At 33.5% G+C, this 288358-nt stretch overlaps 3 protein-coding genes across 5 annotated transcripts; 1 reads left to right on the top strand and 2 right to left on the bottom strand.

The window, feature by feature from the left end:
• The first annotated feature begins 8508 nt into the window (after positions 1 to 8508).
• On the top strand, positions 8509 to 37021 carry LOC118202013 (astacin-like metalloprotease toxin 5). Its single transcript, XM_035374173.2, has 6 exons — positions 8509 to 8603; positions 21293 to 21360; positions 22977 to 23052; positions 23166 to 23283; positions 29262 to 29440; positions 36778 to 37021. The coding sequence occupies exons 1-6, from the start codon at positions 8552 to 8554 to the stop codon at positions 37005 to 37007; spliced, it is 723 nt and encodes a 240-aa protein (XP_035230064.1). The 5' UTR covers positions 8509 to 8551; the 3' UTR covers positions 37008 to 37021.
• Positions 37022 to 73696: 36675 nt separating this feature from the next.
• Gpdh1 (Glycerol-3-phosphate dehydrogenase 1) lies at positions 73697 to 87408 on the bottom strand. The gene is made up of 8 exons (XM_035374178.2): positions 87211 to 87408; positions 86765 to 86942; positions 85609 to 85749; positions 85369 to 85510; positions 82478 to 82590; positions 81112 to 81342; positions 78327 to 78433; positions 73697 to 75460 (listed from the first exon to the last, which is right to left on the bottom strand). Exons 1-8 carry the CDS (start codon positions 87243 to 87245, stop codon positions 75379 to 75381), a joined length of 1029 nt encoding a protein of 342 aa, XP_035230069.1. The 5' UTR covers positions 87246 to 87408; the 3' UTR covers positions 73697 to 75378.
• Positions 87409 to 100045: 12637 nt separating this feature from the next.
• On the bottom strand, positions 100046 to 286181 carry LOC118202016 (membrane-associated guanylate kinase, WW and PDZ domain-containing protein 1-like). 3 transcript variants are annotated; one of them, XM_085822669.1, is made up of 19 exons: positions 285478 to 286181; positions 146553 to 146666; positions 144449 to 144568; positions 140816 to 141041; positions 138786 to 138935; positions 133970 to 134046; positions 133582 to 133639; positions 131762 to 131826; positions 131126 to 131326; positions 128788 to 128997; positions 123398 to 123876; positions 123123 to 123308; positions 118496 to 118574; positions 117244 to 118403; positions 113598 to 113790; positions 110062 to 110187; positions 109551 to 109921; positions 107466 to 107604; positions 100046 to 103181 (listed from the first exon to the last, which is right to left on the bottom strand). In XM_085822669.1, the coding sequence occupies exons 1-19, from the start codon at positions 285833 to 285835 to the stop codon at positions 103021 to 103023; spliced, it is 4473 nt and encodes a 1490-aa protein (XP_085678795.1). In that variant the 5' UTR covers positions 285836 to 286181; the 3' UTR covers positions 100046 to 103020. The 3 variants fall into 3 exon arrangements, with proteins under 3 accessions (XP_085678795.1, XP_085678797.1, XP_085678796.1); XM_085822671.1 differs by lacking the exon at positions 285478 to 286181 and adding an exon at positions 210085 to 210216; XM_085822670.1 differs by lacking the exon at positions 285478 to 286181 and adding an exon at positions 193615 to 195980.
• Between the last annotated feature and the right edge of the window lie 2177 nt (positions 286182 to 288358).

Raw genomic sequence — 288358 nt, 5'->3', positions numbered from 1 at the left:
TCGAGATAGCTAAAGGGCTCTTCCTCGAGATAGCCCATGGTACCATCTAACTGGCATCATGGACAAGACCACAAACAAACAAATCTATTGGCTAGATAATTTTTGTTATACTAAGCGGAATAAACTTAACACAGTTTTTCACTCTTAAGTCTTAGATTATTAGCTCATTATGCAAATTTTTGCATCGTTTTAGGCCTTCGAAGTGCCTTTATTTTGGTATTGCTGGCTAACTGGGTACCAGTTACGAGTGTTTTACTAGTATTACGCATAAGGGTAGAAAGGGTTCCATCCATTGAAATAATTTGTCATTAATTTTCTCGTTCTAAGTCTTATATTGCATTAACTCGATGAGTTGCATAATTGTTTCAACCATCTCTTCAGAATTTATTTATCTGATATGTGCAATACCTGCAACTTTTTTTTGGATGATGATAAGAGTAATCAGCCTTTCCAGATTATTATATACAATGTAGGGTTTATATTTATTTTAACTAACATTTATTTTAAGTTTAAACTATCTTTCCTGTCAAGCCTTACTTTCCCCTGGAACTGCCAATGCCAGAATATGTAAATTTGAGTAGAACGCGCAAGCATTCAAATTTATCAGCGGAAGTATTCTGATTTAAATAGAAGGAAACGAGTTCGGTGTGATATTCTTACTTAGCGAGCGCGGAGGTAGTTAGCGAGAATTGAAGGACCCCGCGTTGCGGCCTATGTGCTTGGCGGGAAGTAATGGTAATCGTTCCAGTGAGCTTCAAGTCTGCTGAATTAGCAGCGGTATTGTAAAACGCGGTGAGTTAGTTATTTTAGAGAGCCTCGTAGTTAGAATCTTGTCTTTAGTTTCTTTTCAGGTTATTATTTTTATTTGACTGCCGAGTTGGCACCGTCTGTAAGCGTCAAGAGAACGCAATTGTAATTTATTACGTTGAATAAAAAGGGACTTAAACCCTTCACAAGGCTCTATCTTTTATACAAGTTTTCACAGTCACCTCTTGGTTGCGTGCAAGTTGGAGGCGCGCAACGTTATATTGGCGCCCGAACAATTATCGAACTGAAATGGCCGAAAACTGGATGGAAGCCGCTGGACAACACCAAGAAATGACAACTCAGTTAGAAGGATTTGGATACCAGACTTTGAGAGCATCAATCAAGCCAAACGTCCATTTCGACGGAAAAAATTCGGTGGCGGTATTTCTCGAAGGTCTAGAAAACCACTTTCAGCTCTACCCTGTCCCTGAAAGACAAAAAGTTGCCATCGCCACATCAGCACTAAGAGGACAGGCCGCGCTATGGTGGAAAAATATAGGTAAATTTTTATTAGGGGAATTTGTAAGCCAGACATATACATTTGAAAATTTCAAAAAATCGTTAGTAAAGGCCTTCCCCATAGTGAAAGATCGCGCACGGCTGGAAGCCGAACTATATAGTTTCTACCAACGGGATACAGCAGAATTGACGGACTTTATTTTACGAAAAATCAAGCTAACGGATATGCTGTATGGAAAAAACCCGATGCGGAGATTATTGAAATAATATTACCAAGATTGTTACCCGCTGTCCAAGACTACTTTGAAATTAGAAACCCAAGCACATTGCAGGAACTTTTCGAATTGGCGGTGAAGTTTCAAAATCGCAGAATAGCGGGAAAAGCGAGAGGGAAAACATATTCTCAAAGTACCCGAAGGCAGGAGGAAACCAGAAATGGAAATCGCTCTTATGGGGGAAAGAACTATCAAGCTAACGCATCGAAACTCGAAGGTCAAGGCCCAAAAAGAAAATTTGAAAATAAGCATCCGCGTACCCAGAAGACACAGATTGAAAGGAAAGCTTTAAACGACTAGAGGGGCCTGTGAAAGGGAGGGTCCAGACCCCGGAAGTTTTAAAAAAACCCTCAAATAGACATTTAAACACGGTCATCGTAAAAAACTCACAGCTACCAATTATACAAGTCCTGGTTGGCGATGTACCAGTAGAAGCCCTCATCGATACAGGAGCAGAAGGAAATTTTATGAGTGAAAAGTTCTTCAAAAAGAATTTTTATAGGATACGACTATTTAAAACCAAAAATACGGAAATTATAGCGGCGCAAGGAAAAACATGTCACTGCATCGGGAAATTATCATTAAACTTACAGGTAAAAGAGGAAAATCTCAAAGTATTAATTTTTGTGGTGAAAGACCTACAACACTCTCTTATTTTAGGTATGGACTTTTTAAGGGCCGCGAGGGCCAAATTAAATTTTCAAGATAGTTCCGTGGTGTTGGAGATGGACCAGAGGGTGGTGGAACCTGTGGAGACACCTGAAGTGGACCTTAGCCATCTGAATGACCATGAAAGTAAAGCAATACAGCAAGTGGTGAGTAATTTTTCTCATTTGTTTTCAGAAAAACCAGGAAACTGCCAGATAGTAACTCACAAGATTCAATTAAATGCCGAAAAACCTTGTAGGACTAAACCGTATCGTTATGATAAACAAAAAGACCTAATCATCGAAGAACATATTCAGGAGATGTTAAAGAATAAAATAATAACGCCCATAAATAGTGAGTACGCGAGTCCAGTCGGACTATGTAGGAAAAAGAACGAGTTTCCTCCTTCGGATAAAAGGGCTTGGAGGTTTGCTATAGATTACAGAAAACTAAATAGTATTACTAAATTTCCAGTTTACCCTTTGCCGGTTACAGACGAGATCATTAGACAGATCAAATCGACAAGATATATGTCTACTTTGGACTTAACGTCTGGCTACTATCAAATAGCTATGAGACCCGAAGATATACATAAAACCGCGTTTATAACAAAATCGGGCACTTATGCATTTTTACGCATTCTCTTTGGGTTGTGTGGGGCCCCATCAACATTCCAGAGAGCTATGGACATTGTTCTAAAGCCTGTCCTAGGAAAATCAACTTTAATTTATCTAGATGATATAATTATAACGAGTAGTACGTTGGAACAACACATTAATGACCTCGAACAAGTTTTTAAATTATTAAAAGAGGCCGGTCTTACAATTAACGCCTCAAAATGCAAGTTCGCAACTAAAGAACTTAAATATCTCGGTTATAAAATTTCGCAAAAGGGTATAGAAACGCAAGATTCAAAAATAAAAGCTATTAAGAATTTCCCACCGCCCAACACCGCCAAGAAACTTTCGTCTTTCCTTTCGTTATGTTCTTACTATCGATCTTTCATAAAAGATTTCGCTAATATTGTTGAACCACTCTTAGTAATCAAAAGAAAAAAGAGTAAATTTACGTGGACAGCGGAAGCTAACACAGCTTTTGAAAGATTAAAAGAAGCGCTTATTAATGCCCCTGTTTTAAAATTCCCTGAGGGGGACGAAAACCTGGAAATTGCGGCAGATGCGTCAGACTATGCGGTGGGTGCGGTTCTTATGCAAAATAACCATCCGCTGGCATTTTTTAGTAAAACATTGAATCAGACACAAAGGAATTATACAGCTACAGAAAGAGAAACATTAGCCGTATTAATGGCTGTACACAAATTTCGAGTTTATTTCGGCAAATCGCCAGTAACAGTCTTTTCGGATCATGCGGCTGTTGGTAGACTTTACTCGGGAAAAAACCTAACGCCCAGGTTAATAAGATGGGCTTTAAAACTCCAAGAATATAATATCACAATAAAATATAAACCGGGTAAGGAAAACAATGTAGCTGACGCACTTTCTCGTATAAAACTGGACGATGAAGGAAATGAACTTAAATGCGCTGTGTTGACTTCAAAAATTTTAGATTCTAGAGATACGGTTATTACTGAACTGAAAGCTGATCCTGAATTTGGGAATATCTATGCTTATTTGAAAGACCCCGAAAGCTTTGAGCATACAGATATCGATGCGATAAGAAATAGAGCAAAAAACTATGAAATAATAGATAATTTATTATTCTATACGAAAACAACAAACGAAAATCTTGAGTATAAACCAGTCATCCCAGCCTCGCTTCGATTAAGCATTTTGAAGGAGTTGCACGAAGAAAAAACAGCGGGCCACCTCGGGGTCAGAAAGACTATAAAAAGGGTACGCGAGGCGGTATATTTCCCGCAATTATACAAAATAGTAACGGCGTATGTCAGGTCCTGCAATCAATGTCAGTTAATAAATGATATTAATTACAGCCGGGCCGGGTACTTAAATAGCATTCGCGCTACATTTCCGAATGAAATTTTAGGCATAGATCTCCTTGGTCCCTTCCCCCAGAGCGAGTTAAATAAAAATCGTTTTCTTTTAATAATAGTAGATCATTTTTCAAAATGGATAGAAATTGTTCCACTTAAACGCGCGTCAGCCAAAACAGTCGCAGATGCATTCTTACACAGATACATTTTAAAATACGGTGCACCGATAAAAGTTATTAGCGATAACGGAAAACAATTCATTAGTCAAATATTTGAAAACATATGCAATGGACTTGGCATACGCCATATCAAAATGGTTCCGTATAGACCACAGGCTAACATAGCAGAAAGAGTTAATAAAAACATTGTAAAAATAATTCGCAGTTACGTTAGCACACATCACAAGCGCTGGGATGGCTACATAAATGAATTAGCTTATGCTTTAAGAACGGCACATCATGATACTACGGGAAAAACTCCAGCAGAATTATTTTTAGGCAGAAAGTTAATTACGCCTTTAGATAAATTATTCTTTGTGCAACAAAGAGAGCAGGAGTTTAAACAAAATGATGTGCAAAAGCTAATTGATCAGGCACTTAAAAGCTCGGATACGGCAAGAAATAGGCAGAAACTATATTACGATAGAAAACGCCGTGAAGCATTTTTTAAAGTTGGGGATAAAGTATTGAAGCGGAAATTTTCTTTATCAAGTGCCCCAGACAATTTTATGGCAAAGCTAGCTCCAACGTTTGAAGGCCCCTATGTAATTCAGGAAATCAAAGGAGTAGTCTTATATCTTAAGAACGAGAGAGGGGAAATCTGTAAAGCAAGTCCCGACCAGGTGAAAAAATACTATAATCCAAATGATTTTGAAATCCTTAAAAGTTTCTTGCAGGACTCAAGTCTAAACGAAATAGAAGGGCCAGAGACTACAACAACTATTCCACCACCCAAGAAACAGAGAACTGAAGAGAGACCTAGCACTTCTACAACCCGGACGTCGGTATCAAAAAGAAAAAATGATTTTCAAACTCCGGCGTTTAAGAAAAACAAAAATACAGATGAACCGGGTAAAGAAACCGTGGTAAAGAGAAAAACACCACCTACAAAGGATAGCAGGAGAAATTACACATCAAGGAGAACGCGCACACGGCCACAGAGTCAGGTGCCAGCAAGGCCGCCGTTCCGGAAACTGAAACGCCAGCAGGAGGCACAAAAATACGAGGAACAGAAGAAATTCAAGAAGGACTCCAGACCGGAGGACGTCAAGACCAGCCGTCCCAGGCAGAAACGGAAAGGCCAACAACCAGACGATTACTCCGTCAAGAGGCCAGCATGTAGAGGACGCAAAAGAAAAAGCAACGTGGACGACACTCGGAGATCAATAAGGAGAAGATTGACATCCATGAAACCTCTAACTTGGGATCAATTTTGCCAAAAACGGATGACGGAGTTTCAAGCATCGAAAACTCAAAGATAAGTTAAAACCTTCTATAATTTTTTTTCTCTTTTGTTCCGAAATGTTATGCATAAGTACGAAGTTCTATGTTTTGACGAAAGTCAGTATGTCTCGGTTGAGACTTAGTTTTGTTTTACTTTATTTAGCTAAGGCAAAAGTATTATTTTCTTTAAGTGTAAAAGCTAAAAACAAGCATTTTCTGTTGGTCGAAAGACTAATTCTGTTATGTTAAAGCCAAAATTTGGCCGAAGATAAAAATAACTTCGTATTCTTGTACTAATAAGAATTTTAGTTTCAGTGCCGCCAGCTTGGCGAAGAATGAGTAAAGTAAAAATTTATTTTCTCTTATTCATTTTATGGTAAATTGTAAAAAGCATATGTATTAAAAATTTGTAAATGTATGTAAATACTTGAATGTTATGTAAAAGTAGAATTTAGTCTAGAAGCATAAAATTGTAGATGCTAAAAGTGAATGCTTAAAAGCAATGAAGTCAAAATTTAAGTATTAAACTGTAAAGTCATGCTTTAGAGCGAAAGCCTGCATGTTTAAAGATGAATGAGGGGGAAGTTAGAATGAATGTGTTTTGTAGGGTTCTCCACCTACATTTGAATTTTTAAGAATATTAAAGTAGCTCATTGAGTTGTAGAATGTCGAGTAAGGTGTGTCTATTTGGCCGTTGAATTCTAACAAATCATGATGGTTAGGGGAAGTGTTGTAAGACTAAAACACGAATATTCCCGTTTGACACCACACACGGTGGAGAGCCAGGGTAAAGTTAAATTAATGCTTGAAAAATTGAATGAATGTGAAGTAAGCAATAACTAAGAAAAACGAATCGTTTAAAAACAAAAATTTATTGTGTCAAGAAAGTGTAAATTATAATGTATGTAGAAAGATACTGATACTTATTCCTTCCAGATGCTGGAAGGAAAGACCAAGATTGATTGATGAAGTCCAGGAAAAGTTGCTGTAAGAAGAAAGCTTTGTAACGATCAACAGAATTTTAGTATACAAATGGTTACATAAGATTTTTTTTTGTGTAAACGAGGTTCTCGCCAGTTAGTTCAGAATTAGAGAAACTTACAACAGGTCGTTTGTAGGACCTGCTTCCAAGTTTTCCAAATTCTGGCAGCGGCAAATGTAGGGTTTATATTTATTTTAACTAACATTTATTTTAAGTTTAAACTATCTTTCCTGTCAAGCCTTACTTTCCCCTGGAACTGCCAATGCCAGAATATGTAAATTTGAGTAGAACGCGCAAGCATTCAAATTTATCAGCGGAAGTATTCTGATTTAAATAGAAGGAAACGAGTTCGGTGTGATATTCTTACTTAGCGAGCGCGGAGGTAGTTAGCGAGAATTGAAGGACCCCGCGTTGCGGCCTATGTGCTTGGCGGGAAGTAATGGTAATCGTTCCAGTGAGCTTCAAGTCTGCTGAATTAGCAGCGGTATTGTAAAACGCGGTGAGTTAGTTATTTTAGAGAGCCTCGTAGTTAGAATCTTGTCTTTAGTTTCTTTTCAGGTTATTATTTTTATTTGACTGCCGAGTTGGCACCGTCTGTAAGCGTCAAGAGAACGCAATTGTAATTTATTACGTTGAATAAAAAGGGACTTAAACCCTTCACAAGGCTCTATCTTTTATACAAGTTTTCACAGTCACCTCTTGGTTGCGTGCAAGTTGGAGGCGCGCAACGTTATAACACATAGGCAGAAAAAATGCTTTGTGTATCAAAGTTCTCAGAATTACTGATAGTTTCAAATGAAAATTTATTAAAAGCATAAATATGTAAAATAAAATAAGAAACTTAGTAACTGCGAATTTGCGTATGTTGGGGTATAAAAGCATTCTTACTTGGTCATATGGTGGCTGAAAAGTAAAATGGTGTAAAAAGTAAAATATTCATTTAGCTTCATTTTCTGTTTGATAATAATTTTAATTTATGTTACATCATTGTTAGCAGCCTACGAATCTATTTTTAGTCATAATTAAGAATATTAGACCCGGGGGTGCAGTGGCTAACGCGTCGCGCAGCAGCACCACAGATCCGTGGCTCGATCCTTTGGCTGGGAAAGGTTGACTCAGCCTCTCATTCCTTGAGTGGGTCGATTAAATGAGTATCATGTTCGCCCAGGAACTAAACACCGAGTGTCTTACGACAAGCTGACCACTTGTCCAGGGTACATGCTCATGCACACAGGGGCCCGCAGTCAAGAAAGCAAATATCAGGGCTCTGCAGGCCATGGCTCACTAAACAGCTGTTGAGCCATTTAGTTTAGTTTATGCTTTAGTTTAGTTTATGCTTTAGTTTATTTTATGCTTTAGTTTAGTTTATGCTTAAGCATAGTTTAGTTTAGTTTATGCTTTAATTTAGTTTATGCTTAAGAATAGTTTAGTTTAGTTTATGTTTTAGTTTATGCTTAAGATAGTTTAGTTTAGTTTATGCTTAAGAATAGTTTAGTTTACTTTATGCTTATGAATAATACGATACTTAAAAAACTAGCTTTCAGTCTTTAGTACATTTTTAAAATTATATAACTAAAAAAGACTTATATAATTTTTTGCTATTGTTACTAATTTTACTCTTGTTGTTTCAATTTAGTAAGCCATTATTTATTTAATTCAGAGGTTAAAAATAACATTGTGCAATAATAATCTTCTTTTGCTGCGTGGTGATATTTCAAAGCAATTTTTTTTTTATCGGCAAGTATCTGTTAGTGTCTAAATGTAAATGAAGTAAAAGAAATGATATCATTATATCAAATTTTTCTCCTAAATTCTATCGAAAATTTACTCCTTTACCTGAGATGTGATATTTTGATATTTCAAACGGAAAAACTAACAGCAGGTTTCATTCCCATATCATATATTTGGAGATAAAATATCGGTATAAAAATATGGAAACGTTGTTTGGAATTGTGGATAGGTGTGAACACCCACACGTACCGATAACATGAAGGTCTTCATTTTTCTGGTTTTGGTGTCCATTGCGAAAGCTTCTGCAGGTATGTTTTACAGATATAAAATAGTCATTCATCAGTTCTATTTTAAATAAATACAAACATTCTTATTAATCAATCTGCCTTTATCCCAAGCTTAGTTTTAAAATACTTAAACCCAAAATTGCTTTTGAAATCCATCTATACTTATTGACTCATGTTAAGAAAAATTTACGCATTTTTGATAAATATTAAAATGAAATTGGAATGAAGGTTCACTGCAAATTGATTTCGACCCTCAGCAAATAATTCCCGAGATAAATAAAGGTCAAATAAAAAAATGACCATGAGACTAAATATTCTATTAAATCCTCATTTTGTACGCAATTTAATGTCTAGGATAACAATGAGCTCCACCCTGGTCAAATCCCCACGAACGAGCTGTTCTCAGAAAAGAGTTTTACCGAATTCTGTAAAAGTAATTCCACAATTAAGCTACTAATGTTTACAGAAATATTAAGGAACTTTTAGAATTGTAGCCCGATTTTCTGTAAACTAGGTCAGAGATCTTTTACAGAATTCTATAAAATTTTAGATATAGCTTCTCTATCGTTAGGTTTCTTGGTTTCGGGGGGGGGGGAAAATGCAGTCAGTTATCTATTTAGCTGTTGAGTATTTAGTTTTAGTTTATGAATATAAAAAAATTTATTTACATTTTGGTATTCATTGACACATTTTGTAATTTTTGCTATTTATTTAATAAAGCATGTTAAAACACCATCTAAATTTAAATAAATATATCTATGAATTTTTTTAATTTTAAAAGGTAGGGAGGGGGTAATGATCTTCTGGCAACAGAAAAAGCATTGCGTGAGGGAAAAAAAAAAAGTGAATAATCGGTCTTCTTTCAAGTTACGCATAGATATTGTACAGCGATATGTGCAGATATACTATAAAAAATTTTGCAGAATTTCTAAAGGTTCCGATACATAGAATCTTACATAATATGTACAGTAACAATTAAGAGAATTCTACTGAAAATATCAGATTCAGTTTATAAAAAAGTGATGCATAATTCTAAAGATTTTTAAACAAGTTCGTAGATTTTATTTTCTGCAAAACATGTTACAGAAACATTTGAGTGATTAAAAGATCATAAAATTTTCAGTTTTCTTTCGAGATCAAAAAGAATAAATAAAGTTTTAATTTTTCAATATAATTCTTTTACCTTTTTTAAATTTTTAAACTGATTTCTGTCATGGATAATTAAAAACTCAATTTTCAGAACAGATTTGTTTTTTTTTTCTAATGAAGATTTAAATATCATTTTGGTTTCAAAAATTATTTCAATTAAAACAATAAGATTTTAATTGAAATACATTTTAATCAATAAACCATTTCTCTTTATAAAATAACTAAAAGCATTAGTTTCAGAAATTAAAATTTTATAATTAACAGCATACATTTAATCTTTTAATTAACATATGACTTAAATTGATTTTACGCCTCCACAAAATTTAATTTTTGTATTATATCAGCAGTACTGTATAAAATATTGCACACAGTATTACACAAACTTTGAAACTAAAAAACTTTAAGGTAGACAAGGCAAACATTATAATTTAGAAAAGATTTAAAACCTGTGAATTAAAAATGTTTATTTTTGTTTTTCTGTACCTCAACACAGTACATGTAAGACGGAACATAAAATTTTATTTAATTACAGTTTAAAACTTTACAGACTTCTGTGCTTCATAAAATCTTCGTCAGGGCCACTGCAATGCAGTTTACGTGATTTTCCCATATGTACGTAAACACGAGCCAGTTTTTGCCAAAACATTTCTCCTTGAATACATCCTTCTTTTCTGGCAGATAGCATTCATGTGTTTAATGTTATAATCTAAATAACCTTACCCGGATAAATAACGTTTCTTCTTGAATACATCCTTCTTTTCTGGCAGATAGCATTCATGTGTTTAATGTTATAATCTAAATAACCTTAACCCGGATAAATAACGTTTCTTCTTGAATACATCCTTCTTTTCTGGCAGATAGCATTCATGTGTTTAATGTTATAATCTAAATAACCTTAACCCGGATAAATAACGTTTCTTCTTGAATACATCCTTCTTTTCTGGCAGATAGCATTCATGTGTTTAATGTTATAATCTAAATAACCTTAACCCGGATAAATAACGTTTCTTCTTGAATACATCCTTCTTTTTTGGCAGATAGCATTCATGTGTTTAATGTTATAATCTAAAAAACTTAACCCGGATAAATAACGTTTCTTCTTGAATACATCCATCTTTTTTGGCAGATAGCATTCATGTGTTTAATGTTATAATCTAAATAACCTTAACCTGGATAAATAACGTTTCTTCTTGAATACATCCTTCTTTTCTGGCAGATAGCATTCATGTGTTTAATGTTATAATCTAAATAACCTTAACCCGGATAAATAACGTTTCTTCTTGAATACATCCTTCTTTTCTGGCAGATAGCATTCATGTGTTTAATGTTATAATCTAAATAACCTTAACCCGGATAAATAACGTTTCTTCTTGAATACATCCTTCTTTTCTGGCAGATAGCATTTATGTGTTTTAATGTTATAATCTAAATAACCTTAACCCGTATAAATAACGTTTCTTCTTGAATACATCCTTCTTTTCTGGCAGATAGCATTCATGTGTTTAATGTTATAATCTAAATAACCTTAACCCGGATAAATAACGTTTCTTCTTGAATACATCCTTCTTTTCTGGCAGATAGCATTCATGTGTTTAATGTTATAATCTAAATAACCTTAACCCGGATAAAAAAAACGTTTCTTCTTGAATACATCCTTCTTTTCTGGCAGATAGCATTCATGTGTTTAATGTTATAATCTAAATAACCTTAACCCGGATAGAAAACGTTTCTTCTTGAATACATCCTTCTTTTCTGGCAGATAGCATTCATGTGTTTAATGTTATAATCTAAATAACCTTAACCTGGATAAATAACGTTTCTTCTTGAATACATCCTTCTTTTCTGGCAGATAGCATTCATGTGTTTAATGTTATAATGTAAATAACCTTAACCCGGATATAAAACGTTTCTTCTTGAATACATCCTTCTTTTCTGGCAGATAGCATTCATGTGTTTAATGTTATAATCTAAATAACCTTAACCCGGATAAATAACGTTTCTTCTTGAATACATCCTTCTTTTCTGGCAGATAGCATTCATGTGTTTAATGTTATAATCTAAATAACCTTAACCCGGATAAATAACGTTTCTCCTTGAATACATCCTTCTTTTCTGGCAGATAGCATTCATGTGTTTAATGTTATAATCTAAATAACCTTAACCCGGATAAATAACGTTTCTTCTTGAATACATCCTTCTTTTCTTGCAGATAGCATTCATGTGTTTAATGTTATAATCTAAATAACCTTAACCCGGATAAATAACGTTTCTTCTTGAATACATCCTTCTTTTTTGGCAGATAGTTTTCATGTGTTTAATGTTATAATCTAAATAACCTTAACCCGGATAAATAACGTTTCTTCTTGAATACATCCTTCTTTTCTGGCAGATAGCATTCATGTGTTTAATGTTATAATCTAAATAACCTTAACCTGGATAAATAACGTTTCTTCTTGAATACATCCTTCTTTTCTGGCAGATAGCATTCATGTGTTTAATGTTATAATCTAAATAACCTTAACATGGATAAATAACGTTTCTTCTTGAATACATCCTTCTTTTCTGGCAGATAGCATTCATGTGTTTAATGTTATAATCTAAATAACCTTAACCCGGATAAATAACGTTTCTCCTTGAATACATCCTTCTTTTCTGGCAGATAGCATTCATGTGTTTAATGTTATAATCTAAATAACCTTAACCTGGATAAATAACGTTTCTTCTTGAATACATCCTTCTTTTCTGGCAGATAGCATTCATGTGTTTAATGTTATAATCTAAATAACCTTAACCCGGATAAATAACGTTTCTTCTTGAATACATCCTTCTTTTCTTGCAGATAGCATTCATGTGTTTAATGTTATAATCTAAATAACCTTAACCCGGATAAATAACGTTTCTTCTTGAATACATCCTTCTTTTTTGGCAGATAGTTTTCATGTGTTTAATGTTATAATCTAAATAACCTTAACCCGGATAAATAACGTTTCTTCTTGAATACATCCTTCTTTTCTGGCAGATAGCATTCATGTGTTTAATGTTATAATCTAAATAACCTTAACCTGGATAAATAACGTTTCTTCTTGAATACATCCTTCTTTTCTGGCAGATAGCATTCATGTGTTTAATGTTATAATCTAAATAACCTTAACCTGGATAAATAACGTTTCTTCTTGAATACATCCTTCTTTTCTGGCAGATAGCATTCATGTGTTTAATGTTATAATCTAAATAACCTTAACCCGGATAAATAACGTTTCTCCTTGAATACATCCTTCTTTCCTGGCAGATAGCATTCATGTGTTTAATGTTATAATCTAAATAACCTTAACCTGGATAAATAACGTTTCTTCTTGAATACATCTTTCTTTTCTGGCAGATAGCATTCATGTGTTTAATGTTATAATCTAAATAACCTTAACCCGGATAAATAACGTTTCTCCTTGAATACATCCTTCTTTTCCCGCAGATAGCATTCATGTGTTTAATGTTATAATCTAAATAACCTTAATCTGGATAAATAACGTTTCTTCTTGAATACATCCTTCTTTTCTGGCAGATAGCATTCATGTGTTTAATGTTATAATCTAAATAACCTTAACCTGGATAAATAACGTTTCTTCTTGAATACATCCTTCTTTTCTGGCAGATAGCATTCATGTGTTTAATGTTATAATCTAAATAACCTTAACCCGGATAAATAACGTTTCTTCTTGAATACATCCTTCTTTTTTGGCAGATAGCATTCATGTGTTTAATGTTATAATCTAAATAACCTTAACCCGGATAAATAACGTTTCTTCTTGAATACATCCTTCTTTTTTGGCAGATAGCATTCATGTGTTTAATGTTATAATCTAAATAACCTTAACCCGGATAAATAACGTTTCTTCTTGAATACATCCTTCTTTTCTGGCAGATAGCATTCATGTGTTTAATGTTATAATCTAAATAACCTTAACCCGGATAAATAACGTTTCTCCTTGAATACATCCTTCTTTTCTGGCAGATAGCATTCATGTGTTTAATGTTATAATCTAAATAACCTTAACCTGGATAAATAACGTTTCTTCTTGAATACATCCTTCTTTTCTGGCAGATAGCATTCATGTGTTTAATGTTATAATCTAAATAACCTTAACCCGGAAAAAAACGTTTCTTCTTGAATACATCCTTCTTTTCTGGCAGATAGCATTCATGTGTTTAATGTTATAATCTAAATAACCTTAACCCGGATAAAAAACGTTTCTTCTTGAATACATCCTTCTTTTCTGGCAGATAGCATTCATGTGTTTAATGTTATAATCTAAATAACCTTAACCTGGATAAATAACGTTTCTTCTTGAATACATCCTTCTTTTCTGGCAGATAGCATTCATGTGTTTAATGTTATAATCTAAATAACCTTAACCCGGATATAAAACGTTTCTTCTTGAATACATCCTTCTTTTCTGGCAGATAGCATTCATGTGTTTAATGTTATAATCTAAATAACCTTAACCCGGATAAATAACGTTTCTTCTTGAATACATCCTTCTTTTCTGGCAGATAGCATTCATGTGTTTAATGTTATAATCTAAATAACCTTAACCCGGATAAATAACGTTTCTTCTTGAATACATCCTTCTTTTCTGGCAGATAGCATTCATGTGTTTAATGTTATAATCTAAATAACCTTAACACGGATAAATAACGTTTCTTCTTGAATACATCCTTCTTTTCTGGCAGATAGCATTCATGTGTTTAATGTTATAATCTAAATAACCTTAACCTGGATAAATAACGTTTCTTCTTGAATACATCCTTCTTTTCTGGCAGATAGCATTCATGTGTTTAATGTTATAATCTAAATAACCTTAACCCGGAAAAAAACGTTTCTTCTTGAATACATCCTTCTTTTCTGGCAGATAGCATTCATGTGTTTAATGTTATAATCTAAATAACCTTAACCCGGATAAAAAACGTTTCTTCTTGAATACATCCTTCTTTTCTGGCAGATAGCATTCATGTGTTTAATGTTATAATCTAAATAACCTTAACCTGGATAAATAACGTTTCTTCTTGAATACATCCTTCTTTTCTGGCAGATAGCATTCATGTGTTTAATGTTATAATCTAAATAACCTTAACCCGGATATAAAACGTTTCTTCTTGAATACATCCTTCTTTTCTGGCAGATAGCATTCATGTGTTTAATGTTATAATCTAAATAACCTTAACCCGGATAAATAACGTTTCTTCTTGAATACATCTTTCTTTTCTGGCAGATAGCATTCATGTGTTTAATGTTATAATCTAAATAATCTTAACCCGGATAAATAACGTTTCTCCTTGAATACATCCTTCTTTTCTGGCAGATAGCATTCATGTGTTTAATGTTATAATCTAAATAACCTTAACCCGGATAAATAACGTTTCTTCTTGAATACATCCTTCTTTTCTTGCAGATAGCATTCATGTGTTTAATGTTATAATCTAAATAACCTTAACCCGGATAAATAACGTTTCTTTTTGAATACATCCTTCTTTTTTGGCAGATAGCATTCATGTGTTTAATGTTATAATCTAAATAACCTTAACCCGGATAAATAACGTTTCTTCTTGAATACATCCTTCTTTTCTGGCAGATAGCATTCATGTGTTTAATGTTATAATCTAAATAACCTTAACCTGGATAAATAACGTTTCTTCTTGAATACATCCTTCTTTTCTGGCAGATAGCATTCATGTGTTTAATGTTATAATCTAAATAACCTTAACCTGGATAAATAACGTTTCTTCTTGAATACATCCTTCTTTTCTGGCAGATAGCATTCATGTGTTTAATGTTATAATCTAAATAACCTTAACCCGGATAAATAACGTTTCTCCTTGAATACATCCTTCTTTTCTGGCAGATAGCATTCATGTGTTTAATGTTATAATCTAAATAACCTTAACCTGGATAAATAACGTTTCTTCTTGAATACATCCTTCTTTTCTGGCAGATAGCATTCATGTGTTTAATGTTATAATCTAAATAACCTTAACCTGGATAAATAACGTTTCTTCTTGAATACATCCTTCTTTTCTGGCAGATAGCATTCATGTGTTTAATGTTATAATCTAAATAACCTTAACCCGGATAAATAACGTTTCTTCTTGAATACATCCTTCTTTTTTGGCAGATAGCATTCATGTGTTTAATGTTATAATCTAAATAACCTTAACCCGGATAAATAACGTTTCTTCTTGAATACATCCTTCTTTTTTGGCAGATAGCATTCATGTGTTTAATGTTATAATCTAAATAACCTTAACCCGGATAAATAACGTTTCTTCTTGAATACATCCTTCTTTTTTGGCAGATAGCATTCATGTGTTTAATGTTATAATCTAAATAACCTTAACCTGGATAAATAACGTTTCTTCTTGAATACATCCTTCTTTTCTGGCAGATAGCATTCATGTGTTTAATGTTATAATCTAAATAACCTTAACCTGGATAAATAACGTTTCTTCTTGAATACATCCTTCTTTTCTGGCAGATAGCATTCATGTGTTTAATGTTATAATCTAAATAACCTCAACCCGGATAAATAACGTTTCTTCTTGAATATATCCTTCTTTTCTGGCAGATAGCATTCATGTGTTTAATGTTATAATCTAAATAACCTCAACCCGGATAAATAACGTTTCTTCTTGAATACATCCTTCTTTTCTGGCAGATAGCATTCATGTGTTTAATGTTATAATCTAAATAACCTTAACCCGGATAAATAACGTTTCTTCTTGAATACATCCTTCTTTTCTGGCAGATAGCATTCATGTGTTTAATGTTATAATCTAAATAACCTTAACACGGATAATTAACGTTTCTTCTTGAATACATCCTTCTTTTTTGGCAGATAGCATTCATGTGTTTAATGTTATAATCTAAATAACCTTAACCCGGATAAATAACGTTTCTCCTTGAATACATCCTTCTTTTCTGGCAGATAGCATTCATGTGTTTAATGTTATAATCTAAATAACCTTAACCTGGATAAATAACGTTTCTTCTTGAATACATCCTTCTTTTCTGGCAGATAGCATTCATGTGTTTAATGTTATAATCTAAATAACCTTAACCCGGATAAATAACGTTTCTTCTTGAATACATCCTTCTTTTCTTGCAGATAGCATTCATGTGTTTAATGTTATAATCTAAATAACCTTAACACGGATAAATAACGTTTCTTCTTGAATACATCCTTCTTTTCTGGCAGATAGCATTCATGTGTTTAATGTTATAATCTAAATAACCTTAACACGGATAAATAACGTTTTTTCTTGAATACATCCTTCTTTTCTGGCAGATAGCATTCATGTGTTTAATGTTATAATCTAAATAACCTTAACCTGGATAAATAACGTTTCTTCTTGAATACATCCTTCTTTTCTGGCAGATAGCATTCATGTGTTTAATGTTATAATCTAAATAACCTTAACCTGGATAAATAACGTTTCTTCTTGAATACATCCTTCTTTTCTGGCAGATAGCATTCATGTGTTTAATGTTATAATCTAAATAACCTTAACCCGGATAAATAACGTTTCTTCTTGAATACATCCTTCTTTTCTGGCAGATAGCATTCATGTGTTTAATGTTATAATCTAAATAACCTTAACCTGGATAAATAACGTTTCTTCTTGAATACATCCTTCTTTTCTGGCAGATAGCTTTCATGTGTTTAATGTTATAATCTAAATAACCTTAACCTGGATAAATAACGTTTCTTCTTGAATACATCCTTCTTTTCTGGCAGATAGCATTCATGTGTTTAATGTTATAATCTAAATAACCTTAACCTGGATAAATAACGTTTCTTCTTGAATACATCCTTCTTTTCTGGCAGATAGCATTCATGTGTTTAATGTTATAATCTAAATAACCTTAACCCGGATAAATAACGTTTCTTCTTGAATACATCCTTCTTTTCTGGCAGATAGCATTCATGTGTTTAATGTTATAATCTAAATAACCTTAACCCGGATAAATAACGTTTCTTCTTGAATACATCCTTCTTTTTTGGCAGATAGCATCCATGTGTTTAATGTTATAATCTAAATAACCTTAACCCGGATAAATAACATTTCTCCTTGAATACATCCTTCTTTTCTGGCAGATAGCATTCATGTGTTTAATGTTATAATCTAAATAACCTTAACCCGGATAAATAACGTTTCTTCTTGAATACATCCTTCTTTTCTGGCAGATAGCATTCATGTGTTTTAATGTTATAATCTAAATAACCTTAACCCGGATAAATAACGTTTCTTCTTGAATAAATCCTTCTTTTCTGGCAGATAGCATTCATGTGTTTAATGTTATAATCTAAATAACCTTAACCCGGATAAATAACGTTTCTTCTTGAATACATCCTTCTTTTCTGGCAGATAGCATTCATGTGTTTAATGTTATAATCTAAATAACCTTAACCTGGATAAATAACGTTTCTTCTTGAATACATCCTTCTTTTCTGGCAGATAGCATTCATGTGTTTAATGTTATAATCTAAATAACCTTAACCCGGATAAAAAACGTTTCTTCTTGAATACATCCTTCTTTTCTGGCAGATAGCATTCATGTGTTTAATGTTATAATCTAAATAACCTTAACCCGGATAAATAACGTTTCTTCTTGAATACATCCTTCTTTTCTGGCAGATAGCATTCATGTGTTTAATGTTATAATCTAAATAACCTTAACCCGGATAAATAACGTTTCTTCTTGAATACATCCTTCTTTTCTGGCAGATAGCATTCATGTATTTAATGTTATAATCTAAATAACCTTAACCCAGATAAATAACGTTTCTTCTTGAATACATCCTTCTTTTCTGGCAGATAGCATTCATGTGTTTAATGTTATAATCTAAATAACCTTAACCCGGATAAATAACGTTTCTTCTTGAATACATCCTTCTTTTTTGGCAGATAGCATTCATGTGTTTAATGTTATAATCTAAATAACCTTAACCCGGATAAATAACATTTCTCCTTGAATACATCCTTCTTTTCTGGCAGATAGAATTCATGTGTTTAATGTTATAATCTAAATAACCTTAACACGGTTAAATATGAGACAAGCACATTGATTAGGTATGGGCTAACAATAGCAAATATGCAAATTTTCAAGTTGCCGTGGTAACAACGATTCATTTCCTCCAAAGCAATAGTAATTTCAGTTAAATGCTAGAATCATTTATAAAATGGCAACTTATTTAACGAAAGCTCTTAAAAACTGAACAGTACATATTTATAACCAAGATGCCAAAGGAAGCAAAATTGCTGCGTTTAACCGTTGCATATCAAAAACAGTAAAATATCAAAAGTGATGCTTTATCAAGCTTTAAAACAGTTCGAAAAGGATATCAATCATAATTTTGAAAAACCGTTGTGACGGATAATCATGGAAATGAAGGTTCGTCGATAAAAATTGACGGGAAGCTCTCTGTTACATTCATTCCAAAGGTTTTTAAATATTGTGTACGCAACTGATCAATTTTTTTAATCTGACAAACAATGTTAAAGAATATCCCCACTATAATCTGGTAAAGTTATACTCAAATTTGCAATTTATTATTGGCAACAGCACAAGAAGTTGAAGAACCTTGATTTATTTGAAAAGTAACAACTTTAGTTAATCTTATTTTCTTTTTATTATTTTCATAACATCGTTTGTTGAATTCTTTCCATTTTATAGCTAAATATTCTTTATAATCTTCTTTCAATAAATCGTTCTTTAATTTTGCATCTTGTCTCCTGTCCTGTATTCTTAGTACAACTTTATTTTTCGACATTTTATAATTATTTTTGTCACAAGAATAATCAGTACGTCGCTCCCACAACCGCTTGCCTATGGATTTAAGATTAAACTGAACTGTGTTATACCTAATTTACGCTCGAACCCTTGTGACGTCATCGAAATATTGTGTATTTTTACAGGCTCTACTGGGTTCACCCACTATTCCGGTTTTAAAAAATGTTTAATGTTTTTTGTAATGATCTCCTTTAATAATTAAATAAGCCATAAACGAAAACTATAGCTTTAGGAGTTATTGAGATGAAGTATTCTACTAAGACATGTTTTGCGTCTTTAAAACTTTTTTATCCCTGAGACCGTCATTCAGGAACGTAGTCCTACTTTAAAAATAGAATATTTCTACTCTTGAAACCCCTCTGAAAATTGAAGACATGAACTATTTATCGAATTAAGATCTAGGCTTAAAAATCTTATAATAAAATGATGCTCCAAAATAATAATAATAATAAAAAAGGATTAAGAAACTCGAGTGAAAAATACATAAGCAACTGATTCAGTCGCTTATGATTCAGTCGCTAAAATTCATAAGCAACTGATTCAGTCGAAACGCTCTTCTAAAGGAAATTCTTAGTAGATAATGAATCACGAGTATTTAATATTTGATTTTGATTTTAACCCTAGAGATGGCATTAAGTACACTCCACCAATATTCCTCACTCTGTGAGTTCGTTTTGCTGTTCCTGTGGATTTCAGGTTGAAGACCAGAGACAATTTCGCAAGAAAGTAATGGACAAAGAGAGACAATAGTTCTAAAACAATCTTTCTTCAAGGAACTGCAAATGGTTTCGCTTTTAAATGCGTTCGATTTATGTCGTCAAACATCATCAAAATGAAGATACTATGTGTGTCACTAGGAATTATATGAAAGATTTCAAATCAGTTTAGCAAACAGAAGAAAACTGATTTGTTGTCTAAATCACATGATGTCCCCGAATATTTCGATGTTCAATGTTGGAAGTATCGAAAAGTTTGAACGTATTATTAAAAGCGAAAGACTAATGAAAAATGCGTAAGGAATTTTATTGTTCCTTACCGCATGTTTCGGTGCTATAATTGGTCCCGAGTTTGAATTCTGTTCGATAACCGGTCTCCGAAGCATTAGTACAGTCCACGTGGAACCATATTTGCATGGAAGCCATTTCTTGGCATTCGAATATCCTTTGTTTTATACACCATCCGAATGCTCTGTGGCAGTGCGCTGGAGCTCAAGCTATTCAGTCTCTCGGCGCCAAAATTTAAACATTTGCATATTTTATTGTGAGGAATGGGCTTACACTATTGCATCCCATTCGGATAACTCCTTACTGATGCTCCGCTTTTTATGTTACAGAGTATATTTTGGCATAAAGCAAATCTCTCACAAAATACTCTCAGAAAGCTTGCACTGAGGACAAGGTCCAAAGTCATGAATCAAATAATTATAAATCTTATAATCGGTAATGGACTATTTCGTGCAAGCAAGATTGAAATCTCTTATGCAAAAGACCGATATTATTCGGTCTATATTATAATTATTGATATTCTAATTTTTAATTAAAAAAATTATCTTATACTTTATACAAAAGAAGTTCTTACCTTTTTATTTGAACTGTGGCTTGATTTTGGGAATCATACTCTTTCACGATAACTGTGGCTTTTATTATCATAAATTTATATCTATACCTGCTTTTAGTACTATATTGTTGATTGTAATTATATTCATTTTTGTTTAAAGTGAGGAAGGACCCGATGGAGAATGAAGGTCTATTTGAAGGTGACATTATGGGAATCGACCCGAATATGGTGAGTTGTTTTCAATATGTGGCATACGTAATCACCTTTTTAATGCAATGGGTCTTCATTTAGAAAAAGTAACTTTTCAAAGACAAGTAAAACAGAATAAGTTTATATGGATTTTCGCAACCATGAGAGTTATTTGAACATAGTCATATTCGCCCTACACTATTCTACACACAATAATTTACAAGAGAATAAAAATTATTATTTTCTATAAAATGGCTAATTAATTTTTAAATAAGCAGTTTATGTGTATACGCACACACACACATACACATTTTTATGAATATCGGCTTTCAAAGTGCTTTGAGCACCTCATCTCTGCTACTGCATGATCACGTGCCTTCTCAGTTGTTATAAATAAACCATTTCTGGTCACCACTTATGATTTGCATCAAAAATGGATTCTTTTCTTGACGTTTGAAAAGGCAAAAGATAGTACAAAGGATCAAGTCTTTTTCTTTAAGAACTTGCCGACCACATATATTGAGCTTTGAAATAAAACCATATCATTTCATGTGATCATAAATGATTAATTAGACAAATTAAATCTCTTAACGATTTCTCGTGTTGTTATACAGCAGTTTATTTCTATCAGTACATTTTAATTTGCCTTTATTAGCTTCAACTGATCTTCCAGAATGTAGTGCATCTTCAGTATCGAAATTACCACAATGAAATTTTGTGAAGGAGGTTTTGACACTGCCGTTTTGTCAACACGTCTTCTTCATACATGTCACACAACTTTTTTTTCCTGTTTGAACTACATTCTGACCTCTGCATTAATAAAGAGTCAATATATGCCTTTAGAGTTTTCATATTTGATGAGACTCGAAACAACTTCCTAGAATCAAACAAAATTGTTTACAAATAAGCCTTGAAATACCAGCTGTCAAAATACATAAGGACAATGCGGCTTAAAATGAATTTAGCTGATTAAATAGACAACTAATCCCTGGTGCGGTAAGAAACCGAAATTATGCGTCCATGTATATATCATCTTGGTTTGTTTATTTCCTAGTTAAAAATTTGTTCATTCATATGTCTCTCTCTGCTGTCGCCAAAAATTCTACAATTCTCATAGTTGTTACAAATTAAATTGACCAAGGTATTCCGGATAGCGGCCATGTTGAGTGAAAAGCCAAATTTAGCAAATAATCTTTCCTTTTCTCTGATGCCATCCATTCATTTTGCCACATCTTTTTGTATGTTCTTTTCATAATCGTAAAGCTTTATTTATTTATTTTATCCTGGACATTGGCTTCATTCCGGCTTCTCTCGTGAAAGCTTCTTTGTCCAATGGATCTGCCCTCTCATTTCCGTAATAACCAACAATGTCCCAGATACAATAAAATTTGACGAAATGTAAGTCTTTGAGTTGTCTTTGAAAGTAAAACTTAATGTCCTTCACTAAAATATTACAACTGCCGTTTAAGTCCTTAAGGCCTGCAAGTAATTCCTTCTGACCAAACGTCATTCGTAAATTTCCTATTTTCACTACAAACACAGCTTATTAAGGCATGCCCAGAATTTTTTAGAATGGTTTTTATTGCCAGTGAAATTCCGTTTATTACAGTAAAAAAGACTACGTAAATAATAATAAGTTTTTATTATTCTTACAGGACAGAAATGCTATCCCAAGAGACGTTAACAGATGGCCAAATGCGAATGTCCCTTACGTAGTAGACGAAGAACTATGTACGTAAAGCAGAGCTTTTGCTCTTTCTCTAAAGGTTTGGATGAAGACGAAAAGAAGTTTATTCTTCATTTAGCTTCAAAACACGGCCTCACTTTTCTCAATTCTTTTTCAGATCCCATCTGGAATTTGTTGATGAGAGCCATGCGTCACATCGAAGAACGATCTTGTATTCGATTTTTTCCCAAGGAACCTCATCACAAAGATTATATCAGAATAGTTCAAGCAAATGGGTAAAACTAATGTTCTATAATTTCACATTTATAAATGATCCCTTATTAACGTTTAGAAAGTCTCCTCATAAAAAAGTATATGAAGATTAAAATTTGTCATAAAAGCTCGTCTCAAAAATAACTATTAAGTCAACGTAATAAGATAGATAAGTCAGTGATAAACATAGTAAATGCAGTATCCTTTTATAAGCTTTCTATTTAGTTCACTCGTTGTGTCTGTCACTGTGGTTAAAATTTTGTCGCCTATTGTTAAATTACTTCCTGATCGGCTACTGAACTAAAAGTTTAACACACGGTGTTTGTTGATAACAATATATTTCGAAGAGGTGAAGCAATTTTTCAAAACTGGATTTATATTTTTTAAACCTAATGTTTAAAGAAATTTTACATTATGAATGATAATACGCCTCCCTCCCCCCCCAAAAAAAAAAAAATCTGAAATTTTTCAGATTTTAAATTACGTCCAAAGGGGCGTTTTTTTAACGTATTGAGTGTTACCTTTATTTATTAAATATCATGTTCTTTGGACTTAAACCATAAAATTCAGTTCAAGAGCAATATCGCAAAATAATGTTAAATTAAGCATATCTTTAGAATTTCCGATATACACAGTCTCGCGAGCTGGAGATAAAAGTAATTTTTTTTCTATATAACGTTGCCATTTCTCGCTTTTAAAGCATTGAGTTTGTAAATCAAAAATTCGTTAAAGTTTTACAAAATATAAAATCTATAATAAAACAAATTCCAAATTTGGTCTTCCACATGCTCATATTCGTTGGAGGATTACGTTATTCAAAATTCGATGGCTCTATGTACCATTGTTTTATCACAATGCGAGAAATAGACAATCATTTATGCAGATTTTTCATTATTTAATTTCTTCAAATATAATGCAGGACTCTAACATTTTGTGGCAACAGTTTGAAAAGTGAACCGACGTTTATGAGTCCGACGCAAAATGCCAAAACGAAAGCAATAGCCCTTCGGGACTGAAATCCCTTTGGACTAAAAAAAAGAAAGAAAATAAAAAAGGATCGAAATGCGTTCTCAAAAACTATAACCCATTTTCTTTCAGAAGAGAAATAAGCAAGGCACCGACACACAGAATCACTACATAACGCACTCAGAATTAACTATCGTCCGTTTTGTTGCAAAATGCGATCAGTCGCAAAATGCGACTGACTTTAACAACATGCGAGGCAAATCTGTTACCAACGCACGTGCAAGATGTATCTTTTGCACATGCACCAACGTCATCCGTGTAATTTTTAAACAATTATTTATTTTAAACAAAAAATTAAAATATTATCTCGCACCCTTAGAATGCTTCTTCGCACCTCCCGTCCCCCAAAGGACACAAGCACCCGTCGTTGGGAGCCCCTGCTATAAGAGGACTATGGTATTGATATGATACTTGCAATCAAAATGCTCCTCACAGAAGTAGTGCATTCTTGGCTTTTTCTAAATTTTAACATGCAAAATCTGCCTTTAAGTATTATCCCATAGACCATAAAACCGCTGCTTATGTATTATCCCATAGACCATGAAAACTGGCTATCATCGAAGCGTTCCGAAGCGTATCATCGAAGAATTCTGAAGGAACTGAAGCCTTTTTATTTATTTATTTACTAAACAATCACGCATCACACTTTATTTCCTTATACAATTGACAGCTATAAATTACAAAATCAGCACTTAAATATATATGCATATATATATATATAAGTAAGAAATTTAGAACTAATGTTTCACAAAGACGAAAATTTTGAAATTCATAATTAATAAATTTCAAATTATCTAATAAATGCAACAAATAATTTAATAAATGTAAAAACCAAATCTTTTAAATAATCAATACCCTAATTCAAAAAAATCCTTAAAGAAAATAAAAGAAAAAAAATCTTTAAGGAATTTTTTAAATTTTAAATTTCTTGACAAAACTAATTTCGGCAAATCACCATCTTTACTTTTAGGCACATCAAAAGTTATTTTTTTAGCAGACAAATTACTTTTCGATCATAGATGAATACAAATAATTTTTATATATACAGATAAAAAGCTACGACGTCATTTCAGGCAGGGAAGCATAAGCGGCGCGGAGTTCTTTGCATAGCAGAAGTCAGTTAAAAAAAAGGAAGCATAGTGCTCGTAACTCAGTATTTACACTTCGTAGGTGAAGAGTATTCTAAGCTATGATTGGTCAATATTAGTTTTAGCTACCTTTCTCAAGCAGTGTTATGTAATTTGGAATGATCTCGAATTTGGATGAACAGATGAGTTTAGGGGGGGGGGAACACCAAATTTAGAAAGTTAATTTTGCGGTTGCCAAATATTTTTTTAAAGCAGCCATCGCATTTTGTTATATCTTATGTTACCGTGAAAGACCGAAATTGGAAAATGTCGACTTTCACCGGAGAATGTCAACATTCACCAAATACATCGGTGAAAGATCGAATATTTCTTTACATTCTTGTACATTCGGACCATCACAGATATGCTCTGGTGTAGCATATCTGTGATCACAGATATGCTCTGGTGAAAAGAGAGGAGTATATGTACACGCTGCCATTCCAAAAGGAAGTGTTCCACAAATAAATGCAGTTGTAAAAGCAAGGGCCTCTTGTGCAATTCAAAGTGTCATAATAGTTTAAGTTGTTGCAATAAATAAGATTTGAATCACATAATTTGGTAAGTTTATAACTTCTATTATTTTCCTTTCTCAATTTGAATGTACTGTGTGTTTTAAGTTCTTATGTTCTTAAGATCTTATAATTAGATCTTAAATGTCTTCCAGACAGAAAAGACTTCGCGAAAAAATGTTGACACTGCTATTCTTTCTTAGTTGAAGAAACCGTTCCCGTTTACGCATACGTTTGAGGAATATTTCTCTGAATCAGGATTTTCGAGCATTGTTATGAATTCGCACTGTATGGGGAATTGCCGGCAACAAATTTTCCACCGAAAGTTCGAAAGTATGTTACTGCAACTTATTCTGAGTCTCAAGTGCGTTTTTCCGCGAATGAATTACGGAGAAGGAAATATAATATTCTTATATGTTCAACATTCACCATTAATACATGGTGAATGTCGACATTCACCGGTGTAAGTCAGAAATAAGAGTATTCGGAAAATATTTCGGACATACACCAAGAGACTATGTAAATGTTGACATCCACCGGTGAAAGTCGACATTCTCCAGATTTCGGTGTTTCACCGTAACATATATATATATGTAATGAAAACACAAATTTTGGAAGCACTGCATTGGAAATTAGTTCCACGCACCTTTTTTTTTTTTTTTTTTTTTTTTTTGAAAAATTTGCAAAATGAAGTAAGCACCATATTTGAATACTCGATGATATCTAACTTTAAGAACGATGAACTTGCAGATACTTTTCCCATTGGAGTTCTAGGCAGCAGGTACACAAAATGGCATGATATAAAATGAATGATTTGGAGCTTGCCGGTGGCGTAATAGATGAGCAGCTGAGAAACGTGGCAGACATGTCCGGATTCAAGATAACTTTATTATTGAAGAAAAGCAAGTCGGGATTCGCAATATTTGGTTCACATACGGACGAGTGTCTTATGCACTCCCCATTTTTGTTACATCAGCACATATTCCTTGAACAAAGAAGGTAGCCGCAAAGCGTCTGACCAGGAAAAGCTGGAAGAAGGGTGGAGGCAAAAGTTTCAGTTTTGAGTTTTGGTTTATAATTAGGTGATTGGTCAAGAGAAATCCGCATTAAAGGTTACGTAAGATCGCATAATTAATTTGAATGACGCAGTTTAGACTTAAGCGCTATTTTTAGGACAGATAGATGAAATTCCCAAATGAAATAGAAAATAAAAGAGGTTATAGTGTTATGGAAATTTTAACAAATAACATGAAATTTGGCATCTCAATTTGTATTATAATAGAAATATTTTCATCGACAAAAATTGGAAAGACTTTTATTTGAACATTTACTTTTAAAAAAAAATTTGAACTTTTACCGTGTCAAGAACTTTACAAAATTTCATTGGACATTCTTACCTCAGAACCATAAAATATGCTATTGTTTTAAAAGAATATAGTGCTTAAAATTAATAATTCGATTCCAAATTTTATGACTTTCAATGAAATGTCAAATTGAGTCAAAATATCGGTCAAAATTTTATGACAGTAATTTTTTGTTTAAAAGTTAATATGTTTTGTATTTTCACAATTATATCTTTCACTTTTTGCTGCTAATGCTTGTTCTTCCATCCTCCTCTCCCAACCTTTCTTTTGAAGGTGGAATATGTCAAATATAACAAAATATGATAGCTGTTTCAAAAAAAAAAAATAATAATTGGCGACCTCAAAATTAACATTCTAAATTTGGTGATCTGCCCCTAAATTCATCTCTTCTCACAGGTTCCAGATTTTTCTATCTTAACGTAACGTTTTAATGCAGATGGCTCTTGTCCAATCAAATTAATTGTAAACCAAAACTCTGAACTGTAACTTTTCCGACTCCCACCCTTCTACCTCTGAAGTTCTATGATACTTATCCTTTTTTCCGCATAGCTCTTCTGCTGGCAAAACGCTCCTAAACCATGCTGCTCCTGCTTACTTACTTAAGATGACGTTCTACTTCAAAATGCAATTTATATATTCAAATATAATTAGTAAACATCTTGTCTGAAAAAAGAATGATTTGATATACGTAAAAAAAATAAAGATTGTGATTTTTCAAGATACGTTGTGCTAAATTGCGTCATCAGGCTTTCCACTCTGCCATCTTCAAGCCACTACGGTCTTCTCCGTCATCTACGCAATATCGAAAGCTGCTAAAAGTTCCACTGTTTTCATCTACGCATATTTGAAATCATTACATATATATAATTTAAGAAAGGAAAAACAAACAAAAAACGACCTGTGTGGTCAAGAATATATATATATATATGTGTGTGTGTGTGTGTGTGTGTGTGTGTGTGCGTGTGTAAAGATAGTATAAGTTATTTCAAAAATTAATACTCATGCTGTTTGCCTATTGTGTAAAGGGCAATTTAAAATTTTTAGTCCAAAGGGGCTTTTTCCCTGAGGGACTATTATTTTCGTTTTGCGATTTTGCGTCGAATCACTCTGAATGTCGGTTTAGCTTTTCAAACTGTTGCCACCAAATATTATCGCCGTGTATTATATTTGAAGAAATTAAATAATCAAGAATCTGCATAAATGTATATATGTTTCTCGTATTGTTATAAAAGAACGGTACCTAGAGCCATCAAATTTTGAATGATGTAATCCTACTGCGAATATGGGCATCTGGAAGCCCAAATCTGAAATTTGGAATTTGTTTTATTATATATTTATTATATGTTTTGTAAAACTTTAACGAATTTTTGATTAACGAACTCAAGGCTTTCAAAGCGAGCAGTGGCAACGTTGTACAGGGAAAAAAAAAAAAAAAAAAAAAAAAAAAAAAACTTTTTTATCTTCAGCGCGTGAGAATGTGTATCGGAAATTCTGAAGATATACTCAATTTAAAATTATTTTACGATACAGCTCTTGAACTGAATTTTATGATTTAAGTGAGAAAAACATTATATTTAATAAATAAAGGTAGCATACAAAATGTTAAAATTGACCCTTTGAACGTAATTTAAAATCTGAAAACTTTCATTTTTTTTTTTTTTTTTTTTTAAACTTATGGAGCAGATAGTGTACTGTATTAATGATAGACAGGAGAGTTCCGTTAAAACAATAGCAATAAAAGGAACAATACTGAAAACAAAACAGAGTTATGCACCTTAATACTAAGATGTATGATTTTATTACTATGCAAACATTGTTTTTTAATCCAGTTTTTCCCTCCTATTATGATAACGAAGCGATCTGGACCTTGAGCATTTCTCAGTTACATATTTGTTACTAATTACTGATAAATTATAAACTAAAATTTGTTAAATTCCTCGAATTATTTAATTCGAGCATTGAATTCTGTCTGCAGATGCTGGTCGTTCTGGGGAAGACAAGGCACAGGAGAGCAGAAAGTGTCTTTAGGCCTTGGTTGCCATTATTTTGGAACAATCGTACACGAGCTTCTTCATGCCATTGGATTTGAACACGAGCACAACAGATCTGACAGAGATGATAATTTAACCATCAATTGGGAGAACATAGAGAAGCGTAAGTATTTGTTGCCACTTTCTGCGATACATATTGCAAGAATAGTACATGAGCCTAAAGTTTTGTTACTGACTAATAAATTTGTAATAAATAGTTACAGTTGTGTACCAAACTTGAAAAAAAAATCGTTAGTACGTTTTACAAACAACGCAATATACTATTAAAGTATTCAGTGTATTTATGAAGATTATCGAATAATCCAGCTTATCTGTAGTAATAAACACATTGTTAAAGTTCTTATCTTGAATGTTAAGATAGCAGTATATTTTCATTGAGAATACAAATGACCCAGTGACTGAGATTTCTCACTGTGCCAAGAGATAAGAAACATATGAAAACTTAGGGAATTTTCCCTTGAATTTACGGATAAGAATACGTGATTGGCAATTCGAAGTAGAAAACCTAAGAAAATGAATGCGTTATTGGCGTATTCGGTTAATACAACGTTTCTCAGGCTGTGTTCCTCGAAGTCTGCCCTTGTGGATCTCCTAGTTTTACAAAATAGTTGAAGCTAAAATTTAAATTAATAGCGTATACCACACAATAGCTTAAAATCTCAGAGTTCGAAAAGTGTACATGGCAATCATCTATCACTTTCTCACCCAAAGACCTCTTTTTTTTTTTATGAAATGTATTACCATTTGCCAACTTTGCGGTCTGTCACTCTCCATTATTTCATTTTAAGTGCATATCTGTGCCTCGTATCTGGAACCACATTTTTTGCAGCCTACCTCAAGTCATTTATTAGAAATTATATGCATTGTTTATTCATAACTTGTCTGTTACTTCAATACTAGTGTTAGCTGTTTGAAAACTTTCTTATGTGATAGAGTGAAAGCATTTGTCTCTGATATTTAACACCTATTGAGCATAATGCTTCTAAATAGATCTTTGGAAAGAACATAACGCGATGATATCCTTCAGTTAGGCAGGGCCGATAGTGAAGAACCTGTGTACGATTATGATATTAATGCCATTGAAGTGATGTTAATGCTATTAAAGTGGTATTCGTAACTAAATGTTAATCAAATGGTACTCGTAACCATTAAAGAAAAAGTACCTTCCTAAATATAACTACGGTTATTTTGGGTTTGAACTTACTTAGTGTGACAATGAGAGTGCCAAAACTTGCATTGTATGCTATGAAGTTCTTTCAGACGTGTAAATGAAACCCGCTAAACTGAAATGGCATGACACGGAAAGTATATTTTAATTATTTTAGATAGACGAGATAACAGACATTTCGAATGTGATGTGCAGTTGATTTGTCTATGTCATATATGAGTTAGCAATGACATTCATAAAAATGTGTTATTCTGAAAGACTCTGCGAACTCGTATGTAGCATGACATTGATTAGAAAAAAACGTTTAGCCTTCTGTTCGCAAAGGGTTCTGTGCTTGTCGGTAGGCATAGTGGCATTGCAGCTATAGTTGGGGCACCGCATGTTAACTGGATACATTGTTTCATTCACAAAGAAGCTTGGTGGTCAAAACTATACCATCTAATCAGAACTGTATTAGAAGATCTAAGGTAATCATTAAAGGAAAGCCACTGACAAGCAGAATATTATTATTATTTTGTGATGACATAAGTGCGGAGAAAAAAAAGCTTCGTCTTCATTCCGTGATTCTTTCACGGGGTAAAATACTCAACAAGGCTCTTTGAATTAAGACAAAAAATTCTGCTGTTTTTTACCGAAATCGACGAAGATTTTTATATATCGTTTCTTGCTGATGACATGTGGCTAAGGTGAGGCCCCAACTTAACCATATATCCATGTGACACACTGGTCCATGTGGTACACAAGTACAACCATGTGGTACGTCGGAGTAGCTTTAATGTGTATTCGCAAAATTCAGTGACTTACTGTTCTCAGTGGCCATCAGAAAACAAAGAGGAATCTTAGTTTATGGGTTAATTGAATAAAATATAAAATTTTTTCCCTGTTTCCAATATTAAAATCCGTTTTAGTAAAAAAGAATGTTGTGATTGAAAAAGTATTGTGTGATAACACATATTCACATCTAAAACCTCCGAAGTTACAATTTGAAACGTATTTCTCAAATGGTAACTATTACTAATTTTTATGCATCTGTGATCCATACTATTGCGTTTGAAAATATCAGACTGTCATTGAGCACAAAAGAATAGTTGATTGATTTCTCGAATGACACAATATTTAAAATTAAATTCCAGCAGAAGATTAGTTTACAGACTTCATTACCAACAAAAATAGGATATAGCGAACTGCACCATGATGTTTTGTACCCACCATGATGAAAAATTGTAACCTAGTTTGTTTCTATGCATCTGAGTTTAAAACAAAATACCGAAATCTACTTGATGTGTGTGCCGGGCTCAGTTTAAGCTTACTAACACACATCCAAACATAGAAAAGCTGTGCAAGAATCGGGCGACTCATCTAGCTTATTAATATAAGTACAAAAATTAATTTTTATTTAACTATAGGTAAAATTGATTCAAACTCGAATAGCCATGAATTATTAAATTTTTATATATATATATTTTCTTATATTAACTTAACACCAATACAAGATCAAATGTATTTTAATCATTTTATTTTCAAAACCGGTTGGAACATACGCTAAAATAATTTCTTTCGAAGATAAGAGTACGACGGCCTACAAAACATTCTAGTTTATAAACGTGGCTGCCACTATTAAAATATTTGAGAAACGCTGAGTTAATGCATTTATAAAGATGAGGCGTAGAAGTCAGCAGAAATTAATACATAATATAATATAAGAATAAAACAAACGTCATTTAATGATACGATACAAATATTTAATAAAGCAGAGTGACTACAGCCCAGTTTGATTACATCCATAATTTAAGAATATCTGTAATTAGTTGTTGCTGCTTTATGGTAGAAGCAAATTATAAAAGAGTATGGAAGAATCGAGTGTTGCCATATGGTAGATCTTAAAAGTATTCGTAAAACTAATTTCATATGACAAACTTTTATGTCAGAAGCATTCTATAATTAAAACATTCAGCGTCAGTAAAGTATACTAGCACATTCTGTTCAGAGGAATTATTTTCATAATTGTTATTTTATCATTACCATTTTTTTAATTAATTCAAAATGGCAGTAGAATGCTATTCAGAAATAAAAAGTTATGATTCAGAAATGAAAGTGAAGATAGATTTATGATGAAGAAAGATTTATGAGCATGTGAAATGAGATTGGTTACAACATATACTTGTGAGTGGTGCCATCTGTTAAAGCTTAGAAGAAATAGAGGAATTTCTGCGCTAAAAAGTTAAAATAGTACGTATATCCAAGATATGAAGCTTCAGTAAAACTAGTTATTAAATGTAACCCGTCGATGAAAAATATTTCTGTATTCTATTTTAATATTTTATTTAAGTGCCAACGAATACTCATAAAGTTGTTGTCTCTGAAAAATAAACTACAGTAATTTTTTTAATTTTCATTTTTGAAACATGAGATCTTCTGTTGCATAGGGATATACGAACAGAACATTAAATAAGATTCCTAAAATTACTTTTCACTCTCCAATATTAGTTTTTTCTTGTAATTTAGTAAACATGAGAAACATCTCGTTGTCATAATTTTTCTACTCAGATGCAATTAAACAAAAAGGGCTTAATAGCAATCAAATTATATTAATCACATTTTCTTGTTTCTGCTTGAAGCTGATATTGTTGATCCTTAACAAGCAATGATATATGCTAGGATTTAAACAATGTTATCCGATCGCTTTAAATAATTTTTCTGATAATCTCCATGAAAAGTAAGAAATTGATTTTTACTATTTTTAAGAATTGTAAAAATGTTAAATAAAGTACTCCACCCCCTATATATTTTTTATTACGCATTTTTATGCATTTTAAACTTTTATAAATGTTATTTGTGCATTTGTTCAAGATAAACTTTTTTTTTTTTTTTTTTTTTAATTGTTTGTATAAAATGTGTCTACTCTTAAAATTTATAAATGTTTATTCAGTATTGTGATAAAAATTACTAAAATATTTAATCATAATTGAACACTTGGAAGGCCATATCTAAACATTTTTGTTTTTGATTTCTTCAGCTGAGCTTGAATTCAAGTTAATTTCTTTAATCTCGATTCATAAATATGAAACAAGTATAAAATAAATCATTAAAGTTGCATAATTTATTTTATTTAGTTTTATATTTATGACTTATTGATAGTACGTTGCTTATATGAGATTATATAAATATTAAAAAATATATGAATTTTCATTTAATATATTACAGCTTAAAAACTGAACTATAAAACATACTGAATTATGAGAACTCTCCTATTCCAGAAATATTTTTATATGAAATGATTCTTCGTTAAATTACGATAATGCTGAGAATAAATCAGAAATATTTCTTTTTAAAGTTAATTTGGAAAACCCATAACTAACAGAACCTACATAAGACTTAAAATATATATAAATATCGTTTTAAAGACTTTCGGCTTTAATGCTATACGCATGCATTTAGATTTCATATTAGTTCTTGGTAATTTCTTGTATGTGGTAAGTTATAGATATCTTGTTCATTACTTTAAAACAAATTTTAGCAATACGCCGAATTTCATCGTAAATTTTAATACATTTCTGCTCAAAAATACATGCATGGAACATGCTAGAAAGAAGTACGTTTCATTGCTGTAGAGTGCAGAACACTGTTTTAATCTCATAAACAGGGCTGCTACTTATCAGGCAGGTTTCATTTTCAGATAGCAGAGCAAACTCAGAATATTGTGTTCTATTCTAAACTCCTTGGTATTTGCTTCACACATACGAAAAGCCATGAAAGCGTTTAGTCAACAACATGCTCCATCAAAATGGAATCCAGAATGCAAATGTAATTGTTTATTTTTTTAACCTTCTATGCTTGCTAATGGGGAAGGGAGATCAAACTAAGCTATCAAAGTTCAACAAGTATGTTACATATATACTGCATTCCCAGATGTCTTTAACCCTTTGTTGCATACAAATAATCTAAAGAAATTAAACGAAAATGTTTGTATTTTTCTACTTAAAATAACCTTAGTAATAATAAAAAAATTTTATTTTATTCAAATTTCGTTTTAAATAATTGCTACAGTTTGTTCGCTACAGTGGACAGCATGCATATACGTACATGCATACAAATCTTTTCCCAACGAATTTACGGTCATTGCATTTGAAATCATTTCCTGCCTTGATTGCAGTGATCATTACCATCTTCTAAATGGTAAATCTACTGCTTACATGTACATACAGATCCCCCAAAATACATTCATTTCGTAGATTGTGATTGAATTCATTTTGCTGCGATTTTGTAACCTGTACCTATTGGATTCAAATGTCAAATGTTCTAGAAATTCCTTGCCAAACGTAAACATTTCCAGTGGTGTTTTGGATTGATAAGCAGTACACTTGGCTTTCAATTCACTCTTTTCGGTAGATCTTTATCTACTCACTCTACAATTTTCTTAAACTGACATTCAAAATAAAAAGTCTAAAATTACTAATTATGAATAAAAAATGGTAGTATAAGAAAATGTAAGCAATATTATATAATGTTTACTATGAGAAATTGTACTAACTTGGAAACAGAAGTAGCAGCCATTTTCCAAATAGCAATGCTTTACTTAGTGATGCTATACAGCCATCTATGATCGACAGTTGAAAGTTCTAATAATATAGAATGAATAAACACAGGAATGGAATCTGTTAAGGCATTTACAGAAGAACAAACAAATTTAAACTTTTGTCTACTAGAGTGGACATGATGCAACAAAGGATTAACCAGTCTTTATTTTCGCAACTATTGGTCGTTGTATTTCAGTTACAAAAGTATATTAAATGATGCGAATATTCATATTTTGGCATTTTTAAGGCAATCTATTTTGTGAAAATTACGAATTCTAACTTTTTATACGTTCTCTAGGTCCCGATATATATATGTTTCGGAAAAGTTTTTACTTCTTATAATATAGAATGAAATAAAACGCGAAAAGTTTGGCTTCCGTACAACAAAAAATTCTTCAAGATAGTTGATATTAAAAATCAGTGTCATATTCGAGGACCGTATACAAATTGAAGAGCGAAATTTTTGCATTGGTGCACAACTAAAAGTAAAATATCAATTTAGGAAAACGTTTCTGATGTTAAGAGATTAAGGCTAAGCACTTTTATGTAGATTATTGTGGAAAAAAATTGATCAATATAGTTTTTTTTAATGAAAATCTTATTCACAGAATCCTAGAGTATTTTTTTTTTTTTTTTCCTAGAAAACACTTGTAGGTTTTAGTATTGGCAAGTAGTCAGTTCATAATATTATTTGCATTGATTAGAAATGAAAAATATTTATAGCTTATGAATTTTTGTTCGATTAATAGATTATGATTTTTAAATAATATAGATTCATAAGAATATTAATGATATATTTTTAGACTTTAAAAATTTTTAAATTAGAATTTAAAAATTATCTGTTTGAAACTTCTTTCGATATACCAAATTTAAAAAAAAAATTATAAACAAAGATACTAAAAGTAAATCACGAAAGAATATCACTGAACATTAAAGATGTGAAAATCAATTTCGGATTATTCTATTTATTTATTAACCGCCCTCTCAATGCAAATTGAAAATGACGTCAGTAGTATAATTGCGATTATCGCTTAAAGGGATGTTCCCACTGGGATTTATCTGAGCAACGAACATAACTGACGTAGCTGAACCATCTCCAAAACCAGTTTTTTCCCATACGGCATCAAGTTGAAAACTCTGAATTTCAGCATAGCGGAGCTAGTCGACACTGATTCCGTTAGCTCATAAACCCCAGTGGAAACGGCCCTTGAGCTTTTCCTGAGGGCTGTGACATATATTACCTATGTGTTCACGCAATGAAATAAGAATTAAATAAATTTGGCCTAATACGGAGATTTAAAATTTGCTACTTGCAGATTGTCGATTTGCTTTCCAATTCTTTGGTAACTGAATAGTGGCTAGAACTAAATTTCTATAATGCATAAAAATTAGCTTCTGTAACCTACGTAAAAAGGGGAAGTTTCCATCTAACAGTAGCTTCAATGAAAGATGTAAAATTATACCCATTTATGACGCCAGCATAAAACTTCATTTCTGAAAATTCTTGCAGAGATTTTTCCGATAAATTCTAAAGGATGATCATCATCATAACAAGAGCTGCTCAATAGTTTGTGTTCGGTTGATTAAAGACTTTTAATCTCAATAAATTAAGTTATTCATTGATTCTTTCATTCAAATTTCCCTTATTATTTAAGCTAACAAATTCGTCACAATGTTTTTAATTCCTTTTTACAGAGTGGTATTATGCCTTCAGGAAGCTATTACCTACGCAGAATCGACTTCTGACACCTTTCGATTATAATTCTATCATGCTGTATGGTGAGACGGCTTTTTCCAAAGACTGGAATCTGAAGACAATCGTTGCAAAAGATGGCAGATACTTACCAGCAAATGCTGATAAGAAAGGAATGTCCGAATCAGATGCTCAAAGGATTAGACTTCTCTACGAATGTAGAAGCAAATAAAGGTTATCAAGTTACTCCTTGTGTGCTTCACTTAACATTGTTGTAGCCACAGAAAGGATAATGAAAAACAATAGTCTCGAAAGCAAAATAGCGCTTTTTTACAGTTCTTTCCTTCGGTAATCCGGTATTGCAAAGTTCGAATTCAAAATACAAATATATTGCTCAACAAAATTAGCAAATAAATCTCTAGGTAAAGAAAGCAAATATTACTTATGACCAAGAGAATGATAAGTTCAGATATGAAAGGCAAGTAGAGTGATGTGCAATTGCCAGTTTTACAGAAGTAAGTTAATGAGATTATATGTTGATTAAAATACAAAATTAAACAAAAAAAAGTTTATCTTATGGGATAAATGATTTTTATAGAACTAAGAGCCGTTCACACTGGAGATTCCCTGAGCTAACGGAGACATCTGGCACAGCCGACGCAACTCTAAAACCTGTTTTTTTCTCATAGCGGAGCGAGCTGAAAAACCTGAACTTCGTGTAGCGGATACAGTCGACATATGGAACTCACTGCGTTAGCTCAGATAAATCCTAGTGTGAATCAAAGCTAACTTTGGTGTGAATGGCCCTTTAGGCTTCGTCCATAGGTTGGTAAAAATGTCATAACTGGTTTAAGCTGAGCTTCGTTGCTAGATAACAAAACCTTACCACGTCACAAAAACTGGTTTAGGCGTTTTGGCATAAAGTTCGAAGTTTTTAACTCTATGTCGACTTGGGGAAAGAATCGACCAGTCAGAGGGAACGCGCGAAACCTATTGAGCTATTGAGCAGGAAAACTGTAGACACATTTAACGCGTGCCCAAATTTAGCTTCTTTAATTGGTTGCGCCTTAGACTCCGCCTCGCAGGAGTGAACGGAATTCCCTAATTTTATGCTTTATGGCTATGCCTCTATGACATTTATACCACCCTTTGAACGGAGTCTTAAGCTTCGTTCGGACGACTGCGTTATTGTCATAAAGTTCTTTGGTTTAAGGCGTAAAAATATAAGTCCATTCACACCAGTTTAGCAGGGTTTAAGCTATAGCCAATGAGGGAAGGGAGAGTTGCGCATGCGCAACTGAGTGACTGACTCAGATAAACCGTCGACCGATGTTTGTTGCCTAGAAACGAAGTCCGTCTTAGACCCCTTATGATTTCAAAACCAACATGTGAACAAAGCTTGAGTAATAGACCTTCTACACGGTATAGCTAAAGAGAAATTATTTAGGAGTTCTTGTGGTATCTTTATTCGGTATAGTCTTTTAAGCATGTGCAGCTTTACCTTTCTTAACTAGTTACGGCTTTGTTTAGCAGTTGTGAAAGGACTTTTATGCTTTAAAATGCTTTAAATTTAAATTAATTAAAAATTTATGTGAATTTTCTATTACAATAATAATGACTACACCCTCTTGCGAAAGATCGCATAGGTAACCAATCAGCTTGAAGCGTCAGCTCTTACAAGTTTTTTTCCCTATGACTATGAACTGAAAAGTAGAATTTGTTCTTGACTCCAATGCAGCCCATATATATGCATATACATATAATGTTGCCAGAGTATTTCTGGAAACTTCAAGAAAATTTACATGCACATTTGGAAAAATTCCATGATGCTTCCAAATTTGAGAGAAATAGCTAGATGTCGACGAAGGCCTTGGGAGAATTTTTTCTCATTATCTCCGGTTTAAATGAGCTATCTTTACCACTCAAGCGTCGATCGGTTGAGAATTAATAAGTCAACAACATAATACACATAATAAACGCAATACATGACTAATTAGGTTAAATAAAAATGAATAATAAAATTACAATACAAAATGTATTAACTAAATTAGCAAATAAATAAAAACAATATATAACATTAACGAAATACATCAAAAACCAAATTACAATCAAAGAAATACAAACATTTACAGAACTTTACAACTTATATCTATAGTGGTAGACGACTAGGAATGCTAAACGCGCTCCATAATTAAAGATATGCCATTGCATATTAGAAGCTAACAGAGACCAAGCGACACTTGTCAGCAGGCATGGCCAGTGGCTAAAGAGAGATACTACTAGTTCCTAGTTTCGTTGCCTAGCTTGCATTTTTATGCAAGATGCTTTGATGCTTTGGTTGTATATTCTCGTTTACAGCGGGAATTAATTGCGCTCTTACCAGAGCTTATCATGGAATCCCACGAGGGTCCTCACACATAAGGGCTCATCAAATAGGTCCACCATAAAGGTGTGTACCTTAAGATAAATTTATGCAAGCTATGTCTATGTCTATGTCTTAACTTCGGGTAAGAGGCAATCGGCCTATTGCGGCCTTTACCAATATAGTATTATTCATGACTTTTTTTAAATCTTGACGATCAAGGGAGCTGAATCCACTAGAATGGAAAGTACTTGTACACATACTGTGCTAGAATTCAAGATTTTTAATGGAGGCTCCAGTGCCGCCATCTGTTGAGAGATAAGTAAACTTAGAAGATGCGAAGGTGCTCATATGGCTCCATCTATTTTTGAAAATGAAAAGCTTCTTAGTAGGGTGCTCCGGTGGCGTCATCTCTTCTAGGTTGCACTGTGAGGCATTTTTGAAAAAATTTTCATACTATTTTTTTGGATAAGCAATTATTGGCAAATGATTATATGATGAAATAGCATAGTTTGTCACAGTAGAAAACGGTTCACAAGAATAAAACTATATACACACCAAAGTCTATACCTGCTTTGGCAGGGACAAAGTCCATAGCGCTTTGTTAAAGTAATGCAGTAAGATGAAAAGTAATAATAATAATAAAATAAAACTTGGCTAAATAAGTAAAGAACGAAAATATATCTACAATTACCCCCGACTATTGTGGTGAATAGTTCGGGGTCTTCTGTGGCGTTGTTCTACTGTGTAGTCATAATTTCCGAGTTTTTTAATAATATTTTCAGGATGATTGTCGTACTTCGTAAAGAAGTTATGAGATAATTTTAAAATTTCTGCATATGTTAGTCTGATTTTCAAGGCGTTGTGTAAGGTGCTATTCCGCACAAACCAGGGTGCTTTTGTAATTATACGAATTGCCTTGTTTTAAATCTTTTGAATTTTTGTGCGGTGAGGTCTTGCAGTAGCAGACCCAAGCTAGAGATGCATAAAGAATGGGACGTATTGTCTGAAGATAAATTATTCTTTTTGTTGCTAGACTAAGTTTAGAATTTTTTCCTATAAGCGCATAAATACTTCCTATTGCTTGATTATCTTTTTTTGCATGTATTTTCAACGTGATCTTTGAATGTGAGTTTTCGGTCGAGATAAACTCCTGAATACTTGATACATTTTTCATCGGGAATAGGGATGTTATTAATGATAATACTATTGAGATGTCTTCTAGGGTTCTGTTGAAAATAAACTGTAGTTGATTTGCTTTCGTTAATTTTGATTTTCCATTCACTGAGCCATAGGAAAATGTAAATCGATTGCATTTTGTTTAAGTTTTGAACAGCTCTTTGAGAGTTGATGGATTTGCTGAAAATGGCAGTGTCGTCTGCATAGCAGGCGATAATGGCATATTTGTGGCTTATGGAAGCTTGCAGTTAGTAGCTATTTATATTTAAAGTTGTGCTTTAATCTGATTGGCCTAGGAATTATGCGCAATGCGGTGGTTACAGAATTAATATCTAGATATGACGCGTTAAAAAAAAAGGGAATTAAAAGTTAATTTAAAGTACAATCTAAAGTTACTTTTTTTTGCATATATATATAAATATGTATGTTTATGTAATTTCTTTCATCTTCAAAACGTGACACAACAGGGAAAACTAATGCATATTTGAAATCAACAAATTAAATCGGCAAAGTGCTCGAATTTCCGTTTCCAATAAATATTGCTATTTAAAATACTCGAAATGTCTTTTCAAAGAATCAATGCTTAGCGCTAAATTGGGGTGGGACTCGTAATTAGGAACTAGAACACGTATTTAGAAAACACTTCATAAGCAACTTATCATAATGCAGTTTCATTTGAATCTGTATATGTCAGTTACTGCATCTTTTAAAAGAAAGGTCCAAAAGTGATTATGTCTTTGGGCATTCTTATAAGCATCCAAAGGACTATTAACGAGAATACTGCCTATTTCGCTGTATATATTGTATATTGTACTTGAAGTTAGTTTATTTAATCCAGTATTGATTTTCTTTGTATCATGTATTTTCTGTTATTTCATTGCCTCTAATGTAACGACCAATCACAATTTTAAGAACTCTTCCTGGTGCTGTAGTTCAAAAAATCTTTTTAGACCTCTTGTTAATACTGGAATCTCAAAATATCCTCCTAATTGTCATCTTGCTGGAACAACGATATATAAGGGAGCATATATGTTTATTATTTTAAAACTGACGCCAATGTACTAAAATCCCCTCATTTGAAGATAAAAGCCCTAAGTAATAGTTCCCGAAGAAAATTATGATCTACAATCTACGGTATAGAGCAATTTCTGTTCGATTTGATTTTCATCTCCCAAGACTACGACATCTCATTTCTTCTACACGTCTTACTTCGTCGCTCTCCAAGAGCCTCCGGGGATGTTACGTAACGTAACCTACATCATCAACTGAAGGTAAGTTAAAAAGCACAGCCTGGGGCTTTAACTCATTTATAAAATACGACCATATATAATTCCCGAATTTTATATAAAATTACATACCATAAAGCTTCTTTCTTACTTAATTTTTCTAAAACGACTGGTAAAAACTTCCAGACGTAATCCAGTATAATTGTATTATTGCAAGATATATCGTGACATTCTGCTTATAAAAATAACATTCTCGTTACTAAGCAGAGTGCAAATGTTTATTCTGCCAAGGCATATAATACAGTACAACTCGCTTATAACCAGCTTTGATTTAACGAGAACCCGGATTTAACGAAGAAATCGAATGTACTTGGTTGGTACAATGTTAAGTCTACGGCAGCATAACTCGCTTTTAATGAGGAAAACCGTAGTTATAGCGAATAATAGCTTTGTGATTCATAAGATTTCTGTTGATTTCCACCACCCCGACTCAACTAATCCTTTCTTGAAAAAACGTGTTTGACTTTCCGAAACCAACCGGAAGTTACTGATGAGACATTTAAGTTAGAAAGGTGAAAGTTTAGTTAAAAAGATAAGACATTTAGTTAGAAAGGTGAAAGTTTAGTTAAAAAGATGAGACATTTAGTTAGAAAGGTGAAAGTTTAGTTAAAAAGATGAGACATTTAGTTAGAAAGTTGAAAGTTTAGTTAGAAAGATGAGACATTTAGTTAGAAAGGTGAAAGTTTAGTTAAAAAGATGAGACATTTAGTTAGAAAGTTGAAAGTTTAGTTAGAAAGATGAGACATTTAGTTAGAAAGGTGAAAGTTTAGTTAAAAAGATGAGACATTTGGTTAGAAAGGTGAAAGATTAGTTGAAAAGACGAGCCATTTAGTTAGAAAGTTGAAAGTTTAGTTAGAAAGATGAGACATTTAGTTAGAAAGGTGAAAGTTTAGTTAAAAAGATGAGACATTTAGTTAGAAAGGTGAAAATTTAGTTAGAAAGATGAGACATTTAGTTAGAAAGGTGAAAATTTAGTTAAAAAGATGAGACATGTAGTTAGAAAGGTGAAAGTTTAGTCAAAAAGATGAGACATGTAGTTAGAAAGGTGAAAGTTTAATTAAAAAGATGAGACATTTAGTTAGAAAGGTGAAAGTTTAGTTAAAAAGATGAGACATTTAGCTACAGTGCTTTTGAGTATACAGAAAAATTTCAAAACTTTTTTCGAAACCAGGAGTGAAAACGATGTTTTTTGAGCCATGAGTCTTCTTCGAAGAACAATAACATAAGAAAGAGACAATAAGGCAGTTCAAAGCAAATAAACCAATTTCTTCTTTACTGTACAGAAATAAAAAATAAATAAAGTAAGTTTGTATAATATAGTAATTGTGTATGATTTTTTATGATATATTCACGAACCCGTTTTTTACGAGTACTCGGTTATAACGACCAAACATCGTGATCCTTTCGCGCTCATTATAAGCGAGTTCAACTGTGTACGGCGTTAGAAATATCTTTTGTTAATTACAACAATGCTGCAAATATTCATAAAATTTATCTATTATTCAGGGCCGGTGTCAGAGGCGATGCAACCAGTGCAGTCCCGCCGGCGGCAGAATTTATGAGCGGGAACATTTTTGGAATTTAGAAAAGCATCGAGCAACAAAATGCAGGATGTCGAAATGTTTAGAACTTAGAAGAGGCACTAAGCAACAAGAATTTAAAAAGTTTCAGAAGTTTTCAGAATTTAGTACCCACAGAGATTGCATCGAGCAGCAAATGTTTACTATCGGCCCTGTTTAATACATATCTATTAAATGTACTCACTTTTTGCAGCAGTTCTTATTCTTAAAACAACTTGACTGACGCCATTTTTAACTTTTTCCACTTCTTTTCACGTCCTTCGACCCACTTCAGTTTTCGGGCGGGTTCCCGCCAACGAACAGTCTTTTGACATTGGCTGTTGTCCAGTGACTTTGTCTCCCCCTTCTTACGTCACACGACGAGTTGGAGAGCGTTGAAAAGCACGAAGGGGAATTACAACCCTTTTGTTTTTAGGCTACACGATTGAGAAGACAGCATTACCACACGTCTGTTTTTTATGTTTCTTTCACAAGATTTTTTCTCTTGGTCTTAGCAAGTCCCACGCTGTTAGGTTTCCTTTAAATTTAATTTCAGATTCATTTATAAAGTTTTAATTCTTTAAGCTTGCAGGTCCAGCCCGTACGTTATTGTATATTTTGACTAATAGCAGACCGCTATTTATTTTTATTTTTATTATTGCTGTACATCGAAGTTGCATTTACATTTTTTACACCTTAATGTGTTAATTTGTGCGGACGCGTCGGGAAATTGGAACAGAGAATCGACACTAAAAAAAAAATTTAGGACAGTTTATCTAATTAATTAAAAAATTTTCGTAACGCAAATTTTCACTTGTCTGTTTCGGCGAAACGCGTCATGGAGTTAGCTTGGTTCGACGTTCAACCAGAAAAATTTCCCTTGAAAAGCCAGGGTGGACCTCGAATTCAGCTAATTTACCATTTTCCACTTTTTAATTTTTATATGTTTTAACTTGTTCCATCGATTGGTTTTTTACTATGTTTTATATTTCACCTTTAACTTGTTTCCAACGACAAGTATTTTACTGTGTTTTATAATTTACATTTTATTTCGCATATAGCCTAATATTTCACCTCATTCAATGTCATTTTTTTAAAAAACTGTGTTGAACTTTTTCCTGGAGCCACAGCTCCTGGTAACTTTTTGGAGAGCTAACTACAATTTCCTTTCTCATTTTCTTACTTTTGCAGCATATTGCGCAAAAGATTTTGACCAAAATTGGTCTTTTTAGTATTGTACTTACAACCTAGTTTATAATATACAAATTAAAAATTATAGACAAAAAATAAGAAAGTTAGAATAAAATTCAAAGACACGAAAGGAATGAAATTCAATACCAGTAAAATCAAAAATTCCCATAAATATGTAAAAAATCAACCTATTGTCATTAAAGCAGAAGAACTGTCGTATATAGATATATGAAATATAAAATGTACAAAAAATATCTAGGAAGAGGAATGCAATCAAATTTTATCTGATTCAACGTTAGAGCTAAATTTCCTACTTTTTGTCTATAATTGATTAAATTTTTAGCAGCATATTACGCGGAAATAAAATTGGGATAATTTTGTTTTAAATTAAAAAAAATATTATACTGTTATATAAATTCAATATATTGTAAAGTCTGAGTCCCTTTGGAAACATAAACCCCGTAGACTTTGAAAGGACCATTGAAGAATTATCATCTAGCCTTGTGAAACAAAACAGAAATCAGAAGAAGAGTATGTAAGACCCTTTTATTCGAACATAACTTAACAAATGACCCAACTTGGATTTACATAAGCCAATCACTTCTCGCTTAACAGAAATACGTAATAAATAGCAATTTCAAGATCTGGTAGATTAGCCTGATGACTCACAGAATACTTTAAAGGCCCGTTCCCACTGGGGTTTATCTGAGCTAACGGAGTCAGTTCCATGTGTCGAATAGCTCCGCTGTGCCTGCAGTTCAGATTTTTCAACTTGCCGCTGTATGGGAAAAAAACTGGTTTTGGAGATGGGTCGGCTACGTCAATTGTGTTCGTTAGCTCAGATAAACCCCAGTGGGAACGCAGCTTAACGCGCAGGAAAGGCTGTGGTCTGTAGTAAACCGGCGAGACAAAGCCGAATGGCTAGAAACACTCAACATCGCTAACTTTCGCTAATGATCACAGCACAATATGGCCTGGAACAAGCAAACACGCTCTAAAACTAACTTCCGAAAATTTTACTTCTTTCTACCTTAATTTGAATAAACGTTCGTTATCTCATTTACATTCTGGCATGAAAAGCGTAGGTGAAAAGAGAGTAAGAGGAAAGTAGTCAAATTTAAAATGAACTATTAGTTAAAAATAAATGGATAAACCTTACATCATTATTAAAAATAAAACTATAATAGTTTAAAAGAATGTTTACTGCCAAACAGCTACATTATAATTTGAAAGTTCGATATACAATCCTTGAAGTGGCAACACAAATCTAAACAGTTTTTAAAACCACTGCTTTGAAACCGTATTACAGTTGTAAAATGTAATAACTTAATCACATTTAAAATTAATTGTATATGGACTTTATAGAGGATTTCTAATGCGTTTCGTTTAGGTGATTTGTAACGAGTTTCTGTTCAAGAACTTAATCCGAAACTCGTGTTTTAGGATATAGTATCAAATGAAGCAGTAATCATACGATCTATATACATCATTCTATAATCTTCTATTGATTTACTTTCATGTGTAAGTGTAATTCATAGGTTATTACTTCTGGCTTCTACTTATTTGCTTACAATATAGTTTTCTTAAACCATATTTAGAGCTTTACAATTTCTTTACAGTAACAAAGAAAAACGCTTCGAAAATACTCAAGAAGATTAAAGATTAATTGTAAACGGTAGCACACTATTACCCCAAAGAAAACTAGAACAAAAATATAAAAGGTCAAATTCGTCTTAAAACCATGATTCAGATTCATTGCCAAACTTTCTTAACATGAAAAGGTCGCCTACTTATCAAGCTTTTTTCAGTTTTATCACTGCACTTTCGCGTTTATCTTTGAAATCAAGGCCAGTTGTCGCTGAATAAACACTTAAGTACAATTTGATAAAACAACAAATCTTTTAACAATGTAATTTCAAGAAGATGAAGAATTAACTCAACTGCGTTTGATAAACAGTGAAAAATTTCGGATTCCTTCTTTCATTTTCAAAGAACATTTATTAGTTTTCCTGATGAATAAGTCCCTTTTTTTTATGCGCGACATAAATTTGAAACACTTTTGTTTGAAATGAAGCGGCAGCTCCGATCTAATAACTAATCTATATCTCGCATCTAATTCTACTTCAGCGATCCATAGAAGCACAACCTAGCTTTAAAACGGAATTTGTTAGAAAGCGAGTAAAAAATGAACACCTATTATGATTCTTCAATAACAAATTTTAGAAATTACCATTAATTGCTTTTTAAATAGCTTATTTTGATATTTAAAAAAAGATTGTTTTTCAGAAAGTATAATTCGATTATTAGTAAAATAGGTCAGTTACATTATTAGCCCAAAGGAGTGCTAGTAAAGAAGGGCTATTAGTCTCAAAATGGCATTTAGCTTCGGTTCACTGTAAACGGCATATCACTTTTTAGATTCTGCCCACCAAATATTATCGCCCTGTATTATATTTAAAGGGATTAAATAATGAAAAATCTGCATGAATATATGTATGTTTCTCGCGTTGTGAGAAAATGACGGTACCTAAAGCCATCAAATTCTGAATAAAGTAATCCTCCACTCGAATATGGGCAACTGGAAGCCCAAATTTGACATTTGGAATTTGTTTTGTTATCGATTTCATATTTTGTAAAACTTTAACGAAATTTTTGATTAACAAACTCAAGGATTTCAAAGCGAACAATGGCAATACTGTGCGGAAAAGAAAAACATTTTTATCTCCAGTACGCGAGATTGTCTATCGGAAATTCTAAAGATATGTTGCTTTTATATTCCTGCTGAATTGAATTCCTGTGGTCTAAGTGCGAAGAACATGATATTTAATAAATAAAGGTAATACACAAAACGATAGAAAAACATTCCTTTGGGCGTAATATAAAATCTGAAAGCTTTAAAATTTTTTTAAAGCAACAAATAAAGTAAAAACTCATTGACCATTTCTTTCTATGCTATAAAAAGTATCTTCTAAATGTACAGTTCTATGATTATTAGTGATCTTATTTCTGAACGTAAGTAATGGAATATGCACTGTTCATATTAAAGGAATGGAACATGCACTGTTCATATTAAATTACGAAAAAAATCAACATGTTTGATTTCCATGTTTCCAAATGAAGAATTTCTACTCATATGAACCAAAGGTGCTAATTTCTACTCATATGAACCAAAAGGTGCAAAAAGCATGTGATGCGAGGATCTCCCGATGACACGAGGATTTTCCCTCCTTCGCTAGTAAATTCCGTCTTTCCGGGGAAGAGAGGACCCTCATGCGGTTCCTCGCCTGGCACCATATAACTACAGACAAAAGTCTTTAATTCGGACACCCATAATCCGGACCTCAAAACTACAAACTTTCTGCGCATGCGTCGCGTTCACGCATGCACACAGGCGTTTACGAGAGCGCGTAAGACCTTTACGGCTGCGAATATGTTTGTGCGCATGCGCGTTTAATGTGTAACGGAGTTATACGCTAAGCTAAAATTATCTAATTCAGTTAATGTTGCAGATTGCGTTGTTCCTTAATCTTCAAATTGGATCCGGCTTATTATTTTTTGCAGACTGTTAGAGCAATTTCATAAAAGTAATCTTGAACTTTCGATTATGTCAAATAGAATTTCCGATATATATTTACTAATATGTAATTTGTATCTACAAAGCGAAAGTATGTTTAGAAATCCGAAATCTGTTTATCAATTTCACGCCGCGGATTGATCTATCAGCACTATCCTTATCTTCAGGGCAGATGTTTTTATTTTATTTGGCTTATAATTCCTTACTAAGTGTAGTATTTCATCTCGATGTACTCCATCTTTGATATGATTTAAATTATAAAGTTCCTCGTCATTATAATTCGCTTCCGATAGTGAAGAAAGTGACCCAGAGGTTATTGAAAACGAAAACATTTCGATTGACAAATTAGTCGGTATTCTCAACACAGCAATTATAGGACTTGAACAGCGGAACTTTGTAACTAAACAAGAAATTATGTCTGTTTAATAGAATTAAAGAGAAAGTATTATCACATGAAACGAAGCAACTTACATTGAAGGAAATGTTTAATAAAGTAAACAAATAAATATTAAGCTTTTTCTTTTTGTAAATTTTGATACCCTTTAGATCATAATTGTTCTTTATTTCATAAATTACGGTTTCATATATTTAATTTTTTAATTTCTGCATGCCATCTTACCAGATTTAAACTGATGATCTATAATCCGGAAAAATCGATAATCCGGAATCGCCGAAGTCCCGACGAGTCCGGATTAACGACTTTTGACTGTATAAAGTCACCAAGTTTTGAATACATGTAGCCTGCAGCCGAAAGTGGGCACCTCGGAGCCCAAATTTTTAATTTTTAATTTGCTTTTTGCTTATGTTATACGAATTAACAAAATTTTATATTTAGGAAGATTTTTGAAATTACTGCATATTTTATTTCTGCATGCACGTTGTTAATAAAGATATCCAGCTCCAGGTCTGCTTACATACAATGTTTTAAGTAATAGCTTTGTTATATTATTCTAGGCTGTGTTGCATAGCTCAGTGGCCTCTTGTGGACAGGAAGTTCATTATAATTATGATTTCTTTTTTTGAGGTGGTTGAATTCATGTGGTCTAAGATCTAATAAAACTGTCTGAATTCGGAACTGTTCACATATGATGTTCAGCTGTGAGGGGGCATTTGAATAAATAGTGTTCGGGACTGCCTCTTTCTCCACACGCACACTGGTCTGACGTAACTAAGTTCCTTGCATAAAAGTGCTTTGGGCCATGCCCTGATAAGAACCACGTTATTTATCTTGTTATTAAACTGGGTGCTGTGCCTGCTTTTGGGAACAACTGATAAGTCCTTCTTCCTTGTTCGGCGTTGTCCCACCAATTCTGCCATTCAGCTTTAAATTTGTTGCTTGTGATATTTTTAAAGTGCGAGCCAGGCCATGGTGCTGAAAAATTTTGTTCATTTTGACCCCTAGCTGCTACGTTGGCTAGGTCAACCTCCTCGTTGCCTTTTGTCCCTGCATGTGCCTTCAGCCAAGTGAAGAACAAGTGTTGATTTTGTGATACTGAAGTTCTTTCTGTAATCTCCTGGATTAATTTTGATCGGTGGTACAGTTTTGCGATGGGAAAAGAGCTCTAGAAAGAAACATGTTTTCTTTAGCTTTATAGCTTGAAACCATTCTAGAAAAAAAGGCAATTTTTTTAGTTTATCATTCTTTGCATTATTGCTCCTTGTTTAAGAAAACTCCACAATGCTGTTTGGAAAATTCTCAGTTTTAATGTAGTTTTCTTAGGCTGTAGTTACCTAGAACATTAAAATTTTTAGCCCAAAGGGCGTTAGCCCAAAAAGGCTGTTAATTTCGTTTTGGCATTTTGCGTTGGTTCACTATAAATGTCGGTTCACTTTTCAAATTGTTGCCACCAAATATTAGAGCCCTGTACTATATTTAAGGAAATTAAATAATGAAGAATCTGCATAAATGTATGTATGTTTTTCTTATTGTGATAAAAGAACGGTGCCTAGAGCCATCCAATTTTGAATAGGGTACGTCTCCATTCAAATGCGCGTCTGGAAGCTCAAATTTGGAATTTTTTTTATTGTCTATTTCATATTTTGTAAAACTTTAACGAATTTTTGATTAACGAAATCCACGATTCCAAAGTGAGCAATGGCAACACTGTGCGGGGAAAAAAAAAAAAAAAATTTATCTCCAGCGCGTGAGACTCTGTATCGGAAATTCTAAAGATATGCTCATTTTAAAATTATTTTGTGATACTGCTGTTGAACTGAATTTCATGGTCTAAGTGCGAAGAATGTGATATTTAGTAATTGAAGGTAACACACAAAACGTAACAAAAAAATTCGCCTCTGGGCGTACTGTAAAATCTGATAGCTTTCATTTTTTTATATAGTTTTTGTGTTCATTTTTTGTTTTATTTTATATATACCACAACGCTAATTTTCATCAAAAGTTCTGCCACGCCTCGCATTACAGCAATCTCGCAGTGCTTTCGCCCAGTTACTTGACACGCAATACTAAAATAAACACTTCAAATAAAATTCTTTATCAGAGATAGATAATTCTATTCTTAATACGTGCTTTTCCTGTTTATATTTCTGTTTGTGAAACGTGCTCTCTTAGTAATTTCGTCAATACTCTTCGATACTTGCGTCACGCCATTTTTTACTGAAATGTCTACTAGATTAGAGGTTTTCAATCAGGGAAGAATTCCCACTTAGAAAAGAATTTCAGGGGAATGCCATCAGTCTTTCATTCAGCTGCTGAGTATAAGTCTTAGTTTATAAATATAAAAAACTACTTTTATTCAAGTTTTGGTCAAGTTTGGTTTTATACATCCACTTGATATTTTATAAGAAACAATACATATCTTAACAGAATTATTTAATTGGTAAATATATACAATACATGTTATAGTTACAGAATTATTAATACTGAACTATATAGGCTAAACTAAGAATAGTCATTATTAAATTAGAAAGAATTATTATTTTACTGTTTACTTTCAACCAAATATAATCATTATTAAACATCATGGTTTACTAAATCCCAAAATACAGGAAAGATGTAATAACACAGGTGCTGAGGCATGGTACATACAGCTCCAGCATTCCATAAGCCGAAAAAAAGCACTTCTACCTACATTGCTATCATATCATATGAGCTCATGCTCAGCAGAAGTTCCCCCCCCCGTGTAGTATACCTAATATTTATCTTTACTGTAATGCGACCACGCTAACCATTGCTAGTAACTGCCGATAGCTCGACACGTAGTCAAGCCATAAATAAAAGCACCATAAGTACACTCTGTTTGAAAAATGAACCACCATTTTTCTGTATTTAATACCCCCCACTAATCACATATGAAGTTTGCTGCTTCAGTAATTATGTTTGACACATGGACAATTACATATAACCTGCCATTACGAAATATCGGCGATCAAGTATCACGCTACAAAATACGACATATCATAACGATAGTTCGTCCATCTCTGCGCATGCGCTAGCCGCACAATTTCGCCAAGACTTCGTAAATCGCCCAAATTTAGTCGCGGGTTGCGTTTACTAGGGAGGAAGAAAAAATACACTTCCCGGAGCTCAACACGCTCTCTCGACGATGCACTAACCGCGATACACTACGAGACTCTTTCGGTGCACTTGACGACCCACTTGGCACTTATTGCCCGGGTGTCAACTCGATCGACAGGGATTGACTCGCTAGACGAGACACCAACTCGATACTAACTAACTCGCACTCCAGACGAGGCACTCTGATTCGCCCTCTCGATGAAGCACAATCCCGGACTGCGGACCAGCAGGGTTTAGCTTTCGGCTTGTGTTCGAGAACATTCTGGGCAAAATCGGTAAGAATTTGTTCCAGGAGGTTCTCCATCCGTCCATGGCATATCGCCAATTTTGTCGCCAAATGTGGCAACCCTGTCTTCCTTTGCCATTTTATGGCAACCCTCACCAGCCTTGGACATTTCGTAACACTATATATATATATATATATATATATATATATATACGATTGGTACAGCAATTGCAACGAAAAAGGGGGGTGCACAGTTGTTACATATTATATCAGTCGCTTATACAAAATTTCAGCGCTCTACGGCTACTCGTTCTTGAGTTATGTGAAATACATACATACATACGTACTGATATGTACAGACGTCAAAGAAAAAACCTCTTTTGAATCTGTTTTAAATCCATTTTACAATTCGTTTTGAGAAAAACAGACCTTTATTCTGTCTGTACCTATAGATTTCAAGCAAAAACATATTTCAGATGGATTCGAGATCGGTCAAAATGGATATTTTCTTAATTTCGGATAAAATTTCGGATATCATATTTCATGATATCCGAAATTTACAGTACTTTATTTACTTCGTACAAGGAAGTAAAAAGTAAACTTGATTTTCGATTAAAAACTCGATATTTCTATCTGCCTTTTATACAGTTTCGAGATGTCATATTCTTGCTCGAATAGCGCGAATATTCTGAAATGTGTATACTAGCATGTTCTACACTTCGAGGAAATTTCAAGTTCTGCTTCATCATGTAACAATTTAAATAAGCAGCTGTGTATAAAATTTTATGATTTGACAGATTTAGAGCAAAGGTAACTACGCATTTAAATGCAAATTTTGGCGTTGAATGCATCATTTGAGTAACAAATTTTTATTGAATCTTTAAAAGATGTAAGTAATAAATCATGGAATTCAAAACTCGGTTATAATTGAACAAATACTTTCACTTAGATAATTCAAAACTGTTCAGCAGTTAGTAAATGACATGAAATTTATAAATGAAAGTAAGAATCCTAATCAAATTTCTAAAAATATTGGCAATTACTGATTCTTGCTATTTTTAGACACTGTACAAACCACTCCTAAAATAACTATCTCAAAATTCTCTAATAAACTATAGGTAAAGGTATTTATCTTGGAAATACAAAAAGATATCTGAAGTCTGTTGGATAACACGGTAAAATACTACAAAACAAAACTCTGATGTTTTAAATCAAATTCAGGGATTGCAATTAAATAAAGAATGTATCAAATAAAATTGTAAATTATGGGTAGCAATAATTTTCACTGATAAAGAAAAGTTCAATATATTCGGTTATCGCAATCGTGACATGATTCTAAAAAAAAAAAATTAATTAAAAGGTCCGTGTTCTTGGTGACGTTTGGTGGAGGTCATATGAAGGTTTGTGGATTAGTGCAGCTTTCGTATAAGCAAAAACGCTTTATTCCTAAAAGTTTGCAATAAGCATTTTATTGATTTTTGAATACCTATTTACTCTGCTGGGAAGTTCAACAATATGACATTAGTATGCAAAATATTGTGGTCGAGTGGAACCACAGTCGAGTTTCAATAGTTTGTTTTTCTCCACAATTTGAATTTTTTAATGATTCTTTTACGGTCACAAAATATTTTAAGTCTGGCAGTATATTGAAGTTCCATAAATAAATAAAGTAAATCTACTGCCAAAATTCAAATTTATCACAACTATATCGCAATCCAAAATGAAGATCTGAATTTCCGAAATGGGCTAATCCGACGAGTTTTTAATCCTCCGTGATCTGCATGTTTATAACTAAGAATTAAAGTCTCAATTTATTTTATGCATAGTGTTTTCTGATCAAAAGAAAAAAAATTAGTTATATTTTAATAAACAAGAGTCGTATTTGCAGCTTTTGACCTAAATCTGACTGACCTATATACTGAAGAATCATATAATGATTCTGCACCTTTCAATGACATTCTATCTAGGTCTGGCATGTTGATTACTGAAAAAGTGTCACCAATACCTGTTTGGCCTGGGTGAAAAAAAAGAAAAAAAAATTACATCTATGATTTCTGATCATTTTAAATTCGTAGCACGCCGACAAGAGCTAAAAACTTAAGTTAATACCAAATTCTGAAGTGAAAGTTTTGTCTAAAATCGGAGTATTAAGAAAACGTTTAGGACAGGGGTTCCCAGCGAGGCTGGTATTGAATCTTTGGGGGTCAGTGAAATTTTATAGGCGAATACACATCGGCAGTTGATCAGCGTCTCATTGATTATGAAAGAACGTATTAATAAAACTTATCATTAATTTTTTATTGGCATAAAGCTATTTACAGCAAATAAGTAAAGGCGTATTCAAAACGCATGGTAACTGGAATTTAAAACTTATCCGAGAGAAATATCCCCAAATGAAAGTCATTTCTGAAACCAAATATTATTGGCATTTTCCTCTTCTTACTCTAACGGATGCTGACTTTACTCAAATCAATAATTTTAACTGCGGAAAACAAGAAACAAGTTTTATTTTTTTTGAACAAGGTGAGTTAAGAATTAAGTTAAACAATTTTATGGCAAATATTTTTTAAAATGCATCAATAGATCGAGCGTAGCAAATCGATTCATATTAAACAATATCGAACTTTTGTGCAATTTGAATCTATGGTTTTAGTTATATTTGTAAAATTAAAATAATAATAATAAAAAATAAAAAAAAAACATAAATGTAATAAACCATTTTTTTTCCAAATCATTTTGTTTATATTTAAGTCTAATTATTATCTTTGAGTTATTTGTATTGTGATTATATTACATGCGGTATATTTTAGAAAAAAGTATAAGAGGGTTGATGAAGAAAGTCATTCTTTTAAAAGGGGTTGATGCAAAGAAAAGGTGGGTAACACTGTTTTAGAACGTCATTAATTCAAATTTTAACTAATTTTTAGACACACGGTTAAAAATTTTCAAAAAATATATATATACATATTAATAAGACCCACCTAATCCGAAATTTAAACTACAGATGAAACGGTAAGCCAGAAAACTTAACGCTTCCCATTTGTTTAAGTGAGCTTAGTTCATTTTCTCATTTTTTTTAAAAAAAAAAGACGTATTTTATAGTGCAAATAAATGACGCAATATGTTTGCTTGCAAAAATGATGGACAGAGAAAGCAACTAATTGATGATTATGTCGATCAAAATCACCATTGTGCTAAAAGATTTCTCTGATAATGAATAAGCTATCAAAAATGATGTATCAAAGATTTCAATGAATTACATTAAAAAAAATTCACAGTATTTCCTAAGTGAACTTTTGCTTTTCGGTGAGCAATGATATGTTTCTGCCATCGGAGATGACATATGAAAAATCGCGGAGTGCTACTAATCTGTGCCTTGCAATAAATATAATATTCCCTCATAACATTTCTCCGAAATTTTTGGGGTTTCTCTATTTGTAACATGAGTACGAACCAAGAGTCATATAGAACTAAGAGTCTTCCCTTAAGGCAGACTCATCCAAGTGCCTAAATACATAATCCAACAATCCATCCAATTTAAGTGAATTGCAGTCGTTCGTTTCTGCCATCCAAGATTATGGATAAAAAGTCACAAAATGCCTAGTACGAGGGTAAGTTGAAAAATAAGTTTCCCCTGTCGACTGTGGTAAGAGTTGTGTATGAAAGTCAAAAAATAGAATGAGACATTAAAGATATGACATACCTTTATTTTTCCACATAGATACCAAGTACATTGAGACATTTGTCATATCGCTTGATAAGCTTCAAAAAGCCCTCCAGGAAAAAATCAGGGCTTTGCCATATGGAAGAAGCGTTGAACGGCTTGTTTCACTTCAGTATTGCTTCCAAAGCGCCTTCCCACGAGATTTTTCTTCAAAGCCGGAAACACATGGAAGTCGCTTGGTGCGGGATCAGGACTGTATGGCGGATGGTGTAGGCGCTCCCAACCAAGAGTTGCAATATGGTTTTGCGTTGCCGTCGCCGAATGTGGTCTGGCATTGTCATCCAACAGCAGAACGCCAGATGTGAGAAGGCCAGGCCGCTTTTTCCGAATCGCCTCTTTCAATTTCGACAGGGTGTCACAGTAGCGCGTAGCATTGACGGTTCCAACCTCCAAAAAATCCAGCAACAAAACTCCTTGGGCGTCCCAGAAAACTGTGAGGAGCACTTTACCTGCAGAGAGAGTTGTCTTGAACTTCTTTCCGACAGGTGATGACGGATGTTTCCACTCCATAGATGCGGCCTTCGATTCTGGCGTGAAATGGTGGACCCACGTTTCATCCCCCGTCACAATCCGAAACAGATTGTGACGGAAGTCATTACCATCTTCATGGTAACGCACGAGATGTTCCAGGCTGACACCCATGCGTTGGTCCTTGTGTGTCGAGGTCAATTGTCGGGGCACCCATCGTGCTGACACTTTTCTGTATCGAAGAATGTCGTGGATGATGTTTTGAGCTCGCTTATGTGAGATTCCAAGTTCTTCCGCTACTTCATCGATGGTGATACGCCGGTTCACTCTAATCATGTCGTTCACCTTCCTAACATTTGCATCTGTAGTGGCCGTGCGCGTCCGTCCAGCTCTCGGTATGTCCTCCACTTGCTGACGTCCATCACTGAATGTGCGACACCATCTCCGCACCATTTGCTTCGACATCACACCTGGCCCATAGACTTCCACGAGGCGGTTATGAATTTCTGTTCCTGATACTCCACGAGCCCATTCATAGCGGATAACCGCTCTCACTTCCTCCTTTGACCACGAATTCAAAACGCACCTTCTCTCCATACCTACCGGGGCTCCATACAGCACCATCTGCTTGATTTGCAACGACCTCTACCCAATGGTGTATCGGTGACTTGCGCGTTTTCCTGCTGTGTCGCCTTTCGCCCATAGCCGTTCAACGCTTCTTCCATATGCAAAGCGTGAATTTTTCTTGGAGGACTTTTTGAAGCTTATCAAGCGATATGACAAATGTCTCAACGTACTCGTACGAGAATAATAAAATAAAGGTATGTCATATCTTTAATGTCTCATTCTATTTTTTGACTTTCATACACAACTCTGACCACAGTCGACAGGGGAAACTTATTTTTCAACTTACCCTCGTATTTTCTTTCTATTTTTAAATAAAATAATAAATTGGAATGAAAATTTTGAGTTTTCTTTATTCTAAATGCATCTCAAAGAATATCGAAAGAATATCTCCAAAGATTTGTCGAAAGCGTTGACAGCAGAAATGAGTCATTTCAATTTTGGGGTATTCATAAAAAGAGCAGGCGGATCTCTTCTGCTATAGAATAACATGCGCTAGAGTTGCCTGTTAGGCACCGATATATTAAATGTGTTGTTTGCCTCTCTTACCCCCCCCCACCATTGGCCGAGCGATACATTGATAAATCAGCCCAGGTTCAAATCCTGGTGAATTGGATGGCTTCATGGAGTTTCCATTAAAGAATCTCCACAAAGGCATCTCTATCCTTAGGCACATCCCCCCCACCGCCTGTTTTCGCAAAATCCAAATAATAATTTTCACATCACAGTGTTCTGCTGCTCTTTTGGCACGCTGATGAGGAAGCCGGCTGCTGTAATTTTGGACCCAGGTTACGGTCGAATGATGGAGAAGGTATGCATGTTTGTAAATGTATAATGCTCTGGCGGTACGATGGCACTTAAAATAGTATCGAGCCGAAAGTGCTCTCGAGGGCTTGTTAAAGGTGAAGAAGTTGTAGAAGGCCCTCAGAAGATTCTCCTTTAAAGTTGGGACGGAGCTAGGCAAATTCTATAATCATCCTATAAAGCATCCAAGGTTTTCTCCAACCACCAGGCGCAAGCTTTTCTTCTTGGAAATGATAAATTTCGTGCATTTGTTTTGATGTTACTGTCAGACTAGTAAGGTAAATCCAAAGGCATAGAAAACGTAATTTTTTCAAAATAAGTATTGTTGACAAAAGTTTCTAAAATGTGCCATTCTATTTCGATCTTTTTATATTGAAATAATTAGCCTAAGAGATATATTTTTGCTTTATATTTAGAAAACATTACTACAGGAAAGGACAGGACAGGAAAAAGCATACATGACACCCTGACTGTACCATATATAGTGGAACTGTCTCATGGATCCATAATGCTTTTTAAGTCTCATGGATCCATAATACCTTACCATGTGGCGATACTGCTTCGTGGAATCCATTTCTAATCATGTGAAGCATCCTACAGAGGCTCCGTGCTGTCTTTCCACAATATTTTCATGCAGTTATTATTATTTAAAAGGGTATATACATTAAAATAAAAGCTCTTTCGTAACAATTACTGCTCAAAATATTTTGACATTTTTTTTAAATGGTATATTTGATAATTTATTTTATGGTGAAATTGAATACGATAACGTGACTGGATATCAGAAGAGGCAGTGCTCTGGAGTGGCTCTTTCACCGCAAACACAATTGCCTCTTTTTGCGCAAAAATTCAAGCTTTGGAGTTACTGTGAGCTGGTCGCTTGGTGAAGTGTTCCTGATCGATCGTGCGCGTAAGTAGTTTTCGAGTTTGGTTTTTGATTTTTGCAAGTGTTTTCGTGATGGACTTGCCTTTCCGTTGGGGACGGTAGGCTTTTTGGACTGTTGCAAAGAATCCAAATTTAGAGTACATTCAGACTTTAAACTTAATTAATGATAAAAATGTTATCGAAAATCTTATTGAAAGTGGTTCAGAAGAGGAATTAGATGCTATATCTACCTATTTGCAAATCCAAAAAAATCTTATTGATAGTGGTCAAAAAATAGTTGATCCAGAAGTTGAAAAATTATTTCAGGTTATGGTAGCCAAACTCTTCAGTAAACGGCAATTAAAAAATGTTAAATCTTCAAAGGAAATTGATGAGATTGTAGGAATTGGTCAGATTCTTACCCAACAAAACATGAATAATGTCAATGTGCAAGACAATAACTCTCTTAAGCAGGGCGAAACTTGGATTAAACCCAAAAAAACGCACAAGCGTACTTTAAGTGATAGCAGTAACTCATCTGTTACAACAATAAAAAATAGATATTCTACCCTTAGAATAGATGACAGCATGGAAGTCAATCAAACGCCCAACACAAACCCTCAGGATATGGATCAATCAGAAGAAGGCGAATTCATAGCCCCTAGAAAAACTGCAAACCGTGTACCGCCGATTATAATATCTGATGTTACGTCTTGGAACCCCCTTAGAGATGAAATTAAAAAATTTACCACAGCTATGGAGTGCGTACAAAAAGGTGGAGACATCCACATAAAAGTCAAATCTGACGATGAGTATCGCTCAGTCACAAAATTTTTGGATAATAAGGAAATACCTTATCACACTTTTCCCCTACCAAGGGATAAGCCCATTAGAGTAGTAATAAAGAAGCTTTCAGTGCATACTAAACCTGAAGAAATATTAGAAGAACTCCAACAATTAAAAATTCCAGTTAAAACGGTTAGACAGATAACCAAAAAGATTGACAATGAAATTGTCAAATTGCCAACTTTCCTTGTAGAAGTCCCACGGACTGTTGAAGGAAAAAAGATATTTCAGGTAACACATATCTTGGACCTTGCGGTCAAAATTACCTCTTTCCAACCAACCCCAGGACACAAACAGTGCCATAACTGTCAGAGATATGGACATAGTCGCTCCCACTGCAAACATAAACCAAGATGCTTAAAGTGCGGATTAAACCATATCACCACTAGCTGTACAAAAGATAGAAATCTTCCAGGAAAGTGTTGCCTTTGTGGGGGACCCCACGTCAGTTCCTACAGGGGTTGCGAAATGCGCCCTGACAATATTAAACGTAAGATTGCTGAAAAAGGAAATCAAAGAAATGCCTGGAGAAAGACAAGAACAAATCCTCCAGAAAACAACTTGGAGAACTTACCCCCATTACCGAGTAGGAGAAACACTAACGAAAATGTTAATGAAGCCAGTCCCTCATCAGTCAACCAGAATGAAGCTCACGAAAGAGAACAATTAGGCTCCGCCCCGGATTTCCTGAAATGGATCAAAAATCTATTTACTCAAGGCAAAGCGCTATTTGAACGCTTTTTTAAAGCCAAGTCAATAATGGAAAAGCTCCAAATAGGGTGGGAAGCCTTTGAACTTTTAGCAAATTTAAATTATGAGTGTTAATATTGTAAATAACTATGCAAGCATCCAACTTACTGCCTCCAGCAGTTTAAATTTCGCCTTCTTTAATGCCAACGGAGTTCGCGGCAAGAACACTGAGATCATAAACTTTCTTAATTGCCATGACATTGATATTTTCTTAATTAACGAGACACATCTTCGAGCTAGTGATAAATTTAACATCCAAGGTTATAGAACCTTTAGAAAAGACAGAGAAAATAACAGGGGTGGTGGCACCCTGATTCTCATCAGAAGACACTTGCAGGCCACCTATTTTAATCTCCCAAGTTCTAGTAATATTGAAACTACTGCCATCATAGCTCACTCTCGCACTAATGAACCTATTGTGATTATTTCTGCTTATAATCCCCCGGGACATAATATCAGCAACAGTGACATGAGCATCTTTAGCGGCATTATGCTTCCCACAATACTAGCCGGAGACTTAAACGCGAAGCATCATCACTCCTGGAACTCTCGACGTGCAAATGCAAACGGGAACTTCCTTCATAATTATGCCCTTACAAATGATTTAAGTATCTTTGGACCAACGGATCCCACCAGATACAGCCATACTGGCAGCGCTGAAGTTTTTGATATTGTTATCACAAAATTTATTGCACAAATTCCCTTCCTACAAGTTTCACACCAGCTAACTTCCGATCATCTCCCTGTCAGATTTACTTATTACGGCTTTGAAAAAAATATTCCACTTAGAAAAATCACAAACTGGGATAAATTCATTCATTCTCTGGAAAAACTACCAGAGCATCCTGCTTTAGCCGATATTACTGACATTGAGTATCAAATCACTAAGGTCAATAATTGTATAAAAAGTGCTCTTGACAAATCTACTAAATATGAAGAACATAAAAAAGAAAAACTTCCGGATGACATTATTGGCAAAATTAAGGACAAAAATCGCACCGCTAAAATTTGGCGCCGTACTGCTGATCCTAATATCAAAAGAATTCTTAACAGAAAAAATAGGAATATTAAAAATCTTCTAAGTGAATACAGATCTGATAGTTGGAATAATTTATTAGACTCAATGGACTTCAACCCTGATACAGTGTGGCGTATTGGGAAAGAGCTCAGAAAAACTCATAGCGACAACATTGGACCGTTGCACACCGATACTGGAATCGCATATTCTGAAAAAGATATGGCAGAAGTTCTTGCAACACATCTTGAAAAAACCTTCACGACAAATAACTCACAAGATGAAGATACAGAAGAGGAAGTTTTTAATTTCATTATTCACCTTCCTGATAGAACAGATGGACAGCATATTGGTTACACCTCGCCCATTGAAATTCAAAACATTATAAAAAATCTGAAAAATAGAAAGGCCCCCGGCTACGACGGGATAACAAATAAAGTGCTCAAAATTCTCCCCAAGGGATATATTGTCCTAATTACCAACATAATTAATGCCTGCATAAGGCTTAACTATTTTCCGCAGCAGTGGAAAATGGCACATATCATTACTTTTGTTAAACCTGGCAAAGATCCAAAAAATGTTAACTCTTATCGCCCAATTAGCCTGCTTCCAAGTCTTAGCAAAGTTTTTGAGCGAGTTCTACAGAAACGGCTGACGAGACACTTGGAAGATAGAGGTATAATTCAAAATGAACAGTTTGGTTTTCGCCCACAGCATAGCACAGTACATCAACTTCTCAATGTTACTGAATTTATTGCCGATTCCTTTTCCAAAAAAAAATACTATTGCAAGCTGTTTCCTAGATTTAGAAAAGGCATTTGACAAGGTGTGGCATGAGGGACTCCTCTTTAAGCTACACCTTGCTCATCTGCCTATAAATTTTATCAAACTAATGCAAAGTTATCTAAAAAATCGCAATTTTCATGTCAAAATCAATAACACTTTATCCTCAAGAAAAAGAATCAAAAGCGGCGTCGCCCAGGGAAGTGTTTTGGGGCCAATTCTCTTTAATATCTTTACTAATGATATGCCAATCCCACTAAATTCAAAACTTGTGAAATATGCAGATGACACCGCTATTTTTACAAAATCTTTAAAATCACAGTTTGCCGTAGATAAATTAGAAGAAGCAGTTAACATCATCGCACATTACTTCAAATCTTGGAAACTTAAAGTCAATCCGGCTAAATGTCAAATTCTGCTCTTTAGAAGGTATAGAAAATTTACTCCAGTAAACGTAAATATAAAGATAGAAGATCAGCCACTCCCCGTCGTCAATAGTACTAAATACCTGGGTGTCATTTTCGATTCACAACTCCTCTTCAAGGAACAGACTGCATATGCCTTACGGAAAGCTACAGTCGCAAAAATGGCTCTGTACCCTCTCATCAAAAGAGACTCAAAATTAAACATTCAATTAAAGAAAAGAGTTTACATGATGCTGATTAGACCGACACTACTTTACGCAATTCCCATATGGGCTACAGTGTTCAAAACGTACAGACACAAGTTACAAGTCTTTCAAAACAAGATTCTAAGAGAAATAGTTAATTCTCCTTGGTTCGTTAGAAATTTGCAAATACACAAAGAATTAAAAATCAGACCAACTGCTGACCAAATTATTTCAACCTGCCACAACTTTTATAGTAAAATTGAACAGTCTCAATATGATCATATTAAGGAACTAATCAATTATGATCCAACACTTGAAAATGCTGCTAAGCGTCCTAGGAGCATTTTTCATAATCCAAGGTGGTGAAACTTGTAAATAGCTGTACATACTGTAAATATTTCCCCACTAGAGACTTTTGTGTTTTTTTCAGTTTATTTAGGACTTAAAAAAGCTCAGTAGATTACTACTTTATATCATTATTTTCAAGAATTTTATATTTTATTAGTGTTCCTATAAAAAGTCTAAACTGTGACTTATGCTGAAATATTGTGTCTTTTAAAATTACAAGTGTTTCTTAAAAAGTGTGTTTATTCCAGAACTTTGTACAGTGTGAACTGTTTGTGAATACTGTTAATTTATATGACTTTAACATTTCTCGTACGAGAACTCTTGAAATTCACCAGAAATATGTTACTGTTGACTTATTCCTCATTTGAGCCACTCCCACCAGTATAATTACGATCCATTTCATTCTGAACCTGTTTCAAAAGCATACTTAATTTAAATTACTTAATGTTTATTTTTTCAAATGCTTTATTAAGCAAACTTTTCAGCTAGTTATATCTTTCGTCACAGCTCGAACAACTCCCAGATGCTTTTTCACTCTACATACCTTTGTATTTGCTTCAGCTTCGCCTAGTAGGCGCGGCGTTACACGCCCATTTTTGCAATTATATATACCAACGCCTAAGGGCATTTTTTCAAAAGCGGTGGTTAAAGCAGCAGAGGCTGCTAATTGCCTCCTAACCATTCAAAAGACAAGACAATTGCCGGGGGAAGAAATATTTATCTCATAGAAATAACAGGGAAAGATGCCGGGTCGTGCCCAGATATTAATTGATTTAAACGGGTGTATGTTAATGAGACATCTTTTCTCGATCATCACTTTAATTACTGCATAGATTCCCCTCTCTTGGGGTACAAATTTCCATCAGTTCTGATAAGTCTGACCTATTTTCATGAGTGCATTCTTTTCTTAAATATTTTTAAGTATTTTAAGTTTATAACTTTGAAATCGAGTACAATAGCGGAGTCTTTAGCAAGGGAGTCGGCCTCTTCGTTTCCGGCATTTCGTGCAAGAGCTTCTCCACAACCAATGGAAATTTTAATTTGGCTCTGTTCTTGAAGGAGAAAAATTATTTTCTTGCGATATTGCAGAAGGGTGTTTGAAGTTAGCTATCCCATACAGCGAAGAAAAAGAATCTGATTGGATAGAGAGCAAACAGTATTAATTGTAATTTTCATTGCCCTTTTATTAGCTAAAATTTCTGCTTGAAAAAACGTATTTTCTGAATACAGGCATCCTTTCCAAGTATCAAGTTGATGAATATACCATTCTAAAAATTCTAGAAAAAATTATTTCGCACGCGTTTGTTGTATAACAAATTAATTGATTACGACAAAGCAGAGAGCTATCTGCCTAAGGGAAGGTGGACCCCGGTTCGAGTACCGCAGTAGCATGGACGCAGTGTATTGTGTCTGTGCGGCAATGGGCACTCAAAATACAGGAGAGCCGAAAGTACTCTCGAGTGGTTTGATTAGGGAAAGGGGGAAAGATCATCGAGCCGCTCCCTGGACTGTTTTCTATCTAAACTAGGGTGGAGCTTATCAATTAGTAAGGTAGGACGATGCTTAATGTGCCTTCAGGAATGTACAGGTCCTGGCCTTGCTTCAGTCTATGCCTGCTTAAGGGAAGGAATACTTTCGTGGAAGCAGTGGCGTAAATAAGGGTATGCAAAGAATGCCGTCGCATAGGGGCCCGAAGGCTTAGAGGGCCCTTTAATGTCCTGCTGAATTCCGTTTATATGCTTAAATTTAAAAGGCGATGGACATTTTTTTTATAAATTATATATATATATATATATATATATATATATAATAGAATTCGTCTTCTTTTAAATTTTCAGGGGCCATCTGCGTCATATGACACAGTTAGGGGGCTCTTGAAAGCAGACAAAAAAGCTGAATTCAGTGTTACATACACCAAAACTTCAACTGAATACGAAGCCGAACAGCTATATGCTTTTATTTTGAATCTTTTCTAGAGGAGAGTTTTCGCCGCCCAATCGGTATAGTGGTTAGCGTCTCCGACCGCCTTGCCGGAGATGGGAATAATCCCGGGCATGGCAAGGCATGGATGTTTGTAAATGTATAGTGTCGGTGTGACATGGCGGCACTCTAAATGTGTGCCGAGCCGAAAGTCCTCTTGTGTGGTTTGGGGGACCCTGGGACCCGTCCTCTGAGGTGCTCTCCATCAAAATTGGGGACGGAACTGAGCGGTGCTCAAACCTGTTGCCAACGACAGGCGTAAACTAGCGTTCCTTGCCACGAGGTATTTCGTGGGCTTGGGTGATGTTATGGCAGCTGAGCATAAGTAACAACAATAGCGGAAGAGCTTTCAAGTGATACCCGGGAACAGAATGTTTCTCGGGTTTATTGTGAGAGCAAGTCCTTAATTTTTTGAAGCCAGCATGTGACAAAGACGGCCAAAACGAAAGACTCTTAAAGTCCACTAGAATTCCCACTTTTTGAAAACGATTTTATATTGTAGCCACATGTCAAATTTTCTCGTAAATACAAAAAGAGTGAGTTGGTTCAGAATAAGAATTACTACTTTTCTTGCGCACTACACCAGTTATTGTTTTAAAGCTTGGTTATGCAATTAATTTATTTACATAAATCTTATTGTTTTAAAGCTTGGTTATGCAATTAATTTATTTACATAAATCTTATTGTTTTAAAGCTTGGTTATGCAATTAATTTATTTACATAAATCTTATTGTTTTAAAGCTTGCTTATGCAATTAATTTATTTACATAAATCTTATTGTTTTAAAGCTTGGTTATGCACTTAATTTATTTACATAAATCTTATTGTTTTAAAGCTTGGTTATGCAATTAATTTATTTACATAAATCTTATTGTTTTAAAGCTTGGTTATGCAATTAATTTATTTACATAAATCTTATTGTTTTAAAGCTTGCTTATGCAATTAATTTATTTACATAAATCTTATTGTTTTAAAGCTTGGTTATGCAATTAATTTATTTACATAAATCTTATTTTTTTAAAACTTGGTTATGCACTTAATTTATTTACATAAATCTTATTGTTTTAAAGCTTGGTTATGCAATTAATTTATTTACATAAATCTTATTGTTTTAAAGCTTGGTTATGCAATTAATTAATTTACATAAATCTTATGATAATGGTTTATCTCGAATAAAAGTTAAAAAAAGATTAAAATCATCTCTCTTCTTCCTTGCTTTCTATTCATGTTTCCCCATTTCTTTCACAGTTTTTCACTTTTTCTCGTTTGTCAGATTGAAATAGTTTATAACTCTGACGCGCACTAATTTCAATACTATGTCCATGTACATGTTCAATAGTGTCCATGGACATAATTTTATGGTAATGAAATCTTATTCGAATATCTAAGCAGTTATTATTTGTATTTAATTTTTTTTTTTTTTTTTTTTTTTGTTTTGTTTTACTTCAATATATCGTACAGTATAAAGTTTATCCGCACAAATGTTATGTATATAAATTATTAATTTTTTTACTAGTTTAAAAGCACTTACATGCATTAAAGCTTTCCCCAGCATCAAAGTGTAAGAAAATTAAAAGATAAAACGGCGTGGAGATTCAGTATCGGCGATTACCATGGAAGGCTGAAGCCACCAAGTCTTATTTAATCTAACAACCTAGTAAGGCAGAGTACACTCTGTCTTATAATCTAAAGACCTCATCTTAAACACGTGAGAGCTAATTTGCATTCTGGCATAGAAACGGAAAGTAAAAAAAAAAATGACAGCAAAGGACTAAGGTAAAATCATAAAATAACTAGTTAATTAACATAAAGGAACTCTAGAACTTACCTAAATAGAAAAAATAATATAAATTAAGTGTTAAATTTATATTATTATTTCTTCTCTGAATTAATAACTGATAGGTTAAAATGTTTCTAGCAAAAGTTAAAAACTGCAATACAAAATATTGCAGTATAGTTAGGCATTTCTAGAGAACATTAACATCATATTGTTACTTTTTTTTTTTTTTTTCTGACATCAGTTGTTACGTTATTTTCTTCTTTCACGTTCATATGGGGTTTGTAGATTTGGAGTGAATAACAACGACACTTGATGAAGTATCGAAACACACTTTATTTAAGACACAATAACACGCCGAATAAATACTAATTCAGAAGTCAAACAACAAAATTCAGCGTTATATTTTCAAAATTTTCACAGGACTAGTTTCGATGGTTTTACTGAACCACCATCCTCAGCTGCAAAACCGCATAACGCTGATTTTTGTTTTTAGATCTTTGAATTAACACTTTATTTAGCCACTATTAATAGGACAGCTCCAATAACACTTTTTAAAGTCGTCGAAGATCTACTCTAAACACGCTGGAACAATCAGTGGAACAGCCTTCAAGCTATAAGGCTATAAAGGTGGAGAAAGCTTCACTGCAAAGCACCAGAGTACAGCTCCCGACTCTGCTCTGTCGTTCTCGGAACTCCACTACTCTCGAGACTCTCCACGCTACAACTCGCGACGCACTTGGAGACACTTAGAGCACAGCTCCCGACTTTTCGTTCAGTCGTTCTCGGAGCTCAGCACACCCTCTCGACGATGCACTAACCGCGATACACTAAGAGACTCTTTCGATGCACTCGACGACCCACTCGGAACTCGTTGCCTGCTGTCAACTCGATCGACTCCGCACGGACTAACTAGAGACTATCTCGCACTTGACGAGGTACACACTAAACTGACTGCGGACCAGCAGGATTTATGTAGCTTTCGGCTTGTGTTCGAGAACATTCTGGGCTAAACCGGTAAGAATTCGTTCCAGAAGGTTCTTCATCCGTCCATGGCATATCGGCAATTTTGTCGCCAAATGGGCGATTTCTCGCCAAATGTGGCAATCCTACCTTCCATTGCCATTTTATGGCAACCCTAAAACTGCTTTGCGGGGAAGCTATCTTACCACGCCTGTACATTCCGTAACAATATATTGTTTTACGAAGCAAAATTATTTGTGCATTGATTTAAACAAAAACATGAAGTGTAATTTAATTCACTTCTAATTTATGGCTTGCTAAATTTTAAAAAATTTTTAGTTACATTTCTGAAAGCTGTGAAAGATGAAAAGAGCGATTTCTAGTCTAGATATTGTTTTCTTTATAGGCTCGCGAAGTTGACATACTGTTTGCTCATAAGTTGATTATATCAAAGAGAGAGAGCGCTTGCTGTTTGCCTAGTGGAAAGAATGGTCTCTGAAAGAAAGTAATTCGTATTTACTTATATAGAAAAAAACAACAAAAATGTTTATGCAATTAGACCATTATCTCGGTTTCGTACCTAGGATGAACTACTACTGTTCAGTGGCCAAACATTTGGCCACTTAGGTGGGAATTTACTGTATTGATGAGACTGCCCTAATTTTAGCTCACGCAGATGATAGGTAATGAAATATTAAGAGTAAATAAATTATTTAAACTAATGTTTAGATTAGAAATGAACGTAAAGAAAAATGTCAAATAAGATGCTTATAATTCTAAGAAACGATACAGAATATACTCTTTTAAAGTAGGCATAAAATACTAAATGATACTATTAAACTTTTCTTCTTAATTTATTAAACAATTTACTCTATTTATATGCCCTTTTTATTTATAAACTAGAACATTAAAAAATCTTATAAAATGGAGAAGAAAGCTTTAAATGGGGCGTAAAAAAGAAAGATGCGATGCTTTTGAATGGGCAATGAAGAAAATCAAAACTGCTGATCAGTATTTCCGAGTTGAAAATTCTAGTCAAGAAGAATATCAGGCATAAACTTTGAGCTCACAGGAACAGCCATCAGAAAATTGCGAACATTTAAATGGGGCATCAGACCGTTCGAATACAATTTTAAGAATTAAAAATGTACCAGAAAATATTTCGACTGAAATCACTGAAGAAGGCGAACTATCAGAAAATATTTCAGCTACAGTCAGAAACAGTGATGAAATGTCAGACAATATTCCAACCTCTTTCAGAGATGTAAAATATGAAAGATATCCACCCAATTTTGGTCATTATCCAGAAATTCTTACAGAGGATAAAAAAGGATTTATTTAAAATTTTGGCCTTTGTGGACCAAAAGATGGCGATTCTCCCCAAAATAAAGACAGCAGATACTTTTCTTCTGTTCATTATACCATGATCAATATCACCGTTTTAGAGACAGCTTTGTTATTTCACTTGAACTCAACATAGACTATTGTGAACCATGTTGGTTAATTTCAAATAAGGACAGATATGGTCGACAGGAATACAGGTTTGGCAAACATTACCCATAATGAGGAAAAAAGAAAAAAAAAAAAAAAAAGCGAGAGAAGTTCTCATCATATCACAAGCTGTAAGCAAATAACTGTATAGGTCAAATATGGGGAAAATCTGTAAAAGATGAAATCAATTTCAGTTAGTTTTAGAGAGATTAAATCCAGATAACTTTAGCAAAAATAACAGTGGTTACATACAAAAGGAGTTTTTTATCTGATGTCACATTATTGGAAGAATATGACATTGTGATGAATGACATTATAAAAATGCTCTCAAATGCTGTTACATATTTGAATTCTACAACACAAAATGAGTTAATTGATCGTTTAAGTAGTATTTGTTTAAAAACAAAGCTTTTGGATGAAATTAAAAATTTTCTTTTTTATTTCTTTGTACGAATAATCGTAACAAAGTAATCGTAGTCGCGAAAAATTTCGGTTATCATATTTTAATAAAAATATGCATTTTGACTATTCCCGAATCCATCTGGGGCCCTCCAGCGGCCGAGCGGTAAAGTCGCTGAACGCTGGTAGTTAGGTCCGAGGCTCGAATTCCCCGCCCGAACGGCCCAGCTGCATGGACCTTCGTAGGTTTTCTTCTTGTGTGACGTGTATACGAGCCAGTTTCCCTTACAGAGAGCTCCACGAAGGCACCCTTTTCCTAGGAAAAAAGCTCTCGAGACTTTGCCGTAATTGCATAAAATAAACCGAATACATTCTTTTTCTGGAGGAAGGGCGGTGACATCTGTATGTACAGACAGAATAAAGGACTCTTTTTTTTTTTTTTCCAAAAGGATTATAAAATGGTTTCAAAAGGGATTTTCTCAACATTTGTACGTTCGCATGTACGTACGTATGTATGGATATACATGCATCGCATAACCCAAAAACGAAGAGCGTTGAAATTTTGCCTATTGGGCTCCTTATAATATCAATTCGTAAACTTCTCTTTTTTATTGCAATTGGCAGTGTACATATACATATATATCGACCCCCTTACCCGGCCTTTATTTTTACAATCGTTGGTAAATTATTATTTTCCCATATATGACTATTATTTTCACAATAGTCATATCTTCCCATTACAAAAGTGTTTTAAAGACGAAAAATGTTTTGGCTATGCCAAATTAAAAAAAAAAAAAAAAACATAATTTTTGACAAATAATGAAATTTAACTTTTCATTCGGCCTACCAGTTCCTATACTTGGGAAAGTTTTGTACTCGTTATGAAAAATAAATTAGAAGAAGGTTGCCTCTCGTACGACAAAACCAGCAGGGATATTTAATTCCTAATTTTCAATTTTTGATGTCATTTTGAACTTACCTTGAGGGATCGGGTAATTAAGTTAAAATTATTCGAGAAAATAACTTTAAATTAAATGCATCAAAAAAAGTATAATTATAATAGGCGATACAAGGAAGTCATGTGTCTCCATATCAGATTTTTAAGTGCTCAACTTGATCTAATAAAAACTATTATCAAAATGTTGGCTTCTGGAAACCTCAAATTTTTTTCGGGCGGCGTAGTACCGTAAATTTATTTGGGGAGGAGGGAGTTTTTTTTTTTTCCATAGAGTCTCTAGAGTTTTAGTTATGCCACTGTGTGGAATAGTTTATAAAGGAAATAGGTTCATATCCAAGTTCCAAGTTACACAAGTGAAAGACTATGAACACACCCCTGCAGCCACCCTGTTCGCCGGTACTTGAACAAGGGTCGAATCACTAATGGTCAGCGACTTCAATCGACTCACAGCACTCGGTTGCTGCTGAGCTTGTTATATTACAGAAGAGATCCACTATTACTCGAAATCCTCCTCCTCAGTTAGTTCGGGTAGACGGGGTTTCAGAAAGATACAAGTGTTTGAAATTAACCAAAGTTTATCCTTTGAAAGTTTGGATTTAAGACATATATAATTCTGGATTTCAAACATATAATTCATAATAAATAATATTCAAGTATGTAATTCTGGACATGTTTAAATCGTACTTGTTTATTTTTACAACCATTATTAAAATCAGTTATTATTTGCTAGATATCGTCTTTCTCAATCGAATTAGGTTAGGAATAAAATAAACTGCTCTTTAATGGAAAACTACAATACGACATTGCAGTACTTCTACTTACGAAGCAAAAAAAAAGAAAAACGACTTGTATAGATACAGACGTACACCAAAAAAAAAGATTAAACATTTTCTGTTAACAGAAGCAGCAGCCAAAATGTACGCAAATGCATCAAAAATAAAAATTTTAACAATAAATATAACTGTAGGGATAGTACTTAAAATCTGCAATCTACATAATTTTTCAAAACAGTGAATCGCATTATATCTGCATTACTGGCATCTACATTTAGTGCTTTAACAAGAAAAGTGCTGCATTTTAATCCTTAACTTATTTTTCAATTTCATGTGCATAATTTCAAACGTTCCTTCCAAATCCCTGCTGCTAAAGATCTCTCTGTACTTAACATGTCAGTGATATCCAGTTCTATTTCCCCCGTGCATTCTTTTACAACAGCTATTGATTTCCACCACTCAAGTGTGATCAAACTCATTTACAAAAATGATGCTGCAGAAAGGTGGTGGATGCTAGTAAGGCTTCGGCTTTATGCTTGGTGATAAAATATAAGCTAAAAAATGTGCTGATAATAGTGCTTACTCTTATCGTGTTTTAAATAATCGTATGCACGCCTAAACAAGATTTCCTGCATTGTTTTCTCAAATTTTAACAGCTTCAGCAATTATCCTTCTGGGCTTTAACCAAAGCAACTGAAAATGCCTTCATAAAACTAACAAATTTTCCCCATTTTGTTTGACTAACATATTATGAACTTTAGACTGAATATTCTTGTCATCTCGATTTTCTTCTACAATTCGCATGAAAATTCGGATACTTTTTTACACAGCTTTCAAGGGAGTCACGTATTGCATTCCAACGTATTATAAATAGTACATTTAAACTAGTTTTCAATGCATTCATTAAATTTTGCTCTGGCAACTGGTGATTTTGAACACATTTTACTTGAATAACATGCTTAACATCATTCATTATATTTAAATCTTTGGATAATAGATTAAGCATATGAGCTGAATAACTGTAAAATATATGCTGAATATTTTTTCTACTTCTTTTCTCCTTATTGCTGCAATGGTTATGAAACTATAAAATTTACATTTAAATTTATTTTCAATTTTTTTTAATAGCATCAACAATAAGTAAATTTTCACACTTGCAAGTGGTGTTAAGGGTTATGAATAGCTCTCAACAAATGTATAGTTTTTATTGACTGTACAAACAAGCAAATGCAGAATTATTAGTTCATTGTGAATACTGGATTAAACATCTAACAATGTACAAATTGATTAAATAAAACATTACTATATTTATCTTTGTTCTTCATATGTATTATTTAATAATTTACCACTTTTATAGGGAGGCTTATATCCCAGAAGCAAAATTTCATTAATTTTATGAAAGGAGAGTTTTTTACACAATGAAATGATCGATACATTTGTAGCAGAAAAAAAATTTACCTGCTTAACAGTCCATTTTAGATGACTGAAAAATTTTGTTATTACAACATACTTATTTAGATCACACACTTTGTGTTTTGAATTAATACACTCATCAAATTTACACTCGAGACTCGATAGACATAGAAGTGGTACATTTTTTTTACCTTATATTAACATGGCTTTTTAAAGATAAAGATATTTTAAACAAAATTTTCTCTTTAAAAATCTTCCAATTCTTTGTATTCAATAATTAAATCTCTTTAAACATATTAGTGGTTATCTCAATCTTTGATTTTAATAAATTTCCCATCATTTAAAAAAATACAAATGCCTGATTTTAATCAATGTTTTTTTATGAAATGCAGTGATTAAAATCACCAATACATTGAACCAGAAAACAAGTTCTGTCTTTATGAGTTTAAACTCAACAATAACGTCCAAGTTCTCATGAAAATGTTATTCTTTAAGGCCATTCATAGCTTTGTTTCTTCATTTTTTAAATTTTATTTTTCCATTATATACAATGTGTTTTGTATGTCTTGAGTACCGCTTTAATTTACATAACTAAATTCTTTCATTAAACTGCTTGAAAATACAAGTATATTGTAAAAAGTATTTTACTGGTAATTATAATGTGGGTATTGACTCTTCCTTGGGTGTGTTTCAGACCTTGGTGTTCCAGGTTAATTGGTGGTTGACTGAATAAATTAGTAAATTCTAAAATTTCTACACAGATAAGTTTCTATATTCTCTTAAATTTCCTTATGTTTCATGCTTTTGGATTGAACTCAGGAAAAAGATTAAAATTATCCCCAAAGTACAATAACATTAAGGAATAGATTACATTCGCTATCTGAACCACCATTGTATTATATATATATACATGGGAACAATACACAGTCAGAACAAGTTATGAGTAAAACAGAATTCAATCAAAATTTGACTTCTTTTGGAGGGGGGTCTAATGACTTCTTACAAACTTGAGAAAAAAAATACTCTTTTAAAAGTAAAGGTATTTAATTTTAATAAATGAAACAATATTCTTCAAAAAAATCTTTTTTTATTTTTTACTACATTTATCTTATTATAACAGATTTTTCATTGGCATATACTAAACTGATGCAATCAAATTTCTAGAAACAAATATTGCACAAATAAAAATTAAACAAAAGAAACTAGCTGCACAGACAAAAACAGCATGCCATCAAAAATTATATAATCCTGCACTTGTAGTTTATATATTTCTGAAAATATCAAATCTGTTATATTACATATGACACAAAAAGGATGTAAAACTAAGGAATGAAAGAAAACAAAATATTAGAAAAATTAACTCTGCATACCTTTGAATTTTAAAATTAAAAAAGACATTTTTCTGTTCTTTGTTTTAAAAAAAAAGTACTTTTAAGGGAAATAGATGAATAATGATTGCATCATTAGAAACAGCCTTACACTTTAAAATACTCCTGGCTTTGAATCTGCATTAAAAAATCAAAGCACCACAAATGCATTTGAAAGTCTTGGGAGTTTCTAGTATTAAAAAACAATCACAGTTAAAAATGAAGATTAATTTAACTTCTAGACACCTGAGGTAGAGAAACAAATGTAATGAATTAACACCAATAAAATAGTGACCTTTTAAACACCTCAGCATAACAATATTTGAACCCTTTGCTACAAAAATATGCGATATGTAATAAATGAAAATAATGAAACTAGATAAAATTTGCAGTAAAAACTGCTCATAAATATATTCTTAATATATATAAATATACAGACAAGAATTTCATGGCACACTACTCATGTCTATAAAAAATAAAGATGAAGATATGAAACAAGTACTTCAATAAAAATCATATTTCAGATTCAAAATACTCAATTAAAATAATAGTCTCCCTATTTTGGAGACGTTCTCAAATTAAATTACAGTTAACCAAAACCAGGCAATTTTCAAAACCTGTACATTAAAACAAATGCAAAATTTATAAAATAAAATTACACCGAAATGTGAAATAACTGCTCAAGTTTACTACAGTCTAAACCCTGAGCACTTGAAATGTTCAATAGTTGCAATGAGCATTTTAGGTACTCGGTAATTAAATGGTTTATTCCAATCTAACTACTGAACAAGATTACTTCAATCTAACTATTGAGCACCTACAAATTACTTATATTATGTGTGGTCTTTATAAATATTTAAATGAGTTAAATCAATAAACATTCAAAATATTTTTAATACATAATAAAATAAAATTATAAATTTCTGGCATTCCAAAAATAAAGGACTAAATAAACATCATCAAAAAATAATTTAACAGTCCACAAAATAGAATAAATGTGGTCTGCTTACATGAGTGAAGCATTTCAAACAAAAGGAACAACCTAGGAGAAACATAAAATGAATGAACTGAATGCAAAACTCCAGAATAATATTCTTTGATGTAACTGGTAAAGGCATGGTTTAATAAGCATTTCTCTGTATAATAGAGACAGATGGGTTAACAAGATATATTCTTAACAGCAGGAATAACAATTTTTAAAAGGTTCAAGATTGTGGAAACTCGCATATTTTGTCAATTCATGCAGGCAAAAAGGATTAAAAAAACTCCAGAAAATACAATATTTCATTCCCTTTAAAATCATTAACAAAAACATTTAGCACAGGAGCCACATTTGATTCAATATGCATACTTTTCCCTGAACCCAAACTTAAACACTGAGTTTGAAGTTAAGGTTCAGATCTGTAGCCTTATACAATAGGTAGTGTCAAAAAATTAAATATCTTAAAATACATAAAATATAATTTAAATACTAACCAAAAGGCATCAAGTATCAGCCCCTATATTATAAGTCAGGTACTAGGTAAAAAATTATCACAAACCATTGATATAAAAAAAAAGTCTGAATAAAATATCACATGTGGCTCCCTTGGGAATTCACAAACCAAGTACTTAAAACATATAAAACAAAATATTTTTTTTTTTTAGGTACACAAAATATGATTAATCTATATCAAGATCAGACTATTCACTGATAAGATGTGAACAACTTGGATGAGATGCATGATACATATTCAAGAACGAATACAATCAATTAATTGCACAGGAGACAACTGGCCAGTACAAATTCGATGAATAGCAACAAGAAGAGGAAACCTGTTAAAAAAAGGAAGCATTTTTTAAGTAACACTTTACACTGGAAAGTTTAATGATTATGCAGAGCTTACAACTGGAAATTTTTTTAATAATTATGCAGAGCTCTTTCTTCAATAGAAACCAATTAAATTGAGTAAAAAAAGGGGGAGGAACCTAAACCTTTTTAACCATTGGTACAAAAAATTCAAAACAACACGAGAAATTGATTCAAATGAAATTATAAATTGGAAATAGTATCATAAAATGATAGTACAGAAATAGTGGTTGTTGCATTAATGTACCACAAAATTTAAGTGTTGATGTGATAAGAATGTTCTCCACTTTTGTTTGGGATAAAAGGTGAACACACTGTTCTCCTATCCCCCACAGTCTGAAGATTAAAGAGAAATTTATGTTTAAAATTTAAATAATTTTTTAAACTACTTCAGTTTAAATCAAGGAAAAAAATCATAAAATATAAACATTAAATAAAGACAAAATATACTTTTAAATGAACGAAACACACACACAATATACATATAAAACAAGAAAAAAAGCACATTACTTTTTCTTGCAGATATTCAAATAATTATTAAATGCCTGAAAATGGTTTTGTACAGAAACTTACCCAATTTCTGCATTAAGCTTTTGCTGATACATACTGATCAATTTAAGCTGGGTTAAGTTTCTGACATTTCTAGAATGAAGAAAATACAGAGTCCCTTGGAAAATTATATACAATTTAACAAGTGGTATCTGTGTATTAATTATGAAGCTGAATTATTATAATATATAGTACGATGTTTCCTAAACAGATATTGGTACTCTCATGACTAACATGTGACGTATAATGTTCGACAGTGAATCAAATTGTCTGATGCATGTCTGACATTTGAGGAATAGAAGTCCATTTTAAAATGCTAGTTCAAGTTTAAAAATAGTGTACTTATGTTCAATGTCATTGGAGGTGTGAGTTTGAGAAGCATGGATGCACTTCTGATGTGCTAATAGCCACTACTTGCAGCATTTCAAGTAATTATATAAGAAGATTTTGTTAAAACGTAACCTATGAAATGTATAATTATATTAACCTGCAATTAAGTTCAACACCAATACACAATACAGAATTTTCTTTCATTAAAGTGTGCATGCATTCTTTTGAGGGACTTTGTGTATAAAGAGTATATAATTAGATTTTTCAATTAGTCTTTCCTGCTAACGACATAGCATGACTAAAAAATACTTAAGACACTTCTTTGTTATAGTAGCCTACAATACTGAATGCCAAAAAACCGAGATATCTCACTAAAATATGGCTGCATGTTCTTATATCTTGCCACAGGATTGTAATATATTAGTACTGGCTGCATGTTCTTATATCTCGTCACGTAATCATACATTAGCACCATGTTACATATTTGCTCTCACTGCGAAAAGAATACCATCCGTGTTGGAAATTGATACAGCGGTGCCAGAATATTATTTGGCACTGCTATTAGCTTTATCTATTCTTGGGTACATGAAATGGTGTAACAAACAGCTTAATATGTGTGAAAGTGCTGCAGTTGAATGGAACAGTTACATGCGATAAAATGATAAGGATTCTTAAAAATATTCTTAGGAAACAACATGCAAGTATTATTTTTATTATTTTATTTTGTGTTGTTTATTTTGACATTCGCACTTCATGAGCTTGATGAAATTATAGCCAAGATCTTGGCGCAAATCTTAAATCGCCAAATATAGTTGGAGGCTGCTATAATGAAGAAGTACCACAATTTATTGGCTACTACTTTTTTCCTGAAGGAGGGGAAGAAAAATGCATACCAATAACAAGGAGTCTGCTATTTTACTGAGCAACTCTTTCATATTACATATGAATTCTTTTAAAAACACACACCATACATTTCCAAATAACTCATCTGGGTATAAATTCATACTCTCTACTGTACCCATGTATAAATCTAATTAAAAATTGTTTTATACATAAAGCTATTTATCACTAATAATGTGTGTCACTGGTTGTCTAAATTAAGTAGATTTATCAGAAAAGTGAAAGATAAGTGTCAAGTTTTCAACCATTCAAACACAAGCCAGAAATGATCACTGATCATTTAAAATACATTACATTAGTAATACTATGGACGGGAATGAAGCTGATTTTACCCGAGAACAGGAGGATTGACAATGTTAATTGTGAAATGGAGGATAATGCTAATCCTCCAGTAACACTTCTGAGAAGTGCTCAAACTTAGAAAATTTAATTAATACGTGTTAAGATTAAATAAAATAAAAATCAAATCTGATTATTTTAATTCATTTTTATGATTGAATTACTTGTAGATTATTCTGAACATATACAGAAGCCAACCTCCAAATCTCAGCAGCAAAAAATTTCTACAAATTCTTGGCAAAAATGTGCAGTAATTTAGTAAAGTATTTAGAATCAGAAAACAATTTAGAAACTGTTCAAAAACATTAAATTAGGAAACATTTTATCCAACTACCAGAATTTAAAAACAGGAAGAAGGAATGTAATGTAGCATTCTGTAATAATGTATGAATGGAATGTCAGAATACACATATTTGCAAAAAACATAAAATACTGTGTGATAGGTTTAAAAACAATAAAATATATAGCTGAAACAAAAAGATTTTTGTTCATTCAGCCCATGAATAAGCTTGCATGAAACACTAAACTTGTAGGAAATACTGATGTTTGAAAATAAAGTCACTTATAAAAAAATAATAAAAAAAAAAAAAAAAATTATATAAAATCTGATTTAAAAAAAAAGAGATTAAATTCAATAATTAATCATTAAACATACAAAATACTATTTCTTCAAAAGTGCAACCTGTACAAATTTACAATGAAAGTAATACAAACTTTTCTAATAATCCTTTGCTTTCCAGCATTATATATACTTCTTCAGCAGTTTGAGGACCTTGCATTCTCTGTCCATTCAACATTTCTTTTTCTAGCTGCTCCATGCTCTATAGATTAATAAAATAAATAAATAAAAGAATAAAAAAAAAGACTATATATAAACTATATAAACTGCAATATACTTTGTAACTATACCATTCCAGAAACGACTATTTCACATTCATATTCATAGACTGAATTCTTAAGAATGTCCTTAGAAAATTGTATTTTTAATTTTTCAAATAATTTATATAATGTCTTTCACTTTAAATATTAATAATATACAAAAAAAATTAAATGTTCAATCCAGCTAATAAAATCTAGAGGAAAAATTGTAACTTCATATTATGTGAAAAACCTAATTTATGATACATTGACAAGTATGATAAATAATGTATTTCATTCTTTTCTATCTTAGCTTCCACTAAAAGTATTTTAACACATATTTTTAAAATAGTTATGAAAAATTTACCTAATAAATTTTTGTATATTAGATTTTGTGAAATCAGCTTATAAGCAATATGCTTTACATGCTTTTAGATATTTATTACCAGCTTATTATATCCAGCTTGCTTATATATATTCATGAAATTATTTTTCTATAAAGACAAACAGATTTGCTGAATTCGGATTTTTGCCAGTGGTTACGATGGCCCTGGTTAAAAGGTCGTGTTTTAGTAGCCTTAAGAGCTCAATGCATGCTTCAAGAATTAATGAAACTTGAACAATTTTATTAATAAAAATCTATCAAATCCTGTAAATGCATTTTAATTATATTTGTATATAATTAAAATGTAAACAAAGTTGGTACAGGAAGGGGTCTTAGGTATTTTCCATCAGTGGTCGAATGATAAAACTGCAGAGTATTGGTAGTTCCTCCGGGGTTCGAATTGCAGCGAATGGGCTGGCTGCATGGACATTTTTGTGGTTTTTCCCCAAGAGCAGCATGTATACAAGATAGTTTCCCTTAGAAAGCCATCTACCAAGGCCTCCCTTCCCTTAGGTAGATAGCCCTCGAGAGCTTTGTGTAATTTCATAAACCAAGTCTCGGATTTTTAGTTTACGGCCTCACGTTAAATCCTACCTCACTAAGAAATAATGCAATTATGCAACAGGAATACAATAATATAAGAAAGTGCAGAAATTTTTTGCACTTTCTGGTTATTCACATCCCTCTTCGAGAAATTGGCAACTCATTGACAACTAATTTTTCACCAAGTTAATAATGTGAAAGGTAACAAAGATTTTGAAATTGGTGGCACACTAAGGACTTCATAAAAGAGCAATAAATCATCAAAATTTAAAAAAGCATGAAAAATCCGTAATAAAACACAGTTTTCAAGATATACTTAAGTATTTTTTTTTTCTCTGTTCTACACTACACAGTGATCTGTTCTCTCTTGAAAACATCAGAGAAAGGCAGAAACCTGTGACGAGAGCACGGACATTAGTGGCAAAGCTCAATTAGCAGCATTTCTTCGTTCTTGTGACAAGAATTTTAACATTTTTGAGGAATTACTGGAACTAATACCGATGCCTGGTACTACCACAGGAGAAGATATATTTACTTGTGTTTTTGGACTTCTGCAGAAATACAATCTACCTTTGGCAAAATTAAATTCTGTAGCTACAGATGGCGCTCCATCAATGACCGGGAAAAACAAGGGCTTCGTAGCATTACTAAGAAAAAAACTTAGTGAAATTCACGGTTCAAACATTCATCATATGCATTGTATTATACATCAAGAAGTTCTATGCACGAAAGTAATAAATATGGAGAATGTTTTGTCATATATTAAAAAAGTTATAAATTTTATAAGATCTCGAGGTTTAAATCAGCTTTCTTAAGGATCAGCTTTAATTCACTGCTTTCTTAAAGGAGTTAGATAGTGAATATTCGGGTTTGTCCTACTATACCGAGGTACATTGGTTATCTTGCTCCAAGATTCTCAAACAATTCTGGGATTTGAAAGAAGAAATATGTCAGTTTTTAAAAACAAAAAATCAAGACGCAAGTTTGTTTTACGATCCAATATGGATACAAGATTTATCTTTCTTGGTTGATATAACCAAGCACTTAACCGATTTAAATTTATCGTTACAAGGAAAAGATCATATCATTACGAACATGTTTGACATAATTAAAGTATTCAAACGTCAACTAGTTCTTTGGGAAAAACAACTTAAAAATGAAGATTTGACACACTTCCCGACGTGCAGCATGAACAAATCAAGTTTAGATGATACTTGTTCGTATCAAAAATACGCAGAAAAAATTGCAAATTTAACAACTGAATTTGAAACGAGGTTTAATGATTTTAGTTCCCTCGAAGACAAATTTTTTTTGTTGACATCCCTGCCTTACAAGAAAGAAAAATATGTACTCAGTGCAACAAAAACAAACATAAAAAAATTTTCCCCTAGAATCTGAAACTGGAAATCAATGCTCATCTGCTGCTTGCACATGCATACCTGGGTTGCCACATAAAAAATTCTGGTGATGCCATGGGTTGCCTATTTTGGTGACACAGCATGTTGCCCTACACAGTTAGTTACATTTTAGGGGTTACCTTTAAAACCTTTTAGGCGTTTGCAGATAATCAGAGAGAACCAAATTTTTAATACATATAACTGAGCATTTCTCTGCATATGAATATTTTTTCAGGGATTTATAAAATTGGAATACACATTTTCCCTATATATTCTTATACTCATGCAATAACTTTATTTAGAAAATTGCCATTACCTTTCCAGTCCTAATAAAAGCTTCAGCAATTTTGCGATTACGACCACCATAACAAGTAGTGATTAAATCTGCTACACCACAGCTCTCAAAAAATGTACTAAGCTGCGATTCAGGATAGAAGGTTTTAGCATATGTTATCATTTCCATCAATCCTATTCGCATGACAGCAGCTTTACTGTTGTCTCCAAGTTCTAAACCATCAACTATACCTGCTCCAACTGCAACAATATTCTAAAAAATAACATATTAGGATACTTTAGTTTCAGATATCCTTAAAATAGTCTAAAATTATTCATTAACATTTACTAATAAAATCTACATTAAAATAAAAAAGGCATATTCTTAAAACTTGAAATTAGTACTGAAAATATTAATTGTGAAAATTAACAAACTTCAAAATTCCAATTTATTTTAAAAGACAACCTCGGGTCTTTTCTTTTCAAAAGTAAAGAATTCTATATTTTGAGAACAATCAAAGATATTGAGAACAATCAAAGATATTGAGAACAATCAAAGATATTTTGAACAACACATAATTTAGATACATTCTTAAATTACAGTTAATAATTAACATTTTTATTTATTTCTAACATTAAAACATTATCCTTAAAAATGTTCTATTTTAACATGGGCTAAACTGGTTAAATTAAGCTGGAATTCTCCATATAATGAAATTCAAGAAAAACATCCTGAAATTCAAAATAAAAATTTTAAAAAATTGCACATTGCATTCCTAAAAACTGCTTTCATTGCATATAGGAACACATGAAATTTCTTCCACTGCATTAGAATATAAATAATTAAAAACTGAAAATATAATTAATGAAAATAGTAATTACCTTTTCAATACAAAATAATTTGAAAAATGCATTTTAAAATAAAAATTATCTCAAGATTTTAAATTTACCTTAACTTTAATATGAACAATTATGCTTAATAAATATTTAATAATAACTACTAACCCCTTCTTAAAAATACATTTAAATAATAATATATTTGACAGAAAAAAGGCTTAGATTAATGAAATTTAATACAAATTAATGACTAATGTGAGGCATAATACCAAGAAAACAAGTGATGGTTTTAAATTAAAATAACGTTTTCTTGGCAAGGGAAAAGCATGTAGATTATTAAATTTTAAACACATTTCTTTAATTTGAGATGTTATAAATATTCTCCATGGTTAGAATTTGAATGAATTATGACATATTATTACAACATAATGCAATTTACAGTTGACAATGATTTACAAGCGACTACTGATTATGCTCAACATTTACGGATAATTCACGAATATCCAAATATGTAATGAATAATTAAGCTAATTTTATGCATCATTTTAAATCAACATTAACAAAAGGCATACTTTAAGGGCACCGCAAACTTCAATAGTACGAATATCATCTACGACAGCAATTCGAAAATAATCTGTCTGCATTATATTCTTCAGCATTTGCCCTATTTGTGGATCTTTAGAACCTGCAAGATTCATTCAAAAATATTTGTACTTGTTAACAATAAATAGCTAAAATTAAAGTTTTATAGTTTTTGTACTAAAGATATCAAATATAAATACAAATAATATTTTAATATTTATACATCACATTCCAAATAAAATTCGTAGTAATTACATAAATGTTCTTTAAAAATGAACATATGAATCAGCTCTATTCAGAAAATTTCTTTTAATAACCTTCATTCTTTCATGGATTTAACAATGTTTTACTATTATTCTACTCATCTTCCTTAATTTTTCCTGCTAGTTATTAGCATAGGTTATGTTCCTTAAATATTTAACAGTTCACACTGACAGCATCGTTTCAAAAACTAGATTATATATAGATATTCACTTTGCTAACAATTCTTAACTATGCATACATTACAAGAACTTTAGCTAAGAGTTTTTGCTACACAAAAATTACCTTTATAAATATACAAATAGCACTTAATTTCTTAGATACAATAGTTATACTTTTTAAAGAAATTTGCACGAAAGCTGCTTACACTGAAACCAATGCATACGTTGCAATAATATTGGAAAATAACTTGAAGATAATAATAAAATTATGCACAAAAGGATTCAAAATTACAGGAAACAATATTTTTTTTTTTTAAAATCTGAAAGGGTTAAGATTTTAACAATTGCCCAGAAGGATTTGTTAAAGTCTTTTATGCTCTTGCTGAGCTCACTGTCTACCAATCTGTTGTTGCACTCCATTCCTGTTAACACATTTCTTTTTACCTTTTTAGCTTTATTATTTTCTCCATACTAATGCCATATTACAATACAACCGCAAAATTGCAGTGTTAGGTGTTGGCATGCATTTTTCTATTTTTTCAGTCTTTTCTCATTTTAATCAGTCCAGTTTTCTTAGTAACAAAGCTTGCAAAACTACTTTTTAATGTCTTTTTATTATTAATATTTTGTATGTTAACTTTTATTGAATATCATGTTCTTCACACTTATGGCACATAAAATTCAATACCAAAATCACAAAATATTAAAAACAGTATATTTTTTAGAATTTCTGATAGCCAGTCTTATGTGCTAAAGATGAAAATGTTTTAATCCATACAGTGTTGTTACTGCTTGCTTTCAAATCATTGAGTTTGTTAAAGCCGAGACAGTTATACATAATGTTGGCACACAGATAAAATGAACAGTAGAAAGATGAAAATCTATACTAAAAGGATGGAGACATAAGTCACTGTAGATATTCATCACATAATTTTCCTATCTTGATAAAGCAATTTTGATTCATATACCATTAACACACCTAACAGTTTTTGGAAGCTTACCTTTTACGATAATGGACGATAGACAGAAATTAGTCATGATAGGTTAGCAATAGCCAAGAAAATGAGAAAAGTGACAACTCATTTAGCAGCAGCATGGGAGAGTCAAAAGGTTTCAATTCCTAAACAGAAATCTTTACTTGGATAAGAGGTATCTGCATTGCAGGGTTACATTAAGAAGCATGATGCAGATTAATTTTGAAGTGATGCTGTTTAGATTGATATGTTACAAATAGTTACTTTTTTTAGGATGGAAAGAGACATTAAAATTAAACCACATTAAAATGAACAATAGAGAGGCTACTGCAAATTAAAATTAGAAATCTGCTTTTATATTTTATATATAGCATTTAAAAAAAAAAAAAAAATGCTTAAATTATGACTTGTATTTAGTTAAGTATATCCAATATTTATAGCTAATTCTTTACACACAGAGAAAATGATTCTGATAATTATATATACTCTCAACGACACTTTAACACATAATATTGTATCTGATATTACTGACTTTCGACGTTTATTTTTAATAATAAATTTTTGTAATCATTAAAATTACACGAAAAGATTTTTTATGATTAAAATTATAAAAATTTGATAATATTTTAATACAATTTTTAATATTTTATCAAAATAACAAGGAAGGCTAAAATGTTCAAACATCAATTTTTTAGTACAGTACAGTCTTTAATCCGGACCTCAAAGCTACAAACTTTCTGCACATGCGTAAACATTACACATGCGTGTTTAATGTATAACGGACAGTATAAGCTAGGCTAAAATTATCCAATTATCCATTTCAGTTAATGTTGCAGATTGTGTTGGTCCTTAATCTTCTAATTGGATCCGGCTTATTATTTTTTGCAGACTGTTAAGAGCAATTTTATAAAAAGTAAGCTTGAACTTTTGATTATATCAAAAAGAGTTTCCGATACTGGAGCTGCCAAAGGATCTACAAAGCAAAAGCATGTTTTGATGTACCGCTTCCGATAGTGAAGAAAGTGACAGAGAGGTTATTGAAAACGAAAAAATTTCGATTGACAAGTTAGTCGGTATTCTCGACACGGCAATTGAAGGACTTGAACAGTGGAACTGAACAAGAAATTATGTCTATTTATAGAATTAAAGAGAAAGTATTAGCACAAAAAACGAAGCAACTTAAACAACTTACATTGAAAGAAATGTTTAATAAAGTAAACAAATAAATATTAAGCTTTTTTATGTAAATTTTGATACCCTTTAGATCATAATTGCTCTTTATTTCATATTTTTAATTTTATAATTTCTGCATGCCATCTTACCAAATTTAAATTGATGATCTATAATCCGGAATCGCCGAAGTTTTGACAAGTTCGGATTAAAGACTTTGTATTGTACCTGTACAGAGCATGGGAAAATTTATGTAATTACTATCAGTTCAAACAAAATAATTCTAAAACTAAATCATTAATGCTTCAAACAAACCTATGGTGGATTCGCAGAACTTTCCAGCAGCAACTTCACCAGCCAAATTAGCCCCCATCATTACACTTACATCTATGTTTAGCATTTCCCGCAACACATCCGATATTAGTGCAATGCCACCTCCAGGAAGAATGTCAAAGCCCTTTTGAGAATAATTGGTTACACAATTAGATATTAAAACAAATTTCATAAGTCAAAAATGCATATCTAGTACTATTTTACAGTTAAAAAAAATTATACCTTAATCAGTGACAAAGCTACTGCAGTTGGTTTAATTTTACCAACAAGAGGTGTGCAAGCACCTCTTACAAACTTGTGTGGCAAAACCCATACTAGGATGTCAGCATCTACTGCAGCTTCTAGAGGATCTGTTACTGCAACCTAAGAAAAATTATCATTAATCCTTTAAATTATCCTTAATCTTTAAATTTAATATTTTACTGTTAGGTATGTTTTCTAATGGCAAAATGAAACAGAACACATTACTACTATAAAGATTTTAAATATTTCTCAATCACAAAGAATTAATAAATTAAATTAATCCTTGGAAAGTCTCCTAGATAACTGATAAAAAAAAAAAAAAGATTTGAACTTGTCTCACAAGCCTTTTTTTTTGGGGGGGGGGAAGGATTTAAAAACTTTATTCACTACAGCAAGTATAACAAAAATAAATGACAGCTTTACTGAGAGAAATAGATACCTAAAGTCAAACATTATGCCCTAGAATTATTTTTGGTACTGTTCTGTTAATGGGACTGGATTCAGAAATGTGTGTATACGCTCCGTCGCTAATAATCTCCGAGTTCTAGCACAGAATGCGCACAAGTACTTTCATATTATTGGATACAACTTATTCTTCACGCATTTAAAAGTCAAGTATAATATATTGGTAAAGGGCGTTAATGGCCGATTGCCTCTTACTAAGTAATAAGACATAGACATGCATACATGAACACATACATGCATATGTACATACATAAATCTAAGTATAAAGTACCAGGAGCATTTTGTCATCAAAATCAGAAAAATACTTCTTTTCCTGGTAGTTTTGGAGTCAGTTGGAGAATTAATAACACAGTAATGTTTACATAAATATTCTTATAAAAAGTGTAATGCTTAATATCTTTGATTAAATACTTTTACTTAAAATGTTTCAGTACCTGTTCATAAAATGTCAATCAGAAATTAAAGAATTATATAGTCGACTTAGAAGGATGCATAAAAGAAGCAGTACAATAAAAAATTACAAATATTACTTAATGCACTTTTAAGCTTTTAATACTATATTACATAAATTATAAGATACAAGAAAGATACCTAAGTTTTCTATGTATACATTTAGTATCATCTAATATAATTCTCATAGAATGAAATGAGGCTCAAATGAAATACTTACAACATTATCAGGAATTTGGAAACCAGGTAAATATTTAACATTTTCGTGTTGGGTATTAATGATTTCACTAAGTTTCTTGCCATCCACAAGTTCCTCAAAGACATACATCTTCACAGTGTTATCGAATTCTTCAAAATTTTTTACATTATTCCCAACGATTCTTGCAATTGCGGTGCCCCTGAAAAACAACAAAAATGTACCGAATATTTTTGGATCTGAGAAATTAAATGAAACGATTTCGGCAGTATTTGGATTACTACACATCTGAACAAATTCTAATACTGTAGAAATTAATCAAAAAAAAAAAAAAAAAAGCATGTACAGTTCCTAGACATAGAAAGGGGGCGTTTCCTAACATGCGAAAAATTATTTCTTCTGGTATATTGACCTAATAAACAGATGTTCCAATGGACGAGAAAATAAGACGTGGGATACATAAAACTTACCAATTGCCGGAACCGATGATCGTAACTTTCTTCATGATTGGGATATGGTTTGTGTATTAGGTGACTTTAAAGGAGACTGTAAGTTTTACACTTGCTTTTTATATGTGCTGGAACATCACAAGTGCACGACAAAAAAATAACCTCTGACCTTGCAAGCGCCCATCACCCCATTCGCTATCAACTATCAACACATAAGCCGTCTATTCTATTTCTAACTCACCGCTTAACATTTACTTCTTTTATCAACAGATGTCGCTAGTAACTTTTAACTTAAAGCATTATTGCGTAAATATGAAATTCTTTTGTAATTTGGAAGTAAGTCAGCTATCTCTTTTCTTGAGAAAAAATTCTAGAATAACATAATTTCATATTTTTATTTGGAGATTAGCTTAGTCAAAAATTAATTCATGAATAAAAATAATAAATTTTTGTAAAAAAAAAAAAATAATGAAGGTCACCTTGAAATGATTTTTTAAATAGTTTCTGTTAATATATTCTGCAAAAAACTTAACTTTCTATTAAAAAGTTACTAGTTTAATTTTATATTACGTAGTGTCTTTTCAATTACATTCATGAATTGCAGAAATACGAGCAGTAGCATGATACACAAACGGCAAATAAAAACGATTACGTCTAGAAATAAATTACATTTTTTTCTATAGTCTTTTGTATTTCCAACTTCATCTAAAAATTGAATTATTTGTTGACACTTTTAAACGTACGGCTTTTAACTGTGCATAAAAAAAATCTAGAAAATTCATTTACATAGTACACAAGCAAACATTTATTTAGATTTCAATAATAGGAAAACAAAGGGGTTTTGAATACTATCACTGAATTTTAGTCGAAACCACAGAGTATAAAGCCTATACTTTATACTTAGTATCCTTATACTTTAGTATCTTTATACTCCGTGGTCGAAACCAAAATCACTTATGATCCTAATTTAGACTTAGAAAGGTGCTTCTCACCTTTCTGTTAGGCTTCACCAAACAGATTTAGCAAGCATTCATAAGGACAAAACAAACTGTAGTTAAAACCAGAGCATTTTTGTATTTTTATTTTATTTATTTTTATTTATTTCTTTTCTTCATCCTTCTTTTCATAGTTAAATTTCTAGAGGAAACTAGAATAAAGTCAAACAGCACAGTAAAATTTATGTGTACCGCTTGGATAGTGAGCAGGATTTGTAGACCAAGATTTCTAGAAAGTTTGAACTCTAGATTCTGATACCGAGAAAACTGTGAAACATCTTGTAAAAAAAAAAAAGGAATTTGAAACAGAAAACTATGTAAACTTATCCATGAGGCCCTTATTCGGTTCTCGACCGCAGTGCATTTTGGTAGCCTAAAGAAAACGAAGAAGTTTTGGGATTTCTATAGGAGGACAAATGATTAAACGATTCCAAGTTCCACTGATAGCCGCGATTATTGTGCATTTTTTCACAACGTGTTCCGACTGTCATCAATTTGGTGTATAAACTGGCGTTTTAAGTTAGATGCATGACTGTGGGTCTAGAGGACAGCACAGAAGGTGTAGGGAAAGAGTATGCCAGTTTTCAAGAGAGCAGCAAAGGATATCAGATTGGTTGAGACGTGTCTAAAGTAGAAACTGTAAACAGACAATTACATGAACACAAAATATCATTTAATGATAAAAAGGTAACAGTGAACAAAACAGGTCGATAGAGATATGTATAAATGTGCATCATAAGAAGGCAGCAGATGAAAGCAATAAAGTCTTGAATTCAATGATTAAACAGGTTAATTAGCCAAAGAACCTGCTAGATTTGCTCTTCCTGAACTACTGCTTTCTTCCACATAATCATTAACGTGCGGCAATGGCTTAGCGGAAAATGCAATTTGTCCAGAATGGCACATTTTGGAGGGCGCCATTTTTTGGGCGAAATATATCACATAGATAAATTTATATGGATCTTCTGAGCAGAATAGATGGGAATTTATTGAATTTTAGAAAAGTTAGCTACGGTTATCTGTCTGAGAGAAGGGATGACTTCATCAAGGACTGGAGTTTCATCGAAGGGCTTAAAGATTGTGATGTGGCTCATACTCAATTTATGTATGTCTGAATAAAATGCTATATAGCTTATGTTACACATAAGGTAAACCATGAAAATCCTGATTCTGCCGTTTCATTTAGGGGATCTGACTTCAGGAAGAAGTACCAGTATCAACCATCTTATCTATTTAGCCATTGGTAAAGAGAAGGATCATGAGGTGTCATATGATACTATGGCAACCCAGCGTAAGATTATTGTTCTTACATAGAGCAGAGTATTCAGATAAATTACAAAGAGGTTTCAACAGCTTCATGTTCTTGCTATTCATTCTTACTCCAACGAAACTTTTGAATGAAAAATACGAATGTTAATTAAATTCTGATCCGGAAGCAAGGAAAAGTTCCTCATCGACAGAGAAATATTTCAGTGTTTTCAGTAACAGAAACTCTTACTGCTTCAGTAGGCAAAGCAAAAGGGTGAAAAGGCGATCGCTTAAATGCTTGCAGCTTATTCTGAAACAGGAACGCAGTTTCAAATATAAAAAATTCCTGAGAATTTTTCTCGAAAAAAAAAAAATGCTACAATTATTATTTGCTATGAGAGAAATATTTCTAAATATAGATCAGTTAAGAAGCACCGAATATTTAATCAATACTTTGCTTTACGAAATGGCTTTACTTTACGTATTCTTTTTGAAAACAAACAGGAAGGCAAAATAATACATAAAACAGTTCAATGAACATTATATAAAATATTCATTGAACTAGAATGTTCATTGAACCAATTCTAGAATGACTGCAATGCAGAAGGCTCTCATATACTGCATTTTTAAACAGGTAATAGAAAAATATTTCCATCATAATTATGTAACAACTTTAATTTGAAATAATATTTTTACATAATTTTTCACATATTTATGTTTTCAGAGCAGAAAACGTTGTAAAATAGTACACATCCAGATTGAATATATATGTAGATCATATTAGCGGAAATACTAATGTAATTGATTAATACATATATGAAATCAGATCTAAAGAAACAATTGTCTTAGCTTGTAGTTTTAGTATTTAGTTTTCTGTGTGTGCAATAAATGTTAAAAATACAAGAAGGTGGATTCATTCCTCTATGAGGTGGTGTAAGAAGAAAGAGGTCATACCCAGTATGTGTACGCAATGTACGCATTGTGATAAAACAACGGTAGAGAACAATAGATCCATCAAATTTTAAATAAGTACCTTTCCACCCAATTATCGGCATCTGGAAGCTCAAATTTGGAATTTGTTTTATTATCTATTTCGTAAAGCATTTATGAGTTTTTGATTATGAAACTTACCGATTTCAAAGCGAGCAACGGCAACACTGTACGAAAATAATAATAATAATAATAATAATCTCCAGCGCGCGTGACTGTTTATCGGAAATTCTAGAGATTTGCTCTTTTTTAATTATTTTGCGATATTACTGTTGAACTGAATTTTATGGTTTCAATGCGAAGAACATGACATTTAATAAATAAAGGTAACACTCAAAACGTTAAAAAAACGCCCCTTTAGCGCGTAATATAAAATCTGAAAATTTTCAGACTTTTCTGTGTGTGTGGGGAGGGGAACAAACATTTAGAATATCATCTCTTACTTTTAATCCTGACCGTTCACGTAATTAGCTGTGCAGAATCATTTATGATAAGGTATTCCCGAAAAGCTGGAGGGGGGAAATGTCATCGATGATTTTGCTAGCTGGAAAACAAGTATAGCAACAGCTTATAATATTATGATTAAAATTGTAACTAACCCAGAGCTTTTACTTGTTTCCCAACATGTCATTTTAACATTAGACTTTCTGGAATGCACAAGCATCGCCGGGGCTGCAAACGTTTTAGCTACACCACTGACGTACACAAATTTGTCAGTGTCCCAAGTTTTCCGATTCAGCCTAACCGATTATTTATTTTACTTCATGCGAAGAGAACCAGAGGCTCACTACCTGTCTTACAATATTTGAGAAAACGATTGGTACGGGAGCGGAGGTTTACTGTTCTAGACAAGCACATATATCTTCATATCTTTGACAGAATTTGTAACTGCTGCGAGATAAGAAAAAGTCGCAAGGCTTCGCTGAGACGAAGGTTTTGCGGCCATAAAAGGACTTATCTGAGCTAATGAAGACATCTAGCACAGCCAATAAGTCGAAAAAAATCCATTTTTCTGAAGTCGGAAAATCTGAACTTCACGTACAGCGCAGCTTAGTTGTCCGTTTGCTCAGATAAACCCTAGGGTGTACGGTCCTTATGGGGTATGAGCCGAGCTTCATTGCTAGGAAACCACAACTTGCTACGCTATAAAACTAGTTGAAGGATTTTGCCTAAATGTTCTAACTTTTTGATTTTATACGAATCTACTATAAGAGCCGAGCGATCAAACACAAGCTGATGTTCAGTCAACGGTTTCCTTGAGTTATCTGCAATTTACGCAAGCGAAAGTTTACTTTTCATGACCAGCCACAGCTTAAACCTTCACACAAGTGTGAACAGATTTAATGACTTTTACGCATTAAACGACAAAGCCCTTGTCTGAATGAAACCTTAAGGGACGTTCAGACTGGGGTTTATACGAGCTTAACGGAGTCAGTTCCGTGTGCCGAATAGCTCCCTACATCCGCAGTTCAAATTTTTCAAGATACGGCAAATAAATTTTTCTAAGGCTTCTCGAAAAGTCAGTTTTTGGCTAGTATATACCTACTGGAACTAAAAGGATCCCCTCAAGGCAATAAGATCCACCAGCTTAATAATATGTTTAGTTTTAACACCACCATAGAGGCATTCAATCCCAAGAAAAGGCCAGTCTAATGCTACCGCTGACAGCAGTTCGGTCATTCGTAATATTGTTGCAGTAATGCCGTCAGATGTGTGAAGTGCGGGCAACAACATTGAAGTAACCAATGCAACATGAAGCCAGAAGGCAAGCCTAAATGTATTTTCTGCGGACTCTGCCACGTCAGCAGCTATAGAGGCTGTAGTGAATATAAGAAAAGATTCTAAAATAAAAACAGCCCTCTCCAGCCTAAAGCTCCAGAATTCTCCGAAGAAAACTTCCCTAGCTCCAAGACTGCTGAAATTAAAACGCAGAAAAATCCCAGCCAAGCTACCTACAGTGAGAAACTAAAAGGTAAAATTACTCCACCCTCCTAAAGACCTCAGCGATGCGATGAAATGGATTCAAGATGAAAAGATTAACTTGTTCTTAACTTCCATTATCTCATATATTGGCAAAATCAGATCAGCAAAGAAATCGGCAGAAAAATTACAAACATATTTCCAAGCGGCTATGTTGCTCATCAATTTCGAGGAATCTGAAGACTAGAAAAGATCTTGTACTCCCTCTGTGACGGACCAAAAGCGAAGCAAGAAATTCACACAACTTTCTGGACTTTATCTCTTTTACATCTTATGCAGGCTACCTTCTTATCCGAAGGTCTGATACGCAAGGCTCTTATCATCGCAACAGTTTCCGAGAATTCTTTTTATTTTAGAATTCTCTGCCAAAATTTACTAATGTTATGGTAGGAAAGATATGTCATTTCGCCATGCGTTATATATACAGGATGAGACGTTTAGCCTGTTCTCCATGTGCTTCGCACCTGAGCCTTCAGATTTTTGAACTCGCTGCCCTATGGGGAAGATGGGTCGAAAAAAGACGACATAGAACGTCTATGTATATACAAAACATATTCTTTGGTCAGATGTCTCCGTTAGCTCATCAACCCCAGACTGAACGGCTCTATGAGTCCTAGGAATGCCTTTCAGGAGTGCAATTCGCCCTCAGTTGATTTATGGAACAAAACGCTCATCAACATGTGGCTATCTGGAGGATGATTTCTTGGAGTAAGAATATTAGCTGGATGGATTAGCCAGCTTTATTTCCAAGCTTAAATCCCCTTTAATGGGAGGCCAAATTTGTTGCATAATCGTCTTCATGTAAGCAAGTTATTTATCAAGCACTACGCGAATATGTTTTTGACGAAATGACACGAAAGCAGCTGCGTGTCTTCCTTTATTTATTATTTGAAATCTGTAATATTCAGTAAAAACAGTGGTCTAAAATAGCGAAAAGGGCGAGCTAAAGTTAATATCTTATTTGAAAATCGAGATGCTTAATTAAAATTTTCGGTGTTTATTTCGCTTAAAATAGCTCATTCAATCATCGTACTAAAACTTTAGTGCAGAAATACCATTTTTATAACACGTAGGAAAAGATTTATACCACTATTAACAGATCATTTCACAGTATTCAGAAAAAGAAAACACGCATTCGCAAAAATAACCGGAGTATTTAAAGTAGCAAGAAAATTAGAAATCATTCTTATTTCTTTGAGAAATAGAATCTAGCTAATCATAAACTATTTCTCCAATTTATGTCACTGATCTTTATTATGATAACCTAGAAGAAATATAATCGTTTGGAAATTAAAGAGTTTGCATTTTTTATTAAAATTATTATATTTAAACCATGGAGGCAAGAAAGGACTTACTTCCTACCTCCATGATTTAAACCATAAGAGGATGATCACTTACCAATAAAAAGGAGCTCAGTGTCCGAGATGAGCACATATTTAAGTCCATGATGAAATGATTACATAGACTGAGCTCAATTAATATCTACCCTTATTATACTCAATTACTACATTTAGAGATATGGTTGTTTGCTTAAATTACTAAAAAGAAATATTGCATTCACTTAACTTCAAAAATTGTGTAAATTTTAAGGCAGTGTTGAAGATAACTTTTATATGAAAATTGCCTTCTTTATTGCTTATAATTAGACGCTTTTGTAATTATCTTGTATTAATACTTCTGTTTCCTCAGCATCTTGGACATTACCATCCACGTAGGTTATAATTTTTTATTTGGGGATCTAGTAAGCAAATATTCCTAAAATTCTTAGTTATGGATTTCCTCTTCACTAGATCATTCTATTTAATTTTTAGAATAATTTCTGCATATTTCACATTAAAATTAATAAAAAGGAAGTAAAAAATGTGTACTTTCCTTTTAAATTCCCATACGACATTTTATATAATGTACATTATTTAAGAGAGAGTAATAATTGTTAAATTTTGAACTCGAGTAACCTCCTGTTTTCAGGCCCTAGAAGCAATAAGAGGAGTTTCCTTTATTGCCTTTTATACAGGTGTCCCAGACATATTTTATCAAGTTTGGGTTTGAAAAGCTGGTTAGCTAATCCTTCACTAATGCCTCACTTTCCAGAAAATCATCCACCAGATTAGCTAGCTCCTTACGGATGATAGCTGTTGTCCATAAAAATGAGCTGATGGCCAATTGCTTCCATCAAAAGGTGAACATCTAAGATTTTGTATATTAGCATGAGGACTTATTATTTGTACCCTGCTCACTTCTGCACGTAACAGAACACTAACTTTGACCAACACCATACCCCTCACAGATGAGTCCCGATTCAGTCTAAACAATGATTTTCTTCCTTCATTCGAAGAGAATAAGCGGCCCTCTATCTGCCTTCCAGCATTCAAAAAATGGAACTGGTTTGGCAGCAGAGGTTTAATGCTCTGGACAAGTACACAAATCTTCATATCTTTGACAGACTTTGCAAGTGCTAAGAAGTAAGGAGAAGAAATTGTAAAGATGAAGGTTTTGCAGCCATAAAGGCCTGTTCAACATTAGCATTTATCTGAACTAATGGGAGACAATTAGCACAACTGGCAAGTCAAATAAATAAAAGCAATTTTTCTTCAGTTGAAAAATCTGAACATCACATATACTGTAGATAGTTAACTGAGATAAAACCCAATACATACAGCCCTTAGGAGGTATAAGCCAAGCTTCATTGCTAAGAAATCAGACCTTGTTATGTCACAAAAATTAGTAAGGATTTTGCTTAAACGTTCTGACTTTATGTGAACATAATGTAAGATTCGAGTGATCACAGTGAAGGAAACACAAGCTCACATTTGGTCAACTGCAATTTATGCATGTGCAACTTTACCTTTCATGACTGACTGTGGCTTAAACCCTTTTACACAGGTGTGAAAAGACTTGATGAATTTTACGCCTACCACAAAGCTTTCATTTTATTCAAGCCTATGAGTCCTAGGAATGTGTTTTCAGTAAATATTACCTGGATGGATTGACAGCTATATTTTCAAAACTAAATCCCACAGAACAGTAGAATATATCTGCTTATCATGGAGGTCAATTGCATCCTGCATTCTTCCAGACCCCCTTTCCCCGAGAATCCGCAAACAACGCTGCTACTAAAGTGGGATTGAATGGCAGAAGGACTCATAAACTGCCTCATTTCCAGTATCAAACCACAACATGACAAGTATATGACTGTTACAAGCGAACATCTTCCCTATTAGCGTTTTTCTTGGGCAGGGGGGGGGGCTCAGTCTTGTTTCACTTTTCAACACCTATGAGCTTTATGCACGATCATCAGTGTGTATGGTGACTATTGTAAAGTTTTTTTCTTTTTTTATATCATCATATGCCATATTTAATCAAAATATGTCCATCTGTTCTTGAGATAACTGGCTGAACGTGAAAATTATCTACACCACTGTAAAAACATACTTAATTGAAACCATGGACACAGGGCACAATTCTACTCGCTAAATTCAACAAGACACCTGGACTGCCTACAGCACGAGCAGCAGTGTACAGTTTATGCTGGAAAGTATACTTTACTAAATTTATACCTGTTGCATCATACAATATGCAGTCACATTCAATATTAACCCCAAACATTTCCTTTTAGTGCATTGAAAATTTCTTCTACTAGATAATAACACCAGAACAACTGGAAAACACACAGAGATTATTTTAATACCAAATGCTCTATAATTAGTATGCAATTTTGAGTGACACCTTAAAGGTATCATTACAGACATTTTTTTTTTTTTTTTTTGGAAGGGAGTATTTTAAATTATTAATCAGTTAACAATTATTCCTGTATTTTCAACTTACAAATTTCGTAAAAGTTTCACCAAGATTTCTCCTCTCTATTCGATAGCACAAACATTAAAATTCTGATTTTTTTCAATTTTTCTGCTAATTGAAGATATATGCGAAAAATCGTCTAATATTAAATAAAAAAACTCTTAATTCAAATTTTGAAAAAAATTCACTTTACCACACTGCACTGTCCTCAACAAGCAGCATGTTTCAGAATTAGAACTAGATAGCTTATCAGGAAGTAGGTAAAAATTTGATGACAAAATACTGACCATATTGAAATATGATGAGAGAACTAAATAAAAGCTTGTAGAAGAAGAAGTCTGTGGGTAATTTATGCTATTAAACTGAAGAGATATGCAATCAGACTTTTAATCTAATTCTTATAGTAAATTTAGGATCATAATTTAAAAATTTCATCTCTACCAATTTTCAAATAAAGAATAGAGTTAATAAATTAGTTTATTTTGATTAATTTATGATCATATGATTCATTATTTCCTTAGAAAAAATTTAATCAAATTATTTTTATCAAAATTTGGTAAAACATACACAGATGATTATGAGGATATTTACAAGATAGAGCAATCAGCAAAACCAGTAACATTTTTTGAAAATGACCAACACGTGCATTTTGCAACAACAGCTGTACATGCATTTTTATGTAATTGTATGTTGGTAAAAACATGTAATTAAAGGAATATATACAGGTAAAATGCTTCAGTGAAGATTGCTGAACCTTTAATAACCTAATTCTGGGTTGGTTATATGATTTTTATCACTCTTAAGGGGACATGTGACATGTCGACTGGCAAAATGCAACTATTTCGAGACGAAAGTTATTAAGGTATAACTTTTCTCAAAATAAACTTATACACATAATTCTTTTTTTCATTTAAAATGCATAGATTACAGATTATAGAAAACACATAAAATATATATTAAATGCCTAATATTTTTAAAAACCAGTTGTTTAATTTCACTTACCTTTGACGAATCTCATCGGACAATGTGCTAGTTCGGTACACTTTTCTTAAAAAGTACTGCCCCAATCTTCCTCAAATCGAGCATGGTAGTTAAAAATATATCATTTAAGAATAATAAGCAGTATTTTACATTTTACTTAAAAAGAAAAAATATTAAAAATAAATTAGTAAAATGCTTTGAAAAATCACAAAAAAATTAGTATTAAATTATTAATATATCCAATACTAATGCTCGTAAATTTTATATCCTGCATAGTTTCAAAGAAATAGTAATGATAAACAACTATGGAAAATTGGCACCTTCAGGGCGAATAGTTTTCAAGAAAAATGTACCGAAAGTTAAGAAAAACACATTTTGAGAAAAACGAAAAAAAACATTTAAAAACTAATAATTTATAAAAAATATCATTTTAATATTTTCCTGCACCATAATCATCTTGAATTGACATTTCTACATCAAACTGTTTTTGTTTTATAAATTTATTTTTCTTTCTGGCCATTTTAGAAAGCTTTTGGTAAGCGAGCTGGGCCTCACGAATTCTAAGACAATTTATTTTTCTCAGACTCTTTACCATATAAAACCCTGGTTGCATTCCTAATAATTCCATTACTTTACTCCGGCTTTGTACACCATCATTAAAACATATTATGGCATCGAACAAACCCAATTTTAAGGTGATAATACTCACAAACACAGTTTTTGGTATGCGTATCCAGATGCAATTATTAAAACTTTCATTGGGGTTTTGAGTTCGTCCGTGTAAGCACTTTGACAGCAGTTTTTTGTCAGACAGACTTCTAAACACATTTTTAATGGCTAGTAAGACAGGTTCTGGCAAAGAATGTTTATGGACATACATTTTACCAGCTGATATGGCTTTATTGTAGCCACACCAAGAATCATCATCTGTAGGGCAAAGACCATGCTGAGGATTTGCGTCTGTGGACAATTTATGGAAATAAATTGCCCACACAGATTTCACCATCTCATCTAATGAAGTATTGATATTGCGACGAATTGCTAAACCGTAATATGTTTGTATTCGCATGATTTCAGCTTCGCTTTAACGCCCACGACCAGAAATCTTCTTGCCATCGGATAGTTTCTCACCCTTTACTTCATTGCAAATAATTTTCAATCTTGAACCCATTCTTTTTTGTACATGGGCAATACACTCTAATTTTTCAATAGTAGTATCAAACCCATAAACGTTTTCTTCACACACTTTTTTGTAGCCTCTTGAATCCCCATCACCTAAGTATTTTACATAACGCACCCCACGTTTAGATTCTGAACGTTGAAAGATTTTCAAAACACCATCAACTTCCATACCTCCGCTGTACCCTTCAAAGTTCTTCACACATTCATGGGATGCATGCTGCTTGTTTCTGCATAATGGACAATACTTCGTTAGGCACTCTACATCCATAATTTTTCCATTAAAAACAGAGGTGGCACACACAACACCATTCAGTGAAGAATGACCCCTCTTCTGCCAGGTACCATCAAATGCAGCTGGAATGTCAGCATTTCCACTGTTATCTGCAACTGTTTCTTTAACAGCTTTCAACATGGATTCTTCAGCAATTTCTGATAATACAGGTAACAAAATTTTGTTATACTTCTGAAAGTCACTTGGCGGAGGGGGTAAGTTCATAAAGTAACAGCGCAGAATGTCTCTGCAGCTTTCTTCCCTTTACCAATGCAACGCATTGCATAAGTAAGGCGTAAATTAACATCATAGCATCTTTTAGATTTTTTAGATGTCATACTACTCGTAGAATATCCACATGCAGTACACAAATACAGTAAACTTACTGCAAGTCCTCTGCGGGAATTACTTTGGTCTATCACATCAAAAGAATCACATTTCCCACAGTTCTTACATTTTGCAAATGCCTTCAATAAATGCAATAATGTTTCTGTTTCAATTATAAAGTTTCTACTCTTCTGAGACTCTAAGAACTCATCTTCGCCATTAACTATGCCGATTTTGTACTCAGATGCACTCATATTTAGGGGAGACTTACTTACATTATGGGTAACATCTTTCACATATGTATGTTGATTTCCGATATATTTTCTCTTCCCGAATGATTTTTTTCTCGGCATTTCCTTATTTAAAACTTTTATTCACTAACATAACACAATAAAACAATCAAAAATAAACACAGAAAGCATGAATTTAAATGAAAAAGAACGAAAAGAATAGCGAAACACAAATTAAACAAAGCCAAGTTGTAAATACGAAATTCGACAATTATCCACCACACAGCTTAGTGAATAAGCCAATTTAAAAACGTGTTGCCAAATGTCTTTCAAAGAATCATATTCTGACCAAGGAAGTAATAAAAACTGCTAAAACATCTGTATGTGCAAGTGATAATAAACAACGATAAAACATCTGTCCCTTTAAACTTGTGGGCGTGCCAGTGCTTGTTTACATTTTAAACGAGAGATTTCGCCCTTTTAAAATTTCGAAACATGCATAAATTATATATTTTTGGAATCGTCTGAGTCTACTTTATTTTTGTAGCGCAAAATTGAAAATTTTTATGTCATATGTCCCCTTAAGCAATCAGCACAATTGGCACTCCACATAAATTAAGCATACTATGGATTCAATGCAAAATATACTTTTATTTGCTTCTTGATTGTGAGAACAACTTATGTGGCATTCGCCGAAAAATAATGCAGTAAGTGGCTGCCTACATCTGAAGCAGGTCCTGCCCATAATTTGTTAATAATTAAATAGGTAACTTCAGGTAAAGCAAGCTGTTGTACACATTATGGCACAATCTTACTATTGTTATTCATAAAGGTAATAAATGAAACTAGTCTGATGAAATACAAAAAATACATCTTTATTTTTGGCAGACAAAGGCGAGTTTTGAGGAATACATGAATATTTGGTTTCAACAGGGTTGTTAAATTAATATTTACTGCAATATATCTAACAGTAACTAGAAAACATTTTCTTTAGATAGATAACTAGATTTCTTCATCAGGACTTCAACCACAACAGAACTACAACTCCAATGTTTTAGTCAAAACAGTTTTAATTTTGTGTATGAAAAACAATTCTAATTAAAGAATGCAGTTTTTACCTTTTTCCCTGCAATTTTTTCACAAATAATAATTAACCTGGTGTACATTTTTTAAAAATACTTTAAACTTTTATTATAATTTAAAAAAGAAATTTAAGAATAAAATAGAATTTCCAAAGGATACACTCACATCATACACATTCACACAAACACATACACACTTCTTAAATTCTAAAACACATTTGAATTATGCCTTATTCTCTTGTATTCAAACAGTTTTTAACTTTTTTTTTTACAAGCATGTAACAGGAACATTCATATAGCAATCTAATTAAAAGTAATTCTCTAACTGTTAAATTTTTTACAAGGTCACTTTTAAAACTTTGATTAAATTATTTAACTAAAAATAATTTAAAACAGTATCAGAATCCTGTGCATAGTATATAATTTACATTATGAGTAAAAACATGACAGATTACAAATGGCAAGATCATCATCACCTGAGACAAAATAATAAGCATCTAAAATTAGTTTAGAGTTTTGAAAGTCACAAATTTTGTGTGAAAACTCATTCATTGCAACATTGTAATTCTCATAAAAATAGGTTTTCAAAGGCACACTTTGCATTTTTCCACATCATATAGCAAGGCTACATTTTAACTACAAGTAGGTCACAAAATCCTAACACAGCTTCTAGAATATACAAGGTATAGAATAACTGGAGGATACAGGACATGCAAAACATAATTTACTACAGAAATTTTCACATAAATTCGACTTTAATTTTAATTAAAAAAAATAGTATACTTTTCTGGTATAACATTAAAACAGTTATACATTTCACCACCACTTGCTTATACAGGCACAAGTAAAAAACTTTTATTGCACAAGTGCTATGATGAAAGATCACTGTATGTCGATGTTGTGTCTTTTTCAATGAAGTTTTCATTTAAAAAACAAAGTGAAGAATTTAAGACCCTTTTTTTATAAACATAGCTGCCTAATGTAATTTAAACATATCACATGAAATGGAATAAACAGAAATAAAGAACAAGAAGCATTTAGTATATAGTGAAATTACACTATGTGCCTCTGATAAAATTGTTTCAATTTATATTTGCCAGTGACAATCCATAAACATGACAATTTTAATCATAGACTGAAATTACTATTTCTAATTTAGTCTAAAAACACTGAAAAGATCTTTCTGTACTAATTGTTTGTTTGTTGTAATTGTACTGTTTCTAATGTTAATTTTGTTTACAATTTTGTACTGTATATAAGAAATGCACAAAAAGGAATATGCTATAGATTTTTAATGTTGTAAATCAGATTGTAAAAAACCCAACAATCTTAAAAAAATAGGAAAAATTACAATTATAAATAGGAAAAAAAAAGTAACCATAAAGAAGAATGAAATGCCATTACTATCCTTTCAACACATATTCCTCAGATGAATTTAAATAACAATAATTATTAGAAATGTAATTTCATTATACAGCACTCCTTGTTCCTGAAGAATTACATAACCAATGAAATCAAATTAATTTTCTTTAGCCTTCATTCTTTTAAAATATGGTTTTTCTATTTACAAGAGTTTCTCATAACAATCAAAACTGAATCGAGCACAGAAAATGTATAATGTTTTCAGTGAAAACAAGCAGAATATGTAGCATTATGTTACAAGGATGGCTATAGTTATTTATATTTCGATGATAGTTTATAAACAGTCTATTTTAAAGTTTTAAACATGTACAAACAAATTTAAATTCTGAAAATGTAAAGCCAGAAACAGACACTTTATTATTACATAGAATGTGACATTTTAACATAAAAATGTACTATTTGACTTGAATGTGTAAACATATTATTACATATATACATCACAGAGCTTGAACATACTTTTTGCTAATGTTTAAACTACTCTATGTACAAATGTTACAATCTTGTAGAATTTAGTGTTGTTTAACCAAATTTCTTAACACTGCAGCATATAAAAAGTGTATACAACCAAAAGACTTAAAAAGGCAATACACAAACACACATAAACACTATAAATGCCTTTTATGTTGTCATTCAAATAAAATGCTATAAATAATATAAGAGAAAACATATACTAACAATTTTTAAAAAAATCTTCAATATATATATTACAATGCAGACGATAAAGTATTGCAGCATTTGCCAGAATAATGTAATGTATGTGCACCAACTAATCACAGCAGTGTACAGGGGAAAAAAAAAAAAACATTCTATGGTCAGAGAGATACAATTAATAAAAATGAGTGGTATGACAATTTTGAACTTCAGTATTAATATTAAAGTGCTAGTGTATACTGCTTTTAATTAAGACCATTAAAAACAAATACCTAAAATTCAAATTTAAATACAGTAATGAAAAATTTATTAGGTTGTATTTTTTTTATCAGAGTTTGAACTTGAAGTCACTTTAAATATCTTCATAACAATAGCTTACTTTTGTTAAAATGTCCAACAGCAGAGATTTGATAAATTGAATTTGATGATGTGACAAATGAATTTTTACATTCTGAGATATTTCAATACAGTATATCTTATCTTTACCAGCATCTTAAGAATTATATTCTTTAGGAATAAAATTCTTCTTATATTAATGAATATGGCTTTGTACAAAATGAGATGTCAGGAAGTGATCCTGTAGCATTTTGATCCCTTGTTTCTTGCAGAAAATACCTTATAAATTAAGGCTATAACATCAGGGGGGAAAAAAAGAAATGATGGTTGATAGAAAATTAGCGATGCTCATAGCCCCACGTAGTATAATAGTCTTGTGACATGTTATCAGATGCCATTCGAGAATTGGGGCCTCCTATGTGGCCATTTGGTGTCAGCAAAGGTGGATGGTGCTGAGGAAAAGTATTTACAGTTGCAGCCACCGAACTTGCAGCATCAACTAAAAACAAAAGATTAAATTTATTAAAAAAATTGAAATTATTTTACAACATTGGCACAATTAATGAAGAATGAGTCAGAGGTACTTTGGTATACATCCTATTTTGATGCAAGAATTTTTGTTTAGTACAGGATATCTTTTAGAATCTGACTCAAATGAGCCATGACTGCATGCATGACCCCTGTTAACACTGTTACAATTGCACATGAGCATCAGTATGACTGTTCCTAGTTTTCCAGTAAACAACCTATAACTCTGAATTTTCTGTGTTTTTTCATAAAATTCATGTACAGTGAGTTTTAAGAAGGTTAATGAAATGAGTGAAACAATAAAGAAAGCAATTAGGTTCATGAGATTAACTGAAGCAATAAAGAAAACCATTAGGTTCACTAGAAGATCACCATACATATCCAAGTTCTGACTGTTGTAAAACAAAATTACTATTAATTTGGCTAATGCTCGAATGAGTGAAACCGATTATTAAACAGAGATCAGACACATCAGAGCATGTCAAGAAACTGCTTTTGTATGGATAACAAGGAAAAAAAAAAAAAAAAATTAAATACAGTATTTCATCTATGTACGGCACTATTTTACCAATTTCATTTGTTTTTCAGTATTAAACAATAATATAATTACAATAACAGGCGTTTTGCATACGAATAGATAAATTATTTTCAGGGCTGTGGAGTCGGACAGATTTTGAGGTAAAAGGAGTTGGAGCTGGAGTTGCTAAAAACAGGTCGACTTTGACTCCAGTTTTTGTTGGAAAGTTTGAATTTGAAATGAAATTAAAATGAATTGAAAAAACATTAATGACAAGCTGAGTTATTATTATTATTATTTATGGACTATATACATTAATAATTAGATATTTTCTATTTTATTGACGTATTAATAAATAAATGTAAGGGAGGAGGATGGATGTGATATTTACCATTAGTGATTAAACTGATTCATTTAGTTACAAATATCACTGGTAAATTTAGGTAAGCAGCAATAGCAGCAAGAACTCCATAATTTGATGTCATTCTTAAGAAGCGAGCACAAAAAGGAGCAATTATTAATCCAGCAAACTCGATACAGAAGTACATATTTGATGATAAAGAGGTTGTTAGAATTTAAGAACTTTTTTAGAAGATGTAGATAACCCTAATATTTCACTAACAGAAAGACTGTGGAATGATCTTACAAAATTGGACACTTTTCTTTCTACACCATATATAGCCACAAAAAAGCTGCAATCTGAAGAATTGACAGGAAGCAAGAATGGAAGAATGTGATATTTGTTCTTTCTGAAATGGAAGGGTTTTTGCCGAAGGAATTGTTTCTTCAATGAAGAAAAGAGAAACTAGTTTGCTAGACAATGAGATCTTACTGGGTTCAATATATTTAGATCCGAAACACCAAATTTTCTTGGATGAGGAACAAATTAAAAAGGCAAAGAAAGCTATCTATGAACTTTCATTAAGAGAATTTGAATCAGGACAGTCAAACTGCAGACATCGTAATTGAGTCTCATCATGCTCTTCCAAAGATGAATTAGATTTTGAGAAACATTTTTGGATAATATTGAAAAATCTAAGGCAAAGCGAATGAAAATAAAGAACCTTTAGATATAAAAATGAAAAAATACAAACAAGATTTCTACATGGCCTTTGAAAAAAATGGAGAAATATGATTGCGCTTGCAAGACATCTCTTTTAGAACTTACAAAAATTCTATCCTGAAAAGTTAAAAGAAGTAGCTTTAACAGTAAAAGCTCTACCTCCTACTCAAGTTAGTGTGGAAAGACTCTTCTCAGCTCTGAAGTTTATTAAACTGAATCTATGGCCCTCCAACAAAGAAGGTCTTGCCGAAGCTATATTGTTTCTTAGAAATAACTAATGCCAGTTTTTCCATTTCATAATAAATGCTAATTAATATAAATAATTTGCAATGCCATCAATTTTTTTCCTGTAACATCTACTACTTCTTTTATATTAAAAAATAAGCTGTAACCCAGGTGTATATGTTTACATACGAGGGCCATCCAGGAAGTAGATTACGTTTCCATCTGTGTCCGCTAGGGGCGGGGCTAGCGCGGTCATCTTGGGGTCAGAGCGTTGCGCAGCTCAGTCTGCATCTAGCCGTGCTAGTGAGAGGTTCGTGCTGTGCTCCGTTCAGATACTGTGACGGTTTGAAATGTCTGCGTTAATTGAAAATCCTGCGAGCTGCGAGGTGCGCTCAGTAATAAGGTTTCTGACTGCAAAAAACTGTAAACTGATAGAAATCTATAGGCAGCTTCGTGAAGTGTATGGGGACAACATTATCACTGAAGGTGGAGTGCGTCAGTGGGTCATAAGATTTCAAAATGGCCGAACCAATGTTCACGACGAAGATCGAAGTGGGAGACCCAGCATAGTGACCACCGAACTTCTCGAAAAAGTCGATGCTAAAGTCCGTGAAAATCAAAATTTCACAATAACGGAACTTTCTTTGAGTTTTCCACAAATTTCGCGAAGTTTGTTGCACGAAATCTTCAGCGAAAAGCTTGGTTACCACAAGTTTTGTGCAAGATGGATTCCAAAAATCTTGACAGAGGACCACAAAAATCAGCGAATGGCTGCAGCGTTGAACTTTTTGGACGCTTACCATAAGGATGGTGACTCTTTAATCGATCACATCGTTACTGGTGACGAAACATGGGTGAAACATGTGAACTGTGAAATGAAATTGCAATCAATGCAGTGGGGGCACACAAGTTCTCCCCAAAAACGCAAGAAATGCATGCAAACAATGTCGGCAAGGAAGATGATGGCGACTGTTTTTTGGGACAGAAAAGGTGTAATTTTGGTGGACTTCCTGGAAAGAGGCACTACAATAAACTCTCAAAGGTATTGCCAAACTCTCCAAAAACTCAGAAGAGCAATTCAAAACAAGCGCAGAGGAATGTTGAGCTCTAAGATCTTGTTGATTCACGACAACGCCCGGCCCCACACAAAAATGTCACTCGTAAAGTTCTTGAATCTTTTAAGTGGGAGTTGTTTCCTCATCCGCCGTACAGTCCCGACCTGGCACCGAGCGACTTCCACCTATTCCCAGCAATGAAGAAGTGGCTGGCTATGCAGCGTTTTGATGATGACGCACAGCTGCAAGAAGAGGTAACGAAGTGGTTGAAGGCGCAGGCGGCCGAATTTTTCGACGAAGGAATTTCCAAGCTCGTACATCGCTACGATAAATGCCTTAATTTGTATGGTGACTATGTAGAAAAGTAGTATTTGAGTGTGGCTTTCATCTGTATATAATAAAATTTGTTTCCTATACTTTGTTTATTTTTTTATTCCAAAACGTAATCTACTTTCTGGATAGCCCTCGTATATATATGAGGGAGTCGGAGTTGGTCATTTTCCCTACCAACTCCACAGCCCTGATTATTTTCCCCTCATTTTTTACTGGAAAGTTTGTTTGGCACATGACCAGTCTGGTATCAGTCCAAGGATATGAAACAGATCAATAAACATATACCAAGGTACCACTGTATTTCAAAATTTTACTTTGCATTTTCTTCTTCTAACACATGGATCTCTGTTAGTAACAATGTTTACAGGTACAACTGAAAAGTCTTTTCCTAGTTAGCAAAAGTATGATTAAAACTTTTAAATAGCAACCCAAGAAATTTCATTCATTATGGCATCTCTAGTTGTAAATCATGCATATCAATACCCATTTCTATAATGCTCTAAAATAAAAAGATTTATTTAAAAAAATACAGGTTTAAGAGCACAAGTATTACGAAAAGTAAACAAAATATTTTTTCCTAAAATCTTGAGAATAGTTATAAGTGAATTAAAAATTGATTAATTTATGTATTCTCAAATTTTAAGCCTTCAAGCAGTCTGGAATTACAAAATTATCATTTGCCATGGCACAAACTGTAAACAGAATTTCATAAATAATTGAAGAATTCATCTTTTACTTTTGTGATTTATTCAAAGAATCATGTCCTCCAAGACAGTAAAAAAAGCTTACAAAAGCTACTATTCATATCATTTAATAATATAAATTAATTGAGAAATATATATAATGTATTTAAAATATTCATTTTAATTCTAAATTGGGAAACAGCTTTTCTATGAGTCATGCTTACTTACTACAATTAGAAGTTTTGAACACTACATAACACTAGAAATACTTCTAGAATAACTAAAATTTGTTTATTGAACAGCTAGGCATAAAGTTATTTAAAAAAATTATTACTACATAATATGCTTTACATCAAATAACCATACAGTAAGCACTTACTTGTCTGCTGAGGAATGTGATTTCCTCTCTTTACCAACAGTCTCACAGTATTACCACCTTGTCGTATTAATTCTATTGCATCTGCATGGGTCATATTTTTTGTATTCTTGCCATTTATTTCTATTATTTGATCTCCAACCTACAGATAGAAATGAATGAATATTTAAAATTTACTCAAATTAAATGCATCTCGCATCATTTTTTAAAAATGGAAAAACAGCCTATAAATTCTATAACAGAAGATACAGATCAGATGCTGAAATACCTCCACAATAAATATTTAGCCCACCTTACAAATAGGAGAATTATCAGCAAAGTAGAGGTAATTTCCTGCAGCATATCAAATGCATTGCCATTTGATACAGCAAAAAATTTAAAACTTGCAAATTTATGCTATTACTGTAAGTACTGTATAATTCACACATTTAATGCAAAAAAATGAGATCAAAATTTACAAGTGTGCATCATATGCTGGATATAAAAATAACAGATTTAAAAACAAGGAAAAGATCAGCATACAAAAATTTGATTTCTAAATGTACCCAAGTGCTGCTTCTGGAGATTTTCTAGGACCCAGTTCGCAATGTTTGCTTCTAGAATAGGCCATTTAGTTACTCCTTCCTGCATTATCACTCAAATATGGAGCATTCACCAATACCAAACATCCTTGCTGCAGCACGATTTCCATTTTCTTTCGCAAATTGAATGACTTAGCATTTGAAACCAGCAATTGTTTTGTTTGGCAGGAGCAATATTTACTACTAAAAGGGATACTAAATCAACTGAATTTCAGCTAAAGGAAATGCAATTTACTAAATTCTTCGATGTTCACTTCGAAATAACGGCTTCAAATGACCACAAAAAAATCAGACTTCTAATTTCGCCAATTCATTCGGGTCGGAAGTACATTCGTATCCCACATCATTTTCTTGCTTTTCGTAAAACCCTAAAATACCATTCTTGTGCACATCTGGATTGAATACAACCCACTCTCTTTGCAAAATATCTACTCCCTCAAGCATTCCCCCCCTCCCCATATATTGTATTGTGCTCCTTATCCCTTGTCAAACTGGTATACCATTGCTTGAAAGCCTGCGAACAATAAATTACAAATTGATGAGATCAAGTCATAAGCATGATATATTTAACAACATTTATATGATTCATCTACAAAGATAAATAAATACTTGTAGAAGTTCTGCAAAGAATTACATATGTAGAGGTAAGATGTAATAACCTGGCAATTCCAGTATTTTCGGCACCTCAGCAATCAGTACTGATAACATATTAATTCATAGCAAAATACATTTAAATCTCTCTCTCTCTATATATACATAATATGGAAACACATAAATAAATTTAACATATTAATAATTCAGAGCAATTTTTATGTAAAACTGGCACTTCAAGCAGCTGCATACGCTATCTACATTTACAGCCAGTCCTGGTAAAAAGTTATCATAGCAAAGCATTCAAATATGTGTTTACTTTTATTTTTTTTATCCAATGGAGGGCACTTGCCTATTCAGTATTGGCCTATTCTAAGGCCATTTTATTGTGAAAGTACCTAACAGGTGGCCACTGTGACCAACACAATCACACTGTGATTTAAATTTGTAATAATATGGTAATTATACTTCAAATTTAACCCCTTAAGGCACACATTAATTTCTAATTTTCGGTCAAAAAATCACCTATTTTTTTCCTTGCATAATCATATTCTCTAGTGCATTTTAAGACATGATCGACAAATAAAAGTAATTTTTAACTAAAAATTTAATTAAAAAATCTTATTTTTAATTTTGGAATAATTTCACTTAAAGTTGTCTTTTGTTATGCTCCTTTGTATTAGAAAGCATTAGAAATAAAATAACGCGAGATACAAGGGCGCCCGTGTGAGATACGGGCATATGCAAATTTGCCGGAAACTTTCACCCGTGTGAGACACGGGCAAATGCGTTAAGGGGTTAAGCAGGTTAATATGAAGTTCTTTATACTAAGAAACATCATAATTTATGTAACAGTGTGATCATTTTAAAAGATATATAAACAAGTAGTATAAACTGAAAAATTAAAAATCCTTACCAAAAGCTTGCCGTCTTGGTGAGCAGGTCCATTTTCAGCAATTCTCAACACAAACAATGGCATGTTTTGAAATTCTTTACCACCTCGAATACTGAAGCCAAAACCTCTAGTACCTCTGTGAAGCTCTATAGCATGATACTGATCATCCAGTTCCACAAAGTTCTCTTCCCTCTGTGAAGCTGATGTTGTGCTAGATGTATCATCTTGTGGAGGACCAACAGTCAGAGTGACAGAGTATCCAGAGTCTTTTATAAGATTTACTATGTCTCTATGATGCATATTTAAAATACTAATGCCATTCACAGCTAAAATTCTGTCACCAACGTGTAACTGGCCACACCTATCAGCAGGACTACCTTCAATTATTCTCCCTAAAAACATATCGCAGGGCAAGGTCAATTACATTTGTATTAACACATTGTAAAAAGTAAATTAAAATGCAAGGTTTTTTTTTATTATTAACATGGTAAAGGTATGGAATACAAATTCTATAAACATTAGTTTAATTTACCAATAGTTGATCCAGCTCTACTAACTGAAGATATTATGACAAAACCAAATCCTTCGTTTTCTTGCCGTGATACTGTAACATCATAAGGATAGATACTTTCCATAGATCTAGTATGATATGCAGAATCTAGGGAAGACAAATGTGCCCCTATTAATATTTATACCAAATAATAGGACTAAAATCAAACACAAAAAAGAAACAAAAAAGGTACCAATTTTTGAGGATAAAAGCACGTCATAAAAATTTAAATGAGTTAAATTACGTGTCACCCTCAAATGATGTGCAATTTAACTTGTAATTATTTTTATTTACTTTCTATTTTTGAGATTAAGGCATGGAAAAACAAGTACAGTAATTTCGGGTAGATAAGCCACGGCTTATATATGTACGAATGACAGGGTTGCCACTCAAACAGGAGAATGAAATTCCCTGACTTTTCCAGGTTTTCCAGGTGTGTTTCAAGAAAATTCCAGTCTATCCGCATAATGTACGTTGGCTGTGCTAAGAGGTAAATTAATTATGGTATTACTTGTATTGTGTAGCAAATTTTCTTAATTATTCAATAAATCCCAGAGGACATTTATTCTTAATTATTCTTGGTATACTTTGTTTGATAATTTTGTTTAGTTTTCCACTTAAGAAACTTAATAAAATTTCTCATTCAATGAGAAAAGCTCCATATGTGGAGGCTGCCTTATGGGTCGATAAAGCACGGCAATCAGACTGAGCTGATATGATCATATCAACTTTCATTAAATCAAAAACCATCAAAAAAGAAAATAAAAGTGAAGATAGCAACGCTGAAGGAAGTGATCTAGAACAGAATGATGAATTGACCTTGATGGTTATTTGTTAAATTTATTTAATTCTGACATTGATGAGTCAGATTTTGAAGGTTTTGTATAAATAAATGTAGTTTAATTTAAAAAAATTCTGCTTGTTTATCTAATTTACATATTCTTTTTCATAATGTGGAAATTTATGGTGATAAACGAAGTTTACTGAATCCATAGAAATAATATCTATTAGAAATCTTCACAGTTCATTTTCAGAAGTTCAAGATAAGATGTTTCTTCCTTATTTATTTATATATTACCGATTATATTTATGTTGTAAACATTATAAAATGTTATTGATGAAGATTACATCAATATGGCAGGGAATTACTGAATAGAATATTAAGTGCCATGCTTCATAATGCTTTGTTGCGGCTTATATGGCGGTGCAGCTTATTCAATGAACTTTAATTTTTTTAAGTCAATTATGATGTGTGTGGTGAATATGCCACCAGGGTGGCTTATCTACCCAAAATTACAGTAAACATCCAAGATTATTAAAAAAAAGAGAGGGAACAAACCTACATTATTTTCATTGCTTTAAAATTATAGGACATTCAGGAGGAATCCAGAAAAGATGCTAATTACAAATTGATTGAAAGATAAATATCATTGTTGTGTTGGTAGGTAGTGACTTTGAGCTATTTACTGATGGTATTAGCACATCCGTATCATGCATATTAAATACATAAAATACTATAACAGTAATGACTTTACAACAATACATTAAGTGCTGGTAAGTTATAATATTTTCATTACGTGAAGGAATGACACCTATACACCACATTCTCATCAAATATGTATAGGTATTCTCCTGAATTCATTTAAAAGTATGCTCTCTCATTTTATAAATATACATGTTGTGAAAGGGATTGTTACAGTTGGTATTTTCAGTATTAGAAAGATTTATCAAAACTTCTCAAAAACAATTACCAGTGAACGTAGACCTGGTCTTACTGCATTTAAAAATTCATAATTCTAATGATCTGACTAATCTGGTGCCAAATTTCAGTGCAAATAAAATTATTTCCCCCCCTCCTTATATTGATTTTAAAAGGCTCCTTTTAAAGATTTTACTTCCCAGGTTTGACATATGTAGTTTCAATTTATGACATGTTTATAGCAATATTAATACACATACATACTGTTATGAAATGCACAGTTGCAGTAAGATAACTTCCACACAAAGCATGGTTAGGGTTGCCAGGTTTGGCACGAAACAGTCCATCTGGCAATATGGCACAGAGACATTCTAGCAAAAGCTGTACTTTAGTGCTTTGCCGTGAAGCTGTCTTCACAGTCATAGCCTGAAGGCCTTACTGATGATGTTTCAATGTGTTTATCACAGCTTTTCGACAACTGTAAAAGTGTCTTCAGAACTTTCTTGTGTAATACACGGGCGAATAAATTGTGTTTTGATTATTCCTCAAGTGTCGTCACCAAGCACTCCAAATCCACAAACCCGTAGATCGCAACAATATAAAAAGCTGATGTGTGCACCCTGGGGCATAGCTAGAGGGGGGCATCTGTCCCCGGGCGCAGAATCCAAGGGGTGCCAAACTGATGTTACGACATTTTAGAATTAAATGTTTTCCATCCTTGGCAAGCAGTAGGGGGCACGAAATCTTCAGTTGTCCCTGGGCGCTGAAAACCCTAGCTATGACTCTGTGTGCACGACATGACTTCCTTGTATAGAATATTAAGTTAAATACATTTTCCCCTGCATTTCATTAGAGTAATATTTAATATTTCTCATTCAATTAATTCAGTTCTCACTTTGTGGCAAGGCAAAAATACACAAAAACTCAAAATATTTTCATTAAAATTTGAAAGATATAGAAAATTATAAACACCAAACACAGTTGAAACAATTAAAAAAAATTTTTTTTTTACAATTAAAATTACAGTTTCTACGCAAGAACAAGCAATTACGCCAGCAGGCATGAAGGCAAATTTTTCAGGGCACGAAACATTTCCTTTTGGTTCCACTAGCCAGAAAGACACTTGCAGAAAGTTTTAAGTCAGTATTCTGCTAAGTCTCAAACGTTAACAAATATGCTGCTCTGGTGAAAAAAATCAGGCTTACTTGTACTTAAACAACTTTTAAATTGTTGATAATTCTACACCTATTGCATGCAGATTAATTAAAGGCATAAAAACCTTTACCGGAAGATAAGAACAACATAATTCAGTCATTTTTAAAGCAAAAAAATACATAATTTACCAACAAATAATAATAATAATAATAAAACTGAGCTCACAAAGCTGAGTAACAGAATAGGTGTATATATATATATATTTACTTTTGGTGTGGCCGATTGCAACCAAAAAGGGAGGTGAACAACTACATGTTATACCAGTTCTACATACAAAATTTCAACATTCTGAGACTACTTGTTTTTGGGTCACACAAGATACATACGTACGTACAGATGCCACGAAACAACCTCTTCTGAATCCATTTTAAATCAGTTTTAAAATTGGTTTGGGCAAAAAGAGTCCTTTATTTGTTCTTACATACAGATATCACACAAAAATATCGTTAAACTGCATTCGACAGTGGTCAAAATGGTTATTTTTCTCGAAATATGGTACCCAGAAGTTTTAGCGATTAACAATACAATACTTCCTTTACTTCATACAAGGAACTAAAAAGACCAATATGGAACACATATTTTTAATTACGAAGAAAATACAAACCAACAGAAGATACTCCTCGACGAAGCCCTAGAGTAACCCTGCCATTTGCAGCTGCATTTCCCATCAGCTGAACAACTCGGTGATGAGATGTATTGAGAACAATCTGATTATCCACAGAAATGATTTCATCACCAGAGCGTAATCTACCATCTAAATCTGCTGCTCCTCCAGGCACTATATGACCAATAGATACCTAAATTGGGAAAAAAATCTGTTACAACATTAACTTTTGAAAATCAATAAACAACAATTCCATCATATTTTTACAGGCTTACTATTTAAAGGACAAAATATATTTTTAACATATTTAAATTTCCCATGCAACATATATAATTTTATTAAAATTTATCACAGTGTTCTTAAGTTCTACAATTTCCAAGTTATGGATCACATGTATTCTTAATAATTCATGCGACAGAGAAAATGCTACAAATTTTATATTCACACATGCAAACTTTCTTGTTCCTCAGATAGAAAACACTAGTTCTATTTTCAAAAAAGATAAGTTTACAACTTAAAGTGGTGTGAGTGTTTTAGAATAAGTAAATCCAACATTATGCAACATTTAAATGTACATCAAGTTTGGTTTATACGATTATAGCAAAGACTTGAGGGCTATCTGCCAAAGGAAAAGGATGTCTTCGTGGAGGACTTTCTAAGGGAAACTAGCTTGTACACACGTTATGTTACACACGAGTAAAACCACAAAAACACCCATGCAGCCAGCCCGTTCGTGGAATTCGAAACTCAAACCAAACTACCCGTGATTAGCAACTTTTGCACTTAGCCGCTGGTGGGCCAAATATAGATCAAGATAGTAAAAGTAAAGGTGATATTTAAGAACATTGGCTGCCTATGTAAAGACAAGAGCCTACGATGAATGAACATTTTTAAGGAACCAAAGCAGAAAGTTCAAGAGTTTTTCAAGTAGTTAACAAAAATAAACAATCGGCCTGGCAGCAAATGCAGTATTTTGCAGCCAATCATTTACAAGATTCTGCAGTAGCAATTACAATTAAATCACAGCTTCTTCCTGTTGATAGAAGAATCATAGTGCATCTGTAATACTTGCATATTTAAAGAACCAATCCTCAAAATTTTAGATCCTACCATGCTTTAGTGTTACTAAATGATATAAGATACAGCTATATACTTATATAGCCTTATTAGTCATGCTTACTAAATGATACTAGTAACATAACATTTCTAGCTTTTAAAAAATTATCAATACAGACATCAAAGAGAAAATACTACATAACAGGAATTTCTTTTTAATATTTTCAATATTATTTTTAGCATATTATTAAAGAGTATTTTTAAAGTGTGAGTAAGTTAATTTTTAAATTCTGAATTTAATAACCTCTAAACAATTTTTTTGTTTTTTGGTTTCAGTATGCAAATTGAAAAGAATTAGAGAGAAAAATCCCATGCATAGAAATTCAAACATAAAGGGGGGGACACCACAAAATGTGCATTGATAGTTAAGGCTACACAAGAAGATACAGATCCATACTATCTTTCAATAGATATATATCTTTCAATGTCTGGGGTGCCTGCATCCATCCATCTATGTGGGGAAATATATCAGTATTGTGCCACTATTATCACTATTGCGTCAGATACACGTCTTCATAGCCTGCATCAGAAGTTGTGATCATTGACTGTGGATACTGAATCAGCATTTAGCTTAGGAAGTAACATATGCCAAAATTTGGAGTTTTTGTTATTATGTTTAAAAATTTAATTTATAATGCAACATTTATCTTGGATCATAGCTTCTGATGGATTTCTTAATGAATAAGAATACCTTTTCACATTTACACAAGTGACTTGTTATGGTAAGTTACACAGCAGTGTATTTTTTAACCACATTTGTTATCATTAACTAAAAATCTGCTACAATATAGTTTCCTATGTAATAGGATTATTATGCTTTTATGTTCTGAAAAGTGTGTTAAACAAGAAAAGCTTAATTTATCATCTGTTTGCATTTGATTTTATTTCCATTTTCTATTCTGAGTAAATTTTATTTTTGTATTTTGCATTTCTCTGCTAGTTTCAGCCTCCTATAAAGCTTCCTGTTTATCATTTCTGTTATTATTATTACAATTTATTTAAAAAAATTAGCCTTGAAAATTAAAGGCATTGAAAACTCTTTCAAATTATTATGTTTGTTGCAAGATTAACAGAGGATTCCTATTGGTAGTGAATCATGTCATCTGCTTTTAGTTTTCTAATTTGCTTAGTAGCTCAGAGCAACTTAAAAACAAAATTTCCCTGTGTTGACGAAATGCTGTCAGGTGACTAGTCTGCAAGGAAGGACCATATCTGTCACCTTATGTACATGGGCCTTAATCAATTTTTAAACAAGGAAATTGAAAAGTAAAAGTTAAAAAAGTTTTCTCGTTCATTAATGCATGCAAAGTCGATATCAGGCATTTTGGCACCTTGTAAAATCAATTTCTAGGTTCTAAATTCTGTTACCTGGGCTCTCCTAAATTCTTAAAGTTTTGCCAAACTAATTGCAGCTACCTTCAGTGCACATGCAGTTTCTGACACACAATCATACAGATATGAATAGTTATTAGTGTTATAGTGTTAAACAGTTTCAAAACTTAATCAGGTTAATTAACTATCAGCTATTTTCAATCTGACAGACTTATTTAATTCATTAGAAGCATGACTGAATTTGCATTTCAGATTACATTAGAAAGGAAACAATTGTTATTTTTTTATTATAGTTTAATATCAAAATTTAAATGACTAAATTTTTAATTGGAGGAGTCTTATTAGGACTCAACTACATAAATACTAAAATGTAACAAGAAGAATTCTTTTTAGAAATGTATTCATTCGGAATTAATAAAAAATTGCATCTTTATTAAGGAATATTCACACCATGGCATAATTGTCACTATCACCTAATGTGGAACTCCACTGCTATACAATGGTCCTTTGCCACCCCATGGAAGACGATACAAGGAATTTGGTCATAAAGTTCTAACCTATCCAATTTATGCCAAAAGTATAAAGGATAGAAATGCACACTAATCATAGCAAAATTTGCAATGCCATTTAAAATTTTTGTAAAGCATTAAAATTTGGTGTATATGTTAGGCTTAAGAAAAGCGCAATTTGAAAATAACAAAATGTGACAAATTTTGATATTTTATTTCATTAAAATAAAAGAACTGTCTAACATCTTGCAGTGGCAACATTGCATTTTTTCACAAGATATGACCCAATGAGAGAGAGATAAAAATTGATAATAAACCAATGTGTGTACACATGCCACAGTTCAGAGTCTAAAAATTCTGGGTGAAATAAACTTTGCTGCAGGCTGTATTAAACCTCAAAAGGAATAAAAACTACTATTTCAATGATATTTAAGCTACAGCATCTTTAAATGATACATGCTGAACAAAAAGTTCATTGTTAAAATGGTTAAAAATGGCTTTTATCAAACACTAGATAGATGAGTCTGAATATAGTCAGATACTAGCATAATATTTTCCAATAGAACCATAGTAAATGAAATAAATTGAGATAAATTATCATCAATAAATGATAAATATATTCATCTATAATAGATTAAATATTACAGCATTTAGATAATGCTACAATATTTAATCTATTGTCATATTACCTGAGAGCCTTCTTCCGTACCACCAACAATTCTGAATCCGAAACCGCTTTCTTGCCGTGTAAGTGTTACAGTCATGTCAACATATTCAGGTACTCGTCCCAACATAGGTGGTCTTAATACTGTTCCAGGTTGCTGGTAAACTGAGTTCATTGAATATATATTTTCTGCTTTATTCATGGCAGTTACGGGAGATGGATGTTCATGCTCAAAAGATGTACTTCTTTTCCTCCTTGTTAAACTATCATAATGTGAACTACTTGGCGAATGTCCAGATGGATTCATAGATGATGTAGAAAGGGTGCGATAAGTTGGTTCATGATGAGTTAATGGTTCATTAGGACAATTAGGTCCGGATATCGGCCCATAATGAATGGGAGGTTGACTATATGGACCGTTGCTACGCATAGAGTTCGTTCTCCTATAAGACTGTTCATTTGGAAGCCCTTGGTGATGAACACCCCCATTCCAGTCAATTCCGTAATCTCTAGCTGATGTATTATCAGGCGTAGCTTTGGTATTCCATGAATGATTAGCAAACACAAACACACTATCCTCAAACGAGTCATTGAAATTTGTTCTTGAATGTGGTGGCACAGGTGGGGGCAATTTAGACTGAGAATAACTATACTGAGAATTAGGACCATTGTCTAATACTTCAGAAGAATGGTTCACTGTGCTGAAATCGGCTGATTTGTTCAAGTCTTTACTGTGATCAGCCCAGTAGGTGTCTCTTATTTTTCCAAGAGTTGTGTACCATGAGGGATTTACACTAGTTTTGTCAAGAGTAGCACTATATGCAGTTCGTAACGTGGGAGGATGATCCGTTTTCCAGCTATTTGGAAAGCCAGTAGGGCGATTTACAGCACTATCAGCACCACGATCATTACCAACATGATGAGCAGGCTCTGAATTAGAAGGCATTCGAACACAATCAGGCTGATTGCTTAAAACACTATTTCCTTTAGGAATTTGGTTGTAGTTAGATAGATCCCCCTGATCAGAGCTTGACTGCATTGGTTGAGATTTTGGCCAATGCCTGGTGTCAACAAGAGGAGTTTTAGGCCTATTGACATGCACAGATTCTTTTTCTCGAGAACTATATAAATCTGCAGTAGGTGTTTTGCTACGATACATTGTTGAAGCTGGTGTATTATATGCTTCTGAAAATGATAAAAAAGAACATTATTCAAAACTTTTAATTAACATTTACTTCATGAAAAGTATGCTGGAGAAGGGGAAAAACTTCACTTGCCTGCTGATCTATGAGCATAAGAATGAGAAGAATTATTACTTGCACTTCGACGAACACCAATGTCATCTGCTGATTTCATCTAAAAAAAGAAATGAAATTCTGATAATTTTGTAAATAATACTATAGTTATATTTAACATTTATTAATAACAAAATGAAATATATGAACTTAACAGAGAAAAGTACAGAATGATAGAAGTAAAACAACAGAAAAGAAAATACACTATTACTAAGTAATAGAAATTAAAATACAATTATATTACAATGCTACAATTTAAAAGACACAAGAAACAACTAAATCAGATCAATTTTATTTAGTTCAGGGAAAAAATGAATTTTCATGTACAAGAACTAGCTCCTGCACTTTCAATCATCACTAAAGCAAATAATTTTTTACCACTTTCTATTTTTTATAATCCTGATCATTTCATGTTTTAAAATGCAGTGCATATAAATAATCTTATTCTTGAGCAGTTGAAGAATATGCATCTTAAGTGGTAACAGACCTATGGATTTCAGCAATCCTTGCAATACATTCTCGATATTCCTAATTGAGACAAAATTTTAGCTGTGATGAGGATTTTTCTTTCTTTTTTGCTTCAACACTTCTATAATCTCTTTGCATTTTTTACTATCACAACAGTAAATTGTTGCCAGATGCTGCATTTCATGAAAGCAAATGTATGGCTGATTGATTTTGCAATATCTCAATAGCTAAACTCCCATAATAGTAAAATTAAGCAAGAAAAAAGTTTGGAAATGTTCTTTAACCGCTTCCCTTGCAATTTTTTTGGAGCGGGGAAAAAAAAAAAAAAAAAAAAAAATCCGCAAAAAATAAAATTTTTAAAATTTTATTATTAAATACAATGAAATGAAACAAATAAAAATATGCAGGTTTTAAGTTGAATTTTTAATTTTTTGAAGGTGTAAAAGCCTTTAGTTTTAATATTAGTTTACTATCCTGAGTTATGTTGTGCAAACAAAAAAAAAAAAAAAAAAAAAAAAAGTTAAATATTAGTCTTTGTATGATAGTTTTTGAAATAAGGGACAACACAAAGTGAGACCTGACATTCTACACTAGTATCTGGTCTCTTTTCTTACTGGTTTATAGCTGGATTCTCTTTTACGGGAGCACAGAGTACATTGTCTCATTGGAATTAAATTTTTAAAAATATTTTTCCACCTCTTCATAATTGCTCTCTTGCATCATCGCCATTATTATTATTATTTTTTTCAATTCATATATCTTTCTTAATGCATTACAAATCCACAAGCTGACTTATACTATACAATAGGGAAACATGTGACCAGCCTCTCCAAAAGAACTATGACACCAACAAAATTTGGCAAACTGCCATTCAAAGCTGAATATTTCTTTTCATTTCCTCCAGGCCAAGTAAAACTGTAATAAAATAAATCATACTAACAAATTCTGCTTCGCCCGAGTTTTCTCCAGATAATAATTAACAGCAATACGAAACCGAGATAACTCGGGATAATCAGGCAAGCGGTTAAATACCTGCAGATGTTCTTTCAGCTGTAAATAGCTTCACATATTCTTTTATTATGCATTTTTAATGCAATTATGAATTTTTAAGGCCCCAAAGCAGTCATTTTCTGTATTTTTTTAAAACCAAAATGGACTACTGAAGCATACGCATATGATTAGCAACAAAATTGAGTAACTTAAAAAATTGATGCTTGCAAATTTTTTTGTAAAAATGCCATAGCTTCTCATTTCTACTAGTTAATAAGAAATGTAAAATGTGTGATTTCCGAACATACTAAATTTTGATCATAATTATTTTTAAAATTAATTCATACTTGCCAACCTATGACACTCAAAAATCAGGAGATTTTTTTAAGAAATCAGGAGATTTTTCACAATGTTAAAAAAACTTTTTAAATGATAAAAATATAGTTTTTAATAATGAATTAACTTTAAATAGTTACTAAGTCTTAAATGCAAGCAAAACAAAAATACCTTAGACATAAAAAACATTTTTATTACTTTCATCGTTAAAAAAAAAAAAAAAAAAAAAGTTTCATACAAATGTTATGGACAGTGGCAGATTTTGCTCTCGTTAAGAAAGAAACTTCATAATTTTGTTCATAGCAATTGCCACGTAGGCCTACTTTCACTAATAAAAGTTTTTCTAATGTGTCATCACTAATATTAGATCTAAATTTAGTCCTCGTTTTCGCAACAACACTGAAAATCCTCTCACACTCTGCATTACTATGGGGAACTGTCAAGATGGCCAACATAATTCTAGAGAGTTCACTATATTTTAAAATTCCATCAGCACCTTTCAATTTTCCAATTAACCTCCACTGAGTGTCAATCCTAGCTGATTTTATAACTTCATCCAAGTTTTCTAATTGTAAACTGCAAAATTGCGAATGCAGTATATCAGTAGCAACATCAATATCATCATCTTTCATGACTAAACGAAGTAACACAGGAAATCTATTCAAAAAGTACCTTATATCAAAAAAAGATGCATTTGCTAGAGCAGAAACATCAGCAACTTTAGCATGCAAAATCACTTCATCGTTGACTGGAAACTTATGTAGTGTGTAATCACATACTCGACAGAAGTAACTTCTAACATGAAGATAAAACTTATTTTTGTCTTCTTCTGAAAGTTCTTCCACTACTTTTGTAGTTGCAGCTCTTATTACCAAATCTTCATCTTCCTTCTGATTTTCTGTTTCACCATAAATCACATCATATATAGAATTACAAGACAAAACACAGACTAGTTTTACAAACTTTGATAAAATGTCTTTAAACAGATCATAAATCATTGATTGCAAAACATGAATTAATGGAATTCTGCTTTGTAGAATTGTGTTCAGAACATCGAATGATGGCAAAATGAATTGTAAAAAAAAAAAAGCAAAAAGCTTTGTTAAGGTCCGAAGGAAAAAACATAAATATTCGTTCTTCACAAGATAAACTTACAGTAATCGGAAAATGTTTCGTGTGTTGAGCAATTTTTTCTTTTATTTTGAGAGAAATTTGTATCAGCTTTACGCTTATATTTTGCAGTATTATTTTGAGAACTGCCAGTTGAATTGCTGAATGATGCAGAAATTACAAAAAATCAAAATTTTTCTCATTTCAGTATTATGCAGCTGTTGGAACTGTTTCAATTTTTCCTTTCTTTTAGAACTCCTTTCAAGATAATAATAAATATCAACAATGTGTTCATCCACATTTAATGGTAAAGAAGCTGCCCCTTTTTCAGCTGCTAAATTTAAGAGGTGACAGGTGCACCTCATAATCTGCAAATCTGAATTTGCCTTTCTTAAGATGCCTGCAACACCAGCCTTCAAGCCTACCATTACTGGTGCATTATCGGCACCAAGCGCTAAGCAATTATCCAGAGGGACTGCATTTTATTTTAAAGTTTTAATAATTAGCTGTGCTATATTAAAGCCTGTCGAATGTCCTTCTAAAGTGGGGACAGAAAGTAAACTGCACTCAATTTCTGAAGACTCTGGATTAAAAAAAGAAACAACAATTGGATACAGTTTTGAATTGGTATTATTGCTTCCATCCGTAGAGAGGCAGAACGGAGCTGTTTTAATGCAATCAATAACTGAAGATTTATTTTCCAAACCCATTTCTTTAACAATTGCACCTGTTTTGGTCCTTGCACTTGAGTATTTCTTAGCGATTTCACTATCGGGAAACATTTTTCTAAATAAAGCTGCAGCGTGATCCGATGCATTCAGTGGCAGGTTGTGCTCCAGTAAAAAGGCAGAGAACAGACATTCTGCATTAATCACCTTTTGGTCTTTTGTTTCCGAAGAAAAATTTAATTTTTCGTTTTTTCAAAACAACTCATGTTGTCCTTGTGTTTTTGTGTACGCACATGTTTGAGAACGTCTGCCCTTCCACCAAGCGAAATCGAAAAATCGCAACGACAGATGGTACACCTTGCAAAGTTATTACATTTCCTTGAAGAAATAATGGAAGGAAAGTCAACTGTGTACGATTTTTGAAACGTGCACGAGTATTTCACCTTTCTCGCAGACATATCAAAAGACGATAATTTCTAAAACTATTTCCTAAAGGCACGTGTACTCACACAACTCAGGACAAGATAAACGAAATAGCGAAAGAACATCCAAAGAACGGCCAACGGCCTTGAGCTTGCTTTGTGCTCATTGGCTAATATATGCCAGATGACACGCAGTGGAGCTCGATGCCCATTGGACAACTGTAGAACGAAGTTTCTGGATACGTATACTGTCGATCACAAAGCAGAAATTCTCATCTGATTCGCAAGGTTTCATTTTAGATATAATCTAGAGAAAATTCAGTTGCTTTCAGACGTCCAAAATCACTTTTTTTTTTGTTCATATAACGAAGTATTAAGCCAAGTTCCATAAAAATCGTGAGAAATATTAAGAATAAGAAAAAGTCGGGAGAAATATATTGTAAATCGGGTTGGCGGGAGAGCGGTCGAAAATCGGGAGTGTCCCGCCTAAATTGGGAGAGTTGGCAACTCTGTTAATTAATTCATTAAAATTATTGACATTCTGGTTTGGGAAATAATACTTTACACTGCATGAATGTAATTTAAAAATTATCATGAAATTTTTTTGTAAGATACCTTGGTAACTCTAGGAAGCAACCCACGCTGAATTGTGATGTGTGCAGATTCATCACAAGGGCATTCTTTAAGTATTTGTACAACCTCACTATGAGGCAAGCCACGAATATTACGCCCATTTATTTCAACTAAAATATCACCTTCTTGCAGATGTTGACAACGTGTTCGATCTAAAATTTTCTTGACCTGTAAAAATACCCAAATTAATATATGCTTAAAAAAGGGCAATCAGCTTAAAGCATAAATTTAACATAATAATAAAGTATTTCTTTTACCTTTTGTCCATAAACACTATCAGCTATAGTAAAACCAAATCCAGCTTTCCCCTTGACAATCTGAACAGAAAGGAAATCGGCTTTACCAGGTACTTGATGGTTGAGATCATGTGTGCTAATTGAATGGTCACCACTGCTTGTACTTAAAAGGTCTGCACTGCTATGCCTCTGAGACAAGAATGAGGGCCTTGTGCTGAGATCGGGCATAGACTTTGCAGAACGAGTTGCAGATTCAGCTGATTCACTTCCATTCAAACAGCCACAGAATCCATTAGGTCCATTTCCATGAGAACAACTAGATACTGCCATGGTAGTAACAATTTCAGTATTAGGATCTTTAGGATCAAATGGCAATTGGTAGCCTTGACACACTTCCAAGTGCACAGTTTCCCCAGGAGGAATGGACTGAAATAATGATACTGCATCTTGATGGCTATAACCTAGTACACATATGTCATTGATGTATACTAGAATGTCACCTAAAAGTTACAAAATAAATGTAAATTTGCGTTCAACTTACAACACAAAGACTTTAAAAAAAGCTCATATTATACAAACATTTCCTCAATTATACATAAAATATCTGTTGTAGACACTACACGACTAGTATGCCTATTAAATCATATAGTTTTTTTTTTTCGGGGGGGGGGGGGGGGTGCTGCGCTTCAAACTTACTTCATTTGAAAGTGAGATGTGATCCTTCAATTTTTTAAAATGGACAGTTACTAAAACTGCTAAAATATTACTTTTTATTAACATTACATGTTTATACAATTATTTATTCAACAATATTACCTGAAATATAAGGATAGGGTAAGTCCCTTTATTACTTTAAATGCAAGGTCTCTCAACTATTTAAGTTTTTAAAATTATTATGATGTAACCATCAACAAAATGAAAACCAAAACAAAATATGGGAGGGTTCCTAAATTTTTAATTTACATTTATAATATTTTTTAAACCTTACCATTTAAAAAAAAAAACTTCCAAGTAATGTGCACTAGTCAGCACAGCTGACAGCAACAAAAAGGGAGGTATACAGCTAGATATTATAAGCATACCAAATAATAAATTTCAAAGCATTTTGCAGTGAACTGCTTTAGAGTTATGCAACATATGCATACATAGATTTTATAAAGGACCTAGTTAAAAATCGAACTAGGAACAGTCATTGGATATTTCCACTGAAATCTGAAAATGTCCATAATCCGGACATCAAACCTACAAATTTTCTGCATGTGCGTAAACGCATATGCATTTACGCATGCGCACTTAATGCATAATGGATGACACAAGCTAAGCTAAAATGATCTAATTATCTATTTCAGTTAATGTTGCAGATTGCGCTGTTCCTTAATCTTCTAATTGGATCCGGCTTATTATTTTTTGCAGACTGTTAGAGAAATTTTATAAAAGTAAGCTTGAACTTTCGATTATGTCAAAAAGAATTTCTGATTCTGAAGCTGCCAAAGGATCTACAAAGCGAAAGCATGTTTCGATGTCCATCAAACAAAAAGTGGAAGTACTGCAAAAAATGGATAAAGGCATATCCTTTGTTTCTCTAACCATTCCGAAATCTGTTTATCCATTTCACGCTGCTCTGTGAGGAAGGGGGATGTCGCGGTGCAATGAACTGAAAGTTGATCTGTCAGCACTATCCTTACTAAATGTAGTATTTCATCTCGATGTACTCCGTCTTTGATATGATTTAAATCAAATTCCTCGTCATTATAAATATCACAAATACACATCAAACAGTTTTCTGGTTGCAATTTTCTAATTTCGACTACGCGTAATGTATGCTTTCTGCATGCGTGCGTTGAAAGAAGTGTTTAATAAAGTAAACAAATAAATATAAAGCTTTTTTTTTTTTTTTTGTTAATTTTGATACCCTTTAGATCATAATTGCTCTTTATTTCATAAATTACGGTTTCATATTTTTGATTTTATAATTTCTACATGCCATCTTACCAGATTTAAACTGATGATCTATAATCTGGAAAAACTGATAATCCGGAATCTCGGAAGTCCTGAAGAGTCCGGATTAAAGACTTTTGACTGCACTTCCTTTTCAATACAAACAAGTAAAAATTACATTTCACAATTACAATACAAGGAAGTAAAAATCAGAAAAATGCGTAGCTAGATGCTATAGCAGACCCATAGCAGTTGCATAGCTAGAAAATTTGAACCCTTAGGTAAAACTTTAAGTTTATATATATATATATATGTACATGTATACAGATACATGTAAGATAAAATACAATGGCTGCTTTAAGAAACGATTGGCGACCTCAAAATTAACTATTCTAAATTTGGTGGTCTCCCCCCTAAGTTCATTTGTTCTCCCAAATTCGGGATCTTTCCATGTTGCATAACCTAAAGTTAACCAATCACAGATTAGCTGTACTTATGCATCATACTTAGTATAAATACTCTTCTCCAACAAACTACGTCATTCCTTTTCCTTGCTTCCACCATGCCAACAACTCTATGCTGATATGCCTGCCTTTGTTCTTATTCTAAGATGATGTAACATGTAGATAAAAATTGTAGTTGCTTATATGATCTAGAAGTATCTTATCTACTAAGAAATGATTTGATATGTGCAGAAATAAAGATTAGTGATTCGTAAAAATCCAAATCTGTTATCGTCTGCATGCCTTTCCACTCAGTCCTGCCTACAGCCACAAGTTCCTAGTTAAAGTACTAGTTAAAGTAAGTTAAAGTTCCTAGTTAAAGTAAAGTACTGGATTCCTCCTATGCAATTAAAATACTACATATATATATAGAGAGAGATGTCTATACATACATATATATCCTGTGTGTGTGTGTGTATATATATATATGTATGTATACAGGTTGTCACAAAAGGTCATGTCCATATATATATATGTGTGTATACAGGGTGTCACAAAAGGTCATGCCCAAATGGCCTGTATGGTTGTGTCAGGTCATGGAATCAGAATACACAAGAATAGGGAGTCGGAAATGCAATTGTGACAGTGAAATTGCATCGTGACCATCATGCAATGAAAAATAACAAATGGTGTAAAAAAACTTTATTTTACAACAAAAAAGTACCAGATACAAATGAAAAATTATATAACAAGTGGCTCAAAATTGCCCACTGGCGCCACATGGATTTGTGAATTCGTTCGAATTGGCCAGGAGTCTCCTGGACACTTGCCGCTGCTTCAACAATGCATTCCATGAGGTCCATGTCTAATGTATGGGTGTCCAATGAAATGGCTGTATGGGCGTTGGAGATCTTCCCGCAGTATTTGCAAATGGAGGAGCAAGCAACACCTAGGTTGTGTTCCATAATGTGGATTCTGTCTCATTGCGTCTAATATAGTGTTTTCAACGTCCACTGTCCATGTTGCACGTTGCTAGATGTGGCTGCTGATTTTGAACGATCCTGCCTCCTGCAATCGGCGATGTAATTGTCCGAACAGTCTATCGTCAGGTGCATGTTTGCTCATGCATATCGCAGTACATGCATTGACATCCACAGTGCCATATATATAATGCATATCTGCCAATTTTGCATTACTGTACTAGTTCCTTTCCCTCCAGCAAGCATGCTTCGACTGATTCAACTGCCCACACTTGCCTCTGCCAGCGTTTATCGCCCTCTAGTGGATTACAATCACATTTCCGACACCCTGTTTCCTATGTAATTCTGATTCCTCATGACCTGACACAACCATATGTGCCATTTGGACATGACTTTTTGTGATATACTAAAATGAAACTTAGTACATGAATGAACTGAAAATCCATTTTAGTCAAATAAATGAGTTTCATTTAATGGTTATAAGCAATTCAAAACTATTAAATTAGTAAAAGGAACAAATGCTTTGAACCTGTTCTTAAAGCGAACACGATGAAATTTCTATCAGAATAATAAAAAAGATTAAAAAACCTGTAAGGTTATTTGTTAATAATTATCAGAATAAATATCTAATTAAAATGTTAAAATACATGAAATAATTATTAATTTTTTTTCTGCAAAAAATCAAACTGCAACAAAGTCATTGCACTAATACACAAGTATTGAGGGGAAAAAACAGAGAAATCATTAAAATAATTATTATCTGGTCTTTTAAATTCAAATGAGCTTCATCAAAAAAGGTTTACTTCCATCAAAAAAGGTTTACTGATGATATAAATGTGAAGGTAAGTAGTTATGGAGCATTTTGCAGACAAATTTTCAGACTATTAAATACGTAGAACAGCAAATTAAAAGATGTAAAAAGTGCATCAACATGCACTGCAAAGGAAATAACTCAACTTTCACTATTTCTTTCAGAACTATATTAAGGGCAAAAACTTTCGCATTACATCTTGTACTTTATTATTATTATTTTATACTAAATCATTGGCTTGTTTCATTTGTTTTTATTCAAATTTCAAAGGGGCTTTGTACCTGAAGGACTATTGTTTTCGTTTTGCGATTATGCGTTGAATCACTATAAATGTCTGTTTCACTTTTCAAACTGTCGCCACCAAATGTTAGAGTCCTGCATTATATTTGAAGAAATTAAATAATGAAAAATCTGCATAAATGTATGTATATTTCTCGCATTGTGATAAAACAACAGTACACAGAGCCATCAAATTTTGAAAGATGTAATCCTCCTAATATGGGCATGTGGAAGACCAAATTTTAAATTTGGAATTTGTTTTATTATTGATTTCATATTTTGTAAAACTTTAACAAGTTTTTGAGTAACAAAATCAACGATTTGAAAGCCAGCAATGGCAACACTCTACGGGGAGACCTTTTTATCTCCAGCACGCGGAACTGTGTATCGGAAAATCTAAAGAAATGCTCATTTAAAAATTATTTTACGACATTGCTATCAAATTGGATTTTATGGTTTAAGTGCAAAGAACATGATATTTAATATATAAAGGTAACACGCAAAACGTTAAAAAAATGCTCCTTTAGACGTAATTTAAAATCTGATTTTTTTTTTTTTTTGGATAATACCACCAAATTCTGCTTCTTTCTGTTTTATATTTTGCATAAAATTAGTGGGTAACTCCTTTCTGATTTGTACTTTTTCACTTGCTTAAATTCTTCTGTACTATATCTGTACCTCAAATAAAATCTCAAAAACACGAAAAATTCATAAATTTAGAGTAAGAGTTTCACTGTCCAATGATTTCCATTAAATACACATTTTGAAATAAAGGAATACATGTAAAGCATTCTTGTTCACTTAATTCACCAGACAAATTATTTAGGCCACACACAGATATCATTATAATATATATATACCATTCTTAAGTTTGCAAGAACAAAACTAGTATTTTCAAAATTATAAGAGATCAACTTGTAACTTTAGTAGTGAATCAAAAGATGTAATAAAATAACATACCAACTTTAAGCTTTCCATCCTGCCAAGCAGGACCATGTGGAACTATAGCAGTTATCTGGAGAAATTCTTCAACATCGCCATCATCACCACCAATAATAGTGAAACCAAAACCTCGAGCACTTTTAACAAGACTTGTTTTTACCATACGGCCTTGCAACTCAGCTGGATTGCTAGTGAAAACATATGGTGGACTGTAACCAGAACCTCTAACTAGAATGGCAAAATGAAACAGTATGTGAGAAACAGCATACTCATCGTTTCTTTTATTAAAAACTGTAACTACTTCTTATTAATTAAATACAAAATCTTATGAAACTGTGAAGTTATTTGTGTGTATTATTTGTAGAGTAATTAAAAGCACATCCAACTATCATTGGGGAGTTTCAGAGTTTGAATTCTAGCAAGGGTATCCCAGCTTCAAAAAAATTCTAAATGACAGAACAGTGGAACGAAAAAATGGATGTTAGATCATAATTTGCTACCACCAAGATTTGGCAATTGGGTCGCCTTCCCACCAGCTGCCCCTTTAACTGGGATAAAATGTACCAGGTTGTTCAATAAGTTCGCGAAATGGAAATGAAGAAACCAATTTTTATTTGTAAAAATGACTTTATTTTTCAACGTAGTTTCCCTCAACTTCAATATACTTATTCCAATGGTCTTCTAATTTATGGATCCCTTGACTGTAGTGGTTTTTCGGCAGCTCTGCAAAATATCCCTCCACGGCAGCTACTACCTCTTCGTTTGAAGAAAATCGTTTCTACGGAGATATTGTTTGAGGTGTGAGAAGAGCCAGAAGTCGGAGGGAGCTAAATCTGGTGAACAGACTGGATGTTGCAACAATTCGTACTTCAATTCAGTTATTTTAGCAATGGTTTTTTTGAGCTGTGTGCGCAGGTGCGTTACTTTGGTGGAAAATGATTTTCTTCATCTGTAATCTGGGTCTTCTTTCACGAATTTTTTCGTCTAATTGATTCAAAAGGTTACAATAATAATCCAAATTAATTGTTTTGCCAGTTTGAAGGTAATCTATAAACAAAATTCCTTTTGCATCCCAAAAATCTGATGCTAACACCTTCTTGGCTGATTTTTGCACACGAACTTGCTTCGACGCTGAAGAGCCGTGTTCACACCATTCCTTAGCCTCCTGTTTTGATTGAGGATCATGATGGTAGACCGAAGTCTCATCCATTGTGATAAATCGATGGATAAAGTCACTTTTATTCTTCTTAAAACGCTCCAACAGTTGCTGGCAAAGTCGCATCTGAATGTGTTTTTGCTCCATCGTTAGAGAATGCGGCACCCATTTTGCACAAAGTTTTTGAAACCCAAATTAACACTCAAAATATTGCTCACTGTGCCCAATGAAATGCCTAAAGCCTCTGTTAAATCTCTTTCAGTCAATCGACGGTCTTCCAATACCATATCTTGTATTTTTCTGATGATTTCCAGTGTTGATGCAGTTTTTGGACGTCCCTCTCGCGGATCGTCTCCAAGCCTGGTACGCCCACTTCTGAATAAACTAGCCCACTTGCAAACCATTGTTTTTAGCAGATTCACCCAACACATTCATCATTTCGGTATGAATTTCCATTGCCTTTAAACCTTTCTTTACAAAGAATTTGATAACTGCACGTTGCTCAATTTTATCCATACCTGAAAAAAGCCACAACATGTTAGATATAAAGGGTGGTTAAACAATGAATAAATTAACAGATCGAAATGATACTTTTGACGTATTCCTAAGAAAAAACAAATATGAAAATGGCGTTGAAGTTTTAGGTCTAATATTGACGAATAGATGGTGCTCCGCGAACTTATTGAACAACCTTGTAATGTATTTTTTCCCTTTTTACCACATGCCTTCATAAAGTAATCAGAAGCCCATTCGGTTTGTACTGGAAGATTCGGGCCCCCTTGATCCCACTGTACATTGTTTATGTCTCATTTTTATACATACCTGATAACTGTATGAAGTTCCTTGAATATAAATAAACTGAAAACAACACTTCCACACGTTAATTTGAAAAAGGCTAACTACTTGGTTTTAAAGGAAAGAAATATTTTCTACAATATGCTAAAAATTAACAAACCATTAGGTAATGGATCAATATTCCGACAACATTTTACTCTTTGCTCCCCCCCCCAAAAAAACGTTCATGGTCAATAAGCATATGAAAAGGAGTATAAAGTGTTAGTTATGCTTTTTTTTTAATGCAATGATGTGACATTTTGGATACCCACAAAGTAACATTTAATATTTACAGATTTAAATTTTACATTCTGCAAACATAAACAAGAGATCTTTAAAAAATAAAGATATCACAAAGAAACTTACGCCCAGCATGTGGTGGTCCATTTCTGTTACTTCTATCATCTTTAACAGGACCAGAATTTCTTTGCTGAAACTGCTGGTCTGAATGCTTTCCTATATTACCACTATCAGATGGTACACCACTGCCTCTTTCACCTGGATGGGTTTCATTGTCGCATCTCCATGATTCTTGTGAAGTATTTTTTACCTGATCAATATGCCCAGCTATTGAAAAAATATTATTTTTGGCATAAATATTTTGTATTCAAGATACAATTTGAAATTTCCCACACTTTTTTTATTTAATGCAAGTCCATTAATAATGGTCATCACATGCATTAATTTAAACTTTAATTATATGATTATATTTTTTTTATTTTTAATTATATGATATATCAATTGCCATGAATTTCAAAGCAAATATGTCAAAGTATTTTAAGATAATTTTATGGGTTATCCTCCCAATAATGAAAAAAGGAACACACAATAGCAGCTTATAAATAACAAATCACCAGTATGAATGTATACGATAAATATAAAATATGTTCCACTAATTATTACTCTCAAAATAATTCAAATTAGTAAACAGACAGCAAAACGCATTTATTTTTAAAGAAAAATAAAACTAATCAGAGAAAAAAATTAAAATAAAGAACTTACAGTCATTTGAAATTTTCCTTGCTTGCGTCACTGGATTTTCATACTGAGTTCTTTTATTCACATGGCTATTGGGAAGAAATATCCAAGTTAGCAACAAAAAACTTAAATCTTAATATTTAAATTACACATAAATTATAATTTTTTCCAAGACCTATAGCAATATAAAACCAATTATTATGCCTAATATGTACAAACTTAATTACGGTTATAGATAAAAACTGTGTGTGTGTGTATATATATATCTGCCAAGGAAAGTCTTATCTCTTCACTAAGCTTCTTTTTCTATTATGGAAAATGTAAACTATGTATACAGAATTTGTGTGGCGTGTTTAGTATCCTTAGTGTATATTTGCTTATGAATAATTTTTAATTCGTTTTTGCTATAAAAGCATTACATATCATACAATAAGAGTTTAACTACCCTAAAAATATATAGATACAGAATACCGAACATATTTCAAGTTATTTCTTACATACAAAATTTTAAGGGAAATATAAATTCATTGTTTTATTTACTTATTTTTTGATGAGATAACAGGTTAACTCTCACTGCATAGCTTTTATATCAAAATAGGTTAAAAAATTTTGTATTTTTTAAATTACATATTTCAAATCTACATATATTTTGAGGTTAAAATATACACAATTTTTTTGTAAAACTGCTTTTTTTCAGTATAGAATTAGATCATAGAAAAAGGAAAATTTAAACCGCAAAATAAGCATATAAAAGAAAAATTTTGAAAATTAATCTTGTTTAAATTATGATATATTTTATAAAATATAATGGTAAACATATATACTAATGAAAAGATGCGAAATATTCACAAAACATTTATTAGAAATGAAGTGTAATATGATAAACTTCGAAACAAGGCTCGAGGCCATTCTATCTCACTATTCTTGCACCAAATATGCATTTGTTTATGAATTTTTCTGCCAGTTTCAGTATTTTTAGAAACAAACAGGACAATGCCTACGAGTTTGCTTCTTGATGGAATTGGGGAATATACAACTAGCAAAATGTCGAGCAGTTAGTCTCATGTGATTGAGAGTTGAACTACAGACATCTTTGAGCTTTGAAAAGAGCGCCCAAAATGGTGCGAAATGTGTTTGTGTATTTCGCAGAAATATGGACAAATAATGCCATTTGTTAACCCAAATCTGAATAAATAATTAAACATCACAGAAAAGCCGAAATGAAACCATGAACGAGAAAGAAGTGGGCTGCACAGTTAAATAACCAGCAAAAATGCATCCGGGCAGAAATCATGGGATACGCAGTGAGAGGGTTAAGTAGGTCTTTAACCCTCTAAGCTGCAAGGCAGTATACATATGGCCTAGAATATTTTTGTGACATCTGTAAGAACATATATATATGTGTATATTAAAATATGTCAAAGAAATTAAGACAATATATCAAAAGTGCACAAATCCAGGTATGAAATACCAGAAGAGTTTTTTTACATTAAAATTAAAAAAAAAAAAAAAAAAAAAATTGTTTTCACAGTTTTGAGAAATTTGTGCTTTCTTAATGAAAACCCTGGCCGCTCAGAGGTTTAACTATCAATATTTTGTTTTCATTTTTACTTAAACAAAATAATACTCCCCCCCCCAAGCAAAAATGCACGAAATGCCATTTACAAGCATCTTTATATCATTCAAAGTAACAAAAAAGGTTTAAAATATATGTAAATGAAAAGCCACTTGACCTGTAAAGAAGAATACATAATCAGAATAAATGGAGTTCCAATATCTGAAATTTAGATAATTAATCATTCTACAGTACATCACTGTATTAATGAAATAAAAGGAACACTTACTCAATATAGTATGTTCCATAATGAGGATCATCTATTTTTTCCCATCCATATGGAAGTTCTGAAATATTTTTTAAAAATGCCACATAAATCCAGTAGAATAGCAAAGTTAGCAATATAGCAGTAAGCCAATCAAGTAAGATATTTTTTGGTTTGACTGATAAAATAGTTTTTATCTTTGGTTAACTCTGCTTAATAACATATCAACGGAAAAAATTATTTTCCCAGAGTAACGTATTCAACATTTAAATAGATTAGTTTATTCTTAAATAATTACTCTAATTATTATTAATATCCCATTATAAGAAGAAGAATAAAATACACAACACATTAAGCCTACTCTCAGTGTATTAAACACTTTTGGTTTTATAAGTAATAATTTGTAACTTACCATCTTCATCACACTCTGTAACAGGCTTCTTATTTTTTGGTCTAGGATCAAGCCACTGGGAGGTTCCTTTATTATGACTGAAAAAAAAAAGGAAATCGCAAGTTAATTTTTAATTACTAAGTGAGCTTTATTCTTAAAATTCAATTAATGATTTTTGAGAAAATATGGTTGGGACCAATATTTATACAATTCCAGTTTTAATAAACATTTTTATATGCAAGAAGGAGATAACATAGAAGATAATTATAATGAAAAAACCTAATGTGATGGGAATTACTTCTGTTATGCTTTCTCCCGTGGAAAGAGGATTTAAAAGGTTCTGAATCCATTAAAATACATGCAAGATTATTTTCCTATTTTACATTTCTACTGGCAACAAAGGAAATAAAATTTTTTTTGACTGATTCTTCTTATCTTACATTTTTACTGGCAACAAAGGAAATAAAAAAATTTTTTGACTGATTCTTCAAAGGATAACCTATTACAGTCAAAAGTCATTAATCCGGACTCGTCGGGACTTCATCGATTCCGGATTATCGATTTTTTTGGATTATAGATCATCAGTTTAATCTGGTAAGATGGCATGCAGAAGTTATAAAATTAAAAATATGAAACCGTAATTTATGAAATAAAGAACAATTATGACCTACAGGGTATCAAAATTTACAAGAAAAAAAAATCTTAATATTTATTTGTTTACTTTATTAAACATTTCTTTCAATGTAAGTTGTTTAAGTTGCTTCGTTTTATGTGATAATACTTTCTCTTTAATTCTATAAACAGACATAATATCTTGTTCAGTTATATAGTTTCGCTGTTCAAGTCCTATAATTGCTGTGTTGAGAATATTGACTAATTTGTCAATCGAAATTTTTTCGTTTTCAATAACCTCTGTGTCACTTTCTTCACTATCGGAAGCGATATCTTCTGGATCTAGAACCATACTACAGATTTCGCTGTCCGTTAATTGATTGATGATTGGGGCATTGTCGTCGCAATGAAAAACTTCTCTTATATCATCTTCATTCATTGCCGCTTCTCCACATTTCTTTACAAAATCCAATAACCAGAAAATTTCACCTTTAGTTTGCAATGTCCGAAAACCTTCAAATTCGCAGCTATCATCTTGATCATCCTCACCATGAAATATGGTAGATGGCCATAAATTATGCCAAGCATTTTTTAACGTACCTGGAGACACATCCTCCCACAATCTTGCGATACTTAACAGGGCAGATTTTATGCTAAAAAATTTCAAAAATTCTTTAATAGTCTTGCCACTGTTCAAGAAATTTAACATAGATTTTAAAACTGCTTTATTTTGCATTTCAGCGCATGCGCTATTCCCATATCCATAGGCTGAATGATAGACGTACAATTTGGAGGGAAGAATAATACAGATACATTATCTTTCACTAAAACTTTAAGTGAAGTATGCGCTGAACAGTTATCAACAATCAGAACTATTTTTGAGTCATGAGGTAAACCAACCGAATTCAAATGTCACCGAGCCTCGGATATAAAATGATTTTCAAACCAATCATTCATCAACACTTTTGTCATCCATGCTCTTTTATTTGTGCAATATATAACAGGGAAAATCATTACTCCTTTAAAGGCCCGAGGTCGTGCATGTTTTCCGATTACAAAAAGTTTGCACTTGTGCATTCCTGCAGCATTTGCGCACGCTAAAATTGTTAGTCTCGCTTTGGAATCTTTGACACCAGTTGGAGCCTTTTCTGTAGAGGTTGCCAAGGTATTTTGCGGTACATATTACCAGAAAAGACCAGTTTCATCAGCATTGTAAATTTGTTCTGCAGATAATTGTTCACTAGTAATGAATTCAATAAATTAATCTGCAAATTGTTCAGCAGCTTCAGTGTCAGCTGAAGATTTTTCACCTGAAATTTGTAATTGTCTTATACCATGGCAATTTTTAAATTTGGTTAACCAACCTGTCATATATGTGCACTCTCCGTTTAAGTTCATTTCTTCATGAAATATTTTGGCTTGAGCCATTACCATTGGACTCATCAATGGCACGCCCTCGCTGTGACGCTGTCTGACCCATTCAATCATCGCTTTGTCATGATCGTCACTTTTAGCATAACGAACCCTTTTTCTGTTATTCATTAAGAGTGGGGTGTTGGAATCCACAAAAAATTCCTTTTTCTTTTTGCTTATGCCATACACAGTTGACTTTCCAATGTTATACTCCTTGCATAATTTTGAGACGGATATGCCTTTACCCATTTTTTGCAGCAATTAAACTTTTGTTTGACAGACATCGAAACATACTTTCGCTTTGTAGATCCTTTGGCAGCTCCAGCATCGGAAATTCTATCTGACATAATTGAAAGTTCAAGCTTACTTTTATAAAATTGCTCTAACAGTCTGCAAAAAATAATCAGCCGGATCCAATTCGGAGATTAAGGAACAACGCAATCTGCAACATTAACTGAAATAGATAATTTTAGCTTAGCTTATACTGTCCGTTATACATTAAACGCGCATGCGTAAACGTATTATGCGCATGCACACATGCATATGCGCAAGCGTAAAGGTATTACGCGCATGTGTGAACGCCTATATGCTATGCCCTGATGCATGCGCAGAAAGTTTGTAGCTTTGAGGTCCGGATTATAGATCATTCCGTATTATGGGTGTCTGGATTAATGATTTTTGACTGTACTACTAGTGAATGAATCTAGTCTCCTATTTATTATTATTTATTTTATATTACTATAGGAAACATATGATCTGCCTTTGATGCAGCAATTGTCGCTTTCTCAGTGACACTGAAAAATTTTTCTTGCTATCAGTTCTTGTCCCCCAAAACGTGGCCATACTATCAGATTCTAGGGTACCTTACAAATAGATCAACTGACGACCACAGAGACATTTGATAATGGTAGCAATATTATGCCACCTGAAAAAATTGTAACCCAATTAAGATATATCAGATAACAGTGAAACTGGGGTAACATCACGAAATATTTCACAAGGAGATGTCATATACGAAGACATTAATTATCAAAAATAAATTTCTTAACCCTTTGACACGCGGTGGTCGCGCCCTGAAACCACCAAATTTCGAATTTTTTTCTCCTCTTCCTTCCGAAATTTCTGAGTGAAAATCAACTGATTACTGATCTTTTACCTCTAAATAAAACAAAATGACTGCAGAATCATACATGTTTTAGGTCTTAGTACTTCAAATCGGATGCCTTTTAAAATTCGTTTTCAATGAGACAAAATAACTTCCTTTTATTAATATAAACAACTTTAAATTTCAAAAGTTATTCATCGCACATCATGATTTCTATTATAAACAATAAAAAATAGCAATAATTAAACTGCATATATATATAAAAAAAAAAAAAAAAAAAACCCTATATGTATGACATTTGCTTTGTGGTTTCAGGGCGCGACCAGTGCACCACTAGAGCATTGTGACACAATGCTATAGAGGCTCGGTGGTCGCGTCTTGAAACCATTGCTCTTCACAATGGCGTTTGCTTGCTTCTCAAATAGGAATGTTAATTTTTACCCGGATATAGATAAGGGGTTTTGAAATCACAGAGTTATTTTATTACTAAACAATACATGCAACTGCCCAGTAAAAAGGTCTTTCTTCTCCAGAGAATTTTCTCTGACCTCAACACACTTGCTCCCCAAGCTAGTATTGTGATTTCATAAATTATTTCCTGTGGTTTAAATTTAATGTAAATATACTTTGCTGTAATTAAAAATAGAAATTGCGTAAAGTTTTATTTAAATTAAAAATATTTTCTGAATATTTAGGGACGAAATACGAATAAAATAAGTATGAATGGGAAACGAATGATCCGAATCAAAGCCAAAAAGACCAAGCCCCTCTGCATTAACATAAAAAACCCACAAAATTCATGTCCCAGATGAAAAGAAACTAAATAATGCTGGACATATACCAGTGAAATTTAGATCCGATCAGTGTACATTTTGTAGCACAAGGAAGAAACCTCATAGAAGAAGATACATGTGGCGAAACATGCAATGTAAGCATGCATGTACCAAAAAGACAAAACATACTTTGAACAGTGTCACAAAAAATATTTGTTCTTTGAAATTAAAAAAAAAAACACTGAGTCTTTTTTTTATTCTTATTTTACTGAGTTTTTAAATCCATGTAGCCAAACATTCTTATTATGTAGGTACTTTCACTGCTATAGAAAAATTTCATAAATGTTTATTTTTTAATTTTTTCTGACGATTTTACTTTGTAAAATAATGTAAAAAAATATATATTATGCAATTCCTACATGCATTTTGTTTCAAATTCGTAAATTTCGTCATTTATTGGAAACGCGCACAGAGAAAGGAAGTTTTTTTTCCCTACTTACCTCAGTAAGTGTAAGTTTCAAAGTCCTAGTGGTGGTTTCACAGTGCGACCACCACCCACAGAACAATGGGCAAGAGTAGATTTTTTTTAAAATTCATATATTATTTGTCTCTAGAGTCATAATATTCAATTTATAGAGATTTTAGTTAAAAAAATTATAAAAATAATATTGCGCGCATCAAAGGGTTAATAGGACCAAGAAATGCTGGTCTGCATATTGCTGAAGCATGCATAAAATCAACTAATTTTTCTTACATTTTTTAATGATGAATCTCTTGAGAATATTATACAGAGGTGAAAAAGATTAATACTCTTGACAGCAATAAATGTGTAGCTTCATTTAAAACAAAATCATATTAAAAAAAAAGAAAGATATGAAAAGGGTAATTCACATTAATATTTATAAAATTACAATATCATTAAAGCCCCACTAACTCGATAAAATATGGTTCACCATCTTCTGTATAAGCCTTTTCCCAGTTCTCTGGTAATGGACCCAAGTCATCATCAGATCCAGATGGAGCACAACTCTTAATAGACTTATTTATTTCATCAGAAATTTTTCCTTGTGAAATGTGGGAGGACCTAGCAAACAATTTATGTAAAAGTTAGTATTTCAAATGAGAAAACCCAAAGAAATATACATATATGTGTGTGTGTATAAAGCAACATGTGTAAGCATGTAAACAAAAATAATAACTTTAATTTGCAACAGACCCTTAACTCTTCATTTTAATTTGGTTATTTGAGATCATAAATTTTTTGTTTGGCTCTAGTGTAGCATTGTAAGTTTCTTCGATTTTTAAGTGAAAATAGATTGATGTGTACATGGACAAAGTCAAGTTAGTGCGCAATGCCGAGTCTGTGCAATTCCCCTTTTTTAAGTGGAAATAGGTCGATGTGTTTGGGCAATTCTTTGACTTATTATTTTGGCTTTGTGTAGGGGCGATTTTTGGCACAAAAATTCACCAATTTTCGCCAAGGGGCACCCATAAATAAATTTTTACCAAAATGCCAAGTTAGGTTAAGGGAACCAAAATAATAAGCAGATTTGGTCATGAATGTGTGTACAAAAATAGTGCACTGAGGTAGTAAAGAGTGTCACTGAGTAGTAGTAAAAGCAGTCTGTTCGCATAAATTGCCATTCTTTAAGCAGAATTTAAGTGGTATGCTTAGGTACATGAGGGAGGAAGATAGGAGAAACAAAATAGATAAAATGCAGGTCAGAAACATGCACTGCATCTATGGGGTTGTCATTTAAGCAAAGCAATTATTTGAAGAAGGAATAAAGAATAATTCCAAAGTACCTCCCTCAAGCAGCTGCACCATTTCTGTATATTTAACAAAATATATCAAAGACATATAATGTAGTAAACAAACACATATAATGTAGTAAAGCAACACTTAACAATATTGTTGGCTTAGAAACAGTTGATGATGTAGATGGGGAAACATGACATTTCATTCATTGTAATAAAGCAGACTTAAAAGTAACGATGTTGAGAATGGTGATCCATAATGAAGAACAAACTTGGCCGCAGAGGCAGATTAAATATTCATCTTCATTTCAATTGACATTTACTGCGACAAATTTACCTGGCACTCTAATCATACCAATTCAAGAACATTTACAGTTCTGATATTGTTGCAATAGGAAGAGAGCAATGAGGCAGCATCTCGGCAAGAACAAAGATAGTAGCAAAGTGCACAGTTATCCAATATAGCAGCTTATTAAGAGAAAAATTCAGTTTATGTCCTGAATTAGCTACATCATCAGCATTATAAAGTCATATGATATGGACTGATCTAGAAATGACACAGTGCAGAAAAAAGTTATTATTATTTTTAGATCAGAGAGGGTGAATTTTTGTATAATGAAACTCTGCAATGTCAAAAACAAGCAATATATATTGGCGAGAGAGTATTCTACTTATGTTCTGATGAAATCTTAAAAATATTTTGTGCTAACGTTATATTTGTGCTTCATTCTTTACAGCATGTTACTTTTTTTTATAGAATATACTCCTGAAAATATTGCCTAATGAGTAAGCCTGAAGATATTTAAAATGTATAAATGAGTATATGGCAAATTCCTTATTTCAACACTTCGATTTAAATGTTTGTAAAGATTGTAAACTTTGATTTTTATTTTATTTATTATTATTATTTGAGTTAATTTAATTCTCAACTTGTTAAATAAATATTTCATAGTTATTCTAACTTAAGATTCTTTAATAAAACTTTGCTAAATAGATGATAGTGTACTCAAATGCCTTAACCATATTAAATGCATGACATATCAGATATATACCCAAATAAAAAACAAGGAATTAAGAGGTTATTATTAATTTAAATTATAATTTTGATTTAGATATTTTTTTAATCTTACATATATATATATACAGACAGAGAGAGAGAGAGAGAGCTCACACTGCACAGTAGCAAAAGAAACTTTTAAAACTCACTCTATATTTTTCCCAGAATGACTGAAATTGGATGATTCGGTTTGTTCTCCACTAGTTTTGGCAGTCATTGCTTCAACACTAGACCGATTCCTTCGTCTTTTTCCTTCGGAAGATGGATGGATTCCAGGTATGACGTTATTGCTATTTGTATGGTTGAAATTAGTACTAGGTCTCACTGTTGACACAGGACATTCTTCAGGAGGTTTGGGAGTTCCGTAATGGTTACCTTTTTGTAAAAATAAGTGAATAAATAAACAAATATAAAAGCAATCTATAAAAGCAATCTTATCTATTATTTAAATGTATTTTGTTTAGAGAAAAAGACTGCATTAATATATTAACTGGCAAACACACATTCAGCTCAAAATACAATTTAATAAGATTTCATATATTTTACCTTGGAGCCTTACCTTACTTCATATACTTTACCTTACTTCATATACTTTACCTTTGGAGTAAAGTTGATTTATTAAATCACAATAGATGATAGCAAAAAAATATCCAAGGCTATACATTAATAATGAAGACCATAAACCAGTTCACATTTCAATCCAAATGTCCCATGTTGTTGTTTATACTACTGTACGTTTTACAATGATTCTTTCCAACACTTTATAAATGAAGAAACCGTTTAAAAGCCCAAAAGGGGAAATTTCCCAGAAAATAATTTTTTTTCTAATATGATGATCAAAATAACCAGGAATATGAAATTCTTTATATAACTATGTAACAGAAGATATCTATACTAGAAATGATGGGGAAAATAAATGTAAAATATTGTGCGCCATTATCGTTACTGCAACAGATTGAAGGAAGGGAGAGGGTAGCCGACTTAAAAATTAAGGTGTCACTTGATAGCAAATAAAATCTAGTGCCATTAAAAATACTATATGTGTCAAGAAAGTAAGGAATAAGAATAAGCATGCATTAGTATCTCTGATGTATTATCATTAGTATCTCTGATGATTAGTATCTCTGATGCATTAGTATTTCTGATCCCTATCAGCTTAGGTTTGTTTTTTGCAATACTTTAAATGTCACTTAAAAAAAAAAAAAAAAAAAAAAAAAAAAAAACACTGCAGTTTTTTGACAATGATTCTCTTCACTGATAAAAAATCAGATTCTCAGAAAATGCTTTTATACATAATGACTAAAATCATTATTAAAACCTTCTTAGGCTGAGAAAGTTACGTCTTTAAAAATTTTTTTGCTACAACTTTATACAATACATTTAAAGTGCAACATCATGCTATTTCTTATGCATGGATGTCAAGGGTTTATGGTGTATCTTGACAACCACATAAGAGACTGTACATGAATAACATGCTATTCCAAGACATAACTTACCAACAGACGAGAAACCAGTCTATGAAGCAACTGTAATGCAAACCCATTAGAAAGACCCACTGGATTATTTGGCTTTGCCAAATTTAGAGCTAACAGCCCAAAAGAGATACTTTTGTAGAGGATTTTCTATTCGTAAATAGGATATACAGTAAACCTTTGTTAACATGAATCTTAAGGGGAAAAAAATCAACAGTTCCGAGTTTTAAAAAAATGTGTATTAACCAAGGACCCAAATTTTATTTTTAGAATAACTTTTTCTACACATTACCCATTTACAGTATACAGTTAGATACGTATACTATGTATAAAATATAGTACTGATATTACTTACTACAATATACTACGTATGATGTCATAGAAAACACTACATTAATTATTGTACTGCAATTTTCTTGAACCTCAGACACAGCTGTTTGTATATCAGATTCCACTGAGCACACATGACAATATCGTCACCTGCACTAAGAAACTCTTCAAAACTAACATAAGGGTTTGCAATGTCTCGCAGACTACTCAATCAGGTGAAGTGATTAATCAGGTTGTCACCATTTAAATCATTAACAGGATTAGTATCTTTATGTCTCCAAGTTCTGCTAAAATAGGTCTGTATGTATTGTGATGACACAAATTTCCAGGGTGTGGTGATAGCTTTTATTGCTTCCACCTGACTTTAAATTAGTGTTTCCGTCTCCTTTTCAGTGCGAATTGCAGCTCTCACAAATCACTTATAATAAGACTTCTTCATTGGACAGTGTGGTAAAACACTAAAAATGTTCAGTTTTGTTCATACTGTAGATGTCACATGAGGCATAATTTTCCTCTCACTTGGTCAAACTCATGCAATCAGTTATTCGCTCATTGTTCATAAACTTTATTTGCTTCATCACAAATTATTAATGATGAAATCAAGTGTGTCTTTTGGAAGCGGTACAGCCAACCAACTGAACAACTGAAATCTTGAATGCCTAATTTTCTTGCAATCACATTTGCTTCTGACTACATTATAGGTCCATCTAAAAGTACACATATCATTGGACCATTTTAGAAGTAAAGTTTCGACACCTTCATACTTAGCATTGGGAAACTGCTTATATCTGTTCCAGAACTCAGATACAGCAGCACTAAGAATTTTTTCACGATCTTTATGTGTCGTGGATAAGGTATATTTGGTAGTTTCATATTTTTTGGAATTTGCACTTTTCTTCAATATACCATAGCTTACTTCCTTTAGGATTTTTGGTTTATTTGCAGATTTATGCTTGTCTTTTTCCTCTTGACCATCTGGCAATTTAACATTAGTTGTTGCATCCTGAAAGCTATAGTGCCATCTACAAATCTGTTGAACAGTGCCACTAGAACTCTCAGGGAAAGACATGTTGGTGTGCACTGAAAATTATTCATTTAGTATGCTGTGTCCTACTGAGTTTTATGAAGAAGAGAAGATGCTAACTTGACTCAGTGACCATTAGATGGTAAGTAATTTTATCTGATTCAAAATTAATTCAAAATTATTCAAGATTTAACATTAGTCATACTAGCTAACTTTTACAGAATAAAAAAACACATCTGAATACAGAACTGCATTTGTTGACTGAAACTTATTGTGAATGCAATGACTACGACTGTAAAGCAAGGTTTCTTGTGCTTACTATGTTTTAAAGAATACAGTGCATTCTGTGAAGTTTTCAGTTAAATGAGATGGAACATTTCTGAACATAATCCTAGCAGATAAACAAGAGGAAAAAATATGAAAAAATTCGAAAGTTTGTGTTAATGATAAAATCTAATGATGCAATGGACTAAGAAAAAAACAATTCATAATTCATGGTAATCAAAATTTGTGTTACTTGATAAAACTTCTTATAAGATCATATACAGTGCCACACTCATTTAACATGAACCAAAATTCTGTTCATGTTTAAATGAGTTCATGTTAAAGGGGGTTTACTATATGTATTATATCTAAGAAAATTCGAGAAAAACCTTTTCAACCAGTAACTAGCTAGAAGGCCTAATAATTACTTAATATATATATAAACTAGCTATAATGAGCTAAAAAGTAAAATGAAATGATTACAAAAAATGCATTCTTAATGAAAATATTTTAATTTGTAATCATACGTGTATTTTTTTCCTTATGCTACAAATTAAGACAAAATCTGTTTTAAATTTATAATCCAATAAAGAATAGCATGTCTTCAATCAAAACTGAATTTCTCAACTAAGCAAAGTAGTACTCACAGAATTTTAAGATACTGTTGAAAATTAATAAAATGTAAAAAATACCTTCATAAATTCCACTTTCTAAGAGATTTCCAGACCTCTCTAATGCCATAAACTCATCAACAGTAAGGAAAGTGTAATCCACGCCATTGATCTCCCCATCTCTTGGAGGTCTTGTTGTGCCTGGAATATAGTTATAATAATACACTGAATATCTGTAACTCAAATACTTTTTTAGCATAGCTAAGTGAAAAATAATTTCAAAATCCAAGAACACTGCTGATACTTTTTTTTTATTATTTTGGCTCTCAGTATTTTCACATGCCTGAAAATAAAGTGCCTTTTCATAGAGAAATGATATATTATATTACCTTCCTCATTCCTTACTGAATAAAAAAACTATTAATATTTAAAAAAGACAGTAGAAAATACGGAAAATACAATAAAAATATAGCAATAACATGTGAGCTACTCACTATTTTTTCATGAGAGAAAGTGACTATAATTAGGAAAGCTAGCCATTTAGTGATGATTTATAATCTTGTCCATATTTAAATAACAAGGGTCATAAGAGAAAGGAAGCAGAAATTAATTACAAAATATCAGATTAATGCTTGAAAAAAAAATTAAAAAAAAAAAAAAAAAAAATAGCTCTATGGATAAAGGGACTTTTTTGCACACTAATAACAAAGAATTCCACATTCCTGAAACAAAGTACTACACACTTCAAAATTCTACACCTCCATATAAATTATTGTCATTTTAAAGCAATTCATAAACAAGTTTGCGGTGCTATTGCTAACATTATTTTTCAATACACATAATAATCAAAGCAACCTGAATTTTCAATCAACTCGCTTTAACCTCTTCGCTACCCACGTTTCGTATACAATACACTTCAGTTTGTCTTAGCAGGCCCATATCATATCAAATGTTATGGGTCACTGGACTATATTTTCATATTTGATATGCTGAATTGGAACATTTTATTTTACATTTTAAGATTTACATAAATGATGTCAGAATGCCATAAAAGCAAATAAATACAATGTCTTAAGCATTAAAGTTGTTGCTATGAATATTATTTATTATTTTATGCTATGAATCTAAAACATGCAATGCTTACAATGCACATTTCACACAGTGCAAGCAGCTTAAAATTTTATATATGAGTAAAAAATGTTAGAAAAGGCAAAGAGAAAAAATGTGTGTAACAAACAGTGTTTAAAAGTTTAACAATGTTTTGAGCTTTTTGGCTGAAACATTAAGTGAAAAGAAGTTTGATTAATTTCATACTTTTTATTTCGTTATTCTGCCCATTACTACCCAAAGTCTTACTTGTGTTGTAAAATAAAACAACAAAATAATTAGTCAACCTTCATTTAATCATTACTAATCAATTAATTTCAGTTAATCTTATCTGAAAGTCTCAAAATGTACATAAAATTTGATTTATTCGCTACTTTTTTATTCTCATTTTCACTGCCATGCCATTCGTACCAGAGCAACAATGGTGTAGCAGGGAAGAGATAGAGACATCTGTCCTCAGGGTACCTAACTGATGTTTCCCATTGCATTTGGGCAAGAAAGAGGTAGCATGAAATCATCAGTTGTTCCTAGGTGCTGAAAACCAGTTTCTTTATGGATATTTTCAATACGACACTTGAGATGAACATTTTTGACATGCAAATTTTTTTATGGGCTAATCCTTTAACTGAAGAAACTAATTTTATTTACTAATAAAAACATTTATTAAAATGTTAACAGTAGTATTTTTGAGTTTACTTTTAGAATTTCAAATAAAGAATTTAAAAAAAAAAAAAAAAAACCCTTGTCCGGGAAAAAAAACACTGGCATGATTTAAACCCTCTATTAACAGTCATCAATTATCTCAGTTAGTTAAGATTCCAATTACCTTTGATAAACAAGGTTCTACAGTATATATAAAATTTGTTTTACTGTAAAAATATTATGAGTGTAAACATACTTTACAACTGCATTCAATAATTAAAAAAGAATACCGATAAAATAATATTTAATTTTTAATAAATCACTGGGAGCACAAAAATAAAATTTAGCATAAAAGAGAAGAAATATTTTTATAAAAAAGCATTTTCAAGAGACACGAACTTTTTCAAAGAAAATTTTTAAAAAATATGATTCTTACATGGCACTGTTCTAAGATATAAATTATCCCTGACTGTATTCTGCAATTCACAGTCTGGAGAATTCTTTGGAAATCTTGTATTTAAATGTTGGCGTAGATCTTTACCTAAAAAACCTGTAAAAAAAAAATCATAAATACCACGAATACAGCATATTTCATAATATAAACAAAACAATGTTAGAACACTGTTCCTCACATTAAAAAAATGTCTAAGCAGTTAATATTATTCAGAAGAAAAGAAATATAAGGTGCATAAAATATCAAACAGTATAAACGTAACTTTATCAAACGATCTTCATAGTATGCAGCTACAACGCTCAAATTTTGTCATTTTCTAACTACATACATAAATCGTATGTTTTTGTTTACAATTAGCGAACAATATTTACAACGCCATAAACTCTCCTACACGACTCAAATCATTCGCATTTTTGAGATAAAATGGGAAGTCGGACAGAACTTATCCCAAACCTTGGAAAATGGTTATAAAGACTAAAAGATTTCGAGGAAAAGCAAAGTCAAAATGAGCTACAGAAGGAGCGTTCTCCATCTCCTTTCTCCTCCCTTAGTTCTTGGAACACGATCTTGTAGCGGTTAAAGGGGAAAATATATGCAACTGACTTCGATAAACTTATAGGTTCTCATGCATTCAATTAACTTCTAAACTCGCCTACAGTGATTAAGCACCCTGAAATACATTTATACATATATGAATCGTGGAAATTAAACATTTCAGAAGAAAAATAAACTGATTTATCACTATTAATTTCTACAGTAACATTTAGTTTCTAAATTAAAAATTAAAACAACTAACCTTTCGCTTGCTTCTAAAAACTGTTTATATTTAAACACTTTTCTGATTCGTTGCTGCAGATTATAAATTAATGTACAGATTTAATTCATTTTTAACAGCAGCAGCTGTTAAAGAATAATCCCACACGAAAATTCTCTCAAATCTTTTCTAATTATTATTATCATTCATAAGAATTCGGTAATTTCAAATACATTCCCTCGGCGATCCTGGGAAATCAACGTTATAATGTATTTAGTAACAGATATAATGATTAAACATGTAACACAAGATGGAATTTAATTTAAAAGCATATAAAATCACGTATAAATGAGCACTTAACGAAATATTTTTGGAAACAATTTCGTAAAAGGATTTTATATTACTGAGTGGGGAAAAAATCACAGTCAAATATTACTTTATTAAAATTTTCAAGAAATACCAATATAACCAATGATGGTGGCGATAACAGATTTGAAAACTTCAATAATATTACATGCGGTTTACAAAAATTTTATTGTTACACATGGCAATAACAATTAATTTCTCCGGATATCTGTACCAAATACACACTACAAATAAATCAACAGTGTAAAAGATTACGAAAACACGCGATATTTATAAAACCGGACCAACAAATTTCAAAATTGCGGAATTCAGTTTTAAATGTTAACTGTAAGCTGCATTCATAAAAGAATAGAATTAGATGCAGGACAAAATTTAAAATTTTCTGGACTCTTTCATATAATAACTAATAATACAAAAAAATCTGCCTTAAAATTATTATTAATGTATTAATAATAATTCTGAATTACTCTTTATGTACTTAAATCATAACTTAATATATGGGTTTAATGAAATACAAATTAAAAAATACCATTTAGTTTATAAATATTTGTTTATTAACAGGATGCAAAAGAAATTTAGTAAATGTGACACATAATTTAAAATCACTAAATCTGAAATTCATTTAAAAAATAATTTGAATATATATATATATATATACGAACAATAGTTCTGAGTTAACCCTTTTTCAGAGTTATTTTAATTCAAAACTAACAGAGGAGTGTTAGACAAGCTAGCTGTAGGGTCCAGGTGTACGGAATTTGCAGCGATCTTAAATTATTCAATAAACGCTTCTACTAAATGCGAAATAATTAACTTATTTTTTAAAGGTTAAGATTCAAAAGATTCTAATGACGAAAAAGACGCGAAGATTCGGATTTTTCGAATTTCGAATATTTTTAGATTCGCAAGACCCGTCAATAAAATATTTCTATATCTGTTAATTTTATAATCTGTATGACAGCTCTATGCAATGCTTTCCGATTTCATGCGATGTTTTCCTGAGTTAATTAGAAGTTTTTTAAATAAATTGTGAATTATTCATAACTACTTACGTTTCTTACTTACAAAAGTTTAAATTTCATGTCTTCATTAAATGCAAGTAAAGCACGAAAATGTGAATTTAAAATTAAGCAAAACTAAATCTAATACAAACACGGATTAAATGGCAAAACCAAATGGTTCGAGGGGGGGGGGAATGATATTACATGAACACAGAGTTAACCTCACGTGGGATGTGCACTTTTTCACACAGATAAGGTTTACTATTCAAACCAGCTGTGCATTTATTTTCACTAGTTCGGTTGAGCAAGAGACTTGCAACAAATATTTCGCCATAAAAATGGCAACACTTAATATACTGCTAGTACGCCAAAATCAGAGAAATGAAAACAATCAACACCACTAAGTTTTTTCCGGATGTTCAAAAAAATCATTTCAGCAAGTTAACCAAAAAGAAACATTTCCAGATTTCATATAAAAACGGTTTTATGAAAGAAGTTAGAAGGAAAATATTGATTCACAACTATACATATCTCCGCACTTACGTCGAAAAAATCTAAACATATCGTCAGTAAAACGCCGAAACCAGTGCTTCTGGATACATTTTGGAAATAATCGAGTTAATTTCACACAAAATGCGACTCTTTCTTCTGGCAAGGTATAAAACCGAAAAATATAGAGTTGAAAATGTGCTTAACAGCTAAAATAAAAACAGTAGATTCGCGGTTCTGGCGTGAGACATTTACTCAGGAAAGTTTAATTAATTTTAAATGACAGACATTTAATTTATCCAAAGAATTAAATGGATTAGTTCTCCATTTAATGCTTTGGATAAATTAAATTCTCCATTAATGGTAATGGAGAATATTACTTCAACACACACCAAAAAAAAGGCGCTGTAAGAAACACGTCTTTTTCCTAAGAATACAACAGGAACAGGATAATGAAATTTTCATCTATAAACAGTTTTAAGTGCAATAAAAAAAAAATCTTCGGTTTGGAGACGGTAAAATTATGATGGCGTTTTATTCCATCGAGCTACTGAACATGTCATTCACATCTTATTTTAATTTGTAGTTGGTTCCTCAGAGGTTCACACGGGGTGTCGTCTTCGCGAATGGGGATCAACAAAGAGTCGAGGCTCCAAAGGTCATTCAAGGAGGTCAGTGAAATTGCTATTTCCCACCAGTAACGCTGAGATTTAGTTTTAAGAGTCAAGCGCGTTGCTTACTACAATTCTAACGGTTTTTCCAAAGCCACCAATCCTCTCTTAACAAGCGTTATTTCTTAATGGACATAAAAAGAATCAGTGTTAAATGGTTCTTCCTTTTTGCCCCCCTCCCAACGCAGTTCGTCTTATCGCCGAACTGATAAAATTGCATTTCTTACTTCATTTTTTTTTTCATCAGATGGAAGAAGTTAGAACATTAAAGCGTTACACGAGAAAATACTTCTTTCAGATGAACTTTAAATTTATTCAAATAAAAGAATTACCAAATTAAAGTGCGTTATGTTATCTGTTATAATTCTTCGAGAAAAATTATTCGACAAGCATAGGAGACGTGGTTTGATTCAACCAAAATTATTATAAATATAACCAAAATTATTGATTCAACCAAAATATATTATATGGACCAGAATCACCTATACCAAGCAGTAATACGGAACAACTCGGTTACTGTCGTTGATTTCGCAGATTTTTTATAATATAAAATAAATATTGATTGAAAACCAGTATTTTAGCACTTGAAAGTACTTTATATTGCAGCAAGTCCTTACAGTTCATCATATCAATGCTGCTACGGTAGAAGAGGGCGACCTCTTTCAATTAGCAATTATTATCCGCATGCGTGGGTTCTTTAAACTGTCATCACCTCGGCAATGTCATATAAGCGCAAAATCACCTGCATAAATGATCTATATACGCAATAAATTATGTGTTATTTTATAAAGACATAATATAATTTTTTTTTTTTTTTTTTTTTAAATTCTACAAAACTACACAACAGTTGTATAAGCGTCAACAAAATTTTGCGAATACTGACCTCATTAACGAAAATTCAGAACAAAACATAAAATTTTAAAAGCACAAACATTTCCATTCAGAGTTTTTACTTCCTTGTACGAAGTAAAAAGGAAGTATTGTAATCGCGAAAAGCTTCAGGCAGCATATTTCAACGAAAATATCCACTTTGACCGCTTTCGAATGCAGTTTAACGATGTTTTTGCGTGATATCTGTACGTAAGGACAGAATAAAAGACTCTTTTCCTCCATAAAAACTAAACAACTGCTTTAAAATGAATTCTGAAGAGAATTTTTCGTGGCGTCTGTACGAACGTATGTACGTACGTGCATACGTACGTATCTCGCATAACTCAAAAACGAGTAGCCTCAGAACGTTGAAATTTTGTATATAAGGCTACTATAACATGTAGATGTGCACCTCGTATTTTGGTTTCAATCGGCCGCGCCAAACGTATATAAATATATTTATAAATATATCCACTCTGTTACCCGGCTCAGTGATCTGCTTCTTTACTCTTATAGGTTTGTAAATTGTACATTTTTTTGCTTGAAAAATGATTGAATTATGTTGTTTTTATCTTACGGTTAAGGGTTTTATGCTTTTAGTAAATCTGTATGCAATATTTTTAGAATTATCAACAATTTTAAAATTGTTTAAGTGCCGCTAAGCCTAATTTGATGGCGGCCATTGCTCTTGTTTACATTTGAAACAGCTGAGTAGCGGATTTGTTGCCAATCTAGAGAAACTTAGCTTTGCAACAACAAAGATAACGCCTTCATTTATTATTTAAATCATGCTTACTCCTTTCTGGAATTTTTTTCGAGGAAATAAGCGTTTAAGATTTACTTCGTAATTTTTAATATAGATATTTTAACTTTTTATGTATTTTTGCCTTGTCGCGAAGTGAAAACTGATTTAATTGAATGAGAAATACTCAATCGTCTGTGAAAAACTGTTTCTTTTTTGTTTTGTTTACTTAATTTTTTTAATACATAGTTCTAGCTTTATTATAGTATTTGAATAGAATATGTGGCAACGATTAGATAATTCTTTAAAAGATATAAATTTATGCATTCTGAGTTAAACCAAAGTGAATTTTAAAGAATGCATTTATTCTATTGTGGTTTATGCGCTGTTGGCGAAGTAGGTTTAATTCAATCTAATAAGTTTAAATAAAATGCAAGAAAAAATGCGTATAATTTAATATTCCGTACAAGGAAATCATGTGGTGTACACATCAGATTTTTTAAAATAATAATAATAAAAAAAAAAAAAAAAAAAAAAAAAAAAACAAGAAGACTTTTTTTGGAGGGCCGGGGTAATGGTATAAATTATTTTTTACATTTTGTATCCGAGAATAAAAAAGAAAATGAGAATGTTATGATATTATCACTGTTATTATTTTTAATATTACAAGAAATATACTCAAAATTTCATTGCATTTAGACACAATTTTCGACTAAATTTGCAAAATTAATTATTGCAAGCAGCATAAATAAAGGATACATTATAATAATACATATTTGATTCTTTAAAGAGTTTTTAAAATTACATTAGGTTTCCTGTATGCAGCTTTTTATTTTTTTATTTAAAAAAAGGAGGAGGACAAAACTCCGCTAGAATCGTTATCCCCCCAAAATTTTGAGACATTTTATGACTACTGCAAAACTGTTTAAAATATTCTAAATAAAATAAAATTAATGTTGGTATCAATTGGATATGAAAAATTTTCATTTTTTTTAAAATTTCAACTGCATTTTAAAATACAGCAGACGCTAATTTTATCTCGATTGTAATTATATTATAGTTTTAATCATTTCGTATAAATTTCAGTGATTAAAATACTCATAAAGAATCAAAAAGCCACCACATAATCTAGCATAAGAATGCGGCAAGCAATCTTTAGATAATAATAAAACATAAACACACCATAAAAAAATAGAAGACAAAAATTTGATTAATTTTCTATACATGGATGTTGTTTACATAAAAGTCCTCCGCATATCTTCTTTCCTTCCTTGGACGAAGGATTAGTAATTTTTCCCCTTTCTTTTATTTTTTTCCCCTCCCTGCTTTCGAGACAGACCATCTGAGACTTCAAAAACAATCCCTTTTCATAAATGAAAATGCTCCTTCTTTCGTGGTTTTATGCATGCACAAATTTATATTCTCATTTAAAAAACTGGGGGTGAGGTAATTGATAAAAAAAGGAAGAGTTAAAGAAACGTCATTTTAACATCCGTACAATATATGACATATTCCTTTCTTACAAAAATATGTTTCAGGAATAACTAAGATTAATATTTCAAATGATAATCAGTGTGGATGTAGAATCTTAATTTCATAAAAAAAGGAAGCTTTCAGACACTGAATTTTATCAAGCAGAATCAGTGGGAATATATATGTAATGAAGCAGACTTAGCAATATTGATGGCATGAAACGTAGAAATGTCGATTCATAGGAAACTAGCAACCGAGGCAGATTAAATATTCATTTTTATTTCAGTAAACATATTGCGGGCACAAACTATTTCGCGCACTACTTCTGCCTATTTCAAAATGTTCACATTTTCGATAGCTTTGAAAAAAGAAGAGAGCAGCAGGCAGCAATCCAGCTAAGCTGAAGTACAGAAAGCAAAAGCAGTTGTGTTCAGGATGTAATCGTAATTCAGAACGAGTTACGTTTCCGTTCTCAAGGCATTTCGTTTGGATAATCAATACTGCTGAAAAATTGGCTGTTTGAATTTTAAATCCATTAACATCATCAGTGTTACGCAAGAGTCATATGACACAAATCAGTCTCGATATAGCGCAGTTGAGAAACAAATTATTATTTTTAAAATAGAAAGGGGAAGCATTAGGAGGCTATTTCTAACATAAATGATTAATATATACACTTAAATATTTATTTAATATATAAATAATTTTAATTAATAAATATATATAAAATTCATTTATTACGAGTTTTGAGCACTGATAAATATATTTAATTATTTCCACTGGTTTGTGTCACATTTCAAACAATCTTTGTAAAGTTACTCGCACACTTTGAAGAATAAATGGTGTCCACCGCACTATTTCTTTAAAAATTATTTATGTATTATTAAACCAGCATAATCTTCGGTAGCAGTTAATATTTATCTATTATATCTTTTCAATAGTCTAATAATAATATTTATAAGCTCTGTATAGTGTAAATTCTGTATGTAATTATGTTAACTCTGATTTTTTAAATAAATGCCAGTAATTTGCTCCACCTAGTGAGCAATAACAGTTAACTTCCAGCTGCTCACTTCGTAGTAACTTAACGAACCAACCCACGTATATGCTTAAGAACACGGAAAAGGTAGAAATCATTTACTAAGAAGATTCTCAGACATTATATGACCATATGCTGATGAATTTCTAACAACAAGCATACATTTATCTCAGGGTCATTATTCGCTGCAAATTTATTAATATAAAGTAAAATAGAAAAGATGTACCATTCTACAGCTGACCCGGATGAAAATCACGCATATGATCAACAGAATGCAGAATTTTGCGAAATCCGGAAACACGGTGCTCGGTTCTATTGATTTGACGCTGGAAGTGAATGACACACAACAAATTTCAGGAAAGGGGAGTTTATATCTTCCCGATGAACCAACTTTTGCTATTTTAACAGAATATTTTCAGATTTTACAGAATTTAAAAAGAATATTTTCGTCATCCCTCGGAAATAGCCAATACCGTCTCGAAGAACAGCCCCACAAAGCGCTATGAGGAGAAGGGAGCCAGTACCCAGTTTTCCGAAACGCCAGCTTCGGGACCTCTTTTTTTAATAAAATCTCAAGAAGTTGGACCAATTCTTAATTCATACAAAAAGTTCACAAATTAAAATAAGTTAAATGTTAAAAAAAAAAAAAAAGAGTCAAATTAATGTTGCTTACTTAATTACTTTAAGCAGAAAAAATATTGTGAAATGTACCCAGTTATGGGATCTTTGGTGGTCAATTTTCTAAGAAAATAATTACTCATCAAGTTGATTTTATTTTTTTATTTTCTTATATCATAATTAAGAGTATGCACGCACCACATAGGGCCGGCACTAGACCTTTGACCGCCCGGTGCAAACTGGGCAAATGGAAAATTCTGCCGCCCCTGAATTTTGCCGCCGGTTGCGCACGCTCTGGCGTTGGCCCTGGCACTATATCACTACTGACTCCTACATCATTATTAACACCAGAGCCACAGATTTTCTCTCCCCTAAAGGCCTTCACTAGCCGGTTTTTATCCTTACCGTTTTTCTATTCACACGAAATATATGCGTTAAAAAATGCTTTATTTGAGTATCATTCTAATTTTTGATGTTATGCTTCTTTCCTTCTATATAAGATAAACGTTGTTATAACTTATATCACTTTTCTAACAGTAATATCAGAACAAGCTGAATTTTATTGTCAATTGCGACTGTCGTTGGATGGATTTGAGTATATTATAAATGGCAGTATGACTTTGTTCAGCTCCCGTCTCAGTCTTGAGAATTCTCTAAAGGACTGATCCAAGGATCTTCTATATCTTTCCGCTTAGCAACATACCTCTCGATAAGTCTTTCGGTTCGTTGTGTATTTTAAGTGCCCCCATGCCACACTATACTTTACACATGCCGCAAAAAACACATTAAGCATTCAAACTTTCTCTTGCATTCCAGCCTGGCCATGATTCCCAATGATACGACAATAAGCTTCGCTAGCCATTTATACCAACAAGGAAAGCAGATTAAGGTGTTTGCTGCGATACTAATTTTCCTTATACTAATTAATCTTGATCCATAAAATATATGCATCAAGTCTACGAATTTATCACAGACAAGATGCAAAGGGTAATTCCTGTTGATAGCCAAGGCCTATGTGTGACAGGAGAAGTTTGCAAAGCTCTGCCCCAATTTTGATGAAAACTCAAAGAAGTTATACACGTGCCTCCTACCAATTCGTTCCCTATCAACAACTTCTCAAGGGGACATTCAACTAAACGGTACTTTAAATGCCCCCCCCCCGAAAAAAAAAAGCCAAAGACATTCTATTTACAAACGTGCATGCTTTCACCGAGATTCGAATCCGGGCTCCAAGATAGGGCAGCTGGAACCGCTAACCACCATATGATCACACTGGTATAAAATTAAAATATCAAAGTTACCAAAATGCATTATGGAAATATCGCAATATATTTAACTACTGAGGAATTAAGGTGATCTTTGTCTACATGAGCTTTACCAAAGACGGAACGGAAATGCAATGCCCAAAATTTAGCAAGCTCTTCAAACATTTCAGATTTAGCATTTTGATGATGTCATGATTGCTTCTCACGTTTTTGATGAGACAGGAAAGCAAAGAATTGATTTTTGCGCTCAGATTTAAGATCAAACCCGCGTAAAGTTGTTCCGTTTACTACATTACATTTTTCAATGTCATTGATCTTTTTTTTTAAACCTTCCTATAAAAGAAACCAAAATGCCTATTTCAATTTGGAACTAAAACTAACGAATTAAAACTTATAAGGAATTTCTCTGGTTCACCTGTCGGTCTTTCATTCGCACAGAAGGGATGGCAATGCTTAACTATTTAATACAGCTGCCTCAATACTACCGTGATCAAGGCACAGAAGATGGACAATCATCATACACGTATATTAGAAACATATCTGAACTTTGTCTAGTCTTTGTTCCATTCAAAGCAGTCCTCCTCCATTTTATATAGATGTAAGTGCAAGCGATAAGATAGAAAAGTTGACCAGAACCAAAGACGTATGCAGGACCTTTGTGATTCGGTCTCCCTTCGACCTATGTCCTAAGATTTAAAAAACAACGTCTCAGGCTGCAGAAATTAATTTCATTTATAAATATGATTTAAAAGCATATGGTCTTTGAAACAAAAGATCCTAATGCTAAACAGGCTGTAGGAAGATCTGCAGCGAAGTCAGTCAGCTGATCCCCCCTCCCAAATATGAAGGGAACTGTCCAACCAGAATTAGTCAAAGTCATACACCCAATGAGGCGTTTTAGTGCAATTTATGAAATGACATAGGATATTTGTTTCGAAAGTAATCGGCGTGAAAGGATTAGTTGCGGCTACTTTGTACAAAGCCAGACAGTCCTGAAAAGACAACGATTCCTAAAGAAAAGAAACTTGCAGTTGTCTCTCACATTCCTTCTCGCCAAATCTGGCAGCCTAAGACTTCTTTGTCTGAAAAAATATCCAAATTTGAAATGAAAAATTTTCTGAAAAAAAAAAAAGTCGCCATTTTGATCCCATGGTAGTTATGACTGAAATGCAGAAGGTCCTAACTCACACTTCAATTGCTGACTCAACAATGAGCATTTCAATCACAACGGAAACGCTGCTGCATTATGCGCAAAGGCATTACTTTGAAGGGGACTGAAGAACGATATAATTTTCGGGTAAGTTTTCAAAATCTGTTAAGCCTTATCCGAATTCTTTACAATCAGCCTAATGCCTTTTATAGTCATTAAAAAGAGATAATGCGTTTAAAACAGAAAGGCTAGTTTTCTAATTTTTCACAGGAACAGTAAACCTTAATAATTCTTAATAATCTGGTTTCACAGGAATAGTAAACCAAACGAATAGTAATGACATTTTATAGCTGCAGAGGGTAAGTTATTGATGAATATCAATGTATTCTTCCCCCTTGCTATTTACACACCAACAGCTTTCAGAAACTCGAAAGAAACTAGATTCATGTAACCTCGGATTCTGTTGTGTTTATTTTAAAAAATTACTTATGAGGCCTTTAATTATGCAGTTGTTATTATACATGAGTCATCAAATGTTATCAAACAGAAACAAACACGAAACGCCTATGCAACTAACATGCTCCCCTATGAACCACTTAGCAACACGACAGCGTTGTCACATTATATATAGGCACACTTAAAGAACTACAGTACACAGCTACGACTATTACGCACAGTATTTTATCATCTTGTCTACAACTGAAGGTTCTGCATTAAGTCCTTCCTAACAAGCTCATGAAGATAATTCTAGGCCACCATGTCAACAGCGAATCTGACCTCTCTGCTGTTTCAAACAGGTAATTCGTCACTGCAGCTGTAAGCAAAACCGGAAGAATGTCCTTCAAAGATGACTCAAGTGTAGGTTTCAGCGATAACAGAAGTACGATGATATCTATCACTTTCGCATCATCATCTGACACATTACAATCAAACCTTTTTTCAGCGTTCTTGATAATCTGGTTTATATTAATTTTTAAAGTTTTTTGAAGTTAGAAATATCTTTAGTGGAAGCTTTTCAGAATTTCTGGGCCATTATTAAAGACGCAAGTGTTATCAATACCCGCCCGAAATATAAGATACTTCATCTTCCAAGCAATCTCACAAATAACTAGTCCTCTAAGTGCCTGTCATTTGGAAAAGAATAAAATCTGTTTTAAATTTAAACATTCTGTACCTGCTTAGTAACCTAGACGATTTAAAAGCAACGAACGCATTAATGACATATCGAACTGATATAATTTAAAATACATTGCAAAACTACTTAATAAAAGATGTTTCTTAATGGCATTTACGGCCAACTGTTAATGTTTTCCTTACGTTATAATTGCTGAATGGGAAAGAAATTACTTATTCCTTAAGCAGTCCGCCAATTTCACTTAGGCTATTCGATTTATGACAAAACCACACACCCGCTCCAGCATAATCAACAACATATCTAATTACTATAAAAAATAATACAATCGTGTTTCGTAATCCTCTAACTCAGTATCTGCCCTTTCACTTTATTTCCAGTTAGTTCCTTAATGATCTTTGAAAATTAAAGAAATAAACGATTGAAAATGTTACAAAATGGCGTTGTATGTGACAATTAGATACGGTCGCGATATTATCCGTGTCTGTTAAGACCATCAGACCAAATGCTGGGAAGAATGATTGTTCTATGAGTTTCGAAACATTGTACAATACTAGTACAATATTTATTCATTACTCTACCATCTGTTGAGAAATTTAAGTTCAGAATCTCTTCCTTCCATATGCATTTGAAAATACAGGGTGTTTATAAAGTCCCGAAACCATTTTGATGTTTAATAACTCATACTATAATGAAGATATAAACAAACTTATGGCATTTATTGATGGAATAACTTATATATTTTCCTTTTCAGGTTTTAAATCTTTACTTTTGTAAATATCGTCTGCGCGTGGGGTTAATTTCAGATAATTTCATTTTCCAGTCTAAATATCTGTACTTTTCTAAATATCGTTTGCTTATATGCCAATTTCGACGGTGTACAAAGTTATTATGCAAAAATTAAGACTGCATGCAGACAAAGTTCAAATTGTTCAAGTTTTGGAATCGGACGATAGGCCTAGGAGGATGGCCTTTGCAACAGATATGCTAAGGAGGATAGAAGATGCTACTGAATTTCTGAAGCGCATAATATTCTCCGACGAAGCATCCTTTCATCTTTCTGGCATTGTTAATTGCCATAATGTGCGCATATGGGGATCTGAAAAACCCCATGAATACCGTGAGGCACAAACGGATTCCCCAAAGGTTAATGTGTGGTGTGGACTAATGCACGACCGAGTCACTGGGCCTTTCTTTTTACAGAAAAGACGGTCTCATCAGTCGTATACTTAGACATGTTGGAAAACTTCATATTTCCACAACTAGAAGAGCTTCAGCCACATACCTTTTTGCAACAAGATGGTGCACCACCTCATTGGGGTGCCATCGTTCGCAGTTCTTTGAATGACCATTTTACAGAAAGATAGATTGGGCGAGGAGGTCCAATTCCTTGGCCACCCAGATAACCTGATATAACGCCGCTGGACTTTTTCCTTTGGGGATTTGTAAAGGACAACGTTTACAGGAGGAGAGTGTCGAACATTGATGACCTAAAAGACAGAATTACAACCACAATAGCCTCTGTGGTTGCCGGCATCCTTGCCGGTACCTGGCGTGAAATTGAATATCGACTTGATATTCTCCGTGCGACGAAGTGGGCACACGTGGAAGTTCATTGACAAAGGTCATGAAACTTTTTGAGTCTATCTAACCATTTATGTTATTAATTTTAATCTATCTTTATTATTTTATGAGTTATTAAACATCAAAATGGGTTCGAGACTTTATAAACACCCTGTATATCAAATATATTACACTTATATATTATATTTCATAATATGTATGTGTATTATATGATAGGGTCAGGGCCGAAGCCAAGATCTGTGAGGAGAGATTTACCATGCGGAAGAATTTAGAAGGCGCAGAAATTCCACCGGGCGGCAGAAAGTCTTCACCAGCACTGACTAGTGTTGCGCAAAAGGCGTTCTGCGGGCCGGATGTAAAGAGTTTAAGTTCTCACTGTAATTCAATTTCATTTTATTTTTAAGCATTTTAAAATAAAGTTTTGATTTTTGTTTTCAATATTTATATTTTGATTATAACATCAGTGGATTTCAAAATAAGCTCAAACGTTTCCATGCTACTTTAGCACCCTCCCAAAAAGGTGCATTTTCTATGTTGCAGTTATTTGGCGCTGGATCCAAAGGAGAAACACTGGATTTCTGTTTTCTGCGTAGACGTACAGAATATAATGCACGAATTCAGTTCAAAATTTAGACCTTGATTAAATTTATCGCAACATTTCTCTCTTTTAAAATCCATTCAGATATGCCACAGAACAACAACCGTCCAACGCATATCTAGAACTCTGCAACTTTCAACATGATTCGTTCTATCAAACAGGAACAGACATAAAAACACTACACTTCTTCATATTTTTATCCAATAAACGTTGCCTCAGCCTTATGTGTTCCGTGAATTCTTGTATATTACTTAACCGACGAACTCAATATATTACTCCGATATATGACCTGTGTACCATTTTTAAATATATAAGTTTACATGTATACAAACAATGTATTACAACTTCGATGCTAGCATACCTTTTATTTTCAAAAATGTGGCCCTTCGTTTAAGAAGTATACATAATGAGGTTTCCAGGCGTGTGATAAATGGAAATCCCTATTGCACGACATATGATATTACCCAACGTTTTGCACTAAGACTTAATTTCTAAAATCAGAAGTGTCAGAACTCTGGCAGGCAGTAGAAAAGCGGAACAAAAATTTAAAAAAAAAAAAAAAAAAAAAAAAAAAAAACTGAAATATTTCAAATTTTAAATTACGTCCAAAGGGGCGTTTTTTAACATTTTGTCTGTTACATTTACTTATTAAATATCACGTTCTTCGCACTTAAATCATAAAAATCAGTTCAAGAGCAACATCACAAAATAGTTTTAAATTGAACATATCCCTTTATAATTTCCGATACCGAGTCTCGCGCGCGCTGGAGATTATTATTATTATTATTATTATTATTATTATTATTATTATTATTATTATTATTATTCGTACAGTGTTGCCATTGCTCGCTTTGAAATCGTTGAGTTTGTTAATCAAAAATACGTTTAATTGTTACAAAATATGAAATCGATTATAAAACAAATTTCAAATTCAAATTATGACTTCCATATGCCCATATTCTATGGAAGATTAAGTTATTCAAATTTTGATGGCTTCAGGTACCGTCGTTTTATCACAATACGAGAAACATGCATACATTCATGCAGATTCTTCATTGCTGAATTTCTTTAAATTTAATACAGGGAGATAATATTTAGTGGCAACAATCTGAAAAGTGAAACAATGCTTATCGTAAATCCAGGCAAAATGTCAAAACAAAATTAATGGTCCTTCTGGGCAAATTGCCCCTTTGGATTAATAATTAATCATTAAAGTTTAACATCATGAAAAGATGCAGACGAAAATTTACTGAATTATCAAATTAATAATAAAAAGTTAAGTATTAAAATAAAATATCAGACCTCGTCTTATCTGGGGCCCCAACTGGAATCACAAATTCACTGAAAAACTAAGAAATAGCTCAGCCAGTTTCCAGCTGAATCTAACCCTGAATATACAGTGCAGTGCCAATATTGTAAGGGATGACAGAAACGAAGACTATTCTTTTTCTAGCATACCAATTAAAAAAACAATAAAACGGCTGAAACGTCACTAATGAGAATGAAGAAAATGCTAGAATCAATACCAAAGTATGCAAGGAAAATTTAACGGAGATTAGTCTAACAGTGACTGCGATCTCCAGCCGATATAATTCCAGCCATCAAGCAGAAATTGCTAAGAACAAATGTAAGGTCGTGTACCAAATGACAATTTTCATCTCCTGGATTTGTTTGCTTCATCCCAGTACACTTTTCCGTGGGAAGTAACTAGCGATGGAAAAAGTGCGACCAGGGTAATAATTTCTAACACTTTCGGAAACGAAAAATTTACCCGCTCTCATAAATCCATTGCACTTTCTGGAAAATTAGCTTTTGACATGGGGATGCGGGCTTTTTTTTTCTTAACAATCTCAACCTCCACCTAAGGGTTTGTTTGTAAGGGAAAAAAGCAGGCATAAATTAGAATCCATTTCCAAGACTTACTTTTTATTAAAATAAAATTTTCGGGATCAAAAGAATTTTCTGCTGAAACTTTGGTTTAGTTTTACAAAAGAAGAAGGGCCAGATCCCCTCTCATTTCAGGTCCTGGCACGCTCCGGCTAAAATTATGATCATCTAAAAAATTTAGAAGTACTGGAGCCGGGCTCTGAGACAAATTAATCTTTGGTCTGCGCACATTTTACATTCGCTTCTTCATAAATTTACACACACTGCGAAAACAATAAATACATTTTGAGAACAAACATGCGAAAACTTAAAATTACCAGGAAGAATGCTAGAACCGAGGAAAGATTTGACAGTCGTTTATAAGAAAACAAACCTACGACACATAAATTCTATCCTTCGGCATACCCAGAAAGAGGTGAATGATCTAGTGACCTGTTGCCAGGAAGAAAAAGACCGGCATACTAATGACATTTCGAATACCTATTAAATCACACGACACTACTAACGGGAAAGTAACTGGGTAATCAACATTTCATTTCAATTAAGATTTTCACAACTATGCAATCGCACAAATTTAAATAAATGATTTTTTATTAAATGATTTACAAAATTTCGAGGAATTCAAATTCCCTTGGTCACCTACTTTGAAGTAAGCCTATCATTTACGCTTAAAAAAAAATTGGAATCTGTGGTCCCTAGCTTAGAACTTCGGACAAGGTGATCTACGCCGACTGTTTTTACGTGCTGTACTTGTTGCAAATTATGCGTCTCTTCCCGAATTTTATTCTTTTGATAATAATTACAGAGAATCAGAGATCCTTCTCAGAGAATTCTCCTTCAAAACTGGATGGAATTGAGTGAAATCATATAGCCACATATACGATGCCCAAAGAACATGCCAACAACAGACCGCAATTATATGATCCCAGCGACAATAAAATTCGTGGATTTGATGTTAATGTCAAACAAATGAGATAAGTTACTACATTTTTCCCTATGTGTAACATGAATTAAGTAGTTTGACTTCATTATGCATTCCTTCTTTTAGGCAGACAGGCCTTTTTTTTTTTTTTTTTTTTTTGGCCATAACTGATTAACTTAACTATTACATGAAGAATTTCTTTCAGATTAACCCGAATCTAATGATGATATTAGTAAACGATGCACAAGTAACGCGAATAATGTCATAAAAAAATATGATATCTGCGAATTACACATAAGATATGAGAAAATTTACTACAGTTCGAAAGCATACCAAACTTCTCACAGTTTCCTCATCGGAAAATTAACTACTGGTACGGGAACATGGCTTTTGTCAACCCCTCGCCAGGTTCCCAATTAGAGTTGAAAATAAAACATGTGCGAGAGAAATTAACATAAAAATGGATCGGCATCAAAGAGAACGTAGCTCTAACGAGATGCTTAACGATGTGGCTACGATTCAGCGAGGCAGTAACAGTGCGATAAAAATGCTATGATCGCGGCAGGGGTACCTGTCGGTCGCGTGCGCAAGTGCGGTGGGCATGAGTTACTGATCTAGAAGGTGAAATGTTGGCAGCAACAACACTCCTGAGTTACTCAGACGCGATTTTCGTTAAGGCGAATTAAGAGGTTGTAAGGAAATGTTAAACAACTGAAGTGGAAGACAGCCAACGATGCGATTAGAAATAATTCTGACACTTAACAGGCTTTTCCAGATGTTTCAAATTCGCATCATGAGGTATATCTGTTCTTGAATTAGGAATTTGGTTGGCCTTTCTTCATTTCAATGACCTTACATAAATTTTTCTGATTCTTCAAATTGTTTTTCAAAGACTATCCGTGTTTTCTCGTTTAAGATATGCATAAATTAATTCTACCAATCGTTATGCATACACCAGAAAAAATAAGAACTCCCATAGGTTAAATCCCATACTTACAGCTCAAACCAAAATACTTGCTATTGTAAAGGATTTTACGTAGAATATTGTTTTCCATTCACATTACATACTATGAAAAACTGCAAAAACACCCATGCAACGCATCTAGATAAGGTAAAAATCGAACACAAAACAAAAACTTCCCTTCTCGAGAATTTTCTGAACATGGTCTTCAGAACAGAATTTCTGAAGACTAATTTTGTAGAAAACACTTTCAAGTTAAATCGCAGCTTCAATGAATATCAAAACTCTAATTAATTAATTAAAAAAATTGTACACTTTCATCATATCTGTAAAATATTCAAAACAAAATATCGAAACTACGGTTCTGAGGTCACGAAAGCCAAATGCTCGACGAATCCAAGGTTATTTGTGGGCGTTGTTACCCATATCAGCAGTCTATGTTTCAAAACAAGGTCATGCAGCCATAGTGCATGGTAATCAACCATGTCTCCACAGAGAAGAAATTAGCTAATATTTACTTTCGAGGAGGATTATGACATGTCCAGACAACTAAAAATATCCTATTTGGATAAGAAAAGTCTATGGGGAAATCTTTCTTTTTACAGAAAGAGTCTACTCTACTCTTCGCACCACTGACGTTGGTTATCTAGAGACATCTTCCATTTTAACCGACTTGTCGATGAAACTTGGAGGAAGGGGGAGACATCGACGTTTTATTGTAGTCCGAAAGAAATTTCTGCAGAGATATTTTTTACTTATACATACTAAAATAAAGAAATCAATAAACAAATATTTACTTTTAAGAAAGTTTTCGGTAATTAAAAGAATTCTAAAGAAAACTTTTGCAAAAATTCGAATACAGCGGTCATCGATCCATTTGTGAAATGAATAATGGAAATGTATGACTTTACTAGTGAAAGATATTACAAGATCTTTTAACAGTCTTTCGCTCTAGACAATCTAGCAGTTCGACTTCCGTAAGGATCCCCCCCCATAAGTCGTTTAATTGGCATGGGTCTGTACATAACACATAGGATAAAAACACCAGTCCAGCAAGGAAAGGGTGCAGGAAAAAGTAGATGGAGCACCAGAATATAAGCTTTTGAATCATGCACGAGAACATTCTGGTATTTTCTCGATTTTTCTGGATAGCAAAAGAGTACAATTATGAGATATCTATTTATTAAAATGTTAAATGCGCGTGCTCTTGTATTTAATTCTTCCCAGCTTTCTCTTCAAATAAGTCTCGTGCTGCATTGCATGGGAATATAAAAAATTTTAATTACAAATTCTACTAAAAATAGCTACATAAATACAAAATCCGTAAGAATATATTTTTAAATCTAGAATTTCTTTGTTTTTATTTGTTTAACCTCGATCAGGTCTTTCTATTACTCAATAAGAAGACGTTTGATAGAGCTTAAAGTAGCAGCATAAAACAAACATTTCATAATTTGAATGTGAAACATTTTTTTTTTTAACCTTCAACCCAAAAATAATTTTTCATGGGAAAACTTAAGAGTTAAATATGAGACAAATTTAACTCCGAATTTTCTGCAACAGTGGCATAAATTAAAGGATTCATTTTTCTTGGCCAGAATAACGTCAGCTGAGACAGTGCCAACTGCTTTCAGTTGTCAAAATTTTATGAAGCAGAAATGAAGAATTTTGAACAGCAGCCAATTCTTTCTCCTCCTCATTTATTACTGCTATGATTATTATTTCGGGAGCTCTAAAAAAACACACAGGAAATAAAAACTAAAACAGTTTTAGGCACATTTATCATAATGTATACCAGAAAGGTGAAAATTTTACGCACTTGAAAGGCAAATACAGTAATCTTTTCCGGTCAAGTGACATCGCCAATATTATGGAAAGCTTCGTACAATGCCATATTTATGTAAGAAAGGCTAATTTCTGTTAGTAGAGTACTTGTTGGTTTAACCGGCTACTAAAGCGCCAAGGATAAAATGTCGCCAAATTTAGGCACCATATTAATAAAACACAACGTTTTTAAATAATACTTTTTAGCAAAAATATTAAAAAAAAAAAAAGAATGCGAGAAACATACATTTATGCAGATTCCTCATTATTTAATTTCTTCAAATAATAACAGAGCGATAATATTTGGTGGCAACAATTTGAAAAGTGGAACGGACATTCAGAGTAATTCGACACAAAATCGCAAAACGAAAGCAGTAGTCCTTCAGGGACAAAGCTCCTTTGGACTAAAAAAAGAAAGAGACAGATAGTACGAACTTTTATACAGATATTAAAAAATACTAGTATAAGTTCCTATATATATATATATATATATATATATATATAAAAGGAAAAGTTGTATTTATAACCGCTTTCGCAAATTCGGGTTGGAAAGTAACTAACTCCTTTATGGAAGAATGCAATAGCTTTTTTTCTACTTGACAGTAAACTGAAAATTGACACCATTTTGAATCCGCGGGGGAGGGATATTTCACAATCTTATTACTTAGATTTGGTAATAGTTTTGGGTTTGCAATATCGTTTGGGAATAAACGCTGCCAGATTTGGCAATTAATCGCTGATAAAATCAAACCATTACTATAAAATGAATAATAATCTGTAAGTGAGTTTGTGCTTTCGTAGCGGTCTGGAAAGAGGGTCAACCATCAAATTTTACATTACACCATCCGAGTATGTGCACCTCGAAGCCCGAATCTCGAATACTATTCATATTTTATGAGAGTTTAAAAAGAATTTTTTATTCTTCTGTTCTCCTGCATACGGTATCTGTCATTGCACAATTTTGAATTTCACATCAACGTAAATAACCGGCCTTCATTTTTCAAACAAAATGTATTCGAAATCTATATTTCCAAAATCCTATTTCTTGTCATTTTACTGTCATAAAATGTGAAAAAATTTCGAAAATTATTTTAAAATTGTCGATTACAAACTTCCAGGAGGTAGGGCACATTATAAGGATTAAGATTTGCATAGGAATCCATGCCCAGAAATGTCAGGGGTAAGTGGTAGCAGAGGTAGAAGATGGGAAAAGAAACAATAGTGAGTAATTTGAAACATTTATTAGACATGAATACAAATGGTGTATGACAGCTTGAAGGTTACAACAGATGCTCAACAGATGCACCATCAGGCGCCAAACATGCCCGACACCGACGGACCTTTTATTGCCGGACATATTCAAACACACCGGGAGTTTCTTTGATTGTACCAGCTGCGCAGGCGAATCTTGCCATGAGATCCACTTCAGACACAACAGGATCGTGATACATGACACTTTTGATGGCTTCCCAGAAAAAGAAATCCAGGCTCGATAAATCCGGTGAACGTGGGGGGCCAGGGAACTGGTCCACCACGCCCAATCCATCGATGCGGGAATGATCTGTTAAAATGGCTACGAACATCCAGTCCAAAATGAGCAGGAGCTCCATCACATTAGAATCACATGTTGTGCCTCACATTTGGTGGAACATCGTCAAGCAAATCGGGAAGAGCCTGCGCCAGAAAGATAAAATAATTCGCGGCTTTCAAATGGTCCGTCGGTGTCAAGAATGTTTAGCGCCTGATGGTGCAAACTTCGAGCATTTGTTTAACATATAAGCTGTCGTACACCATTTGTATTCATGTCCAATAAATGTTTCAAATTAATCACTCTTGTTTCTTTTCCCATCTTCTACCTCTGCTACCACTTACCCCTGACATTTCCAGGCATGGGTTCCTACGAAGTGCCCTAGAAGTTTGTTAGTGGTACGTACGTTTCGCGCTGGACCAGTAAATGAATTGCAGGATACCATTAGGTCTCTGATAGATTCTACTTTCATTTATAGACAGTTTAACGTTCAACAAAAATGAAGAAATACATTGTTTAAGAAAACAATATCTCAATATAACATACATACCTTAAAAGAATTGAAAGAAACTTGAACTGTTCTTTTTCAAGAAAATTCTGATAGCGAAAGAAATTTTTCAAAAACAGTGCTTACTCCAAAAACTTTTAAAACATTCATTTAGCTTGGCTCATTTGGCACAACTTGGTTCATTTGGCATTTTGGGTAATGGTGTGTGTCCATAATATTTTTATCAAGAAATACATTAAAAACTGGTACTTAGAAAGTTAAAATATAATATTAGGAATTTTGTACAGATGTAAATAATTTTAGTGAAATTATAATATTATTTCTATAATGTAACATGACATGCTTGAAAGAGAAGATGCTCTGATGGAAGAATAAGAATACAGGCGAAATCTATTTAACTTTGAGTAAATGGTTATCTCGATAAATTGGAGAGATATCGCTAAGCTGACAACGGTTTTGGCAACTATTTTTGTCGCCAGTTTTGGTGAGAAATCGCCAAACGTGGCATCTATTTGGCAACATTTTGGTTCGGTCCATATATAACTGTTATTGGTATGGCGACTGAATACAAGTAATGAATCTAATTATGTAACTGTCATCGCATTCGGCCTTCCAGTAATTTCGAGAAGTGGAAGCCTAATAGAAATTTCTCGGTAGTCGTTTAGTTCAGCGTGAGTTTGGAGTATTGATATATCTCTGCATTAACTCCGCCTTTTTAAGATGAGTTTTGCATTGCGTTGTGTTTAACGTTCTCAGTAGTTTGAGGTGTAACTACTGATTGTGCTTTGTGATACTGAGAAGAGCCGTACGAGTATTTCTGTGGAAAGCTCCAGAACGGTAAAGAGTTCCTTTTGGTAAAATACATTTTACCAAGCTATGATCGGTTCTGTGTGTGTTCAATACATTACGAAATCGTACGCACACAATAATATTCTCTCAATGCAAGAAGACAGAATATATCTAAATTAAACAAAAAGAAAAGAAACACGCCTATGTGAAATCTAAAATTAGGCGAAAACGCAGCATTTGTTTGGCGTAGATTTTCAATAAAACTATCGATTTCGAGGACGATCAGATACAAGTCCCTAGTCTTCAGAGGAAAAAACTTTTAATATAGGAGAAATTTGCTTCTATGTGTGTAATCTTCTACGTGTGACATTCCTGTGTGTAATCACCCTCAAAATCAATAAAATTTTGTTCAAAATCTTCCCCAAACATATGCTTTTTTTCCCCCGCCAAATTATATATTACAAGCTAACTTATTTTATATTAAAATGTTCCGTTACAGCTTTATGTTTCAAATAGCACGATAGCTCGCATGTTAAAACTACTTTCTGGATTTAATTAATGATTTTTGTGTCAAATAGAGTATAAATGTAACTTCTGCAACATAATTTTCGACACTTTTTTTATGCGATTAAACAGGTTCATCAATCTGTCCTCCCTTTCCCGTATTCCCCCCCTTTTTTTGTCCTACAGTTATTACTAGATATTTTTAAACTCTGCACATCGTAAGATTATCATTTTTCAAACAGTTCCAAATCCAAGGTAAAATTCAAAATCTTCTGCAGATAAACAAAAAGCTGCTCAAATTAATCAAAATAATAACCACAGATTAAAAGATAAAAAAGATAAAAGTCACGCATATTTCAAGAACAAGGCCAGAGATTCAACAATGGAGATTAATTCATGAAAATGCACGAAACGAATCAAATAAACGCATGAAAAATGGAACAGTTTACGTACAAAGCTTGACGTTTCAAGGCCTTTTTTCACCACATAAACACAATGGAGCTGAGCTTCCTCGGAAGTAACAAAGTAAAGTTCCTCGCACTTAAACCATAAGATCCAGTGCAACAGCAATATCGCAAAATAGTTTTAAAACGAGCATATTTTTAGAATTTCCGATACAGAGACTCACGCGCTGGAGATTAAAATGTTTTTTCTGCACAACGTTGCCATTGCTCGCTTTGAAATCCTTGAGTTTGTTAATCAAAAATTCGTCAAAGTTTTAAAAAATAGGAAATCGATCATAAAACAAATTTCAAATTTCAAATTTGGTCTTCCACATGCTCATATTAGTTGGAGGATTACGTTATTCAAACTTCGATGACTCTATGTACCGTTGTTTTATCACAATACGAGAAATATACATACATTTATGCAGATTTTTCATTATTTAATTTCTTCAAATATAATGTAGTACTCTAACATTTTGTGGCAACAGTTTGAAAAGTGAACCGACATTTATCCGTCCGACGCAAAATGCCAAAACGAAACTAATAGTCCTTCGGGATTCAAATCCCTTTGGACTAAAAAAAAAAAAAAAAACCCGCTCATTTAGGCGTACTATAAAATGTGAAAGCTTTCAGATTTTTTTTTTTACGTGTATTGTAGTATTATGTATTGTTTATTTATATGCCATGAAATAATTTACGTATCTTTGTTTAACCGAACTGATTTCAACTTATTTTGTCAGTAACTATTCATTTCGTGTATTATGCTGTAGACCAATGCTCCGCAACCTTTTCTCACCTGCGACGCACAAAAAATCTTTCTGGAATTTTGTGGCACACCAAAGAGTTCCGAGTTATCAAGGAGTGGCGAAAAAATTCAAATGCTGACACACTTACAATCACACACACAACCACACAACAGTGAAATATATAAAAACATTTAAAATAGACATTATTAAGGAAAAAAAAAATTGTCATTGTGTATTAAATACATGATAAAAAAATGCAAAATGTCAAATACATGTATTTGATTGCGGCACACCTATATCCTACTCATGGCACACCAGTGTGCCGCGGCACACCGGTTGCGGAGCACTGCTGTAGACCATGCAATTCTGAATCAATATTTGAGTTATAAGGATTAGCTAGCTCAATTAGAACCTAAAATATAAGCAGAAACAAACTTCCCTCTCGATCCCCTGGCTACATGTCCAGATTTTTCGCCATCATGATAACATTCTGGAAGTTTTCGAAAAACGCATTTTTTGAAGCCTCGTGCGGTTTTTCTCGAAGTTTCCAGAAAAGATGGGCAACCCTATAAACATGAAAGTGTTACCAGCTGAATGATTCAATTCGGAGTTGTACAACTGTACCGAGCTATGTTCGGTGATTACTTTTAGACTTTCGTCCGCGAGTGATTTTGATTATCTGCTTCGCATTAGAGAGAATTAGCCTCATTTGCTTCCCTCCTTTAGTTATTTGCCGTAGAGCTGTTATTTATTCCAACAGAGTTTCAATTCCTTTTTGTAGGTCTGGCTTAGCTATTAAAGAGATCTCTACAAAGTCAGCAGACTATAACAATACTTTTAAGAAAATACACGAAAGTGGTACACGAAATGATAAACCATTTAACACCCCATAAAAAAATTTAACGTTAAATACTGAATGTTAAAAATACGCATGTGCGTCTTCAGTTGCTTCTGTTCATGAAAAATACAGCAGATGTCTGGAGAAGTCAATACTGGATTCTAATTTGCTGTAAAACAGTAGTTTGCAAGATGGTAAATAATGGCTGGCTGATTACTGAACGGGAAGTGGTTCTGGTTTGGTTTATTTGACTATGACAAAGCACTCCAGAGCTATTTGCCTAAAGAAAGGGATGCCTTCGTGAAGGGCTTTCTAAAGGAAACTGCCTCGTATACACGTTACACATGAGGGAAAACGATTAAAACAAAGGGTATGACATTTTGAACCTGAATATTTAAATCAAATGTATATTAAAACAAATAAAAATTTAAATTCCACACATATGTTCTTCACCAGCTTACAAAAAAAAAAAAAAAAAAAAAAAAAAAAAACCCTCTTTAAACGCATTTTTAAGTTTATATTCCTCACATTTCAGTGAAAACTCACAGCTACTGAAAACCCAGTCACACTTTCAAAATATAACAGGAAGCATATTTTTCAAAAAAGAAGAGTAAAGTGGCTATTTTTTGATGTTAACAATCGTTCTGGTTACCGACGTAACTCTTCCTAGAATCCACTTTATATATGTGCTTTTCTGTCACTCGTTTGTCTCGGCCACCTATTGTGTTCAAAAACATAAGGAAACGGCAACAAAACCATCGCAAGAGCTGTAAATTGTGAAGCCGCTATTGTTATTCTTACCCACTTTCTTTTCGCAGCTTTTTGGGTTAAAAAACGCTGTTGCTAATACTCATATGAATTCATATTAGGGAAACAAAATGTTATAAAAACATATACAACTATTTCTGGAAAGTGGAACTGAAACTGCTTCTCGCTCAAGGACCTTCAGAAAGGCTAAGCTCTACTCGTGTTTCAAATATACATAGAAATATTGCGAGAGCTTTCCTGTTAAGATTCGGTAACCCAATCTATTCACATCTTTGATTTTAATTTGTTTTATTATTTAACTGTAACTATATTTTTTACTCCAACATGCACAGTTCTCCAACGTGTAATTATTCTTAGTACTTTTTCAGATAATTATGAGTTAAGCCCGATTAAGCTGGTTTAAGACAAACTGTTCTTTTATGGACCGAAAAAAATTTCCTTTTGGGGGGGGATGAGGGTGTCACTGCTGCTGTTTTGCGCTCTTAGATAAAACAGCATTATGGAGAAGTATAGGCTAACTTAGATCCACCTCAGAACTTAGACCCTAGGTTGAAACCTGATGGGCCTAATTCAGCCCGGATTATGAGCCGGCTGAACGACTTTTTCTTTTATTAACCAATACTATAAACTGGACTAAATCTAAACGCGGATTAATCTTTTTGTTTATTTATTTATTTTTTGCTTGAAAATTTATCGCTATTTTTTTGAGGGGAGAGGGGGGTGTTCATTCACATAAATAATGCTGCTCATTGCTTAAATAGTCTTCATTTCTATTAATATGTTTGCTAGCAGAATAAAAATTAAAAAAAAAAAAAGTTTTTTTGTACAATACGCTTTTATTTAAAATCTACAAAATAATTAATGAACCAGAATGAGAAAATAATTTAAGATATTGAGTACTTTTTCTTTGTTTCTTGATCACAGATATACTTTTCACGAGGCAAATCGATTATTCGATTTCGTTATTAGACGCCCACGCTTCTATTATTCGTGATTTAAAACTGTATGACAATTTTATAAAGATAATTATTTAATTTCATGCTCCTATTAAACTATATGATAAATCATTTTCTCCTTCTAATTTATTAATTATGAAAAACTTTTTAAAATTTATTTTCATCTTTTAATCTCGACATTTTATTGATCAAGTTATTTAAATGAAAAATCATTTGTGGATTCATTTAAAAAAGACTTTTGGGTTCTAGTTGTGGTCAATGGATTGACTTCTCATCCATACCGCGTTCTCCATCAAAATTGGGATGCAGATAATACAACGGCAAGGCTCAACAGCCAATATGCCCACCTAACGACCGTTAGCCCGTCGTCAACGTAAAAGTGAAGTTTTTCCTGATTCATGATAATTTTGAAATATATGTACCTGCACACCCATAAAATTTGGAAGCTTACACTTAGAATAAATTTTATCGCAATCCTCAATATGTTTCTCACTGCACGGTCACTATATACATAATCAAACACGAAGAAAGAGTAATCGAACCATACAATAACAATTCTGGAAATTTTACATCAAACCCAGCTGTCACTTCCGAAACATACCATTGCTAATTTCGTACTTGAAGAGTATATAAATGTTAAAAAAAAATTACTTCTCTTTTTATACTGTCAGCTAAGATTCTACCATTTCTTTCTATAACTCCTAAAACATCCACGAAATTTCAAGGTTATAAAGGAACAACTAATGCTCTTGGCATCATTCTTAGAGAAGAAAAAAGGGCAATAGAATTCCTAAAATCACGAATACACCTGCTTGCGCTTCAATTCCTGCTACACAAAACGCACGAAAAAGCTATTAACCAATCGATGCAAAGCGCGGTTAAAGCATTTTTTGTATCTGGCAATCGGCCTACTGGCATGCCCAACAGTATGCAGGAAATCCACATAAACTGCCATCCATCAAGACAAGGGTGCCAAAATAAATCAAAAGAGGTGTGGAAGAAGTGCAATCCGTTACTTCTGTGAATTAAGCTTTCAAATGATCTGCTTTAAGTTACCTGACGCACATTTCCATTCTGTCAAAGCATAACCTCATTGACATGCCTGTGAAAAACTGAATATTGTTTTTTAACTTGGAAATGGGGTAATCCAAAACATTTGGGGGGGGGGGCACGGTATCTCCAAAGGTGGATAAAAAGACTGTACCTGCCACTTTCCTCAAAGACTGTGCAGCACCCGGGTCTCGTATTGCTTGTTGATTTCACTATGTATAGGCCAGCTTCCGACTTGAGAACTACACACAGTTAGATGGATAAGAAAGACTGTACCTATCACTTTCCTTAAAGATTGTGCAGCATCTGGGTCTCATACTGCTTGCCAATTTCAATACGTTGAGGCCAGTTTCAGACTTGGGAAATAAACACAGTTCCATAGATGGATAAGAAAGACTATCCGTCACTTTCCTCAAAGATTGTGCAGCATCTAGGTTGTAAGATCTGACTCTCTTAGCTATCATACAGTTAACGTGATCTTAGGAAGAAATCTGGCGACTTATCGCACAGGAGTAAAAAAATGCCAGCACAGAAGAAAGGTAAAATAACCCTTTATTATCCGGCAAACTTTGAATACAAATGCACGCACTTCGTGCTAACAATAACACTAACGACTTGCGGTGGAACTTAAGAACAGTTCACAATAAATTCAAAGATAAAGAGTTAACAATTTAATTTAAGGCTAACTAGGCTGACTCAAGAACCTACCTGGCGATGTACTTATTAAATGACCGAAAAGGTGTATCAGAAACTCAGCGTAACAGCAAGGACAAATTAGTAAGATTCCCTGTCTAGCGAAATCACGCTCTGAATAACTTACAAGATTCGTCCGTTTAAATACACACTTCACTTAACTTTAAATTTTTATCCTGGCGAGGAAATACGAGGGGAAAAGGAGAGGTTCAGAAAAGATATTAAACTTAAAATAATTTGTTCTGTAAAATAAGGGAAACCCGACAAGGTCTCATACTACTTGTCAATTTCTACACATAGGGGCCAGCTTCAGACTTCAGAACTACTCGCTGTTACATAGATGGATAAAAAAAAAAAAAAAAAAAAAAAAAGGACAGCGCAAGCCCCTTTCCTCAAAGAATGCGCAGTATCTGGGTTTCGTATTGAATTTCAATACGTACTTCACACTTGGTAACTTGTTACATACATGGATAAAAAAACACTATACCCACCACTTTCGTCAAAGATTGTGCAGCATCTGGGTCTCTGTTGACTCCATCAGTTTATAACTTGCGTCGCTTGCACGTGTGTGTGTGTAAATCATTTATCATACAGGTATATTTCCTCTGTAATAAATCATATGGGAAAAAATGATTCATGAGCCAAATCCACGGCTCTACAGAATTGCGGCTGTAGACGATCAGCACAAAAGAAAAAACCTCTTTCCGCTTCCGGATATTTGCTCTATAATTGACTTTTAATTAGTATCGAGAAAATTTGCGCGAAACAAGTACACAGATTTTCGGGTGGTTTCTGAACAGTTTCTATTAAACAAATCAGTGAAGCATAAAAAATCATTAGCAACAGTTTCACATTGAGGAAATATTCTCCGCAGCGGCATTACACCGCATTAGCCATTTTGAACATCATTGTGCGCATAATATTTACGTTGGTAAGTACATTTTGGACAGATGATTAAGTTTGGAATTCCAAAAATTTTTCTTATTTTTTAAAAGAAAAATGATGCATGAATCTTGGAAACAAGATAGCTAAGAGAGTCCAATAAAGAATATCATTCATAATAAGAAAAAAAATGTCGACAATAACAATTTTCTACAAGAAATAGAATGCCAAATGCTTGGCTATAAAAATATAGGCACAATTATCACAAATTAAATCAATGCTCAAAAGAAAGCCTGCCTGCCCAACGTACAATATCATCAGCTTTTAAAATGCCTATCTCTACTGGGAATTATTTTATTCTGAGTAGAAACAGATTTGTTTTATTATTTTGTAAATAAAGATCTGGAAACTTCGTTTCATGAATTTACGGAAAGTTTCTAGAAAACTGGTCTCATGAATCTACAGAAAATTTGAGTACATAGTTTTAAAAAAGAATGGGGGGGGGGAGAATAAAAGAATAAAATCTGAGCATAATGAAAATAAAGTTTTGATTTCATTTTTCAAAGTTGAGAGCCAATTATCATAATTTATTTTTTAAATACATTTCTAAAATTTCGCAGCTATCTTGGCGCCCCTACTAGCCGTTCAGCTGAGGCAAGTGCTTCATTTGCTTCACTCTTGTCCCGACTCCGACATTTTACATTAGTTATATTATAAATAGTTCAATAACTTTATCATGCATTTCAAAGTGAATTTAAGTTAGCTTCTAAAATGGCGTCACCACGCAGGAGGAAAACCTTTCGGTAACTCTAGGTTTTTGTGCAAGAACTTCCCCTTTTCTAAATTCAAAGTTGGCAGCTGTGCTAAAACCATAATTTACATAAGTAAATAACTTTTTTTCCCATCCTGATATTGTAACTTCATGAATATATTAAATATTTCTAATTTAGACATCTCATGATTGCTTTTAAATCGCTTAGATTGCTTCTCAATAACAGACAGATTAAATATGGACGTTAAATTTATTACGTTTTACTGAATGGCAACACGCTACTTTTAAATAGTTGAGTTTGTTGATAAAAACTGATGGATAAGTATCTTATATTCTGCTGAATGGCAACAGTCTGTCACGCTGAAGATTAAAATGTTTTACTTCGAAGTGCTGCCATAGCTCGCTGACTTTGTCAATTAGAAATTCATTAAGTTTGCATGAAATACGAAATAAACAAAAAACCAAATCTGAAAATCATAATTCGGCCTTCGTGTTGCACATGTTCGTTTGGAGGAATGTGCGTATTTCAAAATCTGGTGGCTCTAGGTCCCATAATGCGAGGAATATACATACAACTTTCATCATTATCTAATAGCAGAGATTATTGAAAATTAACACTTTATTATTTTGACGCAACGAGTGCATCGCAATTTTTTAATGTTCGTAACGCTCCGATGATGATATATAATATACAAGATGCTTCTCATATATTATTGGAAACATTATGCTGCATCTTAGTACACATACGGTAGGAATTAAAAGTATAACGTGTCACTTACTTCCTCCCATCCCCTTGTCTTTTCGATAATGGCAATTAAAATCCAAAGCGATACAGAAGTTCTCTTAAACAAAATAATACACGAAAGTCAGAATGAGAAAGTATACTATCTCTCATTATTTAAATTCAAGATAAAGCGAACACGTTTAAAAAGATAATACACTTAATTCAGAGTAACGGTGAAAGGTAATTTTATTCTGTAGGCTTATAATTGTGCAACTAACTGATAGCCGCCCACATTTCTACCTCTGCATTTTTCACCAAACTTGACATTTATCAGCCCTATTAGCAATTTGTGACCTCTATCATCAATTATCTGGTGAAAACTGCCAGCAACATCAGGGATCGGAACAAATGTTGCAAACTGTAGAAGGCGCGAAAAGAGCCATCTGATATTACTCCTCAGTCAGGGCTCTATAGCAGCTGCGCATTTTATTTAAATTTTATTTAATTAGTATTTCATTAATTCCCCCTCCCATCTTCTCATTTTAATTCGCTAATTCTTCTTTTCAGTTCGGAAAATAACACATCAAGAAAGGAAGATTTTACAAAAATTTGTATTTTCCAAAATGCATGTATTTTTAACCCTTTGCGACACAGTGTGTCCGGTCTGGACACACCTAAAAATTTCCTTCTGTACGCACAAAAAAAACTGAATGAAAAAGGATTTATAGAATGTTATAGATTACTCTGAACCTTCTTTATTTATAGTTAGATGGCAGCTCAACACAAACCAGTCCATATATTTTAGCCATGTTCAGTTTTTTAAGACCCTCACTTTTCGAAGAAATCTTCCACATTTTTTTAGGGTATAAAAGGAATTGTTTAAAAAGAAATTTCTATGTTATTTTTTGGGCTGTATGCTCCTTATTCTATATTAGTTTTAATTTTTTACCTTAAAATCTTGCCTAAAATCAAAGGACAAACTCTAGGTGTGCCCTGACCAGGCTCACCGATAATCTAGGATAACTGAGAGTCTGTATTCTTTGTTTCTCCGCATCTCATTAGTCAGTTCATTGACAATGCTCGTTTCAGCACTCTTTTCGAAGCTTTTTCAATCAGTGTGCCACTTTGGGCACACCCACAAAATAAAACAATAAGTGCTATCTTCACAAAATTTTACTTATGTACTCCTCTAGGTCTAATAATTAGACTGCCTACCTTTTTTTAAATCAAAACTTCGACTAGGTAATATTTAATAGGTAGCGTGCCAGAAAGGGTTGAGCAGTAGATTGGCTGTTCGCACATTTTTAGACGCTTTTAGAAATATTTTAGCTAAAATTTTTTGCGTTTGAAATGTTCCATTTGATAATCCTTATTCTTCACTATCTTTCTACGCCGTTATTTTCAGGACAATAAAAATAATAAACAGTGGGAAGAGGTATTTTATCTCATTCATTTTGAACAGCTTTCCAAAGTCCAAGGGGGGTTATCTCATTCATTTTGAAGTCCAAGGGGGTTGTAGGTCGATATTTGACAATTCGGTTTTTTAAAAGTCCCAAATCCCGAAAATCCTCCAAGAGTTTTAGTAGGGATATGAGTGCAAGGTACGGCCTTGATACCCATTTTTTGTTCCATTTTTGCCAGGTAAGTAACATTGACGTGTGGCTGCTTCCTTTGCCTTCATGCAATTCTACTGATTGATGGCACTGTGGGTAAAGAGAAGGTATTTCATATTCGAAAATTGGGTATAAAATATGTTCTTGATAATATATGGAGTTGACCTTAGCATTTTCTCCACTCTCTTTATTTTTAATTTGCTGTTATAAGAAAAACCAGCAAAATCATAAATCCTTTTGAACAACTGTCTTTAGATTCTTTAAACCATATTTTAAGAATTTTTTTCGCCGCCCAACCGGTATACTGGTTAGCGGCGCTGACTGCTGAGTCGAAGGGCCCGGGTCCGAATCCCGGAGAAGGCATGGATGTTTGTAAATGTATTGTGTCGGTGCGGTACTCCAAATATGCGAGCCGCAAGTCCTCTCGTGTGGTTTGGTGGAAGGGTAGTTTGGTGAGAGTTTCCCCCGGGGGAGCTCTCCATTAAAATTGAGGGCGGAACTGAGCCAAATCGCACTGTCACCTGTGGTGCTCAAGGCTGTTGCCAACGACAGGCGTAATTTTTCCCACAGCATTTACTTCTGTTAATATGCGCTCTTCATCTTTCTTCAAATCCTTGATCGAAAAAAACAAATACCGAACCAAAATAATCACACAGAGAAAAAGATATAACTTAGCTTACTCAAAATCGTCCAAAAAACAAGATATAATACAGGTAATTGCAATTCTGCTTATTCAAAATATACGTATTACACACAAGAGACAAAAATATTGCTTATTTAAAATCTTCTACAAATTGGATATAACAGAGCTAACGGTAATTTTGCTTATTCAAAATTTGTTCGTAACTGTTTTTTATCAAGTATATTAATTATTAAAAATACAATGATTTAGAAGTCTATGAAATACACTGCTGGCCACCCAAATTGAGACACCAAGAAAGACAAGAGATATCACAACAAAATTTATTTAGTAGATAATATGTTGACCCAAGTATCAAATGATTAAATTTATAGACTTCTGTGAAGGGTGGTTCCTTTCAGAATCAGTAGCCAGTGTAGTCGCCATCGTTTTAGATTACCTCTGCCACACACCTCGGCATTGATTCAAAGAGACTTTGGATGTGTTCTTGGGGTACAGCAGATCAAGCAGCTTCCACATGTTGTCAAAGTTGATCTGGTGTGGCAGCTTGGGATGTAACCTGGGTCAATCGTTCAGCAACCATGGACCACATGTTTTCTATCGGCGAAAGATCCTGAGAGCGAGCCGACCAGGGAAGCAATTCAACCTGGCGATTGACGAAGAACCCTTGGACAAGTGCCACCTGTGGTCGCGGATTATCCTATTGAAATATGGCTGTGGGCAATCCCTGAAGGTAAGGAAGGACAACTGGCTCCAATACCTCGGAGATGTAGCGCTGGCTGTTTAAAACACCGGCAATGCGTATTAGAGGAGTGCGAAAGTGATATCCAATACCGCCCCATACCATAATACCTGGTGCAGGACCAGTGTGGCGGTGCATAACGCAGCTGTTCAGCATCCTCTCTCCACGGTGTCTCCAGACTCTAATCCGAACATCGTGGTGTTGCAGACAGAAGCGTGACTCGTCAGTAAAGACAATTTCATTCCATTCTGCCGTCCGCATCCCTCTTTCATCGCACCATTGGCGGCGGAGACGCCTGTGGTTCTGCGTCAAGGGTAGACGAAGCAATGGATGTCTTGAAGACAGACCACTCTCCTGTAAACGGCGTCGAATGATACGCGCAGACACTGGATGATTGCGTTACAGACTGAATGTGCTGTGCTATGGTTCGTGATGTGACTGAGCGATCTGTCATGTGCGTCTTCGCCGAAATTCTAATCATTTGCATATCTCACCTCCGCTAATGCATGTTGTAAATTTCATGCTATTTGCATGCTTCCTTCAGGGTGTTGCATTTACGGTGGCCAGCAGCGTAGTATAAAAATTCCAGAAACTATGCAAACCACAGCAAATTTTATTGCACTGAAATAGAGGTAAACTCATGGTCTTTTTTTAAAAAACATATTTCACAAAAGCTCATTATATACCCCTTGCTAGTACGTCAGACATTTATGCTTCATTGGGAGGATATACTCGGACATACTGGAAAGTTGGCTTATGCCAAGCTGAAAAGAAGTAAAGACTGCCATTTTCAGCAACACATTTGTCCGGCCCACTACCACAAAGATCATTAACATGACTGATTGACAGAGAAATAGAGATCATTTGCGAGATGTCTCAATCATGATTTGTCATTGACATGATATACATGATATATAGGCCGTGGCGGTGACGTGTTAATATAATAGCCAGCTCGGTCTTCGATTTAATTCTATATCATTTTTTGTAGAAGACGTTTGTTCACACTTCGTTAGCTTTCATATCTACGCACCAGAATATCTCAAACATGCTTATCATACTAGCAAAGGCAATAACTTTCAAAAAGTTAAAGCCGAACTCCTCAATCATGTTTTAGAAGGCAAATCCATACATTCTGATATAGCACTCATGGGCTATCAGCCTAGGTGAGCTATTAGCCTAGAAGGAATAGCTTTGTGGAGGCAAAACTAAGGGAAAGTTTTTTGAATTTATGTTATACCCAACAATAAAAAACGTTTGCTGCCTTAGCACGATCAATCTCAGAAGCAGTTGCCAGTTTACTCTGCCAGTACACGACTGAGAACAAACAAGACAGAATTTCACAAAATTCTAAATCGCCAAGAATAAAACATTCAAGAGCAGCGGTTTTCAACCTCTTCACTAACGGGTAACCATCTAAACAAAAAATGAAAACCTTTAGTACCACCACTACAAAGTATCACTACCCTTGAACGCTTCAAATCGCATAAATTTACGACTGTTAGAGAAAATAACTCAATCGGGATGTTTGGGTTTTAATTTTTGAATTTAACAGTTAAAAATACTTTTCTTCTTTGTGTACCACCTATTTTTTTCTTGCGTACCACCGGTTGAGAACCCCTGCTCTAAAGGCTTTCCTGCTTGATATTACATTAACTATGTATTATTCTATAGCTCTAAGATTCAGAAAAAGGCAAAAACGAAATCTCAAACTTCCCAATAATAACAATTAAAAGAAATAACAAGCAGCCTTAGATTACTGCATCTGAAAGTGCTTGGTTCACAAAATTAATAAGATCTTCTAATTATTACATTCTTTTGCTTCCAAACGATATTTAATAGTACTAAGATCTTTGAATTATTATGATAGAAATTATTCAAAATCGAACCGCTCACGCTATTTCTAGCCTTAAAAACATCTTCGTAACGTAGCTCAATTTCTTTTAAAAATACAATCAAAATTATATTATATTAGCATACGCTTGTTCAAGCACAGAGAAAGTATGAATTCATAAAAGTAACTCAGTCATTGTTCATTTAGTATAGGGATGGGCAAACTACAGCCTGCCGGAAGGTTCTATCCGACCCGCGAATAGAATTTTAATTTGCCGGTCAATGGCAAATTAAATTAAAAGAAATATATATTTATTATAAGTATTATTTTTTTCCTTCCTTATTTTCAAAGGACTGATGATCTTTTTACTGTCTCCATTTTTGTTCTAGAAAACACAAATCGACGGAAATAGCATGCACAGACAGCTTTCAATTGGTTTCAATTAAAAGCAGAAGTTCTTCGTTAGTTCGTTGTAGATTGGCGTCAACAAGCGCCTCTTACTCGGGAAGCAGACATAATGGGAACCCAGTATAGGTGAATTAGACCTCACATGTGTCAGACTGCGTATTTTAAGCTCCAGCCAGAGAGTTCTAATATTATTAATTGCGTATGGAAAGATTGAGGACATACAGCATCATTGTGAATAGAGGTGAAATTATTAAAAGTCTAGCATAGCTGGTGCTTGTTTGAGTTATTCGTAAAAAATTTAACCCCAAAATGGCTACTAAAAACATAAAGTTGATTCAGATACAATGAGATGTGATATTTTTCGTGGGATGTAATTTCAGGAAGGGCTTTTAACTTTGAAAGTGCCCTAACAAATATATATAATATTACGACCGATGGAACACGAAATATGACCGGAACAAAATCAGGATGTCTTGGACTCTTAATAACTGCTTATCCTGCTTAAGCCATGCTTATCCTTATCTTAATCCTGCTTAATCTTATCCTAATAATCCTTTTATCTTATCCTAATAATGGACTCTGTCCATGGCTTAAGCAGGATGTGTTTTCTAGCAAGTTTGGCAGCTGAAAGATGGCATTTTGTCATTCTTATATGAGACACAGTGTTCTGCGGAATGCGAAATGTTAGAAGATACAGAATGGCTTTCGGACTATGCATTTTGTACAGATCTTTCTCATATGAGCAATTTGAATGTCGAGATGCAAGGGAAAAATCATTTTATCGAAGATATCTGAGCTCATCTCAAAGCTTTGGAACTTAAACTTAATCTGCTTGTTGAGCAGCTAACTAAGAACGAATTGTCTCATTCCCCGAGGTTAAATTCAATACCTTCAGTAAATGAAGAGAAGCTTATGAAGATGGCTTGAAAAAACTACATTTTGAGTTCGAACGCAGATTTCAAGATTTCAGTGCCATTTATACCGAACTGGATATTTTTACCATGCCTTTCAACGTCAATTGTGAAGCAGTGAGGTCAGATTTTTAGCTTAAATCAATTGAGTTCCAATCTAACAATCATCTCAAGCAGTTCTTTCTAAATTTGCCAGAGTAACAGTTTAATAAGTTAGAGTTTTACAAATCATTATCGAAAGTAAGTTTCCCAAATTTAATATCTAATGCCCCGAAAAATCAGTGCTATGTTTGCTTCATCTTATATATGAGAACAAGTGTTTTCAACTATGAACCTCAGAAAGAATTATTTCAGAAGTAGACTGACAGACAAGCATTTAGCCCCGTTCCTTAGAATCAGTACTTCTCACTTCAAACCTCAATAAATGGAACTTTTAAATGAAATCGCAATTTCATTCATCTTATTAACATAGTTAAATTGTAATATTTGTATATTGCTTTTAAAATTTTGGAAAAATTTATCTTGGCCCGCCAAACGTTTTTTCTTCGATTTTTGGGCCGCGATCGAAAATGTTTGCCCATCCCTGATTTAGTACTTGAGGCACATTCAGTAAATTTTTATTTCTATGGAGATGTGCAAGTTAAAATATAATAGTTAAAAAATATAACGATAGATGAAATAAAATTCTTCGATTCGAATGAATTCATAAAGCATGATTTCCACCTTCAATTTACAATTGCTAAAAGCTTATGTTGCTAGAAGTTGGGGCGGGAGGAGAGATTCTGGCATGCTGACTCTGCAGAACGCATTTTGATTTCTACGCAGAAGGAATGAAAAATTAAAAACTTGAAAGTGATTAGAAGTCAGATTTGCCAAACCATTAAGCTTTACTTGGCTCATTGTTGATCGAAGATAAGCTTAACTTCAACTTTAACACACGCTATCAAAAAAATCTTTAGTGCCAAATATATGTTAGAGGCTGATTCTTTTAAGTCCATTTCCACGATAAACTTCAACCATTTTCATTGCAGACCAGTTTTTAGCTTCGTCCTTTCTTATATTCCTGCATTCATGATTACACGATTAAAAAGTTAAGTTTCTTCGGAGCTCTCCCCTGATCAGAAGCCCGGGCTGTTGTTGGTACACCCCTGAATACGTCTAATAATTCCTAGTTAAATGATTGTTTGCAAACTATCACTTTTTTCTGGTTTAAATTAATTCAAAGAATTTTTGTTTCGAAGAAATTCAGAACTGTTATTAACTTGTTTTTAAAACAAAAGAAACGCACAGATTTGATAAAGTAATTATCTCATCAGATAAATCAGTCAACTCTTGAAACATCCAGAAAAGAAGCAGAATAAAAAATCCCTCAAAGAACAATACTCTTGGAATTTTGATATCGAAAACAAAACAAAGCATTGACTATACAAATCGTAGTACGTGGGATTCCTCAAGCGAGGAAAGTTTTCTCTTACTTCGGAGTCCGATTGTTCCTAAAAGTATTGACATTTACAGTCCATAAAAAAGTGAATGACTTAGCTACGGAACACAGATTTTCATAGGCATGAATTCATCCTTCGCTTACTAAAACATCAACAACCAAATGCGCCTTCAAGCTTTGTTTCGTAAAATTTCTCAAAAATAATCGCAGAATCCTACGCGATATATTAATATTTATCTCGAATACATACAACACACGTTTAACTATACCTCAAGGACATAGGTTAAATAATTATCAGTTTCAAAAACACTTTTTTATTGCTGTTGAAATCTTAATCAAATGAGCAAGGGTGTTCTGGTTTTATCTTAACAGTAAATGCTAGTGACGTCATTGCTCTTGAAGTTAATCAACAACACTGCGGCCAAATTATAAACAGATGTATAATCATGTGATAAAAACCAGTACTCCCAAACACAAATTGCATGCTCGATTCGAAAGCAAGCTGAGGAGCCAAAACATACTTTTTTTTTGGCCCCTTTTTTTTTCAAAAAAAAAAATAAATAAATAAATAAATAAAAATAAAAACAATTTTAACAAAATAAAATAAAATAAATTTTAATTTTCACTTAATGAATATTTATCAAAACATGTACATAATAATAATAAAATAACAAAACAGAGGAAAAAATTCAAATATATATTTTCTACCTGAAGAACCTGGGATCTGGAAGAGATTTCTCTTTTTGCACTTTAAATAAAACGCACTGACAGAGAAATAAGACAGATATTTAATTCAGGTAATATGCCGTATCACCTACAAAACAACTTGCTTTTAACCTTAATTGGAAAAGGGCATTTTAGAATACTAAAGCGCCACCAGCTGCGGATTGGCAAATTAATTTAACTGAAAGTACCAACGTGGGAAATTCTCCCATATTACTCTAGTCATGGGACCTGACATACAAGCATCCACAGCCGAAAGTACCAGCTCATTCCATTTAATCCATTATTTCACTTTATACTGCAATAACAATCAGGGACATAAGCTCAGTCCATATCTTTATATCTCTAAAACTATACGCACTGTATTTTCAACAAATACATAATTAAAATGTATTTGCGGGCCACATGCGGCACACGCGAGTTTGAGATCACTAATGTAAGCCAAGAGGATGATTAAACAATTACACCATAGGTCTACTTACAAAACTTGCGCGTCTTTGAAATTTTATTGCTGATTACAATGCATGAACAATCTTATTACACTAATATTTTGAAATATTATTATATATAAATATTATTATTATATTACATAGAAATTAAGGCTTTTAAGTTGGAGATCAATTATTAATAGAAGTAATTTTTTGGATATTCAATTGATTTTACTCAACAATCGATAGAAAATAAAAAAAAAAAAAAAAACTAAAAACGACTAAAAAATAATTAAATACAAGATTTTTTTTCCTTCCCCCCCTTTTATTATTCGAAATTACTAGACTAAGTGGGTGCGAGAAATTTTACTGCTCAAATACTTGGAATTTTTACCTGTAAAAATATAATACACGCATAATTTACTAACAAAACACTCTTTACTCAGCGTCTTTTAACAAAATCATATTTTTATCATTTACGAACTGTATGCTATTTATTTAGAAGAATTAGAAAAAATATATTATGCTACTTAAAATTATGGACTAATAATATTTTTTAATCTTTTTATCCACACAATATTTAATTACACAAGAGTATCATATAAGGATAGTTAACAAATACAAAACCCGCACAAAGCAACTGCAATATAAAATAAAAAAAAAAAACTGTTGCCAAAATTCAGGTATAAATACAATGCTAAACATTTAAAGAACACAGTAAACCCCTCCCCTGCTCTTAACACGTACTCGGTTAGGGCGACTCTCTACTAACAAGAACAAAATTTCGGACCCGGCAGCGATGCATATGATCTTATAGGAAGTTTTTTCGGTTAGCAAGAAATACGAACTGTTTTTTAGTCTGTTGCATCGTTAGATTTTACCATGAACACGATCTTTCAAAGTTTTTCATACCCCCCCACACCCTGTTGTTTCTCTGCTAAGAGCTGCGTTTAGAAATTTTCCGTCCCGTTGAATTAAAAATCTCAGATAACGCACTGTATTCTTTAAAACATAGCCACCCATAAGTAACATTGTTCGACAATCAAGATCACTGGGTCAACGTTGATTTCCCGCCCAAACGGTATAATGGTTAGTGACTCTGACTACCGTAACGAAGAACCCGGTTTCGAATCCTAATCCCACAGAAGGCATGATGTTTGTAAATGTTTTTACGGCATAGAGGCAAAGAATATGGAGCATTCTAAATGCATAGCGAGTCGAAAGTCCTCTCGTGTTTGTTGGTACGGGAAAAGGGGTGAGAGACCCTCGGACCCACCCCCGTGGGTGCTCTTCACAAATGGGATAGAACTGGACACAATCGTACTGTCGCTTATACGGTGCCCAAGGCTTTTGAGGTTTGGCAAAAAACAAATTAAACTAAGATTTATTGGATCACATATATTCTCTGTTGGCCTTAACTGAACACCAAATAGCTTTAACATTACAAGTAAGAGATTTAACATCACTGAAATATAATTAATCATCACGTGACAAGTTATAACAACAGTGCAAGACATTTACTCTTCAGTGTGCTTGTTCTGATGAGATCAGACAAGTGAGATTATAAGGTATTTCTCCCAATTCCCTAGCGTGCCTTCGTGGTGTAACGGTAGCACGCTGGGCCGGTATTCCAGAGGTCCGTGGTTCGATTCCCGGCGAAGGCGGTTGCATATCTTTCATCTTTTCTGCTTCCAATTAACCTAATGATTCTATAAGTGGCGTCCGAACTACAAAGTGTTGTGGATGATGATTCTCCGCACCCAGGATTTGGCGAATAGGTCCCCTAAAACCCTAGTCGCCCTTTAAAAAGGGGAGTATATAAGGTATTTCTCCCACTTCCCTAGCATGCCTTCGTGGTAACGGTAGCACGCTGGGCCGGTATTCCAGAGGTCCGTGGCTCGATTCCCGGCGAAGGTGGTTGCATAATTTTCATCTTTTCTGCTTCCAATTAACCTAATGACTCTACAAGATTAGAGACAACAGTAACACATGTTGATTTTGAGGAGTTTGTTAATGCAGATAGCGATGTTGTGCGCGCTCCAGTGGAATCTGACGTATAAGCAACTGTGGCTGAGGTGCTGGACACTGTACAAGGCTTCGCTGCAATACTGAACTTGTAAGGATCTTAAGTTTTACTAACGTTTATTTTATTTTAAATCTTTACTATCACTTCTTATTTTCTACTTCCGGCCAGAATTATAAGCGTGAAGGAGTTTATGCAAAGTTGTCTGGCGAACGCCAAGTATTTAAGTGTGGCCTTTTTGCCAAGCAGAAGAGAGGAAGCCGTGAGTTCGAAGCAGGCCGCTTACCTTAGAAGTTACGCAGTTGCTACTTTGCCTTCCAGGCCAGAGGTTTTAATCCTCTTGATAAATTAAACGTATTGTAGTGTTCACAGTCTCTGTGCTACATACGCTTTCTGTTATTATAAGGCCAGTCTTATTCTAAAGTTAAATTAGAGTTTAGTTTTATTTTGATATCTTTTAAGTTAGACCCCGAGTGGAGGGTCATTGTATTCCGAAGTACGGAAGTCATTGTATATAAAGAAAAAAAATAAAGGGTTTTGTATACCCTTCGTCTGTATCCTGTCTACTTACTACAATTAGTGAACATAGCTTTAGTAAGCTCTCTGTTCTAGTCAGGTCATTGTATGTTTCCGAAGAAGGTTAGAAGAAACATTGAACCTGATAAACTGACCGCTAGTTTAACGGAAGCTATGAATACAGTTGGCCGTGAAGTTGGTGATCTGTGAATGCATTTGTTTTTAAGTTACAGAACAGTAATTAATGTAGTACTGTAGCGTTTTTTATCGCGACATACATAACATATTGCAGTACTGTGTAATCATATACTGTTAATGTGTAGAAAAAAATATTCCAAAAATAGCATATGAGCCCCCGAATTCTTGATTTTTCGGTTTCTTGAGATTCGTGTTAACGCAAGTTTACTGTATTATAAGTCTTCGAAATTAAACTCAGTATTAGCAAAGGAAAGATAAATTCTTACCTAAGGTAACATGTACTCCAAACTCTTATTATATATTAAACGAGGATATAAACATCAAAATCCCTTCTTGTGATTATTTTTCACACTAGTTAAATATAAACTTATTTCTATTTTTTGGAGTGACTGAAACTTGTTTCATAAATACTATGAGGGAAACATCGAATATGTTTTAAACAGAAAGGCTACACAAGTCAGTGAAAAACTAACATAATGAATTCATGCAAAGAAAACGCTACATAGTTCAAAAGGAAATGCGGGCTCTTTGGGTTATTCTGGACTAAAGCCTCGAGTATTTTTTACATATCACAACAACCATAAAACAAGTTTTTTTCCTTCCCTGTTTTTCTAGAAAGAAAAAAATGCATGCATATGCACCATATAATTAAATGCATGAATAACTTCCCTTGCATCTTTCAAATCAGCCCTATTTCCATTTCATATACCTAAATTTCCATTAATTTTTTATTAGTACCTTACAAATATAATGGTCTAATGTATCTAAAACAAAGAAGTTATTCAGTGTTGCTACATTTACCCTTTTCATTATTTTTGTCATTTAATTAAAATTTTCTGACATAAAGACCAAATGAAAGTGACTAGTATTTCCGAGAATATAAACAAATACTGGTATTAAATATCATTAAGGCGACCACCTTCAGAGAAGATCAAAATCTTCTGGAATCGTGGGCGTTAAGACTTAAGGAAGGTTTATTGTGTTTACATTTTTTAATAGCTTTAAATAATGCTACACATTTTTCACCAACTTCAATATGTATTTTCAAAGTTTTCTCTCCTTCAAACCGGTAAATGCGTAAAACACCTGCAGTCCGTCAAGTGCCTCAATAAAGGGCAGCTAGATTAAAAGAGACAAAAATAATCACCAAAGATTTTGGAGCAAAACTTAACTGTTTAAGGAATAACATTAAAAAACTGATGACTTAATCATCTATTGCAATTAAAGAAAAAAAAAATTTTTTTTGGAAATTTCAGCAGAGAAAAACTTTTTAATCTTCTACACTTTTAACATATTGAATGACACTTCATTATATGATTAAAAAAAAACACCCATGGCCCATTCGAATCTTCGGACTTACACCAGAAATGAAGCAAAGTGCCCCCAATGTTTTCTATTACTAATTATGGCATCTAAACTAAACAAACCCTCCCCCCAAAAAAGGAGGATGTGCTTTCAATTAAAGCCAAGTTAACAATTATGCCTTGTTTACATAAGATGAAACAAGAAGAAAGTTAGCTAAAGGATAAGTGTGGCAAATTCAATAATTATGAGTACTGCACATTGGGGGAAGGGGAGGTGAAAACTAATAATTCAGTGAAAAAAAATAAAACACTTAAAAATTAAAAACATATTTAGTTTAAATTAGTAGTATTCTATTCCAGAATGGTCTTTATTAGCCCAAATGGCGTTAGCCAAGAAGGGGTATTTTAGTCTCAAAACGGGATTTTGCGTTGAATCACTATAAAGGTCTGAATCAATTTTCAAATTGTTGCCACCAAATATTATCACCCTCTATATGTTGCCACCAAATATTATCGCCCTTCAAAGAAATTAAATAATGAAGAATTTACATGAACGTATGTAGTATGTTTCTCACATTGTGAAAAAACAACGGAACCTAGAGCCATCAAATTTTGAGTAACATAGCCCTCCACCGGAATATGAGTACCTGGAAGACGAATTTGGAATTTGTTTTATTGTCTATTTCATATTTTGTATAACTTAACGAATTTTTGAGTAATAAACGATTTCAAAGCGAGCAACGACAACACAGTATTGAATAAAAAGCATGTTTATCTGCAGCGCGCGAGACTGTCTATCGGAAATTTTAGCGATATGCTGTTTTTAAATATTTTCAGCCGCCCAGACGCTCTCAAAACGTGTATGTGCCAGTAAATGAAAAATAAGCCCGTTTGGCCTTACTATAAAATCTGAAAACTTTCAGTTTATTATTATTATTATTATTATTATTAAAAGAACTTATTCTCGTTCCATTTAGCTTGGCTAATCGACCACTACTGCATTTGCAAGACATGCGTTATACGAACTCAACAACACGCAAATTAGTATTTCCAAAAAGTATTTAAACAATTAAGTTAATTTTGGAGATAAAATAATAATACCACATTTACACCCCCCCAACAACAACCCCCACCAAAAAACAGCTGCATAATTCACTCCACGTACGGAAGCTCTTATAATATTTGCGCCCCAACTAAACAAGCTTGTAAAAAGCTGTTACCCAGCAAAACAGCTGGGGACAGAAAACAGCTGGAGATTGATATAAATAGCCCCTCGCATATATCATGAGATCCGTAACCTGGGTAAAAATATTTATCAAAATAATTCGATAAAAAAAGGAAATGCATGTAAATAGAAGGGTTTAAAAATGTGTTCTTAGTGCCAGATGTAAAAGCAGAGCGTTTAGGATATGGGAATAAAAAGCTTTTGGGAAATTAACGAAGTGTGAAAAAAAGAGTGAACAACTCGCTCGAAGGACAACACAGATTCTGGAGCGAATTTCTATCAACCACGAGTTTATGACCTGGATAACTTTAGAATTTTTAAAGTAGTGATATAACACCTTAAACACGATTTAATAAATTAAGTAAAGTACAGAGGGGAAAAATACATTCAGAAGACATAGTAATATCGTTTTACATTTTTAATTTTATTTACTTAATTTTGAAGGTTAAATTAGGAAAAAGAATTTATTTAATTTTTTCTATTCTTTTGCCACATACTGCTTTAGAGAACAGGTTGCTAACGATTTTTTTTAATGCACATATCGTACTTCATTTGCCGATATTTATAAAAAATATTTACCAAGATTATATTCGTATATTTTTTTTTAAATAAAAAAGTCAGAAAATATAACCGGCACTTTTTAAGCTATTTGATACACAAAACAACAGAATATTAGTTTTCCTTTCGGTAAACTCTCCATCGATTTAGCGAGTAATAAACAGAGTTACCACTTTAAACTAATTAGCACATTAATATAGTATATATATAAATTTTATAATTAATATTAACATACTCTACAACTAGACTAATACTACATAATTTATAACAAATTACACTAATATGATAATAATTACTATTAACACTTTAAATTAATTCATAATTACGCCACTTTAAACTAATTAATATCAAAGCTGTAATTCTACAGACATGAAAACTGCTACAAAATATTTTACACATAATAAAGCTTCAACTATCCGAACTCCAATTATCCGGAGCACTTGTTGTCATTCTATCTAGGTACTTAAGGTGCTTTTAATTATATCTTTCGTTGATATTTAAAAAAAAGATAATACAAGAAAAAAATATATATTAAAGAGGTTAATTAATCAGTTTAGATCAGCGGTTCTGAACCTTTTGACTAACACGTTCCATCTAAACAAAAATTGAAAAGCTTTAGTACCACCATTATAAAGTACTACTACCGCCACTACTCTTGAACAAACGCTCAGATCGCATAAATTTACGAGTGTTAGAGAAAAAAACTAAATCAGGATGTTGGAGTTTTAATTTTTGAATTTAACAGTTAAAAATACTTTGCTTCTTTGCGTACCAACTATTTTTCTCTTGCGTACCACCAGTGGTACGCGTACCACCGGTTGAGAACCACTGGTTTAGATGACTGCATGCAAGTTTATGCAGTTTATCCTAAGAAAGGACAACACGATTATCCGAGTACGCTTAACAAATTAGATGACATCGTTCTACCAAACATTACTACAAACAATTATTTAATAGAAATATGGTAAGAAAACACAACCCAATTACTGGAATAGATCTGATCTCAGTTTTCCCAGTTATCTGAAATATATTGCGCTTCGGCTAATAACAACTGCAACAAAGAAACAGTTTTTGCATCGAATGATTTATCCTAAAAAAATGTCGACAAGCCTATGAGGATCCACATTACAGACGCTAATAAAGATGTATCCAATGATAACGCAAACAAATGTTCACCATTTAAATGCATCCGGTTGTTAATCACAGATGTCTGCATCCATAATGTATAGACGGTAAGACCGATATATACGTAATTGTTTTGACCAATTCCTTAGCATTCTTAGCGTAATTTAAACATTCTAATACAAATGCATTAATACAAATTCTTTTATAAACCAATTATACAGCACAGTGTTTGTTTTCCAGTAAGCTTATAAAAAAAGGGCCTTCAAAATATTTTTATATCTAATAACACAATAACAATTAAATGAAACGTGATCTACACCTATTCTCTGCTAATTATATACTTCCTCAATTTTTCGTAGGAAAATTTATTAAACTGCGGACAACGAAAAAACAAAATTAACATTAATTATATATTCAATTTTAAAACAATATCAACAGGGAATTTCCACAAAACTATGCAATTTGAAGAAGTGTAAACTTCCTAATTTGGTTGAGAATACAGTGAAAGTCATATTTTGAAAAATACCATATATGAAAATGATTAACGTAAAAACTTAAAAGCACAGAAAGTAGATTCACATACAAGTAATCATGGTTAGGGCTATCATTAACCCCAGAAGTGGTTTCTTCAACTTATACAAAGGCTTCTTTCAGACATCGGAAACAATGATTCATATTGTTCCAAGCAAAAATAAACACAGAAAGAACCTTACGCGTCGAATAAAAGACAAACAAACAACAACAACAAAAAAAAAAAAAAAAAAAAAAAAAAAAAAAAAAAAAAAAAGAGGCAAATTAAAGCACCGACCGTTACCGAAAGGCAAGTCGTCTGCATCCGAACACAAGAGGTCATCTATGTCTTCCACATCTTTGTATTCCACTTGGTACAGAGGCTTGTGCTCCAGGCTGTGGTGATCACCATTTCGGAGAACCCCACAGAACAAGAGACGCCGGAATACCTGTAGCATGCCGCATCAAAGCGAACCTTGCAGTCCCGCTATAGTGGTGCACGAACCAAACAAAGTAAACATAGCTCCGCTATAATACCACACACGCACATAGCTCCAGCTGCAACAGGCCATCCGATTTCCTCTTGCAGCCTTCTCTTACTAAATGGAAGTCAATCCGGTTTCTTCGCTCGTGGTTGAAAGATGAAGGGGAAAGTGAATAACAACGTCACCTCTGTGCATTTTTTTTTTTTTTTTTTTTCTTTTTTCTTTTTTTTTTAAGTTTATTACTTCTTTTTTAAATGAGGGAAGGTCGCCAAATGGATTTGCCGCCAAGAGTACCTGAAGCTGAAAAATCATATCTCCGAATAAATGTGACAGAATTGAAAAGAATCCAAAACTCTTACACCATACTGATGGTCCATTTACCTGCAACAGTTAGGTGAATGTTTCGCGATGTTTTTACACTTTCTACTAACTCAAGAAAGATGTCATTGTTTTCAGTACGCGGATTTCGTGTTCTGGCAAAATTGATGCTGTTGTCTCCTCTGTTGCAAGCTTCGTATGCAAGAGATACAGTGAAAAAATACAACTGTGTCTTGATAATTGGTTTATTTGAATATGAAAAAGCAAGAGAAAGCTATAAGTATCAGGAGGTACTGCTTCCTTAGAGAAACTCTCTAAAGGCAATTGATGTCTGGGAGTAGTTCGTTTTAGGTGTATGATTTTATATTCCGTATTTTGAATTTCTGGGGATTAAGTCTTAAACTAACAGGGCTGTTGTAAAACTGTTTACCTTTTTCAGACTGTAACCTAAAATCTAAATCCGAAGATCATATAATACAATTTTTTTCCCTTTAATTTTTTTCAGATTTTTAACTGTAAATTCTACGTGTCTCATTCTCATCTGAAAATTCCAGATTTTATTATTATTATCATCATTACTATTGTTATTGGAAAGGGGTATAACTATAACAATGGATCATTCTTTCCTATTCAAATTAAATGTTAAGACTTTTATAATTTTTTTAAAAATTATTCATTACAGTTATAATCTAAAATATGTCTTCTTTTCTCTGACATCTCTTCATTAATCCAGCAGTACTACGAGGTTAGACATAAAATACATAAAGATTGTCATTAATTTTTTTAAAGTAAATACACAGTAAGTTTTTACAATAGCAATACAACTGAATAATATATTAACGTTCTTCTTTCGTGTTTAATTTATTAAGACAGATAAATGTCATTTTTACAACGAGCCACAATTTATTCCTAACGAAGGAAGTCCTATTTTTTAAATTCTGCGATATTATATATTAATTCAAATACAAATCCGTATCTTAAATTTTTGGGATTACACAATAAATACTGACATAATGATTTTTTTTTTTTTTTTTTTTTTTTTTTTTTTTTTTTAACAATTGTTGTCTCTTGGTGGATCATATGCTATTTGTCTACTTCGGAGCTTGCCTTCAGTGCTGCTGACGTTATAAATATGATTGTTTAGTTAATCGATTATATTGTGTGTGTGTGATTATAGCAAAGCCTCGAGGGCTATCTGCCTAAGGGAAGGGATGCCTTCGTGGAGGACTTTCTAAGGGAAAATGGCTAGTATACACGTTACACATGAGGAAAACGCCCATGCAGCCAGCCCGTTCGCGGGATTCGAACCTCGGACCGAACTACCAGTGTTCAGCGACTTTACCGCTCGGCCGCTGATGGGCCTTCGATTATATTGCAAAGCACAGTGAGGGCTATCTACTTGAAGGGAAGGAAGCGTTCCTGCACAATTTTCGGAGGGAAAATGGGACTCAGCAGCAGTCCAGCCGTTATGTCGGCCAATTCCCTTAAAAAGTTCTCCAAGAAGACAGCCTTCCTTCTAAGCAAATACAGTGTACAACCGCAGTCGCGACCCAGTCATCTCCCACTGCATACCAGAATAACCAACAAAGTATCAAGCGTATGACATAACATCTGCAAGGGAACACGATAAATCATACAAATTGTGAACCCTTAAGCAGGAATTGAACCCACAACAGCAAATTCGAGCAGGAAGTCTTAGCCTCTGCCAAAGACCATATCATACCGGGCGTATAAAATTTTTCTGCGCGAAGGCACATATGAGTCCACAGCACTTTGTTAAGAAGTAAAAATTCGTTAGTAGTTATAATACTAACAAGAAAGTCAACTTCAAAAGAGTAAAGCTGACACCCTTGTTTCAGAGAATTATACTAGTAAGTTGCTTGACAAACGAGACTGGTGAATAGGCTGATTGGATAGGCTAATTAATTTTCAAATTAGCTGTGTTTTCAGTTCGATAACAAAAGCGTTGTTTTAAAATAAAATAAAACTAGTTTGGAACAAGATGCCCGAAGAATAACAAGGGAGCTGTGTTACGCCTTCAGCGGCAGTGTTTATATAAACAAATTAAAACTTCTGATAGCATATACAACTACTTTTACCATGTTCGGAGGACCAACATACTTTACCAACAAGCACTCAAAATGTCGGTTAAAACTCTTTTGTCCCTCTTTCAGAACTATAGACCAGGAAAGGCTCAAAGTTGGGCTTCTTTTGGATCATGTGAAAAAAGAGACATACTGAGAAACATTCACAATACTGCCGTTTTAAGGACACTTGTTTACCAAAATGTTCATTAAACTATGTCCTCCTCCAGGGCGGCAGACAGGACAAGAAGTCTGCAGCTGATCCAAAGTTGGGTTTCTTCTGGAGTCCCTGAAGACAGTGACGTACTATGAAACATTCAGAGTCCTGCCATTTATAAGGACCATTAACGCACCAAAATGTTTATTAAACACTGTTCTTCCAAACCACAAACAAGGCAAGAAACCGCAGTTGACCCAAAATTTGATTTCTACTGAGATCACGCGAAAATAAAACAGACGCCCACTACGAACACCTTCTTACCTCTTGCTGCCACTACCTCTTGCTTTAAAGAATTTCGTGGACCTGATCGTCACATACTCTTAGATCTGGAAGATTAGAAGCAACAACTCAGTTTTTGCCCAACATGTGCATTGAAGTTAAGTACCTATCTATTCCTACCCCTGCTGTGGATGGCAACAGCGGATCCTCTTAGATCTGGAAGATTAGAAGCAAGAAGCTTGCTTGAAATGTGTGCTGCAGTTAAATATCTCTTTGATGTTCCTCATGCTGTTGATGCTATCGGATACAAATCTTTGCAAAAGTTCATGCTACAACATATTCCAAAACCCTCAATTTAGGGAAACGAACTAATTTAAATACATTTAGGAAAACACTGTGGTGACTTTTTGATAACTCGCAGTGTCTGTTTTTATCGGAAATACTAACAAAATCCCATGTATTTCGCAAAAATAACGGAGGCAGGGATTCGTGCTGCAATCAACTTATATCTTTAAATACACAGTAAATTTGTATTATTATTTATTTTCTTTTTTTAAGAAGCAAGTTTTAACTTTAGCATTAAACAAAACAGAAGTCCGTTACTTGATAATGTTAAAAATGGCATAAGCCAAACTCTTATCGCGAACTCGAATGCAACCTCTTTTAAATGCCAATGAAAAGAACAGCTCTTACTCTCCGAATAATTGGCAGACTATTCCTTAATAACAGACAAATGCAGACATCATGTCCCAGCAATTTACATTCCAAGACAGAAAGCGAATGTGACGCTTACTCTCTATTTACTGTTGCTTTGGTTTTCATAAAAAAAGGCAGCTATACACTGTCTATTTCAAACAGCGCATGGCGCAATATATACTGTAATTGGTGGAGTGGGTAGAGAGGCTAAGGAGACGGAAGCTGTAGACTTTAATTACTAGTGTTTCAATTTCTTCTAATAAATTAATATCGCTAGTCGACAAAGATGTGTCACAGAATGAAAAACATTTATTTTCTACGCATTCTGTATGTTGATTTCAGATTCAAAATTTTGTATCGCCCACGAGTTTTCAGGGACGCCACCTTTATGTATCTGTTATAAGTAATTGCTGTCATTAGAATGCGTAGGCATACTGAAAATTAAATAATGAATGTGTGGGTACGCCACATTTTAAATTATGAATCTAGGTAACTATTCTATTTTTTCAAGCGCTACTTCCGGATTACAGGTGACTAAAACGCAAACTAAATTACAATGATGTGCAGGGCGGGGTATTAAATCAGTATTACCAAATCATACAGTTAATATGCAAGAAAGCTCAGAAAATTTTAAAAATTTTGAGATATTATCACACATTCATGAAAATATTCTACTTTTGCTTGATTATATTATGGCTTTTGTGTATTTTTGTTTTTTGTTATTTTTTTTCAACTTAGTTAGTTAGCGCATTTATATTTAGTTAGCACATTTAATCTAACAATTTTATTTTGAATTTTTGTTTAATCAAACTCCTGTGGCCACTTACTGCGTTCTTAAAATTTTTATTTTGTGTATTATGTTGTAAATCTTTTGTCGATTAAACTCTGAATTGTAAAGATAGCTCGATTAGAACCGGAGATACGAGCTAAAAAGCTGCTAACGGTTTTGGAGGTAGTTTTTTTTAGCTAAGTTGGAGACATACGGCGATTTTCTCGAAGCTTCCAGAAGCGCTTGAGCAACCTGAGCGGTCGCGTTGATGCTGACAGTCAGTTCAAAGCTGTGCTACTCGAACGAGTGCTCCCTCGGTGATACTGTTTCAGATTTTGCTCTGAAAAAGTTGATTTCAGTAATCTGCGGTACTGAGTGTTGAAAAGCATTTGCCTTACCTCTGTTGGTACCTTCAGCTGTTTATAACTACTGTCACAGTTGTTATTTATTTCAGTAAAGTGTCCAGTTCTTCCTGTTCTTCAAACGCAATTAATACGTAGATTTCTACAAACCTATACGCGCATCTATTATTCGGTACAAAAAAACAGAGCTTGAATAATTGTAGTATAACGATACTCTCGTAGAATTCTCGAGAATATTCCAATGATATTCTCGTTGGACTTCAACAGTGTCACAAAAAAAAATACCGGTATTACATTGCAAATGGCTAACTAACCTCTGGAGAGTTTGAAAGATCAACACAGGAACTATGGATGTAAAAATTATACCACACGTTATTTACATATAATTTAAATAATATCCGAAAATTCGGTGTATAGCCGCATGATAAGGGTACATTTTAGATGCAAGCTACCCAGTGAACCCTAAAAAAATAAAAATGAAATCACGTTTTTAAAATTCAAAATATGCTCAGAAATGGATAAAGTGCCAATGAATAGCCTAACAATTTAAATGAGATGCAGGTATTTACTAATATCCCCTTTTAATAGTCACCCACTAATTGATCTTTCTCTTCATGCAATAAAAAGTAATCTACATAAATGCTGTTATTTTTAAATTGCTATTACTTCTAAGCACACCACATATGCAATATATCTATGGAACTACCAATATATATATATATATATTAAATACGTAAAACTTATTTAAATGGGCGCTCGTGGTTTTTAAATCATTGATTTTGTTAAGCAACACAGTTATAATTTGAAAAGATATATAACCTTATGGCTTGGCTGAATGACATCATTCTGAAAGCGGGCTTGCCAGGCCACGTGGAAGGTATGTTTCATGCAATGACAATATTTGCGAGATCATGTGGATACTGAAACGACTGCAGAAATTTGTTTCATGCAATGACAACATTTGCAAGTTCATACGGATGCTAAAAGGCATTGCTGTATAATGTAATGGCATCAAAATGCTCAAAAACATCTTCTGCAGATCTTAATCATTAAAAAAAAAAAAAAAAAAAGCGAAAGAGGGAAACCTGCTTGCTGGAAAGGAAGCCTTTTAAAAACGTTCGAATTTCCCTTTCTCGATCGCATTTGAAAAAATAAATAAATAAAACTCTTATTTAAAAGTCAAATTGAATACACAGTTACAACACACCAAACAAACATTGCAAAAAACATAAGAACGTTATTTGGTACGCCGCAACCTAATTCCACCCATTCAAACAAACAAACAAACAAAACAAAACAAACAAACAAAAAAAAAAAAAAAAACAAAAAAAAAACTTCTTATTTTTTTTTTTTTTTTTTTACTTTTCACTCACTTTAGAAGGATAGGCGGGAAGAGACGGCGTAGAGTCGTTTTCTTCCTCGCTTGCAGTAGTAGGTAAAAAAAAAAGTACACAGACCACCCCAAGATACAATGACGCCCCGGGCACAGACAAGACCAGCAGTCTCAAGAAGCAATGGAAAAAAAAATAAAAGAGGTCGCATCAGTCAAGAAACTTCCATGCGATGATGTAAACGTGAAAGCAAATACCTCACTAACCAAGTTTTTCATACCGTTCCAGGAAACTGCGGTTATCTTGGTTGAATATAACGATATTTACGCAAAATTACCTGAACTTTTAAGAAGGAAAGATAAAAAAAAAAATCTGACCAAAACCTCTTCTAACATTATTCGAACCCGCATTTAAATACAACAACATTACTTTTAAAAGATCAAATAAAAATATACACTCCCTCTCAACCAGAAGGACAATGAAGATATGATATAAAATCTGACACCACAGCCTCCTGATGAATGCGAAAAAAAAAGAAGCCAAGTAAATAAATTGATAAAAAAAATTAAATATTAATAGGCGATTTGCTTATAGCAAATACACCTCTGTCCTTGTTATCAGTTATGAGTCAACACTAGAACAGCTGAAGTGTGACACTGAAGGGGATTTGAATACCCAAGTATATATAGAAGGGGATGTACGAGTATAGATCAAATATTTTTTTTGGATGTGTGAAACAAAGAAAATATGAAAATTACTACCTTAAAAGGTACAGGTATAAGAGCGGGGGACATCAGAATTTAGACACAGGTTGTACAGATATAGTCCCCTGCCCCAACTTAGAGAGGGAACACCCCAGGGAGGGCATGCCCCGAGGATCTTCCAACCACTCGAGAGGACTTAATACGCAAAATACATGGCGAGACATGCATTTTGAAAGCTCCTTTCCCGCAGTGACGCAATACATTTAACAAACATCTATGTCTTCTCCGGGATTCGAACCCAACCCCATCCATACGGGACTCAGCGCCACTGTCAACGACACCTTCTGGGCGGTTAACAAGAAATCCCGACCCTCTTGAACTAAACCGTGTGAACATGATCACAGGTGACAGGTGACGGAGGACGGGGACGCCTGGTGTTTAACAGGGGTAAGCAGGCATATGTCCCACGCCTTCCACTAACCAGATGCAACAACTCCCTGGAGCCGCACAAGGCCGCACCTGGAGCTTATTGATATTCCATTCAGATTAAACATGGCCATACAAGGGCGACATTGTGCTACATTGAAATTTGATGTACATTTGTGGGTGGGGCAGCACAGAATTATGACATATTACATGAGATTACAGAAGCGGATTAGAAAGAAAATCCAGGCTTAAAATACTAGCTGAGTGAAAAAAGATCGCCCACCAGCGGCCGAGCGGTAAAGTCGCTGAACACTGGTAGTTCGGTCCGAGGTTCGAATCCCGCGAACGGGCTGGCTGCATGGGCGTTTTCGTGGTTTTCCCCATGTGTAACGTGTATACGAGCCAGTTTCCCGTAGAAAGTCCTCCACGAAGGCATCCCTCCCCTTAGGCAGATAGCCCTCGAGGCTTTGCCATAATCACACACACACACACACACACATGAGTGAAAAAAGCTACAAGACATGGGAAAGTTCATCCCAGTAGTTTACAATAAGTCATCAGAATTTTCGTCGTTTAACTTACGTGGCAACACAAATACAATTGCATAATCTAAATTCCGGCTTCTCCACGGAAGTTTTTTTTATAAAGGTTTCTTATCTTAGACTGCAGTGCTAGTCATAACTGATCAATAATTAATCATGTTTACATTACCACGCCAGCCAAACCAGGACGCAGTAATTTTAGTGCTGCAACAAAATTCTTAATCCTGTCAATAGCATTAACAAAAATTGATAAAATTTAAGGTTTTTAAATTCCGCAGAATGAATCTTGTTTATCAGGGCATGTGATTTTTTATTCTTAATTTACTGATTCAAAAATTAACCTTTCAGTCCTTCAAAGACATTTCTTTCACTTTCAGTAATGAAATTCTTGGGTTTAAATTATTTTAATTTAGTAATTTAATATAAAAATGTTGCTTTAAGTTTAATGACAGTCTGTTGGTGCAACTGCGCTGTTTCGCTTAATCACTTTAAAATCAGTCGGAGTCGCCCGATCGGTAGAGAGGTCTGTAAAGGCAAATCCAAATTGATAACCGAGATAATAGTTGAAGCCTCGAAAAGACATGAACGTCTAAGTGACTGTAATGTCTTTAAGGAGGCGAAACATTTTTGGCTCTCCATGCATTGTGGAGCCAGAAATGAATGAAGAGTACAAGACCATAGGATCCTCTCCTTGCCGAAGAGGGTTTTTGACCAAATCAAATCATGGGGTACTAGCTTGTGTTTGACGGTCAAAAACAGCTATATATCAAGACTTATCTTTTCATATATGACTGTTGATGAATTCGTGGGTTTATATTACCATGGCTGGAAGTAAACATTTAACAGCTAAAATAGCCGAATAATTCACGTATTGGCATGGTATGCGAAGCCAGGTTGTACTGTCATCTCATCATTAACATTAGCAATTAACGTATGTATATAACATGAAAGATTTTATTTTCTGATTCCATATACATGTACGTATAACCAACAATACTCTTTTATTTCGGGAAGAGCTGCGCAGGTGCAAAAGAATGTCGTATCATTTTATAGTCAAATGCTACCACCCTTTCTTTTACGCCAGTTCACGTTTCTGCTCTGAGTCATAAGCAATTATCCTCCTCAGTATTATTAAAATAATTAAAAATAAATAAAATGAAAAGATGCCCGAAATGACATGCAAGCTGCATCGTTGAAAAGACTTAAATGATATGCAAGTAGCATCACTGAACAGCTTTTGACGAAATAAATGGCAGATTAAACCACGCAGATGTACGCCTTCCGAGTCTAACCAGCTATTTAAATCAGACTTAACATAAAAAATGTTTCATATTTTATGAAGAACTAGGGTTTCCGGTCCTGTGGAGATTACCCCCTAGGAGATTTTTAACAGCTGATCTTGAAACATGTCAAGTACAAATTAAGAAGCACAACGCAACATCACTACATCAAACACGAAGGACAATATACCAAGTTATATTTATTTAGCAATAAGTAGTGTTACACGAAAAAATAAAAAGGGTTTTTAAAAAACTGTAGATGGTCATTCCAAAGAAAGTGCATTGCATATAAATTTGGCGAAACATCGTGAAAATTATCCTCACGGTTGCAGTACATGTTGGTTTTCTATGAAGGTGGTCGCCTTAGCATACATAACTAACGATGACATACAACAAGATGTTGCTTATGTTCTCAAAATTAATAAGTGTTTCTAAAGATAGGCGCCAACTTCACAGCGAGAGATTTCACCGTATTTCTTGAAGCAAATGGCATATTGTTCAACTAACTTTACTTACCTTTTTGGATTCATATGACAGGTAGCTTTTTGTTTGAATACATCACCAGAATATTAAATATTCAAAACTCATGTTTCTTTCCCCACGAAATGGACATATATTAATTTAAGGAACAGTCATTTTCATGAGAACTGTACACACACACATACATAAACAAACAATTTAGCTCCATGCTTTTGAGAAACATTTTCAATTCCACAATCGGAAAGCAATTTTAAACACATCCATTAGCTGCAAGCGTTACTGACCTTTAACTGGCCATTTGGCCACAGATGAATCGCAAATGCCTCCAGTTACGCTGTACGCTATACAGTGTGAAATGGCCACGAAAAAACTAAATGAGAATAGTAACCTGTGAATAATGAGGACACACGAACTACCTGTAGTGTTCGATTCAAAACAGGCAATAAATATCGAGGACAATAAATGACCGCGGGGCAGTTGGTCCGTAGAGCGTTTTCATCAACAAAAATAGGTGCAGTGCCTCGTAGCTATCCCTACCAGTCTGGCAGGTGTCTTCTTCACACCGCAAAAGGGAAAAAATGGTTGTAATGTCAGTATTGCAACAAACAAATGTCGCCTGGAAAAATTAATTCAGACAAGGAAAAAAAAAAAAAGGTAAGGAAAATTAATGTTTCTTTCGTTGATACAGCAAAACTTTACACTACGTAATCTACTCACCATGTCCAGTAGCAGAAATTTTAAAAAAATTTCATAGCAAATTAAATTAGAGCCTCAAAGGTTTTTTTTTTTTTTTTTTTTAAATTCAGAGAAAATTACTTTTATAATCGAAAATTCTTTTTATGAAGAATTAATTATAAGCGCGCTGAAAGATGAAAAAAAGTGCGTTACCGTGTAAATAAATCAGCAGCTATTACGGATAAGCAAAGAAATGAAGAATGTACTAACGAACGCAGGGTTTCTTAAAATGTAGGCCGCGACCCCCTTGCCAAAAATTTTAGCAGTTTTGATATTATTTTTAACTTATTATAATAATTTTACAAATATCACATAATTTCACACAATGCATCTGAAAATAGATAAAGATAAGACAATATAGACAAAGAAAAAAACGAAAACGTTTCGACGCATTCTTTTTATAATATAAACGTTCATTTTCCTAGCTTTGCACGTGATGCCGTCATTTCGTCTGTTACTTATTTAAAATTTTCACATTGTTCTGTCTTAAAAAAGGGTCGCGACTAAGAAAAGTTTAAGAAACCTTGAACTAACGCGTAATTTCTCAGAGGTAGTCGTAGGGGCAGTATGCGATCGTTCAGATGATTCTGCAGTTATAACCGGCAGCATTAAGTGCACATCAGTATAGCCACTCAGGGAGGGGTTTCAAAAACGGACCAATGAGCTTCTACTTCTCTTGTGACGCTGAATCTCTCAAATTGCGCTTACGAACACATGTTGTTGTTTATGTTTTATTTTGCATTTGTTTCGCAGTTATACGAGTATAGTGTATAAATGCTGTTATAACTTTTTTTTTTTTTTTTTTAATCATCAACTTTTCACTTTTGCGGAACTTATCGGACACTGATGTTCCGATTGATGTTCGTAGCATATTATCGCTCTTTATATCGAGCAAATGACTAAACTGCAATTAGCCTTGAATATTATGCATTTACTTAATACCTGTGGATTAAGAGAATTCCAGTGTATATATCTTTTATTGAGCCAAGAATAACTGGAATTGTTACAATGAATATACTATTTTGTTATTTCAATGCTTGCATTTTGAAAGTGTAAGATTCAAAGTATATATTGTGAATGATCCAATTATACCTATTGCTAACACTATTCGTTGTGAATACAATAAATTCATTCTGTTTGAAGAGTATTTCTTGTGCAGGAGATATTTTGTATGATAGTGCAGGCAACAGAGTGAACTGTTATTAATGTGAAATTTAATACATTAAATGTGTAGGAATGCAGTGCTTCGATTATTTTGTACTGGTAATTGCGTGGCAAACCATCTTGCTTAAATGCATGACAAAGGTCATGTGAAATGACAGAAATATTACTGGAAGCCCATTCGTCCATTCTAGAAATCACTCCCTCGGTGGCGATAGAGATGTGCACTTACGAAGTATGGTAACCGATAAAATAAGTTTCGTTGCTACGCAACAAGACTTTGCTTTGTCATAGAAACTGAGATAAAAATTTTACCTAAATGTTCTAGCTATTCTACTCCCCTGTTACACAAATCGACTGATCATAACGATACACACATGAACTAACATTCGGTCGACAATTTCGTTCAGTCTGCTGCACATTTACGCATGAGAAACTTTACCTTCCCTAACTGGCTAAGTATTAAACTCTGTTCTACGATGACTTGGACGACTAGATAGACCATCGTGAATGCAGCCTACCAGGGCATCAAAAAGCAAGTGAGCAATAAAACATGGACATTATTGTTATTTTAAAACTTTAGAAAGGAATAAGCATTTACTTGAAACAAGGACTACTGAACTGTTCCGACAGTACTTTGTTTCACGATCATACACAAAAAATAAATAAATAAATAAATAAAATACGACCAGTTTGATTTCTTCAGCGTTGAAATGCATTTAAGAAGTTAAGACGATTAATGATTTCCGAGAGAATTTTTATAAGTAATTTATTATATAAAGAACACTTTTATTGTTTGAACATTAATTGATTTTTATTCCTGTTCAAAATGAGCAATCACATTCGCTGCTAACTCTATAGCAAGTGCATTGACTCCCTTATCTTCAGCTCCTACGTACAGATTAATCCACTGGGCAATAGAGAAGTAAAGCTTACACACCTAACAAAATTACCGTTATAAATGTGGAATAGCCATTAATCGTGTTTTTTTTTTAAGAGGGCACATTTACTACGCTAAATCTCCTTGCAGACAATTATGATAAAAAAACACTTATCTCCCAATAAGTAGGTTGGCAAATGTAGTTTTTCATACATAAATACACAACACAACAGCGGGGAGAACTCGTCTACCACTTAACAATGTTCTTCAACAGGAAAGACTCAATATTAACCTTGAAGGAATAAATACCGGCAGTATGGCGACACAGTATGTCCTTTCTCTTCCTTTTTTTAAAGATCTGTCACAGAACTGATAGCTATCTGATTGTCATTTTCGGCCATTTGTCTCGTCTTGTTAAGAGGGTCAGAAAGAGACGCCAAGCAGATTTCTAGCGCGGACAAATAACGGATTTTTTGCGTATGCATTAAGGATGCTTCTTTCATAACGTCGCTTCTTCATAAGGGTGCTCGCACCCTTAAGCTCAATCATTGACTTAATAAAAAACAACTCTCAGAAAGATGCGGGCACTTTGATGTCGCGGCACCACTATGCCATATTTTCTTTTCTCTTCTAATCAGAGTAGCATTTTAAAGCTATATTTATCGGCATTGCGGTGACCCTGCCTAAAGATGTCTGTATGGCTGTAAGACTGTTTTTAGGAGTAATAAACTGATATTCACAAGAATAAGCACAACCTTTTGAGGTTTCTGGCCTTTCAAACAGCGGGTGATTGGCAAAGCCGATCCTCTAAGAAATTAGGCGCCGTTATAAAAGGTACCCTGATGAAGGTTCCGTCTTTTCGAACAAAGGCCAATTTGCCGAAAGATGTCCACACCCTGTATTGCAGCACAGTCAGGAAGAGGTGCCATACATTTATTGCTCGAAGATTTCCGGAAGACATCTGTACTGATTCTAAAACACAAGACCATATCACGTTGGAAATTTTTCTGCTTTACTTAAAGGACCATCTGCCAAGAAATTATCTTGAACTTGTATTAAAAACAGCTCATTTTTGTTATAAATGATCTCATTTATCATTTTATAAAGGCTTCCTTATTAATGTTTCACAAAGAACAAATGACAATCGCAATTTTACAAGGAGATATTTTTAGACTTGCTTTTTATCAATTACGTGATATTTTTTACGAGTGAAATTATTTCACAACACAGTGAAATGAACAAAACTTCTGCAAATGAACTAATTTTCGTTGAGCCATTACTTTTAATACGCTGACCGAGTTTAATAAGGTGGTATCAGTACACAGAACATTAGTATTTTGTCCGAGGTCCGATTTTTGGCGACGCACATTCGTTGCACGACATCTCTCCCCTCCCTCAAATAAATAGAAAGCGGTCCATTAACGGATCGCTCCTAAGGAACTTACCTTTTAGTGTTAATTAACCTACTTAATCCTGTTCATCCAATAAAAAGATTACCTCATGAAGGTACAGCAGTAAGAAAAACTTTTAAAATGAAAAACCATGAACAATAAAAATATAAAAATTTTAACCCTCTGAAAATATTTTTAAATTACACACACAGAAAAAAAAAAAAAAAAAAAGTCACAATTATTTTAAGTAACAACGCATGCGCACAGAGTAGAATTTCACCAATCTTAAGAATTCGATGTACATGAATTATTTCGCCTTATAAGTCCACCTTAACACATCTATATATCTGGGAGGGAAATGAAAATTGTAATTAAATATACATTAAAAAAATCTGATTCTGCATTCTCTAATAGGAAATTAAATTTAGAAAATTATTCAGCTGTATTAATACTTTTTTAAAATCTTATTTATTTATATTTACAATCCGAACTTATTTTACTAGAAAAAAATTCTTAATAATGCAGACGACAAACATTTTATTGCTAGTAATAAGCGTCATAAAAGACGATTTTTTTAATGCGCTTTAGATAATTTTAAAAAACTACTGTTGCCACTGTAATTAAAAAAAGTTCAAATTTTGAAACGCGGAAATAAAAAAACTGGAAGATGGGATTATTCTTATCTTATTAACTTATACCATACCACCGAGCTACACCAATTTGTGATTCTGAAATGTTTACTCAAGGTGGCAGAAGGTTCACAGGAGTGTTTCAAACAAATTTCCAGCTTAAAAAAAAAAAATTCTGGTAACTTATTTCTTCCGTTCCGACATACGTTTCATTTATTTATTTTAGGGGTTAAGTTAAAAATAATTGCATTTAAATAATCTTTATTTATCCTCATTTAAAAACTGAGAGAATACTATTCGTGCTACTTTGGTCACCATTAATACAGAGCTGTCACGGAATTAGTTAAACAATATTCGAAAAACAAATAGAGGTTTAACTCGCAATTCCTGTCAAAGCTGTAAGCCGGAAAAACATGAAACAATGAAGCAACTGGTATAAATTTGTCGGCGGGGTTTGGGGAAGGGTCTAAAATTTTAAATCAACATTTTACAGCAATGTATATTACTACTTTTGAAGATTTTCAGCCAAAAAACAGTAATCGTTTTCACATTATATACCATACATAACTATATACAGATGTGTACGTAGAAGAGCGTAGGGCAAAACCTCACATAACAGACGAATGAAATGTTATACAGTAAATGATGATTTAAAAAAAAAAAAAAAAAAAGTGTTAAGCATGTCAATAAATCACTGAACATTTCTAAAAAAAGGAAATTTTAAATTCAAATATATTTTTGAAAAATAAAATTAAACTTCTGAAAATTATACTATTGCAACTTTTAGCAACAAAAATACTAATGAATAAAAGAAAATGTTATTGTTCAAATTAATGTTTATTTTATCACTTTAATGTCTTGTTTAACTACATTTATTACACTTTATTTATTTATTTATTTTCGATATACGATTATTTCATATTTTAAAAACGCTAAATAATTAATAGCACTCAATGTATTTTACGTAAGCGCCTAATTAATTATTCTTATTAATAACAAAAAATAATTATTTTATTGCATGAAAAAATAATATTAAATAAATAATTTTTATTCGTTATTATTATACAAGAATTTAATTCAATTTAAAAGTGAATATCATCCTTTAAAACATAAAATGGAATGCTTCTTAATAATTTAAAACTATTCGTATAACAGAAAAATTCCAGTACCTCAGTAATTAAAAAAAATTACTTGTAAGTTACTCCCCCCCCCCCCGCTTTTGGTACCTGCAGGTATTACTTTGCTATGAAGAGCTACAATAGAATAATCTGCGGATATATGAAAATCGCATTCAATTTCTTCCACAAAAAACGTGGCCGAACTACACAAATAACTATTATTTCCTGTTTTTGCGAATGAATCACATATGACGATCGTGTATACAAAATAAGGCATGATTTCATCAAGTTATCATATCACGACTGGTCTTGTATTATCAAATAAAATACCGGTATTTGATACATGATAACAACAATAAAATAATAAAAAAAATCGACACCATTATTCAAATGAATAACAATTTTTATTGTATTACTAAACAATAATAATTATGCAATAATTAAATCCCCATTATTCAGATGAATAACAATTTTTATTTTATTACTAAACAATGATAATTATGCAACAATTAAACTTCAATGTTAAGAATTATTTCACTCTAAACACTTAATATACTACAGTGAAATAATTTTTAATGCCAATACAGCAGTGACCTTTTAAATGGGAGGGGCAGATCCTAACCTTGACCCTTTAATAAGCAAGAATGCAAAATTCCTTAAAAAAAAAAAAAAAAAAACTGAAATTACGATTTAATATAAAACAACCCACTAATAAACATGACGTTCCACGTTAATCACTTATAAAACAAAAACTAATCAAAACAACACAACAACCTACGAAAACCTTTTAAAATTCACTGACTGCACAAAGATTTTATTTCATTTTTCGCGTACGACTTTCAACTATACATCGAACAATGACTTTCCTTGCTTCAAAAATAGCGCATATTTAACAAAATAAAACATTACATTAGTGTAAAAGGCATTAGAGAACTTACGTGGCTGTCAAAGGTGTAAAAATTGTTTGATCAAGGATTTCCAAAGTTCGGGTCCAAACTTACGATAAACTTTCTTGAGTTAGTAACCACATGACCAAGAAACTAAACAACACAGATGCGTATTGATACCAGGGTTGCCATTTTTACAACGAGAGTGACAGACAGCTTCAGTTCGCCAACCATGACCCTGTCTCAAAAATGTCGCCAAATGAACGCACTAAAATAGCAGCGTACGAAATTATTGAAAATTTTTGGAATATCAGAAAAAAACTAATTTTCGAATTTCTACATTTTCAAAATTAAAATTTCAAAACTATACTGAAATTGATCTCCAAACTGGAGATGGAATATGCAACACACCATTAACCATAATGTAAATATGTGGTGATTGATTCCCTCCCCCTTTCCCTCCGAGAGAAAAGAATGACGTTTAAAAAAATTCTATGTATAAAACTTTTATTATTTTCATTATTCTTCCTTCAAAACTCTCGAGATTTATTTGGCAGATTATGGAGAGTAAAATTTTAGAATATAAATAAATAAACAAGTTTGAAAATCAATGTAAATAGGCAACAAATTTGAAGCCTTCCACTTTAGAAAAGAGAGAAATATTATATATATTCCTTTTCATAAGAAAGTTTTAAAATTTGCTCAAGAATAAATACAATTTGAAGAGTTTTTAATGCGTGGAACGTCACTCTGAAATTTAAAACTGTGCAAAATTCAAACTTCACATCGATAACTATTTTATAGAAAACTGTGCATTTTGACATAGTCTAACATTAGTCTCTCTCCAACAAAAAGCATTCTGAGTTTAAGAGTAAAATTTGCCTAGCTTTAAATTATATACTATATAAAGATAGAGAGACAGAAAGGGGGGAAAAAGGGAAAAAGAAAATCTGAAATGTTTTCAGATTTTAAATTACGTCCAAAGGGGCATTTTTTTTACATTTTTTGTGTTACATTTTTTTTATTAAATATCACGTTCTTCGCACTTAAACCATAAAATTCAGTTCAACAGCAATATCACAAAATATATTTATAGTTTTAAATAACACTATCGCAATAGTTTTAAAATGAGCTATCCTTTAGAACTTTCGATACAGAGACTCAGGCGAAAATAAAAATGCTTTTTCTGTACAACGTTGCCATTGCTCGCTTTGAAATCCTTGAGTTTGTTAATCAAAAATTCGTTAAAGTTTTACAAAATAGGAAATCGATAATAAAACAAATTCCAAATTTCAAATTTGGTCTTCCACACATCCATATTCGTAGGAGGATTACGTCATTCAAAGTGCGATGGCTCTATGTTCCGTTGTTTTATCACAATGCGAGAAATTCACATACATTTACGCAGATTTTTCATAATTTAATTTCTTTAAATATAACACAGGACAATAATACTTTGTGGCAACAGTTTGAAAAGTGATTCGCCGTTTGTAGTGAATAGGCGCAAAATCGCAAAAACGAAAAAAATGGTCCTTCAGGGACAAAGCCCCTTTGGACTAAAAATTAATACACATTTTGGTGTATAGTTTTCAATTGCTGTTCAAATTATGCTTTCTCCAATGGAAATGAAGGTAAAACTACTGAATATTGATAATTCTTCCTAATTTTGGCTTCCACAAAGGGCTAATTGCATGAAGCTTTTCCCATTTTATGTTACTATGAGATAGATCTCCTTAGAAAGCACTCCATGGAAACATCCATTCATGAGCCCCTTGTACTTTGGCTTAATCAATTAACTAAGAAATATTTTCCTTAAAGAATGAAGGTGTAACTCTCCATAGGTAGATAGCTGGCATGTGGCATGTTCTCTGTCATAATCAATTAATCAAACAATAAACTGAAACTGTGAAAACAAGTTTCCAATGGAAAACTATTAACTACAAAATATTGAGTATGCGTTTAACTTGAGAAGTTATAATGCCACAAAAGAGCTAATTTACTAAAATTTCACCTTGCATCCTGTCCTCTGGCCAGATGCATGCATTTGCTATACCTGCAGTGTACTTATTAATTCATGACAACCAGAATACAGCTTGCTATCCGCAAGCTACACACAGCAATAGTGGGAAAAGGCAAGGTTTACTAAGATAAATAACTGAATAAATATATAAAAAAATTTTAATACAGACAATGGAGAACTTTTTTAAGGAAAAAAATTTTACTGAAATGATTAAATTATTAACCTGAAGATATCATAATATATCAATTTTTTATAACTACATAATTAACCATTAATACAAAATTATTTAATTTCCATGGAAAGCATTAAATAGATGTCAATTTTGCATTAAAGGAATTTAACAGTAATTAATCGCATTTCTCTGTCTGTAGCCTCATGTAATAAGTGGATAAGCATGTCCTACTAGCAAACTGGAAGATCCTTGGTTTGAATTTTCACAAGGGCACACTTGATTTTTTCAGTTTCTCACTCTCAAATATCTAATTGTATACATACAATAAATATTTAATGGTTAAAAAAAATGTGGTGGACAATAATTCATTACCACCTGATTTTGGTTAACTGACCTCTCCACAGTTGCCATTGAGGAGCGGAGAATACAAGGAATTAGTGCATTCCCCTACATGCTCTTGTAGCGGAAACTACTTAGCATGTCTAGATAAGCAACTGGAAGATCTGTGGTTCAAATCCCAGAAAACACACAGCTGAAGTTTCATGTCCCCCCCTTTTTTTTTCAAGAGTTTTAAAGGTTTTTATAAAAGTTCTAAATAAAACATGGAATAAAAACCACACACAAATTAGCACTATTATCTAGTTTTCTTAACAAGATGTAAAACATCCAAGAATTTTGCTGGCCATGGTGTGTATGTTAAATTTAGCCTTTTTCAGCATATAATTTTTCTAAAACCCATCAGTACCACAAATGCAATCTACAAAAAGTTAATAAAGAAATTATTTTATATCAGGGTGAGAATCTCGGAACTGTTTTATGCTGGTGTCAGAATGAAATTATGAATTCCGACAATGAAAATGAGAAAATACGGAAAAATATCTGAAATATTTCTGAAGCAGATTCACTACAATTTTCTTTTTCTTGTACTAACCTCAGGCATAAAAGCAATCCAACATTTTAAAAAGTACTCTACAGAATTATTTAATTAATTAATATAATTAGACCACATTCACAATTAGTGAAAGGCCTACACTGGGCTAGCAGATATGACTGCTAATCGCTGTTAGTTGAATCCAAGCTTTCATCATATCCTACAGGAATGGCTATTAAATATATTTCAATAACAATAATAATTTTCAATTAATTGAACATTTTTTGTCATTAAACAAGCAAACTAGGAGAAAACAACTTATCTAACACTTATTATTAATTCAATTATTAATTAATTGAAAAGTAAATTATATCATTTAATGATATAATTTACTTTTCACACATTTCTTAGAAAATAAGATAGCTTACAATTTCCTCACTTTTAGTATTTATTTGATATTCTAGATTTATTTGAAACATGCAACTACAAAAACTATTTTACACATTTGCATATATTTATCAAAACAAAATGACAAGAATTATAATGCAAATTTGTATGAAACACTCCTTGCAAAATTAAACCTTTTTAAAAGACATTTTCGTACGGGAAGCTCAGATTTTTGGCATCACCTGCATTTAGTAAACTGCAATATTCCCACACTTTCCCCAAAATATATTAACCAAAAAATTTACATTTTTCGCGTTTCAGACATCAAATAATCGCCAAGCATAGCAACCTACACCCAGACAACAGTTCCCAAAGACGCCACCGCAAGAGGGCAGCACTATACAGTCATTCTCTGGGAAAGTGTTGAGGAAAACAAATACTCGTGCAGCTCCTTCGAAGACGAAACGCACTTTTGCGGCTCCATTTCATAGTTTTTTTCTTTTTAACGTTCCCCCTCCTTCTTTTCCTTTATTTTTGTTTTTCCCTCTCGCGAGACGTTACGAAGGTCTGTAAACTCTAAACCCGGTTTTTTACAGTTACGCAGCAATGCGTCATAATATGAATGCGTAGAATTCTGCTGAGTTTTGAATAACAGTATTGGCTGAAAAGGGGGCCTTAAGCGATTTGGATGCGAATTCATGCCAGACAGGGTTTTGAACTTACGAGTCAGCAATACGCATTTTTTACCTCATTTTCTTATAGCAAAATTCAATTTAACGGAAAGCTAAATAAATCGTTTTGTAAAAAATATGGTAAAATTTTTTTTAAATCAAAAGAAGTTTTAATGGCAGTGCATCTAGCAAATCTAAAGGCAGGTGGCCCACGTGGCTAAATTCTTGTACACCACCACGATCTTAATTTTTGTAAAAACATTTTCCTCTGAAAAGTACGAGCTGTTATCCCAACTTACATAGTTACAGTAATTAATTATGTGTACTTATAATTATTACTAACGTTACTAATTATTATTAATATTCTATTAATTACGGATTACGTGACTTTTAAAAACTGAATGCATATTAATAATTACTGTTAAGGACGAACTGTTATCTCACATAGTGATAATAAATTATATTTACTTATTAATAATTATTAATATTCTATTAATTATAGATAATATTTAATTACATGACGTTTTTCAAAATTGAATACACATTAATAATCACTATTAGCAATTAATTATTTACAACCTAAAGGAATTAATAAATAGTTTTATAACATTGTTTATTAATATCGGATTGTTCGGAAAATAATGCAGTTTTTTGCAATTGTTTATCTTTCCTGCAACAAAAATATTTTTAATTACACTGGTTTATGTATCATTTTGAAGCTCTACTTTCGCTCTATATTTCTATAATAATCATTTTGTTCCAAAATTACTTTTAAAAATATTTACTAGGTGTTTTTGTTTAGATGTCAAAACTGGATTTTCTGCAAATTTACTTTTATGAGTACCAGCTAGGTAACAGCGCAAACGGCTCGAAATGTCAACGAAGTATGGGGCGAGAAAAGTATTAATGAATCTACAATTCAACGGTGGTACCAAAAATTTCGTCGTGGAGAATTTGATTTGGAAGATCAAGAAAGAGCGTCGTGGACGCTCTTCAGCTGTTGATGAAGATGATTTGAAGACTTCAGTTGAAACAAACCCGTGTACAACTGTTCGAGAGCTTGCGAAGGAGCTTGGCGTAAGCAAAACAACGATTTCTGGTAACTTGAATCGTATAGGAAAGTCAAAGAAGCACGATAAGTGGGTGCCTCAACGAATTGGAGCGAAAAAAAAAAAAATCGCCGTTTTGAATTGTCGTCTGCTCTTCTCCTCCGCAACAAAAACGATCCTTTTCTTGATCGAATTGTTACGTGCGATGAAAAGTGGATTCTCTCTAACAATTGACGAAATTCGGCTCAGTGGTTGGACCGCAGTCAGACACCACAACACTTTCCAAAGCCAAATTTGCACCAAAAGAAAATTATGCCGACTGTTTGGTGGTCTCATCCACTGCAGCTTCCTAAATCTGTGCGAAACGATTACGGCAGATAAGTACTATCAGTATATCAACGAAATGCACCAAAAATTGCAATGCATGTGCTCGGCATTGTTCAACAGAAAGCGGCCAGTTCTTCTCCATGACGATGCTCGGCCGCACGTCCTACAACTGACCCTACAGGAAAAGTTGAACGAATTTGGATACGACACTCTCCCTCTTCCCCCATATTCGATTGACCTCTCGCCGCACTTTTTCAAAGATCTGGATAACATTCTGCAGAAGAAATGCTTTAGAAACCAAGACGAGGTCAAAAACGCTTTTGACAACTTTATCGCGTCCCGATCTAGAATGTTATTTTACCGGCATAAATAAACTTATATCGCGTTGGCAAAAATGCATTGATTCGGCTGGTGCTTATTTTGATTAATAAATTTTTTTGAGTTCAGTTATGATATTTTAAAGATATAGGTTTGTAGGGTTTATATTTATTTTAACTAACATTTATTTTAAGTTTAAACTATCTTTCCTGTCAAGCCTTACTTTCCCCTGGAACCGCCAGCCAATGCCAGAATATGTAAATTTTAGTAGAACGCGCAAGGATTCAAATTATCAGCGGAAGTATTATGATTTAAATAGGAAGGAAACGAGTTCGGTGTGTGATATTCTTACTTCACGAGCGCGGAGGTAGTTAGCGAGAAATTGAAGGACCCCGCGTTTCGGCCTATGTGCTTGGCGGGAAGTAGTGTTAATCGTTCAAGTGAGCTTCAAGTCTGCTGAATTAGCAGCGGTGTTGTAAAACGCGGTGAGTTAGTTATTTTAGAGAGCCTCGTAGTTAGAGTCTTGTCTTTAGTTTCTTTTCAGGTTATTATTTTTATTTGACTGCCGAGTTGGCACAGTCTGTGAGCGTCAAGAGCACGCAATTGTAATTTATTACGTTGAATAAAAAGGGACTTAAACCCTTCACAAGACTCTGTGTTTTATACAGTTTTCACAGTCACCTCTTGGTTGCGTGCAAGTTGGAGGCGCGCAACGTTACAGGTTAAAAACCTATATTATTTTCCGGACAACCTAATATATTAAACTAACTTATTAATGCAAAAATTATTATTTTGATTAATTCTCAAGTGGCCATAAACTGTGCACATCCATTTCTTTTCAGATTTCTGAATTCATTGAAAATAAGTACACAAATAATAATTTGATTACGCATATTTGCGTTTCTCACAAGCATATTTTAGCTCTTTAAAAACCTGAACCGTCTAGTAAGAGAACCTCGAAGCAACAGAGGCCGTTCTATCCCTGACTGGTCACTAAACCTATTGGTACAATCTTTACTAAAGATGTAATACTGGATATCCATATCGATAAACTCACGAAGAATCATCGATGAAAGAAAATGAGCGGACATTTCTCGTTTTACAGATCTTGGCTATCAGTGATTGCAGTATGATTTCTAACAGTAGAAGTTTCAACTACGGCTCTTTGCCCCATGAAATATGGCTCGCGTTATAAGACGCGTTTGTTGTTTAACACACACTTTGGAACAGATATCACACTCATATCTTTTTTTAACAATCAGTAACGTAATTTTTTAATTTGTATTTTTTAAATTATAAATATTAAGTTGTTGTATTGCAATCTAAATCAACTACGTGTCATTAAGAATTTTATAAAAATCTGGAATACATTAAAAAATTATGAAGCACAAAAAGTCCTACAGATATTTCACTTCCCCTTCCCCATTAAGATTATATCTACTGCTGCCAGTTCATGAAAATACTATATATTTCCTGGTTAATTAAATTAAAACTCAACTCAGCAAAAACGGAATTTCAATTTTAAAAGCTTTGTTGTTTACTCCTTTATTTATTTTTGCTCACAAAATAGTTGAAACAAAAAAAAAAAAAAAAAAATCTAATAATATATTACAGCTTTGAATAAAATTAAGAGAAAGGGGAGGAAAAAACTTATACGAGACAGGTGCGAAATCTAATAAAGTTCATAATCATCCATTTGGTTTGGGTTTTGTTTGTAGATGACAATGTACAGATGTAACATTATGAATTTTTTATTAGATATATGTGGGGTTTGAAGTCATCTGAGTAGTAGTCAGCGGAGCGCGCATTGGAGAAGACGACTTCTAGATGTGCAATGGAAGGGACATGTTCCCTCAAGGCAAGCAGACGGCTTGTACCTTCAAGATGAATATTGGAATGGTTGGGTTTCGAGGACTTTTTTACAGAATTTAAGTTTTCCAGTCATGTCATCGTAATTGATAGTTCTGTGAGAATTATTCATTAATATGCGAACTCTATTGTGATCTTCCAAATCCTTGTGAAGTTATCGTTTAAATATGTCAGTTTCATGTGTTACCAGCTATAATGTTCACTTCATAAATAGATTAGTTTATATTTCTCTAGTGCTCCCCAATCCTATAACTACGATATTAGAATATATTTTATTTATCAGCTTTATGGTACATTATTAAACTCCTTAAATGTTATTTAGAATAATAGATAAAATAATTTGCTATCGAACAAAGCATTATTATAATATGATGATAAATGACGTAACAATGACGTAAATAGCGCTCTCGCATTTTTTATCGTTCTTTATAGTGGACATGATTTTATCACTAATTAAAGTGGGTGGGGGCACTTTTACAAAGTGTCAACTAGTTTTAAAAGCGAAAGGACACCTCCCTTCCCTTAACAATGTACTTCAAAGAATACAGGAATGCAAAAAACTTCCAGTAACCAGTCAAATATACGCAATACTGACACAAATAAGAGTGACAGACGATACTTACTGCAACTGTATTGGATCATTTTAACTTCAAGGGGGAGGGAGGGGGAATTCTACTATTTTTGATCTATTGAGAAGAAAGAAAGAAATTTCGCTTATCAGTGGTAGTGTTAACAATGGTAGTGATGTCGTGATACGAGACCGATGCGATGATATGAAATCTATTGACTGACGACCAGATTTAGCAAATTCATATATGGCTCCTTAGAATACAATTGAATGGGACAGGCAACCTCAGGTTGAAAGTAGTACTTGTTATAGAGAAAAAGGAATCGATTTCTTTTGAAGCCAAATAATATAAAAGACTGGAGAACATCCCATCATTAATTCAAACTATTCGTATATATTATAGTAACACAGTGGTATCTTGGTATATGTCCTGTCTGCACGGGAAAATTTTTGTTCGGTATACGACTCAAGTTCGATGAGTCACGTCTGCGCGGACTACACTTATTTACCTCATAAGGTATTTCTCCCGCCTTATGCTTTCGTGTTGTAGTGGTCAGCACACTCGGCGCGTATCGAGCAGTCCGAGGTTCGAAGGCACTGCACATTTTACATGTCTTCCGGCTTCAAAAATAACCTGATGACTCTACAGTGGCGCATGAACTAAAAAAGGTGGTGGATGATGATTCTCCACCACCAGGACTTGGCGAATGGTTTCCCTAATCCCCAGCCGCCCTTTAAAAGAGGGAGTATATAAAGCATTTCTCCCGTCTTCTCAGCATGCCTTCATGGTGTAGTGATTAGCACACTCGGCGAGTATCGAGAGGTCCGAGGTTCGAGTCCCGGCGAGGGCACTGCACATTTTTCATCTCTCCTGCTTAGAAATAACGTAATGTCTGTACAACCTCTTTCAAGACAAAGCTACAATTGTCCATGAGCGTTAGTACGACTGTTGCCAATCTTCAGTGTACAACCGACGCTAAAAAAATCTAGATTTTCAAGCAATTTTGCTTTGTGCGTGCGTGTGTGTGTGTGTAAATTCATTAACAATGAGTTTTAGAAAAGCTAAAGAGAACAGTAATGCAACGAAGGATATTGTTAGGATCATCATGCAAGAGAAATGATATATTGTAGAAAAACACGAAGATGCATGTGTATGCGGGATTGTTTCTCACAATCGTACTCGCCATAGCCATACCATATGCCAAGTACGATTGTGACATAATTAAATCTGCTAACGTAGCCAAGGAGGTGAAATCGCTAAACTTACTAAACTAAGATCAGACGTTACAGCATGTTAAAAAATTGCTTTTGATCTGGATAGCAGGAAAAACATGTATGTACAGTTTCACGTGCAGTGCTTCATTCACATACAGTATATAGTTCACACACTACTTATGTATATTAGTATTAAACAGTGTTATGATAATAATTAGGTTAACAATAATAGGATTTTTATTATAAGAACGGATTAATTATTTTCTCTTTATTTCTTAATGGAAAACACCGTTTGGTATCTATCTACCAAGGATCTGGAACGGATTAATGACGTATACCGAGATACCACTGTACATTATATAAATAAAAATTATCATTAATAATAACTTACTTATTAATTAAAAGAACAGAGATGCCGATTACATATGTTAAAGAATCCGCATTGATAGGAAGCACAGGCAAAAAAAAAAAAAAAAAATATATATATATATATATATATATCTCGGCACTGAATAGTTATTATTTCTTTAATAACATTCATATAATTATTATTTTGTTTATTTGCATTTCTTTGAGAAATGCCATTTCTGTGGAAAATGAATGCATATTCAGCAACACTTCTGAGTTTCATTTTCCCGCAACATCAAACACAAGAATTATAACAGCATTTCAAGCAGTATTCAGAATACCATACTGCAGACAAAAATTCAGTTATCACTTCCCGTCTTCTCAAAGGAACTTTACGAAAAGCTATTAATAGAAGGAATCATTTCGCTTTGCGCATTTTTCGTAATGAGCTGCTCCATCAAATGTCTCGCATTTAGTCAGACAGATCTCAGCAGCTGCAAGAGGGAGAAAAGGGTGAAACTAAGACAGACCGCTCATGCAAATAATCACAGTTTTAACAACCAGGGTTAAAATTTCGAACAAAGAAAAGCTTGCGACAACGGACATATTAGTAGCTGTTAATATATATTTCCTTCAATAATCTCTTAGTCGGTGGCATAATCTACAGAAATAAAACATACTAAAGATTTATTTTTGCAACTAGGGTAAAAAATCGTAACATATTTAATGCTTATGATACTACAAAAAGTTTCGAACCACCATTTGTAACAATTCAGCAACAGTGCCATTATCAGAAAACATTTAAAAATTAATTTTAAAAAGAATAAAAACTCAAAAAATATATAAATAAAAATCTGAAAGGTTCCAGATTTTAAATTACGTCTAAAGGGGCGTTTTTTTAACATTTTGTCTACTACCTTTATTTATTAAATATCACGTTCTTCGCACTTAAACCATAAAATTCAGTTCAAGAGCAATATCGCAAAATAGTTTTAAATTGAGCATATCTTTAGAATTTCTGATACGCAGTATCACGCGCTGGAGATAAAATTTTTTTTTTCTGTACAACGTTGCCACTGCTCGCTATGAAATCCTTGAGTTTGTTAATCAAAAATTCGTTAAAGATTTACAAAATATGAAATCGATAATAAAACAAAACATTCTGTTCCCTTCCATTGTCCAGGAGTGGAAGAAAAGTCATATCGTTCCCACCATTTTACATTGTCCATGAGCGGGGGAAAAGTATATTCACGTATAATCATTAGAAATGTTAAATAAAATACTCTAATTTTATGCAGGCATGCTTAGAAATACATCTACTTTAAGAGGATGGTAAACATTTTACAGATTCTAATACAAAAATGTTTTCGAAAAATTTATAAAAATTATTTAAAAATACAAATTTTTAAAATAAATCATAAAAAATGGGCGAATTTTATTTGGAATGAACTTAAATTTCGAAATGTGAAAGGAAGAATCAAATAAGTTTTATAAAAAAAGTATTAATAAATATATACCAAACTCAATTAACACTGAGGAGCTAAAATTTTGAGAGCTAAATTTTGAAAAACTACTCGTGCGATTTTTACAAAACTTGACAGTTTGGCATAATTTGAGTCGTAGAATTGAAATATGGAAAAATATTGGCATGTCATTTCACAAAAAGTCCAATTTCGTGTAAAAATGCCTATATTAGGACAATACTATTTATAAATTTAATACATATCCTAAGTCGTGCTTTCGAGACATGAAAAACGCAAGTTGAATTTCGTCAATCGACCCAGTAGAAAGCGAGATATAGAACTATCCCACCCCGTCCCCGCAGTGTACCATCATGCTTAAGCATTTTACTTTGCCAGGACACGTGATTTTACATAACAGGAAATAATACAAAGTGCCGAAAATTTTCCGTTTCTAAATCTTTATAACGAATCGCTAAGCTGCAAATGGGAGACATGATGTAATCTCAATAATTAGGCAATGAAAAATGTAACGGATTGGCGGTGGTTCTCTGCGTTATAACTTGGAGAGACTTTATTGCGTAATCAGAAAGATGACACTCTTAGAGAGACTTGTAGACAGACGTGGCGGACTCAAACATTATTTTTATTGCTGGACACGAACTAATTACCAAACCTTATTCTTCATTACACACGACCATGGGCGCAATACGCACCCCACAATTTTATATACAGTATCACATTTTAGATAACGGCGTAGTTTGCAACACGAAAAAGCAAAGGACGCGAAGTAGCTTCTTCAGCGCAGAAGAGCTGAAGCTAAAGTGCGCAATTATCCAATATGGAGGTTTACCAAGAGAAGGTTTTGGTTTAGGTTAGAAAGGTGTTGCGGCAAAGACAGCGAACTATTCATCAAATGCTGAATCCATCTGAAACAAATAAAATCCGGAAAGGAGAGACTGTCCTACTACAAGAAGATGTTAGACCTCGCCACACCTGGAAAAAGGCCCGTGTTTGGGAGCTAATCCTTGGCCGTGACAAGAAAGTCCGTACTTGTGTTCTGCGCACCAATGGACGACCTGTGCAGCTGGTCATCCCCCTGGAGGTTGACCAGGGTGGGGAGGATGTTGCGGCAAAGGCAGCGAACTATTAAAAATAACATTACCCTTTTTGTGAATAGCAGCACTTATGTTTTTGTATTCAGAAACGACTTTTGCTTGTTCTATACTTCCTGTTTATGTTAGGAAATAAATAAGTATAAAATACTATCTCCTAATAAAAGGTTTCAGTTCCCAAAATTTCGAGTTCAAGTTCCGAATTAGCTACGTCATTAGCATTACGGAAGCCATGCGAGACTGATCTAGAAATGACGCAGCTCAAATTAATAACGTTTTTAGAACAGAGAGGGGGGAATTAAGGCTTGTTGCTAATTTAAACTATAATTTTGATTTACAGTTTTTTTTTATCTTACATGTATATTCCTCGCACCATATCTACAGTCACCAGATTTTGAATATACTTAGTCTTCTCCCGAACATGTGCACCTCGAAGTCGGGAATTTTCAATTTCGAGATTCTCTTTCATTTATTTTATTATTCTGTGCAAATTTAATGAAATTCTGAGTAACAAACTCAGCAATTTAAAACCAACGCGGTGCATCTCAACAAAGCGTATCACATCTTTCAAATTTAATAAACAACTAAACTTTCAATAGGATTAAGTCCAAAATCGCTATTATACAAAAAAGTTCGTAAACGAATTGCATAAGAAGTAAAAAGCTATAGGAGGTGCTTGCTGATGTACAGAATAAGAGCTAACACAAAGTGAATATAATATAGTTTAATGAACAGAAATATGATCCACTGAAGCCAGCCAAGTAATTTAAACATAATTATTTACAGCAAAACTACAACAAAATGACAAAGATTACATGAATTTAATCAGGAAACTCGACGATTTAAAAAAAAAAAACGCGTTGTCACTGCATAACAATATTTAATTTTTTTTTTTTTTTTTTTAGTCCAAAGGGATTTGAATCCCGAAGGACTATTAGTTTCGTTTTGGCATTTTGCGTCGGACGGATAAATGTCGGTTCACTTTTCAAACTGTTGCCATAAAATGTTAGAGTCCTGCATTATATTTGAAGAAATTAAATAATGAAAAATCTGCATAAATGTATGTATATTTCTCGTATTGTGATAAAACAACGGTACATAGAGTCATCGAATTTTGAATAACGTAATCCTCCAACGAATATGAGCATGTGGAAGACCAAATTTGAAATTTGAAATTTGTTTTATGACCGATTTCCTATTTTTTAAAACTTTGACGAATTTTTGATTAACAAACTCAAGGATTTCAAAGCGAGCAATGGCAACGTTGCGCAGAAAAAACATTTTTATCTCCAGCGCGTGAGTCTCTGTATCGGAAATTCTAAAGATATGCTCGTTTTAAAACTATTTTGCGATATTGCTGTTGCACTGGATCTTATGGTTTAAGTGCGAGGAACATGATATTTAATAAAGAAAGGTAACACACAAAATGTTAAAAAACGCCCCTTTGGACGTAATTTAAAATCTGAAACATTTCAGATTTTTTTTTTTTTTTTTTTTTTTTTTTTTTTTTTTTTTTCAGATTTAAATTATCTGTTATTAATTAACAAGCTAAGCGATTTACAAATAAAAAAAAACAATTCTTTATTATCAATAATTACTAACTTGACTCATTAAAATACTCACATATTTTTTTTTCTTTTTTAGAATACCTATTTTTAGACGGCTGATGTGAAATAAATAAAAGGAGAAATTTTTCAAGTGTTGTAGTAGAATATTATATTTTGTGCGTTGGGGATGACTCCGGACTGGTACTGAAGGAATTTTACAGTACTATTAAAAAGACTGCCTCGTCCATCATCTATTTCTTAGGTCCTCCTCGTCTTATAATTTTCTCAGACTTTTCTTGCATGAGTGAATTTCCGCCAAGAAAATTCGTGAGAAATCTACGCTTCCCTTCAGCACACAAACCATCGCGTCATCTTTCCATATGAGTGAAGTTTTCTTCCTTTTCGGACGTCGCTTCTGTAATCTAATACGCTGCATTTTCATCTTTGCTCGAAAAAACTCAACATTTTTATTCCATCTGAAATGGGCTTTTGTTTATCTATCTTTCAAAAGAATCTACATTTAAGATTTTCCTCATTTTTTACCATTCTGACGGATGCATTTCTGGGACACGTCGAAGTCGCCGACAACATGGTTCTGTTGGTTTAATTCTGATGATGGTCACATCCTGCTAAAAATGAATATGCTATTCCACATCTGTTCCGAATTTTAACCAGTTTAGCAGGAATGAAAGGTTAAAAAGATTTTAATTTAAATTCAAGCAAAGTCACACAAAACATCGAACAAATTTGAATAATATTTTATTCAAGAGTATTTTTACATGACAAGCTCTAGATCTAGGCCATCATGGAACAGTTCTAAAGAAAGAAACAGAAATATGATGCATAAATCTTTTCGGCTTTAAAAAGCTTACTGTCGTTTTTGAAGATTTACTGAAATCCTTGAGAATTTGTCCCACAACATTCAACTCGGCCGGGATTCTCACAATGGTAACAAGACGATTCAGATGCTTTTTGTTTTGTTTTCATTAAAGAGAGAGAGACATACTTAAAACAAAAGAAAAAATAACTTTTCGAGTTCACTAATTGGAATTTTCAGGTAAGTAAAAGAGAACATAGAAAAAGTGCATTTATATAGCATAGCTGCCAAACTTGAAATATGAAAAACCTGGAGATTCTCTCACGAAAACAGGGTGTTTCCGGAAAATTTTCTTGCTGCGGGGTGACGCGAATTCAAAAGATAATAAGGCGTTTTCTCTCTCCTTTCTGCATGTCTTCGTAGTGAAACGGTAGCACACTCGATGCGTATTCCAGAGGTGCAGGTTCAATTCCCCGCGAGGGCATTGCACATTTTTCATGTCTCCAGCTTTAAAAAATCTTAATGAATGTACAGTGGCGCCCGAACTAAAAAAGATGGCGGATGATGATTCTTCAGCACCAGGATTTTCTATTGGATCTCCTAATCCCCAGTCGCCCTTTAAAAGGGGTACAATATAAGTTATTTTCTCCCTTCTTTCTGCATGCCTTCGAGGAGTAACGGTAGCACACTCGGCGCGTATTACAGAGGTCCAGGTTCGAGTCCCGGAGACGGCATTGCTCATTTTTCATGTCTCCAGCTTCAAAAAATCCTAATGACTCTTCAAAGAAACCATTAACACGTTGAGCGCCACGTCAGGCACTAGACTTTTCGTTTAGGCCGCCATTCTCGGGTCATGCCATTCTCCAACAATCATCTCCTCCTCTTCGGAAGATGATAAAAATACATCCACTCTGGGCCATTTTCTAGCAAGAAAATTTCACTGCTGCTATCGCTTTCACACTCTCGATCTGACATTTTGATGCTCAGGGCTAAAGAAAATTTTTGTATGCACGGGGCCAAAAACTGTAATGAACCGGTTTGCTGTAAAAGGACCACCGGCGGTTACCATACAACGGGGCGAGCTATTTTTTTAATTTTCAACCGCTGTAACACTATCTGGCTTAGTCTGAGTAGGGATGTATACAGTAACGTGACTCAATTTTCTGGTACCTTAGCTGATCTGTTTGGAATAGTTTCAACTGCTATTATAGTTGTAACACCAAACGTGGGAGTATCTTTGTTACTGTTCAATTAACTTGGGTATTTGTGTTGTTAGAGGTAAGTACAGTAATCTGCTGCTCCGTTACTGCGAGTTGTGAATTCAATGTACTCCACTTACCCAAAGCCAAGGGATTGGGGATTAGAGGACCCAATAGCCAAATCCTGGTGGCGATGAATTATCGTCCACGATCTTTTAATTCGGGAGCCTCTGTAGAGTCATTAGGATTTTTTACGCTGGAGACGCGAAAAATGTGCAATGCCCTTGCCGGGACACCTCTCACGCGTCAAGTATGTTTCCAATTATACCACGAAGGCATGATTTACTTGGAATTCGATAACAATATCCGAATGATAACATTAACCGCGAACACATTAACCGGCGTACGTGCAACGCTGTATTTTGAAAATCAACGTTAGACGTGTCACGACAGAAAGTTCAAAGTTAGAAGGTTTAAAAAGCTTTTTTATTCACATTTTTTTACCTGAAAGTTAAGTAACAAAATTTTTTGTTATATTATTAGATACTTATTAAGCATTATTATTAAATTCAATAATCGTGAGATATTTTAAAATTTTTAAGTTATACTACCTACCTTATTTAAAGCATTTTTACAATTTTATGTATAATTAATAATTACAATTAAATCACCTTAACTGTAACGTATAAAGGTAATGCAAATTAGCAAACTCAATTTCAAGTAAAACAGAATATTTGTTTAACTGGTTTATATACAATTAAAACTCTACATTAGAATACAGAATAATTTTAAAATCTGAAAGACGTAATCTTCTGCTAAGGCAAAAGCCCAAATATATTTTGCAATTTAAGCAGAACTCTTTCAGATAAATGTCACTTCGAGCTTTTGCTTTTGATGTATAATTACTCGTTTCAAAATTTGCAATATGAATATTTACGATACTTGCAAGACAAAATTAGCAAACACGGACATTAATAACTAAAATAACGCCAAAGAACAAACAAAGGTACTATCGGAAGAAAATCAGCGTAAATTATGTTATGGACGAATGTTAAATTGTCATTTTCACTCCTGCAGCTGAAGAAGGCCGAGCGGTAAAATTGCTGAACACTGTTGTTCCGACCTGGGTTCGATTTCTGGCGAATGCACTCGCTGCATGGGCGTTTCTGGTGGTTTTCGCTATATGTAATGTGTATACGAGTCAGTTTCTCTTAGAAAGTCATTCACGAAGGCATTCCTTCCCTTAGATTAGATAGCCGTGGTGTATTTTGCCGTAATCTCAATGAACCATTGAACCACAATGCCAATCAGGTGGCAAAATTGTTACGACAATCGAAATGAGCTAACAACAAAAGTATGTCTTTTTAAGTAGGAGTATCAAGTTGGCTCATATACAGTAAGACTCCGCTTAACGCTGTTTCGGTTTAGCGCTCTTTTATTTCAACCCGGGGATTCCACGAAATCGCTCGCAGCATACGGGGATTCCCCGAAATATTATGCAACGATAAGTTTCAAATACATATCCGAAAGAGTGTACTTGTATTTCTTGTTTGGTGCGGTATTGCACAGACATATTTTGATGGGGTAAATGTGGAAGATGTCGAAGAAATAATTCAAGAAGCAGCGGCTAGTCTTTCTAATGATGAGCTCAAGGAATTAACTGAACAAGAAGAAAACAAAAATGTTGACAGCAGTGATTCAGAAGAAGAGCAAAAAGAACTTTCGATGGCGTTTGTAAAAAGGAGTTTGTCTACCATAACTGAAATAATGGATCAATTCATTGAAAATGATCCGAATTTTGACAGGAGCTCAAAAGTAAGGCGTGGTGTTAGAGATGCTCTATCCGTTTATGAAGAACTTTTAAGAGAACAACACAAAAGAAAAAGGCAAACAACATTAGATGCTTTTGACACAAAAAGGCAGAACACTGAAAACGCGGAAGGCTAACTAAATATGACTGACTGAGAATTTTATTTGTTTTTTTAAGAATATTCGTTTTGTTATTTATATTTTGTTTTTATTTTTGCAAGAAATAATAATGTGGTATTAATTTGGGCTTTGAGAAATAAATGTTTGGTTTTATTTTTATTAAAAAACATACTTTTTAAATTAAATACCTAACCAATTTCCTAGCCATCTTCCCCTAACCCCAATATTTACATGTAAAGATAGCCTCGTTTAGCGCTGTTTCGCATTACGCTCTACTTTGATGGAACGTATCCCCCGCGTTAAGCGGGGTCTTACTGTATCTTAAATTCTTTTGGCACGTGTTATCATATACGGGAAAAGATCCGAGTTTCGTTTTAAACAAAGAAAAAAGTAAATAACATGTTTACTTCTCCGAATAAATCTATTTGAAGGCAAAGCTCTTTTAATTCCACACTCCTCTCCTAATATACCAAAAGGTAATTCCTCCTTTTTCTCTTTAAAAAAAAAAAAAAAAAAAAAAAAAAAAATCAATCAAACAGTTTCAAAAGAAGTGTATTCCTTCGGAAAAGTTCCACCTTCTGCAACACAACAAGCTAATTTACCACAATGCGAGAAAGGATATAAAGAAACGCGTTTTTGTTGTAAACTAGAACAGAAGTATTCAAACTTTGCAAGCGAATGAGCAACCAAGAAAAAAAGAAATTGAATTTAATACGATAAGTAAGGTAACTTTTCCTCGAGAGTAAATTAAACTGGACTTTAATGACTTTCCTAATGTTCCATAGATAATTCAGGTTTCCTATTTTCCCTCGTCTAAGTCATTAAAATTTAACAGAAAGAATGAGAAAATGCGAAACCAAACACTGAAAGGTTTGTAATCATGAAATGCATTCTTAAGAGGCAGACAAAATTTTAAAATAATTGAATTCTATTTATAAAACGTACATATATGTTATCCACATATGATGCTCTAATTTACGTAAGTTTCTGTTATTTATTTATATTTTTGCTTTACATTATTTTTGCTTATCTTGTTATACGGTGGGTTTTTATTTAAGTATAATTTTCTCATGCCTTAGTTCATTGCAATATTAAGTTTATTTCTTATGCAATTTTATACAATTCTTAACTGGCAAGAATTTTAGCAATTGTAACTCCGCGTAAAAATAGATGTTGGACCTGAAAAGCAGTTCAAGAATTACAAATATAGATGTCGCCATGTTAGAAATATTTTACGATTTCCCCTTACATTGGGAATTTGAAGGAGCACGTAAATTATGACAAAGCACGCAAAGGATGCTTCAATAGATGACTTTTTAAGTGCAAATGGCTCATATTCGCGAGCCATTTTCACCTAAAAAGAAACCACAGGGAAAACCTGGAAATCTCTAATGCAGCTAGCCCTTTTCCCCGGTATTTGAGCCTGTTTCGAACTAGAAGTGTCCAGCGGTTTCACCGATCGGACGATTGTGCGTATGGCATTTTAATATTTTCCGAAAAATACAGGGTGGTCATAAATTATAGAGTGCTACTAAATTTTAAATCAATTCAATAAATGCCTCTTTCGTATCGGGTACAAAATGAAATGTGGAAAATCGGTAGTTTCTTCCAATAGGTTTTCGCACTCGTCTGCTACGCCATTTTTAAAAGAACAACTGATTTAAATTCACTTCATACTGCACGATTTAGGTTACTGAACTATTTATAAACGATTTCTGATATAAAACTTATTAACATTTAAGTGGATATTTTAAATTTTATGTTCTTCAGTTAATTTTATTTTGCAATTTTCTTACACTTTTTTATTGAAAAAAACCTTTAGTAAGGAAGAAAAGCTTTCATTTATCACCGTACGTTTAAGATGAAAATGAATTTTTATTGTACACACTTTTGTGTGAGTAAATTTGGTTACGTAACATATACTGATGTGCATCAAAATTAAATTATTAACTGATTAAACACTGATGGAATCTTCATATAAAGTTCCACAAATGTCATACTGCAAATTAGCCCTTTCAGTTCTGATACTGAAACGAGCCAAAAAGAAGAAAGGGGGAAGGCGGAAAATGTACAAAATTTTTTTATAGATGTTATAGAACTCCTTTGAGACGTATTAAAAGTTCCTACTTGAGTTATAGAAACCAGAATGTAGTGGCCATTGTCACCATCAGGTTTCAAGGTAAATATTCATCAAAACATAAACATTAATTATAATATTAGTTACATTTATTGTAAATAGAATATTAAAAACGATTTTTATTTTTTGTTAAACAAAGCAGTTCTTTGCATTTTTCTCATTGGTATTCTGGAACGTGCTCTACAAGTTTCCAGTTCACAACACTATCCGTGTCCATCTTTTATGTACTGGCCAGCGTCCAATGTTGTTACATCTTATATCATCTACAGGAACTATGCAGGACTTCTGACGTTATGATGGAATGGGTGAATTCCTAGGATTAGGAATCTGTGAATGCAGTTTACTTCGTCTTGATGATGTTTTGACAGCGAAATCAGAAAGTGCTAAACTTTTTGAGATTGCCATTAGTAATAAATCAATGCAATTGTGGGTACTTACCGAATTACTGAAAGATTCATTGTTGTAAGCGCTCACCAATTCGCTCATGAACAACGTTTAATAGCTGATATCCACAAGACGAAACAATCTCTACTACCAGTAGGGTACACTTCTACATATGAAGATGGCAAACGCCACCAATAGGGTCGAAATGGCTAAAATAATTCAGATTAAATAAAATTTAACAAGAAAAATTTAGTTGAAAATCACCAGGGATAGAGGAATGGAATTTGGACAATTTAAGTTTCGATAATTCAATAAATTTCATTAAACACGAGAGAAAATATTACCCTCAGTAAAAGTTATAAAACAATTAAAAATCAGGAGCTTTTATTCATGTTACTTAAGTGGGGGTCTTGTAAAAAAAACTATGTTTACACAGCAAATTATGCAGTGTTGATTTTAAAAAACGACTAGGTAAATCATTAAAACAATAACGCCAGAAATGCTAGGGTATCATCGGAAGAAATTGAATATCAAGTGGAATATCGTTTAAGCAGCAGTAAACAAGCTCGTATTGAATTGCTTTAAAATTTAATACCTATGTCAGACAAATGCTTGATTTGCCGTAGAAGCTGATATGTTACACAAATGTGCATGTTCATTTTAATAGTTTACTATTCGTCACGAAAATACGTTCAGTAATTTATGACCAATCAGTTCCCTTTCTATAGGAAAGGCCGAATTTTCCAGAATTTATAAGAATGCGTTCTCTCGAATTTATAAGAATGCGTTCTCTCGAGAATTTGTCAGTCTGTCTGAATGTGCTGCTTAGCTTTTGCTCATAGAGTGACTTCATAATTCCAGACAGTCATCATGCGTTAAAGCGAATTACATCATCTATCGTTTACCCTTGAGCTACTTCTAGCTGAGCTTCTCCTTCTTCATATTATTGCTTGGAGCTACACCTTTAAGTCTTCTTCATCTGACCTGTTTTTTCAGGTGATCTTTACAAATCATCGACGTGTAAACAACACAGTCCTCTATCTATGGCTGACCTCGAATTCTTTGAACGGATTCTCTAATGTATCAGAACATTCCTAAAATTTTTAAAAATAATCACGGAAATTCGAGCGGCGCTAAAAATTTATTACAAAAGTCATAGACTTGAGGCCTCTCTAAAAGAAATAATGATGCTTTTGCAGTAGGAAGCAGCAGCTATAATGCACAGTAACACAGAAAATTTCTCAGAACTCGGGTTTTAAGAGAATGTTCGATTATGGCTAGCCTGGTAGATCAAATAATATGGGATGATACATTAGCAAATGCAATTATCAATTAAAAAAGCAACATAAGGGCATCATACAGTTACTACGGTTGCTGCATATACATTATCATCTTTTATTTAAGGATTATTGTGCAGGATAGAAGTGGCATAATGATACATCGAAAGGTAATTAGTACTGTTATGTATACAAACAACTGTGTGGCTAGTGGAATCTTTGTTTTTGAGGTTTTCAAGTATGAAATATCGCTGTATTTTCGTCACCTCCTTTTTAAAGGATCCTCAACCAAGACTTTCGACAAATTTGCGCTGCACATGCGGAGGATGATCTTGCTTCGAAAACAGACCTGGAAAAGGTCTGAACGGTTCCGAGATATAAATTTTGACATTTACGATTCCAGCGGCTCTGGTCGTCCATTACATTTTGATAACAATAGTTTCATTAATTTGCTCTATACGTATCAAGTCAGACTAATCGCGAAGAAGCCAAAGAAATGGCTGGCGATTTCGCCACAGTTGTGCAATATCTGCAACCTGCAACACATAAAAACAATCCAGAAATCGGGCACTTAACTATCGTACAGTCTTACTGAGGACAAGAAGAATCACTTTGTTATCATATGGGTTTCTCTGCTCATACGTCAGGCTGCATTCACACTATGTCATACTTATAACATGTTACATCACTTACTGCTAGGCAACAAGACCTGTCATCAAAAACTGTACAGAGAACCTACTTGGCATCTGTCAACTGAAGCAGTTCTATTTCACATTTATCAACAGTTATCATTTTACGAACGACATATAAAACAACACTAATAGCAATCCTTACTTTTATTCACGCAAACACTGTCTGATGTCTCTCAGCATGGTTAGAAATTTATCCCCTGATCGACAGATCACTGCAACTCAGCAAGGTGAAGGGATAATATCACGGATGGTGTTCTTTCCATGTTCCGTTCAATTATTTGTTTAAAATGATCCTATTGACATTATATCGTCTTAATATTAGAAATATAGCAGGATCAACAAAATTCCTCCCATGGTACCATCCATCTGACGGATGATTCCGTCAGATGGATGTACCATGGGATCCATACTCATAATCAACCAAAGGCATATAATAGCTCATCTGTTATTATTGATATGGCATAGTTGATCACTTTTTGCAAGAATACCATCGTATTTGGCTTAAACCCTTTGCCAAGAATTGCATACGGAGTAATCACAACTTACGCCTAGTGTTACACGACCATAAGAGATTCATCAATATTAGGCTTAGCAGATGTGCCGAGTTTAACAAATACTTCAAAACTATGGATGTTTTGCTTTATTTCATTTATTAAAAATATGGAAGTGTCTAATATTTTCGATTTTTCAATGACCATTTTGCGGGAAGAGAGACAGAAATTCAAAATTCTTGAAGATGGAATACTTTCGCTAGGAATTAGAATACGCCGTAAATCTGCACAGGGTCAAGTACTCGTATGGTTATCCTTCCTTGACTGGATGAGAGTTAGACCGCAATCCCCCCCTCCAAAAATTCTGACAGTGTGAACACTGCTTTAACGTACGATTAAGCCATTGTATGAATGGTACCTAATTGCGAATGTTTTTAGTTCCTACTGTAGCACATACTGTTATAAGATATGAAAAATAGTGCCTCTGTATTTATCTATGTCCTCTGTATGTATCTATGTCCTGTCTATATCCTCTGTCTAGATTTATCAAATAGCCTTTGCAGCTGAGGTACTATGATAACTTCAAAAACAAAAGCTATCAGCCATAATAATATTTGAATAAACAGTATTACCAGCTACCTTTACAATAACTACTACCCAGCGAAAAGAAAAATCCCTGGAAAAAAAAAAAAAAAAAGGTATGAAATCAACCCAATAAATTACTATATACATAAAAATACTATATTTTACTTTGAGTTATAAAGTATTATACAAAAATGTATTAAATTGTAAATGATAGTCAAAATGTTTTAAATAACAAGCTCCACTATATTTATATTTACTGAAGCGTTTTATAGTTTTAATTAAGAACTTTATACCTTTTTATGCTAATGTGCACTATATTTTTAATTATTTAATAACTTGGAAAATTTTAAATATATACTTTTTATAGTTTTAATTATAGACATTATAGTTTTAATTATAGACTTTAAGTTTTTATACAGACCGAAACAGACAATTATAAAAAAAAGATTTGGGGAAAATCAGATTAATATAAATCTGATATATGAAGAAATAAGACCATGTCGTTTCAATCTTTCGAAATGAAATTTCTTCATCTGAAATTAATATTAAGCAGATGTAAATTCCACCAAATAGTAAACAACATTTCCTTAAAGCGTAGTTTGAGTTTTCAATTACGAGGTCTGATTGCATAACAATATAACTTATTTTTTACAAAGGGAAGATGGAGGATTTGAATCGAAAAACTTGAATGTTAATTTTTTTAGGCTACTGAAAAGATTTACCAATTATACCTACAAAATATTAAAATCGAGAATACTGCAGTTCTGAGACTACAGGTAACAAACAATATCAAAAGACAAAAATAACAATTGTATTTAAACACTTGGAAATGATGTTTTAAAAAGTAAAAAAAGAAAAAAAGAGAGAGAGAAAGAAAGAAGGAAAATAAAAAATTCATACTCCTCTCTCTCCATGACCAAGAATAAGTAGCAAATGCGCTCAGCAAATCTGCGCTTTTTTTCTATTCTTTTATTAATTAGCAGATTGGAATGAACTTCTCTTTTTTTTTTCATACCTTATGACCTGAGAGAAATGATGAAAAAGAACACAAGAAAAAAAGTGTTCTTTACTTCTGGTTCAACAACGAAATAAAAAGGAGGGAAAATGTATTTTTAGAAACATCGTAGCACTTTTTTTTAAAGATGTTATCTCATTCTTCAAGCTTTCCCATTCAGACTTCTCTCTCTAACCCCTCTTTCCCAAAAAAGTTCTAGGAAGCAAAAAGCAAAACTTTAATAAATAAGGATTCCCGCCATAGAATATTTTGATGCATGAACTTTAAAAAACTGCAAGACTTTTCAAAGCAGAAAAATCTTTTGACTTCTGGCAAAAATTATTTTCTTCTTTTTATTCGTTAGACATCCCCCCTGCGCATTATTTACGCCGAAAGTTTAGGAAAACTACAGATATTTCCAGACGATTTTGGTTTTACATGGAGGTAGTGGCCTTACACAGTTAATGCTCAGTACCAATTATTATTATAAGTGTCCCCACAAGTACTGGTCACTTTCAGAAATGGAAAATCTTGGAAAATTCTCTCCGATTTTGTATCGATAACTTTTTTCTTCCAGTATTCAGAATCTCGTGTAATGTAAGGATGTAAAGACAGTCATCTCGTCCATTCTTAATTACAAACATATTATTTGTACCAGAATAATATTTTGAATGATAGATATTTACAATCAACTACTGTTTATTAACTTCACGTTTACTTTTCTGAATTTCGTTATTTTTAACACTTTATTAACTACTAAATTTTAATTTCCTAAATCTTGATTTTAAATGTACTCATAGTTTGCCCCTTGAATTATAAATATGATGCTAATTTCGTGTGCATCATGCAAAAATAGACAGGTTAAAAAAAACTTATTCATTTCCTACTGTAAGCAGAAACACAACACTTTACCAACTACAGACGATACCTGCATGTGGAATCTTATATTTTTTTTAATTTGAAACAATTATAAATAAATAAAAACTTCATCATCAATGTGATAAAAACGTTTGTTTTACGCAGTCTGCGCATGCTTCCAGTTAGCACAGCCGGCGCTTGTTCTTTGTTACCGCAACCATCGTGAACAGTGATGCCTATCACTGATTGGACTGTTTGAATTGGAAGGGCGTTCACCTCGATCTTTACAGAATCGCCACTGTCTGTGATATTCCTCTTCTGTTTCCAATCCCGTTCCAAAGGCTGACCGGTGGCCGCGCGGAAATTAACAGCAAATGAAGAAAAAATATATGAAACTGAAAAACAATGAAAGCTAAAGGTGTGAGGAGAATTGTTAAAGCCGTTCTGGGTCAATTCGCACACTTTTTTCGTACCCTATTTCTGGACGATTGTATGAAGAAGTTAATTAGAAAAATCTCTATTTACAAAAGCTTTCATTCTAAGGACAATGTCCTCGCTGCTAAAAATAAGTATTAACATTTATTATAACATAGAGAACGTTCCTATAAAAGTTTCAATTATCTTATTATCTTCAACGACCAGATATCGTTATTAAAATTGCAATCACAATTACTATTTGATAGCCAAACACAGTAAAAACTCAAATAAATTAAGTGATTTAATTGAATCTTTTTCCAAGCATATTACTCCTGAAGTAATGCTAATTTGTACTCGCTAGTATGATTTAATTAGATAATTAGCGAAATAAAAGGTTTGCTAACGCAATTAATTTTATCCCAGACAGGACTCGTTTTAACAACCGTATCTGTCTGAAGCCGTAATTCAGTACTGTAAAGATGACAGTAATCCTTCATTAAACATGTTGAAGACGTTAATTTCCTAAAATAATATATTGTTGCGTTATTTTCTTCTGACACCAGTTGTTGCGTTTTTCTCTTTCTTCACGCTCGTACGCGGTTCGTAGATTTGGAAATGAATAACTATTGCACTTGATGAAGTAACGAAACACACTTTTATTTGCCAGTATTGTTAGGACAGCTCCAAAACACGTTTTACAGTCGTCGATGAGCTACTATAAACACGCTGACACGATCAGCGACACAGCCCACAGGTTTTTCAGAGTATCACGGTGGAGACAGCTTCACTGCAAAGCACCAGAGTACAGCTCCCGACTCTGCTCGGTCGTTCTCGGAACTCCACGTACTCTCAAGACTCTCTACGCTACAACTCGCGATGCACTCGACGACAAACAGAGCACGGCTCCCGACTCTTCGGATCAGTCGTTCCGGGAGCTCAACACGCTCTCTCGACGATGCACTAACCGCGATACACTAAGGGACTCCTTCGGTGAACTCGACGACCCACTCGGCACTCTCTGCCCAGCTGTCAACTCGATCGACTCCGCAGGGATTGACTCGCAAGACAAGACACCACCTCGATACTGACTATCTCGCATTCTATGCGAGGCACACACTCTCGCCCTCTCGACGAGGCACACTCAAGTTACTAACTTTCCGCGTACCAGCAGGGTTTATATAGCTTTTGGCTGGTGTTCGAGAACATTCTGGGCTAAACCAGTAAGAATTGGTTTGAGAAGGTTCTCCATCCGTCCATGGCATATCGCCAATTTTGTCGTCAAATATCGCCAAATGGGCGATTTCTCGCCAAATGTGGCAACCCTGCATTATATTGTCATTTTATGGCAACCCTAAAACTGCTTTGCGGGGAAGCTATCTTACCGCGCCTTTACAAGGCTTACAGTACATAATTACAACAGTTATAAAACAGAAGCGTGCGAGACACCAGAATGAGACCACTCGTCATGAAGGTATAGTCCCACAGCAGTAACTGTGGAGCTTCGTCGTATTTTCTTGCAGTACACAGCAGAAGACGAATCCGAGGTTCTCTCATCCCTCTTCTCCTGTCACCAAGCCACTATAATGAACTTTGGACTCGCCAATATTTTAACACACCCAATGCCGCACAGACATTTAAACTTCCATGCTTCCTTCAAGATTCGAACCCGGGACATGAACAACACATCAGCCAGTATCACTAACCATTATATCGATTAGAGTGATTAGCACCACTACAAGAATTCATAACTCAATCAGTAAAAGAGAAGGGGTGTCTTTTAACAGCCGATTAATATCAGAGGTCTGGGTAGAAAGTTTCATTTTCCCTGCTCTCTCTCCAGTGTCGAACTGATGAGTCGCAGCTGCGTTGAGAACTATGTTTCTCTGCCCTCTCCAAATTATTCAGTAATTAAAAAAATAAATAAATAACACATCTTGCTTCTTAATATGAATAATTCGAATTCATAAATCCAACACTAGCCAAGCCCTAGGTAACTACATAATGCTTCTAGAACTATCAAATCTATTTTATTCTTATAAATAGCAACAGGAGCATCAACGTAGTTGCAATTTCCCCAAATGATCGCCAGTAGTTGCAACTAGCATCCGATAATTGGCAGAATTATTACGTCATGTGGGTCTAACATTAAGTCCCAAGCAAGTACTGAAAAGTCAGGACCGTCCTGTACTCCTGAAGTCCGTCCTGTTTTTTCCGAAGAGAAGGACGCTAAACTTGTAAATCTGAAAGACCTTTTATGTGGTTTTGAGGGCAAAAGGAGATGTTCACTGTGTTTATTCGGTCTACATAAGGCCAGTAGGTTATCGGATACCATAACCAGAGGTTTCCGGATAGTTGCTAATCTGCATGAGTTCGGGCCTTTTGAAGCCGCCGCTAGTGAGTAAGCGAAAGTGCAACGTAAGTACCGAATTAAGTTTTAGAAGCAAAGAGACACCTAGAATCAACGTCTATACCAGATGTATGTATTAATCTGACATCATCTATAACTAACAGAACCAGCTTACGGTACCTGAGACCTTCTTGAACGTATAATCATGCTGTCTTTGGCCGCTGGTTGTGGTACATTCGGTGATGGTACGGCCAAAGACGACATAATATGCTCAAGGCGGTCTCTACTGTTAGCTGGTTTTTTTAGTTATAGATGGTGTCCGATTAATACATGCACATGATACAAACGTTGTCTGTAAGTCTCCTTTAACATAGAACTTATTCGATACTCATGTTACGTTTTGGCTCTCTCACTAGTGACCGGTCCAAAAGGGGTTAACGCAGTTATGCAGACCGGCAAGCATCTGGCAAGGCAGAAAGCTTCTCAGCAGGATTCCGGCGTAAAGGTATGGCACCTTTAGGCCATGTCCATACTTTTATCAGGCCATTCACGTAGGTCGGCCAGTGTGGATCAAGACAGAGCACTTCACTGCGATGTCCCAGCAATATGGCACCTTTATACCTGGGGACTGTTGTGAAAGCATTCATCCAGCTCGGGCAATAACCTTTCACGACGATGCCCCATCATAAATATACGGCACCTTCATGCCAAGGCACTGCTGTGAAGGTACTGTTGTAAAGGCATTGTGGTGAAGGTACTGTTGTAAAGGCATTGTTGTGAAGTTACTCACTGGCAGATACTACTTGGAATACTCTAAAATGATTCTATTGACTACGCACTGCTGGATATACATGCACAGTTACGGTCTCTATGATACTTTAGTTTGAAAGTTAATAGACGGAACAATTAAGTGCACAAATAATCAATTAAATAATTTTCAAACTTACTCACTGCGTATAACAATAAAGTTTCAATAATACAGGGTGTTTATAAAGTCCCGGACCCATTTTGATGTTTCATAACTAATAAAATAATAAAGATAGATTAAAATTAATAACATAAATGGTTAGATAGACTCAAAAAGTTTCATGACTCTTGTCAATGAACTTCCACGTGTGCCCCCTTCGTCGCACGGAGAATATCAAGTCGATATTCAATTTCACGTCAGGTACCGGCAAGCATGTCAGCATCCACAGAGGCTATTGCGGTTGCAATTCTGGCTTTTACGTCATCAATGTTCGACACTCTCCTCCTGTAAACGTTGTCCTTTACAAATCCCCAAAGGAAAAATTCCAGCGGCGTTATATCAGAACATAACATTGCAATAGTTGCCAAAAACAAAAGAGAGAGAAATGCAATTAATAAGCAGACGATATTTAGAAAAGTACAGTATTTAGAATAGAAAATGAAATTATCTGAAATTAACCACACGCGCAGACGATATTTACAAAAGTAAACATATTCAAACCTGAAAAGGAAAATATATAAGTTATTCCCATCAATAAATGCCATAAGTTTATTTCTATCTTCATTATTTTATGAGTTATTAAACATCAAAATGAGTCCGGGACTTTATAAACACCCTGTATAACCACGCATACTAACAATCAATTTCTTAAGTAGAATTGTAAATTAGACAAATGTTGCACAATAAGCACATCAATATGTGTTAACGTATTGCCCACCTTACGACAGCTTTTAAATTTTTACTTCAGTCTCTAAGATAAGTGTAATTTCGACGCTTCGCAAACATTAAATATATGCAGAAAGAGACACTGAGACAACAGCTACATGACGAAGTTGTTTATCTTTAGGCAAAAATTTTGTTGGATGTTATATCACGGAGCTTACCGCCATTTCATAGTTGCACTTAAACTACATACCATAATTGCCGAGTCGCATAATTTGCAAAAAGTGAATATTTTTTTTTTTTGGAATAATTCAAATTCCCACGTTTTTTAATGATACTCTATTTTCTTAATTCACATTTATAATACAACCATTATTCTATTAAACAAAAATGGGAGAGATTGAAATCTTTCATAAAAAAAAGGAAAAAAATAAATCCTTTGGAAGCCCCATGTAAAATGTACACTTTGATGTTTAAAGGACTGCGTATCTTCATAATTATACTTCACACGAACCTACTTTACGCAGTATTTTTTCGATACCATGAGCAACAGAAACATGGGCATTACAATATCGATACGCCACAGGTCTAAATCCTGTGGTGCATCTCGTGATGAGACGGCTAAATAACGAATGAATTCGGCTTATTCCCAATACATACTTGAGGAGCAAATGTCCGGTCGTTTAGAGAGGAGGATGATAGGCCACTTTTGTTATTTAGCCGTTTTAAAAAAGAATGATTTTACCTGAAGACTATTACTGAATGAGAACTTTCGACTCTTTAACATCTAAATTTTTTGGCCGCGAAATGATGAAACATGCAAAACAAAAATTTAATAAGCGCTTCTGTAATAGTAAGCACCCAGAATAAAAAGTAAATGTTACAGAATAGGTACAGCTCCTATATTACACATAACATGCACTTTTCCTTTTCTTGTAGATCTTCATCAGCGCGTGTCCACAGGCGTAACTAGTATTATTATTTAGGGGATGGGGAATTGTTACATGTTATGAAGGTTATGAAATTAACAGGTTATGAATAATTAAACATTTAAGTAAAGACCAGGGCGAAATTGAAATTTTTACTAAAACGAAAGGATGGATGAAGCAAGGCAATAAAACGATACAGTCTCATTTAAAATCAGACAACTTATCTATAATGCGCCAAAATTCTAATTTAGCACACTTTCCTTGAATAGCAAGACAAATTTTAATTGCCTAACAATCGCAAATTATGTTACAGTATAGAATGGTACGTTTATTCACGGAAAAAATATCTTCCCAGGAACAACTCATATAAACACGTTGTTCGAAGCATACAGAATCGATCCTTATCACCTGATTACGCATGCTCCTTCGAATAATCACAGCCGCTGTCCACGCACCGAAATCATCATGATCAACACCACATCCTCACGGTTAAGACACAAGCTCAGCTGCCTCCTGAATCATAATTTAATAAACGCTTGAGAACAGATTGCAGTTCGCTTCTTCGAAGGACAGTTCTTTACGAACCAAGTCGTTAAAGTGAGCACAATGGACAAGGACGTCATTAAAAAAAAAAAAAAATCTAGCCAGCCACACTGTTTAAATACAATGAATACGCCATCACTCAACCTTCTAATCCGTTGTCCGTACGGAAGCAGAAAGTCAGTGACGTCGGCTGGCATGGCCAGTGGATCCAGGGGCTGTCAAAAATTAGCGCTGATGGAATGCAGGAAAACGGAAACATTTTAGTAGATGTAAAATCTCTTCCAAAGCTATTCCAAAAAAAGATAATAACGTAACGACAAGCTGAAATTGTCTCACTTAAAATCTTACTTAAAATGAACATGGATTTTACATGGATAACCATAAAATCTACACCTAAAAAGGGGGCTTTCTTTTTTCAACTGTACGTGAAAACCCACCATATTTTTTCCTCAAAAATTTCTTTTTTACTTTTTTCTTACTTACGTAGATACTTTCCCAACCCAATATGATTGCATTTTCATATGCACGCGTCGATTTTTTTTTTCTCACACACAGCTTAGTATGTGCCTTACATTCGCAGGATTAGCAATGCACAGAATTGACACTGACACACGATCCACACTCCGTAAGCTCGACAGAGCATAAATCAGACACCGGCATAGGAACGACACTATAAAAACGAAATGTAACAATGAGTAAGAGAATTAATGCATATTTGTTTGACGAGCATAGGAATGACACTACATGCAGTCGTCACTCGCATATCACTGACACGAAATGAGATTGACATGATAAGAATGAATTTTTTATAGTCATCTAATTTTGGGTAAGACGCATTTGTATGCACATTTGTGTCGTCATGGGCACAGAATCGGCATTAAGCACAGTCGACACTAGTACATCATCGACACAGCGTAAGATCTATACAGGCATATATATATATATATATATGATTGACGATACATTCATTCGACATTATAAAAACGAAATTTTTATAAAGATGCATTACTGAGTAAAATGCACATTCTTGCCATACGCATACGATCAACACTACGCACAGTTGGCACTCGCGTATTATCAACATGATGTACGGTCGACGCAGGTATAGGAGTGACACCATGCAGAATCGAAAAAGTCATAAGATCGACGCTTTAAAAATGAAATTTTTAAAACAATCTAAAACTGGATGAGACGACTGACGCACATTTGTGTCATCACAGACAGAACTGAAACTCGTACATGATCAACACAGGCTTAGGACTGACACTGAGGAGAACAGACGCTAGCATAGAATTGACGATGGCATGTAAGGATAAACGGGGGCGTTGATACAGTATTAGAACAAAGGATAATCAGCCAATGAATTTGATAAGAGGGAAAAATAATCAAGAGAGAAAGAATTTCATTGAATTATTATTTTTTGTAGTAACAGCAGAGAATCGACACTGGCAAAGGTCAAGGCTGGCATAAAATCGATATCGGCACAGCACTTTTGTGTTCTCTTCGATTTCCTGCCGTCAGAGAGGGTGTCGATCCTAATTGAATGTCGACCATGTGCCGCATTTTCGTAGTTATATTAACTGATAATTTTAATGCTTCGAAGTTCTACTAACTAAGCCGCCCAGTCGGTATAGTGGTTTGGGGAGCCAGCTGCGATACCAAAGGGCCCGGAGAAGGCATGGTTGTAACTGTCCGTGCCTTCATATATACTATATATAGCATATAGCACCATTAAGAGACAAGGTGGCCCACCTATTAGGTGCCTCCATAATAAAGTGACCGCAACTTCTGGCCTTATTGGTGGCCAATACAAAATCAGATGAGGGCCCGATTAGTGAAAGAAAAAGTTACATTAACTGATGATTTTCATGCTGTTGGTAATCCGCTTTTTCAGATCTTGAATTGCTGCTGGCAAATGGAGACAAAGTTTGATCTTTCAATCAGTTATGAGACAAAAATCACATGATGCTAGGTTTTGATAGCATGATGGAACGATAGAACTGGACCAACTTTTGTTCTATGTCCGAGCCAATCGCACAATTAACGCAGCTGCTGGCAATAATACATGTGCAGTTTTTGAACGGCGGAAAGTCCCAAATAAAACTTTAATATTAAAGGTAAATGATGCTATCGCAAGGATTCTTCCACATACTTACAAGCCGAACAATAACCAAGTGGCTAAAGATCAGTTCGACCTTGAATTTTATTCCATATGTAAAACTCAAACAGTTTACACTTCTGGGTGGCTGACAGACGAGGGGACTGGTTTGACCAGAGTGGCTAACTTGCATAAAGGTGCCAACACCTTTTGCAAGTTCGTCACCGTCCGCTAAAATGCTAAGGATGACTATATCAGGATTTATATCATGAAGAATGAAAAATGCAAATTTCATCAAGAGATGCCGAGGACGCCCATGTGATGTCACGGATTTGTGTAAAAGTTCTGGCATTGTTCTGAAATCGTCGGGCTGACGGGACATGAAAATTTCACGCTTTGATACTGTGGAGTAAAGAACTGGACGAAGTTCTTCACCAGTTACGAATTTATTGCATGCTAACAATGACGATGAGATGTTTAGTGTTTGTAAGACCATTAGTTTAATATGTTTAGTATTAGCTTACCTTTCGAATTCATTTATTTATTTTATTTCTATTTATTTATTTCTTTAATGTCATTAAATACTGTTTTTTTAATGAGTTTACTACTTTTTGCTGTATGAATCTTGAAATTACGATTAACGTTCGTAATTAATCGATATCGAATCAGAAGACATGCCAGACTGAGGCCACCGACGCTTCATGAAATTTCTCTCATTCCCGATAGCCCACCTGACAAAAATTACGTGTTAATTAATTATCAGTCAAATGATACATTAAAATCTACAGCGTATGTTCATCTATCAATGATGAGGCGTGGAGCTATATTTTACGCTACTTCGCTTCAGAAAAGCCCCTTCCCAAAAGGTTGGTACGGCTAAATAACGTTTCTTCCAGCCCCCCCCTTTTAATTGATCGGAGAACTACTGATAAGCACGCTTACACACATACTATCAGAAAGCTACAATGATGTATATTTCCATATTCTACTTTTGATTAAAACTCAATCTCTCATCAATAAGAGAAGTTTTATATTTCAACAGCTTACAAACATTTTCGCCAAAGTTAACTTCAAAAACTTCAGAAAAACTTTAAAACTTCAGAAATTATTCTTTACCCACAGCCGTAAGAAAATAACGGAGAAATGGATTTGGCAAAGGGGTCGCTGTCCCTTTACCCGTGGTTCTTGAAACAAAGTAAATCAAAGATTTTAACTGCTCTTAAGAGTTATTAAATATTTGTCTGATCTTCTTAAATCGCAGACTAATTTTTTTTTTTTTTACCTTAGAATCCAGTAACATAAACTGAAAACAATAATCGTAAGTTGAACTAATATTTAAACTAAGGGACTGGTATTTGCAAACTAAAAATCAACAAAATCTTATTAACCGTTTTTTCAAGGCTGAAAAATACAATAACAGTTTAAATATTCACAGATCAAATATTAGATCAGAGATTAATAATCAGGTTCCAAAATCACGCGCGAATACTAGCGTAAATTCTAACAGAACTTACCGAAAATCAACACATCTCCTACAGTAGGTAGCACGTAAAAAACGGCAGCTAGTGATTGAAATTGTGAATAATCTTACCCTAATTTACCCCTCGCTCGTTATATTAGCTTACTTAATTTGCATTTCTGGTGGAGTTGAAAAACGTAGAAACGCAGGAAGGATTTAACATAAGAAATATGATATACCTCTTACACAGTCACAAAATTTAAAAACCATGAAAAAAAACTTTGACACATTTTTATGCATTATAATTACTGTATGCTATCCTTTGTCTCAAAAATTCATCCTACCAAATGACTACAGATCCGAATAAAAACTACCCTAAGATACGAACCAGCAGCAATTACTAGATCCTTCATTTGCATAATGATTATGAGTGATGTCTCTAATTCTCTTGCGAGTAATATCTTTTCAATGAGGATAATGTCTGGAAAGCTACCCAAGCCATGAAAGAACGGACACACCCAAGCCTCCTCCTTCCTCTAAAGCTTTCGAAACAAAATACAATTAATTAACAAATGCCGAGCTTCAATATCTCAAAGTATAAATAAATCAGCATTTCCCGAACGTTGTCCACTTGGGGCCCCCAGAAACTCATGTGGCTATTATAGAAGGTTTGAGGAGGTCTACAATGTATTTTGGGGGTCTATAACAAGAACTAAGTAATTTAATGTATACTTTATATCAATACATACTAATGCATATGAATTAAAATACAAAATAATTCAATACAAAACTGAAAGGTTTCAGATTTTAAATTACGTCCAAAGAGCCGTTTTTTAACGTTTTGTGTGTTACCTTTATTTGTTAAATATGCACTTAAACCATAAAATTCAGTTCAATAGCAATGTCGAAAAATAATTTTAAAATGAACATATCTTTAGAATTGAAAAATGATTTTAAAATGAGCATATCTTTAGAATTTCCGATACACAGTTCCGCGCGCTGGAGATAAAAAGGGTCCCCCCACCCCGGTAGAGTGTTGCCATTGCTCGCTTTGAAATCCTTGAGTTTGTTAATCAAAAATTCGTTAAGTTTTACAAAATATGAAATCGATCATAAAACAAATTCCAAATTTCAAATTCGGTCTTCCACATGCCCATATTCGTAGGAGGATTACGTCATTCAAATTTCGATGGCTCTATGTACCGTTGTTTTATCACAAAGCCAGAAATATACATACATTTATGCAGATTTTTCATTATTTAATTTCTTTAAATATAATGCAGGACTCTAACATTTGGTGGCAACAGTTTGAAAAGTGAAACGGACATTTATAGTGATTCAACGCAAAATCGTAAAACGAAAACAATAGTCCTTCAGGGACAAAGCTCTTTTGGACTAATAATAATAATAAATAAACTAATGCCATAGGAAAGTATAGAAATTCGCAGTTAGAAAGATACTGCGCTGTTTTCTGGACCGTTCTTTAGTTAACAGGAGAAAAACATTTGGTGGCAACAGTTTGAAAAGTGAAACGGACGTTTATAGTGATTCAACGCAAAATCGCAAAACGAAAACAATAGTCCTTCAGGGACAAAGCCGCTTTGGACTAAAAAACGAAAACAATAGTCCTTCAGGGACAAAGCTCCTTTGGACTAATAATAATAATAAATAAACTAATGCCATAGGAAAGTATAGAAATTCGCAGTTGAAAGATACTGCGCTGTTTTCTGGACCGTTCTTTAGTTAACAGGAGAAAAAATACATCCACACAAAATTCTCGAAGAAGGAACCATTATTTAAACACAAACTGATCTCGGAAAAGTTAGTGAGTCAGAGGTAGTCATTTCGTTCTAGAGTCAGAGGTAGTCATTTCGTTCTACAGTCCACATCATTATAGTGAAATTTATTGCTTGTATTTTGAATGATAATTCTCCAGTGAACTTACGTTTTCACAAATACCAAACAACAGTGGCGGCTTTTGGGCTGAGCAGTGGTACAAATTAATTCCCTAAGAAAAAATAAAATAAAAACTTTTAACTTTCAGTCCATTTCTGAAGTTTTACATTACTTTTTAACTTTGATCCTCTAAATATATTCAATACTTAAAGTTGAAGATAATGGCACGGATATGCACCACCTGAAGTATAATGAAAGCTAAAGAAATGTGTAAATGGCTGAGAATCATTGGGCAATCTCCCCGGGTATGCACAGTTCAGTGGCGCAGCTAGCCGAAAGGGGCGATCCCGAAATTTGCCAGTCATCTTAATATACAAACACATAACTAAAAAAAAAAAAAAAAAAAAAAAAAAAGGTCAAAATTATATTTATGGAAATAAATTAAAACTCGTTGCAACTTTACAGCATAACAAAATAAAAATTGTAACTTTTACCTACTATTTGAAATGCCATACTAGAATAAAATTACTTAAAGAAGGGGAGGAGAAAATCATGTTCTTACAAATAGTGATAAAAGTGGAATGGAGTAATAAAGGTTGAGAACTACTGGCTGTAAGGATTTATTGCAATTCCCCATTGGGTGCTATTGTGATGTAAATGGTTAGCAAGTTCAACTAGCAAGTTGAAGACCCGTAATTCGAATCCCGGCGACCACATACTTTAATTTTTCATATTTTTCGGCTCCAAAAGCCTTATTTAGAAACAGTGCCCCTTATTTAATCTGCGACATTGTTTTATATTCTGTTGAAGTACCTACTACTGCCTCTGAGTTCTAAATAACCTTGGAAATGGTGCTTATTAGAGGTCAACATATTCTTTTTCAAGGTGATCGCATATATCTATCACTCACTATCCATAGCCCATTGCAGGCTCATCAGCAAACCGCTGAACATTGGTACTTTGACAAAATTCAAATCCCAGAGAAAGAACTCGCTGCATGGGAACTTTCCTGACTTTTCCCCATACGTAACGTGAACATAAGGCTGCTTCTCTTAAAAAGTCCTCCACGAAGGTATCCTCCTTAGGCAGAGAGCTTTACTATAATTTAAATAACCTATAGTGGAGTTGAATGGATTAGAAATTCCCAAAACAGCTTGTAGAGACATTAGGATTTTTTAGGAAACAGGAGTTGTGAAAAATGTGCAATGCCCTCGCCGTGACTCGAACCACGGACCTCTCGAATATGCGTCGAGCGTGCTGACCACTATACTACGAAGTCATGCTAAGAAGGCGGAAGAAACACCTTTTATACTATCCCTTTTAAAGGGCGACTGGGGTTTACGGAACCCAATCGCCAAAACCGGGTGGTGAAGAATCATCATTCATCACCCTTTTAGTACGGGTGATATTGTAGAGACATAAAATTATTTCGAAGGAGAGATGGAAAATGAGCAATGCTCACGGCGGGACTCGAAGCTCGGACCTCACGAATACACGTCGAGCGTGCTGACCACTACACCGCGAAGGCATGCTAAGAAGGCGGGAGAAACACCTTATAAGTTGTATATGTATTCTATACGGTCGGCTTTACAATTCAAAAGTGATACCGCAGATCCGAATTTAAAAATAGGATATTACAGAAAATGTAAGCTCAGTTTTACATTTACTTTCTTGCATTCAAATAACATTTTCCATTGGACAAAATATCCAGACAGGAGGAGAGAAAAACGCACCAAATTATTAAGGCGGAAAACGAATATACCTATGCAAATTCCGTTGGCCTTCATCAAATGCATTTATTTACCCAATAAATTCTAGCATATTTTTGGAATTCTATACACAATAGCTAGCCTTGGATATTTGGGATGAGACCGGAAAAGACATAGACCATCGCAGGAAAAGAGAAAACAATTCACAATATCACAATATCGCAGAACTTCGCAAGGGCAGAAGGAACCATAATACACTAATGCGCACTTTTTCCATGATCCCCGATTTGATGACCTCAAACATTATTCGAACCCACGAATGCGTTGTTTGATGCGATTGCCTCCGTAATGCTATCGCCCAAATTCAAACTAGCAACAAAACGAGCACTGTGCAACAAAGTGCTGTAGATTACGTCTAGATGAAAAAGCACAAGTAGAGAATGATGGGCTTTTGTTATGCTTCAAGATTCTACCGTGCTATCTGTACTAGTCGATTTATAAATGCCCTGAAATCGAAATGCTCGCAGTCCCTATATTCGCAAATTTAAAACTTGAGATAAATTTGACGGAAGATGTAAAAGATGTCTACATTATGTGTAGTTTGGAGATACTTTTTAATCTGTTAATAAAAGATAGTTCTTAATTTTATTATGTATATATAACCTGCCAGTGGCAGAGATGATAAATCCCTCGTACCCGTACGACGTGGTTCGAATTTCAGAGGGTCGATTCAAATCCCTACTTAGAAATATTCGAATATTATATATTAGGTTCGAAATACTCGAAAACTGACTACATTTAAAAGTATAAAATGGTTAACGCTACAATAAAAATTCTGTTTAAAAAGGCATCTTTCCTGGAAATTACAACACATTTAAATATTTAAAATATATATGCAAGATAAAAAATATACAAATCAGCTTTATAATTTAATTTAGAAATAGCCTTTTAATTCCGTGTCTTTAATTTGAGTATTTCATAACTCTATTCTAAAAATAATAATAACTTTTCTGGAGTGCGCCATTTCCAGGTGAATCTATGTCACTTAGGTTGCGTATCGCTTATAACGTAGCTAATTTGGAACATAAAATTTTGAGATTCGAAACCTTTTTAACTAAGCCGAAACCTTCTCTTGGTGAGGTTCCTTCCTGGATAATTGCGCAATTAGCTTCAGCCGCTCTTCCGATTAAGACGCTACTTCCCTCGTTCTCTTCCTTTCGTAGCAGGCCCACCAGCAGCCGAGCGGTAAAGTCGCTGAACGCTGGTAGTTCGGTCCGAGGTTCGAATCCCACGAACGGGCTGGCTGTATGGGTGTTTTCATGGTATTCCCCATGTGTAACGTGTATACGAGCCAGTTTCCCTTAGAAAGTCCTCCACGAAGGCATCCATCCCCTTAGGCAGATAGCCCTAGTGTGCTTTGCCATAAATACACCCCACAACATCTTTCGCAGCAGTATTCAAAAATGTAAATGTTCTTGAATAGGCATTGATTAGAGTGTCAAGTAAATTGTGGCCACAAATGTCAATTTGGAATAAAAATTAATACTTAATCTTACTCGGCTGCCAAGTTTCCTATTCATTACGGATTCAAGATTTTAGCATTCTACGCAATCGGAATTCTTCCGTTTCAATATGGATCCTCTCTATACTACGATTTATCCTCTCTACATTCTACGCCATCAAGAGCTGCTATATCTTTTTCTATTTTTTTCATTATATATATGTGCGTGTAATAATTTGTGTGTTGTGTATGTGTAATAGGAAAAGCTGATTGCGTAGATGCTGATCTGCTGATCCATACTTAGAAATGCTTGAAGTCACGTAGATGCAATAAGACTGCAGTCGTGTTACAGTTAAATACTCATTTTCATTCTAATTAACATCCGTGGCCACAGATAACTTCATATTAACCGTGCTTTGATTGACTGATTAGCCATGCCTGTTCCAAAACATGTACATTTTTTATATCACTGCGGTAAGAACAGAGCATCGCAGCTGCAGTCTAGCTGGGCCGAGATGAATGTTGTGTTCAGACAGAAATCTTAATTCATGGTGTTTTAGTTTCCATTTCGAAGCTATTTTGATTGGCTAATTAATTTCCCACTCAAATTATTACTGGCTGCTTGAGTTCGTAAATTGTCAACGTTATGTAAAAATCATAATATATTAATCCGGAAAAAACGCAGTTCAGAGAAGTTTATTATAAACAACTACTATTAAAATGAAGAATTAAAGGACTAAAGCAAATTCAAATTATAATTTTGATATATATATATGTATGTTCACTGACTTCCTCTCAAGTGTGACAAAGCTTAAGAACAGTTGTAAAATTCTTTACGGCAATCTTTTTCCTTAAGAAAAATGGTCATTTGTTTTGACATTCGTTACTTAAACAGAAAATGGCAAATTTGCTCATGTAAAAGTACGTTACACATAACGAAAAACCACGAAAACTCGCATGTTCGCCAGTATTTGAATCTGGGTCGAATTACCACAGTTCAATTTTACCAGCCGGCCGCTGGTGGGATCCACAATGTAAAAGAAAACTTAAAATAATAATAATAATTAATTAAATAAATAAATAAAATAAATGAAAAGAAAATCTGAAACGTCTCAAATTTTAAATTACGTCGAAAGGAGCGTTTTTTTTTTAACATTTTGTGTGTTACCTTTATTTATTAAATATCACGTTCTTCGCACTTAATACCATAAAATTCAGTTCAACAGCAATATCGCAAAATAGTTTTAAAATGTGCATATCTTTAGAATTTCTGATACAGAGACTCACGCGCTGGAGATAAAAATGTTTTTTCTGTACAACGTTGCCATTGCTCGTTTTGAAATCCTTGAGTTTGTTAATCGAAAATTCGTTAAAGTTTTACAAAATAGGAAATCGATAATAAAACAAATTCCAAATTTCAAATTTGGTCTTCTACATGCCCATTCGTAGCAGGATTACGTCATTCAAAATTCGATGGCTCTATATACCGTTGTTTTATCACAATGCGAGAAACGTACATACATGTATGCATATTTTCCATTATTTAATTTCTTTAAATATACAGGGCTATAATACTTTATGGCAACAGTTTGAAAAGTTATTTGCCGTTTGTAGTGAATCGACATAAAATCGCAAAACGGAAACAATAGTTCTTCAGGGACAAAGCCCATTTGGACTTTAAAAAAAAAAAAAAAAAAAAAAAAGAGTCATAGTACATCAAAATCTATAACTAAATTCCATGTTGCGGTATCAATTCATTATTGTGGTTTTAGACTTTAAAAAGGGCATTTTCTACGCGTCAGACAAAGATACGGAAAACAGCCTGAAGGGAGTGAAATATATTTCCCCATGCCAAAGTCAAGAATACCCTTTTATCACAGAAATGATCATGCAGTTCGATGATTAACAAAAAGCACTAACACACTCAGTCTTTAAAAAAAAAAAAAAATAATATTTGTATTATAATCAAGTGTTTTGCTGCATCAGAATTGTTCAAAAAATGTGCAAACACCCATTTTATATATATAATTTTATTGAAGAAATGATCAGAGTTCAACAACTAATAATATCCTTTGTCTTGCATTTTTGCATGTCAAGTACAACTTTAACGGAACTTACAGGAATTTTTCTGAAGACAACAGAAAATAACTGTATCTTAGGAAAGCAAAAAACAGGATGAAGATGACAGGAGAAAGGATAGAAATACCACCAGAAAGACGAAGAAAATATGTTAGAAAAAACAAAAATTTTCCATAGCTAGAATACAACCAGTCGCAGAACAAGGTATGAAAGCAAATAAATAAATAAACAAAACAATGACAACAAAATCTTAGCTTCAACTGCAAATAATAAGCTACTTCGCTTATTTCGGTATCATCGACAGTTAAACAGTAAATTTAAATTAACCATATAGCCATAAGTTACCGTTGAGAACCTATCAGATACATTTTTAATCAGTTCACGTTTACTGTAGATGCTTTAACAACCACTGGAGCGTAACTCTGCAAACCACTGCACTAGAGGGATGTGATTTATTATTATCCATAAGCATAGTCATTAAGTCAACAACCAAATTAAATAGAATGAATCCATCACTCATCCAATTAGAATCTGTCCTGCCTTCCAAAGCACTCCTTCAGCACTTTCTTCTTTAAAAGAAGACGTGAAAACCAACTAAAACAGAATCGGAGAGCAAGAGCAGATGAAAAACAGATGCTGAGATTGTTGACCCTTCACTACCGCCAGTTAGTAGCAGTTGCGTGAATCGCCCACGATTTGTTGTCATTTGTTTTTCTTGGTTTTGCTTCCGTTAAGAAAATGGTAGGTTTCAGTGGCAGAATACTAATTAAGAAAGAGCAATTCCAAGAATTAAAAATCGAAATCGTAGAACTGCCTTCATTGAAAGTATTTATAGAAACTTATCTTCAAAACTGATTACATTTCATATTTTTTAATGCAGTATATCTCTGTTTATTCAAACTAACTGAAGAGCAATTCTGATTAATATTTTCTTCGGATGACTAGCGGTTCTTTGGTTTTCCATGGGGAAGGGACACAGTTTTTGCACTCAATTGATTTCGATTGTAATGGTATTTTTATAACATTTATTAAAATCTTCAGAATTTCGTTTTTCTTTTCATTAAAATGAAAAATGTCTTACAGAAATTAAACTTCTAAAACTTTTCGGTTTCGAACAGAATGTCGAAATGCAGAATTCAAGGTTGATAGTTTGGACAACTGAAATTCTTGTCGCCTTCCTTCATTTGCGGCTTTTTGAACATGCTGTAGAATTGTGTTAATTTTATTAACAGTTAAATTTTAAGTTAAAGTTCCTTTCCTGTCAAATTCTTAACTTTAACTTACTACTTCCGGCCAGAACGTAGTTTTGGAATCACTCTGACTACTTAATGAGGAGCGGTATTTAAACCGCGAAGTCTACTTGCAGAGAAGAGAGAATCAGAGTTTCTGATTTGCGCGCGTCTGCCTTTTGGGTACTCTCTCTCTCAAAGCTGTTATTACGCTCGGCCGTACTCAAGCCCTTGATAAGCTTTGTAGTCAAATAGAGTTAAGGGGCCAACTCGATTAGAATCTTGATAGATTCGGCTATATTCCTTTAGTTAATCTTAGTTTTAGTTTATTTCTTAGTCTCTTAAGTTCAAGCCCAAGTGTCGGCTTTCATTGTACACTCCAAGACGGAGTTTTGTTAAATCTTATTGGAATAATAAACGGTTAGTTACCCTTCCTTCTCGTTGTTTCTTGTCACACGAACTTAAGCGATTATTCGCTAACTAGTTCTTAAGATTCGTCACTTTCTACAGTATCTGAGAAATACACTAGTGAGAATCTTACAATGCATATGCAATTATACAAAAAAAAAAAAAAAAAAAGAATTCCGAATTTTTATGAGAGGTTTCAGATAAAAGATACTTAGTGAAACTTCATCCCCCCCAATTCTGCGCGTAAAATAAGCGCCATTCTTTAAAAATATATAGAAATAGCGTTAAATCCTTTAACCAGAGAAAAATAAACATAGCAGACTGGAAGTACGTACATCATATTTATTCAAAGTATGGCTCATTGTAGCTTCTGCTCTATTCAAGCCATTCCTGAATGCAGGTACAGGTGGAATGGGAGACACCAGAATTTCACCATTGGTCTCATAGGTATAGTCCCATCGCACTAATGATTCCAAACAGTGAAAGATTACCAACAGGCTCAAATCACTGGGCAAAAGTATCAATTGCTGCCTCGGACACAGGAAATAACGTACTACGCAATTGTTACTTGATATGGGAGGCTATACGTATCACAAGAAACAAGGCCTAGGTTATAAGCCAGAAGAGTAATTTCTTTGATGTCTGAGACGCAGAAAATCTCCAGTGTCCGTGCTGCGGTGTTGCTTCGGGCATTGCCATAGCGGACAACGATTCGACCTCGCAGCCGTTTTTATCAAACCTTTTACACAACTACCGGTAAACAAATGGTTGAGTACAAATCAGCAGTGATGGCACGGCATCTCTCGTGGTACTGTTACTATTTGACGTGTCTGTTTCAAGAACGTGGTACCTATTAGTTCGCCAACATTGCGTCCCTTATTAATATTTTTAGTGGGGATTCAATAGGACAAATTTATTGCGCTAACTACCGTCTGCTTCGAAGCTCGTTACAGCCCACCAAGTGCTTTTAAACGTCTCCCGTGTACCATCAATAATCCAAAACACTAAGCGAGGGGAGATAACACTTTCTGGACAAGAGTTGCTGCGTGAAGACGGTGGCCATAGAGATCTCTCAAAAGAACCATGTCACCTAATCCAGAAAAACGGCAACTGACGATCCACTCATTGAATAAAGATTACTGTATGGAGTCCTATATCCAATGAAATATCACTATAATAATGAAGGAGAAATATCTATCTAGCACCCACAATTTCTTTGCATACATATACAAGAAAAATATGAAACAACAGCGACAAACTTAAAATAGCAGTGCCACAAAAATTAAGAGGTTATGACAAAACAGCTTGGAGTATGCAGAGATGTTAAATGAAAATGAAGCCATACTGATAATAGGCGGCATATTATTAAAGTCAAAGGATGCCACTCAGACAATGAGACAACACTAACGCAACTAACACGGCTGCTCTCGGCTTCATTTTGCGGACCATACCTTCTTCCCTTCTTGTCTAAGTTCTTTGGATGAAACAATGAAGACACATTTTACGAAACAAAGCCTAGAAAATAAAAGATTCCATAAAATGTCACTCTGTCAATGCAGTCTCGCTGAGTAATGCGAAAAAGAAGTGGCAGCTCACGCGCCATTAGTGACCTTTGCGACGTCCTTTCATTGATTCTGAACTTCCGGTTGCGGTCACGCATTTCGACACGAATATGATGAGTAATTAAAGTATGAAGAAGGTGGCGAAGACAAAAGAGGAGATCGGGAAAAGCCTTCACACTTGCAATGGACATGGTATAATACCCAAACAAGCTTAGAGCATGCTTAAGCACGGATCGAAATGCACATAAAAGAGGTATAAAAAATAATTCAGCCTTTCTTTACGCGTTAAGAGGATCTGCGGATTTAATCTTTTCAAATCAGAACTTAATCTATCAGAACTTAATCTTTTTCACAGTTTTCTCTCTTCAGAACTTGTAATCGTTACTTTAAATCTTGAACAAACTCGCACACTGCTATTTTCAAATACATGTAAGAAATTTATAAAAAGGCAGACACATTTTTTTTGGGGGGGGGGTCTTAAAATAAACACTTAATAGTAAAATGCCAATGTTTTCATAACATGGGCACCATTACTATGTACGTATTTATCACATCTTTTAAATAGCCTATGAAATAGGTGTGTCTCTATGGACGTTACTTGGAAGGTGACTTTTATATTTTTAATAGCCATACAAGCATTTTCTATAGTTTTCTTTAACACAAAGATATAATAGTGACTCAATTCGTCAGAAGCATGTGTTTGTTATTAATTCATACTTGGACCTGTAAGACATGAAATGACTAAGTACTGAGGAACATTCATAAAAACATCAGGTCACTGTCTTTCTGCGCATGCTCCTGTAGTATTACTATCATTATAATTATTAATGGGTGTATGTGTATGTGTGTGTGTGTCTTAAGATCATTCAACTTGAGACTCACTGGGATTTCGTTACACCCCAAATTTGTCCAATGTGATTTGTTGTCTTTGCTTTAATATGTTTCTTAAGTAAGATAAGGCGTTATCATCAAAAATGTTTTTTTCAGTAGCTTACTATTGTTTTATCAAGATGATACCATATGTACTTATTGCATCTAATCAAATTATCATTAAAACTTGTCACGTCGAAAACAGAATGATAACAAATAAAGACTTCTCAAAGTATTTACATATCTGGCAAACCATGCACAAATTTCTACTACAGCACGAGCAATTTGAATTGAGGGAGCTTGCTACATGCGTGTAATGGATATCACTGGATGGATGACTCACTGGATATCATTTGTCATATGACCAGTGATCGCCGATCGCGAGCTACTAGTACATTTTCGGTAGATCGCGTTAACGCTGCGGTTGGATAACCTCGATTCTTCCACTGAGATGACGACAACTGCTTGCTTCTTCCGCTCAACTGCCATTGTCAGCTTCATCTCATAGTTGTTTGTATAGGCGTGAGGATGTGCACGTTTTTTTTTTTTTTTTTTTTTTTTTTTTTTCTCCGTATGTTAGACATTTGTTAACTAGGATAGTTTGATTTACGCAGTGGTACCAAACTAGGCTTGTTCTAACGATGGCGTGTTCAAGCAAAAAGCACACTTACATTATTCGGAATGGAAAACCGATTACTTCTTGACCCATCTGAGGACAAATGTGTGCGTTTAATGTGCTATACAAGCGTATCAATTTGCAAGAAAGTAGCGAATTAAAAAAAAAAAAAAACACTTTCAAGATTTCAAAAGCATTTCAATTGTTTGTCAAATCACCTTTTATAGAGATTAATGCGATTTATAGAGTTCTCTCCTTGTGTTACAGTGGAGTTGGAACTGATTGATTTCAAGATGATATATCTGTAAATCGCTTTCTTCAAACTCCGAAAGTATTTGGCCTCTTTTTCCAAAATTAAAATACCCAATTTTTGCTCCAGGTTTGTGTCAAAATGAAGGCTAATATTCAGCTCTACATATCTGTGTGATATTTCCTTTCCCAGTATGAAATTAAAAATCTGATGTGTACACCACATGATTTCCTTGCACGTAATATTAAATCATACGCATTTTTTCTTGCATTTCATTAAGCTTATTGGATTGAATTAAATATATTTCATCGATAGCGCATAAACCACAACAGAATAAATACAATCTTTAAAATTCACTGTATTTACCATAGCGACGCTCTGGCGCTAGGTTCACTTAACAGCGTTACATTTCGTTCATATTATAACTCAGAATGCATATAAATTTATATCATTTGAAGAATTCTCTAATCGTTGCCACATGTTCTCTTCAAATACTATAATAAATCTAAAACGATGTATAAAAGAAATTAAGCAAACAAAATAAAAAAGAAAATTTTTTTCACAGACGATTCAGTATTTCTCATTCAATTTAGTTCTCACTTCTCGACAAGGCAAAAATACATAAAACCTCAAAATACCTATATTAAAAATTACGAAGAAAAACTTAAACACTTATTTCCTCGAATAAATTCCAGAATAGATTAAACATGATTTAATTCGCAATAATAAAAGAAGACATTATCTTTGTTGTAGCGAAACTTAGTTTCTCTAGATTGGCAACAAATCCGCTATTTTGCCAAGTTTAAAATATAAACAAACATGTCCGCCATCGCAAAATTAATTACGCTTAGCTGCACTTAAAACAACTTTTAAACTGTTGATAACTCCACAAATATTGCGTGCAGATTTGCTAAAGGCATAAAACCTTAACCGCTGAAGATAAAAACAACATAATTCAATCATTTTTAAAGCAAAAAATGCACAACTTACAAACATATAAGAGCAAAGAAACTGAGATCACTGAGCCGGTTCACAGAGTGGATATATATACATATATTTATATACGTTTGGTGGGGCCGATTGCAACCAAAATATGAGGTGCACATCTACATGCTATAGCAGTCCTATATACAAAATTTCAACGTTCTGAGGCTTCTCGTTTTTGAGTTATGCGAGATACGTACATACGTACGTATGTACAGACGCCACGAAAAATTCTCTTTAGAATTTAAATCGGTTTAATGTTTTGGGGGGAAAGTCTTTTATTCTGTCCTTACGTACAGATTTCAAGCAAAAACATCGTTAAATTGCATTCGATAGGGGTCAAAATGGATAGTTTAGTTGAAATATGATGCCTGAAAATTTTAGCGATTACAATACCTCCTTTTTATTTCGAACAAGGAAGTAATAAAAATAAATACAGAAACAAGACTCCCTGATGAACACTCGAACAACTGTATTCGAATGGCAGCCACTACCTACTCTCCCAACACTAAAACAACTTGTTGATGACAGAAAAAGAGTTCTATCTTTTTCATTAAAGTTCACAAATCTGATAGGAAAAAAAAAAAAAAAAAAAAAAAACTATCGTTACATTTGTTATTCGTTAGTAATTACACTTCAATTTCTTTCTTATGTACACTTTAATTTCAGTCTTTTTATATATATATATATATATATATATATATACAGGTTAATTAAAATTGATTTCATTATTTACTAGAAATGTAAGTTTATAGGCAAAAAGCAAATGTAAGATTTTTAAAAAAAACTGGTAGTTCTTTTGGTTGGTAGCTCACATTAGGATTTAAAAATGGTACAGTAGCTCAGAAGCTTTATAAGTTTGGCGATCACTGTTTTAAACTATCACACTAATAGTTTATAACTTCGTTCCCTTGGACCAGAAAAATTAATATTTATAGTTAGACGACAAAATTATTCAAGCATAATCTTATTGCCCACTTGTTTTCCAGTGTCCCTTATGGCCCCACGGACACTGGATGTCCTCTGCACCATCGTTGGAGCATTATGACCTAAAATGTCTCCAAAATAACATTACCCCTTATTGGGTGAACACATCTCCTAGATCTTAGTTAAGAAAAATAATTGCAGGAACAGTCTGCTGAAAACGTTTAAGCAAGCAACGGATACCGGATTCTGATTATCTGACACTAAAACGTTCAACAGACTGATGCCATATATAATAAAATTCGATGACTTTTCGTTTATTGTTTTTAAGTGGTAATTTATAAAATAAGAGTTATATATCTGTAAAAAACGGGAACTGTTATAGACAAATATTAATTTTGTAAAACAAAGTCATGTTTTTTAGACTCCCTTCCGTTTTATGACACGTTTTTCTGGAAGAAGAACATGGACCTTCCGCAATCTCAAGGCTTATATCACCAACTTTCATTACATTCGCCAATGGGACGATATTTTCGATGACTCATCTCTACGCAATGTAATAAAAGGAAAATTGGTTCAGATAGTAACAACTGAATTACTGTTTTGTTACATTTGATAACACCTCCATCCACAACTGGGAAAAAAAAAAAAAAAAAAAAAAAAAAGAAAAGAGAATCAAGCCTACGATTTTAATGCATCATTGTTTCTCTTTCTCTTTTTGGGCGACACACATCCAACGCCGAACAACGACCGCGAAAAAGAAATAATGAACAGTCGCGGCACGTGACATATTACGTCATACTATGTTGAGATGAGTAAAAAAGAAAAGTAGAATTCTTAATCGCTTACGAGCATCAGGTGGGTAAGAATGCGTTACCGACTGGATGAGATGGCTGGAGGTTTAGCGACATTTCTCTAAAGTTACTATTCCGCGACTTTTCGCCTGAGGCCGTGGCTCCCCACCCTCCACGCGCCTTACAGATGGGTGTTCGCTATACTTCCTGCAAAGCGGGGGTCGGCAACCGGTCGATAAATATGATAAAAATCGACGGAAGTATCGCAGAAAGTCGATCGCTAAGACAAATACTTTAAAAAAAAATTGAAAAGGTAACGAATTTAGTTCGAATTAATCATATCAATAATCTACGTCTAGGATGTTATTCGAGCATCAAGAAAAAGCTATTATTTAAGAGACTTTTTATTTTGTATATTCTCATAAAACAAGCTATTGAATCATTCAGCGAACCGTGAGAGACGAATGCAGTTTGAATCGAATTTGAAATGTCGTTTGGGAAGTTGCATGATAGACAAATGATTAAAACAAAGAGAACCTCAGCACTGTTTGAAATAACTTCGTGGAGATGAGAGGAGTTTCAATAGAGATGTATCGTTGAAAATAAACTGTACCAAACTCCAGTATGGAACTCGGGACATTCGAAGTAACAGATTAACATGGCGATCCTCACATTACGAAGGATTTAAGGAAAAATGCTGTAATTCCTTATTCTCTCGTCCACACATCTAAAGGCAGCTGGAGAGAAGATGCGAAGATAAACTTATGTATTTCTCCCGCCTTCTTAGCATGCCTTCGTGGTGTAATGATCAGCACACTCGGCGCGTATTCGAGAGGTTCCAGTCCCGGCGAGGGCATTGCTCATTTCTTCGATTTCCTTGTTTCGAAAATTTGTATAATGAATCTACATTCACGCATGAACTAGAAAAGGTGGAGGAAGATGATTCTTCACCACCAGGATTGGCGATTGAGTCCTCTAATCCCCAGTCGCCCATTAAAAGGGGGAGTATATAAGGTATTTCTCCCGCCTTCTTAGCATGCCTTCGTGGTGTAATGGTCAATACACTCGGCGCATATTCGAGAGGTCCGAGGTTCGAGTACCGGCGAGGGCATTGCTAATTTTTCACGTCTCTCAGCATCGAAATAACCTAATGTCTCTACAAACTGTTGAAAATAGTTCTCTTTTTCCAAAAGTCGAATGCAGACCCTTCGAATAACCAACTCGATGTCGAAGCGTTATAACAGAACACAGCAAATGAGAACAATGCCTTAATCTCTTGGGATATAAAGGTAATTTAGCTAGCAGCCTCATCTATCCAATACAAAATTATAACACCTGAAAAGAATACTGGTTCATTCTTAGTTGATGGTAACATAATGATACAGATTTTTAATCTTACTCGGAAGTCTGTACAGCTATTAGGTTTGTCGAATCCGGAAACATAAAAAATGAGCTATGCTCTCGTCGGAATTCGAACTCCGAATCTCCCGATTGCCAGCCGGACGTGCTTCCAATTACTTCACGAAGGCATGCGGTAACAAGGCAGAAAATATATTGAAAATTTATTTTGGGTTCTCAATTATACGTCTAAAAAAGTAGCATATGAAATGCGAGATGAAATCACAACAGAAAAATAATATCTAGCATTGCAATAAAGCGTGAAAGGCCACCTATACTTGAAAGATTTATTTTGCGCTTGAAAACAGCAGTACGTGAACTACAATAAAATACAGCAATGGATCATATCTATCATATTGAGAAGAATGACATTACTAGTAATGACTTTTTTTTTTTTTTCGACAATTTAATTTAAAACACACTACATCATACTCTCGTCCACACATCTAAAGCAATCACAATCCTTTAATTACTCCATAATTGTACTTGCGTAAATATACGACGCTCCTCCCCTCTTTCAATATCTTTCAGAAAGCTTGCACAGAGTCTAACAGCGCTAAAATCGTAAATAAACAGACATTCTCTTATTTATATTGATTTTTTTTTTTTTTTTTTTTTTTTAGTCCAAAGGGATTTCAGTCCCGAAGGACTATTGCTTTCGTTTTGGCATTTTGCGTCGGACTCATAAACGTCGGTTCACTTTTCAAACTGTTGCCACAAAATGTTAGAGTCCTGCATTATATTTGAAGAAATTAAATAATGAAAAATCTGCATAAATGATTGTCTATTTCTCGCATTGTGATAAAACAATGGTACATAGAGCCATCGAATTTTGAATGACGAAATCCTACTGCGAATATGGGCATCTGAAATTCCAAATTTGGAATTTGTTTTATTATAGATTTTATATTTTGTAAAACTTTAACGAATTTTTGATTTACAAACTCAATGCTTTAAAAGCGAGAAATGGCAACGTTATATAGAAAAAAAAATACTTTTATCTCCAGCTCGCGAGACTGTGTATATCGGAAATTCTAAAGATATGCTTAATTTAACATTATTTTGCGATATTGCTCTTGAACTGAATTTTATGGTTTAAGTGCAAAGAACATGATATTTAATAAATAAAGGTAACACTCAAAACGTTAAAAAAACGCCCCTTTGGACGTAATTTAAAATCTGAAAAATTTCAGTTTTTTTTTTTTTTTTTTTTTTTTTTTTTTTTTTTTTTTTTTTAAATTCCAGTAAGTCTCACTTTCAGTACAAGGTGGGTGTAATTTGCTTCAATACCAACGTTATAACGAGACAGAACTATTTAACACGATGCTGCCAAGGAAAATTTCCGGTATTATTGATTTGAAAATAATATAACATTTAATGTAAATTCAACAAATATTTTCAATATGTATAAAGCTAATTTAAATTTAAAATTATGAAAATTTAATTGTATATTAATAAAAGATTAATTATTGCTGCGAATTTAATTTGCAATACTGTTGAATTCAAATCTTATTCCTTGTAGAAGTGGCACGAGAGATTTATTTAAATTTAACTTTACTATTTATTCTTATGAAAAATTTAATGTAAAAGTACATTTCCATGTGCAGGCACAGGAAGTAAGGTGAAGGTCATACACATTGAAAGCAAAAAAAGAGAAGCATATGTGGATCATTTGACAATAGTTTAAATCACAACTAATAAATTTATCATATCCACTAGGATTCACTTTAATAATGACACATTTTACTTCATACATGAATAAGGAACAGTTGCAGAAACATATGTCGCACGTAAATCACGCAAAACATAAAACGTCTCGGTGGTTAACAGATGGGAAAAGGAAAATCACATCAAACCGAAGCCGTCTTGCTATCGCTTCGTTTGTGCCGAAATGGCAAAAGTGAGAATTCTGAACAAATTTTTCACTGAACAAGTATCAGTGCGAACAAAATTTTCAAACGAATTCCTAAAATGTGCTGAAGCTGCAGGGATTTCAATCTGCAGACAGTATAAGAGGTCATTATTTTTAAATGATCATAATATCTTCATATATCAATCTAATTAGTTAAAATGTTGAGTTATTATATCCATTCCATTCATTCCATTAATCCCCCCATAATTTTAAATTTCTAGTGGTCCCACATTATCAATGCACTTCCTTGACTGAAACGGAACGTCTGCCAACGCCGACAGCAAAAAGTTTCACGGAACATTAAAGAGCTCTGGAGATTGTTGTCGTTACCAGACTGTGAAGTTTTCTTCGGCACAGCTCTTCTATATTCAAACCTCAGCGCCAAATATGTTAAACCATGCAGCGAATCATAGGCATCATTTGAAAAATTTTCAGTGATAAAGTTATCCCACATTTTGTAAAAATATTCACAGTTTTTCATGATCATTTTTTAGACTGATGGACACGAAATGGTACGCCAATAACGCAGATCTCATAGCCCCCCCCCGTTGAAGAATCTCTTTCCAGGAAGGGGGAAAAAAAACTCAACCCGAGCGAACTGGAATTAATAATAGCCGGTGATCTCTGTAAGTTTCGACAAACTATTTCATAGGCAAGAACAACAAATTGGCAACAGCTAAACATAGAAATTCATTTAAGAGGCGGTTACTAACTTCTATTTCATTTGGACTTCAGATGCCTAGCAGCATGCATTATCTCACCATCTCGGCGTATTCTTCACTTAAATAGCGGCATTCCTAAGCTAGCAGAGTAGCGGCCTATCAGCAGCCGAGTGGTAAAATTGCTGAACGCTGGTAGTTCTGACCTGGGTTCGAATCCAAGCGAAGAGGCTGAGCGTTTTCGTGGTTTTCCCCATGAGTAACGTGTATACCAGCCAATTTGCCTTAGAACATCCTCCACGAAGGCATCCCTACCCTTACGCATATAGCCCTAATGAGCTTTACCATAATAAACAAAACAAAACAAAACCAGAAAATGGGCGACGTATTTCGGTAACAAACCAAGACCAAAATTGAGCCACTACGACTCCTTAAAACCGCTTATTGAGCAAAAGAAACACAAGAATATCTACTTCATTAATTCCGCGATAATCTATTACAGCCCGAACATCTCGACTTTCATAAAGGTGTTTTTTAAAAAGGTGTTTTCTTCCTATGACACAAGTTACGAAAAGCAGCCGGTTAACATGATGCAAAAAATCGTTATTGGAGTACCAACGACTACAGCTGAGTTAACTTTATCGATGTGTCAAGATTTTCTTAGAAGATAACTATTATACACGTGTTGCAATTTGGAAGGGAGTAAAAATCAGTCCTGGTGATATCATATCGAAAGACAACCATACAAATATGACGGAACTGTGATTTGGGTAGGTATCATTTTGAAAGGTCGCGTGCCCGGCACATCTTTGCCATGGGAACTGTGACTTTTGAAAAGATACCGAGATGAAGATCTTGATACCCTTATGAATTCTTTGGTAAGATGTAAATAAGTGGTACTTCGCTCTGACACATGACCTATGACTAGCCTTGTTGGTGGCAGCCTATCTTGAAAGCAAACGTTTGAAAGGACCCGCACATTCAGCAGATTTAAGTTAGATTGAACATATGTGAGATACACTAAAAAAGAACAATGAACCTACAGTAAATGAAATTCCCACCTTAATAATCTGCAGGATCATCAGAATGCAATTCGTCGTGAATACTTTTTTTACGGCAAGTACTTCTGGGCAATCTACTCAAATGCAAGAAAAGTTATTGTTAAATTTGCATCTCTGTCAGAGGCGCCCATATGACCAACTAGAACTATACACAAGTTTAGAGAAAAAAATTAGTTGATTAGTTGAGAAAAAAATTAGAAAATGTTTGTCTTCTTTTTAGAACTAAGTTTTCGCTTCATCACATTTAAAAAGACAGATTCGTTTAAAAATTAGTAATTATTAGGTTGAAAATATGCTAAACACGTATAAGATGAAGGTTTGGAAATTTACATTTTTACGTCTTTGTACGTAGTAAAGGAAGTATTTTCGGGTATCATATTTCAACGAAATTAGCAATATGGGGCACCTCTTTTTCATTGCAACTTGCTGCACCAATCGCATAGAAATATATATTCCCACTTTTTACTTCCTTGTACGAAGTAAAAAGGAAGTATTGTAATCGAGAAAAGTTTCAGGCAGCATATTTCAACGAAAATATCCATTTTGACCGCTATCGAATGCAATTTAACGATGTTTTTGCGTGATATCTGTACGTAAGGACAGAATAAAATACTCTTTTCCTTCAAAAAAATTATAAAATTGCTTTAAAATTAATTCTGAAGAGAATTTTTCGTGGCGTCTGTACGAACGTATGTACGTACGTGCGTACGTACGTATCTCGCATAACTCAAAAACGAGTAGCCTCAGAACGTTGAAATTTTGTATATAGGACTGCTATAACATGTAGATGTGCACCTCGTATTTTGATTGCAATCGGCAGCACCAAACGTATATAAATATATTTATATATACATCCACTCTGTCACCCGGCTCAGTGATCTCAGTTTCTTTACTCTTATATGTTGGTAAATTGTACATTTTTTGCTTTAAAAATGATTGAATTATGTCGTTTTTATCTTCCGGTTAAGGATTTTATGCCTTTAGTAAATCTGTGTGCAATATTTTTAGAATTATCAGCAATTTTAAAGCTGTTTAATTGCCGCTAAGCCTTTTTTAATGGCGGCCATTGATGTTTACATTAGGAAATAAGTGTTTAAGATTTACTTCGTAATTTTTTATATAGATATTTTGAGTTTATATGTATTTTGCCTTCTCGCGAAGTGAGAACTGAATTAATTAAATGAGAAATACTCGATCGTCTGTGAAAAACTGTTCCTTTTTGTTTTGTTTGCTTAATTTCTTTCATACATCGTTTTAGTTTTATTATGGTAATTGAATAGAACATGTGGCAACGATTAGATAATTCTATTCTTTAAATGATATAAATTTTGTGCATTATGACTTATAATCTGAACGAAATATATAAGTTAACTGTTATATAATTATTTGATTATATAACAGTTAACTTAGTTTCCGTTATAAAATTATCATATAAGTTAACTGTTATATAATTATTAATACTGTTAAGTGAATCTAGCGCCGGAGTGTCGCTATGGTAAACAAATAATAGAGTGAATTTTAAAGAATGCATTTATTCTATTGTGGTTTATGCGCTGTCGGCGAAGTAGATTTAATTCAATCCAATAATTTTAAATGAAATGCAAGAAAAAAATGCGTATATTTTAATATTCCAATACAAGGAAGTCATGTGATGTACACATTAGGGTTTTTTTTTTTTTTTTTTTTTTTTTTTTTTTTGTTACCCAGCTCGCTGAGCTTAGTTTTTTTATCTTATATGTTAGTAAATTGCGCATTTTTTGCTTTAAAAGTGATTGAATTATGTGGATTTTACGGTTCGGTTAAGGTTTTTATACCTTTTGTTAATCTGCATGCAATAGTTGTAAGAATAATCAACGATTTAAAAGTTTACATGATGAGTTAAGCCTAACGAACCGCCGCCATTTATTTACATTTGAAAATTAATAGAATAATGAATTCAGTCAGTTTCTGCGCCTTCAACGTGTTTTTGCCGAGTGGGACCAAAAGTACACTTTCAGTTTTGTGCACCAAAAATCTGCCTTCTTGGTCGCTGGCCGATTTGCTTGTTTTTGCGTAGAAACTCTAATTTTAATTCTAAAAATTGATTTTTAAACTATTTTAACTATATTTGGTGTTTTATGTTTTTCTATATTTTATTTTGCAATTTTTAATGAAGATGTTTGAGTTTTTATGTATTTTTGCTTTTAACGCGAAGCGAGAACTGAATTAATTGAATGAGAAATATCTCTAATGAAATTCGAGGAAATAAGTTTAAATGAAATGCAGCAAAAAATGCGTATAACTTAATAGGCCGTACAAGGAAGTCACGTGGTGTCAGCATCAGATTTGTTAACATTCAAAATAAAGTGAGTTATACTTTTTATTGTTATTATTTTACTGTTACTTTAGCTTTTGCTGCTAACGCATACATTTTACATTACATATAAAACAAAAATACGAATAATTAATGCACGAAAAATTGGCAGAAGAACTTATAAAAAACTGCCATTTTGAAAATTATGGGACTAAATATAACTTTCTCTGAAAGCAAAAATTTCATTTTTCTTCTTAAATCACATATCATGTATATCGATTTTCTATCTTTTAAATAATACAAAATGTATGGCCATTTTTATCAACAAAAAGAAAATCAGTTCTCATGCAATTGTAATAAAGAAGAATGCTGGTACCTTTAAAAAACAATGAAAGTAAATCACACGCTTCTTCAAAACCTCTTTCTCCATCGTTAAGAAGTAGGATATAAAATAAAAAAGATCCACGTAACGTTTCAGTGACTTTTCGGGCTCAAAACTATGACTCACTTGTTACTAGACTAGTTACTGCTATGCTGAGAATGGCAATTTTTTTGTCAAATAATGCATAACTAATACAGAATGTCGTCTAAAATTCAAGCATTTTACAGAAGTGCTTCAGTAGCACGTGGTATGTCACAGAAGAATGCCATAAATCTAAAATGCAACAAGAGCCTCATGATGACGTTGTCGAAATATGCTGTTGATTCGTTGCAAGATATCATAAATGAAAGTGAAAAAATCTGATGTGTACACCACATGACTTCCTTGTACGGAATATTAAATTATACGCATTTTTTCTTGCATTTCGTTTAAACTTATTGGAGTGAATTAAATCTACTTCGCCGACAGCGCATAAACCACAATAGAATAAATGCATTCTTTAAAATTCACTCTATTTGTTTACCATAGCGACACACTGGCACTAGGTTCACTTAACAGCATTATATTTCGTTCATATTATAACTCATAATGTACAAAATTTATATCATTTAAAGAATAGAATTATCTAATCGTTGCCACATGTTCTATTCAAATATTATAATAAAGCTAGAATGATGTATAAAAGAAATTAAGCAAACAAAACAAAAAAGAAACAGTTTTTCACAGGCGATTGAGTATTTCTCATTTAATTAATTTAGTTCTTACTTCGCGAGAAGGCAAAAATAAATAAAAACTCAAAATATCTATATTAAAAATTACGAAGTAAATCTTAAAACACATATTTCCTCGAAAAAATTCCAGAAAGGATTAAGCATGATTTATTAGCAATAATAAATGAAGACGTTATCTTTGTTGCTGGGAAGCTAAGTTTCTCTAGATTGGCAACAAATCCACTAGTCTGCTGTTTCAAATGTAAAATATCAATGGCCGTCATCAAAAACAAAGGCTTAGCGGCACTTAAACAACTTTAAAATTGCTGATAATTCTAAAAATATTGCATACAGATTTGCTAAAGGCATAAAAACCTTAACCGGAAGATAAAAACGACATAATTCAATCATTTTTAAAGCAAAAAATGTACAATTTACAAACATATACGAGTAAAGAAACTGAGATCACTGAGCCGGGTAACAAAGTGGATATATATATAAATATATTTATATACGTTTGGTGCGGCGGATTGCAACCAAAATACGACATGTTATAGCAGTCCTATATACAAAATTTCAACGTTCTGAGGCTACTCGTTTTTGACTTATGCGAGATACGTACGCACATACGTTCGTACAGATGCCACGAAAAATTCTCTTCAGAATTAATTTTAAAGCAGTTTTATAATTTTTTTGGAGGAAACGAGTCTTTTATTCTGTCCTTACGTACAGATATCACGCAAAAACATCGTTAAATTGCATTCGATAGCGGTCAAAATGGATATTTTCGTTGAAATATGCTGCCTGAAACTTTTCTCGATTACAATACTTCCTTTTTACTTCGTACAAGGAAGTAAAAAGAATCCAATGAAGATATAACAGCAGGATATAAGACATGGTTCTTAGAAGGCGCCATTTAATGTAATGGCATTTATTCACGCCTGCTTGTGTAACATTAACCGAAAACAGCATTACAGATAAGAAAAGTATCTGTCAAAAACTTCTGCAGTTTAATTAATTAAACAGAAGTCTAACGAAACATACAGCTATATACATATATATAGGTTACCGGCAAAGTATGAAACTCCTGCATTCTATAGAATGCCTAGGAAATGTATGAAATATGAATCGTTTCATACATTGCCGGTTAGTTTTAGGCATTATATACAATGCCTAAGCGTTCTATAGAATGCCGAATTTCAAACTTTGCCGGTAACATATAAATGCAGACAGTTTTAGGATTATAATAAAAATAAAAGTTAAAATACTGTTTATACTATCAATAACGGATTATCTGCAGTTATCCAAAAGTTTGTTTACGAGCTGCTCATATTTGTAGAAATTCTGGAAATTATTAAAAAAATATTGTACCCCTAATACTAACTACACGAGCGCCTATCTCTTCCAATCTACAATGAGGAATTCTCATCAATTTTCAGTATCATCTTCTATAAAAAGTTTCTCAAGTCTTATGCCTGGACATGTCCCAGAAAGAGATCAGTTTGCTCTACAAGTCGAATTGTTTTATCCAATATCTACCAAAGCTACAAATGTTTACGACTCAGATTATAATGGTGAGTTTCTTTTTCAAATTATGCTGTCTGTTCATTCATCACTGTTTTAAGAATTCCCATGCTTAAAACAATTATTTATCCGTGTTTCTGAGACATGGCTCCAAACATATTTTCAGCAAATGCAGTGCATCAAGAAAACGTTGAACGCGTTATTTTGCCTTTATCCTTAACAGCTGACGTGCTCTTTGCTGTTTTTACTGCTAACTTTATTATATTATGAAACATGACATAGTGTAAGCTTAGAATGAAAGATTGATAGTGACCTAATGATTAACCTCCTAAATGTAATAAGTACCATAGTTTTTGCCAGAAATATCATGCCAATGGTAGCCCACTTAATTTAATACCTTTATGAAATGTTCGCTATTGAGTGTTAATTATACGACATTAAATCTCATATAAAGGACTCAAATTACGAATGCATGTATTCATGTATTTTCAATATTGTTCTAAGCAGAATCCATGTTAGGCTTAATAAGAGTATGCAATAAATGCATTCAAAAACATAAAAGAGAAAATTGAAATAAATACTAAGTATTCGTATAGATTTATTTAGGATTTAACACACAACGAAAATAATCCAGTAAGAGAAATCAAGTAAATATATATTGGAAACTATTAGAAGTAGCTCCGAAGTAAATATACAACGATTACACACGTTAGGTTTATCAAAGGAATTCGATAAATGCTTTCAAAACCTGATTTAAAGAATAAAACACTGAAAATTAACAGATGTAGATCTAAAATTAAATACATTAACATTTTAATGCAGCTAATTCCTATTGTTAACGTCAAAGAAGCTTGAAAAAATTAAAAACAAACTACGAAAAATATTTTGCTGTAAAAAGTTTTAAATATCACCATTTTCTCTATAGGACATTAATTAAATAATCAGGTGGATTTAAAGAAGAATTTTGTCAATTTTACTTCGTTAAAAGCAAGAAAAGCAATTATAAAAAAAGCTTGAATATTAAGGCTATACTTTTCATGTTACTTCAGCATTATTTGCTATATATCAAAAAGTCTTTTCATTTAAAAATTATAAATTGTTACACATATTAATTTTCTGAATATATAAAGTTATGATTACAAGTATTATAAGTGTTATGGTATGATTTAATATAGTTAACTTCGCTCAGTATAAAATTATACAGTCAATTTTATCGTATTTAGAGGCGCGCATTTATTTCTCAGCTGAAAAAATACCTACACACATAAACATGTATTTTAATTTCTGTGTCTAAGAAAAATAATTTTCCGGTTCAATTTTAGAAGTTCTGAATTTATTAGGATTATTGGTCACGTCCAATAAATAAAACAAGATTTAGTGAGAAAAACATACACTTTTTTTAAAGGAATTACGTTAACATTTGTGCCATATCAAATGACCTACAACGTGCCTTTTGTTTACAAATGAACCTTTGTAGATTACATTATCTTACAAATTGCCTCGTAATTCAGTGTAAAACCTAAAGGTAAAAAAGGACGCTTTACCAGGTGACTTCTGAAGAACGAGTCAACAAGCTTCCAAGAACTGAAATAAGGAAAGGCTACAATTTTCATTACTTTTTATGAAGATTTTTTTCGGCATTTTCTCCTCCACGCTCTAAAATTTATAGCACAGTATGCAGTTCGTCGTTTCTGATTTATTTAATATTCCCACATTATAATTCAAAGAATCTCCATGAAATGTTTTCCATTAATTTCAAATTAAAATACCATTAGCTTTAAAAATAAATAATGAACACATTAAATTCAAGTTGCTTAAAATAACCATCTAATTCAACGCAGTAAAATTTGGCATTCCAGAAATTATTCTAAAAACAAAACTTACACGCTCTTAAAAAATGAGAATTTTATTAATACGAACACAGGAATAAACTGACACAGTTCTTATTTTCTGGAAAATGATTGGAATGATGCCACACAACTTCTGCAAAAGTTTCACATAAATTTTATAATCAAATTGCTTTCTTATAGCGCTGTCTAAGAAATGAACTCTACAGGGAGGTCATAAAAAAATTTCCCCTAGCGGACTATCCGCTCAACTAATCGAAATGAAATTTAAGGTGGTATTATTTGAATGTATGCGCTCGATATGTGATGACTTAAAACAATAAAGCTCTCACTTTTACTGTTACAGTGAAAAACATACGAAATTTTTTAATGGTAACACTCATTCTTTTTCCTGCGCAAACTGATCAACGCACTAAAAAAAAAAAATAAATGGCTTTGGAACGATACATATATGACGAACAAAGCTATAGCTAGGGTGTTTAACGCTCGGGGACAATTGAAGATCTCACGCCCCTCCTGCTTGACAAGAGCGGAACACATTTCATTCTAAGAATTCCTAATATCAATCTGGCGCCCACTGGATGCTTTGCACGCCCGGGTAGCATATTTCATAAGTGCACATCAACGTAGCCACTGAGGGAGCGGTTTCCAAAATGGACCAATGAGCTTCTTTTGCTCTTGTGACGCTAAATCATCGTGCACGTGAGCGTATGTTGTTTACGTTTTAATTTACATTTGTTTCACAGTTATGCAAATTAGTGAATTAGGAATGCAAATTAGTGAAGTTCATTTTGAATAAAATTCTGCATTGGCTATTATTATAGAACATCTTTATCATATAGACTGCAATAAAAAGTGCTGACTTCTATTTACATATATAACTGGTGTAAATATTTATCTCATTTGCATAGTATTATATAAAGATAGCATTTGGGTTCAGATGTGTATCACATATTTCTTTTGTCTTATTTATCACTTATTAAGTAATATTTCGCATGAATATTTTTGAGGAGTATCCAATATGTGTTTGTATTTATTTCAAATTCTTTCAACCGGGTAGTGAAATCTTCATAACTGCTTATATTTGATCTAACTTCACAATGAAAATTTTCAGAAGAAAAAGACGATGTACAGAAAATTGCGCGGCAAAATATTTTCAACCATCTTGCTTAAATGTTAAGACGTGCGAAAGGTGATGTGGCATGACAGAAATATTACTAGATGCTCATTGGTCCATCCTAGAAGCCACTCCCTCGGTGGCTACACAGATGTGCACTTGCGAAATATGCGCCCGGGTACAAATGTCCTCCCTTACCACCCTCTAGCTACGGCCCTGAAAAAGAATATTGCCGGCGTAAAACATTTGCCAAAAAGACCATTGTAAAGAACTAATGACGACAGAGGAGTGGCGGAAATTTTTTTTTTTTTTTTTATTAGAATTGCAAGTCTGACTCTCATCTCATAAGTGCTGTTGCAGCACTTGCTGAACACATGTGGCGACGTATAGAGAAGCATCATCTTGCATCCATACAATGTCATTAACGACATTTCACAGCCGCAATTCTGCAGCGTTGTTGTATAGGGAGCATTTGTAATGGAGCACGTTTTCATACCTGTAGAAGTGACCTCTTCAAAGAAGTACGACCGAGAAAGAATGTGCTTGCGATGCCGCACCACACAGACACTTCAGCTGTGTGTAAAGGCGATGGTGCCACACAGTGAGGATCTTCGTCAGTCCAGAGAAAGCAGTTATTGGTGTTCACATTCCTAGTTAAGGAGAAATGCGCCTTATCCGTCCGTAGCGGGCACCTGCTATCTTCATCATAATTGATGAGGAAAAAAATTGCTGTCAACACGCTGATGCTCGCTTCCAAGTTGCAAAATCTGGATGTGCTGGAATCTTTAAGGAAACACCCACAGAACAGAGCGGCAAAAGCTTAAGGACTGTGGTTTTCGGTATATCCAAAGAGCGGACAACACTTCTTGCAGTATGCAATGGACCTGCATTAATTGCATTTCGTACTTATATAGCAACTTCAACAGGAACACATGGTCGTCTGAACTGCGGTCTATCATACATGCATCCAGTGATTTTGATTCATCACACATGTGATCTTGAAATTTCTTCAAATTTCCAAATCACACGCAGTTCACGTACAAAATCGCAGTACCACGTACAGTTCTTACGGAACATGGGCATCGTCTTAGCTTAGGATCCGTCGATAAATTCGCACTGCTTGGGCAGCATTTTCTTCGCTCAAATAAAACGGCCTTGTGAGTTCATCTCGTAAGTTTCCCTGTGTAAGCGACATATGAATTCTGCACTATATGTGATTATTACTGTATTACTGTATATTATATTACCTCCGCTGCATATTGCATTGCATCCTGTGTCCTACGTACTGCATCCCATGTATCTGTGTACTGCGTCTGGTATCAATTGTGCATATGAGTACAGCATAATATGTGTTTATTATTGCACTTTGTATTATTGTATGTTGTATTACCTCTACAGCCACATTGATTGTACACTACTATCGCTACTGCACTGCGCGCGTTAACATGCTAATATCTCAGATTATCACTCATGTGTCCTGCGTAATGCGTACTGTGTACATGTGCACTGCGTTACGTATATTCTGAGCATGTGAGTATTGCATTATATGCGTTGATTATTGCATATTGTGTCACTGTACATTGTATTACCTCAATTGCATATTGTATTCTGTATTGTATTAAGTGTTTAAGTGTACCTTCTCAAGTGTCTTTAAGTGTTTAGGTGTCTACGTGTCTGAAGCGTCTTAGGTGTTTGAATGTTATAGGTGTTTTTAGAATTCATGTATTCTTTTTATTTACTTATTTATTTATTTATGTGCACATTTCATGTGTGTTTATGCTCTGTTTAATGTACAAACAAGACTGCCCCACCCACAAATGTACATCAAATTTCAATGTAGCCCAATGTCGCCCTTGTATGGCCATGTTTAATCTGAATGGAATATCAATAAGCTCCAGGTGCGGCCTTGTGCGGCTCCAGGGAGTTGTTGCATCTGGATAGTGGAAGGCGCGGGACATATGCCTGCTTACCCCTGTTAAACACCAGGCGTCCCCGTCCTCCGTCACCTGTGTAAGCGACATTTTGTTTGCACATTCGAATACCTGACTGAAGAAGCAATCTGCCTACACTGCTTATTAACCTCTTCGCCGTCCGTAACGCGTCTAGCGCGTTCAAGTGAAACTTCAGCAGGACGGCCGTAACGCGCCTCAAGCGTTCTTCTACAGTGAGAGGTGGCTTCAACGTCTAATCAGCAGAAAAAGAGAAAAAATGAGGTTGTGAATTGGAAAGACAAGAAGGATATACGTTTGATGAGTACAGTTCATAATAATTCGATAACTGATGTTGGAACACGGAAAAGAGCTGTAAAAAAAACCAATAATTGTAAAAGATTACAACAACAAAATGGGAGGAGTGGACCGCCTGGATCAGATGTCATCAAATTAGCCTGCTTTAGAAATAAGCAGAGATATTATTTTTTCCATTATGCTTTATGTCCTTATAATTTTACTTAATTGACATTCATCCTCTACGAAAGTCATATATGGAAAGTTAAGATGTACAGAGAAAACAACATTACACGCTACGAAAAACAGACGGCCGCTGGAGGCGAAATTTTCGCGGACAGGAGAGGACGGTGAAAGGGTTAATAAAAGTTTTCTCCAAGCAATGCTTTGCATATGGTGTTCTGTGATTGGTGCTTCTAGTATCCAACTTTGTGAATTATGCCAAGTCCATCAATGCACCTCCTCTCTGTGTTATCATTAGTCCTTCATAATGCTCTTTGCAAATGTTTTATGCCGGGAATTTTAGAAATACATGTATCGTTCGAACACCATTTATGGTTTTTCAGTGCGCTGATCAATTTGCGCAGGAAAAAAGTGTTGCATTCATTCGGAAATTTTTCACTGTAATTGTAACCGTGAGAGCTCTATTGTTTAAAATAATCACAATCTCGAGCGCCTACCTTCAAATAACAATATCTGAAATTTAATTTTGATTGGTTGAGCGGATAGGCCGCTAAGAGTTAATATATCGGGGAAGTGTTTTTTTTTTTTTTTTTTTTTTTGTTTTTGTTTTTTTTAATGACCACCTTTATTTAACTAAGATAAAATAATTTATTTGCATGACAGAACACTACTCAAATTTTGAGCTAAAAATTGCAAGGCTTTAGCTTACATTAATTAGTACAGTATTTATGTAATGCACAATGAATAAGTTATAATACTGCGTACAAAACATGATCTAATCACACGTCATCTTTTAATGATTGTTTCAGAAAACAAGACGAATAACATCCATTTTCCTTGGAATTAGCTGTAACTTTAGAATTGATGGAAGATAATTACGCTCGTGTGCCAACTAAGATAATTTCTAAAATATCTCGAATTTCTGAAAAGACTACTGGATAGATTTTAATGAAATTTGGTATGAATACACATTTATAACAGAGAAAGAGATGTACCATTCAAAAGTAATTTTATGTACGCATGATTATCAGTAAAGTTCATAATGCAGGGATGCCCGAACTGAAAATGAGTAATGTGGCCTATGATCCCCTGACAAGAGGGCAGGTTGCGCAACGTGACGGCACAATGGACAGGATGTAGTTGAAGTGTCCTTATGGCAGTCGATCCTACTCCTGCAGCAAGGCAGTTTTCAATCCGGCATGGCTCTCGGATGATAGCGAGATGAAATTGCCCTCCAAAGAGCGTCCCAGACATGCTGTATAGAATTAAAGTCAAGAGATCTGCTGACCAATCCATGCGGAGAATACCCTTTCCAGTCGTTCTACCAGCTGAATCCTATAAGCTCTTTGTGACTGCTGTCGTCCATTGATAGGAACCCAGGACCAGCTTCGTCATTCAACAGCCGAACATAGGGCTCTAAGATCTACTCTTTGTACTTCAGTCAAGCAGCCTTTAGTCGAATATAGGGCTCTAAGATCTACTCTCCGTACCTCAGTCAAGTACCTTTATCAAACGCATGCAGGGTAGGTGGTCATCCAACATAATTCCTGCCCAAATCATTACACCTCCACCAAAATGATCCTTTTCCCTAATGAGGGAGGGAGGGTATTGTGTTCCAGGCTCTCTCCAGATACATATACGCCGAGAATCAGCGTCTAGGCTGAATCTCGATTCATCTGTAAAAAGCATGGTGCTCGACTAAGTCTGGTCCAGGTCGTATGTTGTCTGCACTATGCTAACCGCACTCTTCTGTGTACTGCAGTGAGAGGGATGCAAACAGCGGGTCATCTGGCTTACAGCCCTATCTCATGAAGCCTTCGGATAATTACAGACCATGAAACTCGGGTTCCAGGGGCAGCATACAGCTCACGTGCGAGCCGTGATTTGTACCAGTCCTGTGTCGCCGCGCTGAAAGTGCCAAATAACGATCTTTATTCGTCATTGTGGATCTTGGTCGACCTTGCCCAGGTAATTTCGATATGGATTCAGCATCCTGAAACAGCTTCCATAAATTGCAGACGACAATGGGTGTTATATGAGTTCTGTAACCTCCTGCGCTTATGATTAGCTTCGTCCATTTTACCGATAATTCTCTCTCTCATTCCGCCATCCATATGTTCGTGGTTACTCATCTTACGCGATACCTTATTAAATTTACCCAGCTGTTGAGAGAAACACATGAATGTCGTGAAGGAGTATCGAGCACACAAATCGCCGAAAACCCCTCGTGCGCTTACATCCCCTCAACAATTACAGCTCCGCAGACACGCACGTAAAGGCTTAGATATTCATTCAACTCCGAATATTTGCATAATTCTTTGACAGTATAATTAGTACCTTTCGTTCAATACTTTTCGTAAAAATATATATAAATTGTAAATCCTATTAATTTTGCACACAAATGTATATGTAGATAATTGCTCGACAGTCAACCATCGCCTCAAAGGAAAATTAAAAATAAATTATTTTCTGTTTTTACTTCGTATCATAATTTTGTTTAGAAATATCTAACATTTTCAACTTTTTAAAGTTTTGACTTACTCACTCAGAAAATTTTTCTAGCCCAGGTTCATAATTATTTGGGAATAAAGACAAATTATATTAATTATATTAATAACATACATGTTTACAAAAAATCTAGCAATTACACACAGATTATCGCTGTTTCAGCAAAAGCCACTATATTAAAAAAAATGAAATCTGAAAATTTTAGATTTTAACAATCGCCGAAAAGTGTTTTTAGAGTTTTATCAGCAGAGATTTCAGAGGGCCCAGGTGGAATAGCGAAATAATTTATAGATACATTTACATGGGAACATTATATTAGTATTTACATCCTGTACATTTGAAAAATGAAAAAACATATGTTCCTATAAAAATATTTAATACTTTAAATTACATAAATCAATCAGACTCAAAAGTTTAAAAAAAAAAAAAAATCTGAAAGCTTTCTTATTTAAGATTACGCCCAAAGGGTACCTTTATTTATTAAATGTTCTTTGCACTTAAACCATAACATTCAGTTCAAGAGCAATATCCCAAAATAATTTTAACATGAGCATACCTATAAAATTTCCGATACACAGTTTCGCGCGCTGGAGATAAAAATGTCCTTTTTTTTTTTTTTTTTTTTTTTTTTATACAGTTTTGCCATTGCTCGCTTTGAAATCGTTGAGTTTGTTAATCAAAAATTCGTTGAAGTGTTACAAAATATGAAATCGATAGTAAAACAAATTTCAAATTCCAAATTAGGACTTCCAAATGCCCATATTCGCTGGAAGATTACGTTATTCCAAATTTGATGGCTCTAGGTACCGTTGTTTTATCACATTGTGAGAAAAATATATATATTTATGCAGATTCTTCATTATTTAATTTTTTTAAATATAACACAGGGCGATAACGTTTGGTGGCAACAATTTGAAAAGTGAACCGATATTTAAAGTTTACAACGCAAAAGGACAAAAAGCATAGTTTGTCAGTCAATAATAGACAGATTAAATTTGAAAAATAAATATCTTATATTTTACCTAACGGCAACACACTCGAACGAAAGTAAAACAAGCATTTACAGTAGACATTTACTTTAAAGTGAATCAATGGAGAATCCAGACTAATAACCCTTCGGAGCTTAGAACTCCTGTCCGTGATGATTTTATCAATAACCAATAATATAACGAGATATTAACAACACCCTCTGGAGGTAAATATTAGAATTGCTTATTTAGATCTGATATTTTCAAGTAATCTTCCTTTCCCGGATATTACTTCAGGTATGGCCATGTACTTAGTGCAGCTTAGATTTTTAGATGGGTGCCCGTCTTGCTAGAAAAGTTTAATCTTTTCTGCTTTTTCGCCTAAATTAAAGTAAAAAAGAAGTTTATTGCATTAGCTGTCAGCTGTTATTTGACAAATAGTACATAACTGTAATAACTGGAAATATATTAACACTGAACAATATACTGTTCATAGTAGAAAATGTACTTTCAGCAAATGCTGTATTTCCTAGATTCCTGAAAATAATAAATTCTATATTTTTAAAAAATCGTTAAAGTCTTCAGCGCATTTTAGAAAATTTCTGTGCCCATCTATCAGTTACTGGAATGTTTTAGAAGCATTCACCTGCCTCCCTAGTATGATTTTGCAGTAAAAGCAATTTACAGGTTTTGTTAAAAAATGGAACAAAACTGTCAAATTAAAACGACGGCACACCTGGGAGATATCTAAAATGCGGTACTGTCTCCTCCAAAACAATTATGGTCAGACTAAGCAACATGAAAAATTATCCAAAAAACTAATTCAGAATATACTTCAATAAATATATATTCAATACAGTAAATATATCTTCAATGCAGTGGCAATGTTGACATTGATAATTAACAGATCGCAAACCAGTCATTGGCACATCATTAAATATTCGGAATTTGGTATACTTAAAACTTTAAGCGTATGACGCACCAAATATTTTCAATTATCCTTTTGGAAGGGGAGTGGGGATTTTAAAGCTACTAACAGTAAGTAATTTTCAACGATAATTTCAAACGTGCAAAAGCAAGCACAGTATCTGACCTTGATTCTCTTCGAAGCGACCGATCCACCGATCAGTAAATGGAAGTTCGAACGGTGAACTTTCTAACCTTCCATTATTGTTTTATTCTTTCTCATGACAACAGACTAAGTGCAGAACTTGTCTGCGGATTAGCCATTTGTCCTGAAATCACGCGACTAGAACTCTCTTTTACTTACAAACCAATGGGAGATGATTCACATGGCTGACTGCGGTTGAGCTCAGTACATAATAATACGACTTGGGCTCGTTACGTTGTGTTTTTTCTGCAAAATGGCGCATGAGGGACTGCCTTCTTACCCGCAGTGTTCGTCAGACAAATTTATGTGGTTAGATATTCCGTTTGAATGGAGGTTGCGGTTTCAAGATACAGAATGATTCTTCATTGATTATTTTTTGTAAAAGAAACTTAAATTTTAAAAATATATATTTTATAATTTGGAGAGAGAGATTCAAACGATCTTAAAACATGTAAATGTGGAGAAACCTCCTTATAAAAATTCCAAAAAATTTTTGATTAATTATTTCACTGAAGTAAAATCTGAGATAAAGGCTGTTTCGTTCTACTGAGTACAAACTTTACTAACTTTGAAGAAGCCAGTTCAAACTTTGAAGAAGCCAGTTCAGTATTGAAAACTCTTCTATATTTCAAAACTAATTGACTGCCCTCTGGTGGCCAAACCTGTGAGCTACGTTCTTGCACGTAAATAGTATTATTTCTTCAATAGAATTCATATAAATTATTTTAATTGTGGGCCATTTATTTTTTCAAAGCATACTCTTATATCATACTTTTAAAACTATTTACAGTTATCAAATATTTTAAATTTAAATGCAATGCCCTTAATCTGAAAACTTCTAACAATGTCAACAACTACTAGATAATTAATAATTAAGTAAATTATTACAGCTGTCATATATTCTGAGAATTTTATAGAATATTTTCCAAAAACTTTTAAAGTTTCAGGACAGAAATGCTACTAGATTTGATACATCCAACACTGCATATTATTTTGTAAATTCAAACATTAGATTTGATACATCCAACACTGCATATTATTTTGTAAATTCAAACATTAGATTTGATACATCCAACACTGCATATAATTTTGTAAATTCAAACATTAAAGGAACTACTAAAAGTTTATTTGAATAACGGCAAACTCCTAAGAACAGTGATGCCTTTATAGAGGACATTTTAAGAAAAACTGAGTCATATTTATATTACGTATGGGAAAACCATTAAAAACATCCATGCATTACTAGGATTTGAACACTGGATAAAACTACCAGTGTTCGGTGGCCTTATTGACTTGGCCACTAATGGGCTCTCCTTATAAAGACAAATATGTCTAAGAGGCTTACAGTTCTATAATGTGGTGGAAAATTTTATTAGATATACATTTCTGTACCTTCTACTTAAAAATGCTGTGCTAAAGCTCTTATCTCTTGTATTATAATTATCAAAGAATTTAAAAAACTTATGTTATAGAGCTAGTAGCTTTATCAGGGCAAAAGTACAAAAAACCAACTATGCCTTCAACAAGATTTGAAATGTGGATTTTTCTATTGCTAATTGTACCATTTTCACCATAAAATGTACTAGGGAAGAAGGGGCTTGTGATTCCTTACCATGCAATGGAATGGGAAAAAACAGTTGAAATAAAATTGAACATTGAATAAATTGTTCATTTTGCTTTGTATATTACAAATTGTTATCTTCTCTGATTACCAGGATTATCACAAACACAACTTCTGAAAAAGAAGTAATTGTGATTCAAATTTCTTTAAAGGTAAAATGAAATACTATCCCCAAATGGGATAAAACTAATGTGTTATTATCCCAATAACATTTCTGAAAATCGTTTTCTATTTTTAAACTTTACAGAATGAAAATGCCTACAGGAAACTTCAATTAGGTCATATTACAAATTTCTAACTTTACATTATAAAAGCAACATCTACCTGAAATTTTTAAAAAAAAAGTCTAGGGAAAAAACATTACACTGATGAAAAATCAACAAATATTTCTTGACATAGTTTAAAGCTCTAAAATGAAACTTAATTGCTACTGCCTTAAAAACAAAAAATTAATTTGAATATCTTTTTAAGAAAGCATCTCTTTTTAAATCATTCATTCTTCACTTAACATACATGACACAAAGATAACAAAAAGGTTTTAAAAAAATAACTTCTGAGATTGTGCTAACAGACCCTTTGAACAATATTCAAATTCATAAAATGATTAAAATTCAACAATATATGCCCAATAACAGTATTATTGCAAGATTTTTTTTAAATATTTCTATGCTTGTAAAAATAACACTGTGGGAGGCCTTTCATGTTTTTTACACACGCAAGGCTGTTTGTGCTGTTTTACACAATTTTGCTGATGATTTTTTTTACCGGAAATTTTAAAGAAATTTCTTTTATAATCAAATTTTAATGTCTCACATTAATGTTTTTAGGCAATGGTGACAATGACATATAATATGAATATTTCAAGAAAGGACATTACATTACATCAGTATCTTTTCAATGCTATTATGAAACAAAAAATAAATGTAATTATTATACAAATCTAAACTACAAATGTTACACATGTAATACTCAATCTTTAATTGCATCAACCAATTTTTTTTTTTTTTTTTTTTTTTTTTTTTTTTTTTTTTTTTAAGTTTTCTACCTAGAACCCCTTACATTTTTCTCTTTCATATACAGAACACAGCATAATCATAATAAAAATAATTACGCTAAACTTAAAGATAACATTTAGACTAAGAATATGAAAAAAAATTGCCATCTGACCATAACTTAGCTTAATAAGTTTTAACAGTGGACATGAGCCAGCAAATTGGCAGAGATTTTGCTTTTGTTCATTGGTTACAAACTTTTTTTTTATTCCCTTTCCTGGTTATATTCCTGCATGTTGCTTTTTGCATAAAAAATTGATATATTTAAAAATATTGATTTTTAAAATATTAAATAATTTTTGTATATTTTTCTTGATCATCATTGGCCCCATTAAAAATTTTATCTACCCTATTGGGAACCCTCGATGCAACTTAAATATACTGCATTTATAAATGTATCTTAAAGGCTACAGAGGTGTAAATTTTTAAAATATTATTTTTGCATTATTAAAAACTTAAACTTTAATGCAAATTTTGTGTCTTAATAGGATATAATAGACATTTCTTTAGAGAAGGATATTTTTTAATAGCAAAATAAATCATCAATTAACATGCAGACTCCTGGCAATTATACTACAGTAAAAAAAACAGCATTTTTTTTTTAATTGAAAAAAAAAAGATTAAAAAATGCAAGGAAAAGCATTTTTCTAAAAGGTAAACTTTAATGTTGAGGAGATCTGTTTTTTCCCAAACACTATGATTTCACTACACTATTATTTCATCATCTACGGAAAGCAGAATATTTGAAAAACAAGATGCAAAAAATATTTACAAAAGAATTAGATGAAAGGGGATTAAAAAGATTTGTATTCCGAATTTTTTTTTGTAGTGTTAACATTTGTTAAAAAGGAAAGAAAGGGGGGGGAAGAACCCAGAATGGATAATCTGACAACCATGAATTTTCCTTAAACAATAAAGCCCACCAGTGGCCGAGCAGTAAAATCGCTGAACACTGGTAGTTCGGTCCGAGGTTCGTATCCCTCGAACGGGCTGGCTGCATGGGTGTTTTCGTAGTTTTCCCCATGTGTAACGTGTATACGAGCCAGTTTCCCTTAGAAAGTCCTCCACGAAGGCACCCCTTCCCTTAGGCAGATAGCTTTAGTGTGCTTTGCCATAATTAAATACACCACACAACACCTTAAACAATAAAATAAAGTTTGCAGAAGCAGAATATTTGAAAAACAATGTGCAATAAAATTTGCCGCAGAACTTGATAAAAGGGATTAAAAAAATTTATATTCAGATGTTTTCTTTTAGTTTTGACATATTAATTTATTAAAAAGGAAAGAAAAGTAGCAGAAACAGAATGAATCTGACAATCGTGAGGTTCCTTAAATCAATAAAATAGCGAGTTCTTTTTTTAAAATTTGCATGTATAAATAAAAAGGAACAACAAACTGCTTGGAATTAAACTCGATTTTCTTTATACATGCAAATAATCAATTTTGTTTTTAGTACTGAATAACTATTGAACTACATATGACAATACAGAAATAATTCATAAATACTGCATCGTGCTTTACTACAAATTCTATACTACTTACACTTTCTTTAATTTAAGATTCAGCAAAGTGAATAATACTGTAATTGCTTATTTACAAACTGAATATTGCCACGGTACGACCAGAATTCCAAAGTTTCCAATTTTTAAAAAAAAATTTGTTTCTGTATTTTAAAAGCCATGTTATCCCATATGCAAAATAATAAATAATGTGCATATATTAATGTCTAAAACACCACCACAAAACCCTTAAAATAATGCCTATGTTTTAATACCAGAAATTCCAGTTCTAAAATTTAAGATTTTCCCTCTTACATTATAGGCGGATATAGTAATTCTTTTATGATATAGTGAATGGAATGAAAAAAAAAAACTAAGTTCCAATTTTTCTATTTTATTATTTCTGCCCTATACTTAATAAAAATAAATGCATTTATATACTGCTTTTCTTGTTTTGCGATTCCAGCACAACATTTGCGCTAATTCTCCACAGAATTTCACACTATTTTTTGCATCAATAAATATATCTTATTTGAGATACCTAAAACTGTCATGCAAATTTCATCTATATTGATTATAAATTTTGAAATATTTGGTTTTGAAACCGAAAAACTTAAAAGCCATCAACAGAAATTTTTGTTCAGCTATTAGAATCATTAAATCAGATAATAAGAAATATGAATATAATAAATTAAGTAATGAACAGTATATAGTTTCTTATAGCAGGTATGTGTGTGTGTGTGTGTGATTATGGCAAAGCCTCGAGGGCTATCTGCCTAAGAGGAGGGATGCCTTCGTGGAGGACTTTCTAAGGGAAACTGGCTCGTATACACGTTACACATGGGGAAAACCACGAAAACGCCCATGCAGCCAGCCCGTTCGCGGGATTCAAATATAGCAGGTATGAGCAGGTACAGTATGTTTAATATTAAGAACAGGATATTAAATTTAATAAGAATTAAATACAAGATACAAATTTAAAATATGAAATTAACTGGATAATTAGTAAATTACAACATGCAGGAATATTTTTATTTTTTAATTTGCTGAGTGTCTATCCAAAAAAGTTTCTAAGTTAAAGCATTTTCTTTTGCAATAATCATATTCACAAATGCTATGTCATTTTTTATCCTTACAATTTTTTTAGCTGTACTGAAAAACAGAACATAACTACAATTATTTTATTAACTCAGTTTAACATTTTCTGTATTTAATTATCTTATATGTATACATTATTTATTTTACTCAGTTTTATTGGCAATTATTTATTATTTTAAGTACTTTTTTAATTAATATTTCCCATATTTCATTCATTAAGTGTATGCAAATAATTAGAAAAATAGACTGCTAAAATTTCAATAAGCTTTACTTTGCTCGACTACAGGCTAAAACTCGCGAATGTCAAATACATTCACAAAATCATAATAATAACAGATGAATTCGTCGTATGAAGTACACTGATTTTATAATTTCAGTATTCGTTATTTGCTAAAATTACTTTGATACACACATATTTCTGAATAAAACGCATGGTTCAATAAAATACTAACAAATGCACATATCATGTAAATATCGGGGCTGCTGTATACCCTAAACATCATACACTGCATATCCCTCTTTCTAATGTTAATTATATATTTAGTTACTACTATACATATAACGTAAACATTGGGCTACTGTATATCTAAACATTACTCATTGCACATGGACCTCTCTCAAATGCTAACAGCTTGACGAAACTCGCGCAATCAGCTGATTAATGATAATCGAGGGCTAAAAATAGAAAGAAGATACGCTAGCCTTAAAATAATAATAAATATTACTCACCTCCTCTGGCAACACATATCCTGACAGGGTTGCCGTTTTTGCAACAATGATTTAACCATGCTATTACATCTCTCTGTGTAAATCCAGCGACCTTTTGGCCTTGAATTTCTAATATCACATCACCGTTTTCCAAGTATCCATTTAAATACGATATTCTTGATTGAATCAAGTCATCGAAGAAGGCAAATTCCCCCTTATCGGAGCCCCCCCGAACAGGCAAATTTAAAGTTCCGTCAGGGCTGATACACACAGTACACTCGTGCACGTTAGAACTCCAGTGAGTTGTTTTCGTATCGTACGGTATCCCCGCCGATTCTTTGTTCGGCGTGATAGGTCTTTTCAGAGAAGATTTCGACATTGTACTCCCCTCAGCGGATCATTTGGGATTTTACACAACACCTCCGGGTATGGAACGATCCGCGCGGATCCAATGCATCCACATAGCGAGTTTACGAAGCCTAACGATAATTCCATCCGGAGGCTACAGGCGAATATTTTTTCCTCGGCATCTCGCTGATGTCGAGTGCGTTAACTGTAATCGGATTGAGATCTGAAGTTAAATAACTTCTCAGATTAAAGCACTAGAAAACAATCTTCACGATGAATTAACTTGTGCGAAGTACGTTGTTGCCCTAGCTACGTCAGCAGCTATACCTGCCTTGCGGAATATTCAAATCCTACTTTACGTTTACGATATCGCCACACGCGACACGGCTCTGTCGTCGAAACAGGTGGGCGCATGCGCACTAGAGAACCAGCCCCCTCTGATGCAGGTGAACGAACCTCGTCATTCGGTTTTTTCTCATATCAAACCTCTTTAAATAAATGGAACTTAAATAGTGTCTTATCAGTTTGAGGTAACGTCCATATTCTTGCTAAGAGTACGACAAGAATACTGGTATTTTTATGTTCAAATATACGCGCGCTAAATTGCTTTGGAATGCAAACATGATCTTATGCGTAGAATTCGTAATCAGGGAAATGACACTTCCTGATGTCCCGCCTACTTAGAATTTGTTCTTCTTTTACATTCATACTTACCTAAGGGCAAGAAAAAAAATTCCATTGCATCCAACAAATGATTTTTTTTTTTTTTTTTTTTTTTTTTTATGCAGACAAGTGGGTGTATGATTAAAGGAATTAAAAGGAACTAACCTAACTACTACTATGGAATTTAATCATTTTCTGATGTTTCCAGGCTTATCGTTTGAATGAATCTAGTTCAAACGGATTAGGATGATTAGTTATGGCTTAAAAAACTAGTTATTATGAAATAAAGCATCTTCAGCATTTCAAATTAATGGATTCTGTGAATAAGCAAGCAGTCTCTAATTATTTGAACAACTATATTCAGTGGTTAGCTATGGAAATTTGAACAAAGGGCTCGTACTTTATCTTACGAAAACGAAATACCGAATTCTAATTAAATGTTCTTTTTACAAAAACAGAACTACCAATTAATTGCGCATGAACAAAACAATTTGTAATTTAAAAGAAATTTTTAATTAAAAAAAATCTATAAAATTTTAAAAATATAAATAAAAACAGAAATCACATAGAATAGCTAGTAAATTTAGTTATGCCTCACAATTTATGCCAGAAGTTGCCATAGCTTTTCTTTTTTCACGTCAGTTAATTTTCTACTCGGTTCAAAGAACCTGCAGTGATTTTCAAAAATGTTTTTACATGATGTTTAGGATTAAATTCTCTGTAAGGCTTCTCGATTAAAACAACTATCATTAAATCTCGAATATGTTGTACAGTCACAGCAAATTTTGTGAAAATATGTAAAAAGCTCATTTATTTTGAACGCTACTAGTTGGGATAGTCTCATGGGCGTAGCTAGTGAGGGCAGTATACTTTTATTTGGGGGGGCGGCATTTATTCCATGAAACATTATTTTACACGGGTTAGTCATTTTTATCGTCAAAGCAGGTGAAGAATATTGAGCCACACGAATAATGAACACCTCTTTGCCACACGAAATTGGAAAGCAAAATAGTTTTTACACTAGGTATAGTAGCTGTTGACATCACTACGAGATCTCAATAGCTATGTAATTCTTCTGTAACGTATTTATACCACGGTCTTTGGTATAAATACGGTCATGGTTCCTCCCTTCTTTGCAGAACGTTTTGTGCTCCTGACGAAGAGAGACCTGTATCCGTTCACCAATATTTATTTTGCATCTATAAATGCACATTTTGCATATAAGAAATCTTTCTATATCGTTTACCAATCACCAAATGAAGCAATGAAGTAGAACCACTATAATGTAATCAATGATTCTAAAAACAAACAAAGAAAAACAAAACAAAACAAAAAAAAAATCTGAAAGGTTCTAGATTTTAGATTACGTCTAAAGGGCAGTTTTTTTTAACATTTTGTGTGTTGCCTTTATTTATTAAATATCATGTTCTTCGCACTTAAACCGTAAAATTCAGCTCAAGAGCAATATCGCAAAATATTTTTAAATTGAGCATATCTTTAGAATTTCCGATACGCAGTTTCGCGCGCTGGAGATAAAAATGTTTTTTCTGTACAACGTTACCATTGCTCACTTTGAAATCCTTGAGTTTGTTAATCAAAAATTCGTTAAAGTTTTAAAAAATATGAAATCGATAACAAAACAAATTCCAAATTTAAAATTTGGGCTTCCAGATGCCCATACTCGCAGTAGGATTACGTCATTCAAAATTGGATGACTCTATGTACCGTTGTTTTATCAAAAAGCGAGAAACTTGCATACATTTATACAGATTCTTCATTATTTAATTTCTTCAAATATAATGCAGGGCGATAATATTTGGTGGCAACAGTTTGAAAAGTGAAACGGACATTCAGAGTGATTCCACGCAAAACGAAAACAATAGCCCCTCAG

Source organism: Stegodyphus dumicola, chromosome 8 (genome assembly GCF_044657685.1).
Source record: "Stegodyphus dumicola isolate Sdum_Otavi_A_Nest chromosome 8, ASM4465768v1".
Classification (NCBI taxonomy): Eukaryota; Metazoa; Arthropoda; class Arachnida; order Araneae; family Eresidae; genus Stegodyphus; species Stegodyphus dumicola.
This window is presented reverse-complemented; position numbering and strand designations above follow the sequence as displayed.

Excerpts from the sequence above, each read along its gene's own strand:
- LOC118202013 (XM_035374173.2), top strand. The coding sequence starts at position 8,552 with ATGAAGGTCTTCATTTTTCTGGTTTTGGTGTCCATTGCGAAAGCTTCT. Across the intron at positions 8,604-21,292 it reads CATTGCGAAAGCTTCTGCAG|TGAGGAAGGACCCGATGGAG; the intron begins GTATGTTTTACA and ends TTTTGTTTAAAG. Across the intron at positions 23,284-29,261 it reads AGAATAGTTCAAGCAAATGG|ATGCTGGTCGTTCTGGGGAA; the intron begins GTAAAACTAATG and ends TTCTGTCTGCAG.
- Gpdh1 (XM_035374178.2), bottom strand. The coding sequence starts at position 87,245 with ATGAAGAAAGTTACGATCATCGGTTCCGGCAATTG. Across the intron at positions 86,943-87,210 it reads ATCATCGGTTCCGGCAATTG|GGGCACCGCAATTGCAAGAA; the intron begins GTAAGTTTTATG and ends GTTGTTTTTCAG. Across the intron at positions 78,434-81,111 it reads CTTTTATTAGGACTGGAAAG|AGCATGGAGCAGCTAGAAAA; the intron begins GTAATGGCAATT and ends ATTAATCTATAG.
- LOC118202016 (XM_085822669.1), bottom strand. The coding sequence starts at position 285,835 with ATGTCGAAATCTTCTCTGAAAAGACCTATCACGCCGAACAAAGAATCG. Across the intron at positions 123,309-123,397 it reads ATAGTGTTTATGGACAAAAG|GTCAAGAAAATTTTAGATCG; the intron begins GTAAAAGAAATA and ends GTATTTTTACAG. Across the intron at positions 118,404-118,495 it reads TTATGCTCATAGATCAGCAG|AAGCATATAATACACCAGCT; the intron begins GCAAGTGAAGTT and ends TATCATTTTCAG.